Genomic DNA, 236,266 nt, shown 5'->3' with positions numbered 1-236,266 from the left:
TTTTGGTCTCTTCTCAAAATCTCTGGAATTCATATATAAATTGATCTATCCTTCTTCAACATTTCCTATAGCAAGAGCTATTTGGAGAAATGATCTATGTTGTTCTGGGGGGAGGGGGTTGGGGACATCTATCCTTGGATAGTAGGGACTTGTTTGTCTTAACTCTATGTAATCAAATGAGTCAGTAAAGTGAGAAATCCTCACAATAATAAAAATCTCTGAAACAGAATACTTTATCACAGAAGACTTGTCATGAAGCACTCTCCTATAGTAGCTAAAATTTATGTAATGTGTAACATGTAACTTGCCTAGTGCCAAATAAGCAAATTCTACACATAATTCTTACTTAACTTTCTAAATTTGGAGAGTAATTGCTATGGTTTGGATATGAGGTGTGCCACAAAACTTCTATATTAATACAGGAATACTCAGAGAAAGAAATTATTAGATTGTGAGAGCTGTGACCTAATCAATCTATCTTAGTTTGATTAGACACCCTGGAATGGTTCATCTGCCCTGTGGCCCCTTCCCCTCTCCCTTTCTTTGCTTCTTGTCAGCCATGAGCAGGGCAGTGTTCCTCTGCCATGCCCCTCCATCATGATATTCTGCTTCACCTCATGCCCAAAACAGTGGAGTAGACCAATCATGGACTAAACCTCTGAAACCATGAGCCAAAATAACATTCTCCTCCTCTAGGTTTTTCTTGTCAGGTATTGTGGTCACAGCAATGAAAACATAACTAGCACAACAATAATCTACATTTATTTTAGATGGGGAAAGTTAAATGATTTTCTCAAGGGCATACAGTAAAGGGTAGAGTCAGGATTTGAACCCCAGTGAGCTAGTAGGCTGTACTGCCTTTTCCATGCTCCACTGGCATGGAAGGTAATAAGCAAGAATATTTATGGGCCAGAATGTGATTTCAGAAGAATATGTCTAAATTTAAGGCTTTGCAGGAGAGGAGCTAAACATGAAGACCAATGGATGCCTTGAGTTGATTGGTTGAAATGAGTCAGATATAAAATAAAAGTCATGAGGGTGGACAAGGTAAAGCCAACATGTTGGGTGGACCAGCCATGTAGTCATCAACATAATCCAAGATGGCAGCAGGATGTGGAATGAAGAAGCAGGTCAAGCCAAGTCCCAAACTTGTCAATAGATGAGGAGAAGTAACTGGGAAGTATGAAAATGACAACAGGAAGGACAGAGGGAGGCTGTAGAGCCCTACAACCCTAGAGCCCCACAACCCTAGAGCCCCATAGCCCTATAGCCTAAGCCTCTAACAAGCAGGACCTCTGACATGAAACTGGACTAACGATAGCCTAGAAGCAGGGATAAGAGCATGGAGGATTTCAACGCCAATGCCAGATCCCAAGGAATATGGGGAAGGGAAGATAAAAGCAGCTTCTGTGTGAGATTGCTGCAGAAGTGATAAGAACCAGCTGTGGATGTTGAAAATACAGGGAAATTGGTCTACCATGGGCAGAAAGGAAATCTGGAAGGAAATTTGAGAGTTGGAGCAGTAGAAAGGGGACAAAGAACTGGTATAAAGATGAAAGTGCAAGGGACAATGTAAGATTGCTTGGAGCTCACCACATGAACAGGATTCAACAATGTCAGAGATAGGAATGATGGTAGTGTTACCTAGCCACAGGACTGCTAAAAGAATTAGTACCAGAAATCTCTTTGATGAGAAAGAAGATGAAAATTTTCATGAAGAATCAACCACAGCCTAGACTGATTGTTTTTGAGGGAGTCCTTGTCCAGGTGATGAGTCAATGGAAGAGAGAGGGGTACGGGAGAGAGGAGATCAAATAGACATGGATTTGAATCCTACTGCTACTATTTGTACAATTTAAAACAAAGTAAGCAAATTTTCTAGGTCCTAATTCTGTCATTGGAAGAATGGTGTGAGTAATCATGTCCATCTCTCAGAATTGTGGTACAGATTGCTTGGATGGTATTTTCAAAAGACTTCGCCCAGTTCCTGATATATTCAATAAATCTTAGCTCTTTTTAATTTTATTAGCAATAAAAAAAATTACTAGAGTCTTTGTAAAAGAAATATAAGGTGATATTGGGTAGACAGGTGGGGCAATAACATAATTGGGGGAGTTGGGTAGGAAAGGTTAACTAGACATTTAATTTGACGCATGAAAGATAAATTCCATCAGAGGGATTCACACATAGGAAGACAAAGAGAGGAGGCATGTTGCAAAAAACTGAAAGAATTTTAGGATAGTGCAGCAGAGGAGGTGGTATTGTTAGTGCATGGAGGGTAGGATTGGGAGGAACTGATGCAATATCCAGACAGTGGTGACTACACCATGGAGAAAGTCAGGCAGATCCAGAGATATTCACTAGCTATTAAGAGAAACAAAAGGACTTAGAAATTGATAGAACAAGAGGGTGGGAAGCAGGGTTGTGAAGAGGAGAAAGGGAGGACTCTAGAGCAACTGTTGTCTGTCTCTTTCTTCTACTACAATGCCTATAGAGTGCTGCCTACTCAATAAAGATCTGCTTTTCAAACAGAATATATAATATTCTCTTAAAATGATCCTTCTGCCCTCTGCATCCATGTATCGTCAAGTGAGATTTGGATGGTGAGCCAGTGATGAATTCCTCTGTTCCTTCAGTTCCTGGGTATTTCTACTCTTTGCCCAGGCATCCATCTTATCCCTACCACAAAAATTCCCTAAGGGAAGGAAAGTGTCTGCAGCTGCAGGCCAGTGAGTCTTGGACCTTTGTAATGGAAAGGGCTGTGGGAAGTCCAGGCAGTTGACCGACAGATAGAGGGGTCTGTTCAACTGCTGCTGGGGGGCTTCTGGGTTCCCCAGAAAGTCCACCTGTTGGAGATCTTTGACAGGTACAAATGGGTCACCTATAGTCTGGAGTGGCTTTCAACCTTAGAATTATCTCCTAGCACGTGTAAAAAACATGAATTTGAATTAGATGGAACAAACACTTATGAAGAAGCCTTTGGTCTGTAATGAGGGTACATGTGGCAGCAACCTACAAGGACGGACATCCAAAAATAGACTGCGTACACAGGCTTCTGGTCAGAGGGTGGCAAAGAAAACTGAGTACCAAGTTAAGGAAAGGAGATAACTCTCAAAGGCTTAAGATTATGTTTTTGCTACTCAATAGAATTGTTTTCAAAGTACAGAGTCCACTTATAGAAAAGTACATCTGAGATTGTGGAATGAGATTTCAACCTACAGTTCTTTCTCATTCCTAATGTGTTCAATGGTTTCTCTCCTAGACTGATATATTTGTTCTTTTGTTGTATGATCATAACAGTACTTTTTATATTTATTAGTACATTTTTATTTTTCTTTCTTATCCATATTCCTATACTATCTGTTAATATTGTCCTCCACGGATCTTATCATTGATTTGATAATTTTACTCTTTTTGAACTTGTCTGGGTGAAAGCTTGATTCACTTTTTTTTCTGATAATACTGAAAACATGTAGGTCTATAAATTTCCTTTGGCGTGCCATTTGACATAAAAATATGAGATTTATATAGTGTTTACAAAAATTATACTTCTTTTTCTTTGTTTTTAGTTATATATGGACACATATCTTTATTTTATTTATTTATTTTTATGTGGAACTGAGGATCAAACCCAGTGCTTCACATGTGCTAGGTAGGCGTTCTACCACACAGCCACAACTCCAGCCCCCCAAAATTATGTTTCTAAATAATCTCTAATTACTGTCTTGATTTCCTCTTTGATCCAGAAAATAACTTATAAGACTGCTTTGTAATTTCTAAATATCTAAGTTCTATTTGCTAATTTCTATGTAAACACTGATTTTAAAATATAATTTGCTTATAGAAAAGTGCACAAATCATAGGTATAGACCTGATGAATATGCTCAGTATAACTACCACCTAGATCAAGAGATACAGTGTATCACTGGAACCACAGAAAGCCCCCTGAGTGTTCCTCCAGGCACTATTCCCCAAGCCCTGCAATTAGCCCTATTACCATTAATTTGTTGTGCTTGCTTTTACACTTCACATAAATAATATAGCATGTACTCTTCTGAATCTGGTTTTTATACTTACTCTTGCTTGTGAGATTCACACGTTTTTATTTATCTATTTTTCTTTTTTTTTAATTTTATTGTAAACAAATGGGATACATGTTGTTTCTCTGTACATGGCATAAAGGCATACCATTTGTGTAATCATAAATTTACATAGAGTAATGTTGTTTGATTCATTCTGTTATTTTTTCCCTTCCCCCCACCCCTCCCACCCCTCTTTTCCTTCTATATAGAGCTTCCTTCCTTCATACTTGCCCCCCTCCCTAACCCTAACTCTAACCCTAACACTAACCCTTCTCTCCCCCCATTATGTGTCATCATCCACTTATTAGCAATATCATTCTTCCTTTGGCTTTTTGAGATTGGCTTATCTCACTTAGCATGATATTCTCCAATTTCATCCATTTGCCTGCAAATGCCACAATTTTATCATTCTTTATGGCTGAGTAATATTCCATGTATATATATACCACAGTTTCTTTATCCACTCATCAATTGAAGGGCATCTAGGTTGGTTCCACAGTCTGGCTATTGTGAATTGAGCAGCTATGAACATTGATGTGGCTGTATCTCTGTAGTATGCTGATTTTAAGTCCTTTGGGTATAGGCCAAGGAGTGGGATAGCTGGGTCAAATGGAGGGTCCATTCCAAGTTTTCTAAGGAATCTCCACACTGCTTTCCAGAGTGGCTGCACTAATTTGCAGTCCCACCAACAATGTATGAGTGTACCTTTCTCCCCACATCCTCGCCAACATCTGTTGTTGCTCGTATTCTTGATAATTGCCATTCTAATTGGGGTGAGATGGAATCTTAGGGTGGTTTTGATTTGCATTTCTCTTATTACTAGAGATGTTGAGCATTTTTCCATATGTTTGTTGATTGCTTGTAGATCTTCTTCTGTGAAGTGTCTATTCATTTCCTTAGCCCATTTGTCGACTGGATTATTTGAATTCTTGGAGTAGAGTTTTTTGAGTTCTTTATAGATTCTGGAGATTAGTGCTCTATCTGAAGTATGATTGGCAAAGATATTCTCCCACTCTGTAGGCTCTTTCTTCGCATTGCTGATAGTTTCCTTTGCTGAGAGAAAGCTTTTTAGTTTGAATCTATCCCAGTTATTGATTCTTGCTTTTATTTCTTGTGCTATGGGAGTCCTGTTAAGGAAGTCTGGTCCTAAGCTGACATGTTGAAGATCTGGACCTACTTTTTCTTCTATAATCTGCAGGGTCTCTGGTCTGATTCCGAGGTCCTTAATCCATTTTGAGTTTAGTTTCATGCATGGTGAGAGATATGGGTTTAGTTTCATTCTGTTGCATATGGATTTCCAATTCTCCCAGCACCATTTGTTGAAGAGGCTATCTTTTCTCCATTGCATATTTTTGGCCCCTTTGTCTAGGATGAGAAAATTGTATTTATTTGGGTTTGTGAGAAAATTGTATTTATTTGGGTTTGTGTCCATTTCCTCTATTCTGTACCATTGATCTACCTGTCTATTTTGGTACCAATACCATGCCGTTTTTGTTACTTTTGCTTTGTAGTAGAGTTGAAGATCTGGTATTGCAATACCCCCTGTTTCACTCTTCCTGCTAAGGATTGCTTTAGCTATTCTGGGTTTCTTATTCTTCCAGATGAATTTCATAATTGCTTGCTCTATTTCTGTAAGGTACGTAATTGGGATTTTAATTGGAATTGCATTGAATTTGTATAGCACTTTAGGTAGTATGGCCATTTTGACAATATTAATTCTTCCTATCCAAGAACATGGAAGATCTTTCCATCTTCTAAGGTGTTCTTTAATTTCTTTCTTTAGTGTTGTATAGTTCTCATTGTAGAGGTCTTTCACCTGTTTTGTGAGATTGATTCCCAAGTATTTTATTTTTTTCCATGCTATTGTGAATGGGATAGTTTTCCTAATTTCTCTTTCTGAAGATTCATCACTTATGTATAAAAATGCATTGGATTTATGAGCATTGATCTTGTAACCTGCTACTTTACTGAATTTACTTATGAGTTCTAAGAGTTTTCTGATGGAATTTCCAGGTTCCTCTAAATATATAATCATGTCATCAGTGAACAGGGATAGTTTGAGTTCTTCTTTTCCTATTCAAATCCCTTTAATTTCTTTGGTTTGTCTAATTGCTCTGGCTAGAATCTCAAGAACGATGTTGAATAGAAGTGGTGAAAGAGGGCATCCCTGCCTTGTTCCAGTGTTTAGGGGGAATGCTTTCAGTTTTTCACCATTTAGAATGATATTAGCCATGGGCTTAGCATAAATGGCCTTTACAATGTTAAGGAATGTTCCCACTATCCCTATTTTTTCTAGTGTTTTGAGCATGAAGGGGTGCTGTATTTTATCAGTCACTGGGAGTCCAAACGCCCTGCCCCGCTCCTCCTTCTCCTCGTCCTCAGGGCAGGCCCCGGTGTTCAGAAGCCGTTGCTCCAAGTCCAAACAGCTCACCACGCAGCTTCTCCTCTGGCAACTGCCTGTAGCTCTGGTGTAGTCACTTCGAATCCAAGTGGCCACGCTCCTCCTCCTCCTCCTCAGGGCAGGCCCCGGTGTCCTGAGTCCACACAGCTCTCCTCGCCGCTCCTCCCCTAGGCAGCCTCCGGAGCCCCAGTGGTTGCTCCGAGCCCCAGCGCTGTGCTGAGCGGCCTCCTCTCCGATGCTCCCAGTTGTCCGAGTTCACTGCTCCAGCGGGGGGAGGGGCGTCTCACCGGCAGCTCCACTCCACAAAGTTCCCTGCGTTCTGGGACCACCGCCCCATCCGGGACGCCTCCCCAGTGGGAGAGACTCACCCAGCTGCTTTAAGTTGGTCCCAAGTCTCTCAATTTCTCTTCTTTTGAATCCTGAGTCCTGGAGCAACATGAAATGCAGCCACCCTCTAGGCCGCCATCTTGAAAACCTCCCATTTTTATTTATTAAATGAAGCAGTAATGCACTCATTTTCTTTGTTGCATACTATTCCAGCGTATGAATTTACCATCATTTGTTTATCTACTCTATCATCAATAGCCATTTCAATTGCTTCCAATTTTTTAGTATTAGAAATATTGCTAACATAAGCATTCTTCCATGTGCTTTTTGTTGCAATATATTCACATTTCTGTAGAACAGGTAAAATTGCTGGATGATGTAATATGCATATTGCCTAATCTTAGCAGACACTGCAAAATTGTCCTTTATAGTGCTTGTATTGATTTCACTCCTACCAAAATGTATGAGAGCTCCAGTTTGTCTACTTTCCCATCAGTACATGGTTTAGCCAGTGTCTTTCAATTTCAGCCATCCTGTGGGTGGGTGGTTGTATTTCATTATAATATCAACCTTGACTACTGCAGATGGAACCTAGGTGGACAAAGTAGGTCAGTGAGGGGTGGGGCACACCTTGAAAGGGTTTATCCTCTCTCCAGTCCCTCTCTCTCTCTCTCTCTCTCTCCCTCTCTTTCTCTTTCTCTCTCTCTCTCTCTCTCTCTCTCTCTCTCCCCTCCTCTCCCTCTTCCTTTCCCTCTCTCCCTCTGTCTCTCCTCCTTGCTGCCATGAACTAAGTTGGTTTCCCCTGCCATTCTTCCACCATGATATTTTGCCTCATCTCAGGCCCAAAGCAATGGAGGGTACTAACCATGGACTGAAACTTCTGAAACCATGAACCAAAATAAATCATACCTCTTCTAAGTTGTTTTTGTTCGGTATTTTGGTCACAGCAATAAAAAGCTGACTAATACACATGTATTGGATGATTAATGAAGCTGAATAACTTTTCATATGTTCTGTGACCATTTGGATAGTCTCTGTGGAAGAAGGCCTATTCAGGTCTCGAATTCCTTTTTCTGTTGATTGGTAGGATTCTTTATATATTCTAGAGTTAAGTTTTTTGAACAGTTATATCATATTGTAAATAAATTCTCCTGCACTGAGGATTGCTTTTACATTCTCTTAATGGTGACATCTGATGAACCAGAGTTCTTAATTGTTAATCCTATTTATCAACATTCCCCTTAATAGAGTTTTTGATGTCATGTTTAAAAAATCATTTTCTATCACAAGGATATCAAGAAATATTTCTCCTTTTTAAAATTTCTTTTGAAAAGAATAATTTTGGGTGGTATTTTTTTAAAAAAGAATGGAGGGTTGATAAATCTTTCCAGCCATTATATGACTAGAAATGACTTCCTTTGGCCACTGTTGGTGAATATTTGGCCAGATGCAGACCTTTTGAGCTGCACTACAGTTACGGTCTATTTCCACTGGAGCTCTGTAAATGTTGCTCCAAATTTTATTGGCATTGAGTGTTGCAGATGCGAAGCATGAGGCAAAGCATCCTCTCCTTTCCAGAGACCAACCTCTTTCCTCAAGATAATACTTATACACATTTGGATTCATCTTTGAATGTCAGAAGTTTAACCAAGATACATCTAGAGTTTTCTTCCCCCCTTTCAGTACTATTTTCTGGCATTTGGTGAATTGATTTAACTTTGACTTGGGACTTTCTTCAGCTCTGCAAATGTTTTTCTTGTATTTTATTCTTATTTCTTCTTCATCATCATCTGCTCTGGAAATTCTATTACACAGATATTATTTTTTTTTTTTCGTTTTTGAATGTTCTGGAAAAGAATTCCATGTCTCTCTCCATTTCCTCATCCTTTCATTGTGTTACCTACTTTTTCCCTTTGAGTTTTGGGTGCACTCTTCCAACCCATCTTCTAATGCACAAATTCCATTTTGGGCAGTGCCAAATCTGTGATTTCCTGCCTCTATTGAGTTTCATTAGTTTGGAAGTCGTGTGTTTCTTATCCAAGAACTCGTTCTTGTTTAATGTGGCTCTTTTTCATGGCAACCAGCTCCTGTTATATTAAAGCAATGTTCTCTCAGTTCTCACCAAGAATACAAATTAGGATGAAAAAAACTTATTTCCCTTACTTCCTGCATAACTTTTCCACGGGAGGCTGTCTTCTCTGAATTCTCAGCGTGGTCTCTGTATTTTATGTAGGAAGTAGTCTGTAATAAAAGCACATGCATATATACATATATATATATCCATTTACATATATACACACATATGAATGCACATATATAAATGGCGTTTTAGTTTTCATTTTTAAATGAAATTTATATTTAACTGATATATAAAAACATAAAAAATATACATATTGATGGGGTAACATATGATGTTTTGATACATGTATAATTATGTAAGAAGCACAGGCATTTGAACTAGGAAACATAGGTTTGAATCCCAGTTCTGACACTTGAATGGCATTTACCCAAACACTCTGTGCTTTAATTTATTTGATGTAATAACGCTCTCATCCCACAGTTCTTTTAAGGATTAAATAAGATAATATATCTTAAGGTACTTAGAGTAGTACTGGGCTATATCATTTATTATTACCTCCATCATCGTCACTATATATTGAACTACTGAATCTTTTCTTTTTTTCTGTTTATTTATTCTCAAATAAAGAGTTTGTTTGGGCCAGATTTGGAGAGAGAGGTGCTTTGTCAGAGGTGATGTAGGTATCCATTTACTTTCCCCTAAAAGGTTTCCATACCATAGAATCAGCCTGGCCAGTTCTCCCCTCACTAAGAAACCATTATCTGCCAAGATTGCAGATGGGAACTTCCTCTAATTCCCATGAATGACACCGAATTACGCTACTATATTTGAGGAGTTATTTCAAATGATGTTGGAGAAAGAAGTGAGTCAAAACTACTGGTTTTCATTATCACGTTGGTACCAAAAGTTTGAATGTAAATTTACTACACATAAAGGAATTTTAAATGTTTCAGAAATGTGAACAGAAATGTGAATAGACAGTTGAATGTTTCTACACTTTGAGGAAGAAGGCTTTCTAAGCATTAAACTAAAGTCATAAAATATGAAGAAGAGAGGGATGGATTTGACCACATTAAAAATGTAAAATTCCAGCAAGGTGTGGTAGTTCAAGTCTCTATTTCCAGCTATTTGGGAGGCTAAGGCAAGAGGATCGCAAGTTAGAGGTCATCTCGGTCAATTTAGTGAGATACTGTCTCAAAGCAAAAAATGAAAAGGGCTGGGGATATAGCTCAGTGGTAGAATGCCTCTGGGTTCAATCCCTAGTACCACACACACACACACAGTAAAATTCCTAGAAGACAAAAATGAACATTAGAGAGGTTAAAACAGGTCAAACTGGAGAAATGAGCCATAAGATACAATAGCATCACTATAATTAATGTGACTAAGAGATTTTCAAATTAGTAAGAAAATATGGTAACTCGTAACCAAAAAATGGCAGAAGACACAAGAGATAAATAACCAACAAAAAGACACTAATTAACATGAAACGTGGAACAATGTTTAATGTGATAAAAACAAATATAAAATAAAACAGTGCTATAATGTGTTTATCATCTATTCATCTGGCAAAATTATTAAGCATGGTAATACTCGGTAATATTCCGTATAGGTCATGGTGTGGGGACACAGCACATTTACACATTGTAGGACCATAAAAAGGAACATAAAACACTTCCATTTGTTATCTAGAGGCAATACATACAAGAAGCTTGAACACATGATACCCTTGCATGCAAAATTATAATTCTTTAATTTTGATCTTAAACAAGTTTACGTGCAAAAATTTAACCACTAACATGTTTGATCACAGAGATATTCAGGACAGCAGAAAACAAGAAAGAACATATTGACCTAATAAAGCTGTGATCCTATTTTTGAAATACATTGATAAGTTCACAGTGTTGTCTTGGTTAGTAAGAATATGAGTGTTTTTCATTTTTATTTATCTGAAATTTCCAAATTTCGCTTCAGTATCATTAAAATGTATGCACATTTATATCTAGACACATAGACTGTTAGATTTTGTTTACTAACATTTTATTAATACATTTTCTAAGTGTTTTGTGAGTGATAATGCTGATGTTCATGTGTTTACGCTGACTTCATCAGGTTTTGATAAGAAGGCTGGGTCAATTTTATGAGTTGAATGGTGTCATTTTATTTTTGTGCTCTGGAACACTTTAAATAGCAGACAAATTTTCTGTTCCTTCAAAGCTTTGAAAGAACAAGATTCTGAATATTCTGAATCTTGTTCTTTAGACCAACATTTCCCATAAAACCATCTGGGCCTGACTACTTTGGGGGGTATTTTTTTTGACAATTTTCCAGTTTCTTTAGTGTTCTTGGTCTGTTCATGCTTCTTACCTGTCTTTGAAAAACATGTAACAATTTATAGCCCTAAAAGAGTCTTTAAAAAAAAATAAACATAAAATTGTAAAGGTATCCTCTTTTTTATTTTTTATTTTTTGGTGTCTATGATTATATCCTTTTTTCATTTCTAATTTTATATGTTTCCATTTTCTTTTCCCCTTAATTCAGATGTATTCACTTTTCTATCTTTTTAAAATAATCACTCCTGGAATCAATTTGTTAATTACCTCTCTAGTTTCCGTTGCAGTCTGTATCAAGCCTGTTCCAGAAGTGTTCATTCTGGAGATAAAGGTAAGAGACAATAAGCTACTTGCTGGTTCTTGTGGTAGTGGCAGATGTGTAAAAGGACAATAGAAAAATGTAAAGAGTCTGTTATGGTGTAGCTTGGTGGCACTGCGTGTTTTTTCCACCTGTATGCTATTGGACTACGTCTGACAACAACAGTCTCACCGTTAAGTACAAAGTTATTAGGTGGCAAATACATTCTGCTCATGATAAAGTCACTGCAAGGGTATAGATCCAAGGAGGAAAAATTGGAGTTAATACTGCAATCTACCATGCCTAAGATGGGAACATGTATCATTCTGTTCAAAAAATACCTTGGACTAGCGGATATATTTTAATCCTGCAAGTTTGATACTTGAATTTATAAAGTTAGTTGGGATACAAAAGGGACACATACTACCTTCAGTTGTATTGTAGTGCTGAATTTTGTTTTTATGCAGTAAACACTGTAAGACTTAGGAATAGCTATACCAACAACCATTTATTGAGCAAATGGATTGATTCCCCAAAACTTATGACTTAGAGATATTGTACTATAAAACCTTACATAATAATCAAGGAAAGAGTAGTCTGGAAAGATCAAGAAAAATTATCTCAGGTAGCCTGAGCTTGAATTCTAGTTCTGCTTTCATACTTTTGCTGGACCTTATATTCTGACTCTGGCTCTTCAGAATAGCACTGCCCATTGGGATTTTCTGTATCCATGGAAACATTCTATTTTATACTTTCTATACTATGGTAGCCACAAGTCCACACATGATCATTGGATACTTGAAATATGGTTAATAGTAGTTAAGGAATGGACTTTGTAATTTTATTAACCTAATTTAAAATTAAGTTAAAGAACCACATGTAGCAGTTGATTCTGGTATTTGACAGGTACTCCTAGTGAATGCTTGCACTCGAAAGAAGAGGCTAAAGCCATTCTTGCGCAGGGGCTTCAAAGTGGAATATCAGATTTATGAGGAAACTATTTTAAATACCATTATTGATGCAAGTGAGAAAGCCTGTATTTTGTTGTCTAGAGCAACAACACTGAAGGTCAGTAAGTACAGGAAAGTGCAGTTTTCCCACAGGTCAAAATCAGGTGTATAACAAATAAAATTTTCCTTCCTTTCCTTGTTTTCTGCAAATGAAGTTAGTTTTCAAGTCTATATTTCTAAGTAGCAGAAATTAAATCCAGGCAATTGGGCTTCTTTTACAACATCTTTGCTGGTTGCTGCTTTCTGATCATCTTTGACTCTTAACCACTTTCACATCCATCCTTCTTTCAGGTACTTTTTTTGACCATTGTGGCATGCACGGGCACACAACACACACAACCACACACCACACACACACACACACTCAAAATCATTGCATGTGGCTTCAGTGCAGGGACCTTTGGGGCTGCCACAGGAATGTGGTGTAGGTCACATGTACTCCATGTAGACCAACTTTACTGCTTGAAGAGGATCTGTGAGCTTTGTCATTCCTAGCTTAGCTTTCATACAAGAAGTGGAGGACATAATTTTATTCTTCTTTATGGCTGAGTAATATTCCACTGCATATATATAATACATTTTCTTTATCCATTCATGTGTTGAAAGGCACTTAGGTGGTTCCATAGCCTAGCTATTGTAAATTGAACTGTTATAAACATTGATGTGGCTGTGTCACTGTAGCATACTGATTTTAAGTCCTTTGGGTATATACTGAGGAGTGTGACAACTGGGTCAAATGGTGGTTCCATTCCATGTTTTCTGAGAAATCATCACACTGCTTTCCAGAGTGGTTGCACCAAGAAGAATAAAACTATGGCATTTGCTGATGAATGGATAGAACTGGAGACTATCATGCTAAGTGAAATAAACTAATCCCCCAAAACCAAAGGCTGAATGTTCTCTCTGATATGCAGATACTAACACACAATAAGGGAGAGGTGGGAGGGGATAATAAAAGTTTATTGGATTAGACAAAGGGGAAAGAAGGGAAAGGAGAGTGAATGGGAATAGGAAAGATGGTAGAATGAATGAGACTTAGATTTCCTATGTTAATCTATGAATACATGACCAGTGTAACTCCACATCATGTACAACCACAAGAATGGGATCTTAATTAGAATAACTTATACTCCATGTATGAATAATATTTCAAAATACATTCTACTGTCATGTATATCTAAAAAGAACAAATTTAAAAAAGGAAGTGGAGGACAGATCCTTCACTATGTTCAGATCCTTCAAAGGTATATGATACGTCTCCAGCTCACCTGCCTCACCTTAAGTAGTGATCACGTGAAGGGACAAGATGCAAGTCACTTTATTGGAGATATCTACCATAGCAGTCAACTTGGACTCAATTATATTTCGCTAAAAAACAACCCACAAATGTATGACTTAGAAAAGTCAAGATACCTTTTCTCACTCTAGCTGAATAACTGCAACTCTGCTCTTTGGCAGCACCTAACCAATCCATAGTTGGGATTATGATCGGGTGAAAAAAGAAGAGAGCAGAACCATAGATTGACTCTTAAAATTTCTGCATTTGGAAGTGGCATTAATCACTTCTGTGCAGATGTGTTGCCCAAAGAAAATCACATGGCTGATCTTGGCCTCAGTGGGAAAGTGAAGTGCAATCTCCTTTTTGTAGGTATAAACAGTGGAATTTTTTGAACAATGATAGAATCTGCACACTAATCTTGTATTTTCCCTTCTCTCTCTCTCTCTCTTCTCTATTCCCCTATCACCATTTTCAACAGTCCACAGTCTGTGGATTCTTTTTTTTTTTTTTTTTTTTCTTTTCTTGGTACTGGGAACATAACCTAGGACTTTGTGCATGCTCAGCAAGCACTCTATCACTGAGCTAAAGCCTCATCCCAGGCTGTGGATTCTTTAGGCAGGATAGTATATTCCTCATGATCAAATTAAAACTCCAAAGCTCATATTCTTGAAGCTCAAAACCATTTCTTTAAAAACTCTGTTTTCTTACACGTTTCTGAAGTCTGATTTGAAAGATCAAAAGAGTAGACTTGACATTCCTTTTTCTTCTTTTTATGCACTGTCATATGTTTCCTGGCATAGGAAGGAGCAAATTCACTGGTTACTGTTAAGACCAGTGGTTAGGGTGACTGAAGAACTAAATTTTTAATTTTATTTAATTCCAATTAATTTAAATTTCAATAGACACGTGTGATCAGGGGCTAATATACTGGATAATGCAGTTATCACCAGAAATAGTGTTGCTAAAAATCATACAGTGCCTTTAATGTCTCACTATTACTTATGCATATAAAATCATGCTGTGCCATTTAAAAAATATTAAAAGAATTTCAGTTTGTCTAAACATTATATTGACATTAAAGGCATAAAAGTTATTTAAAAGCAAATAATCCCTTCACTTGTTAATTGGCTGGAGCTGCCTGACCTAATAAGCAGAGGCTAAATTCACAATTAATTAAAGATTTCATGTTCACTCAGCCAAGACATGCCTCAAACCATCTTTTGTTCAGCTGGCCAGCAAGATCCTTAGAGCCATATTTAGGACATCTTGCAACTATAATCAACATATGCAAAATATCCCATTTTGAAAAAATTCTTTCATTCATTATAGGAGGTTTGTTGTAGGAATAGAATTTTTCTCTATTATGCTAATTATCATCATATTTGTTGTAGATGAATATGACAATATGCTACACAGTAATTTATATGTAATCTGATTACTGGTAATTTAACAAATAGTTCTATTTCTTTGCTACCTACCAGGCAGCATTATTTCTCCATTAGAGATGAGAAAACTGAAGCTTAGAGAGTTTAAGCTTCCTAAGGTTATGTAACAGGTAGGTGGAATTCTAATATAGGAACTCATAACTGTTTGACCCTACCACCCAACAATACTGTTGTTACTTGACAAAGTTAACATCGAAGAGCAGCCACCCATTTTTTAAGGATAACACCTGAAGAAAGCCACCATCCCTTTCCAAGAGCCAACTGATCCAATGGGATGCTGCTATATAGAAAGCTCTAGGGCTGCTGCATCTGGTCCACTCTTGGTCTTATGGTGGTGGCGGGGTGGTGGGTGTAGCTATGAGACCAGGATCTAAGCCATACAGGAAAGCTGTCTCAGTTAAGTTAGGTAGACACGTTGCCACTATGATTACATCTTTCTACTGTATTGGTTTCTGGTTACTTACTGGTTTTGGTGAAGATTAAGGCTGACACTTCTGGGATGCAATGTTATGCGTGGTTCGAAATCCCTGTGCCCCAGATTTAACCCTGTACAACCTGAATGAGGTGACCTTATTAATAAGCCACGTACACGCTAGCATAGATCTTCCTCCTGTGAATTGGAACAGGATTACCTCACATTCACTTAAATGCAATGAGACAGGCTCATTCTCTGTTTTTGCTATTGTATTCTTGGTTTTACTTTATTTTTAGATGAATACATATCATATATATATACATTCATGTATATATAATTCATATGTATTTTACTAAAAATGGTAAGTGCAAAGTCGGTGGCAGCGCTGCCTTCTCCCACCTCCACATTTCACTGTCCTTGCAAACTTTGGACAGAGGAAAGGTGGGCACAAACTACAAGTCCCAGCATGCACGGCGTTCTCCGCACAGGCGCACGGGGACCACCCGGCCAGCCGGCCAGCTTGCCTGCGGAGACTCCCGGGTCCGCGCGCCGGCTGGGGCTGGGGGCTGCAGCCCGGGAGGACCCGGGCCGCCCGGGGCGTTGCTATGAGGGCATCGCGGCGCGCGTGAAGAGGAATGCGGCTGGAGGCGGCGCGGTGGCAGGCGGAGTAGGCGGTGGTGCCCTCGGGAGGGAGCCGCTCGCGGGCCAGACGGCTCCCGGAGGCTCCGCAGTGCCGCCGCCGTCGCCGTCGCCCGGGAGGCTCCGCGCGGGAGCCATGTAACCCTGCGGCGAATTCCGGGCTGCTCCGTCCTTCCCCAGCTCCCGGGCTAGCGCGGTAGCGGGGCCACGATGAAGAAGCAGTTCAATCGCATGCGCCAGCTGGCCAACCAGACGGTGGGCAGGTAGGTCACCCGCAGGCAGGCGGGCTGGTGCGCCCCTGCGAGGCTGCATCCGCCGGGGCGCGCAGGTGATGGAGCCCGCCTGGCCTCCTTCCCTCCCTCCCTCTGTCTCTCCTCTCAGTTCCTTCCTCCGCGCTGGCCCCTTCTGGGCTCCGCTCGCCGGCACGACCCCTCCTCTCTGAACTTTCCAGACCCCGGAGTCCTTCCCACTCGCTGCCTGCCGGTCCGGGGCTCTGGTTGCCAAGCGTAAAGTGTGACGCATCCTTTACCTGCGTCCCCAACTGCCCCTTCACCTCGTCCTCCCTGCCGTTCCCCGGGACTCCCTTTTCCCTCTGGCCGCGTATCTTCCTGGAAACAGGTGTTTGCTCCGATTGTGCTGGAAGCAGCGGAACCGCAGTCAGTCTCCCGAGATCCTTTCCCTCCCCAGCGCCGAGTAGAAGGCTGCTTTGGGGTGCAGGGGAAGTCTTGGGCCTGATCGGCCTGTCCCTCCCGCCGTGTTTGTTTTCAGGGACTATGGCAGTGCGAGATTCTGGATCACTTTCCTGGCCGGGTTTCTTAAAGCGTTTGGTGGTGGGTGAGGATGGAGAGGGGGAAGGTGGGAGGGAAGGGAAGGTGCTGGTGGCATGGCGCTGCTCCTAAGACTGATTTCAGTGTAGGGAGAGAGGCTGCAGAAAGGGAGATCCAACTCCTTTGGAAGATGAGATAAGCAGAGGCTCATAGCCAGGTAGGGGAGAGGGACAGAAAGCCAAGGCCCCTTGAAGCTGCTCTCATCGTGGTGAAAATCAGCTGCATCTGGGCCAGTGTCTCCAGGAGCAGCTCTGCGGGATGCCAACATCTATTAAGGTTACATAAGGATTCTGGTGGGTCTCTTCCAAAGCTAGACATTCTCCTGAACACAGGAATATTAGATAGAGGGGATTTATTTATTTATTTATTTTTTTTAATGGAACTTCAGCTTCTGGGGAAGGATTTCCCATCGAGGCCGTGGCAAAGGAATTTAGGTGTGTAGTTCTAAAACAATCTGAAAGCAAAGAACTCAGCCTTGGGTGCAATTCAAGTGCAAGCTCAACACATGGAGGGCTCTCCACTAGGTTTACCAAGAAACCAAATACCTTTCTTGGGTGGGAAGTGGAGCTTGAACTGGCATCTAGTAGGGTGGGGGTGGGGACTTCCTGGGGAAGAGGGACATATAAACTCCCATCTAAGCATACTGCCCTAGTTACAGTGGGCATTTGAGGGCAGGGGATGCGATGGCTTCTTATGCTTCCAGGGACTCCAGATGGTTTCCAAGTAACAATGTCTAAAATTGACTTGGATTCGTTTTTTCCTTTCCAAACACATGTGCTTTAACATGAGGGGGAATTTATGAATAGCAGAGTCAGATTAGCCCAGATTTCTGGCATGGTATTGCCACAAATATAGCCTCACGTGGACTGACTTTGGTATGTTGGATGCTGAGATAGTGTTTTCTTGGTACTCATTGGTTAGTGAATGACAGTCAAGCTGACCAGTCTTTAATGTTTTGCCTTGCCCACATCAGTCTGCATCAGACCAACCAAATGATCAGGAGGTTCCTGACTCCAGACATGGGTTACTGTTTTCTCTTGCTCTTTGGGTTTCTGTTCAGTGCTAGAATGTAAATGTTCAGATTGTGTTTATACTTTCTCCTTGGTTTCCCTGAAACACGGCTCTTGTTTTTGTGTGTTTTTTTTTTTTTTTTTTTTTTTTTTTTTTTTTTTTAGGATTTATTTTTAAGTGGTAAAATTTTTGAGTCAGGGGAATAATACCTTATTCTTTACTCTTGCTCATGGAGGGAATGAAAAAGGGGGAAGGGAAATTGGGTTTCAGAAGAAGTGGTCTTACTGATGGTACATTCTTAGAAGTACAGGTAGCTGGTCATTCAGAGCTGCTTGCTGCTTGTTTATTGGGGCTTTGCTAGATGAATTCTGTCTTTTTTCAGTGGCACCTGATATGTCATGCCCCAGATAAAGTGAGAACCAGCCTGTATCTATTTTGATGAAATTCAGAGTAAACCTTGTAAAGCAAGTGTCAGTTCATGTAAAAATCATGGAATATCATTCCACTTGTCATTCCTAGTCTTTCCAGTGGCCCTGCAAGACCACACCTCATTTGGCCCTCTTTGTCTCATCATACTCATTCTGTCCCATCCATTCCATCTCTGAACTCCAGCCACAAGGCATTCCTTGCTACATGCACGGACCCATTTTCATGTCAGCGCTTTTTTCTTCCTGCTTTCCTTTTTCCCCTGCATGGCCAATGATGTACTCATTGGAGATGCCTTTTCTTTATTGTTCAAGTCTTAACTTAGAGAGCCCTGAGAAGCCCTCTTCACCTCTCACTCTCTAACCCATCATCCTTTTCAATTTTGAACAGCACTCATCACTGTGGGAAGGGCTTTCATTTATTTATTTATTTTTCTTGCCTGTCTTCCTCCAACAGAATGTATTGATTGCCCTCACAGACCCAGTGCACATTAGTAAAATGCCTTATAGCCAGTTGATGCTCAATCAATATTTATGGCTGAGGTTAAAACAGTTTACTCTTGGTCCATGAGAATAGATGAAGGAAGCAGCATTTCCTTTATCCTAGTGAGAGTGTTGTGAGTCATGATCCTATGTGTATGGGAGTAAGAGGGCCAGAATTCACTTCTTAATTTCTTCAGTCAGTAGAAGCACTTAGAGTTGGAAGTTGGGACTTTAGGCGTGGAATTTTAAAGCACTTTGTAGAGTTGCTTTGGCATGCCACTTGACTCTCATCCTTGTATATTTTGGAAGTGGTGACTTCCCTATCTCTGAGAGAAGACTTAAGAGGTGAACTTGAGAGTTGACTTTCCTTGTAGCTTTTTACTCGGGTCACCTTTGATAAGTTGCAGGTTCTGGAGGAGTTATTCTGAATTGGAAACTGCTAGGGATTAGCCAGAGTCACTGGAACAATATAGAGTTGCTCTACTTAAATGGAGTCTGTTGAGTTACTACTACTTTCCTTCAAGCACAAATGTCCAAGACTAGAGAGGACTTTAGGGATGAAAAAAGTTAATCAAATTCATTGTATTTAACTGCAAAAAGTTTCCTCTTCTCCTTCATCTACTTCTACAGTGTTTGCACATGTTCCCTCTGCTTTGAACTTTCACCTCTGTCCCTGTATTTTAGTCCATCCTTTGGGAAGAACTTCTTGGCTACTGTCTGCCTGATGGTTAAGAGCATAGGCTTTTGAGTGAGATAGATTTTGTTTGCTGCATACTGATCCTAAGCTTCCTCGCTGTACATTAGTTTCCTTTTCTGCAAAATGAGACTAATAAGGATTGTACTGTGGCAATTGTGAAAACGATGATGTTACCTCTGAAATGTGCCACACAGAGTATTCAGCACAAGAAGCTAGAAGTATCTTTGGGCATCTTTTCTAAAGATTATTGGATTATAGGCACTATGGCCTGCTCACATTCATTCACTCAGTAAATATTTATTGAGTGCCTACCACGTGCCAGCCACTGCTCTGGTTCAGGGAATATTGCAGTGCAGAACAAACAAATCCCTGCTCTCAGAATTTGCATCCTGTTTATAACGGTTCAGTTATGTTGTAATTTTTATCCACTTTTTCATTCATCTTCCTCACTAGACTTTAAACTTCATAATGTCGATCTTTTGTTAACTTATTTATTCACTTGCCAATGAATTTCAGAGAAACTACTATGCACCAAGTATTTGAGCAGTTCCCCTACCGCTGATCTTTTGATGAGGTTTATTGTTAGTTTCCTCTTCTGCTTGCCCATTCAATCTTCTGAAGACATTAGTCTTCTAAATATGAAGGACTTCTTAGAAACCGATTCCAACAGCTACTGCCAATTGATGGCTTCAAGTGGGATATGTGCTCTCATATGAAAACGGATGATGTGTACAGTGTCAGAGAGCAGGCAAGTAGCTATGGGAGGGAGCAAGGCTGGTGGGTCGGGTTGGATTGCATGGTTTCAGAGGCTATACTAGGGTGTGGAAGATGAAGTTCTGTCTCCAAGTCCTGTTTTCTGTTCCTAGACTGCTTGGTGTGCAAGAGGGACCTGAACAGGCCTGTGGTGACAACCTTGCCAAACATCACTGTTGCTGTGTGCAGCTTTCACAATTGAACTGCCGTGATCGGGGCATCAGCCAGTGGTCCAGAGCTGGATGCTGAGTTTGCAGCAGCCTCTAGGAGCTCTGGCACTGCAGGCATTTCTGCTCAGGCCAAAGATGACAGTGAGGATCTTTTCCTTGAAGGTTTCTTTGAGCCACTTCTCTGCCCTTCAACAGGCCTCTGAAAAGCCATGACCCAATCAATAGGACATCAGGGAGAAGTCAGAACCAAGTCCAGATTAGCCATTGGGTCTCTTCGTTCCCTTTTTGCTATTTCCCTGACTGTGATTTCAGACCAATACAGGCCCAGCTGCAGGCTTCCTGTCAGCCCTGTAGGTCTGCCCTGACCCAAACCTATCCCCCAAAGTTCTTCGTGAGAATTTTGAAGCACAGGCCTTATCCCCTGCTGGTGTGTAACCATGTGAGATAACAGAATGTGCTAAACTGCTGATAACCAGGCTAGCTGATCTAGAGAGAATATTCTTTGCTTGTCTTCAAAGCTTCTTACTGTGCAGGTCTGACAGGGGGTTCCATGTTCTGCTGGGCTGTTCTTAGCAGTCAGCGTGAGGCTGCCTAGATTTCTTGCAGCGTTCTTCCCAGACCTGCAAGTCATTGTGAGGAATCCATTCTCTTAAATAGCAATTAATCATTTCTCCTTCCATTTTGCCTCCATCAGAGGAATTCATCAACATCTGTTTGTATTTCTTGATGATGGGTGATAATGACCAATTTTTCCTCTCTCTCTAGAAAAAGTAAATCAGTAGCCCTGTGAATAAAACAGTAATTTGTGGTGGTTCATTTTAGAGAGGATTAGTAAGTGTCCCTTTTATTGGTAGTCAAAAGCAAATTACTTCAAGTGTTATAAGGACAGTAAATGATAAAATTATGATTCAGCTCTGTCTTGAGCTACCTATAGGTTGGAGAGAACCTGGGACCTTGCTGCCTGTGGGTGGCTTGCTGCTGTCTAGCAATTTAAAACTCTCCTTTCTGTCCAGGAAGCAGATGTTTTTGGTTTCATTTTCCAACTTCAGAGCGTATTTTTAGAAGAAATGTTTATTTTCCCACAGAATTCGATTTACTTTTTTTAACTTTCTTTTTGGTTATATAAGTAACATTTGTTTATTGTAGAAAAATCATAAACTTATAGATGTGAAAAAATGGAAAAAAATCACCAATAATCTTATTATTGGGGACTACAGTTAATATTTTGGATATAGTCTTGAGTTTTTAATGAGTGTATATATTTGTGTGTTACTTAACTATTGGGATATTGCTAGGAGATTTCTTGGTTCTCTGAGTATCACAGAATGTACATGCTCTAAGATGACTTTGACACCACCAGGTGATGTCATGTTATGGGACCACCATTGCATATTGCAGTCTGTCTTTCACTGAAACATCATTATGAGGTCCATGCCTGTACATTCTTGAGAAAGAGAAGTGACCAGCATATGCGAGGCCCTGGTTTTAATCCCCAGCAATGGAAGAAAAGAAACAAAAAGAGTAGTAACCATACCATACTATGTATACTGTTTTGTAAACTGTGTTCTGCCTCCTCATATTATCTTGAATATGTCAATAACTATACATAGCATAATTTTTCCAGGCTATGTAATATCTTACTGATCATTGACAAATATTTCTTAGCTTTTCTAGGATGAAGTCCTAGAAGTGGGATTGCTGGATTAAAGAGTATGAATCTTAAAACTCTGTGAACGTGTATATTTTATATATACAGATATGCATCCACATTAGTTTCCTATTTTGGTTGGAATTGTCAGTCTTCTTTCTCCAACCCTATCAGAAGCCGATGTTACATTTTTGTAAATTACTTGGGTGAAAATAGAAAACTTTTTTTTTTTACCTCTTGGGATACTGAGTTTGAGATTTTTCTTTTTCTTTTTTTTTCAATGTTTTTTGGGTATTTGTTGCCTTTTCTGAATTGCCTGAATATGTCTTTGGCCTGTTTTTCTAAAGTCTTATTCAGAAATTTTTATTTTTTTTTAACTGACTTTTAGCTCATTTTTATATAAGCATACATATATTTTGTCACACATATTTTCCCCTCATAGAAACCTACTATTTGTGATCCTAAATCTATTAATTTATGTTTTGTTCTTCAATATTATATATGGGAACCCTTTTTTCATTATGTATTAATATACATTTTCATTACTATTTATAATTTTATTTTACCATCAAATCTTTAATTTGCCAGTCATAAATTTTGGCACATGAATTAGATGTCACATTTAGTTTTTCTTTTTTTTTTTCTTTTTTAAATTAGTTACCCTTTTCTTAAATTGAATAATATGATTCACATGTGCTGTATTGACATATCATCATTACCATTTACTAAAAGATTTCATCTATTTGCAGCTATTGCTAGGATTTCTAGATTTTTTCCCTTGGCTTATCAGTTCTGGTAGGGTTTTGCGATGAGCTCAGCCATGTAGTTGAGTGATGATAGAGTGATCCTTATTGTGAGTTCCCAAACCTTGAGTTGGAGGAGTGGTGGAGTCAGCCTGGGTTCATCTTACCAGCTCCAGGAAGGACTGGCTGCACCTTGGCTTGGTCATTAGAACTCACTGCCTTTGTCCAGGGATCTTCTGTGCCTCCACAGCAGATCTCCAAGTTGCTCCCTTGTGAAAGAAAGTTGATCATATTTTCTTGTCTATGATCACTTGTTTATTCTCTCCCAGTATTTTCTTATATGTGTATATTAAGATGGGGAAAACTGATGTTTTTGCAATTTTGCATATAATGAGAATTTTTCATTTGGGAATACAGTATGTTCATTCAACTCAGTTTATGATCCTATAAAGTGGTTTTTGTCCATTTAGGTCCTGCACGATTGTGCTTTCATTTTTAGATAATGCGTTCTTGCTGTTAATGTAACTTTAGTGATTAGAATCATTTGTTATGCTTTTTCTACTGTTTTTGTTAGTGTATAAGAAAGTTATTGATTTTTATATCATTATCTTAGCAGCTACCTTCATCAACTTATTATTTTTAAATAAAAACATTGAGTCTGTAGGATTTCTAATAGACAATCATATCTCCTGCAAATAAGAATCTTGCTGCACCTTCCTTTGTAGTGTTTATACTTATTTTCTTGTCTAATTGCATTGTTTAGGAATGGTAGAATTGTTAAAATAACAAGAGCTAACATTAAAGATGAGGAATGTGTATGATGACTCAGTGATTTTGTTTTAAAATTGGTCATTGTATCTAATGTTTGTGTGGTTTGGATGATGTTTTAACTTTCACTTTAAACTGCACAAAATAAATTAAAATGAAAACAAAAAAAGTATCCATGTCTTCTTATTAATCTTAACAAATAGACATGATTAGTTTGAGAGATTTTTTTTTGTTTTCTATTATATAATTTTATTCTTTTCCTATGAGTTTTTCTTTGGTACCAGAGTTAAATTTGATTTGTTATCATGGCCTTTACCAATAACCATATTAGTCTAGTGTGTGTTTTTTCTTTTAATTTATTAATATTCATTCAGTGATTCTTTCCATAATTATTTACTGAGCACTTGCTACATTCTAGACATTGTTCTCTGTGCCGGGGATATAGCAGTGATGGAGTCCTATCTAGTCATCCTAATGTGTATTTGAACCTTGACAGATTTGCTAATATTGAACTCTCCTTGCCTTCCTAACAATCAATCAGATAATGATTTGTTAATTTTGTTCCACAGAGCTAGATTCAATGTATTATTTTATTTAAGATTTTGGCATTCAGTATTCGTAAGGGCATACATTTGAATCTTTCTTTTGCTATACCTGTCACATTTTGATAACTGTGTAGAAATGAGTTGTTCAGCATTCCTTTTTCTTTGGAATGATGAGATGAGAAATTGCTTAGTTCTTTGAAGGTTGGGAATACTTTCCAAGGATGTTTTTCATATGTAGTTCTTTTTCAGTTTCCAACTTACTTTAATAGTTTCTGGATTATTCATGTTTTCTACTGTTTCTTGAGTTACTTTGAATAACATTTTAAGCATTTTTTATGCTTTTTTAAAAGTTTAATAGAATCTTTGGAATCGTTAGTTGTATTTCCAATGTCATTCCTAACTTTCATTTCTCTCTTCTTTTCCCATTGACTAGTTTTACCCCAGAGAATCCCTTTAACCTCTGAAGTCAGCTCTTTAATTTTAATTTATGTTCATTTGGATTCCTTTCTCATTAACTGTTAATCAGCATGTTTTTGTTATAATCTCTGCTGTTTTAATGCCCAAGTTCCTTCCTCCTGATTTTCTTGGGTTTATCTTGTTTTTTGCCTAGTCTTCAGTCTTCCATGTTGTGTTTCAGGGTAGGTTAGACTCTGCCATGATCTCCTGTGAGGGCATGAATCTTAGCGGCTTTAACATAACAAAAGTTTATTTTAGGCTCATTGAAAATGTGCCTTGTGTTTGAGGGACTCCCAGGGATAGCTGTCCTCCTTGAAGAATTTGGGAATCTAGCCTGTATTCATCTTCTCCTCCTCTTTCCTCCTCCTTCAGTACAGCTAAAGGTGAAGAGAGAATATAGAATTGGCATTCTGGCTCTTAAATGCCTTGGCTTGGAATTTATAAAGGTCACTTCTGTTCACATTTCCTTGCTTGGAACTACTGGTCACAAAGATTCCCTGGATAATTGGAGATAGGGAGCCTCTACCAGAGTTAAACCAGAACCACTAGGAGCATTCTCTCCCTCCTCTCCCTGGCCCTATTATCTTTTCATTCCTTCTCTGTATCCTATGGCCCCCTCTGTCCTGCTCTCTCCCCAGTTTCCAGGCATGAGAAGCTCATTCTCTGTCTGAATCACAGGAAGGTGGCTATAGAGTCTCATCTTCCTCCACAGGATTTGGTCAGATCCATCAGAGGGCAGAAACATTAGGAAAAAAAAAAAAAAAAAAAAAAAGAACTTTTCTCTTCCTTCTAGTCACTGCTTCTCATGTCAAAATTAGTTTAAAAAAAAAATATATATATTTATATATATATATATATATTTATATATATATATATGCCCTTCCTAAGATGGTGAGAATAATGAAGAAAACAGGAAATATCCTCCTACCTTACTGGAATGACACCTACTTTATCAGGTTAAATAAGATCATAAGTATGATATCCTTAGCGTAACTCCTGGTTATGATAAACAATCAGTACATTTTAGTTATTACCACTGTCCCTTGCTGTGCTGAAATCTTTTTGATGCAAAGCATATATTTTTGACCTTATTTATACTTCTAAGTACTTAAAAATTACCTCTTGAAATTAATATCCATTTGTCTTTTCTCAAATCAAGCCCAGTTTTTCTTTGGTTAGCCAAGAGTCTGACTTGGAATTGAGGTTTCAGTCATGATAATGGCCTCTCCCCTTTGATACACATGGTAACTGACAGGTATTGGATTACTCTGGTTAGCTTGGGTTAAGAGCCACCCTGCTCTTCCCCAAATCTCAGTGGCAAAGCAGCCCTTCCAGGTTGTTGTGGGCTCTGTACTACCTGAGCCTCTGAAATGGCAGAGGCAGGTAAGTAGGAAGTGGTGAATCCCTGGAAGTGACATTTGCCACCTCTGGCATTTCATTGACCAAAGAGAATCAGTTGGCTGCACCAACCCCAGATGAAGCAGGGAAAGGCAGTCCTCCCTTGGATATGAAAGGAGAACCACAAAAGCCACATCCCTATCACCTGTTATAGGAACCTGGCTGTGTATTTTACAGGCATTATTATTATTAATATTAGTATTTTTGACGTTGTTATTTTGTAGTATTGGGGATTGAGCCATGTAGTGCTCTACTACTGAGGCATATCCCCTTCCCTTTTATTACATTTTTAATTTTGGGACAAGGTCTCACTAAGTTTCGCTAGCCTGATCTTGAGCCTGGTGATCCTCCTGCCTCAGCCTCCCAAGAAACTGGGATTACAAGCCTGGGACACCATTTCCTGCACCCAGCAACAGGCATTATTTTAATTTACTCCTCACAACATCTCTGAATTGGGTACTGTTTACAGCCCTGTTTTGCAGATGGGGAAAAGGAGGCACAGCCAAACTTGAACTAAGTAGGTCAAGGTCAGGCGACTATTTTCTCCCAACTCTTCTCTCCCTTACATTGTTTTCTCTGCAGCCTCAGGGCCCCTCAAACTACTTCAGTTTAGGTGGTTTTAGAGATGCTAATTAACTGCTCCTGACTTGAATAAAAATAAAAATGTCACATTCATTTAAGATAATGGAGTATCTTGTATGTAGCCTTAACCACAAAGAGCATAAAATAAAATTTCTGCCAATAGAATATTCTCTACTTTGTTTCCTTATTGCAGTTTCAGCAGAAAGGGTAAGGATGTGCCCTTTGAAGGTTTTTTTCCCCCCACTTTGTTCAAAGAAGGCAGTTTCTGTATCTGCAAAAGTCCCTTCAGACTGCTCTTCAGTGTGTTCACCAAACAGGGACGTGAAAATATACCTTCGAAGAAAGGAACGTGACAATCTAACTGAGCTTTTAAGCTCGAAGAATCTTACGCACACCTCTGCCTCCACAGACAATATGCCTGCTCCCACTTCGTTTTCCTAAGTGCTGTTTATTAAGTATGTCCCATGACAAAGGTCGTGCAGTACCTTACAGATGTCCCTGGTTAGCCCTCGCGCCCATGCCAAGAGTAGATTTCTGCAGTAGTCTAAGAGCAGGTGATCTGTGACTGCTGGTTGCACAGTTGGTAAGGGAAGTAACTGGGGTTTGCTTCCAGATCTGTTGGCTCCAATATCACTGATGCTCTTTATTGTTATTCTCTAATGACTCTACAGTAGAAGGAAAAAAGTGGAATAAAATTTTAATGTTTAATGTTAATGGAATGAGTAAGTAAATTCTGGTACGTTTACACAATTGTTATTATTTTAGTGTTTTCCTAACATTAAGAACAAATTTAAGGGTGTAGAAAAATGTTTAAGATAAGGAAACAGGATACAGAAGTGCATACAGAGTTGAGATTATACAATATTAAAACAAACTGCATAGAAAAGACTGGAAGGGAATCAGGAAGCACTGGAAGTTAAGCCTGTGGTGTTTATCTCTGGGTGGGATTATGACTGATTTGCTTTCTGTTGCTTGTACTTGTAACTTCCAAACTCTTTAATATAAACATGTATCTTATTTAAAAAAAAGAAAGCTCACAGAACTTGAAATGGACAACTGCAGTCAGAATTTCTTGTAATAATATTTTCACTCTGGGGCCCTAACAAGTCTAAATACAAAGATGTTTGGAGTTCTGTTGAGCCTTGGTTTCAAACATGGGAATCTGTTATCTTCAGCACTCTGGAAAAGACATGATGTTAAATCTCATTCTATAGGATAAAATAGTCTGCTTTTAGGAAATGGTATGCCAATAGCCTTTTAGTTCATTGCTGCTAGTTTGTTTTTGAGGGCTTGCAGATGATTTTACTTTTTACTTTTTGCTTTTATCTTTTTTAAAAAGATGACATATTTCTGGGGTACAGTATGATAATTTGGTCACATGTGTACATTGTATAATGATCAAATCAGGATAATTAGCATTTTCATCTCAAACATTTATCATTTCTTGTTTTAGTTGGTACATAATACTGAAAATATCCATGCGATGTTTGGTACATGTATACATTGTGTGTAATGTTCAGATCAGGATATGCATCTGTCTTCTCAAACATCATTTTTTTTTGGTAGTAAAAATATTTCTCAGTCTGTTTGGGCTTTTCTGAAACATCCAATGCATTGTCTGTAAACTCCCTATTAATTCTAGTGTTCCATTGCTACACATTTTAAAAACATAACATTTTGGAATATGGTCTGTGAGACATATAGCTGAGGACTAGTTCTCCCATGATCAGTGAGGCTCTCTGGGTGCAGCAGCAGAAATAGATTCTGGCTAATTTAAGCAAAAAGGAGTTTGGAGAAGGGTGGAAGTGGCCCCCTAAACCAATGGAAGAGTGGACTGTGCATGCTGGGAGTGATCACCAAGTGCTCTGCTGCAGGGGTGACAGGACAGCCAAAGGGGGGCTTCCTGATTGTTTTCTGTCTTTGGGCCACTCACGTGATTGGCCAAGTTTGGGTAATGTCACCTGACCATCCCTTAGGAGCAATAGGAAGATAGGAAGTATTTTTGATGGACAGTCCACAAAGACAGCAATGGGGGAAGAGGCATTTGGAAAAAGGGAAATCAGAGACTCCTGCCCACAGGACGGGGACATGATGCTGCTGTTTAGTATACCCCACTGTTTACTGACCTCTCTAATCAGGGGCATCAGAGATTCCCACCTCGCTCGATTTGCCTGTGTTCTACCAATGCCTGTTTCCTGGCATTCAAAGAAATTATTTTTCCCTATGTTTCCAGTTAGTTACTAGGAATCTGTTCCCCATTACAGTTCATCCGTGTCTTCCTCTTAGTGACAGTCCGTGCCTCTAGCCGTGACCCCCTTACTTGTCCTCTCGCCTTGAACCTCTTCTGTCTTCCTGCAGTGCAGGCCAGACTGCATTTTTGAGTTCATGGATTGAAGAATGTCATTTTTCTTCTTTATCAAGTTTTGTTCTGTGGGAAAAGAAATTCTAGGACTGTGGGAAATGCTTTGCACTATAAATTTATCTTAGAAATTGACAGTTCATATTTGTATTGAAGGCTCAAACAAGTTCTACAATAAAGAAAACTGTTGATCATTTGTACCTCTCAGAATGCTTTTAGTTCTTAGTAACAGATGCCATCATTTAGAGTGGCTTAAACAATAAGGAAACTTTGTGTAATTTTTTAAGTGACATAAAATCGGACATATTTATGGAGTACCATGTGGTGTTTTAATCCAGTGTACATTGTGTAATATTCAAATAGCAGTAAGGAAACTTTATTTCAGATCACAGGTCATCTAAAAGTAGGCAGGCCAGGTGCCTTGTGACTTAGGGCACCTGCTGTTTTTCTGTCCATTTTTCTTTGGTGACCCTCATTGGTGTCTTACCTTTCTTCTCAGGCTGCTTTCAAGATCAATATATAGCTGCTCATAACAACTAAGGTGACTTGCATGTATATTTGTAAGCTAAGGAGGAGACAATGGAGAAAGAAGCATCCCAAATGGTCCTGATTGTGGGATAAGAGTCCTTTCACTAGTCTAAGCCAGTTTATTTCACATTTGCCTCTGGCCCTTAGCATATGTTGGAAGGAGAAGATGTGAGCTGATTCAGCTCTAACCTGTGCCTTTGAATTCCTCAGTGGCTGGGAAGGTAGGATTATGATGACGGGCTTAGGTTCATCAAGACTCCTTCTGGATTTGGAGGTAGTAGTTTCCCTAAGTTGGGAGACCGTGGCAGAGGCTAGATGCCTGGATGAAATCGAGTTCAGTTAGAAATGAAGGAAGACAGAAGACAGCATTCTGGTAAACAGCCAACATTGTCCTCTGTAACTTCGTTTAACCCAGCATTTTGAGCCATTTTTCATGTGTGCATTCTTCAAACCAGAGTTTGTGTGCTGCATCATGGGGCATATTAGCCAGTGAAATCCAAATATTGTTGCTGTGTCATTCAGTATTTTCACCTTTGTTCAAGCTCTTGCCTCTCCTTTGTGTTTAGCAGAACCATTCTGTGTTCCAAAGCACTGGTTCACCCTGATGGATCCCACTTGGTGTATTGTTTTATGGCTGAAGTTCTGCATACATTTATCCTTTGTAGTAGTCTGTACATTCCCAGCGCAGTCTTTGGAATATAGAATTAGAAAGGACTCAAGGACTGTTTGTCAAATTCATTTTCAGAGTTCGACTTGGCCATCACCCCTTCTGGTCTCTTCCCATGATTGCTCTTCCTTTGTGCTTCCACAGCGCTCTGTTCTCTTATATTGTCTCTTTCATCCTACTTTGATTTCTTGTTGCTGTTGCTTCAGTTTTCCTCCCTGGACTGGATGCTGTGCATGCTTGCCGGCATCAGGACTTGCTCACGTGTGTCCCATCTGTGTCATCGATAGTGTTTTGCAAATAGCAGGCATAGGTCCTTCTGTAGAGTGTGGAGATGAGGTGGTATGTGCTGCTCTTAAAGATGGATTAAAAAAAGTCACCTCTTAAATTGAGGTGTATCATGCTAACTGTGTAGCCATGGACTTGCAATCATGTCTTCATGATTTCCAAGGTTGTCCCATACCAGCAAAAATATGACATGACTTTAGAATGAGTTCCTGATATTTTCTCTTTAACTCCAAAGCAGGATTCTCTGTTCTTGAGCCATGCCTGTGCCATTGTGATCATATGTGTTAAGAGGAATGTGGAAAGCAGGACAGCTTATGGGTAAAGATGCCATTCATTAAACAGATGTTTATTAACCACCTGCTGTCACAGGTTGGGTCATCCCTGCAAAGCAGATGCTGAGAATCATAAGCAGAATGCTTGTTAGGAAGTGCTGGTAGCATCAGTTCATGTGGAGGGCAGTGAAAGGAAGCAGACCCAGGCAGAGCGTGTTAAGTTATGATGCATTTCCCATGAACACCTTCAGCAGGTTCCATGTTAGCTTCTGGAGCTGGGGTGACTTCAGTGTTGTCCATAGTTGAGAAAGAGAAACCGAGTGAACTTTTATACCTTTGCAATTAGTTAGGTATAAAAGGTTAGTCATTACAGTTAGGCTTCCCTTATGTTATGATTTGGATCTGGAATGTCCCCTGAAAAACTCATGTTTTGAAAGCATAATCTTCAATGTAATAAGGTTCAGAGGTAGAACTTCTAAGCAGTAATTAGAGCTGTAACCTCATCAGAGGATTAATCCATTTGCTGGATTAATAGTTTGGATGAACTACTGGGTGGTAACTTTAAACAGGTGGGTGTAACTGGAGAAAGTAGGTCACTGGGGGTACGCCTGTGGGCACTGTATCTCATTCCTGGCTCTTTGCAGATTCTCTCTGCTTTCCAGCTGCCATGAGCTGACAGCTTTTCCCCACCTTACCTGTAAGGTTCTGTCTCACCTTAAGCCCAGAGGAATGAAGTTGACCAACCATGGACTGAACCTCTGAAACTTTGAACCAAAGTAAACATTTTCTTCTTTAAGTTGCTCTTGTCAGATATTTTGGTCATAACAATGAAAAGCTGGCTAATACAGTCTGGAAGATGATATTATGATTTAGATATGAGGTGTTTCCCAAAAACTCATGCGTGAGTCCATGCAAAAGGATTTAAAGGTGAAATGATTGGGTTATGAGAACCTTACCCTAATTATTGTGTTGATCCACAGATTGGGATTAACTGGAAGGTAACTATAGATAGACAGGGTGTGGTAAGAGGAGGTGAGTCATTGGGGTATATATTTTGTCCTCGTTGAGTTGAATTCTCTCTGCTTCCTGGTGTGTGATATCTCGAGCCACCACATTCTTCTGCCCCTGATATTCAGGCTCATTTTGAGCTCCAAGGAATGGAGCTGTCTATGGACTGAGACTTCTTAAACTGTGAGCCACAAATAAATTTTTCCTCCTCTAAAATAGTTCTTGTCAGGTGTTTGGGTCACAGCAACAAAAAAAAAAAAAAAAAAAAAAAAAAAAAAAACTGACTAAAACATGAGGCAATGTCAATCCCTAGAGTGGATTCTAGGATAAGTTGGAGACAAGGCCAGATCTACTACTAGAAACACGAGGGTGAAGAAAAGCAATTAAGCTATTACAATAAAGTTGGTGTCTTTGGGAGATGAGGTGTTCATGGGGGGATAAGACCATAAGTGAATTTGGTTGGAGTGATGGTTGGGAGGAAGTCCTCAGAGTAAAACCTGAAGAGTAAGGAGTTTTTAGCAGGTTAAGGAAAGTAGGAATGGCAGGAGTGATTGCCAAGATAAGTGGCACTTTCAAGTAAGTAAAATAAGTTCTCTCTGTTGGAAGTTTCAAGGGGAGAGAGGTAAAGTTTATAAATAGAATGACCATTTTATTTGTTATCCAACCAATGGCATTTTTGAGCAATCATAGAATTAATAGTGCTGGGACCAATAGGTGGAAACCTGGGTCAATTGTATGTTTAACCTAACTTATACAACTTGATTAAGCAGAATTTGGACTCTGGCCAAGCATCAATGATAAATTACTGAGTGGCTCTTTGAACTTTCCCTGCAGCTTTGGGGTCATAAGCACGGATTCTGATGTCATTCCCATAGGTTCATATTTTGGCTCTTATCATTTACTAGTTGTTAAATCTTGGACAAGTCATTTAGGTTTTAAGTATCAATTTTCTTTTCTGAAAAATGGGGGCAATAATAATTCCTATCTTTATGGTATTATTTTTATGAATTAAGACATAGTACCTAAAATAGTTCCTGAGACAGAATAAATTCTAAGAGTGCCGTGCTGCTGTTATTTTTTGAACGGGGGTAGAAAGGTCAGATACGGGGTTTAGAGGGATTACTCTGGATGCATAATAGAGAACCAAATGGAGGTGAGCAAGACTGCTGTGAGAGAGACTAGTTAGGATACGATACTATTAATTAGGAGACCAGGTAGGTGGTATGGTTTGGATGAGTGCGCCCAAAGAATCCTTGTGTGATCCCAGGTTGACGGTATTGGGATGTGCTATAGACCTTTAAGAGGTGAGACCTTATGGGAAGTACTTAGGTCATTGGGGGCATGTTCTTGAAGAAGATGTGTGACCATGCCCATCCTTTCTCAGCTTCATAGTTCAAGATGTGAGCACTTGCTCTCAATGTGCTTCCCCCTTGATGTGCCCAAAGCAGTGGGGCTTCCCAAACTGAACTTGAACCTTCAAAATTGTGAGCTAAATAAACCTTCTTTTCTTCATGAGTAGTCTATCTCAGGTATTTTATTGTAGTAACACATTAGGAAATCCTACCGTGATGATGAGCATCTGGATCATATTTGTGACTTTGAGAAAAGGAGATGTGGAGAAGTCCCAGACATTATTGAGATGTTGAATCAGGGGGCCTGGTTGGAACTTCAGAGAACTGTAGGAGCTAATACTGCTGCTATGGTTTGGGCTTGGGCAAATGGCAGGTGTTCCTGTCAGTCACTGAGAAGGAACCTGTGAGACATGAAAGGGGAGAAGTCCAGAAGGCAGAGGTCATAAGGCTCTGGAGCTTAGGAGAGAGGTGTAGGGGAAGATGGAGTTAGAAATCATCAACAGTCATGTGGAATTAAATTGGGGAGGTTGCTGAGATGAAAGGAGGGCTGAGGGAATGTCCTGATGGGTGTTGGGTGATATGGAAATGAAGGGAATGCACAGGCTGTTCCCATTTTAACTTATAGTCTTAATCATAAGGGAAATCCTTGCTCTACTCACTGAGTTAGTTTTCACAGGCTGCCCTAATGAATCATCACAAACTAGGTGACTTAAAACAACAGAAATTTAGTCTCTTACAGTTCTGGATGCCAGAAGTCCTAAATCAAGATGTCGGCGGGACCTCACTCTTCTCTGAAGGCTCTAGGGAAGAATGAGTTCCATGCAGTAGTATAATAAAGGGTGTTTTGTCTTTGTCTCTGGTTCCTGGCATAGAGCTTCAGAAAAATCTTTGCAATTTCTTGAGTGATAGGACCATCTATCTTATGCTAATAAGATGACTCACGGTGGGAAGGCTTAGATAGCCTCAGAAGAGGGACTGGTCACCAGGAAAACGAATCCTGTGATTAAAGGGAAGGAAGTTTTGGGCTAGTCCAACACTCTTGAGAGGGGAGGGAAGGGAAGGAGAATTGGAGTTAGGGTTCAGTTCTGTGACCAAGGATTTAATCAGTCATGCTTATGTGATGAAACCACATCTAGACATTTAAGCTCTGTGGAGCGTCCCAGCTGGTGAACATATTGATGCGCTGGGAGGGTAATGCACCTGGATCTCATGATGAAAGGGTGTGGGAATTCTGCATCTCCTCCCTTCCCTAGATGTTACTCCATATAGCTCTTTTATTTGGATGTTGCTGAGTTGTGTCCTTTGTATAGTTATATCCTTAACATAATTATGTCCCATATATAGCTACATGTATATGTAGTTATAACATTATATGCATATATATTATGACTTCATACATGTGATTATAATTGTAAATGTAGTGCTTTCAGTGTGTTCTGAGTTGGTCTAATGAATTATTTTGTCTGAGGGGTTTGCGGGAAGCCCTGCATTTGTAACCAAATGAAATAGGTGAAATTATAGTAGTTTGGGAATACCCAAAACTTGTGGTTAGGATCTGAAGGGGGGGTGGTCTTGTGAAGCACTTTGTCCTGAAGTTGTTGGATCTGTGCTAACTCTAGGCAGTTATTATCAGAATTGAATTGTAGGATACCTAGCTGGTGTTAGAAAATAGTGTTTGAACAGACTTACCTTCCTCTTAACATCCGACACTGCCAGGATCCTTGGAGCTCCTTGGCTTATGGGCACAGTCCTCTGGTCTTTGCCACCATTACCACATGGTGTTTTCCCCAAGTGTCCCCAAGTGTCTCGTCTCTTCTTGTAAGTTCACTAGTTGTATTGGATTAAGAGTCCACCACATTCCAGTACAGTCTCTCTCTCTCTCTTTTTTTTTTTTTTGATAATGGGGATTAAACGCAGGGGTGCTTTGCCACTGTGCCACATTCCTGGCCCTTTTATTTTTTGAGACAGGGTCTTGCTATAAATTTCTTACGGTCTTGCTAAGTTGCAGAGGCTGGCCTTGAACTTGTGATCCTCCTGTCTCAGCCTCCTGAGTTGCTGGGATCATGGTGTGGGCCACCACGCCTGGCTAGTACAACCTGACTTTTTAACAACCTTGATTCCAACTAGAATCACTTCTGGAGTTCCTTTCATTAGGAGTTCACATTTTGGGGGGAGGGTGGGGCATAGTTCAACCCATAATACTTACAAAGTACACATTTCTCATTCAACACATTATATTTTTTTCTGACTTTTTTTTTTGTGTGTCAAGCTCAGTGATAGGAGCCCAGATGAGGAAATCAGAAAGTCTTGCCCTTGACGGTTTATATTCCATTAGGGAAAATAAGATGTAAACATATTACAGATATTCGAAGCTAGTTGTTTTGGCTTTTCCTTATGCACAAAGTAGTATGAAATGCTTGAATGGGAAGGCAGAACAATCACTTCTGATTTTAGTCATCAGCCAGGATTCAAGGGACAGAAGGTGAACTAAGTTGGATTCTGGAAGGAAGCATGGGATTTTGATGAAGGAAATATATAAATGAAGATTTAAGCTCACAAAATGCACAATAACAAAGGGGCCATGCAAATCTAAGACGTGTCTGAATGTGTGTAGAATTCATTCTTTAGAAAATCATCTCGTTAACTAGATTGTGAGACTTCTATAGATGGAATACTCTCTGAATCTAATCTGGGTGCACTAACACAGAGCTATCTCTAAGATACCCTGACAGGTGGCAGAGCAAGATGCAGAAAAGTGTTTATTTTATTTGACCTGATTTCTTAAAAAAAAAAAAAAAAATATGCAGGGAGGTGAATTCAGTTCCAAATGTGCATAGTTAACATGCTTGTAAATGCAGAGAACATCTCTGTAGGAATATAAAAAATTGCCCACAGTGTCTCTGGATGACTGAGAACAAGGAAGGCAAGGGGCCCACATTTCTCACTGCATTCAGGAGCTAGCTTCAGCTCTTTTTAAAAACAAGTCACTATTTTAACTGACCTTACTTTTTGCATTTTGAAATAAAAAGCAATAGACTTAGAGATCCACAGTCATATTATGTTCTGTTAAAGTCCCTATTTATCCAGAGTGCTGTTTTTATTAATCCACTCATTAAACAGGCAGGTCCCACCCAGATATGCCAAGGTTCTTGGTTAAGGATTCCTGGTCTCCTCAGACTTTTTACCTCTCACTATTGGCCAAGGCCGCAGTCAGGCCAGTGTCGTTGGAGGGGCTCTCCATCATCCTACCTACTCTGTCATGTGTCATAAATTTGCTTTATGCACATAAGGATCAGCACATACCATTGTTGTGGTTCAACTTCCACAAATGTCTGGCAACAGGTATACATGGCACCTGACCACCAAGACCCACAAGTGGGCAGGCCATCCCCAGATGGACGTAGGAAGGCTGAAGTTTGCCTTGGGCCCTGCAGAGAGAACCAGCATGGAACTGCTACTCCCTCTCTCCCGCTTGCTCTCTTCATGGCTCACTAGGCTGTTTGACTTCTCCCCTTTGGTGTCAGATTTTGGGATTTCTTCTCAAGGTTCAGAAGAGCAGTTATTTTCTTCTCTACCCAGAGTTTTGGTGATGTTTTCTTTTTTTTTTTTTTGCCAGTTAAAAAACTCAGTCACCTACAACAGTGTTTACCAGGCTTTCTTAGTCAGTGTTCTTTTTTGATAAGCCTAAAATGCACATTCTCTCCTCAGTGGGGGCTTTTGGATCAGATTCTGATACACCCTCCCTTGGGTGGTTGGGAGTGTGCCAAGTCACACACCCATTTTTGTCATTGCGCGTACATTGACTATGCTTGTTTTTGTATTTTTCTGTTATCTTGAGCAGATACAGATAAATTTAATAAGTCCAGAGTGAAAGACAGGGAAGCTCATATATAAATGTAAATATAGCTGTATGCATGTATGTGTATTTATTTGTGTGTATACATGTTGTATATGCACATTTATTTTATTTATTTGTTTTTATATGGTGCAGAGGATTGAACTCAGTGCCTCACATATGCTAGGCAAGCGCTCTACCACTAAACTACAACCACAGCCCGATATATGCACATTTATAAGCATACATCTTATACCCCCACATATACACAGGACAGATGTTTCCTGGTTTTAGTTTTTCAGGTCTGCCTGGCACAGTCCTTCACTGGGGTAACCCTCATTTCTCTCTCTTTTTTATTTTAATTTCTTTCTTTTTTTCTTTTTCTTTTTTTAACCTCCGGCTCTCTATTTTTACTTTGGATTTATTTATTTTTCTCTTTTTCTTTTAAACCCTCCTTTACATCTTATAGTGCTAGATGTTCTGAACTAGCATTGGCTGTTAGGGTCAAGTCGTTGTGAGGAAACCATTCAACATTCCCACTCCTCAGACCCCATCCTACCGGCACACAGTACCTTGGAAATCCTGGTTTGATTTCCAGTGAAACTCCTCCCACCTGCCTTTATTGCCCATCTCTCCTGGTTCTAGAGAGAAGTCAGGACAAAACTGACTTCTGGTTGTTCTTTTGATTTTTAAAAAGATCCTCCTGTCCCGGGCTTCTGTAGAATATGAGAGAAAGGAGGCGAGGCAGGGTTCCCCAGTGCTGTGTGCAGCACCTACAGTGTGCAAGCTGAACCACAGGTTCCTTTTGTATTTGCTTGCAAAATACCCCCTTTATACCCTCCCTGAATGAGGAAAATAGTTTCCCCACATAGTCAGAGAATGTTTATTGTGTTCAATGCTGGGAAAAATACAGAAATAGATTTGGTGGGGTAGACAACATTGGAATAGTGAACAAGATAATGTAGCATATAAGAAAGAAATAACAAAGCAAAGATGAGAGTGAGTTCAGGTACATGAATGGAATGGTCTCTGGGAACTATAATAGATGTACAGGCATGTGCTGCTTAAAGATATTTCAATAAACAAGAGACTGCCTGTAAGGTGGGATCCCATAAGCTTGTACCAGCTAGTGACATCTTAGCCTCCTCTCAGTCATCTTAGTTTGTGTACGTACATTCTATGATGTTTGCACAACAACAAAGTTGCCTGAGGTCTCGTTTACCAGTGTATCCTTGTTATTGAGTGACATGTTACAATATAAACTATAATACAGTTGAAGTTCCATGATTCCATTTTCGAAGAGAAAGGAAAGAGGTTGGTCAAATTCAAAGCCAAGAAGTGGCAGACTAGAACTCAGTTGAATCTAGGTCCTGCCCAGCTTCCGAATGCCATTGGGTAGGTACAATAATAGTGCAAAAACTTTGAAAACTTTCTTAATTTCTTGCTTGAGAAACTTTATGGAGGAAATGGAACTTGAAAGTAAGATTTTAAGAATTGTTCAGGCTTAAATGCGGAGATGAGCAGACAGTCCGCGGGTAGGAAACCAGTACGGGGAGGTGGGAAAAGATGTGTTTGTTTCACAGGTGGTGGGACAGGTAGAACTACTTAGTAGGAAATGGGTGTTGCAGAGCTTGATGTTGGGGAGGCTGGACTGGGGAGAGTTGGGAAGTGGAGCGGGGGCGGGGGGCTGAGATGTTGTCTCTTAGGCAATGGGAGTGAGATTAGGTGTGGTGATTTTGAAACCATACTTTAGCTGCAGTATAGGAGGTGGGTTGCAGAAGGGAAGCCCAGAATAAAGGAAGCCAACAAAGAGAATGTGAAGTAGAAGGCAGATCTTGTTGAGCCTCTGGACTTCTAGTCATATTTGGGCTTTAAGTGATGTTTTCTTTGTTGCTCATTTTTATTCATATATTTGAAGCTGTGAGCTTAAGAAAAGAAGACAAACTTTCCTAATCAGGGAGGGATAAAAGTAAGCATACAATCCCCTGTTAAAAATATTGCACAGGGAGGGAAAGGAGAGGCATTAGGGAATGAAATTGATGAAGCTGTGTTATGTGCATGTATGACTACCTCACAGTGAATCCCCTGTGATGTATAATTATAGTGAACCAATAAAAATTGCCTAAGTTTTAGGCTAAGAGAAGAGGAAGTTTTTAATTTGAGTACAATGTGATGTAACAATGTGATGTAGAATTGTATTGTGGTAAGAATGTGACATATCCTTCCCTGTCATTCCAAGAATAAGTCATAAAGAAGTTCTTGAAGGGATGAAAAGTATGAAAATTGGAAAGAAGCCCCAAACTATCATCATTTTGTGATGTGGTTACCTATGTAGAAAGCAATCTGCAAGCAAATAATCAGAATTATTAAGAGTTTATGAGGTTGCTTAATTCAAATGAACGAGAGTGGCTAGAGTAATATCAGATACACTAGACTTCAGACCAAGGACCATTCCAGGAATAAAGAAAGACATTACATAATGATGAAAGGTCCAGTTCATCAAAAGTCATAATAATCCTACATGTATGTGTATGCACTTGAGAACAGAGGTTCAAAATTCATGAAGCAAAAAGTGGATGGAACTGAAGGGAGAAGTAGACAGATCCATAATTAAGAGATGAGGAATTCAGTATTCCTCAGAGCTGTTGATTGAATCAGTACTCAAACTGAGCAAGGCCATAGAACAAATGAGCAACACCATGGACAAACTACACTTAATTTACTACACTTAATTTGTAGAATACTTAACCCAACAAGAGAATGCACATTCTTTTCAAGAGCTCATGATATATTCACCAAATTTGACTGTATCTTCAATCAAGAAATTAACAAATTTAAAATTTGGTAATCATACAAAGTGTGTTCTCTGTTCATAATGAAATTCACATAGTAATCAATAAAAAGGTAAGTAGGAAGCCCAAAATATTAAATAAAATTCTTATAACCTCTAGGTCAAAAGGAAATTTCATGGAAAATTAAAACTTATTTTCAACTGAATGAAAATGAAAATGTTATGTAAAATTCATGGGATGTAGTTAAAATGTAGAGGGAACTTAGCTATATATTAAATGGTTTTATTACAAAAGAATAGTTTCAAAGCAGCAATCTCAGCTTTCACCTTGAGATTGAAAAAGAACAAAATAAACTCAAATCAAGCAGAAGGTAAGAATTAATAGAGATAAGTGGAAATCAATGAAACAGAACACAGAAAACCAATGGAAAGAGTAGATGAAACCAAAAGCTGATGTTCTGAAAAGGTCAGTAAAATTCACTTAGCCAAACTGATTAAGGAAAAGTGGAAAAGAAAATACAAATGATGAACATCAAAAATGAAAGTGGAGATATCAGTACAGACCCAACAAGTCTTCAAAAATATTTTGAAAAAATGCCAGAAACCACTCTGCATGTGAACTGGCCAACTTAGGTAAAATATAATAATTCCTTGAAACCCACAAATTGCCAAAATTCACCATAGAAGAGACAGAAAGCTAGAATAGTTTTGTATCTAAAAACAAACTTTAGAAAAGTTCAGGACTAGACGGTTTCACAGATCAGTGCTATCAAACATTTAAAGAAATAACATCAATTTTTCACTGTCTTTTAGAGAATAGAACACTTTCCCCCTATCTTGTGAGGTTAGTGTTAACTCTGATAATAAAAACAGACAAAGATATTACAGGAAAAGTGCAGACCAATAGTCCTCATGAAGACAGAATAATAATTCTCAAGAAATCAGTAAATCAAATATAGCAATATGTAAAACAACAATACACAACAACCAAATGAAGTTTACTTCAGTAATATAAGGTTGGTCTAAAATTCACAAATTAATTTTTGTAATTTCTGATATGAAATTACTGAAGAAGAAACACCATGATTGTATCAACTAGTATAGTGAACACATAAGGCAAACTTCAAAATCCATTCATGATCAAGTATCAAACAAGAAATATTTGGACTTTGATTTGATAAAGGGCTCCTGAAAAACCCTCACAGCTAACATTGTATTTAATGGTGAAAGACTAAATGATTTTCCACTAAAATTGAAATCAAGGCAAGAATGTGCTCTTATTTCTTCTACTTTACCTTGTATGGGAGATCCTAGACAATGCAAGTCAAGAAAAAAATAATAACAAACATACACTTTTGAAAGGAACAAATAAAACTTCCCTTATTTGTAGATGACATGATTTGTATATAAAATACGGAGGAATATATGACAGAGTTCCTAGAATTAACAAGTGAATATTTCAAAATCTTGGAATGCAAAAACATATAAAGGTCTAGTAATTCTATACTTTCAGTGACAATTGCAAACTGAAATTTAGAAGATAGTACTGAGATAAATTTAACAAAACATGTAGGATTCATATGCTGAAAAACCATAAAACGTTGATGAAATAAAATTTAAAAGACCTTTAAGCACAGAAACATCCCATATTCAAGATTGCAAGACTCAATCTAGTAATGTCAGTTCTCTTCATATTCATTTGTAGTTCAGCACAGTTCTAATCAGCATTTCAGCAAGGTATTTTTGCTGATACTACAAGTTGACTCTAAAATTTGTATGAATCAGCAAAGATACCAAGCTTCCAAGTACACACACATACACACAAATCAGATAGCATGTGTTCTTTTATGCCTGACTTCTTCCTCAACATGTTATTCTTGAGATTTATTCATATTGTTTTATATATTAGTAATTTATTTTTTTCTTACTTTTAGTATTTAATTGCTAAAGGATGTCATAATTTGTCCATCCATTCACCTATTGGTGGACATTTGAATTGTTTACACTTTTTGGCTTTTCTGAAAAAATAAGTTGTCAGTATTCTTGAATAAGTTCTTTTTGTGAACATATGTTTTTATTTTTTTGGTAAGTGACCCAGGAGTATAATTGCTAGGTCAGTTGTAAAATGTATAAATGCATTCTACTGTCATATACAACTAATAAGAACAAATACAAAAAATTTAAAAAATCTCCCTAACAGTTTTATAAAGTGTAACATTTTTATACTCCCACGAGTTATGTTTAGTTGCTCTATAACCTTGTTAGTACTTGATATTGTTAGTCCTTTTGACTTTTGTCACTCCAGTGGGTGTGTAGTGGAGTCTCATTATGGCTTTAATTTCCATTTCCCTAACACTTAATGATGATAAACACTTTTCATGTGTTTGTTGGATATTCCGAGATCATCTTTTGTGAAATTTCTGTTCAGTGTTTTGCCTATACTTCAATTGGATTCTTTGTCTCATTGATTTGTAGGCTCTTTGTATATTTCTGACATGTCTTTTTCTAGTTATATTATTGCCAGTGCTTTCCTAAAATTAGCAATGATATTATTACCCAATGTTTCTTGCCTTTTCACTTCCTCAAAGTCTCTTGATGAAAAAAGTTTTAAATTTTGACAGAGTCCATGCTATCATTTTTTTCTTTTCCTGGTTAGTAGTTTTTAATATCCTGTTGAAGAAATCATTGCCTTCCTCATAGAAGATGTTTTTCTAGGCTTTCTTCTAGAGGTTTAATTATTTTATATTTAGTCTATAACTTACCTCAAATTACCTTTTGAATGTGTTGTAACATAGGAATAAGTTGCATCCTTTTCCTGATGAATATCCAGTTTCCCTAGCACCATTTATTGGAAAGCCCATCTTTAGAAACTTCTTTGCATTTTAGTGGTCTCTGTTACAAATCAGTTGGCAGTATAATGTGGGTTTGTTTCTGGACTATGTTTCTTTTCCATTTTATACATCCTTTAAATGTTTTAAATGTTTTTTTGTAACTACTCAGTATTTAATGATATAATTTTTAAAACTTTAAGAAAGAAAAAAAAGAAGGTTATTAGTCACGGTGGATGTAGAGTATTTACTCACATGTTTAAATAAATTAAGGTCTAGATTTACTTCCAGGTTATGACCTGGAAGTGAATTTGATAAACTCTTGTTAAGCCTGTGCTGTGTGCTTAGCACTATTGCCAGAGTACATAAATGAGTGAGAATGAATCCTGTCATGGAGGGCCATGGGCTCTAGTGAGAGAGACAGACCATATAGATAGTATGTCTGTATTTATAGTAATGTATTTATAGTGATCTCAGGATCACGTGGGTACTTTCACTCAGGCACAGTACAGTGTGGCGGATCAAGTGATTGTAGGATTTCCAAGTAGAAATGACTACCAAGCAGTCCAAGAACTTATCACTTTCTATGTCCATATATGAATACACAATCAGTGTAACTCCACATCATGTACAACCACAAGAATGGGAAGTTATACTCCATGTATGTATGGTATGTCAAAATACATTCTACTGTCATGTATAACTAAAAAGAACAAGTTAAAAATTACAAAAAGAAGAGGAAAAATAAAAGAGCTTGGAAAAGAGGATCAAGTGATAGAGGTTTTGTATTATCCTGGTGTGATAATTATAGAAGACAGGGGAATGTGTGACTCTGGGAAGAGGAATCTTTGTTTCCTTCACTTTTTCTCACAATCAGAGGCTCTGAAGATGGAATCTAAAGCCCTTGAGGGGGGCTAAATGTCCTTTGGCTGCATGGAATTGGAAGAAGTCCAAGGTTTTAGCTGTGGTTAATTGCCCTGATCTTCAAGTTCTTTCCAAATGTGCCCATTAGATTTTAGTTTGGCATTTGGGAAGATGTTTGGCATTGATGATTTGGTGGATTTAGGATCTACATGAACAAACAGCCGAGTTGGAAGAAGTGACATTGTGGGCCATCTGAAGGCACTGGCCAAGAAGGACTGATCAAAACAGAGCAGTTGTATAGCTTGACAAGGATTAAAAGCAAAACAGTGCAGGCATGGTGATGATCAAGGGATTAAATATCTTTAGGTGTTTCCGTTTACCTGAGTATCTGTGTGGGAGAAGAGTGTTCACAGGGCTGCTGAGGTTTGGAGTCAGGATTATTTTGTTTGTTTTCTCACAACCGGTGAAGAGTTTGATTTGCATGGCCACATATATCTCAGCCTCAGTATCCTTAAGGCAAACAAAATTCATTGCATTCTGTATTGTGCAGTGTTTGAAAACTGATCTTGTTACTATGTGAAAAGTTTCAGGAGTTTGACAGAAACCTTAATGGGGCAAATAGGTTTCCCTGGGCTACCATGAACTACAGCAACATCACAGTGGGTATCTGACTATTAATCTCCAACTTTGATCCCCAAATGCCAACTATAGAAAATAGAAAAGCAAGAAAATAGGAAGCAGAACATTTTCTTTCCTTTAGATAATTTCCAAGCAATATGAATCATATCCTTTTGGATTTCACTTTCACTGTATTGCTTATTTAAAAATCAAAACACACCTCAGCTTTGTATTACAGATCAACTGACTTGCTGTAGGAAAAGGTTAGTGTAGTCTTATTTTACTTTTTTTGTGTCTTGATACCTTCCAGGATCATTTTGACAACACCAGTAGAAGATTATCAACCAAATACCCACTTAGAAGTAAAGACCCGTGTGGTCCTGGTGAAAGGATAGCTCTGGAATTTCATTAGCTATAGGTGCCACTTCCTGTTGATTGGTACTTTGTTGAGACACCATCTTTCAGAATATTGAGAATTTGAACTTGGATTTGGTCAAGGATTGCTACAATAAATAAGCCAACTTTTCATATAGAGGCCAATGATAAATATTTTAGACTTTGAGGTAAATTACTCAACTTGGCTGTTACAGAGCTGGGAAAAAGAGAATACCTAAATGATAACATTGCTGTGTTCCAATTAAATTAATTATACACACTGATATTCGTGTTTCATATAATTTGCATTTATCACAAAATATTCTTTTTATTCTTAAAAAATACTTAAAAATGTAAAAAAATATTCTTGTTTTGTGGAACATTCAAAAACAGATGAAGGGCCGGATTTGGCCTGTGGGCCACACATCGTTTGCCATCTATTTGGAATAGATCATCATTGGCTACCGTTGGCTTGGTTGAGAGACTGGTGGCATTCCTGCTGTTTACCTGGATTCAAACTCTGATGCCTCAGATAATTCAGTGCCAAGAGGTCTATGAAGCGTAAGTAAGGCCATCCTCTGTTTAATAAACCATTGCTGTTAATTATTCAGGGGGAAGAAACCAAAGTTTAGAATGCAAGCCATTTGCAAAAACCAGGGTAGCTTTGTCTCATTGCCTTAGGCCTTGAGTGGCAGTGATGAGACCTGAACAAAGGCAATTATGTGCAGCAACAGAGCCAGAAAGAAGACAGGTTGACTAATACAGAGATGGTTCTCCTGGCTGCCCTTGTATGGTTCCTCCACTGGCCTCCATTCCCAAGGCACATATCTGACTCTGAGGCTGGACTCAGATGATTCAGTGTTAAATCTATAAAAGGGGCAGTGATCATGCTTGTATAAGTTGTTTTCAGAGTAAAAAAGAATTGTTGGACAGATTATGTTCTGTTAATTATCAAGATAGTGGTGGGACTGGACAGATGTTGCTTTCTATGATCTTTCATCCACTGAGACTCTTAATTCAGAAATCTACCTTGGTAAAAATCTCAGGGTAAACCCTAAAATATAATTTTCTGTCTGGCAGTCTCTCTTGCCTGTGGATATCATCAATAGCTTGCTTTTTCAGAGGACATGATTGTCTTTATGATAAAACGAATCTTAAAAAAAATTAAAAATATCCTAAAAAAAGCATCCTGAGGTCCCTTAATACTTCTGTTCAACTTGCTAACCATCAGACCCATCCCTGCACCTGCACACCAGCATATAAACCTAACTGGAGGAAGGGACTCAGCAAGACAGGTTGGTACCACCATAACATTTTCACCACTTAACTTCTGTGGGTCCCACTTGCCTCCAAATCCTCTTCTGTCAGATCAGCTTGTTCTTTAACTCTCCAGAAGAATACTATTTCTTCCTTTCTCTGCTTCCCTCCAACTTCTGCCTTCCCAGCTCTTTCTCTCACAGCCAACCTCAACTTTCTACCTCCTAGAGAAAATTGAAGGTCTGTCAGATGGATAGTGTGATGGTTAATTTTAGTTGTCAACTTGACCGGATGAATGATACCCAGATAGTCAGAAAATCACTCCTTCTGGGCAGCTGTGAGGATGTTTCTGGAAGAGATTGGCATTTGAATTGGTGAACTGAGTAAAGAAGATCTGCCCTCACTCACCGAGAGTGGGTGTCACTCAGTTGTCGGAAGACTTGGATAGAATTAAAAACAGGAAAGGAAAATTCTCATATCTATATGTTTATCTATATCTGTATCTATATGAGATTGGTCTATCTCTCTGGAAAACCCTGACTAACACAGACGGAATGACCTTAATGTTCAGAATTGAAGCCAAATAACTCTTTTATGTAGAACTGTCCATCTCCTTCCACATCTGTTATAATAGAGGAGGTTTCTTTTCTCTCCTGTCTGTTCCTCCATCTGTGCTCTGCTGCTCCTCTCCTTCTAACCCATGTATTATCAAGAATCTCTTCTCTCTCTTATTTATTTGCAAATCTTTCAAGTAGTTTGTTCCATCAACACTGGAACTTGTTTGATCTTTTCTGATTCAACAACTAAGGCTCCCTTAAGAGCCCCTCTCCCCCGCTTCCCTGGCCGTCATTTTCCTTCATAGCTGAAGTTTTGGGAAGACATGTCTGTATCCACTGTCTCCGTTTACTTGTTTCTTATTCACTGTCTTACCCTACCTGGCTTCTAGCCCTGTCACATGACCCAGACTGCTCTGTCCAAGCTCAGTAGAGTAGCAAAGGCTCCCGATGCCATATTGGTAAGTGCAATGGACATCTTTGCGTCTTTTGTATTTGACTGTTCAACAGCAGTTGGCACTGTTGATCACCTTTTCATGAAGGGCTTTCCCCGAGCCTCTTTTCTTGAGTGATACAACATTCTTCTGGGATTTTTCCTGTTTTTCTGGCTATTCCTTATCTGTCTCCCCTCCAGGAAATAATGGATTTCCTTGTGGATTATCCTATAATCTCCCCCTATGCAATTTCCTTCATACCCTTGGATTCAGTGACCATTCTGTGCAGATGAGTCACAAACTTCTCATCAGCCCATATTGAGCTGCAGATGGGCTTTATCCACTAGGGAAAAGAGTTTAAATTTTGAGCCAAGGAATAATAGGATTTTGTTGGCATTTTGAAAAGATCCCACTTGTGCTATGTGCAGAAGAAACAATAGAGGGGCAGGAATGGAAGCAGGAGATCTTGTTAGGAGGCTGATGTCCAGGAAAGAAATCACGGGAGCTTGTTGGTAAGCATGTCATGTCTAGGGAGATCTTCAGAGGTACCTCAGAATCAACATGTCCAGGACCTAGCTTCTAATCGTCTGCCCAGACCCCCCCACACACATGTTGTTCAATATCGCCAACTGTCTAATTGGATGAATCACAAACCTTGAACCCACTTTCTTCTTCTAATTCACTATTATGAACCCTGGTCCTTTTCCATGTGGTCTCGAACACACAGAAGTCAGAGTAGTTGTCTGAATGCAAATCTGATGTCATCCTCAGGTTAATTCCGTTCAGTGCTTCTCAACCCTCTGAGGATAATGACTGAAAAATCTTAATAGAGTCATTCAGCCTTATCTGTGGGGAATGTGTTCACATGCTCCTGGTAGATGCCTGAAACTGGATAGTGCCAAACCCTATCTGTACTATGTCTTTAACTATACTCTCATATTCACAATAAAGTTTATAAATTAGGCACAGTAAGAGATGAACAACAATAACTAATGATAAAATTGAATAATTTAAAAAATATAAGTCATGTGAATGTGGTCTCTTTCTGTCAAATTGTCTTACTGTGCATTTACTTTTCACCGGAAGCAACTTTGCAGTTTTTCTTTGGCCTGTTGGAATTGCCAGCATCTTGTGCTTTAGGTCCATGTTTAGTAAAATAAGGGTTATCTGAATACAGTGTGGGGTACTGTGACAGTGGAATAGATTACCAGGATGACTGCTAAAGGGCAGGACAAAGCAGGATGGCTTGTGATTTCATCATTCTACTAAGAATGGCACACAGTTTAAGACTTTTGAATATTTTGTTTCTGGAATTTTCCATGTAACATTTGTAGATCATGTGATGGTTTGAACATGTGATGTCCTTCCAAAACTCATGAGACAGTATAGCAGTGTTTAGTGAAATGGTTAGATTATGAGAGCTATGACCTAATCCATGGACTAATTCATTTTGATAGATTAATAATTTGAAAGGCCTACCGTATGTACTTGGTGGTAACTGTGGCCAAGTGAGGTGTGGCTGGAGGAGGTGGGTCAAGGGGCGTGTCCCCAGCCATTCCCCCATCCCCCAGCCTTCCTGAACAGAGCAGATCTCTTCTGCCATGCCTTTCTGCCTTGATGTTCTGCTTCATGTTGATCCCAGAGCAATGGATTTGGCCAACCATGAAGTGAACTTCTGAAACTGAGAGCCAAAATAAACTTTTCCTCCTCTAAGTTGTTCTTGTGAGGTCTTTTGATCACTGCAACTAAAAGCTGTCTAACAGATCATGGTTGACCGGAACTGTGGAAAGTGAAACTGCAGGTGAGAGGATTCTACTGGATGTCTCTTTAAACCTCCTCATGGCTGACCTCAATGTGTCTCTCCAGCCTCCTTTCCTGCCTCCTCCTCTCTGCTTCTCTAATCCTCTGTCTTCTTCTGGCCTTGCTGTCTGCCACCTGACCACTTTGATCTCTGTATGTTTTCTTCTTCCACAATCCTGGCTGACATCACTTTGGGGGAAGATTTCACATAACACTTAGCTCCAGTTTAGATTGGATTCTTTTGTGTTTTTATGGAACCCATTTCTTTCCTTTTGTATGCTTATCTTAATTTACAAATATATTTAGAAATATATTTGGAATATTGATAGGCTTATTTGACTACTGTTATTATGGCATGAGACACTATATTAGGGTTCTTCAAAGAAACAGCTAACGTGTGTGTGTGTGTAAGAGGTGGATTCAAAGACACCGCAAGAAAGATATTGGTTGGAAGCAGTTGGCTCATGGATTGTGGGGGCTGGCAAGTCTGAAATCTGCAGAGCCAACTGTGAGGCTGGAGTCTCAGGGGACGAGTTGATATTGTGGCATTAAATCTGTACCTTCATCTTAACCTCAACCTTTTCTCTGAAGACCTTCGTTTGATTGAATGAGGCCCAGTCATATAAGGGAGGATCATCTGCTTTACTTAAGTCTATTGATTTAAATTTTCCTCACATCTAAAATTTACTTCACAGCAACTGGAGTTTAGCGAAAAACTGAGTACCAAGTCTAACCAAGTTGATGTATAGAATTAACCGTCACAGGTACCTTGACTGTTTCTGTCCCTTACGGTATCCTCAGTGAGATGGCACCACTGGGAAGGCACTTGATATATATTGATTGTGTGGATTTGGGAGTGTCTGATTTCCACTTTCCATCTACAGCCAGTGCCAGTGGGTGTAATGCATTTCATGACTTTGGGCACTGTTCTTTGGAGTAGACCTTTTGTGTTCATTCTGAAACATTCTGTTAATAAACACTTTGCAATTCAAGAAACAGCTCTAATTTTTAATTTTTCTTATTATTTATTTATTCATTTATGATCTGTTCTAACCTCTTTGCAGACCCTTTTAGTGTCATCCCATAAAATAACCTTATCAGCCTTTTGACTTAATCATTTGATTTGCTCTTCTCTGGTCTTCCTCTTGATATCTTTTTTTCCCTGTATTTTCTTGTGTGTAGTAGCCAGAGCCAGCTTTGTTCTCAGTGTAATTGGACCATGTCTTTATTTAAGGAGATAATTGCACTTTTATTTCCCAATACTCTTAAGTTTTATTGGCCATTTTGGCTACAGCAGCACAGTGTGCTGAATTTTCTCCTTCTAAAATCAAACTTATCATCCTGGCCCTGTCTCCAGAGTTTTCTATTTTTGTCATTGGTGCCAGACACCAAGGCAAGAATGCTTGAAGTCATCCTTGACTTTTCCTCCCCCGCCCTTCCCATTTAATTACAAGATTCTCTTGTTTTTTTTTTCTTCTTGTTGAGCCTCAAAATTGATCTTTCTTGTTTTTCCAATTCTTCCAACAATCCCGATGGGCTCATGCCATGATGATAGATTGACTTCTGGTGTCCCTGACCCTGTTCTGTCCCAATTTCATCTTCCTGTAGCCAACAGTGCCAACTGCATCTTCAGGAATCAGGCTGAGTGCTCTTCCTTCTGCCTGGCTCCCAGCACTGCACTTGGAAACTCATGGTCCTCTGGACACACCGGATTGGCATTCCGACTTGATTTCCCTTACTCACTAGTCCTTCAGTACAGAGGGCCACGTCAATTGTTGATTTTACTTCTCAGGTTATGGAGCACTATCATCTTTGGTCTTTATATTCCTATTCTCACATTTAATTCCCTGATGGTCTTCTCACAGAAACAATTGGAATGTATTTTCTTTTGCCTTTGTTTGTTCTTATAAACTATATATTGTTGTCCTACCTGAATTTTGTGCTAGTTCTCATTTTGTTTTATTTTATGTATTTTACTGCCTTTCAAGTCTGTCCATGATGTAATGTGAACATGTAGTCCAACGACTCTAATGCCTATTCCTCTTTTTATTCATATCATTCTCTGTATTTAATAGAGTTTCACTTTTTTCCATAGAGGTCTAATGCATTGGTTAATTTTTGTATGTTTTTATTGTTTGTATTGCTTTTGTGACTACTTTGCTATATTTTATAGCTGAATTTTGCTGCTGTAGAGTAACGAGATCGATTTTTTTATGTTATCATTAACCTTGGTGAAATCTCTTAATTCTCAAAGTTATTTATCAATTAACTTTTTAAAAGATTACATTGAACTATATGGCATTGCTGATATTTGACTGTTTTTACCTATAAAAATTTTAGTTTCAAATGGTTTAACCCAGTGGATTATCATACTGTCTGCAAATATAGTTATTCTTTTCCCTTACGCCTTATACTTTTCCTTTGATTTGTTGAAACGTCCAGATGACATTAGATAGCACTGATTATAAGTATCTTAGTTTTCCTATTAACTGTAATATTTATTCTAGATTTTTGATTCATGTAGAGATACTTAATCAAGTTTAAGAAAATTCCCTCTTATCCAAATACACAATGAGGTATTTTCATTTTTACTTTTTTTCTACTTAGAACAAATAGATACTGAATTGTCTGAAATGCTCTTCTGTATCCATTCAGATAACCATATATTTTTTCTTTTTGCCTGTATATGAATGAAATGATTGAAACTCGTAGATTATTTTTTCTGTTGAATCATCCACACATGTAGATATAAACACTACTTAATCATAATGTGTCTAAAAATATGCAGTTGGATTTGTTTAGCTAAGCTTTTATTTTGGATATATGTGATTTACATTTTATTTTTGCATTTATATTTAATATATAAATATATTTTATTATATTCACAAGGTTATTGGCCTAAAACTTTATTTTCTTATAATCTTATGTGGCTCAGGAATCAAGTTTACAGTTTAGTCTCATTGAATAATTGAAGCCACTTTCATTTCTATTTTCTGTAACAGTCTGTATAAAGTAAATATCACCTGTTTTGTGATAGGCAGAGTTCACCTGAAAACTGTTGGGTAACAGGGATCCAAACTGTCTATCCCAACCATTAGCTGGGTCCCTGTTTCCTCCTTCCCATCGATTCAAGCTGGCCTCGCATTCCTAGTTCTGGTTCAGTGTTTCTTCTTGCTCCTTTTCTTGCTGTAGTGCCTTCTATTTTTTTTCTCTTTATCTAAGCCTTGACCTTCAAGGTCCCTGGTGCCTCCCAAATCACTCTCAAAACCCTTTCCTATACCGTGGGCATTACAGCAGCTCTCCTGTTTGGGCTTCATAGCATTTGTTATCTGTTGCACTCTTTTGGCCCTTAGCACAAGATTCTTTGCATGATGATTCACCCCATATCTCAGTGTCCTGGACTCCTCCACCTCCCTTCTCCACACCTGGATTGTAGACTTCACACAGTGCCTCATTTCCCTTATGTGCTCTAGTTGTTGATGGTGTTTACTTGATTCTATCACTCCTGTTTGGTCCATTGGACCTTTTGATAGTTCTGTATCACACCAAAGATATTCCTTCCCTAAGGTTTTTGTGCTGTATCTTTCTTTTCCTTGGGATGTGCTTCTGTGTCATGCCCACATGGGCTCTTTCCTCTATTCAGTCTTTTTTCAAATGTTACTTCCTTAATATACACTCCTTTTATTGCCCTACTTAAAATTATAATCCCACTACCTCAAATTCATGATCCAACCTGCTTTATTTTTCTCCCAAATCATGTATTTTTTAAATTAACTGTACATGCATTGTGTTTATTTTCTTACCCCACTGTAACATAGGATTTTCAAAGACAGAGATTTTGGTCTTTGCTCACTGATATATCTTGGTTCCTAAATGAGTGTCTGGGCCATATGTAGTACTCAGTAAATAGTAGTAGAAATGAATAAAATAAAATATGCAGGGCTTCCATTAAGAACTTGTCCTGCAATTTTAGGCTTTCTACCACTCTATGGTAACAAAAGAATTCTGGTTGTATACCTTCCGGAGGGTCAGGATTGCTGTGGGATTGAAATCTTTTCCTAAATATTTATTTAAATATGTCTCGAAGTTTATTTGCCACAACAGAGGTGTGTGTCTTTTTCTTTAAATTGCTAAATTCTCTGGGGCCTGGGAAACTGTGTTCTCTCATTGAATATTATGCTGATAAAACCTTACAGTAGTAGTCTTTGAAGCTCCTCCCAAGAAGGGTATCCAGATTTTTTTCCCTGCTTCTCCCATCGCTCCTGGAAGCTCCTTCAGCCCTGCCTCCTTAAAGTCAGACAAGGGAGGAGATGGAGGATTGATTTCTCAGATTGTTACACCTTCTCTTCTCAGATTTGTTTTAAATTCAGCATCTCATGACTCAGGTTTCTTGTCATTGTTGGAATATTCCTTGGTCTGTGTTATAATTCCCTTCATACTGTTAATATGAGGTGTCAGCAAGGTACGAGATGAGCTTCTAGGTCTTGTCTAGTCACCCATGGCTCTGGGAGCTTGGCCAAGTTTGGTACCTCTGGAGGCAGAAGCCCCACCCCCAAACTCCACCATGGAACAAGGGAACCATATTAGGAGCCTTGTAAATTACTTTTTCCAGCAGTGAAGGAAAAAAAAAATCCATGAAATGTGTTATTATTATTTTTTCTTTTGATAGGGAGCTCTTCCAGACAGCTCTCATCTGGTGTTTTGCTTAATTTACACACAATGATTAATTTACACACAAGCTCAGCCTGTATCCCTTGGCAACACTTAGCAACTGCACGCTTTCAGAAAGCAGTTCAGTTAGGTGGATTAAAGGGATATTATCCCATATGTCGGAACAGGGAAGTGAGGGTCAAGTTGATTTCCTCTGGGGACACATCCCCTCCTGAATTTGCAGTTATTTTTTCTTTAAAAATTTATTACATTTTAGGGGCTGGGGTTGTGGCTCAGTGGTAGAATGCTTGTCTGGCATGTGTGAGGCACTGTGTTCAATTCTTAGCACCACATATATACATGAATAAAATAAAGGTCTATGAACATCTAAAATATATATATATTATATAAAATTTATTACATTTTAAAGGAAAAGGTCAGCTCTAAAAAGCCCTGGCTTCCAGCAGAACAAGGAAGACCTGTGGTTTTATGACTTGGAACCAAATTCATTTAAGAAACCAGCTTTGGACCATCAGGAAGGATCTTTATAGACTTCAAATGCTTTAACTTTTCAAACATGCGGGGTGACAGTTGCTGTCCTTGAGCAGATTCCAACCACACCCCTCTGAACCCTCTTCTCTGTGAAGCTTACCTCGGCCTCTAAGAACTAGACTCTTCAGTACAAATGCTTCCATCCAACCCACTCCCTGAGTTTGACTTGACAAACATTAGCACAGTTTCTAACAGTTTGTTAGAGCTCAAGTTTGCATCCCTAGGTTGATTGTCCCACCCCTTCATGTGCCCGCCTGAGAAAGCTCAGGGCTGCCAAAGAATTTACTATTGTTCCAGACAACACCTAGCCTTGCGCCCCTGACAACTGTTTCTTAGGCCCTTTACTGTAACAAGGGCTTATCCTTTTAAATCCTTTGTCCCTTTGAGATGGACATATGTATTTCCCACAACTAACAAGTATCTTTCTCAAGGACTTGAGAGCCATTCCTTTGAAATGTCACTATCAGGAAGGACAGGGCCTCTGTCTCCCGGTCTCCCAGGGAGGACCTACTCCTACCTCCCATCGTTGCCAGCTGCAGCTCAGCCCCAGCTCAGTGGCCTCATCACTGACCAGCCCTTTGTAATTTTTCACTCCCTGACTCTTCAGAACCCCTCCTGGCTCTTCTTCCTCCTCCCTCCTCTGCTCTTTAAAAGACCCAGTCACTCTTCCTCATGTGGAAGTTGCTTCCACTTCACACTGAACGCTCTTGACCACTGCATTAGAATTTCACCCATGAAACTCTTATCCTTATCACTTTACTAGGGTCCAGCTTAGTTTATCTTCAGTGGGGGTAAGTAAGTGACTTCAGTGAAATAAAGGGAGAGAGCATACAGCATAGTGTCCCTATTCAGGTGGCCCAGCCGCTGACTGCTGGGCTCTGTCACTGACCAGCTGTGCAGCCCCAGGACATTTTCCTGAAAAGGGCATAACACCCTCTACCTTGTGGGGGTTTGCTGAAGAATTGAATGAGGTTTCATATGGCTTGAATTTTGGATCATGTTCTGGAACATTCTAAGCACTCAATATGTAAGTCTTAAAAATGATAGCAGGAATAAATCTCTGGTTTATTAAACCTCATAAAAACTATGCACATTGGCAAAAACCAGGGTCTGATTAAAGAGAGAACCTTTGTCACTCCTTTTGTTGTCAAGTTGAAGCATTGAAGTATGAGAAGATTGTTCTTGATTGTCCAAGATTGGTTTCTTGAATGAATTTGGTTCCAGGTCATAATCGCAGGTCTTCCTTGTTCTGCTAGAAACCAGACCTCATTCGGGCTCACTGTTTCCTTCCCCCACAGTGTACTGTGTTCTGCTTTATTTAGAAACGTGGCATCTGTGCCTGAGCTTGGTACTTCTTGGGCGCTCCCTGCATCCTCATTCCACTCCCAGGATGTGGCAGAGCTGGGAGAGCCTCCTGCCATCGCCCAGAAGCAACTCAGGGTCATCTGTGTTTCCATTGTGTCTGAGAGGGCACTGCAGCTGGATGGGGCAAAGGTTGGGGAAGGAAGTCTTGAGATAAGAATTGCCGTGGACAGTGCTGGGCGGTTGGGTTAGAGCCCTGTGCCTGCGTAGGGCTGGCTCTGCAGGTGAGTTTCCTGGTGATGAATTCTTCACAGTGTATGTCTGGTCCATATTCATCATAATCCTGTAATGTGGAGGTAAAAATACCACCCTCTGAAAGTTAGGAAACTGACTTTCAGGCAGCCTAAACTCGGTTCCTCCTTGGCTCGCATTTTTGATTTTTTCCTTTTCCACATTAGAGAATTCACATTTCCCTTGGATTGTCTTGCAGACCTGGTTCCTTTGAAGAGCATTAGACTGTGGTGGCCAATGGGCCCCTTGGATCACCACACCACACTCTGCTCATCCTCCTTTTTGAATTTTTATCTTTGCTAATCCCCTCTGTTTTAAAATGATAAGCTCTTACCACACGTCAAGAGCTGCTCCTTTATCCTATTCCACTGTCTGCTCTTCTTGCTCTTGCCCTTCGGCCTTTGAATCTTCATGTTGATCTCTTTCTTGTGTCTTCTTCCATGTGTCTAGCTGACAATGTGCTCCTATTATGCTAAAGGTATAGATTAGATTTACAGTCGTCCCCTCTAATCTGTGATGGAGGTATTACAAGACCCCCAGTGGATGCCTGAGATCACTAAAAATACTAAGCCCTATTATATATTATGTTTTTTTCCTGTGGGTATATGCCTATAATAAAATTTAATTTAGAAATTAGGCACAGTAAGGGATAAGTAGCTAAAATAAAGTCAAATAATTATAACAATATACAGTATAGTAAAGTTTATGTGAATGTGGTCTCCCTTAGAATATCTTACAGCACTATGCTCATCCCTTTTCTTGTGATTATGCAAGATGATAACAGTGCCTATATAATGAGATAAGTGAGGTGAATGTCAGACATTGTGATGTGACATTAGACACTACATGAAGGTTACTTGAACATAAACACTGGGATATTATGACAGTCAATCTTATAACCAAAATGGCTACTGAGTAATGGGAGGGTAGTGTATATTGACACACTGGACAAAGGGATGTTTCATGTCCTAGAGTGGAATATTGGAAGATTTTATCACTCGCTCGTAATTTCAAACTTACGAATTGTTTATTTCTAGAATTTTCCGTTTAATATTTTTGAACTGTAGTTGATCGCACATAACTGACATTGGAGAAAATGAATCTATAGATAGGATGTCACATCCTCTGCATAAGGAATGTACCTCTTAGAATTTTTCCAGTGTTGAAAAGCTAGCTGTTTGAAACCCAAATCCTGTACTAGATTATGAGATTTGCCTACTCATTCACCTATTAAGAGTTTGTTATGTTCCTTGCACTGTGTGGCATCAGGCATAAAATACATCATTCCTTTATGGAATTTATTTTCCAGTAGAAGTGATTTTCTCAGAAGAGGTCTGATATTTGGATGCTGGAAAATAAGGTGAAGAAATCAGTAGGAAATAGGTTATTTGTGGAAACTTCAAGCATATTATATATATATATATATGTTTTTTTTTTTTTAGGTTCCCCTAAAATGCTAGCCACCCTTTATTAATAAGCATATAAATATATAATTTCAATTCTTCTATAATTATGTTTAGCATATTAAGTTTTAAAAGTATAGTTGGTGGTAATCATTGAGAGTTTAATTGCTCTTAATTATTTTGAGTTTTATGTTGCTAAGGAGACTAAAAGGAAGACTTGCTAAGAGGGTTGGAGAGATTTGAAAAACAAAATGCATTTTTTTCTTCATCCCTGAGACTCTCATATAAGAGAAAGGTTCAGTGTGATCCAGAGAAAGGAGAACGTCCCTTGAAACCCTTGTGGCTTCAGGGTCTAGGCTTCTGACAATTTTAATTTAGCAAGGACGCATCAAACTTTGAGGAAAGGTTTTCAACTAAGGTATATTTGACCAAATAGTGTCAGTATGAATTTAAAATGAAAATCTAAAACTCAATTGAGTAGGGCCTTGCCAGTTCCTTCAAGAATAAAGTGTGTATGTCTGTGTGAATTTATTGGATATTATTTTTGGTCATGTTAGCTTTCTGCCAGTCAATAGAATACCTAGGATAATCAACTTAAACGAGAAAAGTTTATTTTGGTTAACAGTTTTGGAGGTTTCAGCCCAAGATCAGTTGGCCTCCATGCTTCGGGCCTGTGGCAACACATCATAGTGGGGGTGTGTGACCTGGGACTGTGTTCACTTCATAACCAGTAACAAAAATGAGAAGAAGAGACTGTGGTTCTACAATCCTCCCAGTGATCTAAAGTCCTCTTGTTAGGCCCCACCTTTTGAAGTAGTGGCAAGCTGGGAACCAAGCCTTTAATACATGGGCCTTGGGGAACATTCTAGATTCAGACTATAGCAGCCATGTTCAAACAAAATCTCTGTCTTCATGACAAAGTGTACAAAAGAAAGATCATTTTCTTGAGCTTGGTGATATGAGTTGGTAAATACAAAGTAGAAACAGATTCTTCAATTACTTTTAGTTTTTCATTTCCTAAGAATAGTTATCTGATTTAAAAGGGTGAAATGAGCATTAGTGGTTTGGAGTTAAGCTTTCAAATTTTGTAAGAGAACCGGACCTCATTTTTATCATTGTTATTTGGCCTGGTCCATTAGCCCCAAAATGGATGACTTTTTTTCATATAATAGGAAAATAATTAATTGTGAAAATACAACATGAAAAGTACCATCTTAACCATGTTTAAGTGAACAGTTCGGTACTATTAAGTACAGTCACATTGTTATGTGAGAGATCTCCAGACCTTTTTCCCATCTTTCAAAAATGACCCTCTGTATCCATGAAACACTAACTCCCATTTCCCCCCTTTGGCTCCCAGTAGCCATCAGTTTGCCTTCTGTCTCTGAATTTGACTATTTTAGTCACCTCATGTAGGTAGAATTATACGATACTTGTCTTAGTGTGTCTGACCTAGCATTTTCTTCAGCATAATGTACTCAAGGTTGTATGTATAAATATAAAATAGAGTCAGCTTTACTCTTGGAACATTTCTGTCCTTATTGACTAGGAACTTGAGAACTCATAGATAGGGACAGGCATGCTTAAAGAGTAGAGCATGTTATGCTAATTTATTTTTTCTTAAAGAGCATTTAAAAAAAAATAAATTTAGGAGGTCTTTTTAAAATTCTTGGTTAACTGACATCCTGGCTCAAATCCCAAGCAAGATGCTAGGATAAGTGATTAATGAGTTGATTTGAGGAAATTTAGAAAAGGAAGCAGTGGTCATCAGGAGATAGACTGAGAGGAGTAAGAATAAGTTATTGGGAAGCTAACTACATTTTGTTTAATCAGGCCACTAAACCCATAGATGTGAGCAGAGGCTAGAGCTGGTGGATGTGCTTGGCTTTTGCAAGGACTGACAATGATGTTTTGGGTGATACAAAATGTGTGGAATGATGGGATCTTTAGAATGAGCAGAACTGGGTACATAATTTATGTTGCACACTGGGGGCACTTTATGGGGCTAGAGGTGGGAGGTAGTTGATGGTGCAGTGCTGTATATGTGGACCCTGAAGTGTTTATAGATAGTGAAGGATGGTTAAGGATGTCCCATCTCAAAATATGCTAAGTTGGTATGTTGATGATTTCAGGCTGAAATCACTTGAGGAGCTGTAAATTCACAAATGGCTATTTGGCCTGTCATTTCCTACATGCAGCAAACCACAGAGATTCTTTTGGGAGGGATATTACCAAGCCAGAAAATGGCCCTGATCACCAGAGACTGTTAATCCGGGCTAGTAATAAACAAACTAACCCTCATCTTTCACTAGCTTCTGCAGCACCCCTCCCATACATCTCTTAGTAATAGTTCTGAAATTTACTAACCTAGTCCAGAGTTCCATTTGTCCTGTCATTGTTTTGCAGATTTATTTATTTTTGTTATCTGAAAATTATAGAAGCATAGTTTGGTCATTTGTGGGAACTTCACCCCCCCCCCCCCCCTTTTTTTGGTATTGGGGAGTAAATCCAGGGCGCTTAACCACCTAGCCACATCCTCACCCCATTTTTAATATTTTATTTAGAGATAGGGTTTCTCTGAGTTGCTGAGACTGGCTTTGAACTCTTGATCCTCCTGCCTCAGCCTCCCCAGCTGCTGGAATTACAGGTGTGAGCCACTGTGCCTGGTGAACTTCACTGTGTTGTAAAGATTTCCAGGTACATGTAAATTTCATGAAGACTATTTTGCTTTTCTCTTGTTAATCATTTATTGTAATTGGGTTTCTAGATTCAGCCAGAAGCCACATAAGAATCAAGGAGGGGATGATCTCTCCTCCATAGTTTGAGTAATCTCCTATTTAAAGGTGATTAATATGTGTCATTCAGAACTCAGAAATAATCCTTTGGAGCTGGGGTGTAGCCTGCATACCATGTGTGGGGCCCAGAATTTGATCCCAAGCATAAAAGAAAAAGGGGGAGGGGTAAAAACCTATCCTTTAATGGCTCTAGCATATTTTGTCCTCCACTTCCCATTACTCTGTGGCGGCCTCCTACGGCTCCCCCTTAGCCAGTTTTCCTCCTCCCAGTTCTTTGATGAAGGTAAACCAATGGGTTATACTTTGTTCAATTCTTCATCATAATATTTAAATAAGGTTTTGTAAAAAGTCAGTGTGATCTTTTCCTATTTCTTATTTAAGCGTAATTTCTAAAATTATCATTGTCACTGAAATTTGTGTGTTTACAGAATTTTTCAAGACCTGAAAAAAAAAAAATGTGTTTTCTGGGAAATATTAAGTGAGAAAAAAAATAGGAGATGCATTTATATTTGTATGTGTATGTTGGCAGTTTTGTTAAAAGTGCCTATCTGTACATATAGAATGTCTGGAGGAAAATGCATCCAAAAGTGAAGAAAAGTTGAAAATATTTCAGATTGTTTTAGTAACTTAGTATTGTGGTCTGAATGTGTCCCCCAGAGTTCATGTGTTAGAAACTTAATCTCCAGAGTCATACGCTAATGGTATTTGAAGGTGGGGCCTTTATGAGGTAATTGGAATTAGTTAAGGACCACCCATGATGACATTAGTGGCTTTTTAAGAAGAGAGACCCATGTGGGGCACGCTGTCTCCATCCCACCACATGGTACCCTCTGCCACTTTATGATGCAGCAAGAAGACCCAGATGTTGTGCAGAGGCTGGCACCGTGGTCTTGGGCTTCCTTTAGAACTGTGAACTGAGCAGGTTTCCATTATCTGTATTAACCAGACAGTGGTGTGTTATTATATCTTCAGAAAATGAACCGAAGCAGTTACCTTTTCATGTTCACCAGACCTTCTTTAATGGTGTCCACTGAGAATTTTACTCAGTGGATTGACAGCAGCAAGACGGTCAGCACTGTTGAATGGTGTCTTCAGCAGGGGCAGAGCTGTCACGTAAGGATCAGCCATTTGTCATACATGGTCTGCCCTTAGAGTATCTTCTTTCTCCTGTGGATTTACCTTTATAAAGGTAGTGGTCTTTCTGTCTCATGGTTGAAGGCTTGTCATCATCTTTGCGGCTTCTGCCTTTTGAGTGTCCCCAACTCTTACAAGTGGATCCTCTTTAAACTGGTCCATTTTCCCCTTGGTTACCTATGGGTCCTTCTGCATCATATCCTGTGACCTTTCTTAGTAGCAATGAAATTCAATTTGGTGGACGCGATCTCTCTCTTGGAATTGCTGCAAACAGCAGTTCATTCTCAGTAAAACAGAGTGCAAGTATTTTGTATGTTCTCTTATTTAAACTAGTGAGACTTGGTCTCAGGTGTCTTTTGTTATTTCCATGTCTGAACTTGCTGGGAATTATTTGTAGATTCTTCGTGGGATTATATTCTGCATCAGTTTTTCAAACCAGATGAGTGGAATGCCTTTTCCAGTTTGCACAAAGCTACATCCTGCTCTAGTAGTAGCCTTGACAATATATTGGAAAGCACAGCTTGGTATAAATGTACCATACAGGAGATTCACCTGGAATGAGCCCCAGAACTAGGCAATGGAACTACCAATGGCTCTGAGATTCTACCTCAGACTTTTGGGGGACACACTTGGGCTCCATTTTCACTCCTCCCACTTCCTAGCTTGTGGGATCCTGGGCATGAGGCCTCACCTCTGCCAGCTGCAATTTCTTCATGTTTAAGGTGGAGATAATTGAGGCAGATTCATTTTTTCCTATTCATAAAGCTCATAGGATTTGGGGACCCACTTAAAAGAATTTTTAAAATTCATCCTTTCATAGATTCTACAAGCATATGTAACTCTGAGAACACTTTGAGAAAAAGCCTTCCAGTAGAGGGAATAGTGTGAACAAAGTACAAGAAGTTTGAACCACTGTGTGGAAATAAAAGTAATTCTGCAGAGTTTCCGGGGTAAGGAGAACACAGAGAGTGGTGTGGTGTAGCTCATCCCCGAATGATCACGAGAATCACCCGGGAGCTGCCTATGCTGATGCGTGAATCCTACTCCCAGCAGCTTTATGTCACTGGTCTGTGGTGGAGCTTTAAAAAGCAATCCTCCCAGGTAATCAGGTATGCTGCCGAGTTTGAGAACACTGACGTGAAGCAGTGTTCCTCCCACTTTTGTATGCATCCTTATCTCCTGGAAAATTTGTTTAAACTTGGGTTGCAAGACTCTACCCCCAGAGTTTATGACTCCTTACAGAATTGTTGATTGGAGTCAGTGCATTCCTAACAAGTTTCCAGATGCTGCTGATGCTGCAGGTCAGGGACCACACTTTGAGAACCTCTGGCCTAGGCATTGTGGGTAGTGTGTGATTTTGACCACATAGACCATGTCTGATTGTTCATCCTTGAGCACAGAAAATCAGGGAAAAACCTTAGAACAGGTTTAGAAAAATTGCCCTAAGTGTGACAGGATGTAAGGATTAGAGTATATTAGAATATGATGGATACAGTCCCCTTGACACTTTAGGTAATACACTTTATTCCTCAAGCCACGCAGACTTCTGATCACTCCAGCTGCCCCTAGATTCAGAAGGGCAGTATGTTCTCCCAGCTCCAAGCCTCTGCAGAAGCATCAGTTCTTAATGCTACAGTTGGGAGTGGGAAGCCTTGAGTGGATAAATGTGATGTCTGTGACAGAACATGGGAACGTTCCTTCTTTTCTGTCATGGCTACTGAGTAAGGAAGGTTATGATGGGATGTGACTGGCCTTGAGGTCTCCCAACCTCTGCCTAATTCTAAACCTACTTCCTGCTTCCCTCTGTCCTTCCTGTATATGCCCCTCTCCCCCAGCTCTCAGGTAACTCTCTGCACCTTGCTGCCTTAATCAGTCTCCTTAGAATTCACCACTTTTTTCTCCAAACCTATGGCATCTGCCATATCCCTTATTGTATGTTGAGGTGTGCTATCTGTTCATTCGTTAGGATTAGTTTTTCTTTTATAACTTTGAGCATGGCCTTAAAACTGTGCTAAAATCCTTATCTTCTAATTCTAACATCTAGTTCATCTCCATACTGATCTCTCTTGGTTCACTTTTCTCTTTATTTGGGTCATGTTTTCCTGTTTCTTCATAGTTGTTTTAGTTTATATCTCAAAAGTTATGACTAACCTTTTAGAAACTATGATATGCTTTTATATTCTTCCATAATGTTGATTTCTTTTTGTTTCAACAGATAGTACTGATGAAACTCAAACAAAACTGTGTCTTAACTCAGTGGGAAGAAGGCAAACGTTTGTATTCAATTTACATAGCTTGGCTAGGCTCTTAGGAGTCGGCTCTGAATATGCATAGTTCAGGAATCAACCAGAAATTTGGACAGAGTTCTTGGGTAGATTTGGGGTCACCATGCTGTGGCTCTCCCATCTTCTCTTTCTCCATTCAACTACTGGTGTAGTCCTGAACTCAGTCCTGTGGTTTTTCAGGACTTTCACAGTTATCTGTCAAGTGTTAGTTACCTTTTCATGGTGTGGAGTGTGGCCTGTCTTTAGGCAAAATGCTAGAAAATGAGAAACTCACCCATTTCCATTTTCTTCTTTCAAGTGTTGATATTGTGGCATATTTTGCCTGCTTTTGCTCATTCTCCGATGTGCGCAGGCAGTCTTGTATGTATGTTTTGTCCAGACTCTGTTTATCTGGGGAAACATTGGTCTGATAAGGAGATACTGCATCATTGCCAGATGGAACTGATGTGTCTAAGATTTGTTAACAATCGTGCAAAACTGAGTTGATGGCCACCCTTGCCATGAGCTGGGCTCAGATTTAGCTCCTTACTTTAGTTTGAGTTCACTCTTAGGTATCAAGAGCATCTGCTCAGTTCTGACTCTTGGAAGGTCTATAGAAGATTGTCAGCCGAAGAAGTGCTCCCCATCTTCTCCCCACTTCTCTGAGTTACTCTGGCCATTTCTCTAGTGTTCTGATCTTTATGGCATTTGTTACTTTCTGACATTCTTATGTATTTATTTACTTTTTTAAAAAAATTATCTGTTTCTCCCTGCTGGAATTTAAATCCATGAAGACAAGGACTTGGTCTGTTTATTACTTTATCTAGTAATCTCTAAATCCTTATACATATTAAGCTCTTAGTATTTTTTAAATTTAATTGGTTATTTCTTCATGGAACTACTGAGCCATAGAACATTTATCAATACATGGGAAAGCTAGAATTGCTTAAGTTTCCCACCATTTCCGACATTATTATTCCTTGCATAACTACATTAACACACATACACGCACACACTCACACACACACGAACACTGTAACTCAATAATTCCATGGAAGCTCTTTGTTCCATTTAGCATATGTCAGTGGAGTACTTAGTCTGTGTAGGTTGTGAACCTTTTCCCTGTATATTGTGTAAGATCTGAGGTTTGGAGGGCAGTAAGAAATAAGTATGAGATAGGGTGTCTGGATTAAAAAAAATCTGTTTAAGAATTGTGTAGAGATAGGCTAGTGAAAACTGTTGTTCTTGTTTTTTAACTGAGTTTTGCACCTTTTATCACATAATTGTGATAAAAGGAGAAGAGTTATTTCTAAGGAAAATATTCAGCTGGCAAATGAATGAATGACTTTAAGGACATTTGGAGTCTAAACTCATAGATTCACTTAGGTTGGAAGAAAAATCTAGTAAAGATCTATATCAAATATTATATAGCTTTTTTAGAATTAGGAAAAAAATAGAGTCACTTATTTTTAAAGCAATGCAAATAAAAAATGCATTTTCCCAATTCTGGACCTCCCAGGCTCCCCTTTTGAGAAGTAACCACCCTTAAGAGTTATAGTGGACACTCAGGTGGCCGTGTATACATCTGTATCAGTGTGTGTGTGGGGGAGGCACTTGTCCTGTCTTTGAAAAGCATGAACACATGCTGTGCATGCTTTATGTCTGTCCATAATTTCATGTTAGCCTATTTAGATTTCTTGTGCTTTTTGATGACTGTGTAGTAAGTATTTCATTACACAAATACATTATAAGGTTTTTAATCAGTCCCCTGAGGAAGGACATTTAAACTGAAAACATAATATTCAAGAACATAAACATTCGTCAAGGAAGTAGTAGAGTTATTTTTGCAGTGTTTCTGATCACCTTGGAAATCTGAGACATCTTCAAATGCCATGACATCTGTCATGATGCCATTCATGAGGTAAATGTATGAGTAGAAAAGACAGAATTAGTGAAAAGACAAGATCACGATTATTTACAATCCCTTCTAACTGGGAACCCTTTTATTATTGACTTAATTCTAACGAGGCAGTTGGAATTCATTTTGAGCGCACATCAATCATTATGTTGACTCATGCTACAAAGCTGTTTTTTAAAAAATGATCTCTCCTACAGAGGACCTTTGGTGGTGCTGGGGTGGAGCTGAGAATCCTCTGTCATGGCATTTTTAGACTGTTGAAGGTTAGCCTAGCATGTGACACAGTGCCCTCCGTCCATATCATTGCAGTGGCACACTTCTTCATTGTGTTTTGACCCATTCTGAATGATGTACTTTTTATCTCTCTTCCATTTAGTATGACAGCACACGATAGATTTACCTGATTTGATAGGTGAGTTCTTTAAAATAACAATTGGGGGTAATGGTACAGGCCCATTTGCTACAAAATGTGTTTTATAGAGCTAATGAGATCATCAGTGGTTGGTAAATGGAGGAATGTCAGTATACAGTGGAAGTTGTATTGTTTTGAATGCAGTTTCCTCAGGGTATTAGCCTTCTGTTGAATCAGTAACGGGAGCTGCATACAACAAACTTACAAACAAACAACCCTGAGGTAGCTGAGCACTTGGGGTCTGGATTACTCAATCTACCTGCTGTTCTTGGAGGTACTTTAGTGGGAGGGGTGTGGGGAGATCATGCTGTCCTTGATCTTTGTCTTCTCTTCCCTAGCGTTGGTCCCTCCCTACCCTTTCCATGAAGTTACTGTCTTTCTTTTAAGAGATAAATATCTAGTTTATTTGTATTTTTCAAAAGATAATTTCAGTTTGATGTGACTTTGCAGCTGAGCTAGTGTCTTATAAATTGCTGTTTCTTTGCTAATGCTCTCATTGCAAGGCCCTATAGCCTCATTGCGGCTCCATCTTTGCTGTGCACTTTGGTGAATCTCAGTGAGCAGTTTTTGCAAAATGTGTAGTTTGCAGGAAAACCCATATCACATTGTAGCAGAAATGTTTCTGTTTTACAGCTATAAATAACATGTGGTCATCAAACAACCAGATGAGTGTCACTTAGAATGTGATCTTGAATACAGACCAGTATCAGCCTGTTTCTCATTATTTGGTCTTTTCAGTAAAAAGAGAAAGGAAAACGTAAGAATTCATGTTCACATTTTTGGATGAAGTATAGCATAGATAGCTATCCATTAAGTATGGTGTTAATAGTGACTTTGAATCCAAGGGTAGAAGTGCCATTTTTTCAGGTTGCCATTTCTCCTGGGATGTCCTTCCTTTTGGGGGGTAGATTTCCATATTTTGAAAAGATTTGTGATTTCTGCCTGGTAACACCATGTGCTGCTTCGACCATGTTGTCAGCAACAACCCACTCATTTCTCACTTTTATTAAATTTGTTGATTGGATATAGAACATGAGTATCTTTCAAGTATTCTTGCTAATTTATTTATTTATCCTGTAATTCATGCCAGAGTCTGCAGTTTTTAAAATCAGAAGACACATTGGGAAATTGTTTACCAAGTTTTCCATTAAAGTTTGTGCAGGCCTGTGCTAGAGTACTTAGGATACCTCTGAAATTCAATTTGCTCCATCATCTCTACTAGGTTCTGAGCTCCTTGAAGGCAGAGACCTTTTCTTATTGGACAATGTCACAATTTTAGAAGGATCACAAAACATGAGTTTTTCCAAGTAAATGTTAACTAGATTCTAGCATGTAGATTTTTGCCCATAAAAGAGCATTCAGATTCTGAGGGCAGAGAGCTTTTAAAATGCATTTTTAATGTCATTGTGAGAATGAGTCCCTTCTAGGGTTTGCGTGTCAGAGATCTGTTCCTGAGCTTTGTGTGTGTATAGTTTTGATATTATGTGTAAGGCACTTTTCAATCTCTTCAAAGCAGCTGGGTAGGCCTGACATTGAACCTGCTGCTGCTCCTGCCTCTGTGTTCTGTGGATCGCCTGCCCTTCCAGTCTGACCCTGTACCCCTCTGGGAGTCTGTGCCTGGTATTTTCAGTGTAACCTTGGCTGGTTTTGTTAACCTGAATCTGATTTTGTGTTTCTGGTTTGAATCGAGGTTGCTCTCTGGAACCCCATCTCTGTGCTTCTGACGTTAGTCGAGTAACCTAGTCTTCTGACTTAGATCCTTGTTTGTTACTCGACTTTAGTGTTTTTACCTTGTATATGTCTGACCCCATTGCATCCTGCCCTTTTTTTTTTTTTTTTTCTGATCACTAAGAATTCTGCATACCCAGTCCCTAAACAGGTTCTGATAGTAAGGCTAGAAGTATTTGTGAATTATTGACTCTAAAATATTGATTCTTTTGGGGTCCATGAATATGATACCACACATTATAAAAGATACATAGGATTTTCTCATTGGTAACTTCACTTTCTTTTTCCAGCAGCATTTAATGCTGGATGACTGAGCAGGACACAATTGTCCAGGAAGTGTTTGAGTGAGTGATTCCATGATGATTCAGTTTGTCTATCATTGAAATGCTCATTTTATTCAAGACTGAGAAAATAGCCCATAAAAGAGCATTCACATTTTGCTTATGCTTCAATTCAAGGGCACCAGATTCACTTTCGCCTGTTAGAGAAGTCAGTAACCATCACCAGGTTGAATGTCACTGATGTGCAAAGACTTATGAAGAGCTCAAGTATAAATGTAAAATGATCAAATTTTAGAGCCAGGAAAACCCAGAGAGTATCTTTTCCCCAGTTCCATTTTACGGATGAGGACATGAAGATATAGACAGATAAAGGGAATTGCCAAGGAACCACGGGAGCTGGGTGATAAGAACAAGGTGTGGGTGGGTGTTTAAGTCTTTCACAGTCACAGTACTTTGTGTAGCCAGTTGCTTTTCTCTGCCTTTATTTATAGATTAATGGGACCTCACTTAAAGCAGGCAAGAAGAGGCACAGCACCATTTTATACACATTACTGTTAGCTTACTGAGTTTTGTTGACCCCCCGGGGTCCTTTGCTTCCTGTGTGCGGTAGGAGGCAAGGGATCTCTGAGCCCACACATCTGTGGGGGTCAGGAGAACATCAGGCCTGCAAAGCTCTGTGGGGCAGGGGTTTGTGTTCATTGCTGTGTCCTGAGGACCTAGGCCAGTTCCTGGTACATGGCTGGCCATGTGCTGCATAGACATTTTGGTGTATGACAAACCATAAATGATGGTGGTCACATAGGATTACAGTGGAGTTTAAAAAAATTTCTGTGGCCTAGTAATGTCATTGTCTTCACAACGTCACAGTACAGTACATTTCCTCCTTCCTTGTTGGCGTAAGTCTGGTGTAAACCCTGCATGCTGCCAGCTATATAAAAGTATAGCCCGTGCAGGGATGTACAAGACAGAGTACTTGATAGTAGTAAAGGACTATGTATGGGTTTATGTATTTACCATACTGCACTTTCTTAATTTTGATTTTGGTGTATACTCCTACTTATTATAAAAAAAGTTCATTGTAAAACAGTTTGACATGTGGTGCCAGGAGGAGACTCGTGCATCTTGTGTTTATCAGGACTCATGATCCTATTGCTTTCTCTTGTGCTTGATTGAATCTCCTGTTTTGTTCATTATGGCCCTAAGAGCAGTGGCTGTACCCTGAGCCCCCATCACAGCCCAAGTGTGGAGTAGGCTGTCCCATCTGGGTTTGTGTACACATACACTTGGATGTCTGAATGATGATGAGATCGCCCAACCATGCATTTCTCAAAGTGTATGTACCCCCTGTGTTAACCCATGCTCAGCTGCAGTTTGAGTAAATACAGTGGCAATGGCCTAATCCTGCCTGGGTGTGCAGCTTCCCTGCAAGACCCTCAACCTGGTCAGTCATGTTACTCTATCTTAGGCAGGGCTGATATTGTGCAGGATGGAATTTAAATTGAATGAATTTGTGTCACAGTTAAGTCTTCACTTTTGAAGAAGGTTTTTTTAGGCAGTTTGAATAATTTAATGTTTTAAGAAATTTAAATAAAGACACTTTTTTCATTCATAATAATTACCAGTTGTGCCTTTGCTGGGTTTTCTTTTTTTTTTTTTTTTTGGGTACTGGGGTTTGAACTCAGGGGCACTTTACCACTGAGCCACATCCCCAGCCCGATTTTGTATATTGTATAGAGGGTCTCACTGAATTGCTTAGCACCTCACCATTGCTGAGGCTGGCTTTGAACTCACAATCCTCCTATCTCAACCTCCCCAGCTGCTGGGATTACAGGCGTGTACCACTGCGCCCCGCTTTTTTTTTTTTTTTTTTCTTGATTGATGTTATCAGGGTTTTTTCTATTTTATGTCTTTTTTTTTTATAAAACAGTACTGAGGTTTGAACCCGAGACACTGTGCCAACTGAGCCCTTTTTATTTTTGATTTTTGTGGTAAGGCCTCATTTACTTGCTCAGACTGACCACACACTTGTATCTTCCTGTTTTAGCCTCCGAAGTAGTTGGAATTACAGGCATGCACCACTACGCCTGGCTATTTTATGTCTTTCTGAAGAACCTATGGCATTGGTGAATTATCTGTATTGCTTATATTATCTTTTTTATATTTATATAGAAATATACATAATAGATTATAGAAATAGCCATGTATATCATTTTTTCTAGCTGTTTTGTCTAACATGCTGTGTTTTTTCTTTTACTTCTTTTTTTAAAGGCAGTAATGAGTAGAGTGCAAGGTCAGATAATTATTTTTATTTTTATTTTTTTGCAGTGCAGGGGATGGACCTCTTGCATGATGGGCAAATATCTACTACTGAGCACTACCCCTAGCCCCCTGGATTTGTTTTAAGCAAAAAATAAGTGTGTAATGCACAGAGAAAGATATTCTAGGGGTAAGGAATATTATTCCACTCCTTGTGTTTTCAGATATCACCTGTGTTCCTGGCTGTATATTAAGCACTGCAGGGCCCACAACACGTGAAAACACGCCCATGACCTACCTGGTCCTTGTCTGTGACTTACAGGGGGTGGAGGTGGATAAAACAAGAACTCAAAAGTAGGACGGATGAATGTTGAGAAAGTGGAGGTGAGCCACTTGTGAGAATAGTGTGGCAGCAAAAGGGACAGAGCTAGGAATGGGAGAGAAGGGCTGGGAAGGACAGGGGTGTGGGCCCAGCAAGGCAGGAGCAAGGTATCCTGTCAGGAATTGTCCTTATCCTTGGCCCTGCATCCTTCCTGTCTGCTGGTGGTTCTCAGTTACCCAGTCCACTGTGGAGGAAGTCCCCTGAGACCAGGCACACAAATGTCCACTAGGGTTTCCTCTGTTATCTGGGCAGCTTTTGTTGCATGACTACAAACTGTCCTCCCACACACCTACCTGGCCACCTTCATTTCCTGCCAATTTTGCGATCCCCTCCCAAGCTTTCTGTAGCCCTCCTTTCCCTTTCCCTTCTCTCTGGGGACTCTACGCCGCCTCTGCCTGGCTTCTAACCTACCTCTTGTCCCAGTTTTGTTTCCATGTGTCCTGGCTCCCCACTCATCCTGTCCCTGCTGACTGGACTTCTCACCCTCTGCCTGGTCTCCCCAGGGCAGGCTGCCCTGTGGCTTGCCAATAACAAGGGGCAGGGTGGGAGGCAGAATTTAGAAACAGGTGCTGCAGTTCTTGGTGGTAATGAGCAGGCTCGCAGGAGCCCTGACCAGATGGCCTCAGTGCAGACAGAGATGGTACAGAAGGAGGAGGAAGGAGGCAGAATTTTCTAATAGCTTCTGTAGGCACAGTGTGCAAGGGAAACAAGGACTGTTGGCTCCTTAGAAGCAGGGACCTGGGCATAAATCCAGTTTGTGTGTATAGTGGTCTGATCTGTCATGGTCTTTTTCCCTAAAGCATGCCATATCCCTGAATAGGAGTTAAAGTGACTGTGAAGGATAGTGTCCTAGGAGCTAGTACAGTGATCTCAGTGGGAGGACCTGCCTCAGAATGACACCGAGAAGGATGCTCAATGAACCCAGCTTCTCAGAACTTGTGGGTCCTATCTTCTTGGTCCAAAGGGAGGCCTTGCCTACTTTTCCCTTCTCTCTAGTGGACCCTACCTCTACTGTCCCCAAGTGGGGCTTCTCATCCTCTCCTACTCTGCATGCATAACACTCCAACATAAGGCCCTTCATAAAAACTGTCATTCAGAAGCCATATCTCCCCAGCCTACCATTCAGATGCTAGATACAGTTCCTTACTGCACTACAAACGTGGTCTTGCCTTATCATCCACAAGCTGAATAATGATTGGCATTCTTGTACACTTATAGTCACACTGCAGCTGCTTTTTTTTCCAGCTTGGAAGAGAAGCCCAGGATGGACCGGGGGAGGCTAGACTTGTCCAGAGGAGTGTGTGGGGTCATGGAAGTTAGTCTGGAGATGAAGAAGCATAGAAGACAACTCTAATCAACAAATAACTAATATAAAAAGTAAACAGCCTCAAGCACTCCACCCTTGTCCACTTGATTATGCCTACATAATGGCTTTTAAGACCACCACAATCTTACCTGGTCACATCATTTTCCTTTGGGATCAGCTGAGACCATTTCCTAGGAGAGAAAATGCTTACAGTGCCCCTTCCAGGTATTGTAGGCTGGCTCTCATTAGCCTCCACTCTGGTTCTTCCTGGCCCCCTTGGCCTGATGACTGCAGCCTCATCATCCCTGGGCTCAGGCTTGGTGAGGGAACAGCCAAGCTTTCTGCAGTTTGATTTTCTGTGATAATGAACACTACCAGGGGTCCATCAGCTTTGTAGCATGAGTCACACTATGTACAATACGTATCATTTGGAGAAGGGTAAAAAGAATGATGATACAGTCAATGGTCACTAACACAACTGATAAAGTGAGGTTGACCTATATGTAGATGTGTAGAAAGGTCTCTGAGACATAAGTGGAAAAAATTAAGTGACAGGCTGGGTATAGGGGCGCATGTCTATATTCCCAGTGGCTCGGGAGGCTGAGGCAGGAGGATTTTGAGTTCAAAACCAGCCTCGGCAAAAAGTGAGGTGCTAAGCAACTCAGTGAGACCCTGTCTCTTAAAAAAAATAAATAAATAAAATCTCTGGGGATGTGGCTCAGTGTGGTCATGTGCCCCTGAATTCAATCCCCAGTATCCAAAAATAAAAAAGATAAAGTCACAGCCAGTGCTGTGTACGAAACCAATTATGTAAAAAAGAAGTGCCTCTATGACATATAGGCATGTATATGTATTTAGATGTATGGAAAAAGGAAGGGGAGCACATAGGGAGAATTCATTCTTTAAAGTGAATAGATACAGGGAAGTAGCTTAGTGTTGATCTTTAATATTTCATCCTGTGCTTAGCAAACCCCACTGAAACCCTTGCAATGAGAGATTAGTCCTTTGTTATGTACATTGCAAATTCTTCCAAACTGTCATTTATTGTCATGACTTTTTTCCTCTAATAGTTTAAATAATTTTTGTTAGGAAGTCTATCCTTTCTCACTGTGATTTCCAAATTTGGAGTCTTGTCTGGTGAGAAGGCATTTTTCACCACAAGATTATGTTTTATCTGTATTTTTCACTTTTTTTTCTACCATTTATTTAAATTTTTTTGCAGCTAATTATTTAATGCACTCGATTCATGTTTTTGTGTGGTCTGAGTAATAGAATGCTTCTAAGTAGATATGCAATTGTTCCAACACTATCAAGCCATCAATTGATCTAGTTTTCTATATTGTGAATTCCTTGGACTGCTTATTAAGATTCGTTTGGAATTGAGGATCACTTTGTCTACAGTAGCCCAATTAAGTGATCCATTTGTGTTGAAGATTTGAGAAACACTGTGTGATGAAGTTTCTAAGGTACCCTGGCACTAAATGAAGGTGCTTTTGTAACAGAAGCATAAATAACAGTGTGGACATAAGACTTTTAAAGGCCTGGGGGCAGGTTGTGTGTGTAAAATAGATACACTTGTGATAGAGCTCCGGTAAGAATTTGGGTTGCAAAAGCCAAAATAAGACAAAAAAAAAAAAAAAAAAAAAAAGTTCCTCAAGGTGCATTAAGATAAGTGAGCTCCTGGTAAGGATTGAGCAGTGGGCATGTTTAGCAGTGGTGAGCCCTTAACAGTGGCTAGACACCCTGCAAAGGAGATGAGCCACCACTGGGAGCTAAGTTCTCTACATAACTGAGGGACCATGTGCCCCATGTCTACCTGTCTTTCTGAGTCCTTCCCACCTCTTTTCCTGAAGATGGCCCCAAACCACTAACTCTTATAGGTTCACCCCCAATTGACCGTTCTTTCATATTTTAAAATCCCAAGAGTGAATCATACATCCTCCTCTGTCCAGTCAGCCTTGGCTGTGGGGAAGGAAGGGAGTTGCCACATTGACTGTGGGGTGGTTGCATCTGGAAAATTGAGGGCAGATGAAACTCAAGTTTGTTGGACTTGGCAGGTAAACGCTCTTCCTCTCTGCCTCCCTACAGGTTGCTGAAAGCAATAATTTTCTGCATTTTTTTTTAAAGGAGTAAGACTATATATGGAAATATATTGAAATTTGGCCCTAGGCAAATGTGAAGTAGGTGAGGTTTATTTTTGCATACCTTTCCTCACTCTCTTCCACAACAGAAGATTTTATTTAGAAAGCACTTTGGAGATTGCCAGCATTTCTAAACTTTGCAAAGCTATTATCATACAGATGCTATGAAAGTAGCCTCAGAGGTCAGACTGGGTTTCCAATCTGCTTCTCCAAGCTTTGTGACCTTGGGCAAGTAAAGTCAGCTTGCTAAAACCTCAATTTCCCTATCAATAAAATGATGTTATTAATAGTCTGTCCTCAGGGTGTTTGCAGAAGTTAAATGAATGTTGAGCTTTCACTCTTGTGCTTAGTGAGGGCTTAATGAAAGTTTGTTTTAGTGTATTTTTTTTTTCAAACTAATAAAGACCCTGCCATGATAATGCTTTACTAGTACACTTTCTGCATCTCGTTGTGCCTTTCTTTCTCCCAAGCAAAATGTCTTTCCTCCAACTCTTGCCACATTTTGTAAAAAATCTTTGCCTCATTTCTCTGAAACTTTGTGCCATGTGCCACTAACCATCCTGCAGATCTCTAAGTCCCTTGCAACCTATTTCCTGCTGACCTACTGAGGAAGATTTGGAGAATCTACAATTTAGGACAGATTAAATATTAATTTTGAATCTAGTCAACCCTCTGTGTCTAGGGGTTCTATAACTGTGGTTTCAACTAACTTTGGATCAAAAATATGTTTAAAAAATGCATCTGTATCAAACAAGTACAGACTTTTTTTTTGTCATTATTCCCTAAACAGTATAGTATAACAATAATTTATATAGTGTCTATATAATACTATATATTAGGCATCATACATAATCTAGGGATGAATTTAAGAATAATGGAGGATGTCTGTGAGTTTTTATGCAAATACTAAACCGTTTTATATAAAGAACTTGAGCATCTGGATGTTTGATATCTATCCTGAAAACAGTCCCCTGGAGATATTAAGGGAGACTAATTATTTTAGATTAAAATGTTAGGAAGGAAAGGTTTGTCAAAATGCCTGACATACACCTGGGAGTGAATGCCCAGCTCAGGGTATTCCTTCCAACTGATGCTCAAGTCTTTCTGTATTTCAGCCAGTCTGAATGATGCTCTATCCTCAGGCATGTATGACACTGGGGACCAGGCAGTGGTGAGATGAACTGTGGCGAAGACAGAATGCAGGGGCTTCCTGCTGTAGCCTGTCTCTCTTGTGGTCACGGATACTTGCTTTCAAATGTGTGCTTTTGAAGTACTTTTTTTCCTATTAGAATGGATGTATATTATTGTGGAGAAAACAGTGACTTCCCATTGTAGTTGTTCTGGTAAGGCATTCTGCAATGGCTGGAAGCGAGGTGACTTTTCTAGGAAATGAGTTTCCTATTACAGTATACCTATCTGTCTACAAGCTGAATTGCTTCAGTTGTTTGTGTTATATGTTTGTTTATATCCTGCTCCATTCCAGGGGGTACTTGTAAAGTTATTCACTCAGACACTGTTAGCAGGCTGGGTTGCCACTGATTCTGTGTCTCCTTTTACCACCGATGTTCCTTGCACTAGGGACCCAGTAGGTTCTCTTATAGATATATTTTAAGATGTCAGAATTTACTCAGGCTTAGAAGAAAGAACAGGAGTAAGTCCCATGCCAAGTTGTAGTAAGCCTTTGGCTATGTATTAACCCGGGGTGTGTGGGCACAGAAATCTTATGAATGGAAAGTTCCAGTCAAGTTTGCTATTCTAGAAACATCCCCGTCAGCCAAATATGGGAACCCTGCACACAGAGGCAGTATGGTATTCCCTTCCTTTCCTTGCCTGCCCTGTTAGTTGTGATGGGACTCTGTAGTGAACTACTAGAGCCCCCTACTCACCTTTTCTCCGTTGCCCAGAAGACTAGAAACCCCACTCCCCTCACCTCCGTTGCTGGCCAGGGTTGTGACTGTGTTGACTAGGATCCCACAGTGTTTAATCCATCACTAGGCTGGATTAGGTTAAATGTAAGCCCTCAGCCTTATCTTGGCATTTTGAGTTTCACTTTGAAAGCTGTAAGAGGGGCAGTTCGGATGAACTAAAGAAAAAGAACGCTATACAGATAAGGAACCATTATGGGTTGAGTTGTGTCCCCTCAAAAGATATTGAAAGCTAACCCCCAAAACGTGTGAATATGGTCTTATTTGAAAATGAGGTCTTTGCTGAAGATCAAGTTAAGATGAAGTCATTAGGGTGGATCCTAATGTATGTGACCTTGTGTCCTAATAGGAGACATTTGGACACAGAAGTAGACATGAACTAATGGAAGGTGATGTGAAAGGTGATGTGAAGACACAAGAACACCCCCCCCCCCCCCCCCCCCCCCCCAGTTTGTGCCATCTTTGTCGACTAATGCAGGACCCTTTCCCAAGGCCTAGAATAGAACCGACCTCCTCTTTCGGGTATGAGCCCATTATGCCGTAGGTTCTGGTCAGAGCCAACAGACCATCTTACTATCATTATTCATACTCTGAAGGTTGCTTTGCTGCCCGTGTTTTGGGTTGGCACCAGAGCCTGCTGATGGTTCCCTGACTCATCTCTGTTACTTCCCTTGGCACCTCTTGAGCTGCCCCATCCCACTGTCATTTTGAGTACTACCTGCCATCGCCTATTCTAATGCATTAGGACTTGTTTTGAGCAGGTGTAAGATGTAGATGAGAAGATGATTGCCAGGAAGGAAGAAGTTTTTATCATATTCACAGCTGCTAAAAGCGGGAGGCACAGCACAACATGCAGGGCTGCATGGGAAAGAGGGATGAGCAGGCAGAGTGGGAGGGGAGCTGCAGGCGGGAGCCTTTATTGCAGATTGCACAGGAAGGAGGGAGTAAAGCAAGGAGGCCAGTGGTACAGACTTGTGACTGAATAGTTTGAACAGTTGCAGTGGACTGGGGCTATGGCCCCCAGAGGTTTGGTTCCTGCCCTGTGGAGATTAAGCAAAGGAATAGCACTCTTCACTGAGGTCTGATTGGCAGAGGGTATGAAGTCTGGATTAGTTGGTTTGTGCCAACTAATGCTGATAGGTGAGTTGTTTGTTATCTGCAGGAATTAGTTAACCCCGGCGGGTTAATTACTCATTTAATTGTCAAGACTGTCTAGAAAACTCACCTTGTTATTTAATACCCTTCACCCATAGACCCTCATGGTCCATTTGTACCTTTTGTTTCTTTGTTTTCCATTCCTCATTCCTCTGGTAATAGCCCCCTGCCTTTTCTGAAGAAACCTTTTCTTCCAACTCTTGGGCTGTGTCATAAGTGAGACTGGCTTCACCCTAAGATTTAGGGGTGGGCTGTTGCAGTAATTTGGACATTAAAATTCCCCTAAAGGCTTTGTTCTCAGGGTGGTGCTACTGGGAGGTGGGTCTCATTGAGAAATCATTAGGTCATCAGGGTCATGCCTTTGAAGGGGATTGTGGGGCTTGGCCCCTTCCTCTGTTTTTGCTTCCTGATCATGGGGTGAATGATTTTTGCTTTGCCATATGCTCCCACTATGGTGTGCTGACTTGCCATAGGTTGACCAGTCATGGACTGAAACCTCTAAAACTGGGAGCCAGATTAAACTTTTTCTCTTTACAAGGAATCCTTTTAATAAGCATTATTTCAGGCATTTCATTCTAGTAATGGAAAACTGACTAACATACATATTATTTGGATTTTATGAATCATTGAGGCAAAGCCAGTGAACCAAATTAGATCATTCAGCGTGTGTGTGTGTGTGTGTGTGTGTGTATGTATGTATGTATGTGTGTGCGTTATACTGAGTTTGTGGTTAATTGTTACAGCAGTATATAATACACATGTATATGGCACAGCTATATTATCAGAAATATGTAACAGTTTCCTACAAGCTTAGTGGCTTCTAAAAAAACACAGATTTATTATCTTACAATTGTAGAGGTTAGAAGTCTATCAGGCATCTCACAGAGTTAACATCAAGGTGTTGGTAAGGCAGTGTTCCTTTCTGGAATCTTTAAGAGGACCTAGTTCCCTTGCTCTTCAGCTTCTAGGCCTGTCCAGTGGCCCCAGGGCCTCTTGCTCTGTCTTCAGTGCCGGTAGCAGTGGGCTGGATCTCCCTCACATTTCATCACTCTGACTGCTTCAGTGGTCACATCTCCCCCTCTGAGTCCTTACCTTCTACTTTTAAAGACCTTTGGATGACATTGGCTTCACCTGGATAATCCAGGGAACTCTTTATCGCAAGGTCCTTCATCAAATCTGTGAAGTCCCTTTTGCCACATTATTTTCACTGTTCACAGGTTCTGGGGATTGGGGTGTGGATCTCTTTAGGGGTACTATTCTGCCTACCATGGTTGGTAATACTTGGTTCTGGGACTTTTCTGGATCTGTTGAGGGAGAATCTCCTTCTGTTGGGACTCCTTAGTGGATATGCTTTCAATCTGGAGCACAGGAGCCATCTTGGGACCATGAGAAGGAGTCTGCCAAACAGTAGGGTCTACCAAGAAAGCAGACCTGAGTGATGTGGGAAGCAGGACCATGTCCTGGTGATGGCCTTAGTGCCACCAAGGCCCACTGTACCCTCAGACTTCTCAGTCATCAAGTTAATCTGGTTACAGCCGCCATTGTTATGTTTCTCTTTCTTCTGAGAATGATAACACAGGCTCTTCTTTGTTCTTCGGAGCAGAGGGTACAGCTGTATATTGAAAACATCCAGATAGATTTCCCATGGGCAGAGTGTTGTGATGGCACATTGTTCCAGTGGTAGAAATTCTTCTTCTTTCCTTGGATCCTGATCTCTCCCTGGTCTGTTAATTTCTCAAGTTCTCATCAGTTCTTTGATCGGTGAGATGATGGGGTTGGTTGCACAGTTTGTTATTGATATCTACATATGAATATTCGCTCAACTTCCAAGGAATGACTGAGCTGGCAGATCCTTTAAGGTCATTATGCCCAATTTCCTTCCTTAACAGACAACAGAACTAAGACCCTGAGGAACTAAGCAGCTTCACTGCAGAATGAACCACTTGGAAACAGCCCAGCAAGAAACAAGGACTCCTGACAGCTAATCCCATTACACCACATTTCTAAAATTCCTTGACCTAGTTAAGTGAATTCACATAGGGTGTTTTTTCCCTAAAATTTATAAAATCTAATGTCATTCACTGAGATAACTCTAGATGTTTTGAGTCTCAACCTGAGAAATGACATAACATTTAGAATGTCTTCTTTTGCTAAGTGTATTTTTATGAAATGAAATTATTGTATTATGTCAGTGTCTTCCTCTTTTACCTCTCACCAACAGTCATTTTAGTACCAAAGAGATAGATGGTTCCATCATCTTCTCAAAGCCATTCCAAAGAGAAACCTAGAGACAATACTGAGTCCTTAAAATAGGAAATTAACACATCAAAGTACAAATTAAATCTAGGGGATTCTGAGAAGTTGGTCTGTGTACATGTGTTATTTATCCCCCTCTGGAACATCATGGTGAACAGATGAAATGGTGACTGTTCAGTTATATAATATGATGTAACAAATTACCCCAAAACAAGTGACTCAAAATAGCAATGACACTTATTTTCCTCAGAATCTGATACTTGGTCAGGTTGTATGGAGAACAGCTCATCTTTGTAGGACCCACAAAGGCTACAGTGGTTTAAATATGGAGGCTGTTGTTTGAATACTTCTACATTGTCCTTTCTGGTGGGCCATCAGTTCAGACCTTAGGTAGAGCTGTTGGCTATATACTCACTGTGGCCACTGTGTGTGACTTGTGCTTCTTCACAACATGGTGGCTCAGGGACCTCCCTATAACCTCACCTGGGATGTCTGTCATTTCTGTCACATTTTGTTTGATGAAATAGTCACAGAGACCCTTCCAGATTCAAGGGGATAAAAACCAATTTTTCTTCCTGGGTAGTGGTTGAAGATACTGGCAGGGCATTGGACTCCTGAGCAGATAGGCTTTCTACCTGGAGCTGTGGGCAGCTCTCTTGGGACTACATTCCAAAGAATGGGGTCCACCCAGAGAGAAGCAGACCTTAAACATGAGGGGAGCAGGGACTTGTCTGAGTTTATATCTGAGGCCAAGATTTAATATAGGATATCCAGAAATGAAGGACTCTGCTGGGCTCAGTATTTTTCTCTTTGAATTTCTGGATTTTCCCTTCCTTCCTTCCTTCCTTCCTCCCTCCCTCCCTCCCTTCCTCCCTCCCTCCCTCCCTCCCTCCCTCCCTCCCTCCCTTCCTTCCTTCCTTGTTTCTTTTTGGCAACTTGTGAATTGAGATGCTTGCGTGTTACCCTCCTTAAGACTCAAGGCTCTGTCTGGAAGAAACCATTTGATTTTGTTGACCAAAAGAGATTGAAAGTGGATCTAGTCTGAGGTCTGAATTACACTTTGTGATTAGGAAATGATTTGCATTTACATCTAGTATGCTGCTTGTACCTCACCTCACTCCTTCAACACCAACCCATGAGAAGCTGACAAGTTCTACTCTCTGTTGTTCCACTGCTCAACACCTGTGGTCTCACGTGTATGGGTCCTGAAGAAGGACCGATTGTGATGAGGCAGAGAAGCACCACAGCTCAGAGGTTTTTCTAAAGTAGAAAGCACCATTCCTGTTGAAGTGGGAGCAAATGAAGAGATGGAAGAAAAGTTTTAAAATGCATTAGAAAGTATAATTTTACCCAAAGGACTTAAAATCAGCATACTATGGTAACACAGCCACATCAATGTTTATAGCTGCTCAGTTCTCAATAGCTAGATTGTGGAACCAACCTAGATGCCCTTCAACAAAGGAATGGATTAAAAAACTGTGGTATATATACACAATGGAATATTATTCAGCTATAAAGAATAATAATATTAAGGCATTTGCAAATAAATGGATGGAATTGGAGAATATCATGCTAAGTGAAACAAGCCAATCCCCAAAAACCAAAGGCCGAACATTTTCCCTGATAAGTGGAGAATGATATATAATAGGGGTGGGGGTGTGGGGAGTAAGAATGGAGGAACTTTAGATTATGTAGAAGGAAATGAGAGGGGGGTGTTATGAAAAATGGTGGAATGAGACAGACATCATTACCCTATGTACATGTATGATTACATGAATGGTATAAATCTATATCGTGTACAACTATAGAAACAAAATGATGTACCATTTGTGTACAATGAATCAAAATGCAGTCTGTAAAAAATTAAAAAATAAATAAATAATTAAAAAAAAATATATATCTACATTGAGGCTGGGGAGATAACTCCGTATGCTTGCCCTGCAAGCACGAGGCCCTGGGTTTAATCCCCAGCCCTGCAAAAAAAAAAAAAAAAAAAAAAAAAAAAAAAAAAAAAATTAATTAAAATAAATAAATAAAAAGACTTTTGAAATTAAGGACATTACTTCCACATTGTAATTTTTTTCCAGATATAGTGAAAACGTGATTAGTACTAGGAACATAATTACTCTTCTGGGAAATCAAGGGGAGCAAATTATTTACTCCACAGAACAAAGACATTTAGAGGGAAAAGACAAGAACTTGGAGGACAGATTCAAGAGACATAATATGAGTCACAAGAGGACCTAGAGGAGAGAAAGCCAGATGGAAGTGAAGTTGTAGTTAAATAAAAGTAGAACATTTCTCTGTGTTAAAAAGTCAAGCAGAGTTAGTGAATGTTTCAAATTAGGTGAACAAATATTTCCTGGTAAAATTCTAGAATTTTATAGAGAAAGAGAAATTTTATATATCTAATCAGGCAGAATTGAAAGAATTAGTCTAGTCTCAGACTTCATCAGCAGCACTAGAAGGGGATAGAATATTATCAGTAGACTTTTGGGACAAAAACAGTGTAATAGAAATCCTTCTAACAGTATGTTGGGATTGAGTTATGCTTCAGAAAGAAGGGGAGATTATTAGATGTAAGTGGAAGGATCTGGAATGTTCACCTCTTGTCTGCAAGGCACCATGAAGGATAAGAAGGAACCAATATTCAGAGTAGTTCTGGGGGACAGAACTACATCTGAGGGTTGTGGGGCACAGGTGAGGACATTAGAAGGGAGACAGAAAGCAGTGTCACTCATTTTGTTTGGCATTGAATTTTCTCCCTTCTCATGGAGGTAATCAGGGAATAGTAGCCTTAGCAAAATACAGCCAACTTATTGCATCCATAGGTTCAATCAACTGCAAATCAATGTATGAAAAAAAAACCATTTCATCAGTTCTGAGTATGTATAATTTTTTTCCTTATCAGTATTCCTTAAATAATACAGTGGCAGAATTAGTCACATAGCATTAATACTGTGTTAGTTATTATAAGTAATAATGATTTGAAGTATATAGGAGGATGTGCTTATGTTATATGCAGAAGTTATGCATTTTATTTTATATAAGAGACTTGAGCATCTGTGGATTTTGGTATGGGGAGGGGTCCTGGAAACAATCCCCTTTGGATAGCGAGAGACAGCTGTAACATTGTATGGGTCTCTGGTAGTCCTGCCCAATGCCAAGGACAGGATGGGAGTGGTCAGTCTGCATTTGTAGTCTTCATCCTCTGTGGTAGTGAATTGTCTCCACAGTCCTGTACCTGCAACCTAGCCTGCTTTCTTCCCAGGGTAAAATTTGCAAGTCATACAGGAATTGTGCACCAAGATATTTTGTCATTTTCAGTGTCACTTGTACCTTGGAGACCTATATTTACAAGCCACTTTCCGCTGGACTTAACCATAGGTTTATTTTTAAAACCGTGCCCAGAGCCACGGGCCCAAAAAAGACCTTGGCAAGTCATTGAGTCCATCCTCACACGTTAGAGAGAATTATACTTAAGTTCCACCTCAGAGGACCTTTTGTAATGACAGATATCAGGGAAAATACTGAAGACTTGGCATCTGTTTACCTTAGGGTGCTAGCCGGGGATGTAGCTCAGTGGTAGAGTCTGTGCTTAGCATGCACAAAGCTCTGGGTTCAGTCTTCAGCACACACAAAAAATGTGACAGCTTGGGGTGTTCGGTCCCTTTCCTTTTGGGACATTTTTCATATGTTTACAGCTATTCTGTTGGTCATCAACCAGAATAACACTGTGAGCTCTGACAAACAAGGAGCCAAAACCGCGAGCAGAGGGGTGACGTGGTTAGTGCACAGAACACTTTTTTTTTTTTCTCTTTCCACATTTATTTTTTTGGCACATTATAGTTGTACATAATGGTGGGACTCGTTAACGTATTTGACATGCACACAGTCTAACAATAAATTTGGCCAGTATCATTCCCTGGTACTTCCCCCTCCCTCCCTGTTTCCCATCCCCTGCTCCCTTTCCTTTACTTTGGTTTTCTTGAGATCCCTGTTCAGCCCCTGCCTGTCTTATCTTTTTCCTCTCTAGCTTCCATATATGAGAGAAAACATATGACCCTTGGCCTAAGTTTGCTACTTTACTTAACATAAGGGTCTCCAGTTCCATCCATTTTCCTGTGAATGACATATTTCATTTTCTTTTTATGACTAAATAAAACTCCATTGTGTATATATACCACATTATTTCTTATCCACTCATCTGTTGATGGTTACCTAGGCTGGTTCCGTAGTTTGGCTATTGTGAATTGTGCTGCTGTAAACACGGGTATGCATGTATCACTTTAGTATGATGACTTTAATTCTTTCGGGTAAATACCGAGGAGTGGGATAGCTGGGTCGTGTGATGGTTCCACACCTAGTCTTTTGAGGAACCTCTGTACTAATTTCCATAGTGGTTGTACTAATTCACAATCCCAACAGTATAAAAGTGTTCCTTGTTCTCCACATCCTGTCTAGCATTTATTATTATATGTATTCTTGATGACTGCCATTCTGACTGTTGTGAGATGAAATCTCAGTGTAGTTTTGACTTCATTTCCCTCATTGCTAATTTTCCTAATTTTTGATTTGATAAAATTCCTGAAGTTTTTCCACATATTTGTTGGCCATTGTCTTTCTTCTTTTGAGAAGAGTCTGTTTAATCCATTGGCCCATTTATTAATTGGATTATTTGATTGTTTTGGTATTTAGTTTGAGCTCTTTTATATATTCTAGATATTAATCCTCTGTCAGAAGAGGAGCTAGCAAAAGATTTTCTCCGATTCTGTTGGTTCTTCCTTCGCATTCCTAATTCTTTCTTTTGCTGTGCAGAAGCTTTTTAATTTGATGCCATCCCATTAATTAACTCTTGGTATTATTTCCTGAGCTTTAGGGGTCCTATTTTGAAAGCCATTGCCTGTGCCTACAGGCCTATATGCTACACTTTCTTCTAGAAATTGCCTGGCTTCTGGTCTATTTCCTAGGTCTTTGATTCATTTGGAGCTGATTTTTGAGTGCACAGAGCACTTCTGACTATTCTGTAGCTCCACGGTCTTGAGGTAAATAGCTCCTGAAACCAAAAAGGTTCCAAAGCTCTCAGCACAATGATGGCAAGAGCACTGATGGAGGATGAAGAAGATGCTCCTGATGAGTCAGCTCGGGCTGCCCTGTCAGAGGACCACAGACTGGGGGGTCTTAACCAGCACACATTGTGCTCTGATACTGCTGGGGCACATGGTCAAGATGTTGTCAGGGCTGGTTTTCTCTGAGGCCTCTCTCCTTGGTTGTAGGTGGCACCTTCTCCCTGCATATTTTCCTGATCTTCCCTCTCTTGTGTGTCTGTGTCCTAATCTCCTTTTCTTATAGGGACACCCGTCATGTTGGATTAAAGTGTACCCTAGAGACTGCTGAATGAATAACCCTATTCCAAATACTACCATAATCTGAGCTCCTTGGTGATTAGGTTCTCATCATGTAGAATTTTAGGAGTGGGGACACAGTTAAGCTCATAGCAACTGCAGAAATCTGATAACACCAGTACCATCAAAGTCCTATTCCTAATTTATAGTGAAAACTCATTCTTCACAACCTGTTCCATATAACAAACTGTGAGAGATTAAGAAACCAGAAGGACATTTAAATATGCATGCTTATAGGGGGGTATCTATATATAAATTTTTCAAAGATACAAGAAGTGTACGTTTAAAGATTTAGTCAGGACATTTGAAGTTTAAGTATTTTTTTTTTTTTTTGAGAAGGAAATATTAATCCTGGAACAGAAAAACACCCTTGGAAAAGATTCATATTGTCAGAAGGATTCAGAGAACAATGAAGAATTGGTAGGATTTAGATTAGAGATTTTAAAATAATGCTTTTAGAATCAGCAGGAAAATTCCCATTTGGGGACTAGGGAAAAAGTACTCTTTGGAGAGAACCTAAAAAATTGATACAGCACTTTTAAAACTCCTTGTACAAACACATTCATTTGGTTAACCTTAGCAATAGTAAGATATATAATTTATAATTCTTTTTTTTTCATAAATTTTACCATATGCAGATAATATATTCCTGTTTACATTATTTTGCAGTATATTGACTTTTTATTTTAAAATGTTTAAAAAATATTTAAATCATGCTGAAATGCATATGACATGAATTTACCCTCCTGAGCATCTTTAGGTGTACACTTCAGTGGTGCTACATAGTCCCATTGTCACGCAGCCATCTCCCTCCCCAGCAGAATCCTTTTGTTTTACCTTGTGCAGCTGAAACTCTACGCAGGTGAGACTTGAGACCATAACTCCCTCCCCCAGGCCCTGGAAGCCACCTTGGCAGTACATTGTACCGAACACGCAGTGTCCATTGGAGGAGCTCTGGAAAATTTAAAAACAAGACCAGAGGGATGGAAGTAACACTTTCTTACACCCCTTGACCTGTTTTTCCTCAGCATATACATATTTGTAACTTTTCTTTTTGCTCTGTGTACAGTCCATAGAGGCAGGTTTGCAGCTGCCCATTAGCACATAATACATCTTTAATAGCTTTACATGTCAGATAAATGTCATCATTTTAATTACTTACATGAAAGCCCATTTATTTGAACAACTCCCTTTGGATTCTTTAAATAAATGAACTTTTGTCCCCACCCCTTCTCAGTATGAATATTTTCATACCCATGGACAAACTTATATTTGGGTAAATTTATATCTATTCTGTAAAATTCTTCAAAGCAAATTCCTCCATTTAAATTACTTTATTGCCTTCTATCTTCTAGTTTCTACCTTTCTTTTAATATATATTGCTGAGTTGCGCTCATGAACCAAACCAAATAGTACTTCCAGAACAGTGAATGAGCCTCATACTTACTTCTTATACCTCCGGCAGCTAAAAAAAACAAAAGTTGTGCATGGTTCTTGAAAAATCAAGTAGTGGAGAAGGGTTTGTAATAAACGAGTATTAGTCATTCTCTCCTGATCCATCTCCCAGGACTGCTCCGTGGACACCGCTACTTTAATGGCTTCTGTTTTAGTTCCTCTGCTTGTTTAATCTCCACATCTCAAAAGAATATTCTGCTAGTGCACGTGTGTGCAAACATACGCACACACACAGACATTTCCCAGCACACTGGTTTATTTCCTTCTGGTGAGATAAGGTTTTGATTGCATGATAAGACCCACAGTCCTTCCAGACCCATCTCATAAATTGTTGCTTTATCATTTTCCTTCTATTTAAATCTCTCTGTATTTGCCAAAATAGTTGACTTTCCCTTGACTGGCTTTAGTGAGTGTTGAGGATCGGGGCTCTCCTACCCTTTCCTTCCCTTCTCCTTCTCCACCTTCTGCTTCTGTCAGCTGTTTGCTTTTCTCTCCCTCTCTCTTTTCTTCCCTTCCCCTTTCCCTTCTTTTTCTCTTTTTATTTATTTTTTTACATGTTGAAGGTTGATGAAATATATATTTTTCTATCCTGGAATCATGATGAGGTCCTCACTGCTTTGTCCATAGGCTGGGTCTATAAGTTTAAAGTCAATTAAATACTTCTACTGTGGCTACTTGCAGACATTTCCTGGGGGACCTAAGTGATGTGTTGATTCCATTTCTTTCTCTGTGGTTCCAATGTCAGGATACTTATTCTATGTCAAGGAGAATTTACCTCCTGCCAAGGCCAAATGGCTTATGTTCTCTTGCATTCTGTAAATTATTCAATCATACATTACTTTGATTCCTGTCTGAATCTTAACTTTCCTGGGCATTTTTTGCCTGGACTGTCTTGTTTTTCCTATCACAAAAATCATATGCCTTCCTCTCTTCCAGTTTACTCATTCCATCTGGTATTTTTGCAACTTTGTTCATCTTGGAGCCTGCTGAATTCTAATTTGGATTACTGCTTTCCAAGCCTCCTGCAGGTCTGACATCCTGAGATTTCTTTGTGCTGGACCTGGGTTAGTTCTGTCATTTCTTAAGGAAGTATATTTTTATCCTTATTTTTCTGGTGTACATCCTGAAGGAACTTTCTCAGAAAAGGAGATCATCTCATTTTCTACATCTAAACATGATTTTATTTTGTTTCTCTACTTGAATGATACCTTGGCATAATAAAAATTTTTAGATCAGATAAATTTTCTTTCAGGATTTTGGTATTGCTCTGTTATGTTGCAGCATCAATTATTGCCAATAAATTCTCCTTCCAATCTGATAGTTATAGTTTCATAACTTCTTCTCCAAAGGCCTTTTAGGATCTCTCTCTCTCTTTTTAAAAAAAATTTTTTTTTTTTTTAAACTCTGTCCTCACAGCCCAGGACCCTTTTAGCTAGCAGACTTGTGTTTTGTCAGCTCTGTGAAAATTATTTTTTTTTCTCTCTTTCTATTTCATAATTTCTCATTTTGTTTTCCCTATCTTCTCCCATTTCCTGGAACTTCTAATATAATTTACTTTCTGAAGTATTTTTTCTGATTATACTTTTTTTCACAGTACTATATTTTTGTTTCCCTAATTGTCTCAGGAGAAACCAGTAAGGATGTTTTTGTTTGTTTGTTTGTTTGTTTGTTTTTAATTTAAACATTCTCTGTGCCTAAATTAGTTTTGTTGTAACATTGTTTTCAAAACACAGATTTGTCCCAACATTAGAATAACTTTGCCACTTTTTTCTCTCCCTCCTGTCCCCTGACTTCCAAGACCCAGCTTTCCTGTCATTAACTTAATTATCTTTTTTAGTATCCTTTTGTGCTGCTAAAGGTAGCTTTTGGGAGATGCTTTGCTATTTCAGCCCTGCACCCTGTCTCTGCCTGGTTGATATACCCAGCCTTCATGGTCTGCCATGTCCATCTTCAGGAAACTTTTCTCAATGACACCTTCAAACCTCTCTTCCAGTCACAGTTCTGTACAGCTTAATATTATATGAAAAACTTTTAGAAAAAGTCAGTCATTGCGCTAATGATTTTTAGCCTGGAGGAACTATTGGAAATTTTAAGAACTTTGAATAATTGTACCTTTACTCAGTGAGAGTCCCCTTAAAATGTGACTGTCCATTGTCAGCATGTTAAGCTAGGTCTGCATCAAGCTATAGTAATGGAGACCCCATTCACAGCCACTTTGGAAAGATGTTCTCTGTAGAATAAGCCCAGGCATAAGTGGTCATTGGAGTTGGAGCAGTGGCTCTATGATGTCAGGTCTGAACAGTTTTGTAGTTCACTTTGCCAGTCCTTCATGGTTATAAGGTGGTTGCTGTTACACCTACCATCATGGGTGCATTCAAAATAGGAAGAAGATTAAAAGCCCGGCAACTGTGTCCTATTCATTCATTACCAAGATAAAGAAAAAAAAAAAAAAAAGCTTGTATGCATAGATGACCCTGTGGTACAGTTCTGCTTTTGTCTCAAGGCGTAGGACCAGGTCACATGTATACTCCTATTTTCAAAGGAAACTGTGACAACATTGGCCTTCCACCATTTAAAGTAGGAGGCAATAAAGAAGAAATGGTTGACACAGAGAAAAGAATTGGCTTTAGGAGAGCTGGTTTACAGAGTCTGCCACAAGAACGTTTCAGGGGAGGGAAGGCATTTGTGCTCAGTTATGTCAAGGTTTACGCTTTATTTTCATAAGCATTTGTAGACTGCCTACTATGTCACAGCACTGTGCTGGGTGCAGTGATGGGCATCCCAGAGGGGCTTGTTTGGGGAACAAGGGGAAGCTAGGCAGACCTGGAGCATAGAGTGTCTTCAGCAGGGCATGGGTGGAGAGAGACAGAAGCAGAGGGGCAGATAGCTGGGGGCAGAACAATGGGGAAAATGTCAACAACTTTGATGAGAAGGAACTGCTGACCCAGGGTGGGTGGGCTTTAGAGCAAGAATTTGGGGTTTTATTCCACTTGCCAGGAGTTATTAACATGCATTGGAATCTCCTGGAGGGCTTGTCAGATCACATGATGCTGGACCCTACTCCCAGAGTTTCTGATTTGATTAGTCTGAGCAGGGGCCTGGGATTTTGCATTTCTAACAAGTTGCCGAAGGGACGCTGATGCTGCTGGTCCACGGTCGACCCCATGGCATCTTAGACTAAGGCAGTGATTTGATGCAAAGTAGCTTAATTTTCTCATCTTTAAAAAAAAAAAAAAAATGAGCATGGTAACCACCACCTCACTGATGTTAGGGAGTATGATTGCATTAAATTTATTTTCTTAACTTTATTTTTGTTCTGACATCTGGAGCCTCATCAGGGAGAAACTCTACTTCCAGGGCCGGGTTCTTCCTAGAAGTAACAAGTTACTTGCCTGCGAGCCCCCTTTGATATTACAAACTACCTGATGCAGACCAGACCCAGCTCCTTTTATCAGACTCTTGTAGACCAGATCCTAAATCATTCCAGGACCAGGCACTGGGCAACCAGGGACCAGCCCTGGAGTGCAGGACCTGACAAAATTATTAGGACTCTACAACCTTAAGCCTGCTCATTTGCTTACCACCTTCCAGGTTACCTTCCTACAGAAACCTCAACTGAGGCTTCTGCCTACCTGTACTCTCCCCTTGTTTCAGTCAGCTGTTTTGCTGCTGTGAAACTAAACGACCTGACAAGAACAATTTTAGAGGAGGATGAGTTTACTGGGGGGCTCATGGTTCAGAGGTCTCTGTCCATAAGACAGCAGGCTTCCTTTCTCTGGGCTGAAGATGAGCTGAAAATCATGGTGGAGGACTGTGGTGAAGGGAAGCCGCCTAAGACATCACATCAGGAAGCAGAGAATAAGCTCATTTTGCCAAATGTATACCCGCAATGACCCACCTCCAACCACACCCTCCCAGTCCACAGTTACCACCCAGTTGATCCCTAACAGGGCGTTGATTCACTGATTGGATTAAGGCTCTCACAACCCAATCCTTTCACCTCCAACTCTTCTTGCATTGTCTTACACATGAGCTCTGGGGGAGCACCTCATACCTAAGCCATCATACCCCTCTGTCTCTTTGTCTCCTGACCAGTGTGGTGCTTCCTCAGGCAGACTGCATGGAGTGCCTTTGCAGCTGACTCTGAAGAGCCACGGATGGAAGCTTCTTCATGACAGTCACTTTCATGTCAGTGTGTCGCACTGTATATCCCCGATTATAACAAATCCCGATGCGTTTCACAGTAGCAATACAGTGCTTGCAAAGCACTCGCCAAGCGCCTTCTAACCATCAGGCCAAAGGCCATGGCAGTGTGTGGAGGGCCTCTCACAATGTCTAGAGGCACCATGAGTGACGAAGGAGATGAGGAGATGGGTGCAAGGCTCTGTGGTGCCTCACTTGAGACTGTGCCATACAAAGGGGACAATACGTGCTAAAAAGATTAGCATAAAATTTCATCAGTGTTGCAAATGGACAATTTATGTGTCTGAAATGGTTTGTGATAAGGCAGTTTCTGCTTTATGAATAAGCAACTTTTCTGCTTTATTCAGTGGCTTCTCTGATGACAGCAAAGTTCTCATTCTTTGGCTTTTAGGCCTAATAAATGTCCTCTTGTGCCAAGGCCTAAAACCTAGGTAGCATGTCAGGGAAGAGTTCCAGAGTGAAGATGTACCATAGTGATTACTTTCTTCACTTCACATTTCCAACTGTGTGTTCAGCACCTGTTGTTCAGTGATACCATGGTTATTAAGGGTGTTGCTTGAAATATGTTTTCCGATTTTTAAAGATTAGGGAATAACTGATTAACTAGAATTAAACCATTTTGTTTGTTGCAGAACTTCTCAGAGCCTTTCATCTTTTAATGGGACTCCTTTCATGGAGAATACAGTATTCGCTCTTTTGCTAACTCATCTGCCCAGAGAACCTTTTCCTCCTGAGCATCTTCTGGGTCTGTTTTTTTCATAGAACACATTTTGGGAAATGCCACTGTGACCTAGCAGTCTGATGCACAACACTGATGACAATCAAAGTTTTCTGTGGGTGGTGTTGATTGTTCTCGTGAATCTTTATAAGTAGAACAGGACACAATTTTTAGATCGTTTTGCCATGGCTCTGGTTTGCTTTTAGACATTGAGTAAAAAATTAAAAAGTCATGACTTGTCCCCTGATGTCACCTACACAGTGCTGTCATCCTGTGGAGTGACTCAGCCCTTGAAAATGGTGGTTAGTGCTCATCCTCCTGATGGGAGTTGATGTTCTTTGATTTACAAAGATGAGGCTTAAAATACCAGTCTTCTTAAAAATAGCTTCCCTCCTGGGGCTGCCTCCCTTCCTTGAAAATTAGCTTCCGCAGGTCCAGGTCTTCCGTGCTCTGCTGAGGTGCTTCAGGGGTGGGGAAGCCAGGAGTCTGAAAGAGTGGACTCGCTCACTTGGCTAAGTGACCTCCGTTGGCTTCTTCCAGCTCTAGATTGATGAATCCCTTTTTCTGTCAGTAAAACATGTTCTAGAATTTTCTTAAATCCATATGATCTTCAAATAAGATTATGACTCCCAATTTTTAGGATCAAACGTAAGTAGAATTTGTCTCCAGTATAAGATCTTTGAAAATCTTCAGAGAGAGCTGGATGCTATGTAGTTACATAGTTTTTATTGGTTATTTTAATTTATATGTAATAGATGTGTAGCTGCTATGGCTAGCTATCAAGATGCCCTAAAACTGGGAACTTATTTTTAAGTAAAAAGTAGTAGAAACTTTCAAGCAAGTGTCACCATGCATATGTGTATGTGTCATGCGGATGAAACTATTCATTGCAGAACTTTTTAGAGCCTTTACCATTTTAATGGGCTACAGTTGAAAGAATCTGATGAGCATAGCTTTTTGTGTGTTTGCTTTTGCTTTTTGTGGAAACCATTTTTGCAAAGTTTATGTCTAAATATCTAGTCCTTGGTTTTTGTTTTTATAAATATCTTATATTTGTTACACAGATGACATATTTTTGTATTTATGTTATGAAACATAGTAAGAAAAAAAGCCATGAACCTTCTACACAAATTCAGACCAAAACGCTAATAATTGCGTTGATGCTACCTATATATTTTCCCCAAATCCAGTCTCCTTCCCTTTCCCAGAGATAATATTTAAAATTTGGTATTTATAATTCTATTGCTTTCTTTTTAAAAACTTAAATTGGTGCATTGTAGTTGTCAATTAATATGGTATTCGTTGTTGCATACTTGTCCATGCACACAATTTAGCAGTCTAATTGGGACAACTTCATTTCCTAGTACTTCTCTTTTCCTTCTCCTCCACCCTCCCCTGGTTCTCTTCCTCTGCCTTTAGGTTTTCATGAGGCCCCTCCCAACCCCTCTTTTTTCTCTAGCTTCCACATATGAGAGGAAATTTTATGATCCTTGACTTTCTGAATTTGACTTATCAGGCTTATCAGTGCCTCTGAAGTTCCATCCATTTTCCTGCATGATATAATTTAATTCTTCCTTTTGATTGAATGAAACTCCATTGTGTATATATACCACATTTCTTTATCCATTTGTCTGTTGATGGACACCCAGGCTGGTTCCGTAGTTTGGCTATTCTGAATCATGCTGCCATAAACAGGGGTATGCGTGTGTCGCTAGCATGCTGACTGCAGTTCTTCTCTTGCTTTCTTTTCATTTTGCTACATATGTATTTATCCCTTTGCAATATGTTGTTTAATGGTGTTTGGTTTTGAGCTTTATGAACACAGTTTTATTTAAGTAGTCTTTTTATTTTCCACTCAATATTGTACTTCTAAGATTTCACCCACGTTGTTTTGGGTAAATTTTATTTCATGTCTTTTTATTACCATGGGACATGTGAATATATTTCCAACTTCTTTATTTTCTTGATGGCTATTTTTTAAATGCAGATCCCAACCCATTAGTTGTAGTGAATTTTCAATTTCATGAGCTCAGTAGAAAATATTAGTGTGTATCAAACATAGAAGGAAGGATTGTTCTTTTAAAAGGCATTCATTTAGATACTGAGTTTCAGTGTTAACTGGACTACATGTCAACACATTGTTTCTATGATACTTCTGTTAACAATCTTTACTTCCAGTAGCCTTCCCTAGCCTACTTCTCATTCCTGTATCTCCTCACCCTTTAAGGCTGTCAGATGTCTCCATTTTTGCCAAAACAATAGGTATTAAATGGCATTTCTTTGTGGTCTTAATTTGAATTTTCCTGATCACTAACAAAATTGGACCAAGTTTTCATACATTTATTAATCATTACAATTTCTTCTTTTAAAAAAAGTGCTGGTCTTTAGCCCATTTTTCCATAGAGGTGATCTTTTTCTTCTTGACTTGAAGGAATTCTTGATACAGTCTGAATATTAATTCTTTGATGGTGATTTGTTTGTTTTTACATGCATATTTTTCCAGTGACTGTCTTCTTTTTACTGTTTTAAAAAAAGCTATTATAACAAATTAATTTTAATGTGAACATATGCTAGTCTTTTAGAATTAGTCTTTATTTTCAAAAGTGTAATTCCATGATCAGAAATCTAAGATATTTAATATTTTTTCCTAGAAGTTTTAATGTCTTGCCTTTTATGTTTCAAGTTTCAGTTCATTAGGACTTTTGGCATGATATTGTGTAGAAACCTTATTTCTTTTCTTTATCCTCACATGTATAAAGAATTGGCCCAGCGCTGCTTAGTAAATAAAATTTTCTCTTCCCTTTTTGGTGAATGTTCTAGGTGATGGGTGATACCTTACAGTCTGTGGTGTTCTACCTCTGAATGGCTCTGTTCCTGGGTTCTCTTTGTTCCAGTAGTCATTGTGAATATTGACATGATTTATTTCTTCATTACTGTGACTTTAACAAGTTTTGTTATCTGATAGTGAAGATTCCCCAGCTTATTATTCTCAAGGATGATCTTGAGTTTTTTTTTAAGCCTTCTTTGCATTTTCATATAAATTTTAGGCTTAACTTATTAAATTATTTTCTTAAATAAAATTTTTGATTGAAATTTCATTAATATGAACTGACGACATCTTGACATTAATTATTCCCATTCACAAATACAGTGTTTCTCTATTTCCCTGTGTTAATATCTTTTATTAACTTTTAAATATTTCTTTCATAAAATATTACCCTTGTTTTATTAAATTTATTCTAATTTCTTTGCTGTTAAATTACTTTTTTCCAGTAAAAAATTATTTTTTTATTGGTGCATTATAGTTGGACATAATGATGGGATTTATTGTTACATATTCACACATGCACACAATGTAACAATATAATTTGACCAATATCACTTCCTGGCACTTCCCCCTTCCGCCCTATCTCCTATCCCTTTATCCTTTCCTCTATTCTTCTTTTGATTTTTTTAGGAGATCCGCCCCACCTTTGTTTTCCTTTTTACTCTCTAGCTGACAAATAGGAGAGAAAACATAGGACTCTTAACCTTCTGATTTTTGACTTATTAAATTATTTTTAATTTGGGTTTTCTGAATATTTACTGGCTGTATTAATTTTGTTATAATAATCTTGTATCTAACCAACCTCTCTAAACTTTTTATAATTTCTGTAAATTAGGTTTAGTTTGTGGGTGAACATAATCGTCAAATTATGTTACTTTAGGTTTTGCCTTTTCATTTTAAAATCTTTTATTTCAGTTGTTTATTGAACTAGAAAGACCATGATAATAGGAATCTTTGTTTTATTCTTGATTATAAAGAGAATGTTTTCATTAAGAATAAGGTTTATAGGCATTTTTAAAAAATCAATTTATGGATTTTCCTCTTTTATGTTTTTCATGAACATGCTTTGAATTTTATTAAATTGTGTCTTCGAAAAGTCTTGTTTTTGTCATTTGGCAATGTGATGAATTACACTTGCAGACTTCTAAAATTAACCACTCTTACATTCTAGCAATTAATCTAACTTGTTCAAAATGTGCTAATTTATTTTGTCTGGAAGTTTTGTATCCTTGTTAATATATGTAACTGATCTTTGATTTTCTTTACATTGTCCTTTTCTACTTGTGTCTTAGAATAAGTTATACTTTTTTTCCTCCTTCTTGTGTTCTTTCTTAAGAGTCTGATAAGGGGGCTGAGGATGCAGCTCTGTGGTAGAGGCCCTGGGTTCGATGCCCAGTGGCACAAGGGTAAAAAGAAAAAATAAGAAAAGAAAAAAGAAAGAAAGAAACAAAGAAAATAAATAACTTGATATTTCTTCTAAAAGTCAATTATGTTAGAACTAGTTTGGTATATGTATTTCTTCTCTTTTCAAACTTCTTGATTGTCTTTGATACAGCTTTTATTGTTAGCATAGAGCTAGATTTCTTTCTTTCTTTCTTTTTTTTTTTTGTATCTAAGCTGTGCATCTCTAGTTTCTAACTGGAATATTTAGTCCATGTATATTTTGTAAGATATTTACACTTGTGTCTACATTTTACTTTGTGCTTTCCCTACATTGCTTCATCCACCACTGTTTTTCCTTTTGTTTATTTTCTTTTTAATTTTTAGTTGTAGATGAACACAATACTTTTATTTATTTATGTGGTGCTGAGGATCGAAACCAGCGACGCATGCATGCAGGACAAGCGCTCTACCACTGAGCTACAACCTCAGACCCTTCCTTTTGTTTTAATTGTTAACTTTTTCACTGTTTTCCCTCTGCCAGTTTGACAGATATCTGCTCTATTTCTGCTCTTGTAGTGGTACTGTTGAATATTTATCACGTTTTAGCTTCACAAAATCAGTTATTATTTTAGCTTCTCTAAAGAATAAGCACTAGGAGCTTAGAATATTTCACCCCAAACACTTTTCCTCCTGGACTTGCATCACATTGTTGTCTAATATCTCAGTTCTGTCTTTAAAAGTTTTTTTTTTTTTTTTTGGTTCACTTTTAAAATTGACATAAAGTTAGATCTTCTCTTCTGATAGACTTCTTTGAGTTCCAACATGTGTACTGATCTGCTTAACCAACACCACAAGTGGAATACAGTTGTAGTCAACACCCTCCCTCCCCAGTCCGGGTCACCTGCTGCTCTCTTTTCTATACCTGTGGCTTGGCTTTTCTAGAATGGCATGTTTGTTGATGGGGTCATTACGTGAGACCTCTTAGAACTGTGTCTTATACTCCAAGCACGCTGGTGTCCGCATGGCTGTGTGTCACTGAACTTGTTCATATTCTGTGCCTAGTTTCTGCAGGATGGTGTTCTTTGCACACAGAGCTTATATTGCTGTGCCTTGTATCAACTCGCTGTCCCTTGTGGCACACATGGCTTGCTTTCAGATTGACAGTATTGCCAGTAAAGTTGTATGAGCCTTCACAAGGGTCTTAGAGTGTGTGGAGTTTTTTAAACAGAAAATTTTCATTGTTCAAAATTCTCAATAAAATTCTGGCAACTCGCATACAAAAATATATTTAAAAGAAAGTGCACCACGATCAAGTGGGGTTCATCTTAGGGATGCAGGGTTGTTTGGTTCAACATATGGAAATCAATAAACGTAATTCATCATATCAATAGACTTAAAAACAAGATATTATCTCAATAGATGTAGTAAAAGCATTTGACAAAGTACAACTCCCTTTCATGTTCAAAACACTAGAAAAACTAGATAGGAGGAACAGAAGCCATATATGCTAAACCCAAGGCCAACAATAATTCTTAAAAGAGAAAAATTGATAGCATTCCCTCCAAAAACTGAAACAAGACAAGGATGCCCTCTTTCATCACTTTTATTCAACAGTATCCTTGAAACTCTAGCCATAACAATTAGAGAAAGAAATTAAAGTTACACAAATAGGTAAAGAACTCAAACTATCACTATTTGCTGATGACATGATTCTATATTTCGAAGATCCAAAAAAATTCCACCCAAAACTTCTAGAATTAATAAATGAATTTGGCAAAGTAGCAGGATATAAAATCAGTATGCATAAATCAAACACATTCCTGTATATCAGTAATGAATCCACTGAAAGAGAAATAAAGAACACTACCCCATTCATGATTGCCTTAAAAAAAAAAAAAAAATAGAATCACTCTAACAAAAGAGGTGAAAGACCTCTACAGTGAAAACTACAGAACACTAAAGAAAGAAATTGAAGTACCTCATTCAGAGATCCAAGATGGCGGACTAGAGGGAGGCTGCGTTCCTTGTCGCTGTAACTCGGGTTTCAAGCAGAGGATATCTGTTTCTCCGTGAGGCAGTTTTTGCTGCTTATCGATCCCCTGGTGTTTACCCCATTTGTCTGCTATGATGACCCGCAGTCTGCCAGCATATCGTCGCCTTTTTTGAGTGCAGATTGCTCACTGTCAGGCATCTATCATCCGCCATTTGCCTGCCTCTTGCCTGTCCATCGCCTGCCTTACTCCTATCCATCACCCAACACATGAGGTTCACCTCCCCATCGTCCAACAACAGTCAGCAAACTGATTGCCGACCGCCAGTGGAGCACCAGCTGCCTGCTGTTGCGTGGAATTCACTGTTACAGTACCTGCAGGTCTGATTACACGTGGCTGCTGCCATTTTGAGACAACAGCCAGGCCCCGCAGGACCCCTGGCCGGACTGACTGAGCCCCGTCTCCAGGATACCACAGCCTAACCGATCACTCCCTGCCTCTGGGGCCATCACATCGACTGACTGCTCCCTGCCGCCAGGACCCCCAGACCAACTGACTGCGTCCTATCACCGGGACCCCAGACCAACTGATTGCACCCGGCCTCCAGGATCCCACAACCACAACAAACACACCGGACCTCCAGGACCCCTGCTGGACCAACCGCATCCTGTTTCCAGGACCTCCAGCTGACCACGTCCACCCCTGAGCTGCAGCTCCCCATTTGCCAACACATTTCGAAGCCAGAGCAGCCATCTTGGATAATCCTGGAAGCCATAGCTCAGATCTTTGAGTGGGGCAAATCCCATCCTGAGACGCCGGCTGGAGGCTTGAAGCTCATTGTCCGGTACCTCTCATGCATCAGGCTACTGAACACTGGGAAGTTTCATTAGTATATGACTGTTATACAGTAGATTTTCTTTTTTCTCCTTTTTAAAAAATTTAAGTTTTTATATCTTTACTTTTCTTGCTCTCTTTTCCTTTTGTTTACCTGTTCCATCAGAGTCTCTTTCTCCCTTTTTTGCATGCTAACATCTGATTTCTTTTGATTATACTCTCACCCTTTCTATTTTCTAGAACATCTGTATATTCTTTTCTTATCCCATTAACAGCCACATTCTACATCCCTCTGCATCCTCTTTGTCCTCTATTAGAAACTGCAGACCTTATTGCAAACCTGTTTGTTTTACCGAAGATAACATTTGAACTCATTTTGTTTATTATGACAATTTTGTTATTGTCCCCATAGGGGCTATTTGGCATAGGATTACATAGTGTCTGATTTGGGCACTGCTAATATTGATCTCCCCTTAAAGAAAGGGTTTTGGAAACCTATAGGGCCACTATAAGCCTATACGGGTAAATCTGCAATACCCCAGATCTACACTGCTAGAGGGGAAGATACATGAACAACATGAATAAACAAGGGAAGAAAATGATCCAAACAAATCTAGATTCTATATTAATAGAATCCAATGACAGTATGTTAGAAGAAATGTCAGAAAAGGACTTCAGATTATACATGATTAAGATGATTCACGAAGCAAAGGATGAGATAAGAGAGCAAATGCAGGAAATGAATGATAATACCAATAAGCTGAAAGAGCACCTGCAGGAAGCAAAAGATCATTTCAACAAAGAGGTAGAGATTCTCAAAAAAAACCAAAAAAAAAAAAAACAAAAACGGAAATCCTTGAAATGAAGGAGACAATAAACCAAATAAAAAACTCAATGGAAAGTATCACCAAAAGACTAGACCACTTGGAAGACAGAACCTCAGACAATGAAGACAAAATATTTAATCTTGAAAATAAAGTTGCCCAAACAGAGAAGATGGTAAGAAATCATGAACAGAATCTCCAAGAACTATGGGACACCATGAAAAGACCAAATTTAAGAATTATTGGGATTGAGGAAGGCACAGAGATACAAACCAAAGGAATGAACAACCTATTCAATGAAATAATAGCAGAAAATTTCCCAAACCTGAAGAATGAAATGGAAAGTAAAATACAAGAGGCTTACAGAACACCAAATGCACAGAATCACAACAGATCCACACCAAGGCACATTATAATGAAAATGCCTAACATTCAAAATAAAGATAGGATTTTGAAGGCTGTGAGAGAAAAGCATCAGATTACATATGGGGGAGACCAATACGGATAGCAGCCGACTTCTCAACCCAGACTCTAAAAGCTAGAAGGGCCTGGACCAACATATTTCAAGCTCTGAAAGAACTTGGTTGCCAACCAAGAATTCTATACCTAGCAAAACTAACCTTCAGATGTGAAGATGAAATAAAATCCTTCCATGATAAACAGAAGTTAAAAGAATTTACAAATAGAAAGCCTGCACTATAGAATGTTCTCAACAAAATATTCCATGAGGAGGAAATGAAAAACAACAATGGAGGTCAGCAAAGGGAGGAACTACTTTAAAGAAAAACCACTCAAAGGAGAAACCAAGCCAACTTAAAAACCAAAAATAAGCCAAATGACTGGGAATACAAATCATATCTCAATAATAACCCTGAACATTAATGGCCTAAATTCATCACTCAAAAGACATAGACTGGCAGAATGGATTAAAAAGAAAGACCCAACAATATGCTGCCTGCAAGAGACTCATCTCATAGAAAAAGACACCCACAGACTAAAGGTGAAAGGATGGGAAAAAACCTACCACACACATGGACTCAGTAAAAAAGTGGGGGTTTCCATCCTTATATCAGATAAAGTGGACTTCAAGCCAAAGTTAGTCAGAAGGGATAAAGAAGGACATTTCATACTGCTTAAGGGAACCATAAATCAGGAAGACATAACGATAGTAAATGTTTATGCCCCAAACAATGGTGCATCCCTGTACATCAAACAAATCCTTCTCAATTTCAGGAATCACATAGATCACAACACAATAATTCTGGGTGACTTTAACGCACCACTGTCACCACTAGATAGATCTTCCAAACAAAATCCAACCAAAGAAACAATAGAACTCAATAACACAATCAGTAACTTAGACTTAATAGACATCTATAGAATATTCCATCCATCAACGAGCAGATTCACTTTCTTCTCAGCAGCACATGGAACCTTCTCGAAAATAGACCATATGTTATGCCACAAAGCAGCCCTTAGGAAATGCAAAAAAACAGAGATACTGCCTTGTGTTGTATCAGATCAAAATGGACTGAGAGTAGAAATCAATGACAAAATAAAAAAGGGAAATTACTCCAACACCTGGAGACTAAATAATATGCTATTGAATGAAACATGGATAACAAAAAACATCAGGGAGGAGATTAAAAAATTCTTAGAGGTCAGTGAGAACAACAATACAGCATATCAAAATCTCTGGGACACTATGAAAGTGGTACTAAGAGGAAAATTCATTGCATGGAGCGCATTCCAGAAAAGAATGAAAAGTCAACAACTAAATGACCTAACATTACAGCTCAAAGCCCTAGAAAAAGAAGAAGAGAATAACAGCAAAAGTAGTAGAAGATAGGAAATAATTAAAATCAGAGCTGAAATCAATGAAATTGAAACAAAAGAAACAATTCAAAAAATTGAGAAAACAAAAAGTTGGTTCTTTGAGAAAGTAAACAAAATAGACAAACCCTTAGCCACACTAACAAAGAGAAGGAGAGAGAAGACCCAAATTACTGAAATACATGATGCAAAAGGAAATATCATGACAGACACCACTGAGATACAGAACATAATGAGAAGCTACTTTGAAAAATCTGTATTCTAACAAAATAGAAACTACCGAAGACATTGACAAATTTCTACAGACATATGCTTTTCCCAAACTGAACCAGGAGAACATACACAATTTAAACAGATCAATATCAAGCAATGAAATAGAAACCATTAAAAATCTACCATGCAAGGAAAGCCCAGGACCAGACAGATTCTCAGCCAAGTTCTACAAGACCTTCAAAGAAGAACTCATTCTAATACTTCTCAAAGTATTCCAGGAAATAGAAAAGGAGGGTACCCTACCGAACTCATTCTTTTTTTTTTTAATTAAAAATCATAAATTTACATAGGGCCATGTTTGATTCATTGTTATTTTTTTCCTCCCCCCCCACCCCTCCCATCCCTCTTTTCCCTCTATACAGTCCTTCTTTCCTCCATTCTTACCACCCTCCTTATCCCTAACCCTAAACCTAACCCTAACCCTAACGTTAACCCCTCCTACCCCCCATTATATGTCCTCATCTGCTTATCAGGGAGATCATTCGTCCTTTAGTTTTTTGAGATTGGCTTATCTCACTTAGCATGATATTCTCCAATTTCATCCATGAAGCTAATATCACCCTCATACCCAAACCAGGAAAAGACACATGAAGGAAAGAAAATTTTAGACCAATATCCTTGATGAATATAGATGCAAAGATCCTTAACAAAAGATTGGCAAACCGTATCCAAAAACATACTAAGAAAATTGTGCACCACGATCAAGTGGGGTTCATCTCTGGAACGCAAGGATGGTTCAACATTCGTAAATCAATGAATGTAATCCATCATGTCAGTAGACTTAAGGATAAGAATCATACGGTTATTGCAATTGATGCAGAAAAAGCTTTTGACAAAATACAACACCCCTTCATGCTCAAAACACTAGAAAAAATAGGGATATTAGGAACATACCTGAACATTGTAAGGGCTATTTATGCTAAGCCCGTGGCCAACATCATTCTTAATGGAGAAAAACTGAAACCATTCCCTTTAAAAACGGGAACAAGACAGGGATGTCCTCTTTCACCACTTCTATTCAACATTGTCCTCGAAACTCTAGCCAGAGCAATTAGGCAGACCAAAGAAATTAAAGGGATACGAATAGGAAAAGAGGAACTTAAGCTCTCACTATTTGTGGATGACATGATTCTACATTTAGAGGATCCAAAACCTCCTGCAGAAAACTTCTAGACCTCATCAATGAATTCAGCAAAATAGCAGGCTATAAAATCAACGCGCATAAATCTAAAGCATTTTTATATGCAAGCATCGAAACAGGTGAAAGGGAAATGAGGAAAACAATTCCATTTGCAATAGCCTCAAAAAAATAAAATACTTGGGAATCAATCTAACCAAAGAGGTAAAAGATCTCTACAATGAGAACTACAAAACACTGAAGAAAGAAATTAAGGAAGACCTTAGAAGATGGAAAGATCTCTCATGTTCTTGGATAGGCAGAATTAATATTGTTAAAATGGCCATACTACCAAAAGTGCTATACAGATTCAATGCAATTCCAATTAAAATCCCAGTGACGCACCTTACAGAAATAGAGCAAGCAATCATGAAATTCATCTGGAAGAATAAGAAACCCAGAATAGCTAAAGCAATCCTTAGCAGGAAGAATGAAACAGGGTGTATTGCAATACCAGAACTTCAACTATACTACAAAGCAATATTAGCAAAAACAGCATGGTATTGGCACCAAAATAGACAGGTAGATCAATGGTACAGAATAGAGGACACAGACACAAACCCAAATAAATACGATTTTCTCATACTAGACAAAGGGGCCAAAAATATGCAATGGAGAAAAGATAGCCTGTTCAACAAATGGTGCTGGGAAAACTGGAAATCTATATGCAACAGAATGAAACTAAACCCCTATCTCTCACCCTGTACAGACATCAACTCACAATGGATCAAGGATCTTGAAATTAGACCAGAGACCCTGCATCTTATAGAAGAAAAAGTAGGTCTAAATCTTCACCTTGTTGGCTTAGGAGCAGACTTCCTTAACAGGACTCCCATAGCACAAGAAATAAAATCAAGAATCAATAACTGGGATAGATTCAAACTAAATAGCTTTCTCTCAGCAAAGGAAACTATCATCAATGCGAAGAGAGAGCCTACAGAGTGGGAGAATATCTTTGCCGCTCGTACTTCAGATAGAGCACTAATTTCCAGAATATATAAAGAACTCAAAAACCTCTACACGAAGAATACAAATAACCCAATCAACAAATGGGCTAAGGATATGAACAGACACTTCACAGAAGAAGGTCTACAAGCAATCAACAAACGTGAAAAAATGTTCACCATCTTTAGTAATAAGGGAAATGCAAATCAAAACTACACTGAGATTCCATCTCACCCCAATTAGAATGGCGATTATCAAGAATACAAGCAACAATAGGTGTTGGAGAGGATGTGGGGAAAAAGGTACACTCATACATTGCTGGTGGGACTGCAAATTAGTGCAGCCACTCTGGAAAGCAGTGTGGAGATTCCTTAGAAAACTTGGAATGGACCTACCATTTGACCCAGCTATCCCACTCCTCGGCCTATACCCAAAGGACTTAAAATCAGCATTCTACAGAGATACAGCCACATCAATGTTCATAGCTGCTCAATTCACAATAGCCAGACTGTGGAACCAATCTAGATGCCTTTCAATTGATAAATGAATAAAGAAACTGTATATATAAATATATACAATGGAATATTACTCAGCTATAAAGAATAATAAAATGATGGCATTTGCAGGCAAATGGATGAAATTGGAAAATATCATGTTAAGTGAGATAAGCGAATCTCAAAAATCCAAAAGAGGAATGATCTCACTGATAAGCGGATGATGACACATAATGGGGGGTGGGAGGGGGCAACAATGGAGGAACGAGGGACTGTATAGAGGGAAAAGAGGGGTGGGAGGGGTGGGGGGAAAGGAAAAAAATAACGAATGAATCAAACATCATTACCCTATGTAAATGTATAAATATGCAAATGGTATGCTGTTACTCCATGTAGAAACAGAAACAACATGTATCCCATTTGTTTACAATAAAATAAATTAAAAAAAAAAAAAGAAATTGAAGAAGACCTTAGAAGATGGAAAGATCTCCCATGCTCCTGGATAGGCAGAATGAATATTGTCAAAATGGCCATACTACCAAAAGCATTATACAAATTTAATGCAACTCCCAATGACATCCTGTATAGAACTAGAAAAAGCAATCATGAAATTCGTTTGAAAAAGTAAGAGACCCAGAATGACCAAAGCAATCCTTAGCAAGAAAAGTGAAAAAGGGGGCATCACAAAACCAGACCTTAAACTATATTACAGAGCAATAATAACAAAAACGGCATGGTATTGGCACCAAAATAGACATGTAGACCAATGGTACAAAATAGAAAACAGAGAAAAAAACTCACATAAATACAGGTATGTCATACTAGACAAAGGTACCAAAAACATTCACTGAGAAAAGATAACTTCTTCAACAAATGGTGCTGGGAAAAATGGAAAGCCACATGTAAGAAAATGAAATTAAACCTTATCTCTAACCCTGCACAAAACTCAACTCATTGTGGATCAAAGACTTACGCACTAGAACAGAGACCCTGCAACTTCTATCAGAAAATGTTGGCCCACCTGACGTCCTTAACAAGACCCCTAAAGCACAAGAAGTTAAATCAAGAATCAATAAACGGGATGGACTCAGACTAAAAAACTTCTTTTCAGCAAAAGAAACAATAATGTGAAGAGAGGGCCTACAGATCGGGAGAAAATCTTTACCATGTGCACCTCAGATAAAGCATTAATCTCTAGTATATATTAAAGAACTCAAAAAACTTAACATGAAAAAAACAAATAACCCAGTCAATAAATTTGCTAAGGAACTGAACAGACACTTCACAGAAGAAGATATACGGTTGATCAACAAATATATGAAAAAATGTTCAACATCTCTAGCAATTGGAGAAATGCAAATCAAAACTACTCTTAAGATTTCACCTCACTCCAGTCAGGATGGCAATTATGAATACAAGAAACAATAAATGTTGGTGAGGATGTGGGGAAAAAGGTACACTCATACATTGCTGGGAGTGTAAGTTGGTGCAACCATTATGGAAGGCAATATGAAGATTCCTCAGAAAACTTGGAATGGATCTACCATTTGACCCAGTTATCCCACTCCCTGGTTTATACCCAAAGGACTTAAAGTCAGCATACTACAGTGACAGAGCCACATCAATGTTTATAGCAGCTCAATTCACAATAGCTAAACTATGAAACCAATCTAGGCACCCTTCAACAGATGAATGGATAAAGAAAATGTGGCATATATATATATGATGGAATATTCAGCTTCAAAGAATAATGAAATTCTAGCATTTGCTGGTAATTGGATAGAGTTAGAGAATATCATGGTAAGTGAAATAAGCCAAACCCAAAAAACCAAAGACAGAATGTTTTCTGTCATATGGGGAAGCTAATTCACAATAAGGGGAATGGGGATATGGAAGAATAGAGTTATTTTATATTAGGTAGAGAGGAGTGAAAGGAGGGGAAGGGGTATGGGGATAGGAATGATAGTGGAGTGAAACAGACATTATTACCCCATGTACATGTATGACTGCATGACTGATATGATCCTGCCATATGTACAATCAGAAAAATGAGAAATTACGCTCTATTTATGTATGATTTGTCAAAATGTATAAATGCATTCTACTGTCATATACAACTAATTAGAACAAATAAAATTAAAAAAATAAGAAATTAAACATACTACACTATTTGACTCTCTGGTAAATAATACAGTTCTTATAAACATGGTTGATTTAGCAACTTTATTAGGAATTAAAAACATAAATAGTTACCCTTTATCTACAGGGAATGCATTTCAAAACCCCAGTGATTGCCTGAAACTGTAGATAGTATCTAATCCTATATATTCTGGGTTTTTTTTTCCTAAGCATACATACCAGTGATAAAGTTTAATTTATATTATGAACAGTATGAGATTAACAACAGTAACTCAAAACAGTACCTTTATAACAATATATTGTAATAAAAGAGCTCTTATCATGCTACTGGTAATGGTGCACAATTTAAAACTTAATGGTTTGTTTGATTTTGGAATTTTCATTTAATATTTTTAGACCACATTTGACTGCAGGTAACTAAAACCACAGAAAATAAAACTAAAGTGGGTACTACTGTATCCCTAATGTATCATTAGTATATATTTCTTATGGGGTGAGACTGAGAATGGTATAAAAGAGTTCGATCATTATGTCTCATAAAGATATAAATGTGTGTGTTATGTATATTATAGAGTATAAAATTGGTATATTAAGACATAGCAATATAAGATATTTGTCAATCTGGAGATCAGAATACATTGCTAAGAGATTTAAGTGGTTGCCTCTGAGAAATTGAATGGGGAAGGAAAAGCAGTTGGAATTCATTCACGTTGATGAGGAATTTTGTTTTGATTGTTATATTTCTTTTGTCACTATTTTAAGTATGTATGTATATGACTTGGACCAAGAAACTAGAAAGGAAATTATAAGGGTATTCACCATGGGAAAAAAATTAATTGCTCTCAGATAGCTTTGCTGAGTCATATGGCAAGTGTCTGTTCAGGGCTTTAAGGAACTGCCACACTGTGTTCCACAGTGGCTGTACCAGTTGACAGAGCTCAGCCTGAGCTATGTGTTGTACCTGCTTTTATTCCATATTCTTCAGGACTTGATATGGCTAGGGTTGTGTGTGCCTGTGTTGCCATTCTGACACTAGAATCTCATTTTGGTATTGATGACACTCTCCTAATGGACTATAAGCTTCTTGTCTTATGCTTATTTGCCATCAATATATTTTTCCTTTGTAAAGTTTCTGTTCTTGTTTCTTTTTAAACTCATTTTAATGGAATTTTTTCTTCTTATTGAGTTTGAGAGCTCTTTATATAATTTAGATATAATTCTTTTTTCAGATTTGTGATGTGCAAGTATTTTCTGTCTTTTTGTGGGTCATCTTTTCATCTTTTAACAGTATCTTTCACATAGCAAAAGTTTTTTTTTAAAGAAGTCTAATATGTCAGTTTTTTCTTTTGTGAATCATGATTTTGATGGTAAGGTTGAGAATCGAGTACCTCAACCAAGGTCAAAGATATTTTTTTCCTGTGTTGTCTTTAAAAGTTTTATAATTTTAAGTTTTTTTTATTGAAGCCCTTGATCTATTTATAGATTAATTGCTGTGCAATATGAAGAAGGGCCTGGAGTTCATATTTTTTGCGTATTACTGTGTTTCATTGCAATTCCTTAGATTCTTCTTCCCCTACAGCTGCTTTTGCCTGCATCAAGATTAGTTGGTCTTACTTGTCTGGGTCTCTTTCCAGACTCTTTGTTTTTTTCCTATTGATGTAGGTTTCTGTCCTTTTGCCTTTTTGGTTATTTAATTTTATAGTAATTGTTAAAATTAGAAAATTATATCATGTAAGTCCTAAAGCAATATTTTTCTTTCTAGAAGTAGTTTCAGTTCTCTCGCTTCTTTTGCGCTTTATTTTTATTTTGCGGTGCTGGGGATCAAACCCAGGGCCTTGAGCTTGCAAGGCAGGCACTCTACCAACTGAGCTATCTCCCCAGCCCAGTATTTTGAGTTGGTTTGTCTCTGTTGAGAGCAGATGTTGTTAACTCTTCTTGGGATTGTGTTTTTTCTGTGGTCATTTTGGGGAAAATTGGCATCTTTCCTCTGTTGAGTTTTCTGGCCCATGGACGTGGTAGGTCTCGCCATTTATTTAGATCTTCTGTGATTTCTTTCACATGAACTTGAAGTTTTCAACAGGTTCTGTATGTGTTTTGATGGATTCACATCTGAGCATTTTATTTTGTAAGCAATTGCCAGTGCCTTTATATATGTATGGGGGTGGGGGGTACCAGGGATTGAACCTAGGCATGCTCAAACCCTAAGCCTCATCCCAAGCCCTTTTATATATTTATTTTTAAATTTTGAGATAGGGTCTCTCTAAATTGCTTAGGGCCTCCCTAAGTTGCTCAGGCTGGCTTTCGAATTCTCAAGCCTTCTGCCTCAGCCTCCAGAGCTGGCCAATGCTGTTTTTAACAACTTTAACATTTGTTTGGTTTTTACTAGTATGTGGAGATACAGTTAACTTTTGTATGTTTATCTTGTGTCATGAAATCTTGCTGAACTTCTTTCTTCTATGAAATTTTTGGGGGTTTCTTGGAATTTTCCACCTATTTATGTCATCTGTGGACAGGGACCTCACACCTGGTGGCCGGACCTTGACGGTGGCTTTTGCCTTAGTTTTCAGGACCAGTACTGCCCCTGTGCTTGTTGTTGACTGATCCCTTCTCAGATTTCTTCTACTTTTTTCTTGCTTATTTGGGGGAGGCCAAGGTGTATGATTGTGGAAACCTGCTTAATTCTGTTAGTAAGAAACAAACAAACAAACAAAGTGTATATGGGAACAAAATAAGTATGTTTGCTGTCCTTAATGCAGGTTATATCTGTAGCGGGAAATTTGAGAGTATCTTGTTTGCCTTGTTTGCTGGTGTGCTGGTTATTTAAGGTTTCCAGGAAATGCTAGAATTACCTGTGTACACTCTTGTTAGGAGTTTCTGCTACTAATATCTGTTTCTCTAGTGTCACTGTAAGAGAAGAGACTGGGGAGTAATTGTGCAATTGTGTTTTCTTTAAATTAAATTTAATTTACTGATGTGTTTCTCAATTTTCTCTTTAGGGCAGAAAAGACTGAAGTCCTGAGTGAAGACCTTCTTCAGGTAAGGTGGTCACTGACCTTGTCTCGTGGACACCAGAGATGCTTTGCCTTCTAGAACTAAGCCATTCCCTGTGCTTTTTTCCACTGTTCTCTGCTCCTCATACAAATTGGAGATACAACTTTTTGTCTTACATGACAATATTTTACATTTTGAATACAGTTGGCCCTCTATATGCAGAGATCCACATCTGTAGATTCCAATAACTATGGATCCAAAATATTGGAAAACAGGGCTGGGAACAGCTCAGTGGTAGAGTGCTTTCCTAGCATGTGTGACTCCTTGGTTTAATTCTCAGCACTGTGAAAACACACACACACACACACACACACACACACGCGCGCGCGCGCGCGCGCACATATAAATAAATTGAATTAAATTGGAAAACAAATTGTCAGTACTGAACACATATAGAACTTTTTTTCTGTCATTATTCCCCAAACAATATGGTATAACAAGTATTTGTATAAGATATATATTGGTTAGGTTTTTAAAGTAACCTAGAGATGATTTAGAATATATAGGAGGATGTGTGTAGATTATATGCCATTTTATACAAGGGACATGAGCATTCGTGGATTTTATGTCCATGGGTGGTCCTGGAACACATCCCCACAGGCACAGAGGGATAACTGTGCTGGTTTAGGTAGGGTCTCCAAGGGGATGTTTAAAGTCTCTGTTACCAGGAGAGCCCCAGAGTCTGCGAGTGCTCTCCCTCCAGCGCTCCAGCACAGGGTGTTTCCTTCCTAGAAGTCCTTGTCTCTATGAAAACATGAATCATGACTGCCCAGACTGACAACCCCACGTCTCCCAACCTTGCCTACACCGTGACACCTCCTACTGTTCTGTCTGTAGGTGGAGAAGCGCCTGGAGCTGGTGAAGCAAGTGTCCCACAGCACACACAAGAAGCTCACCGCGTGTCTGCAGGGCCAGCAGGGGGCCGAGGCTGACAAGCGCTCTGTAAGTGCCTTCTGCTGAGTCCTGGGTAGCCTAAAACTTGCTTTCTGGCAAGGGTTCCGCTCCTGGGGCCTCATTTCTTGTGACTGTTTGTGAAGCCATATATGTACCTATGAATCAGCCAAGCACTCCTAGCTTCTTGTTTCTACAGAGTGAGGACCTTTCCTACAGTTCTTGTTCCTTAGCCCTGGCCAAAGCATCATCCATTCCTCATTGCAAGATGAGGTCCCTCTCATCCTCCCCAGGGTAGGACCACCAGGAGAATGGAAGGGGGATGCTTGAAATCCCACCATTAGAGAAAGTTTATCCTTGATGAACATCTTTCCTCTGAGTCAGCTCATTCCTAGAGTCCATTAGCTTCAATAGTATCTTATGATTGCATAGGAAAAATTATACCATGGTTTTAGAGGTTACAAGTGACCTATAAAGGCCGTTGGAAACAGTTTTCACTGAAATGAGACAATAAAGAGAGTCTGCTAAAGAAAGCTACTCTAATGTCTTTGTTTATAACCTACATCAGTAATAACAGGCATTGTGTAATGTTCCATTTCACAGTCCTTGCTGTAAACCAGCTTTACAGTCTCACTTTCCTCTTGACCCCAACTCCCTCACTTCCACTGAAAAGATATTCTTAGACATTCACTTGGTTTTATTACAAAAGCTTTGCAAGCTAGGAGGTTTTTTTTTTCCCTCCTGCCTTAAGTGTACATGTTTCATATCTGTTGGCTCTTTTTTTCCTCTTCTTTTTGACCTGAACTTACTGTTGACTTCTGCTTGCCATGGTCTTCCTGATCCCCCTAACTGATGTCAGTCTCGTCTGTGTTGATTATTGTGTAAAGCGCTCTGTGCTTCCTCCTGTTTCCTGCTGAAGTGTAAATACCTGCTCTGTTAACTTTATCAGTCATTTCTTTTTCTCACTCCAGCCTTGGTTTCTTCTTTCTAAATAATATAAGTGGGCATCCCTTATCCAAAATGCTTGATCCAGAAGTGCTTTGGATTCAGGTTTTTCAGTATTTGCATGTACATAATGAGATATCTTCAGGATGGGATACAAGTCTGAACACAGAATTCTTAGCAGGGGGACCTGTGGCAGCTGTTGACAGGCCCTGAAGGCTGCAGCCATATGTGTGCAGTGTTGAGCCTGTAAACGGGGCACCAGCTTAGTTGACCTGGAGGAAGTTTGCAGTGGAAGGAGGTGCGCGAGCATGCAGAGATCAGGGATTTCACTGTACAGATTTTAACTAATTGGTCTTGTCAGTAATGGGTCTTGGGTTGATCCGTCTTTATCATCGTATGACTGAGTAAAAGGTTCTGAAAGTCAAAGAACCATTTACAGTTTAAAGTATTTAATTACTTTTAAAGTTAAAAGTATTTAACAGTCATAAGAAATTCCAAATCCTAGACTCAAGAATTTTTTTTTTAGTTTTTCTTTTTTTTCCCTAAAGTAGCACATCAGACGGTTTAGTAGGAAATTATGAATTTCCTTAAAGACTGGAAAATGAGCTCAGTTCTTCGATATGGTTAGGTAGGGAGCTGTGTCAAGATCTAAGGAATGGGGGAAAAGGAAGAAGGATAAAAAGTGGGAAAATAAGAATATATAAAAGGGATCAGTGAAAGGGAAGGGGGAGAAATGAATGGCCAAATCCTGGCCAGGGAAGTGGGGTATTAAGCCCAGTTCAGGAGGTGGCACAGAGGGAAAGACGCCAGCTGACGTTAGTCGGAGGTCAGCGCCTCTCAGCCCTCTAGCAGTCACAGCATCTTGGGATTAGGAAGGACTGGGTATCCATGCGGTTCTATGCTTTACTAGGATGCATGTGAATCATTGCTTCCTGTTATTTCTCTTGTAACAAGCTCATTAGCTCTTTAATAGTTTAGTTATAAACTACTTTTGTCATGCAGCTTTAAAAGTTTGGTGCTGAAAGTTGTAGCTGGTTTTCAGATTGGGAATGGGCTAAAAAAATTTTTGCCACTTTTCTATCACTCTCTCAGCAACCAGAAAGAGCATATCATTCCCTGGATATTGAGTTAGACCAGATTCCCTATGTAGGATGGAGAACAGAAAGGATATGAATGAGACTTCCATTTTGTCTCACTTAGTCCAACCTAATAGCTGGTTAGTTTATAGGTTCTTAAGACTCTCAGTATGATGAAGATGTTTTCAGTCCTTGCATGTCATATAAGGAGGTCATGTCCAGTAATCTGCTAGCAAGGGAAAGTGTCTCTCCACCTTTTTTAACAAATATTAGAAAGTAGTTGTGTCACATAGTCAGATCAGGTCTTAGTGTTAGGAAGAGGGGTTCACTGGGAGTACAGTGGTTTTCCACCTGCAAGTGGCCGTTAAAGACAAGTGAAGGATGACAGCATGAAAAGGGGCACAGGGGACAGGGCCAGTGTGTGCTGAGTCTCCAAAGACAGCAAGGAATCTGACATTTTTTTTTTCTTTCTTTTCTTTGTAGTCCTGGGGATTAAATCATTGAGCTATGTACCTAGACCTTTTTACTCTTTATTTTGAGACAGGGTCTTGCTAAGTTGCCCAGGCTAACCTCCACCTTGTAACCTTCCTGCCTCAGCTTCCTGAGTAACTGGGATTATAGGCCTGTGCTACCTGAACTGGCAGGAGTGTGATGTTCTTAAGAAACATAAAGGTGGCTAAAGTGACCAAATCATAGAGAAGAGGAGGAAAGTGGCAAGAGATAGGACCTCAGGGGACTGGTTCATGCTTTCTAGGTCATGGTGAGGATTTGAACTAAATACCTAAGATCAGTGGAAAGCTGAGGTTTTATTAGAGAGTGATATGATCAGATTCATGGATAATTCTATGAGCAATGAATGAGTGGGGTTGGGGCCATGGTAGAAGTCAGAGCCAATTAGACAAATATGACAAAGATCTAGGTAAGGGCAGTGGGAATAGGGAAAGTGGAGAGAGCTTACCTGCTTGGTACTGGAGGTAGAATATTCAGACCCTTTAATTGAGTGGGTCTGGGGTACAACAAGAAAGGAGGGGGGGTTCATGTGCATTGACTTGAGTGACTAGTGAATCCATGAAGTTGAGATCACACAGCAGGGAAAACATAGGAGGAGATGACAAATGGTCTTTGAATCAAGAGCCCTAGGAACTGTGGCATTTCAAGCTCTACCAGAAGGAACTAGCAACACTCTGCCCACTTGCTCAAACCTAAATCCCACACATGACCCTTTACTCTTCCTTTTTTTATATCCCACAGCCAGGCTTCCAATAAATCATGCTGACCCTTCTTCTAAAGAATTTGTGTTTTGTTTTAGCATGTGGTACCCTTGTCCCAGTAGCTGTCATTATACAGAAGTTCCTTCCAGGTCTGCCACTTCAACCCCTCACCTCCTCCTTCACATTCCATCCTCTACAACAGCCCATGAGGATTTAAAATGGAAACCAGATCCTGTCACTCTCCTGCCTAAATCCCACCAAAAGATTCCCACTGTAGAATAAAATATGAACTCCTTGCTTGGATCCTAGTTATACGTCTTTTCCCTGCATCCCCGAGGCTCAGCTCTTGCACCCTTCCCTGTCAGTTATCCTTCTCTTGCTGTGTGAATGTGCTCCTGAACCCACTGAGCCACATCCCTCTCTGAGCCTTCGTGCTTGCTCTAGTCTGTGGAATGCTCTGACCCAGCAGTTCAGGTGAGCAACTTCTATTGTTCAGCTCTCTCCTCAGATGTCACCTTCTCAGCAAAGCTTTTCCCAACCATCTAATGCATTGGCTCCTCCCCTTCCCCCATCCTACCACCCAATATTATCATTCTCTTCATGGCACATGTTAGCCTCTGAAATTGCTGTGATCACTACTTTCCTTCACTGATGTGTGAGCGCTGTTGGGGCAGAGATCTTGATATGTCTATCAGCCATGTTCTCAGTGCCTAAAACAGAGCATACCACATGGTAGGCAGTGATAACAAGAGATCTGTGTCATGAATGGATGGCCCATGAGTAGTTTAGGCACAGAACTTGCCTAACAAGCTGCCTGTCCAGTTCGAACCCTTCCTATTCTGTAACAGGCCATTTAGCAGGACGACTTGGAGATGATCTCTGGATCTGGCCACCCAAGGGTGAAGCTCAGCTCTCTACTCCTTCCTAATTTTGCTTATGCTCAAGGTAATGGTAAAGAAAATAGTCATCTCAGCATCCAAACCCTGGGACATTCTGTCTTTCCTTCTTTTATTTTTCAGGTTCTATCTGAATTCTAGAGGCAGGGAAAAAGTTAATTTTAATACCTTCTCTTTGACCCTGAAATTCATTGGCTAGCATGAAGTTTGCTAAGATGTTCAGTAATATTCACCAAGGGCTGGCAGCAGCTCTCTTGGCATAGATCCTTGGCAGCAGGGAGCAGGGAAACAGATTCCAGCAACTCTTGTAGATGTTTGGGTGGTTTTAATCCTGTGAAGACTGAATGTTGTTCTTTATGAAGGGGTGGGGCAAAGGATGGGGAGAGAGAAATACTACCTCAGAGAGGAGCAGTCAGTGGGTTAGATGAGAATGCTGCACTACCTGGCTCTTCTTCAGGTCTCAATTTACTCTTTTTACTGTAGAGTTTTAGAAATAGAAGTTACTTGTAGTCTGTTGGGGGTTGTAGTTCATTAACATCTTATCTCCTGCCTCTGATTATGGATGGCCCTATCCCTTGTCATGAAGGGACATCATGTTGCTTCCTTTTGTCATCTGGTGGCTTCCTTCCAATTTCCTGTTATTAAAGCATCTACTCCGATAAAACTCTGACTTCTACTGAGTTTTACCAGTGACCCTGCTTCTCCCACCCTTGGAATGGACTCCAAGCCCTTGAATTTACCTCAAACATCTTTGCTAGAGTCAGTTACACCACTGGTAGAGGACTTGAGTCAATACATTGTCATCTTCATTCAGTGATCTCTGTAGCAGTTAAAACACAAAAACAAAAGAGTGGGACAGTTCTGTATGTAAGGATATCTCTATGTGGAAAGGAAGCCCAGGCACAGAGGGATATAGATAGTATGCTAACATTTGTAGGGAAAAAATATCCAATAAACACACATACACACACACACACACACACACACACACACAGAGTTGGATCTTCTTAGAACTTTGGTGGAAGGATACATAAAAGTCTGGTCACTGGCATATCTGGTAAAGCGAGTTAGGTGGTTAAGGGATAAAGGTGGGAAGGAGACGTTTTGCCAAGTACCTTCCTACACCTTTCTGGTTTTGTGCTATAATATGTTATTATTTCCTTGTTGTGACCAAATTACCTGACTAGAACAACTTAGAGAAGGGAAAGTATTTTGGCTTATGGTTTCAGAGGTTCAGCCCATAGTTGGCCAATTCCATCGCTTTGGGCCCAAGGTGAGACAGAACATCATGGCAAAAGGGCATGGTGGAGGAAAGCTGCTCGGCGCATGGCAGCCAGGAAGCAGAGAGAGGGAAGAGAAGTCTGTGCAGGTCAGATGCACCCTTCCAGGGTGCATCTCCGGTGACCCACTTCTTCTAGCCAAACCTATCTGCCAGCAGTTACCACCCATTTAGTCCATTCAAACTAGAATGAACTAATTAGGTTACAGCTTTCATAATCTATTCATTCTCTTCCTTTGGAGGATACCTTGTGTCCAAACCATAATACATATGCATCTATTCCTACTTAGAAATGCATTTATTTGATACAGGTACGTAGATAGATAAAAAAGAAAGTGAAAGAGAAAGGTTATTCTCTTCGTTTGTTAAAATCTTGAGAATTAAAAAAACAATTAGAACAGAAATGATTTTCTCATTTTGTAGTAGTTTGTCACTTAACAAACTACTCTGTCTCCTCTTTGTCACATGAGAGCATCAATCATCATCAATGTGGTGTTAAGTGATTAGAAGTGATTTCACTTCAACCTTTTTTGGTCTGAATTTTGCATAATTGACACTTGGCCTGTTCCCTTGTCATTGTCCCTCCAGGACTCTGATCAACTTTAAGGTCTCTCAGTGGCTGTCCTTGTTGTGTTGATATTGACCTTCACACTTTGGTTACCTGTCACAGGTTTTCTGCTCAACTCAGACTGGACCAATTAGACTAGTCTTTTTCCATATTTGAAAAAGACTCTACTCACCTACTGGTGGAATATTTCTTCAAAGGATGTCTACTCCTAGACCATCTGAAGTCCTCTTTACTCTGTGATACAGAATCCTCTGTTGCTGCTTTGTCAAATTTTGAAGACATTTAGGAAACCTGAAGTTTTGCCTTGAAGGCAGGTTTTAGGATTGTGAATGTTCATCTCAAATCAAAATGGCCTTTATTGGCTGACTGGTACCCTGAATGTACTGACATTCTGGTGGAGCATCTTCACTGATTATTTTTTGGTATATTTGACGAAGTTGGAAGTTACACCAGGTGTCTCAGCCTTGACACTTCTGAAATTTTGAGCTTAGTAATTCTTTGTTGGGGAGGATGCCCTGTGCATCGTGGGATGGTCTCTACCCACCAGATGCAAATAGCATCTCTCAAATTGTGACAGCTAACTATGTCTCCAGGTACTGCGTTCCTTTAGAAGGTAGAGCAAGAACAAAGCTCAGCATGTTCAATAGCACATCAACACAGCTGGAGAAGGATGACTAACAGCGAAGGAGGCCAGAGCCCAGCCGTAGTGATGCAGGTAGAAGATGTATGTCCCTAGGACAGAATCACTGGTTGAGAACCAGTACCTTATTCTGTGCTCTCTCCATGAGCCCATATTGGGATCTTAAGTCTGCTTTTGTTAAAAACACACTTTATTTGTCTATACTTTTATATTATATTTTCGTGACCAGAAGTATGGGGAGGATTCCTCCATGCTCCTTAATTCTTTTACTCTGGACCCTAGCTGGTTGTCCTACAATTCAGTTCAATTCTGACACTATCTACCTGGAGTTTGTGCCAGATCCCACAAGTTCAGGGCTTAGTTCCACAAAACAGCGCCCTGCCCCCAGAGGCCAACCGTAAATCCTCGCCTCTGGCATTGATGACTGACCACTCACAAATTGGAGTTTCCGTGACCGTCCCTCCACACTGGAAGGGCTCACAGAAATTGTATTAATTAGTTTATTGTAAACAATATTATAAAGGGAACAGGTGAATAGCCCGATGAAGAGGTGCATATCTTTATTCCCTATCTCCCCTGCTGGAAAGGTTCCATGAGAGCTTGGTTCACTGCTGGTGTGGTGTATGCCTACTTTCCATATGCACTGGATTAGTAAGTGAATTACATAGAAGCTCTCTGGGAAATTATACCATAAAGCTCTGGGCTGGGCCTCGTGTATCACTGTCCATTCGAAGGACTATCTGTATGGCCACAAAGAGCAGACGATACAAGGATATGCCAGCAGTCCCTACCTTCTTGATTTTCTTCTGCTGTCTGCCTGTGTGTGCTTTTGGCTCTGTAAGGAGAGGGCTTTTTTGTTTGTTTTTGTTCTTTTGGATTGAACCCTGGGGTTGCTTATCCACTGAGTCACATCCCCAGCCCTTTTTATTTTTTATTTAAAGGCAGAGTCTCACTAAATTTCTTAGGGTCTCCCTGAGTTGCTGAGGCTGGCTTTGAAATTGTGATCCTCCTGCCCAGCCTCCCGAGCTACTGGTATTGTAGGCATGTGCCACCGTGTCCAGCAGTAGAGGGCTTTGTAGGGATGGATGGGCCATGCTATAGTCCTTTAGTAGCTTGCCTGTGGTGGCATAGGTGTGTAATCCCAGTGGTTAGGGAGGCCGAAGCAGGAGGATCGTGAATTCAAAGCCAGTCTCAACAACTCAGAGAGACCCTATCTCTAGATAAAATATTTCAAAAAGGGTTGGGAATATGGCTCAGGGTTAAGTGCCCCTGAGTTTATTAATCACCAGTACCAAAAAAAAAAAAAGTTTACCATTGTAAAGTCTATAGTGATCTTATATACACAGACCCCCGTTGCAGATCGTTTTCCTCACCCCAAAAGGAAACCCTGTACCTTTCCCCTACAGCCCTTATTAACCTTGAATCTGTTTTTTGTCTCTACAAATTGCTTATTATGGACATTTCCTATAAACAGGATCATACCATATGTGTCCTGTGTCTGGCATATTTCACTTAGCATGTTTTTCTTCAGGGCTTATCTGTATTGTAGCATGTGTCAGGACTTACAGTTAAATAATATCCCACATTTTGAATAGACCACTTTTTTTTATCTATTCCTCAGTCTGTAGATGTTTGCATTGTTTCCACCTTTTGACTATTATAAATAATGCTGGTATTCACACGTCTGTACCCATTTTTGTTTGCACATCTTTTTTCATGTATTTGGGGCATATACCCAGGAGTGGAACTGCTGTGCCACAGGGTAATGTTGTCTAGACTTTGAGATACAATTAAGCTTTTCCACAGTGCTATACCGTTTTATATTTCCACTAGCCACACATTTCTCCATATGCTCACCAGTGCTTATTGTCTGTTTTTAAAAAACATTAATTAATATTGTTACGTACGTGGTATCTCATGGTGACCTTGATTGCATTTCCCTAGTGGCTGATGAGGTTAAGCTTCTTTTCATGTGCTTGTTGGCCACTTGCATATTGTCTTTGGAGAGTCTTTATTTTGACTTTCTTTACATTGTAATTGTATGTGAACACTTTTCTCTCTTGATGGTTAGCTGCTTTGTTTATAAAGTGGGGCTAATAGACTGTTGGAGGAAGAGGTTGAGTTTTGGAAACTAATGCCTTGCTCAAGTCTTTGTGAACTCTGAGATGTTCTCCTTTTTTTCCAGCTTGCTGTCCTTCATTTTACAATGTAGTATGTAAACCTTAGGCTTATTTTCCAAAGAAACACATTTAGTTCAGTTTTAGCTTTCTGAATTTTGACATCTTGTAATGCATCCCATCATCGTGTGCTATGACTTTTTTAGGTTTAAACATATTTTAAAGTCAGTTTGTTTCTTAGCTAATGTAAAGTCTAACATAAAGTGTTTGACTTTTTGCCCTTGTAGAGTAGAAATAGGTGACTACTAGAAATAATTCTCATGATGCTGTTTGTTTCCTTTTCAGAAAAAGTTGCCTTTGACAACACTGGCTCAGTGTTTAATGGAGGGGTCAGCTATCCTGGGAGATGACACACTTCTTGGGTAAGATGTCACCCTGTGTGGGTTTGTGCCAAATCTAGGTAAATCCCCATTGTAACAAAGGGTACTAGAACTCCTCAGGAAGCACATCTGAACTCTGGCCAGGGACTTGGATGGGAAAGGAGAAAATGGTTCCATGGAGAAATCAAAATCCTCTCACCTGGAAAGTTATAGTTTCTGTGCAGTGAGGCAAGTCCTGGTGGAGAAATTAACATAAAACAGGTGAAGGACAGTTAAAATCCCCAGACCTTCAATCTAGGCAAATGGCCACCTCTCAGTGTCTGATGTCAGAAGTTAGTGCATTCCCAGGAGAAGCAGTCTTGCTGGCGGTGAGCTCATGGTAAAGCACACTAAAAATAGTCTCCCCAGAGAACACGATAGATTCTCCTACAATCAGTAGCACCATCAGTACCCTAAGAACCTACAGTAACAGGATGGTGTGGAATAAAATGTAAAATAATTAATTACTTAAAGTGAAATTCCATATGAGCAAAAGACAAAGAAAATCCTTGATGAAAGAATCAAATAATAGGAGAAAAAAGAAAAAAGAATGGGCAGAATTGAACAAAAACCAATGAGTGAATGTTTTAAAATTGAATTATGCTGATAATCTTAAAATTTAGTTGAAATGAACTGGAGATATCACAAAGAAAGAACTAGTGAGCTTGGAGAAGGATCTGAAGCTGACAGCAAGCAGGAGCCCAGTGAAGGACAGGTGAGAGGGAACCTGCATAATTAGATGGAGGGGTGTGGGGGAGGGGACCCACAAGCAGGGCACTGGGTCTGGAAGGAGTTCAGGAGAACAAGCCTTGGGGAGGAGGAAGTTTGCAGTTGAATCTTTGTTTTCCAGATTGAAAGAAAAACACAAGATTTAAAGAGCACAAAAAGTCCCAGCTGAGATCAATAAAAAGAAATTCACCCCTGGGCATATTGTGGTAAAATTCCAGGTTATAAACAAAAACAGAGAGAAATTTAAAATCAGTCAGAGAAAGAAGATAATGACCCATAAAAGAGCAATTAAACTGATAACAAACTATTCATTGGCCAAAAATAAATGCCAGGAGATAATGGAGGAATATCTTCAAGTATTGAAGGAAAATACACACAACCTAGAATTTTGTGGTAAACTAAATCATTATTCAAGGTACTAGATTGAGCAAATAATGTTACATGCATGTACAACTATGTCACCATGAACCCCACTATTATGTATAATTATAATGCCCCAGTCAAAATTAACAACAAAATATGTTTGAAAAATAAGGGAAAAGTAAAGATATTTTCAAAGATTTACTCCTTGCATAGTCAACTACTTGCCAGAAAACTTCACTTACATAGTTAAACCACTTCACTAGTTGGAGTTACTACTTGCATATTTTCATGGTGGAACCAGTTAAGGCTTTACGAAATAGATACACGTACAGAGGAAAGTTGAGAAGTGCAAGTAGCGAGGTATAATTTAAAACTTGGAGAACATGTTATAGGGAAGGGGAAATTTTCTTTTTCCCTTCAACTGTTTTAGGTTCTGCAAATTGGGTTGACCAAAGACAGATCAATGAGAGAAAAGCATACATGTTTTATTAATTTTGTTACAGAGATCCGAGGCCAGAGGCCTGACTCCAGGGGTCCCAACTAAGTGGGTGTAGCCATTCCCCCTAAAAAAACAAGTGGAGAAGTTCATGGTGAAAGTAGGAAAGGAAACTAACCAACATGGCCCCATTGGGAAGGCAAAGTGAGATCCAGTATCTCAGTACTATCTTTGCTGTCTTTTTTTTTTTTTTTTTTTTTTTTTTTTGTGGTTCTGGGGATTGAATCCAGGGCTGTGTGCCTGTGAGACAAACTCTCTGACAACTGAGCTATATCCGTCTTTGCTGTCTTTGGGTGTTCAACAGGAGCTTTAGGTCCTTTTTCCTTGAGGGAAAAGAGAAGTTCTTTTCCCTTGGAGGGGACTGCTTTCACTTGCTCAGGGTGCTTGTTGGTCAGACCTGTGGTCTGGAAGTGGGTGATGACTGGGGACTTCTAGGCACCAGTCCAGGGGTCTGAAATAGGGTGCTGCAAATCTTGTCTCAGTATTCAAGGGGGACAAGACAGGTTAGGTAAATTTAGGGCTAATAAACTTGCAGTACTACTTTAGATGAGTATTTCTTAAATGATTAACATGCAGATTACATGCAGAGCTGGGCAGGGACATAACCTAAACTTAAAGTAATAAAAGAGACACATATAAAATAAAGGCAGAGATTCCCATCTTTGTCCTGCTTTTACTTCCTCATGCGGCATCTGTGTGCCTAAGCATCACTGCTTTTGGCAAAGGCATCTTTTCCAAGTCCCTATTGTGATATGTGTGGCACACACACATGGGAGAATGCAGTGAGGAATAACAGAGGGGTGGTGGGAACGTGGGGTCATACAGCATCTCGCAGAAGCACAGCAGTTTTTGGAGAAATGACAAGACAAAGGAATGGAAGATTGTGGGAAGGTAACTATATGGGGAACCAGTGGTGTATAAGGACTAGTTGGTGATGTCTGTTATGTGGTTTTCTCTGACTCCAGTGTGGGGCTAATTATGGTCTAAAGTTGTTGCCTGTGATTGTAAGACCCCCAAAAAGGAGACCCTAACTCTGTCCCACGGATCGACGGCAACCCCAGTCAACCGCAGGAGGCGTCACTTGATGCAAACCGCAAGAGGCTTTTATTCTAGCGCGCTGGGACCCAACTCGTGACTCACGCAGGAGTCAAGGAGTCGAGTCCCTCGCAGAAAATCTTACAAGTTTATAAAGGCAGAAACCACACATCGGGAGGGGTTGCACATGGAAGGGGAAAAGGGGAACAAAGCCGCCGGGAAATTCCAAAGGGGGTCTGGGTTTGCTGATAACATACAACATGTTTCACAATGTTTTACAACAGGGCGTAGATTCTGGTCAACAGTTTCTGGTAATCTTATATCCTGGAACAGCTTTAAGAGCTTTGTTCCCATCACTGGGAGGGAGACCTTAGGGAGTTGAGATAAAACAGACAGCTTAAAAAAAATGTCCATTCATTCATGATTAACTTCTGTTTCTGGTAGAGAGGTAAGTTAGTCAGTTTTCTGTCACTGTGACAAAATACCTGAGATCATCAATTTAAAAGGATGATGGAATTGTTTTGGCTTATGATTTTCGATGTTTCAGTACATCGTCAGCTGGCTCCATCACTTTTGGGCCTCTGATGAGATGGAACAATATGGTGGGGAAGCACATGCCTGAGCAAAGTTACTTACCTCAGGATGGCCAGGAAGTAAAGAGAGAGAAAGTGGGGTCCCACTATCCCTTCAAGAGCATGCCTGAATGTGGTGGTGCACACCTGTAATCCCAGAAGCTCTGGGAGCTTAGGCAGGAAAGCTAGCCTCTACAACTTAGTGAGGCACTAAGCAACTTAGAAAGACCCTGTCTTAAGAAAAAAAAAAAAGGTACTAAGGCTGAGGCTCAGTGGTTAAGCACCCTGGATCCCAGGTTCAATTCCTAGTGTGAAAAAAAGAACTTGCCCCAAGGGACTGACTTCCTCTGATTAAGCCTCACCTCCTAAAGTTTCTGCCACCTTCCAGGAGTAACACAGGGTGGTGATCAAACCTTTAACTATGGGCCTTTGGGGAATATTTAAGACCCAAACTATAATAAGGAAGGGGAAGCATTTTCATATGTTTATGTTCCACTTTCAGGCAAAAAGAAGGAGTCACAAAGCTTTATATATTTATTTATTTTTTTATATCTTCTTTTCAGTTGCAGTCAGCTCCTAATAACCTTGTGCCAACACGGCATCCTTGGGGTGGCCTTATTCTGTTATCCTTTAATGTAAAGAAAATAAACCTTGAATTAAAACCCAGTAATGTTAGGATGATTAGTTCAGGGGGATGATAAGCAAGTAAAACTAAAATACTAGACTATAATAACTTGAAACATCAGAGGGAGAGTCATTGTTACCAGATCTTATATTGTCTGAAAGATGATGAAGATATTCCATTTAAATTTAAAGTCAGGAGTGCATGTTAGAAAAGTAAGAATAATGACAAAAAGAGGAATAGAATGTATAGCTTCCAAACTAATAGAAAGATGAAAAAGGATATAAATGAGAGGGGGGGGACCATCACAAAAACTATTACAGAGACCAAAAGAGAAAGAATCTAGCAAAGGAAAGCATAATAAATAGAAAACAGAGAATGAAGGTGATAGCAGTTACTGAGTGCATGGTAGTCATCACAGATGGAGATGGAATAAACATGAAATTCCATTAGGTGGTGTTCCCAAGAGGCATGCCCAGGGCTCAGTGATGCAGCAAGGTTGGAAGTAAAGATCAGAGGCTGAATGCACATCTGATTTTATTTTCTTCCAATAAACTACAATAAACACTCATATATTTTTTTTTCCTTAAAGGATATAAACTGCTGGGTGCAGTGGTTCACACCTATAATCCAAGCTACTTGGGAGACTGAGGCAGGAGGATTGCAAGTTTAAGACCAGCCTGGGCAATTTAGGAAGATTCTGTCTCAAAATAAAAAATAAAAGTGGCTAGGGATGTGGCTTAGTGGTAGAGTACCCCTGGGTTCCATCTGCAATACCACATGTAGAACACACACACAAAAGACATAACCACAGGCCAAGTATGGTGGTGCACACCTGTAATCCCAGCAGCTCAGGAGGCTGAGGTGGGAGGATTTTCAGTTCAAAGTGAGCCTCAGCAACCAAGTGAGGCCCTGTCTCTGAATAACAAATAAAAAGGGCTGGGGATGTGACTCGGTGGTTGAGTGCCCCTGAATTCAGTCCCCAGTCCCTCACATACATGCACATGCAAAAGGCATAACCACAGTGGTATGGAAAATGAGAGAAAATTCATCAGCAACATAATTCTGTGAGCTATGAATGTTCTGTGAGGAGGAGCTGGGGATATAGCTCAGTTGCAAAGTGCTTTTTGACCTGTAGGAGTCCTTGGGCTCAGTCCCCAGCACTGTCCCCTTCCCACTCCCCCCAAAAGAATGTCTGATTCAGAAAACTGACCCCCAAGTCAAAAGTAGAATGTGAAGAGATCTGACATAATGTTCAACAGGAAATGCTGACTGGTGCTCAGGAGTTGGTGGTACTGGGGACATGTGGAATTGAGGGTCTTCGAGGGTAGAGTGGGTGAGTTAGAATAATGAATGTATGAGTGGTGGGGGGGTCTTTTTAAGTGCCATATGAGCACTGAAAACCTGCCCTCTGCACACCTCCCTGAAAAGTCTGCAGCTTTACTCTTTCTTGGGGATGAAAAGAAATGTCACTGGATCTTGCTTGATAGATGCTGAGACACTCCTCAGTGCTCACTCCCCACTTAAGAGACCCCAGGCTTTATTCTCCAGGCAAGAAGGGAATCTGAGCAGCCCCAAAAGAAGGCTCTGAAGCTTTGAGGACATCTAAGGGAGGCAGTGCCCCAGTGAATGGCCCGACCAGATCATCCTACAGGCAAGCTCACAGCCCACAAGTTTCCCCCCTATGCAGAACTACTTGTTTGTCTCCACCTTAAATCTAAGCTGGCACCAGAGATTCCCAGAGGTCTGAGGAAAGTCTCTAACCTGAATCCTGGAGACTGAAGCAGGGTGGGGGAAATGCACTTTGGAAGAAATGAAGATTGTGTGGGGGAAGGAAAAGATTTCAAGACTACTGTCACTTACGTTTTCAAGCAGTAAGAAAAGATGGTATATCCACGGAATAAAAAGGATATTAGTATGAGAAGTTTATAGGGAAAAACATTCGGAGATCAAAAGCAAGCTCATAGAAATGAGAAAAAAATATGAAAACAGCTGTGAAATTCTCATTAGATGGTTAGAGATGAATTGGAGGAAATTGCCTAGAAAATCAAGCAAGAAAACAAAGATATAGCAAATAGAAAAAGGTAGAAATTTTGAGGACCCATTCAGGAAGACTTTAGCCTGAATAACAGTTCTTAGAAAAGGTGAGAAGGAAGTGATATTAAAAGTTATTATTATAAAAATAATTCAAAAGCATTTTCCAACTTGAAGTTCCTGGGTTTCTTTACTGAAAAGGCCCATTGAACTCCAGTACAACGGGAAAAAATAAAACCTGTGCTAAGGCTCACAATCATGAATACTGGTGACAGAAGATTTTATTCCTTCCAGAAAAAAAAAAAAAAAATGGTCACATTTCTAAAAGCCAGAATTGTGAATGCTTCCTGACTCATCCAAAAGCAACAATGACGCTAGAAGATTATTAAGACGTGCCCTCAAAATTTTGAAGGAAACAGTATTCAGCGCAGAATCCAACATCCTGCCCAAGTTTCAATTTCTATGAGGGCAGAGGAGAATATTGTGATACATATGATCTGAAAACTTGACTTCCCTCATACTCTTTTTTTCTCAGGAACCTAAGGCATTGTGAGAGTGTGACCAAGAAAGGAGGCACAAGATGCCAGAATATCCAGCATGGGACAGAGGGACAGAGAACCCTAGGAAATTCTGAAGGAAGATGCCAGGGAGATAGCTGTACCCTAGGTTAGGCATACAAGGAAAGAGAACTAGGTCAGGTGGTACAGTCCAGGAGACATGAATTCAAGAAGACAAAATTCCTTCACATCAGGTGTGATTCAGTATCTTAAGAGACAAATTAGAAAAATGGTGGAGATTTTAAGCTTCATCACGTATACAGAAAATGAAACAAGGCAATTATTGACTCCTGGGAGAGCAGATAAATGTGCAGGAAGGACAGTAATCATAGTATGGTCCTAATACAGGCTGAGTATTTTTTATGTGAAGCGCTTGATAACAAGTTTTTCGGATTTTGGGTTTTATCAGGAATTTAGAATATTTGCACATACTTATTTGCATAGACCAGTAAAAACATTCATAATCTGAAAATCCTAAATCTAAAATGCTCCAAAGTCCAAAACTTTGAAAACTGCAGACTTTTAGATTAGGAATCATACCCTGTAGTATAGTCAAAATATAAATACTGAACATGTACTTATATAAATAAATGGAGGGAGGGCAAATGTAATCAAAGATAAATTCTAATTTTCCATAGTTGATGGTCAATAACTAAAGCTTAACATTTTAAAAATTAAGAAATAAACTGGTCACGGGGGTGCATGCCTGTAATCCTAGTGACTCAGAAAGCTGAAGCAAGAGGATCAGAAATTCAAAGCCAGTTTCATCAATTTAGCCAGGCCCTATGCAACTTAGCAAGACCCAGTCTCAAAATAAAAAATTTAAAGGGTTAGGGATGTGACTCAATGGTTAAACACCTCTGGGTTCAATCCTTGATACTTAAAACAAAACAAAACAAAAACTTAAGAAGTAGTATTAGAAATATGGGGGTAAGGACCAGAAAATCAGATAAAGGGCACCATTAAAAACATACAAAGATAAATCCATGACCTGGGAGTTGACATTTGCAGCAGATATGAAAGGTATTAGAATCTATTCTACATTCATCTACCTATGCATAAGTATATATCACAGGCATGGTGGTGCATGCCTGTGATCCTATTGACTGAGCCTGAGGCAGGAGGATTGCAAGTTCAAAGCCAGCCTCAGCAACTTTCGAGGCCCTAAGCAACTAAGCGAGACCCTGTCTCTGAAAAAAAAAAAAAAAAAAAAATTTAATAAATTAAAAAAAAAGGCTAGGGATGTCTCAGTGGTTCAGGTCCCTGGGTTCAATCCCGGGTACCAAAAAAAAAAAAAAAAACTTTTGGAATTTTTCTCCCCCCTACTTTTCCATTGGATAATTAACTGTTCTTCCTGTACTAATTAAATCTTTATGACTTAGGAGTAAGGGAGTTTTGGTATGTGTTTTGGTATGTGTTAGTGGGTCAATCTTAACTAGTTTCTCCAGGACTCCCAGGATATGGATAAAACAAACCATCTGGTTCTTTTTAGGTCTGTGGATTTGACACATGTGAGTCTATTTTATCCACATTTCTGTTATGTTTTCCAAACATCTCCTTTCGTTCTGGGCACGTAGAGAGTCTTCGGCACTGTTTGGAAGAACCGATCATTTCAGAGATGAAGACAGTTGAAGCAGTTGGACGCTGGCTGCTGTGGGACCAGCTTCTTGACATTGACTCGGGCGAAGTTGACCCTGCAGGGAGGTGACGGGAGCATAACTCAGGCAACATTGTTGTCCTCTGGGATATTCAGTATATTTTTTCCCCTTTGTTGCAGGAAGATGCTGAAACTCTGTGGAGAGACAGAGGACAAGCTGGCTCAGGAACTGATACATTTTGAATTGCAAGTGGAGAGAGATGTGATTGAGCCCCTGTTTCTGTTGGCTGAGGTGAGGCCAAGGCTGTGTGACCCGGGAGGGCACAGCAGGAGCTATCTTGCTCACTCCTCCTGCTGCCTTATTACTATTCCTATCCTGCTACCCATTCTGCAATGTTGTCTTTCATAAGGAATCATCACAACCCAACCCCATGGTCGAGCTTCCCAGATACGGCAACCCTTTCCACAATTCACTGCTCCTCCTTTCACACACAGCCTCCTGTATTGCCGTTCTGATGGGTAAAGATGCAAAGCTGGCTGTCTCACTTCCTTCTGTACCCCTAATCCTGACTGCCACCCCCTCCCCAGTGAAGTGAATGGTGGGCTGTCCTTAGAAGGAGTCTGGGACCTGCAGGGCCTCTTGTAGGTGATGTTTACATGATCTTTTCTATTTGGACTTAAGTACACTCAGTTAAACTATTTAATATTGAGCTAGCTTCATGTCTGTGTGTCAGTTTAGCTGACTTCCACCAAGTGAAATTTTATCAAGAGAGACAAGAGATAGTTGGGGGGTTTGATTTGCCTAGAACCCTAGGCCCCTCCCAGTTGCCTTTAATCAGCCATATAAAACCTAAGCACTGCTCTCCCCTGCAACTCCCTGCAGTGATCGAAATGTTCTATGTATCCCCAGCTTTATGTGGCTCTTAAGCATTTGAAATATGGTTAGTGCAATGCAGGAACTCAGTTTTCAATTTTAATTTTTGTTAATTTAAATTTAGTATCATGTAGCTGTCTGTGACTAGAGGCCACTGTGTTGGTCAGCATTGCCCTAGACCGTGTCTAGTTTCTTCTTTGGATCACCTCTAGTACCTCCACGTCCTCTTGTATTCTTTCTTGGACAGAGGTATAGATAATTACTCATATACCTAGAGGTAATCAAAGAGAAAATCTTAGTTATAATACTTGGACATAGATTGAAATAGACCAGCTCTAGGCTTCTGGGTTCCATCCTGTGGTCAGTCATCCCCTCACCTGGAGCATTCATGAGAGGCCCTGTGCTCCTCATAAGGCAGGATAGGTTAGGACTCTGGCCAAAACCCGAAGCAAACCCAGGGGCAAGGCTGACCCAGAAAGCAGACTCTTCTTGCATGACTTGTCGGAGGACACACTTTCTCCCCAGCCTTGCTCTAGGCCTCTGTGCAGATTCAGGCCGTCTCCAGGCACTTAGACTTCCCCTGGGTGCAGGAGGTCGGGTGCACTTAGCACATTGCTCATCCTTGCTCAGTAGAGTGAACAGAACACTTCACAGAATGTTGGGTTTCCTCATATTTTCCATATATATGTGATATGTGTGTGTGTGTGTGTGTGTGTGTGTGTGTGTGTGTGTGTATCTCAAAGAAAATAGCCTGAGATGATTTTAGTTCAATTTACGGCCAATTTTCTTTTTTAATTCTCACATCCTGCCCTACTTTTGCTGGGCCTGGAACCAAAATCCTGCACTGGAATGTTCAGGGAAGTCAATTTTAGAAAGAAAAATATAAAAAGAGCATCCACATACAACCAAGATGGAAGTACTCATCACGGAGGAAAACCAGAATGGCAATGTTTACTCATTATTTACTTTGGAAAAAATCTTACTTTATTTCTATAAATATACAAATATGCCTACTCTATTTATGCAAATATAAAATGTCTGTGCTATTGCTATTCCTCATGGTGCCTCAGATCTCCTGAGGCCAGTGCTCCTTCGATTCCTGCTCTTCGTTTTGAGTTAGGTTATGAGTGTCAGATGTGACTGTTCAGCTTCCTTCATTTCTCCCCTCTTTTTGCCCTCGTGGAAGTGGAGAGATGTGGTTGAGACTGTTTGTGCTGGCTGAAGTGTGGCCAAGCCTGGATAACAGGGGAGCCTAGAACCTCTGAGATGGTCTCAGTTGAAAGGGGGCCTGGCCGGTCTCCAGGGAAGAGACAGCAGAGTGTAACTCAGGAAGAAGAATCAAGAATTTCATCTAATATTGTCCAGAGGTTACTGTGGTAGTGTGGTAGTCAGGTTTCCATTACTGTGACAAGATACTTGAGAATGTTAACTTAAAAAGAGGAATGGTTTTTTTTTTTGGTTTTTGGTTTTTCAGAGTTTTTATTCTGTGGTCAGTTGGCTCTTGTTTTTGGGTTTGTGAAGAGGCAGCACACCGTGGCTGAAGTGCATGATACAGCAAAGCTGTTCACTTGAGGGTAGCTGGGAAGCAAAAACAGAGATAAGAAAGGGCCAGTATTCCCAGTATTCCCTTGTAGGCATGCCTGTAGCGACCTAACTTCTTCCAACTAGACCCCATCACCCAGTAGTGCCACAGGCCTTTTACATGTGGACCTTTGGGGAACATTTAAGATCCAGACTATAATAGGCACAAAGTTTCATTTATGCAAGATGAGTAAATTTGTGTAGTTCTAATGAACAGTATGATGTGACGGAAAGTAATAATACCGTACTATGTACCTGGAATTTGCTGAGAAGGTAGATCTTAAGTGTTCTTATGGTGTGCATGCATACACACAAAGTTGTAGAGGAAGAAAATGGTAGCTATGCAGGGTGATGAGATATGTTCATTAGCTTGATGTTAGTAGTCATTTCACAATGTGTACATATCAGAGCATCAGGTTGTATACCTAAAACATAGACAGTTTCTGTTTGTTCAGGATTATACCTTAGTAAAGCAGAGGTGGCACAAAAGGATTTCATCTGAAAATGAGGATCGGTACACAACTTGAAAACTTGCTGGGTGCCTATCAATCGTTCATAAAGAATTGTCATAAAGAATAGTTCTGAAAGAATTTTTCATGTGCTTCAGTTCATGTCTCTCATCTTCCGTAACCACAGGTGGAAATCCCAAATATTCAGAAGCAGAGGAAACATCTAGCAAAGTTGGTGCTGGATATGGATTCCTCACGAACCAGGTAGAATTTCTTGGCGTTTCTTTCTGCTTCTCTGGGAGTAGCAACCACATTTGGGGTGGGGATGGGTTTGTGTGGGTGAGCGTGTTCCCTCCTGCACTAGGTTTTTCTTAACGTCTGGTGTAAACCAGGCCTTGGAGTTAGGGAGGTCAACACCCTGGGTCCTTGCTCTCAAGGAGGCTGCAGTTGGGTTTTGGAAATAGATATTGGGCAAGGGAACAAACAGGGCAATCTCAACACACAACATAATTCTAGAGGGGAATGGTGGGGAAAGAAGTATTAACATGAATTGGGGTAAAACTGGGCTCTTTTTGAGAACACATCAGTTGGTCTGAAACTTACATGGTAAGGAGGAGGCAGCCAGGCAGAGATCTGATGCAGGTTGTCTACAGCAGAGGAAACAGCAAGTGCATCCTGAGGTGGGGATGAGTATGGCATATTGAAGGTGCAGAAAGAAGACCAGCATGACTGGGATGGAGGGAACAAGGGGAACCAAAAGGTAGGACGGATGCTATGTCACATCTGTAGTGAGGGAAGTGTTCTGGTTCTGGGGATTACTCTTTCTGAACTTGGTGATAGAGGTAGATATCTCCTTCTGTAGCCATACTGTAAACCTGAGGCCCTTCCGAGAGAACTTAAGGTCTTACATGACTGCTCTAACTTGCTTCTCAGAGTCCACCAAAAAATCCCTGCAGCAGGGGAGTGTCAGAGGCCCTGAGATGGCACTGACTGGCTGTCATCTGTGAGATGTGCATATTTGCCCTTTGGTCTTATGGGGGTGGAGTGGGGGTGCCACTAGCACACACTAGTGAACTAGTGCACATTTCTGAGTATTAACATGGAAGGAATTATTTGTTTCTACCTTAGGTCTTTGTAGGTTAATCTTGATTATGTCTACATCTCATTTTAATTTTCTCAAAATGAAGAAACACAAACAGAATGTGCTTGGATGAGGGGATATGGGACAAAGAATCCAGCCACAGGACTCTGAAGGTCAGGTCCTAAGATCCAGATCAGCTATTTTCTAGATCTGTGACCTTGATAAAGTCACTTATTCTCCCAGAATATCCATTTCCTCACCTGTAGCATTTGTGGGCAGACCTGAGGAGGTTGTTTTGAGTATCAAATGAGGTGAAGTAAGTCACATCACTTCCCAAGTACTTTACAAAAGGAACCCAATACCAGAACTACTTGGTGCCCTGGACTTCTGTATCTGGACGAGTAAAAGGCTTAGGGCAGTTCCCCAAAGGACAGAAATAAAACAGGTAAAATCAGCAGAGGAACAAGACTTTCCTTATTTAGTATTTCCTAGACCTCAATCCACCTGAATGATTTTTTGCCATCTGTGCCTGTGTATCCTCTAAAAGTAGTTGATTAATTTTCAAAATAAATCTGTTTTTAAAAGGAGTCTGATATCACTGCTGTGCATTGGAAAGCAGTACCCTTGGCTATAAAAAATTAGGTAAGCATCAAAGTGAATGGCTTGGAGGCAAAGCCCGTGTGGGTAAAGGTCAGAGTCTAGGGCTGTAGAAGACTGCCATCCAGAGCTCACCTCCCTTGGTGAAAGAGGAAGAGGCGGGAGAGCAGGAGTGGAAGGAGTGACTCAAAAAGTAGGACGCCAGTGACAGAGGAAGGGAGAAGACAATGGATGTCCCACAAAGGAGCTTTCCTTTTTGCCTTCCAAGAATTCTTCTGGACCTCTTGTGTGTGCCTCCTTGACTCAGTCTGCAAAATTCCAAACAACTGTTTCTCACTCCCCTGTCTCCTTGGGGTTTCCTGGAAGCTTGTGTGCTGCCTTTATCTCCTCAGGATATAGAGTCACAGCCCTCTATCCCCAAAGAATGATGGCAGTGCGCCCGCTACTTTAGTAGGAAGAATTATCTTTCCGCTCTTCGAGCTTCAAAGCTTGGCCTCTCCTTGGATGATGTTCAGTCTCCCTGTTTCTTCTCTGAAAGAAAAGTCCAACTCTTGAGGTTCTTTATAGACTGGATGGGCTGAGGAGACTACCATACCTCCAAATTCATGGCTCATGTTGCTTTTCCCAATGGATTATTTTTTGTGTAATTTTTTCCCAGTTTCCCTTGATATTTTGTTACTTGGTTTCCACAAAGGGATCACTATTTTGGCATCTTATGACCATGTTTTAATATGAAAATGAATTACTCAATATATATTGCCAATAAACTTCCCTAGACAGAAGGGAAGAGTGTATGCTTTTAAAGTACCAGGATACTGACTAAAGGACAAAATCTAGCAGGGTGAGGGGAGGATAGGGAATAAAAAATAATGGGGAAATATCTTCATTTTAATTTACATATATTAAATGTAATTCAGGTACTTAAAAAAATCCAAATTTACAAAGCCATAAAAATCAACTTTTCATTTAGTTACTGTATATGTGTTATTTATAATATATATGTTTTATGTGTATATATATATGTATATATGCATAAACACAGACACACACGTGCCTTTTGGTTGCTTTTTCTTCACACGGTGCTACTCAGAATGTGGTTGTAACTTGATTCCATAATCTCCTTGGAGTATTTACATTTGTATTGTCTTGGGGAAAAATCACAGCTGTTCCATCTCTTATTTGCCAGAAAACCCTGTGATACTTTAGAGGCTACGTTAGGGAGGCATTAACCAGCTATGTCATTTGTGTGGGGCAGACCTTTATAAGAAAGCATCACTCAGGGATTCTCACTGATTCTTTTCTGCTCCGTCATTTCAGCTTAAATTTTGAAATCACCTCGAATAGAATACCTCCTTTCTAATTTGCCCTAAATTCTTATCTGGGAATCAGGAATGTTTCCTGGGGCATGTGTCTATCCCTGGAGCGTTAAGCCAGCTTGAAGTCCCAAAGACTTTTTTAAAAGTGATTTTCCCATGGTTAGGTTCTTTAAGTGACAGAGAATCCTTTATTTTGCTACCTTTTGCTGCTAACAAAGACACCTTTGCTTTTCCTTTTTTTAGTGTTCCTGCTATTATAGAGCCCCGTGCTTTTATGTTGTTCCTGTTGATAACAAAAGAGAAAAGAAAAATCAGGCAGAGGAAACCCCTAGTGATGAGACTCTTGACTCTCAAGATGAGGGGGATGTTCCATGTTTTGTCCCTGTGTTGGAGGCTGCAGACTGTGGGACCGAGAACCAGACAGTGCCCACAGAGATGTGTTGTTTGGTCAACAGCGTTGGCCTGCATGGGGTTTAAAAGATGTCATTTTATCTCTTGTCACATTTCCTCAGGGGAGTTCACGTGAAGATTTCCAAATACTCTCATTCACTGAAATGCCTGGCAGCCCATGACCCACGTTCCTACCTGGGCCCACCCAGCCTGGCCTGAAGACAGGGCTGCAGCCCCGGCAACACCCTCCCCTCCTCCTGAGATCCCCAGATGAAGCCAGGCTTGGCTGCCATTTGTCATCCTGATTACACTATTGTTCTTCTTATGGCCTAGAAATAGCTGTATACCTCTTTCCTCTCTCACAAGTAGAAAAGGAAAGATCCAGTGGACTAGTTTTCAAGATCGTGACCTACTTGGCTTCTTTTGCCTACTTGCTGGCCTGAGTTCACAGACTCTCCAGATAGGAACTCGCTGCTGAGCCATGCTTTACCTACTCCCTTCTGCTGTCACTGGAACCTTCTTTCAGGATCAGTGTCTGGCAATTCCCTGATGATGATATAATAAACAGAAGTATTTATATGTCCCCCTAAAAGTTTTCTGAGTGGCTTCCTAGCAAGGCCGGTATTCTCCCCACACAGGTAAATTTTTAAGTAGATAAATTGTCACTGTGAGCAAAATATCTGAAAGAACAACTCAGAGGAGGAAAGATTTATTTTAACTCACAGTTTCATAGGTTCAGTCCACAGTCAGCTGGCTGCAGGGCAGACACATCATGGTGGAAGGGTTTGACAGAGAAGAGCTGCTCAGCTCCTGGCGGCAGGGAAGTGGGGTGTGGCAGGGAAAAGTTTAACCCCTCCAGGGCACACCCAGTGACCTGCTTCCTCCAATTAGGCCCCACCCCAAGCAGTCCATTCAACTAGTGATGGATAAATTCACTGCCCTGTCAGAGCCCCAGGATCCAATCACTGCCTAATAGCCCCACCTCTGAACCTTGCTGAGTTGGACTTTTAATACATGAGCTTTTGGAGACATTCCTGTTCCAAACCATAACACAAGGTATCTAATCATGAATGGGTAGTTGTTTTGTGTCTACTGGTAGAAATATTTGCAGATGTGTTTTTCATCCTATTGGCATATCTTCTCACTTAGTATACCTTATTGGCTTCAGTCAAAGTAGGTAAATTTCCAAACTCATGTGCTTGCAGTGCACTTATATGAATAACAGAGACTGTGCTTAAAGACAGGGAGTTATTTTAAAATATATTACATTATTATTATTGTGATTGGCTGATTAAATTTCAGACATCTCAGATCAAAAATAAGTGAGGTGATGGATGTTAATTAACTCAATTTGATCATTCCACATTGTATCCATATCTCAGCATATCACATTGTGCCCCATAAATGTATAAAATTGCCGTTGGTCAGTAAAAATAACACTGATTTTAAAAAGACTGCAATAGTGATTGTCATTTGGCCTTAGTGTTTGGAATACAATAGGAAAACGGTGTCAAAATTGGGGTTGCTTGTCCTGTGTGGAGGGCAGCCACTCTTCAGCTGTGGGTAACAGTTGGGATGTGGAAATCATAGCCCCCTTTCTCCTGATGTAGCACTTGGTACCTTTTCAATACTTCTCCTTTCTGGTGAGAGTGCTTAGCATTCTCATAATATCCAGAGGGCTCTACCTTGTCTCACTTCTCTCCTCTTTTTCTCCTCTTTTCCATCAGGTGGCAGCAGACTTCCAAGTCTTCAGGTCTGTCCAGCAGCTTACAGCCTGCGGGTGCCAAAGCTGATGCCCTCAGGGAAGAGATGGAGGAGGCTGCCAACAGAGTGGAGATTTGCAGGGTACCTGCCCTCTTTATGCCTCTGCCCTGGGACAGACTGGGGAACCCTCAGGGATTTCCTCCTTAGTTCACTGGAGTTCTCCTAAAACTCTATTAGTGAATCTCTAGTTGAACTGCATGACCCCATACTTGCCTGCCAGCTAGCATCTCCCAGGAGTCCAGGAAGAACCCAAAATCGGGACTCTGTGGGAAACTTCTGTAAGACATCCAAGTCTCAAAAAATAAATTGGAGGCTACATAGGACTACTGAGAATTTTTAGACTACTGAGGAGTCTTGCCTCACACACAATTATTCCTATTTTTTAATACTTTGTAAGTCACCATATCACCCATCCTGTACCTCCTGGGAGATGAGGACCTCTGGAGTTGAAATGCTAGCCATGGAGATAGTCACAGAGGAAAATCTTCCCACTTTTAGGGGAGAGTGGGTCATGCTAAAAAGTGTGACTGTGCTTGTGGAGTGATGCCCTACATTGTGCCGATTCACGATTCCCATCTCCGTTCCCCACACATCTTGGAGGACTTAATTAGCAACACACCATTCATGGTTCCCTTGTGTGTGTGTACATCTGGTTACATGCATATGTGTCAGTTTGGGTTTCCAAGGAAACCAGAACTGTATTTAGGTCCCAAAATACCATGTTTCTATAACTATTCTGGGCTCCTGTTATCTTTGTCACATGCAGTTTTAAAGAAAGTAACCACTTTGCATGCAGGCACCTCTGTTCTTTACGACTCTCTCCAGTCTTCTTAGCTTCCATTTGGCTTATTCTTTTGTAGCCACTCTGTGCAGGTGGCTTTGACTTTGCATTCAGACGACATTCAGAATTGGATAGACTTTCTCTTTGGAATTAGAAACATTGAAAGATTTTTAAAGAATTCATCATCTCCCAACCTAGCATTCTATGGAACCAAGCAAAGTGAGACCAGTACGTCAGATCTAAGATGCATTGTGAGTAAAGTGGATTTGTTATATAAATTCCTGGGTAAATGGCACATGTGCTAGTCCTGAAGTATGATTCTTCTCCCCTGCTGATTTCACTTTTACTCTGTGTATTCTTTTAACTGTCTACCATAGATAGATGTTCATCAGTTAAGAACCTTTTTTTTTTTTTTTTTAAAAATACCATTTCCTGTACACAGGGTATAAAGTGGGAAGACTGAATGAGAATATCTAGATACACCAGAATGAAAATGAGATGGCTTGATATATTTTTGTGTAGCTTCTTATATTTCCTGTTGTGCCAAAAAATATTCATCTTCTAAGATTATCAAGTAATATATATTAATCATAACCAATGAAATATACAAAATATATTATGAAAACACCAGTAATTCTCTCCCTTCCTGCCTGTCAGCCTATTTCCAAACAAGGTGACCAATATCTCTTCTCACCAATATTCATTAAAACTTCATGTGATAATATATTGTATTATATGCTGAGTGGCCATAAAATTTATAAGGATAAAGGAAGCCAGTGTTAGAGACCATTTTATATAGCCCTCAACACCTTTCTGGACAATCATACCAGCAAGTACAAATATATAAAATTATCCTAGTTACTGCTGTTTTTAATAAAATGGTCATGCTGTTTATATTGTATTAACCTACCATTTAATTTTCTGTATTAACACTGTATTTAGGACATCTCATCAGGATAGTGACTACATACCTAATGTAGCCTTTTTAATAAAATTCATCATATTCCATGCAAAGGAATACAAACACATATATAAATACACATGTGTACATAGATGTACATGCATACACACATATAAATGTATACACATGCACCATAACTTATTTCAGTATTTTCATATTGAGGGAAATTCAAACTGGTGTGTTTTTGTTTTTATTTTACCTTCTCTTAAAATGATATGATAAATATATGTATATGTGTATATATATATATATATATATATATATATATAATTATGTCCTGGTAAATTTTTTCTATAGAATACATTACACAAGATGATATTTTTATATCAAAGTCTATGCACACATTTTTTTCCCCAATTTTAGTAGAGGTTGACATTCTGCTTCTCTGAAAAGGAAATTATAATTCACATTTTTACCATCAATTTAATAAATTACACATTTCCCCTCACTGAAACCTGTAATGTACAGTTTTGGCCAATCTGGTGGGGTGTGTGTGTGTGTGTGGGGGTTATCTCTATGTTATAATAATATGCATTACAAAAGTAAAATGAAAGTATAAGCATGGTTTACCATCTAGATATAAGATACATAATGATTCAGGCAAGAACTTTTCCCAAAAGAAATCCACTTAATGTATTCTTATGCATTTCTTTTGAAACATGTAATACATATATCTTCTGTATATATTGGACAACGTTCATATATTTATAGATATTCTCAGTTTGGGAAATTGCCTATATTTATTAGCAGTTGGGCTAATATCTTGTTTTTTTAAAATATCAGGTTCCATAAATTATTTGTACACTAGGGTTATTAAACTTTGTGTGTGTGTGTGTGTGTGTGAGTGTGTGTGTGTGCGTGCCTGTGCTCCAGGTATTTTTTCTCATCTGCCATTGGCCTTTTGACTTTATTTTGGCATCTACCATTAAAAACTTAATCATATAAGTTTGTTTCTTCTGGGAAAAGTTTCTGCCTGGACCATTGTGTATCTTCTACCTGAAGGATAAACCACGTTCATACTGTCATTTTAACTTTTTAATGCATCTTATACATTTTAAGACACCAGGTACTTAGTTTTACATAGCTTAAGATACAGGATTTTCTTTTTCTTTTTCTTTTTTTTTAGATGGATAGTAAATTATGCCAGTGGTATTTATTAAATGAGCATCTTCCCCAGAAGTGAAATTCTATTAATTCCTCAGATTCATTAGTAAACTCTGTGTCCTATTAATCTCTGTGTCTGTTCTTGGGACAATGGTGTATAATTCTGTTTTCATGTCTTCATAGCAAATACAGTATGAAGTAAGATAGTCCCCATTCTTTCTCATAGTTAAAACTCACAGTGGACTCTGGTTAATCTTGTTTGTGGGCTAAGCAGATCACCTTAGTGCACTCACTGTGGGTTTTGTTGAAGTTCTCCTCTGACTCTTATTTCTACTTTGTTGGTTGCCAACTGTTTTAGGTGTCCACTTTGGTCTACCTTCCTGTTTCTGGGTTCATTGGGTGTGGCCTCTCTGATCTTTTCATAGTTTCATACTTCCTCAGCAGGCAAGACAAATCTCTGGAGTCCCCTACTTTGTAGCAAACTAGAAAAATTAGAATGTGTGGACTACAGATGAATGAGTAGGAGTCTGAGTCCTCTTTGTTTAGAAGGAGGATTTCACAGGCAGGACTAAACAGGACTCCCCAAATCTTTGGGGCCCAGAGGATCTTAGCCCACCAGGAAGCCAAGTCTAGGTGGGTTCCAGAAGACACCACCTGCTGGGACCTCAGTTGGATGGCAGGTGCAGCCTCTTCTGCCTGTGTTCTCTGAGCAACCCAGCCAGTTCCTGTCTTGCTTCCATATTCAAGAAGAGACAAGCCTCAGGCCTCTCTACTGGTGCCTGCTTTCTCTTTTCTTCCCGTGACTTCCTGTATGAGAACCCTGAACCAGTGCATCTAAGAGAGGGGTAAGACATTGGTAATTTTTCACTAGGGGGGAGAAAGTGAAGAAGGACCTATGAATGCTGAAGTAACAATAGAAACAATGATCATGAAGTGTTTCCAGTTGATGGAGGCCGTGCTAGTTTGATTTTGTGCCTGAGGCTGACTGCAGTCTTGGAATTTTCTGTGAAAAGCTGTGTTTTTCATCTTCACCTTCCCTGCTTTTATCTCTCCACATTCCATTATTTTAATTCTTGTCTTTACTCAACCCACATTACATCTTTCTTACTTAGCTTTTTCCTCTCTGTTTCTTTTAACTTAGGACTCTTCTTCATCACTTTTTCTCTTTTTTTAAATTTATTTTTTATTGTGAGACAGAGTCTTGCTAAGTTGATGAGGCTGACTTGGCGATCTACCTGCCTCAGCCTCTCAAGTAGCTGGGATTACAAGGTGTGCCACCGTGCCTGGCTGCCATTTTATTGTTGAATGTATAATGTTTTCTCTTTGAAAATCAAGCTTAGATCTAGAAAAGATGGCAACCGAAAGGCAATTGCTAGTTGTTCTGTTCATGTTCATGACTTAAATGCACATGTGTTGTCAAGAGTAAAAGACAATGCCCGCACGTGTCTGTAATCGGAGCAGCCTGGAAGCCTGAGGCAGGAAGATCTTCAAAGCCAGCCTCAGCAAAAGTGAGGGCTAAGCAATTTAGTGAGAACTTGTATCTAAATAAAATACAAAATAGGACTGGGCATGTGGCTTGGGGTCGAGTGCCTCTGAGTTCAGTCCCCAGTACCCACCCCAAAAAGAAAAAAGAGTAAAAGCATCAAGTCTGGAAACACATCTCCTCTTAATACAAAATTAGAGTAGTGTTGTCAGAAGTTACTAAACAAGATCCTGGCAGAACCATTACCTCCTTAGATGTGGAAAGCTGTGAGAGAGTTTAGGAATGCTCATGATACTGAGATTCTTCTCTGCCAGGAGAACCTTTTCCAGGAGGAAATCTAAGGGCAAGAATGACCATACCCAGTAGGAAGCCATCCAGTGGCAAAGTTTCCACAGATGTGGACTTTCCTGAAACACCACTGGGAGCTTCTTGATCCCAGGCAATAGTGACACTAAGGAACTTGGGCACAGTCATATCATTTCCCTAAAATGAAGGACAGAGCACATTAAAAACAGGATGATCCCTGGTCCGATGGCTTCACTAAACCATCATCATTCACCATCATGATGGAAAAGTGGAGTTAACTATAGGTGTCCTCTAAGGCATCAGTGTCTCCCCACCCAGCACCATGGTCTCCAATGTCCCAAAATTTACATCACACCATATTTAGGTTCTGAGAACATTTGGTGTGGGAATAAGTGGCAAGAAAGAGATGGTCACTATTTTAAGGGTTTTAAAAAAAAAGTTCTGAATAAATGATTCTTCTGTGTTAGAAAGAGTAATAAAGTACAGTCATCCATCAGCATCTTTGGTGGATTGGTTCCAGGACCCCCGCTGACACTAGAATTTGTAGATGTTCAAATCCCACATATAAAACAGTGTAGTATTTGTATATAACCTACACTTCTCCTTCTGTGCACTTTTAATTGTCTCCAGATTATAAAACCTAATACAATGCAAATACTATGTACTGAGTTGTTATACTGTATCATTTAGGGATTGGTGATCAGAGAAAAATCTTTTATGTTCAGAACAGCTGTAATTTTTTTTTTTTACAATATTTTTGATCTATGGTTAATTGAATCTGTGGATGTAGAACCTATGGATACTAAGGGTCATCTGTACCCAAGAATTCAAACACTTTGGAAAAAATATTTACTTAGAGTCATAATAAATTTCAGACAGCATATCTTAGTCTCCAGATAAAAATCAAGGGAATATGGTTGTTAGGCACTAGTGGATGAAAATGAGAAAATGAGAAATCACCAAGTAAAATGGAAAGGGAACTGAATGAGGCTGGGGATTATTTTTTAAAGCATAGAAAAATAATGTAAGTATGAAATTGCTCTTAGTCAAGAAGAGATTAGCATTGCAGAAAGTTGAGCCATTGCAGAAAGTAGAGGAAAACTTGGTAATTTCTTCTAAATGTTAAGGAAAGAGACAAAAAAGACTACAAATAATGGGGAAAATGTAGATATTGAATGTACAAGTAATATACAGAAAATGGTAGATTTTGAAAAACAGAACAAATCGGAGCAGACGGAAAGATGAAAATAAGCTTGCATTAAATATGTGGATATCAAATATCTCATAAATCAGAGGATTTGCTTTTATCTGTACTTGTGAATTAAAAATTTTTTAATTTGTCCTAATTAGTTGTACATTACAGTAGAATGCATTTGTACATTTTGATAGATCATACATAAGTGGAGTATAATCTCATTTTTCTGATTATACATATTGTAAGATCACATCCTACAATAGGATCATGTAGTCATATATATACATGAGGTAATAATGTGTTTCACTCTACTATTATTCCTACCCCCATACTCCTTTACCTCTCTTTACTCCCCTGTACCTAATATAAAGTAATGCTATTCTTCTCCATCCTCCCCACCACATTGTGAATTAGCATCTGCATATCAGAGGAAACATTTGGACTTTGGTTTTTTGGGATTGGTTTATTTCACTTAGCATGAGATTTTCCAACTCCATCCATTTACTAGCAAATGCCAGAATTTCATTCTTCTTTAAAGCTGAGTAATATTCCATCGTGTGTGTGTGTGTGTGTGTGTGTGTGTGTGTGTGTGTGTGTGTGTGTGTATACACCACATTTTCTTTATCCATTCATCTGTTGAAGGGCATTTAGGTTGGTTCCATATTTTAGCTATGGTGAATTGAGCTGCTGCTGTAAGCATTGATGTGGCTCTGTCACTGTGGTATGCTGATTTTAAGTCTTCTGAATATAAACTGAGGAGTGGGATAATGGGGTCAAATGGTGGTTCCATTCCAAGTTTTCTGAGGAATCTCCATACTGCTTTCCATAATGGCTGCACCATTTGCAAATAAAATTTTAATGTATTTTATTTTAAGAGAACTTTTAATTTCAGAGCAAAATTAAGTAGACTCTAAAGAGCATTCCACATGTCCTCCTCCTACACTCATGTACAGCTACCACCTTGTCAGCATCCTGCTGTGCACTGGAGTGTGCTCACTGGAGGCACCTACATTGACAAGCCATCACCTCAGTTCCATAGTTTACTTCAGGGCTCACTCTTGGTGTACTCTGGGTGTGAACAGGTGTGTGATGGTGTGTATCCACCATGACAGTATCCTAGAGAGTAACCTCGCTGCCCTCTGTCTCCACTCAGTCCTGGCAGCCGCTATTCTTATGGTCTCCATGATTTTGTCATTTCCAGAATGTCCTATGGTTGGAATCATGCCATATGTAGCCTTTTCAGATTGGCTTCTCTCTTAGTAATATGCATTTTAAGTTTTCTCCAATTCTTTTCACAGTTTAAAAGCTCATTTCTTTGTCACATGGAATAATATGCTACATTTTGTGCATGTGCCAAAGTTTATGTATCCATTCGTCTACTGAAAGCCAATTTTGTAGCTGCCAGGTTTGGGCAGTTATGAAGGAAGATTGTATAGACACACATGCAGAAATTTTTGTGTGGACATGTTTTCATTCAGTTGGGTAAATACCAAGGAGCACAATTGCTGGATCCTACAGTGATAATGTTTAGATTTGTAAGAAACTGCCAACTATCTTCCAAAGTGGCTATGCTATTTTGCATTCCCACCAGCAATGAATGAGCATTCCTGTTGCTCCACATCTGTTCTGACATTTGGTGTTGTCATTTGGTGTAGTAGGTACATGGTGGTGTCTTTTTTTTTTTTTTTAATTTGCATTTCCTTAATGACATGATGCTGAACATCTTTTCATATGCTTACTTGCCATCTTTATAAATTCTTTGATGAAGTGTCTGTTAAGGTCTTTTGCCCATTTTTGATTCTTAATTTTTAAAAGCTTTTAAAAAATAAGTTCATTTAAACAAAACACCTGATTTTGCAGGAATAGTATCAATGTCTTATTTTTGTTTGAGTCTTTTATCTGAATTTAATGACAGATCGCCCTACCTGTAATAACTGCATGCAAAATAATTATAAAGTTGTCCTTGGTTTTATAATGATAAATAGAAAGCATCAGTATTCTGAAGCTGAAAATATATGAAAGAATTTTTATGTTGTTTTGTTAAAATAGTGGGGGCAACAGAATTTACTGGAATATAAATATAAGAATATAAATATAAGAACTGAGCATGCCATTCATGGAAATAGCAGGTCTTTTTATAGGACCAGTATTTTTCCCCATCCCATCTCCATTTGATGTTAATTAAAATACCTTTAGCATTTAATTTAAAGAATGCAATATGACTGTGCACATACACCACCCACTTTATGTACAATAAAGGAGAAGGACAGGAAGTGAATGAACAGAGAAATCCATTTATAGTAGTTAGAACTTGGTAGAACAAATTGTGATCATTGAGATTGTATTCTTGGTCTATAAGAGCAGCATTCTGAATTAAAGTAGCAAGTTCCCTTTTTAGTAGATACCGCCTGTCTGCATTGGAACAAATCAACTGAATCTTCATTCTCTGTTTTCAACTGCACATGCATCATCTGTTTCATAGATTGACTGTCCATCAATTTGCAATCTGATATGTCTTACTAACAAACCCAGTCATTCTCAAGACTAGTTTTTTTTGTTGTTGTTTTTTCCTGGTACTGAGGATCAAACCCAGGGCTGCAGTACTGAAGAATGAGCCCAGGTCCTTGTACCTCTACGCATGTGCTCTACCACTGAGTCACATCCCCAGTGCAGTGCCTCTTATTTAAATTATATCACAGAATCATCCTCCCTGTCACCTTCACATTAATATGATCATTGCTCTCAGTCTTGACTCCTTCCTTGTGCTCTTCATGAGCCATGGTGAGTGCCAAGCACACCAGCAGCACAGAAGTGGTAGAATGAGCCCCATTTTTAATTGCGTTGTTATTTAGGACTATTTGAAAACATTCCAGTTTTCCTTCTGACTGAATTCTAGTGTAATTCCATTGTGTTAAGGACAGACTTTTTTTTATGCTTTTTATTCTTTTAACTTTGTTAAGGTATGTTTGATGGCCCGGGATGTGGTCTGTCTTGATAGATGTTGCAGGTGAGTTTAGGAGTGTGTATTCTGCTGTTGTTGGATGGAGTGGTCTGTAGATGTCAGGTATGTCAAGTTCATTGATGATGCTTTTGAATTCCACTGTTCCCTACTGATTTTCTACCTGCTGGATTGGTCTATTTCTCATAGACATTTCAACATATCCACTATAATAGTGGATTCGTCTGTCACTGTAGTTCTATCAGTTATTGCCTCATATTTTGATGCCCTGCAAATACATAAAGGATTATTATTTCTTCCTGGAGTAGTGACCTCTCTGTAATGTAATGCACATCTTTATTCCTGATAATTTTACTTCCTCTGAAGTCTTACCTATATGAAATATTAATATAGCTTCCATTTTCTTTTGATTACTGGTACATTTTTCTCCATCCTTTTACTTTTTTAAAATTTGTATTTGTTCTAATTGGTTATATATGACAGTAGAATGCATTCATGCATTTTGATAAATCCATATGTGTCTATACATTAAAGTGGCCTTCTTGTAGAAAACATACACTTGAATCTTGTTTTATGACTCCACTTTGACAATCAGTCTTTTAATTGGCATATTCGGACAACAATCGGATTCGTGCCTACCTTGTTTGTTGCTGTTGTCTATTTGTTGTCCTTGTGCCGAGCTCCTGTTTGTCTTCCACAGTTTTTCTTTTGTGATTTTAACTGAACGTTTCATCTGATTTCATTTTCTCTTATTTTCTAAGCATATCAATTATCCTTTTTTTTTTTTTAATAGTGGTTTCCCTGGAGTTTGCAATATTCTCTTACAACTAATTCCAGTCCACTTTTAAATCACAATAGTGTTTCATGAGCAGTGCTAGTACCTTTTAGGAACAATGTATTCCTCAATATGAATACATTATTGATATTATTATTTCTTGCCAATCTTTAACTGTTATATCAATTAAGAGTAAGAAAGAAAGTTTGTTTTTACCTTCAGCTATTCCTTCTGCAGTGTTTTCTTTATGGAGGTCTGACTTTCTGACCTGTATCATTTTCTTTCTTTCTAAGAATTTATGTTTGGGGGAGCAGGGTACCAGGGATTGAACTCAGAGACACTCAACCACTGAGCCACTTCCCCAGCCCTATTTTGTATTTTATTTAGAGATAGGGTCTCACTGAGTTGCTTAGTGCCTTGCTTTTGCTGAAGCTGGCTTTGAACTCACAATCCTCCTGCCTTAGTCTCCTGAGCCGCTGGGATTGTAGGTGTGTGCCACCGTGCCCAGAAAGAATTTATGTTTGACATTTCTTTTTCTAATGAAACAATTTATTCAGTATTAAACACTGAAGATAAGAATGCAAATGTTATTTATGATTGATTGAATATTAATAGTAAGTGTGATAAAAATAATTCTGATTTTCATCAATGATAAATAAATCTTAATCACAACAATTTTACTTTTTCCATTTATCTCCCTTTATTTAGCTATAAAATTTAGCTATTTTATGGAGTAGTACACTGTGTGCTTCTCATTTATTTATATAATATGATGCCATCTATTTTAATCAGCTTTATAAACATTTTTGGTATTTTGTGATTAATGAGAATAGAAGATAGCAGTTGGTAAACAGTAGATGGTGCATGATTTGTTTTACATATCATTCCAGCTTCCCTTTATACAATAGAAATAAGGAATTTTTTTGGTTAATTTAATGTACATATATGTAGTTTTTTACATTTATTTTGTACTTTATTTGTTCTTTGTAGATATACATGACAGTGGAGTATATTTTGACATATTATACATACATGGAATATGACTTATTCTAATTAGGATTCCATTCTTGTGGTTGAATATGTGGAATTACACTGTTTGTGTATTCATATATGAACATAGGAAACTTGTGTCCAATTCATTCTATTGTCTTTCATATTCCTGCCCCTCCTCCCTTCCCTTCATTCTCCTTTATCTAATCCAATGAACTTCTATTGCTTCCACCCCTGCACCCCTCTTACTGAGTGTTAGCATGCACATATCAGAGAGAACATTTGACCTTTGGATTTTGGGGACTGGCTTATTTCACTTAGCGTGATAGTCTCCCATTTCCATCCATTTACCTGCAAATGCCAGAATTTCATTCTTCTGTAAGGCTGAGTAATATTCCATTGTGTATGTATATCACAGTTTCTTTATCCATTCATCTGTTGAAAGGCAACTTGGATGGCTCTATAGCTTAGCTATTGTGAATTGAGCTTCTATAAACGTTAGGTGGCTGCATCATTATAGTATGCTGATTTTAAGTCCTTTGAGGAGTGGGATAACTGGGTCAAATGGTGGTTCCATTCCAAGTTTTCTGAGGAATCTCCATACTGCTTTCCAGAGTGGTTGTACCAATTTGCAGTCTCACCAGCAATGTGTGAACGTACCTTTTTCCCCACATCCTCACCAACATTTATTGTCATTTGTATTCTTGAAAATTGCCATTCTGACTAGAGTGAGATGGAATATCAGTGTAGTTTTAAGATGTATTTCTCTAATTGCTAGAGATGTTGAACACTTTTTCATATATTTGTTGACCATTCCTATTTCTTCTTCTGTGAAGTGCCTGTTCAGTTCCTTTGCCCATCTATTGACTGGATTACTTCTTTTGTTGTTGTTGTTGTTGTTTGTTTGTTTTGGTTTTTTGGGTGTTCTTTGTATATCCTGGAGAGTAAGGCTCTATCTGATATGCAGATGGCAAACATTTTTCTCCCATTCTGTGGATTCTCTTCACATTCTGGATTGTTTCCTTTGGTATGAAGAAGCTTTTTAGTTTGATATCATCCCATTTAATTGAGTCTTGATTTTACTTTTTGTGCTTTAAGAATCTTGTTGAGGAAGTTGGTTTCTAAGCCACTATGTTGGAGAGTTGCTCCTACGTTTTCTTCTAGTAGCACATGTGCTCTGATCTAATGCCTAGGTCCTTGATTCTCTTTGAGTTGAGTTTTGTGCAGGGTGAACAATGGGGGCTCAATTTCATTCTACTATATGTGATTTCCAGTTTTTCCAGTACCATTTGTTGAAGAGGCTCTCTTTTCTGCAATGAATGTTTATGGCGCTTTTGTCTAGTATGAGATAACTGTGTATATATAGGTTTGTCTTTGTGTCTTCTATTCTGTTCCACTGGTCTTCATGTCTGTTTTTGTGCCAATACCATGCCATTTTTGTACTATAGCTCCATAGTACAATTTAAGGTCTGGTTATTGTGAGGCCTTCTGCTTCACTTTTCTTGCAAAGGATTGCTTTGGTGATTCTGGGCCTCTTTTAGTTTTCCAAATGAATTTTATAACTCCTTTTTCAGTTTCTATGAAGAATGTCATTGGAAGTTTAATAGGAGTTAATTTAAATCTGTATAGTGCTTTTGATGGTATGGCCATTTTGACAATATTAATTCTGCCTATTCAATAACATGCGAGATCATTCCGTTTCCTAAGGTCTTTTTCAATTTCTTTAGTGTTCTTTAGTTTTCATTGTGGATGTCTTTCATCTCTTTTGTTAGATTGAGTCCCAAGTATTTTATTTATTTTTGAGACTATTGTGAATGGGATAGTTTTCTTAATTTTTCTTTCAGCTGATTCATCATTGATGTATAGGAACACAGTTGATTTATGGGTGTTAATTTTATATACTGCTACTCTACTGAATTCACTTACGAGTTGTAGAAGCTTTCTGGTGTTTTTTGGGTCTTTTAAATATAGAATCATGTCTTCAGCAAATAGGGATAGTTTCAGCTCTTATTTTCCTATTTGTATCTCTTCAACGTTCTTTTTGTCTAATTACGCTGGCTAGGGTTTCAAGGACAGTTTTAAATAGAAGTGGTGAAAGAGGGCCTTCCTATCTTGTTCCTGTTTTTAGAGGGAATGCTTTCAGTTTTCCTCCATTTAGAATGACATTGGCCTTTGGTTTAGCATATTGCTTTTACAATGTTCAGGTATGTTCCTACTATCCCTTGTTTTTCTAGTGTTTTGAGCACAAATTGATGCTGTATTTTGTTAAATGCTTTTTCTGCATCTATTGAGATAATCATGTGATTCCTGTCTTTAAGACTATTGATATGATGAGTTATGTTTATTTATTTCCATACCAACCTTGCGTCCCTGGAATGAACCCCACTTGATCATGGTGCACTATCTTTTTAATGTTTTTGTATGTGGTTTGCCAGTATTTTATTAAGAATTTTTGCACCTGTATTTTTCATGGATATTGGTCTGAAGTTTTCTTTCCTTGATCTTTCTTTGTCTGGTTTTGGTATCAGGGCAATACTAGCTTCATAGAATGAGTTTGGAAGGGTCTCCTCCTCTTCTATTTCATGGAATACTTTGAGGAGTATTGGAATGAGCTCTTCTTTGAAGGTCTTGTAGAAATCAGCTGAGACTCCATCTAGTCCTGGACTTTTCTTGGTTGGTAGGTTTTTGATGACTTCTATATCATTGCTTGAAATGGATCTACTTAAAATGTGTATGTCCTCCTGATTCAGTTTGGGTGGATCATATGTCTCTAGAAACCTGTTGATGTCTTTGAGATTTTCTCTTTTGTTTGAGTATAGATTTTCAAAATAGCTTTTATTTATGTTTTGTATTTCAATAGTGTCTGTTGTGATATTTCCTTTTTCATCCCAAATTTTAGTAATTTGAGTTTTCTCTCCTCTTTGTTATTGTGGCTAAAGGTTTATTAATTTTCTGTATTTTTTCAAGGAACAATCTTTATTTTGTCAATTTTTTTGATTGTTTCTTTTGTTTCAATTTCATTGATTTCAGCTCTGATTTTAACTATTTCCTGTCAACTTTTGTTGTTGATCTGTTCTTCTTTTTCTCAGGCTTTAAGCTGTAATGTTAGGTCATTTATTTGTTGACTTTTCCTTCTTTTATTGAATGCACTCCATGGAATGAATTTTCCTCTTAGTACTGCTTTCATAGTGTCCCAGAGATTTTGATATATTGTATCTTTGTTCTTGTTTACCTATAAGAATTTTTTTATTTCCCCCCTGATGTCTTCTGTTACCCATGTATCATTCAGTAGCATATTATTTAATATCCAGGTGTTGGAATAGTTTCTGTTTTTTATTGTCATTGAATTCTAATTTCATTTCATTATGATCTGATAGAATACAAGTTAGTATCTCTATCTTTGTATTTGCTGAGAGTTGCTTTGTGGCATAACATACGGTCTGTTTTAGAGAAGGATCCATGTACTGCTAAGAAGAAAGTATATTCGCTCATTGATGGATGGAATATTATATATATGTCTGTTAAGTCTAAATTATCAGTTGTGTTATTGAGATCTATGGTTCTTTTGTTCAATTTTTGTTTGGATGGTCTGTCCAGTGGTGAGAGAGGTGTTTTAAAGTCACCTAGTATTATTGTGTTGTAGTCTATTTGTTTCCTGGAATTGAGAAGAATTTGTTTGATGGACATGGATGAGCCATTGTTTGGGGCATAAATATTTATGATTGTTATGTGTTGCTGATTTATGCTTCCCTTAAGCAGTATGAAATGTTCTTATTTATTTTTTCCAACTAATTTTGACTTGAAATCTGCTTTATCTGATATGAGAATGGATACCCCTGCTTTTTTAATGTGTCCATGTATGTGTTATGTTTTTTCCCATCCTTTCACCTTTAGTCTGTGGGTATCTTTTTCTATGAGATGAGTCTTTTGAAGGCAGCATATTGTTGGATCTTTCTTTTTAATTCAATGTGCCAGTCTATGTCTTTTGATTGATGAATTGGCCATTAACATTAACATTCAGGGTTTTATTGAGATATGATTTGTATTCCTGGTCATTTTGGCTTATTTGTGGTTTTTAACTTGACTTGGTTTCTCCTTTATTTGGCTATTCCTTTAGGGTAGTTCCTCCCTGTGTGTACTTACATAATGTTTTTCCTTTCTTCCTCATGGAATATTTTGCTGAGAATGTTCTGTAGTGCTGACTTTCTATTTGTAAATTCTTTTAGCTTTTGTTTATCATGGAAGGATTTTATTTCATCGTCAGATATGAAGGTAAGTTTTTCTGGGTATAAGATTCTTGGTTGGCATCCATTTTCTTTCAGAGTTTGAAAAATATTGTTCCAGGCCCTTCTAGCTTTTAGGGTCTGGGATGAGAAATCTGCTGATACCTGTATTAGTTTCCCCCTGAATGTAATCTGATATTTTTCTCTCACAGCCTTTAAAATTCTATCTTTATTTTGTATGTTAGGTATTTTCATTATAATGTACCTTGGTGTGGATCTGTTGTAATTTTGTACATTTAATGTCCTGTAAGCCTCTTGTATTTGATTTTCCATTTCATACTTCATATTTGGGAAATTTTCTGATATTATTTCATTGAATAGATAGTTCATTCCTTTGGTTTGTATCTCTGTGCCTTCCTCAATCCCAATAATTCTTAAATTTGGTCTTTTCATGATATCCCATAATTCTTGGAGGTTTCATTCATCATTTCTTACCATCTTCTCTGTTTGGTCAACTTTGTTTCAAGATTAAATATTTTGTCTCCAGTGTCTGATGTTCTGTCTTCCAGGTGATCTAGCCTATTGGTTATGCTTTCTACTGAGTTTTTAATTTGGTTTATTGTTTCCTTTATTTCAAGGATTTCTTTTTCTTTTTTCAGAATCTCTATCTCTTTATTGAAATGATCTTTTGCTTCCTGCATTTGCTCTTTTTACTGTTGATTGGTGCGATCATTCAATACCTGCATTTGCTGTCTTATCTCATCATTTGCTTCTCTGATCATTTTAATTATGTACATTCTGAACTCCCTTTCTGATATTTCTTCTGCCATGCTGTCATGGGTTTTATTGATGTAGCATCTAGGTTTGTTTGGGACACTTTCTTCCCTTTTTTTCTCATTGTTCATGTATCTTCCTCTCTAGGAGTGCAAATCTGAGGTATTGCAGTTTTCCCCTTATAGACTTATAGTGTCCCTGCAGGTTTCTAATACCTCACCCTGAAGTGAGAGATCAATATTAGCCGCACACCATACAAATAATATGTATCCTAACTCAAATAGTCTCTTTTAAGATACTAACCATATTGTCTTAATAAACAGAAATTATGAGTTCAGTTAGTATCTACAGCTTAGACAATAGATGTTCCATAGGGACCATGATTTCTAATGGTGGACAAAGAGGATGGGGATGGGTATAGGCTATAACGTTAATGAGATAAGAAGTGTGTCTGTAGAGGTACTATGTCATGGAAGTAGTGAAAGCAGAATTAAAATAAATTGGTTGTTAGCTTGTGAAAAGGGAGAAGGAGTCTCCAAGGAGACAGATAGATAAGAGGAAAATAGGATGAGAAAAACATTAATAAAAGAAAAGTAGGAATAATGGTAGGTATAATAAGAATAATCATAATATTTCTACTAATAAAAAAAATCTACCATAAAACTATACAGTAGTGTTCAAACCTCCTAGTCTTCAGTAGACTGATGTCTGGGAGGAACTTGATAATGCAGTAACCCAAAAAGTGTGCTGCCCTTCTAGGGATGATGGCCTCCAGGTGAGGTATAATCCCTGCTAGTGGGCAGAGGTGCCTCTACATGTTGACAGATGGTCAACCGTGCAGCAGCGCTAGACTGGGCCTGGGTCTCTAGGCCTGCCTCCCCGGAGCAGAAGTCTTGCCTGGCGGCAATGGGCTTGGCCTGGGTCTCTCTATAGTTTCTTTTAGTTTTTGTTTGAAGGATCTATGCAGTGGTGAGAGAGGTATGTTAATGTCATCCAGTATTATTGTGTTGTGGTCTTGAAATTTGATTCTTGAAATTGAGAAGGGTTTGTTTGATGTATGTAGAGACTCCATAGTTTGGGGCATAACTATTTATGATTGTTATGTCTTGTTGATGTGTAAGTCCCTCAAGTAATATAAAATTTACCAGATGACCTAACCTTCTTTGGATATTTTTGTTTTTCATTTGATTTTTTTATTTTTAACATGCTTCATGATTTTCTGTTGAATGGTGGAGGAGATGTACTATATAAAAGGAAGTGCATTAAACAGGCCTGTAGTGATGTAGTGGTAAGGTGTGGGAGAAGGAAAGTGTCTACAGTCCTGTGATGAGGCTCAGTCTTTTGCTGAACGTTTGCCCCTGGGCTGTGAATTTTACCAGGGCTTTGCAGTTTATTTTCCTCTTAGGTGGGACAGAATGACCAGAAGAAGCTAAAACAGAGTATTTCCCTTCTCTTCAGGTGGTTGGATAATGAAAAACAAAACAACAATTTTAAAAATTCAGTAAACTTTGGTAAAATAATTTCTCTTGAGGGCAGACCTTGTTGAAAAGAATAGAATGGTCTGGCGTATTTCAAAAAGGTAAATTTTCCTTCCCTGGTGGAGTTTTTTTCCTGGTAAGATTTTTTTTATTGTTGTTTTTCCTCTGAAACTGTGAGAACCTGGTAAAACTCCTAGTGGTAAAAGTGGTGCCTTCACATGCCTGGGTCTCTGCAGTACTTGACTTTCAGACTTGTCCATACTGTCTCCAGCAATTATTGAATCACCATATATATATATAATATATATATATATATGGTAAACATAGATATTATGGTACATATATATATATGTACCATAATATATATGTATATAATTAGTTGGAAAGACTTAAGTATATCACCAAAGGAATGAATCATGAAGAGAAAAATTTAATAGATACCACTATAAGACAAAACTTGAAAGTACAGTGACTCCCCCAAAGTGGTAATGCTCCAAAAAACAAATGCCATATTGGGGGAACTATTTGCATTGGTAAAGCCCATGGTTTCATCAGTTAAAAGAATTCTTACAAATATTATAAATAAGAATTGGATAAGGAATCTCATAGGAAAATTAGCACTCAGCATTGACTAGGAATTGACAATGGAGTTGAAAAACAGTCTAGAAGAAAGTTAACTTCTTGATCAAAAATACCATTTATTATTTGAATTTTATCTGTATTTGATAGTGATTTCACAGAATGAAAAGGTCACTGTGGAAAACACAACACTTCTGCATTATTCTTTAATTATTCTTTTTCAGTGATCTTTCTGATGGGTATTTGGAAGTATATAGCAATAGCTCTGAGGTTTAAATCCATTATTATCTTTCTAATATATTTAAATTACATCATTATTTTTCTAATATATTTAATTAACTGTAAAGAATTAGAGTCAGAATAAATTTTAACTGCAGATTTTTCATAGAGGACTAATTAAGAGATGGGTGTAACACGTGTCTAAACACACATGTATGTATCTTCCAGGTGTTGTAATAGTGAAAAAAAAAAAAAAGACACAATTTCCATTAAGAGAAACATAGTTCATTCATATAATAAAACATGTCACCATTACAAACTATGTTTTTCTGGGGGTAAAATGATCAAAAAGCATTCAGGGTCCATTTTTTGTAAACCAAGCAATCAGGAAAAAGATATGCCTGGATGGAATGGAGCAAATGAGCTTTGTGTTTCACTGGCGATTGCTGCCTGCTCAGATTGTCCATGAACTTGGTTCTTTGTTTTATATTATTCTGAGCATAGATTAGTTGCACAATCAGAAAATAGGATTTTTAACAATACTTTAAACTCTAGTGATTATTGATAAAAGGGGTTTTATTCTTTATAAAGAAAATTTGTGGACTTATAGTTTTCACTCTTGTTGCTTGTTTGCATTGTGACCTATTTGGAATCCACACTGTTACTTTAATAACACAATAAACTAATTGTACCTTTAAAAATCCTTTCATCTTCCTGAAGGAACATACAGATTTTTAAGATTGTCCTGGGAAAAGCTCAGATGTTGAGGAGTTGAAGGTGTATTTGTTGCAATGTCAAGTCCTTTGGGGCCTCTGCTCCTTTTCTCTGTCTGCTGAACCATTTTTATCACTGTTTTTCTGGCTTGGAATACCTCCCTCATAACGGAGAGACTGCAGATAGATGCCTCCTGAATGGGGCTCTGCAGGGATGTTAGGCAACGTGGACTCCAGACAAGACCCTCTCTCTAGAACCTTTGAGAGATTTGTCAGCCTGGAAGACATTCAAATAAGGGTCCTCTGGGGAAAGAGATTTGACATGGTCCTGAGCTTATTTATTTGGGAAATTTGCCAACTCTGAACCTTAGTGTCCTCATTTACTCATTTAGAAAATAGTTCTGAGGTTCCTACTAGGCTAAGCATTTTTAGACAGTGATCAATAGATAAGATTCTTGAACACTTGGAACCTACTGATCTGAAATTGGAAAATTAATTCTTACCTAAGAGGGCGAGGTGAAAGTTTGTGCTTCACACCTAGAAAGTTCTCAATGAGTGTCCATTCATTTTTCTCTTGGTTCATTCTGTGCAAGTCAATCATGCATAGCATGGTTCCGTTAGTGCTTAGAGCTCCTCAGAGAGCAGATTTCCTCTTTCAGTTCTGTGGCTTGGGCTTCTGTTGCCTAGCATACAAGAACTATTGAGGAGTTGCTTGCCTGTCCTGGTTCTTGGGAAAGAAACAGATTGCTCCTGCACATCCCAGTGTTCTTGCTGAGAATCAGCTTAATTGAAGAAGCTAAGGGTTGTGGTTTGGTGCATATTGCCTGAGGTTTCGTGAAACAGGTTCTTTCTGAAGCTTGTTTTCACTGCTTTCATTCATTCAGCATCCAGGTGATTTTCTCATGCCTCCTCAACCAGGACATGTAAGCCCTTGTCAACTACCCACCTCCTCTAAGTATTGCCAACCTAAGGTTGCCAAACAGGCAAGTACCTAAGAGGTCATATGAGTTGCACAAACAAGTTCAGGGAAGGGTCATGCTCATAAATACTGTGAGTGACAGAATTTCATCCTGCTCAAAATACATTTATTATGCAATGTTGTGCCTGTTTTTCTGGAACCTAGAATGGTTCTCTTCAAAGGATGAAACATTCCAGATTACAACACTGCTTTAGGCCATTGCCATCCAAGTCCATGCAGAGCTGAATAATAGAAAGATGTTGACACTGAGATTTGTGTAATGTGGGATGAGTCCAGGTTTTGCCAGGTGTTGAGTCAGCATTGCTTTCCCTGTGCACCTGTCTTCTCTAAGCTCTCTCTAAATTGCTGCATCTCCTTCCATCTCTTTCCCTGTAGTGATGATCACCCATTCAGAATTGAGAGTGAAGGAGAGCTGAGCAGTAGAAGGAAGCTTGCTTCAGAATGGTGGCACAAGCTGCAGAGATGTATGGAAGTCATTTGCACATCATGCCCCTCCACCACCTTTAACTTTAACAGCATACATGACCATGTGTTAAAAGCCCTGGGGAAACTACTGGCATAGGTGTACTTTTCAAACTCACTCTTTCTCTAGAGCCATGGTGGGAAAACATGGAAGTCACCATGGGAAAAGTTTGTAATGTATCAAATATTATTTAAAAAAAGGAGATGAAACTGCTTAAGGCTCTTTTCTCCTATGATGTATAGATTCAGACATTAGCTACCTTATTATTTTATGTTTTACCTTGGCTGTATATCTTACCTTACGCAGGACCAACTCTCCGCTGACATGTACAGCTTTGTGGCCAAAGAAATCGACTATGCAAACTACTTTCAAACGGTAAGGGTCCAGAAAGGTGAGATTGTACAAAGTCTGTCCAAGAGTCATGATGTGGATAGCACGGGAATGTGGGCATAGAACTCAGGCCTCTTGCTTAGTTAGCACATCATGGAAAAGGTTGGAATTGTTCTATCATGAATAAATTCTGCCTTCTATTACTCCTTATGTGGGTTTCTTCAAAAAACCTAAGAATAAAACCCAACCTTCTCCCTGAGTTTATTGCAGTTTAGTCATCAGTTGCACTGAATGATAACTGAAAGCAATTTTGCCCCCTTTCCTAGTGGATATTTGACAGTGCCTGGAGACTTTTGTGGTCATCACAGCTGTGTGTGTGGGCAGTGGGGCATTGACATGGTCGTCTAATAGATAGACCAGGGATGCTGCTAAGCTTCTCATAAAATATAGGGCAACTCCCTGTAACTAAGAATTGTCCACCTTCCCCCACCCCCAATATGTCAGTAGGACCGATGTTGAGAAAACTTGATCTAGGACAATAAGAGTCTTGAGGAGAATAGGAATATAACCACCTCATCCCAAGCGAATATTGGTTTGATACAGGTTTTTGCCATAGTAGCAAATAGGTGAACAGTGATTGATATGTGACCTGTTTACCTGTCTCTAGAAGCAGATTCAGAGTTGAAAAAGAGGAAGAAACAGGATCTGAATCATCTAAACTTAAATAATCCAATTCAGATAACGATTCTTGCTGTTTACCAGGGTAAATGCAAAACAAGTGAAAAAAAGAGTCCACAGAGAAACAGAACAAAATGAAAAGCAGTCACGTTCACCTGCTTGTGTTAAAACTGAAACTCTAAAAAGCACACACTTTCTCTATATACATATAGATTTTTTTTTTATATGATCAGGAAGTGATGGAATGATAAGGAAGGGGAGTAAAAATAAAAACGGGAGAAATCCTGAAATGCGCGAAGTGCTTTGTGGAGTATGGTAGAATAGCTATGGGTTATTAACAGTTTTCTAATATTTTTATTAGTGGTCCAGACATTCATGTGTCCCTTCTTCTCTGCAAAAGGCTGATATATATTATTTCCAACTTAAGAGAGTTCATTTTAAAATATTGTTTTTTCAAGTGCATTCTTTTGGTTTTAGATGTGAAATTAATACTTTGGACTTTCTAAAACCAATGAAATACCAGCATTCCAAGCTTTATTAGATTGTACAATTGTCCCTTATATATGACTTTATTTCTTTATTCTGTTTTCTTTTTTAAAAAATAAAAAAAAATTCATATTGGTTTAACTTCAGTGTTATTGATGTTTCCCCTCCACACCAAGCATTTAGAGTGATTCCCACCTCTCCCTCCTACATGCCTAGTTTTGGGGACAGGAGAGGGAGATTCTGAAAATAAATGAAATAACTCTTGCTCATGGTTTTTCATTGACCCTTATCAGTATGTCAACTGTGTTTTAATTAATGGGATGGTCACAATAGAGCACCATGAGGAATTTGTTCTTCAAGCTGCACCACTATAGCCAGAGCAAGTTCACCTCCGGTGTACCTAAAGAGGATCCTGGGTCAAGCTGCATATTTTCTGATCAGCTCTAAATTAAACTAAGTTAGCAGAAATCAAGATGTATGCTGATTAGTTTAGCTCATTCATATTGTATAGGCAAATGAATTTCTAAGCATATTTTCCATTTATAGTCACCTGTTCTTGCACCTCTCTCTTTGCCTCCTTTTGCTTAGAGGATGGAGTGCCAGGTGAGGTGGGGCAGTGGCTAAGACCAAGTTCTCTAACTAGGCTCCAACTCTGGGGAAGCTCCCTTATTTCTTCATGGCTCTCCGGCCTCTCAAATTACCACTCTTCTCCACTTCACTGTGACAGGCTAAAGCATGACCATTGATTGCCCTAGGCGTATTGGAAGAGGGAGCAGGGAACTCCATTTCCCTCCCCAATGGGTGAGCACCTTCATGCAGAATCTGCTGCATGCAACAAAAGCCTGTGTTCCTGCCCTCAGCACAGGGTAATGCTTTATCCTTATGTTTTCTCAGCTAATAGAAGTGCAAGCTGAATACCACAGGAAGTCACTGACACTATTGCAGGCTGTGTTGCCTCAAATAAAAGCACAACAAGGTAAGCACATGCCTTCCCTGGAGGGGGCAGTCTGGGGAACCTGCTTGCCTTCCTAAATGAGACCGACTTCCTGCCTTTTGGTCACTCTAACGATTTACCCAATCAGGTCACACTTAGATGAGCCCCTAGAACTTCATAAGACGGTGTTGATCCAGTGGTGGTGAAGTCAAGCACAGCCAAACAGGACCCCCACCCAGGATGAATCAGGGATGTGTGAAGGTGTTCATGTCACATTAACCCCAGCTCTGTTGGCAGCTGGCTGCCTACCCACTCTCTCTGTCATTCCCCAAACCACAAGGATAAAGACACACTTGGGGCTCCTTTTCTCAAACTGCTGACTGACCCCTTTCTTTCTTCTCCTCCTCAGAGGCCTGGGTTGAGAAACCTTCCTTTGGGAAGCCTCTGGAGGAGCATCTCATGATCAGTGGCCGAGAGATCGCTTTCCCCATCGAGGCGTGTGTGACGATGCTGCTAGAGTGTGGGATGCAGGAGGAGGTAGGGCGGACACAGCCAAACAAGCCATTGGCAGTTCTGCTCTTCCAAGAGGGAGCATCTCCAGGGTCATCTCCATGCTGGCCCCCTGGAATCCAAACATGGAGACAGGAGATGTTGTTCTGTCCCCTGTCCTGCAGATATAAACTAGTTCTGCTTTTTTTAATTTCATATTGAGAGAAGAGGATTGTGGGAAACGTGTTACATCTGTCTCTGGGGATTGGATGTCCAGATTTGACCTGTGTTTCTTCATACCCAATGTGATTTGATGACTTTGGCATTCTGTTGCCCCTATTACTACTACAACTCATTCTACTTCCTCCTTTTGTATAAAAAGTTTCCTGATTTCCAATATAGAACTCTTAACCTTTTGGATCATAACTCTTTTATAGACATCCTCAAAATTTGATTAATAGCAACAGTAGAAAGTATTTTTAAAGAACTGCAGGTAAAAAATGATCTATGAGAAATTAGTGGTGGCCGCTGTCTTTATTGCTGTATGAATTGTTTCTTGGGAGATAGATCCATCTTTGTTTCTTCAGTAGGCTATTTTAACATCTTTATCGAATCTTCCTTTGATCTGATCATCTTAGTCCATATCTGTTTAGGCAATGCATGCATTTATTATTGAACAAAGTGTAAAATGAGATAGGAGGTTTATAAACAGCCTCACATCTATCCAATAAGCTGGTTAATCAAAAACAGACTGTAATCTAAATGAGCACTGGGTCACATGGGACAAACTAAGGCTACTGTGGAAGAAGGGGAAGCCAGTGAACATTCATGTCAGTGTTGGCTGTTTCCATGTGCCAGGCCTATTCAAGATGCTAGATATTCAAAAAGGAGTGGGAATTAATGTTTTATTTTTACCCCATTTCATGTGCCTTCACATTTGTCATCAATTAAAGAAGAATTCCCTGTGATACCTGATAAATAGTTTCATGGTGGTGGTGATCTGGGCTTTTTTTTTGAATTAGGGAAACATGTACACACACAAAGATAAGATAATGGGCCCTATCCACCAACTCATGGTCCATCTGGTTTCATCTCTATGTCCATTTCCTGCTTCCTAATCCCTGCTTAGGATATTTTGAGGCTAGTTTCAGATGTTGTATCATTTCATTTGAAATGTTTTAGAATGTATTTCTAAAAGACAAGGAATATTCTAAAATATAGTCACAACAGTACTATAGAAAAAAAACAACAGTAATGTTTTTACATCATTACATATCTAGTCAGTGTCAGTTGGTTCCTGAAGAACAGACTCTGACATCTCTAGTTTTGTTTCGACTTTCCTGTCTTTGCCCTTTCTAGGCTATTCTACCACTGGACAAATCTTGCACTCAACTAATCTCTCTCCCTCTTCCTGTCTTCCCCTCTCTCTCTCTCCCCTTCTCCTCTTTCGCCTCCTCTCTTCCTTTCTCTCTACCTCTCCGTTTCTCTTTCTTTTTTCCTCTACTTCACATCAGCTCTTTCCCTTTAATAGCAACTATGCTTAGGTTTCTGCTAACTCAGGGGAAAAAAAAAATCTTTCAACCTTGGTAAACTTCAGACTCCTTTCCTCGCCCCTGGGTTTGTTTCTGCTTCCCAGTTTCTAAGAATGACTTTTCAGCATTTGCTGTTCGAGCTTCATCACCAACATTTAGTTACTGCTCTCCTTTGATGTCACTTCTATCCTTGCTCCTGCATTGCAGCTGCCCTCAGGGATCCCCAGGGAGCCCCAGGTTGCCAGATCCAGGGCCTCAGTCCCAGCCTCCTTGGCCACACAGCTGCCTGATGTTGCCAGTGCAGCCATCCCTGAAGACCAGCTGTCCCCTCCTGCCCCTGCCCACAGGGCCTTGGTTATTTCCTGTTCAGCATCACCTCCTGCTCTCCTCTGTCTAGTCTTTCCTGTCACATAGTCATCATCTAGTGCTTCACATCCACCTCAGTGGGAGGGCTCCACCTGTGTGGTGGCATGTTTTATCATTTCCATGAAAATTTTCCTCTAATACCCACAAAACTACTCCCTACCTTTAAATTTTTTTTTTTTTTTTTTTTTTTTTTTTTTTTTTTTTTTTTTTTTTTTAGCTGTAGATGAACAGAATACCTTTATTTATTTATTTTTATGTGGTGCCGAGGATCAAACCCAATGCCTCACATGTGCCAGGCAAGTGCTCTACCACTGAGCCACAGCCCCAGGCCCCTGACTAGCTATCTTAATAATGCTTCCTTTAATGGAGCACTCTCCTGTCAGTCACACAATCAAATATCTAAAGGCTTAAACATTCTTCTCCCTTATCCACAGGGAATATGTTCCAAGACCCCCAGTGGATGCCCAAAACTATGGAGAGTACCAAACCCTGTACACACTACTAGGTTTTTTCCAATACATACATACTTTTAATTTATGCATTAGGTATAGTAAGAGATTAGCAGCAACAATAATGTATTAGAACACTTGTAATAATATAATAAGCTATTTAAAGAAATAATTATGAGTTATTTATTTCTGTAATTTTCCATTTAGTATTTCTAGACTGAAGTTGAACAAGGATAGCTGAAACTTACAGAAAGAGAAAGTGAGAGTGCAGATCAGGGAGGGGAGTTATTGTATTTGACATTGTCCATCACCAAGTACTACTGGCCCTTCTTGCTTGGCTATGGCATGGTTTTGTGAAAGTCTAAGCCTCTCCTCAAGTGTATTCTGTAGCTTGGTCTCTTAGTCATAGCCTTATGGACACATTAGTCCAAACATATTTGTATAACTTCCTCACATATATACCAAAGAGCTTTGTACACTTATGTATCTGACACACCCTCCACTCAGAAGGGAGTTAGCCATCTTAACAGGCAAGAAACTCCAGTATTCCAGACTGACCATTTTCTTCTAAAGAACTTGGAAATATGAGTGACCATAAAAGTTTAAAGGAGCAGGGCACATTCTGCCAACTTGTTTCTCAGTCTGTAGTTTGGACCACAGAACACAGGAAGCTATTGGGCACAGTGGGGTTCACCTATAATCCTAGCAGCTCAGGAGGCTCAGGCAGGAGGATAGCAGATGTGAGGCTAGCCTCAGCAACTTAAAGAGACTCTCAAAAGAAAAAAAATAAAAACATACTGGGGATGTGACTCAGTGGTAAAGCACCCCTAGGTTCAATCCCCAGTACCAAAAAAAAAAAAAAAAAAGCAAGAGCAGGGCTTCCTATTTAACTCCCCTGGGACATAGAGGTTCCTTTTCAACTCTGACCTGCATTTGCTGCATTTGTCTTTTCTTCAGCACACCCTATCCTCTTCTCTTTTTTGCATAGCTCACTTTTGCCCTACAAAGTACAGAGGCGCATGTAGACAAAGTGATAGTAATTCCAAAGTAATGCCAAGGATAGAACATGGAGGCTCTGTTACATCCTGTCCCCAGTTTGCCCTACCTCTGAGGACATAGGCTTTACTTGGTACTTTGATTCCTCCTAGTGTGTGTGTGCACACTCACACACACCCCTCAGAGACCTTTTCTCATCTGACAAGGTCTCAGTCAAATTCTTCTCAGGATGTATCTTAAATATACAGGAACAACAGTCTGAGTGCTCAGGGTTCTAGTAGCCAATAGATATTTAGCGAACCAGTATAATGAGCCACCCTGGCATCAGGCAGGGGAACAGCACAGTGGGTAAAGTAAGGCCTAGTCCCTACTCTCCAATTGCCTATGTCTGCAGGAGGAGACATAGAAAAGAGGCAGAAGCAATGTTGAAACCTGGTGTTAGAAGAATATACCTTGGAGGTTTTCTCTTGTTACCTCTGAGTTGCAGGCTGTCCACTAACCCTCTGTCCTTTGTGTAGGGACTCTTCCGAGTAGCTCCCTCTGCCTCCAAGCTGAAGAAGCTGAAAGCCGCTCTGGACTGCTGTGTGGTGGACGTGCAGGAGTACTCGGCAGACCCCCATGCCATTGCAGGTGGGTGTCTACAGCTGTTAGCAGGATTCTCTAAGCCTTTCAGGTAGGCTTTATTCACATGTGCCCATTCAGGGCCCAGTTTCAGGGCTGGTTGCTCTGGCCCCTTGAAGGACCAGAGAAGATGTAGTGATGTGGAAAGTAAGGGGGGCAATGTGCCTGTCAACCCAGGTCCCCCTGCCAGAGCCCTGGGCCTGTTCTTGTGAGAAGCATGTGAGAAGCCTCCATGTGGTCTTGTGTTGGTCAGGAAGCTGGTCTCTAGATGTAAGCCACATGGGTAATGCAGGCTGCCAGGTCATAACGGCTTATTGTCATTATTGTATCTACGCTCAGGAGCTTTGAAATCTTACCTCCGAGAGTTGCCAGAACCACTCATGACCTTTGAACTCTATGACGAGTGGATCCAAGCGTCCAAGTGAGTACCTGATGTTGGAGCGTCTTGTGGGTTGGAGTTTATGGGGAAGGACCCTCATCCCTTGGTATCTGTGCTCAGAGTCTCAGACCTCAGAGGCTCAAGTCCCTTATGTAAAATGGCTTACTATTTGCATATAACCAACACACACCATCTTGTATACTTTAAATCACTTCTAGATTATTTATAATGCCTAATGCAGTGTAAGCACTATGAAATACTTTTATTAACTATATTATTTAGGAAATAATAACAAGGAAAAAAGTCTATATATATTCATACAGATGCAGCCACCATAGGCTCCACTGCCCAGTCCACAGTCCACAGATGGCTGTCAATGTGGATGTGGAACCCAGGAGTACTGAAGACTGACTGTATATATTGAAGATAGGGAAGCATGTAACCTGGGATCTCGCACTTCCATGCCTAGATTCCCAGCAGTCATGAAGGCATGTTTCCAAAGAAGCGTGTACAAGGATGTGGATTGCAGCATTATTTGGGATAACAGTAGCCTGGAAGTTAATTTAAGTTAACTATTTAGTGGGCAGGGGCAGTGGGAGTCATGGCTAAGTACATGATGGTGCATATATGCTGCAGCATTTTCTGAAGCCATTAAAACCAAGTAGCACTGTATGTGCTGATATGAAAACATGGAGATTTATTGTTGAGTGGAGTAAATCAAGTTAATGAGGATACAAGGTGATAGTCTTTTGTAAAAAAAAAAAAAGAATATATATATATATATATATATATATATATATATATATATATTTCCAACACACTCAAGCAGTAGAATTTTAGGTATATCTGGATATATGTGGAAGGAAGTGCATTAAAGGGGGTTCTGGAAGGGCTCACTCAGGCAATGGCAGTGACCCCTGCTGGGAGTAGAGTAGAACCCGAGAGTGGCTATGGTGGTCTTTACCCTCATCTGCGATAGGAATATCATAGCCATAACTAATAAAAAGGTGGAACAAGAGGGCAGTGGACGCTGTCTTGTCCTCCTGAGCATAAGCCTCAGGGAGCAGGCCTCAGCGAGGAGCCAAGCCAGGTCTGTGTGGTGACTTGAGAGGGTGGAGAATCAGGAAAGCAAATTCTGCCTGCACATCACACCCTGCAGCTCCTCAGTGGGCTTTCCTTCTCAATTCTTGGGCTCTTTCCTTGGTTTATTCCTGCGTAGGATGTTACATGTTCTCATTGGCTATGGGTAACTACTGTTCCAAACCGGGTGAGGTGGTGCATGCCTGTAATCCCAGGGGCTGGGGAGGCTGAGGTAGGAGGATCACAAGTTCAAAGCCAACCTCAGCAATGTGGCAAGGCCCTGAGCAACTCAGAAAGACCCTGTCTCAAAATAAAATATTAAAAAAGGCTAGGGATGTGACTCAGCGATAAAGCACCCCTGGGTTCAATTCTAGGTACCAAAAAAATAAAAAGGAAGAACTGTCTTCAGTAAACACTGTTGAGAACTGGCACCAGAGGAAAACGGGTGGGGAGTGGAAATGGTACAGTCAGAAGAGAGAAGAGAAAAATGTTTTATAAGAGGAGGTCTGGAGCAAATAGCTATCCTAGCAAGGTGCCCATGAATGGAAATGGTATCTTAGAGATGCCATTTCTGTTCATGGGACTTAGTCATCAAGGGCAGCCTGGTTAGTCTGTCAGAAAGAACCTGTCAGAAATCATCAGTATGATTCTGATGCTGATACACTCCCCCACCCCTTTCTCTTTGATCAATCTGTTTTGTTTTTTTTTTTAAATTGACACACAATTGTATAGGTTTATAGAGTGTAATGTGATGTTTTAATCCATGTATATATTTTATAATGATCAAATCCAGGTAAGTAGTATAACCATCACCTCCAACATGATCCGTCTACTTCTTAAAGAACTGAGGGCTGAAAGAGACCCAGCTGACCTGGAAGTGAAACCAGGCTTGAATGTGCAGAAACAAAGGAAGCTCACTTCAATCAAGTTACACAAGTGTTTTTATTAATGCATTCTAAAAGGCTGGCTGAAGTGAATCTGTGGTACTGTTTTGTCTTATCATGAAGAGCAAGTATTAGACTCTGTGGTGATATTAGTTTTAGTAAGTGGTACCATTGTGCTTATTAGAAGCTTAACTTTGCTATAAGCCCACTATACATCATTTTTAAGTTACTTTAATTTCACAGAAATTCTTACTAAGTGGTTTGTGCTATTTCCTCCTTTTTCCAGTTGAGGAATTTGAGGTATAGAACAGCTACATAGCAGCAGGCTGCTTGCCAGCTAACATGTGGCACAATGAGAATTTGAATCCGTGGAGTCCAGTTCCAGAGTCTATGCACTTAACTACTTTATGCCTCTCTAAAGAAAGACTGGTCCCAGGAGGAAGTCAAGTGAAAACATATTATTTGCTGAAAACCATCCTCTTTTTTTTTAAAATCACAAAGTATACAAAAGATCTGGATGATATAAAGCTAGAGAATGGGAGGCTAACTCAGTACATCACCACCTACTGAGACGCTCTCCTTCTCACTTCATTGGCAGAGGTGGATCTCCATTAGGAAATAGGAATGACCCAGTGACCCAAAGTAGTCCATGCCTTTGAACAAAGGGAAAATGAGAACTTAATTCTACGCTGGATTATAAGCTGACATGATTATCATATGTCCTGCAGAAGGCTCTTGGGAATGATGGTGCCTGTCACCTAAGATCACATCTTCTAATGTTTTGCCTGCAACAATTGTTTCCAACCCTCTGTGTGCATCAGATTCTCCTGTGTGCTTCTGAAAGATGTCAGTGCCTGGACATTTTATTTCCCAGAGAGTCAGGTGGCATTGGTCTGGGTTCTGTGTTTCAAAGCTCTCAAGGCTGTCGGATGCATAATCTTGACCCTTTGAGGAAGCTGAGTTTCACTGGAGGGCAGAACCCATTAGCAGGGCATTGTACTGCGGGCAGACTCCTAAAGTACAGACACGTCTGCCAGGGATGGAGCATCTGGAATCCAGCAGAACAAAAAGTAGACCTTTTCTTACAGGGTTAAAGCAGAGGGGACTTCCTTGTCATGCAGGCTGAGGAAAACAAGGCCTCTTCTGATTGCTTGTTGTGAATCTTCTAATTTTGGAAATTCAGTCATTTTCAGACTTCAGTTGGATCTCATGGCACTTAAAACAAGTGGCCCTGTTTTGGTTTGGTCTCATCTGCTGTGGCCCAGTACTGGAAGCTCCTCTGAAGTAGCAGCTTCCCATGAACTTTCACCTTAAAAAGGTCAAAGATCTGAAAAGGGAGTGGGGTTCGATGCCAAAGAAGCTGCCTCAGCAAATGACAGAGGTGACAGCAATAGCTGCAGATGCCATTTAATGATGATGGCAAACTTTGCATGAACCAGCAGGAGGGCTGGGTGCTTTGCACTGATTCTCCTTCTGACCTCTCTTGTAGCTCTGTGAGGGAAATATTATTATGAACCTTGTACAGAGGAGGAAACTGGGACTCACAGAGCTTGGAGAATTGGTACAAGATCATGGATGGTGCTGGGTCTTCCTACACAAAACCCCACCTTGGCCAGGCTAGGGTCAGATGACAATTCCTTATAACTTCATCTGTCACCTTTCTGCTTCTGAATGGTTTTCACTCTAGCCTCCCAGTTAAAGATTTTTATGGAGAATGCCTGCCTCCTTCTGTAGGCAGAAATGAGGAAAAGTTTTCTCATTGTGGTCAGGATCATTGGCAGTGAAGTGTGCAGGGCACAGCCACACCTCAGCTTTGGGTGCCAGGTCAGCAGGTCAGATCTGGGCCTCACCCTGCTGCTATGTATCTTTCAGTTTTTCTAGAGAAAGATTCTTTGAACATGATACTTTTCTGACCACGTAGGTCTTGATGTAGATTTATATTAAAAAAAGTAGGCCTTTAAATAATATATATTTATTTAATTCTAAGAGTAAATCATTTTGTATAACAAAAAAAAAAAAAAATCCTTCAGCTACTAGAAGTTATCCATTCCCTGAGTTATGTCTTGAAAGGTCAGATTTCTTTATGTCTATGTAATCTCCTTATTCAAAAATTATTTACTAAGGATCTATTATATGCCAGATGTCAGGAAAATTAATAAGCAGCAATATCTTAATATATAATATCTTAATATAACATGCAGCAATATCTAAATACCTAACTATGCATTGAACTGGACTGCAGGCTGCCACTACAGGGTGCATGGCTAGACTCCTTGACTGGCGTTCTGGGGTCCTTCTGTCAACCCCATAACTCTGTACTCCAGAGCAGGTCTCTGGCCTCTGTCCCATGCCCTCACCTGCTAGCCTGGCATACATTCACTTGGAACATGTGATGTGTACAGAGGAAACTTTGTTAAAGTAGCACAGGACAAGATGGAAGGATAACATAGAAGGCAAAAAAATAATACCCAAACATTTTAAATAATAATAGCTTGCTTTTTATTATTGTTGTCTCCTTGTCCAATATGATAATGACTGGTTAATATGATTGCCAGTGGGAATTCCTTGAATCATGCTCAACCAGTGGCTTTTCCTATTGTTTTCTCAGTATCCAAGAGCAGGAGAAGAGGCTTCAGGCCCTGTGGAATGCTTGTGAGAAACTGCCCAAGGCCAATCATAACAACATCCGGTAAGTGGGTACTGGAGACATGTGGATTGGACTTATTTAAGCCCCAGATATGCAGTTCTCTGGGTAAAAGTCACAGTAACCTGTGTGCATAGCATTTTGTGGTGTATTCTTGGCATACAGGGTCTCTTTTAAGCCTCAGACAACCTGTGGGTTACTACCATTTTGCAGATAAGGAAACCGGTTCAAAGCATCCATATGGTGCTGGAAGCTACCTAACTAGCTATTGTCTAATTCACTCAAGTTCTTTGTTTTGCAAGAAGTGAAGAAAACTGCACTCTAGCTTAAGATATTGGGAACTTACAGTAAAGGTAAGATGTTCTTGGACACTTAGAAGCTGACCAGTGCTGGAGCTGGCAGAGGCAGAAGTGTCCTTGAACCAGTCATAGGAAGAGGAGGCAAAGGAGAATATTATGCACCTTTCACTCAACCTTTCATTCAACACAGAGGTTTTCCACGTCTTGTCTCACTTTTCTTGGCTAACCCCTGGACTTGACTTCTCACTGTGCTGCAGATCTTTCCCTATACCCTGGCTTCTGCTTTCTCATCACGGTGTCTTCCCAGCACCCCTCCTGGCCCTGACACCTTTCCCTTGAGCTTCTTCAGCTGCAGATTTTCAGCATCAGCACCTGTAACCATCTGCCTAATTATTTCTCTTTTTTTCTTGTTAAAAAAATCCCATCAGCAATCAAGTAGCGGTTCCTTAAAATTAAACACAGATGCTGGGCGTGGTTAACTCATTCAGGAGGCTGAAGCAGAAGGATTACAAGTTCAAGGCCAGTCTCAGCAACCTAGTGAGGCCTTAAGCAACTTAGTGAGACTCTGTCTCTAAGTAAAAAATAAAAAGGATTGGGGATGTGACTCAGTGGTTAAGTGTCTCTGGGTTCAATCCCCAGTACCCCCTGTCCCCCCTCCCCAAAAAAAAAAGAAAGAAAGAAAGAAAGAAAAGAAAATTAAACTTTGAACTACCATATTATCCAGCAATTCTTCTTCTCAGTGTATACCCTCAAAGAATCAAAAACAGGGACTTGATAGTTGAATACTCATGTTCATAGCATGACTCCAAAGTGGAATTAACCAGAGTCCACAGATGGATAAATGGACCTATGGTTGATTTCCACTTTTTGCCTATTATGAACAGTATTGCTGTGCGCATTCATCTACCAGTTTGTGTGTTGATGTACTTCTCTTGGGTATGCCCCTGGGAGTGGAATTGCTGGATCATGTGCTAAGCTTGTATTGATTATTTTCTTCATTGGCTCTTTCCACAAAGCCTGACTCACGGTAATTACAGAGGATATCACCTCTAATTCAGAAGGAAAGATGGAGACTTCTTTCTAGCCAGTGTTTGTTGAAGCAGATGTTTGGCATCTAGCTGAGTAACATCTGAGTCTATCTTGGTTTTGCAAAGAGAATACAGATTTCTGGTTTCCTGATATGTGATGTGTCTTCATTATACTGCAGGATGTATGAGTCTCGCTGTCAGTAAGATGTGTTGCAGGAGAGAAGTGTCTGTACGGTCCTGGGCGAAGATGGCTGGTGTTGAGCCCTAGTTAAACCTGACTTTTTTCATTTCTTTTCAGATATTTGATCAAATTTTTATCAAAGCTATCAGAATATCAAGATGTAAACAAGATGACTCCCAGTAACATGGCGATTGTCTTAGGACCCAACCTCCTCTGGCCGCAAGCGGAAGGGTATGTGAAGGGAGGAGAGCCCTGTGGGCTGCAGGGAGGGATGCAGGGGGCACACAGAAACATTGGATCATCACCAGCCTCTTTGATTCCTCAAGTCCTCATTCTGTCATGGCCTGCTCCTTTTATGGGGGAAGGCAGAGTTCTGCAGACCCTTCTCACCGATGGTCTCAGAGCTGTGGGTCTGAAGGAAGGGTCTTCTCAGGGCTAACCCAAGTCAGCATCAGCATGAAAAGGAAGAGGACAAGGGACATGATGGCACCAGGTGAGGCAAACTCTCTCAGATGCCCTGGACTCTGTCCTAAGAGGATACCTCCTCCCAGTGTCAAGATTCAGAGGGATGGAGAAGGGCTTTCTCTGTGGAGACCTCAAAGTTGGAAAGAGGAGGAACCTGGCAACAATGAGAAACTGTACCTCATGCTAAAAGTGCCTTCTTGGCTATTACTCATTTACCTGTGGCTGTCCCCATTCAGAAAGGTGACGTGTCCCTCCTGAGAGAGAGCCAGCTCACAAACCTAGGCCTGTGGGGTTCCAGTCAGGAGCCCGTCCCGGGCTCCGTGGCTAGAGGACCGAGGATCCCTCACCCTGCCGTGGCTGGTGACATCCTCCTGCCCTCCTTTGCTCTGTGCCTGCAGGAACATCACTGAGATGATGACCACAGTTTCGCTGCAGATTGTTGGGATCATCGAACCCATCATCCAGCACGCAGACTGGTTCTTCCCTGGGGGTACGTGTGGCTTTGGAGCAGAGGGGGTGAGCAGGGAGATTGCTGTGAGTTTGCAAACCAAGGATCACTGCCCCCAGGCTTTTGTTGGGTTTTACTTTAGTCTTTGCACACCCACATATGTGCACCCACATGCCCACCCTGGTGTTGTCACAGCAGCTTCCTGCTGTCTTATCCATGCTGAAGGAAGTTCTGGTGTGAATGTGCCCACTGTGGGTGCCAACTGGGTCCACGGATTCCACTGGTCTAACCTCCATGCCATGGTTCCTTCAGGCCTATGGATCATGGAGTGCCGCTGCAGAAAGGAGAGAGAAATTCTCGAAAGGAGAGAGAAATCCTCTGCTTCAGACCCTTCACTTTATGCCTACAGAGGGGCTCTGTGCCTGAGGTGGATGAGGACTTTGATTCAGGGCTCCCAGGTCATCTGGGTGTTGTCCTTTCATTGCCCTAAGCTGTGCCCTTGGAGTTGCCCCTCGGCATGTAAAGATAGGACTCAAAAGCAGATTTTTTTTTTTTCTTAATTCAGAATTAGATTCTCAAAGGGAGTTTAAGACATGTCCTGAGCCATGGAAGCATCATTGCATAAGTACACATCTTCCAGCTTTGACAGGTTTTTTGTTTTTGTTTTCGTTGGTTTTTGGTACTGGGGATTGAACCCAGGGGTGTTCTGCCACTGAGTCACATCCCAGCCCTTTATATTTTTTGAGACAGGGTCTCATGTCACTGGGATTAAGGTGTTTGCCACCGTATCTGGCAGTGGTGACAGTTTTTGAGACAACAATCATTATATTAAATTTAGTGTTTGCTGGAAAAAAAAAATCAAACCTGATGCTGTGATTGTGGGTCAGAAACATTAAGAGGAGGCTTCTAGCTATGCAGTAACATCCACTAACTCATGTGAAGATACAATGTCTACAATTCTGAGCTCTAGTCCTTAGAGGAAATCAAAGAGGTTTAGCCATCTTTCTTCTGCATATATTTGACTGTGAAAGCCCTGAGTGGCTGATCTCCTCAGAGTTCTGTTGATGACACAAAGCTGGGGAGGCCAGGCAGTGAAAAAGGAGATCAGAGTCGAAGGCAGTAATTCTCCAGGTGTGGGGGATGAGCGGATTCATTACATCATGGACGGACAGAATCGTGCAGAGTGAATCTAGTCCCACTGACCAGGAGAAGAATTTGTCTCTTTGGGAGCCAACAAGTACCTCAATGAAATCTCTTCCTGTTTCTAACTTTAAAAAAATATATCCTCTTCAGTTTTATAAGAGGACTATATTCACAAATCTTAATATTGACACTTTTTTAATTTTCATGACCATTTTCCCTGGCTGGTGCTTCTCAAATAATATTAAATAAAAGTAGCCAGGATGGATGCTGCTGTTTTCCTGATTAGATTAGGACTGCTTGGGAGTTTTACTCTAAAGCATCAGGTTTGACTGAGCCGATTTTGCCTTTTTTGAGAAAGTACCTACCTGCTTCTATTTTACTAAGTTTTATTGAATTTTTAAAAGAATCACAAATGGACGTTTCTCTATTAAATGCCAGTCTAGGTGTCCATAGGTCTTTTATTTGGCCTACTAATAGGATAAATTATTTTATTGAGGTGAATTAATATCAATAGTAAGCTAATTTAGAACTGTGGGGTGAATTTTTCTAGGGGTGAGATGTGAAAGAGAGGCTCTCTGCTGCCCAGGAAGGTGTATCATCTCAAGAGATCACATATACCAATTCTCTCTTCCTGCAGAGATAGAGTTCAACATTACAGGCAATTATGGGAGTCCAGTGCACGTGAACCATAATGCCAACTACAGCTCAATGCCCTCGCCAGACATGGACCCTGCTGACCGGCGCCAGCCCGAGCAGGCCCGTCGGCCCCTCAGTGTCGCCACGGATAATATGATGCTGGAGTTTTACAAAAAGGATGGGTATGAACTGTTGTCCCTTTTTTCAGCCTTGGGGATTGGGAAGATTGTGGGGAGGGAGTGAGAGGTAAGGAAAGAAATAGGATTGACAGGAAGACAGCACTTACTACTTCAGCTTGGTGACTCATAGCAAGTGAGCTCATGCTTGGCACTGTGCTGTCTGGAACAGGTCTCTCTGGCTTGCTTCCCTTTGGACCAGGGTTAAGTATAGTTTTCTTAACTGATAATTGTGATCAGTATTGATTAGTTCTCATCAAAAGAAATTAAAGTTGGCCAATAAGGATAATTTTAAAAAATATATAAGCATTTCATTTTGATTCAAATGTCTAATTATGGATCTCAGGGTGAAGAGCTCTGTGGTAGAGCACGTGCTTAAGCATTTGTGAAGTCCTGGGTTCCATTCCCAGGACCAACAAAAGAAAGAAAAAAAAAAGAAAAAAAAATGTGTAAATGTATATCAGTTCTTGATTCTTGTGGCTTTACTTTGATTGTAGATTTGCTCAATTATATTCTTCAGAATCATCGTTGCATAAATAATGCTTTTAATGCATAATTTAACATTTCCAGTTTTAATCTCTAGAGGGAAAACCTAAAATTTGATGCAGTACAAGTGTCAAAGTTTTCTAGGTTTTTGAGATTTTTTCCTCCATCTTTTATATTGAACAGCTATCTTACGTCAGCTCAGTCCTTAAGAGACTCTGAAATGCTTCCAGCTTTATGTGTGAGAGTGTGTAGGGACAATCCTCTTTACCCTCATATTAAGTGAGTTCATGTAATGTTTGACTAGATGATCTGATTCTCATAGCAAGTAAGGACAGAAGTAGATTTTGTAACAAACTGTGATGACTTGTGAGAAGTACTAACTCTGTCTTAGCAACCTGCGTCTGTGGCTTTATGAGAATCTATAGGGCACCCTTGATGCACAAGAAATGGATTGCTAGCGTGGTCAAACAGGTCCAATAAGTAAACTTTGGCTGGGAATTTAAAATCAGTACCATAAAATAAAATTTAGTAATTGCTCCTTCAGGATACATGGGAGCAGAAAGCGCTGAATGAGAGTAACAGAAATAAATATAAACAGTAAGCTTTCCCCTTCCCAGATCAAAGATCTGTTTGAAAGGCAGATGACCGGAAAGGTTTAGGAGAGAAAGGTGAAATCCCCAAAACTGTGGAAGTGTGGGAATTTTACTTTTCACTCCTATTTATTCCAAATGAGAGTTGGCATTGGAGGTTGGAGTTGAAGAGGGATCCAAGCCTTGTGTCCTGGTGGGGTCTTGAGGGTGGCCAGTGTCCCTCACCCATATATGTGATGCAGGTGAAGGCTGTTTTTGTGCACATTGCTGTTGTTTATTGTTCTCTGTCTCTTAGGGAGAGATCAAGTTCTTAGTTTAGACATTCAAGTAAGGAAGGGAAAAAATTTTTAAGCCCATAAAAAGGAGCAAAATTAGAATCTGAGAGAAACAGAGACAGAGAACTAGACAATGCATTCAAATTTGTTTTAAAATCTCATTCTAAGTAGTAATTCAGTTCCTTCATGATGTTCACCAAACCAAGGGGATGCCCTCACGGGTCAGCATTATCTGGGCAGGGGTACAAGAACACCTCCAATCTGGTCCTGAGTGTCTCCACATCAACATGTGCTACTCCATCCTTCTGCCAAACCTGGTCTGATTCTCCATTTTCCCTGAAAAGCAGTCCAGATGGCCTTGGTGAGGGAGTTAGCACTGCAGAATCACCAGTATAGTTAAGTACCATTGGCCCCCTAGAGACACAGGACAATGCAGAAGCATAAACAAAGTTCTCTTGTTTTAGAACTTTGTAAATGATATGTCCCTTCTGTTTGTCATTCTGATCTAAAGTTGAAATTGTCACTGTCTACTTTGAGGGTCTAGGAGATGCACTATGTAAATTATTGTTGTACATGAAATAAACTATATTGTGTATATTTTGAAATTTGCATTTCACATGAAGATCTTCCTGGTTTAGGGTAACCCTCAAAGAACTATCTGAGGCTAAGCTTCAGTATACTATATGCACCACATAATGATATTTGATCCATGATGGACCACATGTATGACATGCATATCACCCAGAGACATTACACCATCTTAGTTTGTGTAAATACTCTCCCGTCGCATAACAGTGGAATTGCTCAGTGACACATTTCTTAGAACATATGTTGCCAGTAAGCAGAGCATGATTGTGTGTGCTTTAAGGTACAGTGAGCTTTTGGTGATCAGTTCTAAACTGGCTTTAAGAGAATAAGAAACCCCACATTGAAAGTGTTTTAGGGGAAAAGAAAATAATTTACATCCGTGAGTCCTTGTCTTATCTTAGCAAGTGTCCAGTTTCTTCCATGTTCAGTATGGGTGAGGAAAAGGGTTTCTATCAGAGGGGTGGGCTGGCTATAAATTAATTGCTAAGAAACTTATTTAATAGAAAAACCATAGGAGAACAGGGGCATGACCATTGAGCCATACCAATCTGTCTCTAATAATGGAAGAGTCCACCTGCCCTTTATTTATAGTTGTACAAGTAAAGAGGGAACTAGGAGGAGCTTCTTCTGTGAAACAGAATGGGGTGGAGTTAAGGAAGCCATTTGCTCTAGCAGGTCACATGACACATCCATGACACGCAGATTCCAGCGGTGAGCACCTCTGCATGGATACTACATGCCTCAGGCCATCTAGAACAATCTCTCAATGATTGCCAGTTCCTGAAAACCAGATTTCTGTGTCTGAGAGCTCATCAAATCTGGTTTACTAATCATAGATGGCTCCCCACAAGCAATGTTAAGGAAATCCTCTATATTTCTCCCCATTTCTAAGATTTTTAAAATCTACATTCCCAAGTCTTCAAACTATCCATTGAAACACTGACTAATGAAAGCTCATATTATGGAAGATTTTTGGCCAGGTTAAAAAAAGGCAATTTTATATGTATACATACATATATATGTAAAATATATGTATAATTATATATTATATAAATATATAAATTATATATTGATATGTATAAGTTACATATCAATAAAACTTACTTTAAGAAAATGAAACAATAACCAAAAAAAGGTAAAGAAAAAATAGAACTTTTAATTAAAAAAAAAAAAAAAAGGAAGAAAATTCCAAGCAGATAAACCTGATAAAGTATGATAGAAATGATAAGTTCCTCAGTGATGCCAAATGACATTTTCCTGGACTAATGGCTTCTATATCCTAGATATCATATAAGGTAGTTGGTGCCCCTCGTGACTTAGAGCTTTGTTCTTGATGCCTTTCTGGTTCATAATGACAAGAGGACACTGAGTTTCTGTAGCAAATCATGGGATCAGATTTAGGAGCTCACATACATATTTTCATCATTGTGCTAGACAGAATAAATCATCCTCCAAAATAGTAGGTCCTAAATCTGGAACCTGTGCGTATTACATTATTTGGAAAAAAGATCTTTGCAGATGTGATTAAAATAGGTGTAATGGTGCATGCCTATAATCACAGCGGCTTGGGAGGTTGAGGCAGGAGGATCATAAGTTTGAGGCCAGCCTCAGTAACTTAGCAAGGCTCTAAGAGATTTGGTGATACCCTGTCTCAAAACAAAAAATACAAAGGACTGGGGATGTGGCTTAGCAGTTAAGTGGCCCTGGGTTCAATCCCTGGTACCGAAAACATAAACATTAAAAAAAAAAAAAATAAGGTTGTCGAAATAAGGATTATCATGCACCTGACATGACAGCACATGCATTTCTTATAGGAAGGAGACAGGTAGATTTTATGACCCTACAGAGAAGAGATTTGAAAATGGAACAGAGAGATTTGAAGATGGTAGCCACAAGCCAAGAAAAGTCAGTAGCCACTATTAGCTCGATGGGGCACAGAAGGATTCTCTGGAGCCCCTGGAGAGCATACAGTCCTTCTGAAACCTCAGTTGACCTTAATGATACTGATTCTGGACTTCTGGCCTCCAGAACTGTGAGGGAATACACTGTCTCTTATACACTACCGTGACCCATTCTATCACTGTTCAGCTTCTGCCGCCAGGTCATACTGCAGGACATACAAAAATTATCTTAGCATCCAATATTGATAATGATCCTCTTGAAGGTGCTAGAAGCAGCAGCCTCATTCTGTAGATGAGTGCTCTGTTGAATCACTGAGTATCTTAACTGGGCCTGGAGGTGGGGGATATTTCAGAACCTACCTGTTCCTTATTAGAACCTCATGAAAAATACAAAAGTGTAGTTTATGGCAGACCTCTAAGAAATATAAGATATGGGCAGGGAGGAGCCAAGAAGGGAAGATTGTACTGTAGCGGGGCTGCCTAAAGCACGTGGTATGCTCACTGAATCCTAGTGGCAAGCGGTGACAACTCTGGATTCCTCGTCTCTTACCTCCATACCCTAAAGGACAGCAGTGGAGACACATCCCAGGCTTGCATGATTCTGCAAGCCCTCAACCCCTGTCACCTTGCTGGCACAGAAGAGCTAGAAAAGCAGCTTACCTGGAGGTCAGTTCCTGGACTCTGTCTTGTACCTCCTGCTCATTGACTTCCAAGACCTTGACTTCTTAGAGGTTCTTTTGAGCCTCTGGCTTCTTGCTTTCACCTGGATTCATCTTCAGCTATGAAGCTGAGTCCTTCAGTTTTCACCAGAAGGCCGTGGGAAATCGTAACATCTGAAATGACTTTAGGTATCCCTGCAGCAACATCTATTGAAGTCAGTATTTTTTTTTTGTTTGTTTTTTAATTCCACTTCCAAGCACAAGCCATGCATGGTGACTCATGGTAATCCCAGTGACTTGGAAGGCTCAGGCAAGAGGATTGTACATTTGAGATCAGCCTCAGCAACTTAGTGAGATGTTGTGTCAAAAGAAACAGAAAGGACCGGGGATTTTGCTCAGTGGTAAAGTGCCCTGAGTTCAAACCTCAATACCAAAACAACAACAAAAAACAAACCCACAAGCAGTTCCTTGAGCCTGACTACCGTTGCTTCTTTATGGGATACAGCAATGAATGAAAACTTTTGAACTTGATACAACCTTCTGATTGAATTTTCCCCATTTGTGAACAGGTTCCCCTCCTTGGCAGCATACTGACCAATTTTATAATTCCTGTCTTTGAGTTGAGTTTTATTTAGACATTCAGACATTTCATTATATCAGTTCACTTATGGAGATAAATTAACTTCGGCCTCTAAGTGTGTAGCTGCTGCCTGTGTGATTGGCTTGCTCTGTAAAGATTAATGTTACTGAAAATGTCAGTGAACATTGGATGTGTGTTCACTGTGAGCATGTGGTACTGTCTACCGGAAGAGAATGGTTTCAGCTGGCAACTTACTTGGGGTGACTACTTACAGCACAGCAGCTGCTCTGTAAAGGCAGAAGAATACATTCAGCTCATGTTTCTCAGTTGCTGACCTTTGCCAGTGATATTTAGCAGGGATCAGTTGGTACCTACCCTGTGCCCAAGCCACTCCTTCCTGTGGTAGCCTGGAATCTGAAGTTACTGATGCTGGAAGATGCTATTAGAAATAGAGGGCATCCCCTCACCAGCCCGGGTCGTAAACCTCCCTCCACCCCATCCTTGGGAATGGTCTTTTCAAACAGAATAGAATGGTGCAAGGAAGAGAAGATGGGGTGGCATTTGAGTCAGGGTTCTTTTGCTGGTCACTGTAGGACACATCTCACACTCCTGCCATCCTTGCTGACCATTGCAACTAAGTGTTACTAGTTTTTTTTTTTTCCCTCCCAAGTGAAAGAGTCTTTTGCTTTTTTCATCCTGGTAAATTCTGAAGCCCAGAAAGCATAGGTTGATAATCCCCCACAACCCACTTTAAATATAAGGGTACAGAAATTTTATTGGCCTCCAAGAGGGTTTCTGGACAGCTTACAGAAGGTACTTACGGAAGGTGAAGACTTCTTACAACCAAAATGACTTAAAAGTTAGTGGATCCTGGAAAAAGACATCCCTCCTACACCTCCTCCTTTATAAGGAGCCTCCTTGAAGCAATCCAGGGGAGATGAAAGCGCTCAACCAAGTGTACATCTCTACGTATAAAATGTAAAAGGGTCTCCGGTGATCCTAGGGAGTAAGTGCATCAAGAATCTGTCCCCATCCCAGGTCTGCTTGGTTTAGCATCCCTCCTCCCCTGGGTCCCTCACCGCAGGTCCATCCCAGATATATGTCCTTAAAAGACTCAAATCCCACCTGCTGCATCCAATCTCTGAACTTAAACTTTTTGTTTTAATATCATGTCACTTCTGCAAGGTAAAAGTAACTATTTTGGATGAGCAAGACTTCACCTTTGTACTTCTGACCAGTGCAGATGACCATTTGGTAGGGTGGAGGCCAGTATAAGCACATGATAGCCCTGGTACCTCCCCGCCACTGTGCTTATAAATACTAGAGACCAATGCTGGCCTGGAGAGCATTTTCTCCTGCACAGATATTTAGGTCTCCATTCATACGAGAAATGCGAGCTTTTACCAGAGTCAGTGAATCTCTTCTCTAAGAACCACAGGACCAGTTATCTCTTAGACTGAAGGAAAGAGAACCAACCTTCTTCCAAGTCCATAAGATCCAGAAGAGGGCAAATGGCTACTTGTACTAGTTTCTTTCCCTCAGCAATATCAACTCTGGGCTGCTCTCTTTATTCGCCTTGGTGATTTTTTACCTCTACAAACAACAAGTAAATTGTAATAATTTAATGGCACAATAAAAACCCCTCCTAAAACCCTGACCTGGGCAAGAGACCCCCCTTTCAGAAAGACATCCTTTATGTCCAAAGGAAGGTGTAGATTTGTTGACACTAATATTTGTATGTTTCTGTCCCTGCAGCCTTAGGAAAATCCAAAGGTACAGTATCCTCTGGTAGCTAAAGGCCAAGTTCAATTTCAAACTAAGCGAACTGTGTTGTAGTGAGCTCTGTGAGAAGGTGAATGTGCCACGTTTGGTTGCTTGGCCGACTTACTTGAAGCTGTGTGCCCATCATTAAAATAGACTCAGAGCCTGTAAGGACCATAGGCATGAGCAGCCCCTTCCCTGCTGTATAGGCAAGCAGGTGTGGCCTGCAGAGGTTGTGATGTGGCCAGGTGCCCAGCATTGGTGGATTAGGGGCCCAAACCCACATTACAAAAGAGGACTATTTAGATGTCTCCTGCCAGTTGGTTCAGTGTTCTAGTCTGGTGCTCTCTGTCCTTGTCCCACTCACCTCCATCTCCCACTTGGGGGATGTGGTCATTCCCTGCCTCCCAGTTAGGCCACACTGTGCTCTGGGAACAGCTTGGATTCCACACGCAGGGAGCTTGTCGGGCCATTATCTCAAGGACAGCTGGCTTTGGCAGAGGGTTGACTGTACATCTCGTCAACTCCCAAGCTGCTGACTGTGCCCTGCTGCAGCCTTGCCACTGTGGGAGGGCTGCTCCTGCCAAGCCTGGGCCGCAGGGGCTGCATTTTAGCTGGCCCCCAGCAGCCTGGGCGCTTGGAGCGTTGCTGACCATTCCCCAACCGCTGCGCATCGCTTCCCGGGCCCAGGAGGGTGCTAAGGCTGTGCTGCTCTTCTCCTAACACGAACCTGCTTGAATGTCTCCGTTTCGTGGGGGAGGGAGCCTGTCACCTGTCACGCGTAGGTAAGCAGGTATCTTTGTGTCCCTCGCCAGCATGGGTGTGAGGGTCATGGATACATCTTGGGTGGCTCGAAGAGGCTCCTCAGCTGGTCGGAAAGCATCCTGTGCCCCGCCCTCCATGCAGCCTCCCGCCCCGCCCGCAGAGCTTGCTGCGCCGCTGCCATCGCCCCTACCGGAGCAGGTCCCGGACAGCCCCGCAGCTCCTGCGCTCTCTCCATCCGGCATGAGCCTGCAGCCTGTGCCTGAGCGCGCCAGGTAAGCGCCTGCTACTGCTGTCTGGGGGCGGGCTGGTTGGCCAGCAGAGGGTGTCTGGGCTTGCTACTCATTGCCTCTTGGATTTGACATCCCCGCCATCATTTCTCAGCCTTCACATTTGGCTTTCTGCATCACGCTGGCACCAAATCAGCCATCCACAGCTCCCTGGCGTACCACCTAAAGTCCAGACTTTTCAAGAATTGCATCCCCAAGCAAACATAGAAGGTGGCAGCTTGCTAAAGTAGGGCAAGGAGTAATTTTCCCCAGCTCTCCATTTCCCCTTCCTGTGCCTTTCTAATTTTCCTGTTTTGAAATTTAGAATTTCATCCTTTCCCCTCCTCTCTCCTCTGCCTGTAGGTTTGTAGTGGCTATTTTTGCTGTTAAAAATGGATCCAGGTGAGGCAAGGGATGGTGATGACGCAGTCATGCTGGGCCTGGTGACCTTTGCAGGATTCTGCGTGGCTGTGTTTCCGTTCTTTTTAGGTGAAGGCGGGAGTAAAGTTCATTCCATCAATAGTTCAGTAAACATGAGCAGAAGTTTCTGTGTCCAGAGACAAGAGATACAATTACTGCCCTTAAGGGGTTCAAATTTCAGAAATGGGTGCTGACAAATAATCCCAACCTGGATTATGCATACCCTGGAGCACAGGGGAAGGAGACCCAACCCGCTGGGGTATGGTCAGAGCAGGGGACTCCGGAAGGAGAACTGCATCTTGAAACAACTGCTGTCTGGCTCTGTCTGTTACCAAACAATTCAGAGAACTAGAAAAGATGCTTAGAATCAGATGCCACTGTGACTTCTGTTAGGGAGGTGTGGCACTGTGTCAGGGATGGATTTTTCGTTCCGGGGAGCCAAACCTTTTAACTCAGTCCTTTCCAAATATACACTCACAGACACTCACATTCCAACCCCCTAATGAGGGGATTGCAGACGATGTTTTATTCTTTAATAAGTAGAAGGTCTTTTCACTGTGAAATGAGGAAATAAAGGGAATGGGATATCATAGCATTTGGGAGGGGGCCTGACACAGTGTGCTGGGGTCGTTGCTGATGGCTGCAACTGAGGATGCTGGTCCCACTGTGGTACACTTGCTGGGCTTTAGATCTACTTCAGAGGTACAGAGGAGGGCAGAGGGAGTTTGGTGGAGAAGCAGAGACAGACGGGCGGCTGACAAGGAGAGAGGGCAAGTAGACAGGAGATTAACTCTGATGGCCCCCTTTTAGCACATTCTCCCGTGTCTGTTTTAATTTCCCATTTTATAAAGGAACTTTATGCCATATGATGTTTGGCATATAAATGACATTTCTTTAAAAATGCCCTTGAAGATGGGTGCCCCAGATTCTGAATGCATTCCAGGAACGTTATGGGTGGGTAGCCTTGCAGAGTCACTCACGGGTAGGGAATGTCACCCATTGGCTCGAGTTTATTTCAAAGGTCAGACATATTGCTCCGTAGTGCTGCTTTTCTTGGGCAGTTGGTTCTGTGTGCTTTGTTTGGGTGGGTGTCAGTGTTCTCATTTTCCTGTCGCACCCTGCTTCTCTCCCTATGTGGATTCCTCCCAGTAGAAATGGGTATTCCATTGTTTTGTTTTGTTTTCTGTTTTCTGGACATTTGCAGCACAGATGGTGCTTCCTGCAGTTGCTGGATTCCTGTGACAGCTCCCCCTTCCCCTGAGGATGGCAGGTCCTCCTTCTCCCCTCCCGGCCCAGCCTTCCCTTATTCCCTCCATTCTAGGCTGACCATTCTGTCCAGCTGGGTTCAACCTCTGTTCTATTCCAATGCTTGGCATTAATGCTGACCCCAGACTCTGCTTCCTGCCCATTGACATCCAGCTCACTGAGTCATGTGTCCCCAGAACTAACCTGACCTCAGATATGCCTTTACCATGCCTCCTTCATCTAGTGCTCCCATAACCACCCTCCACCCCTCCTCTCCCATGGGGTCAGCTGCACCTATGCTGGAAAGAGAGGAGCCAGACTAAATAGGTAAATACCTATTTTTGTGCTGGGGAAAGTGGACCAGGTGGGAGGGAACAGAAAGTAAAGGTAGATCCTTGATTTCATCATAGATATCTAGATAACCACAGGAGGAGAGTCTGAAAGCCATCTGACCCCACACCCCCAGGAAGGAGTCTTTTGGTTTGCTTGTTTGGTGGTTTTCTTTGGTTGATCATTTCGTTTTCTTTGGTTTCAACTTCCTCTTGATGGTGACAGAGATGGGTGGAAGGGGAGGTAGATGTTTGGATTAATGCCTAGGTTCAAGGTGACCTTGAGTCTGAAGAAGAATCAAAGATGAGTCCTAGACCAGTCTGAGTGACTCAAGGGTTTTCTGGTTTTTGTTTTGCTTTGTTTTGTTTTTCACTAATGAAATAGAGAAAGGAACTTTTTTTGCTCCTCTGGTTCCTTTGGATGTAAGATGACGGTTTCCTCTTGGAGAATTCCCTAGGTATCATGGAAAACTCATCCTACAAGGGAGAGAAAGTGTCGCCACCTTGAGTGTGGTTTTGCCCTACTTCCTTCCCATGGAGAAAACTACTTGCACTTTGATGACTTCCTGTTCCAGCCTAGCTCCCTGCTCCCAATCTTCCTCAGTTGGCATAAATAGAATATTCTTATTGGTATTTCCTCCAATCGCTTCTTTGGAGTTTCTAAGTTTAGGGAAGAAATAGACTGTGGTTGCTTTTGTGGGGGAAGAAACAGCCATTGCTCTTGGTTTAGGTTCCCAGACTCTCCACACTACATTCTTTAAGAGCATCACAATCTATGGAGGATGTCAGATGGCTCCCAACTCCAGGGAAGCACCTGTCTTGATTCACCAGGAGCTACCTGGAGTGTTTTGTTGAAAAGGAGTGAGACCCTGTAGGGGAACATAGGGAACATAGTATACTGTCCCCTGGATAGCACGTTGGAGGCTGGCAGGGAATGAGGATCTGCCATGTATTTGTGTTTGTACAGTAGAGTAGTCTGTCTTGGAACATGTACTTGATCCTCAGGTAAGGGCCTGAGGAAGAGCCTAGGAGTGAGGGAGGATCCTTTTAGGGACCTGGTGACCTTGACGTCCCTTTGTCAATTTGAAGGACTCAGGAGGGCCAGCCAGGTTCTTCCCTGCCATTGACTCTAACCTTCCTGTAAGTCTGGAGGACCAGGACTTGAAATGGTCCACATGTGGGAGCACAGCCTGGGTCTGCATTGACCCTACCAGCTGCTGGGGACCTGCTTCTGAATTTGAGGATGTGGGAGTGATGAGGCCATCACTGGAGAGCTCCCTGGCCATGGGCTTGATAGCCCGAGGCCAAGTCATCCTTGCTGGCATCCCCCACCCCATTGAATCCTCTTGGCTCTGGTACACCCTGTCAATCAAAGAGAAAAGAACACTTTGGTGTTCCAGTTTCAGAGTGTCCTAGAATGCCCATGTTGATGACAGGTCACAGTGGGGATGCTCTGCGGCCCTGCCCTTACATTGCTCATGGCCTGCTTGAGGGCAGAGGTGTGCAGAGGATGTTGGCACAGAATGCCAAGTGCCACAGCTCTGGGGGTGGCACCCAGGCCATGAGAGCTCCAAGAAGGGACAGTCACCTCGTGGGGCATCTTTGAAGGTTTTAAGACGGGACCAAGACAGACTAGAGCTGAGACAGAGTGAAACGGGACCCAGAACACGAGGGTTGCATTTGGCAAGGCGGGTGCTGAAGTTGACTGAACTTGAGATCTTGTCTGCCCTGTGTGTTTCTGTTTCAGCACTGCTAAGAGCAAGGAATTGTCTCCAGGGTCTGGGCAGAAAGGAAGTCCAGGCTCTGGCCAGGGGACAACCTGTCCAGGGACACAACCAGGGACACAGCCAGGTGCCAGCCCCAGCCAGCCACCTGCAGACCAGAGTCCTCACACCCTCCGGAAAGGTATGTCACTGCTTCCTTTCCAGGCAGCTACAGGCCAGTGATAGCACTTATACTCCTAAAGACTCATTTCCATCATTAGCCTGGGTGTTTAGAAATGGAGTGGCTTGACGAACAGTTGTGAGTCTGGGTGTTAGAGCTTAGAGAATTGAGCCAACTCCTGTGCCGAGGATGTGGCTCAGTGGTGGAGCACTGGCCTGGAATGTGCAAGGCCCTGGGTTCCATCTCCAGCACTGCAACAACAGCAGCAAAACAAGAGATTAACCAACCCCAAATGAGACCATTTCACCATCAGCAGCAGCAAGCCCATTTGAAAAGTGAGGGACATACATAGGGCAATGCTTCCTCTACAGCATATGATGCTACCAGTACAGAAATCATCATCTGGGTTGGTGTGTGTCTTCCCCAGGCCTGCCAGGCCCTACTGCAGTGCATTAAAAGCTGCACCCCCATGCCAGCCCTGGATGGCTGCTCTTCTCCCTGAATCCCTCCTGTAAGGGGATGAAAGGTGTCAAGATTGTATCTCCAAAAGTCCAGACCTTCCATACCTGTTTTGTTGCTATGCTGATGCATGACTGCCAGCCAAAACTCTGTCACTGGAACCTGTGGTAAAAGACCCAGTTATTCTCTCTTCTGAGAATCACTCCTAAAAGCTAACAATGTACCATAGGATAACATTTCTTAAATGGGGGTCTGGACTGAATGTGTACTTTTCTGTACCCTCTGGGTTTGTCTCCACTTCTGTCACTCAACAGAGCTTTTCACTTGTCTGAAATCATGTCATTTTAAAATTTTTTTAAAAAAATTTTTATTGGTTCTTTTTAGTTATACATGACAGTAGAATCCTTTCTGACATAATTATGAAAGCATAGCATATATCTTGTTCTAGTTATACTATCTAATTTGATCTGCATTCAGGTCTTTCATGCCCTCAGGATGTGTTATATATACATGGGTTATACATGGGTTAGGACTGGTTATACAGAGCCAGGTTCATTTTACCCACACTTACCTACAAAGCGTCCCTTTCCAGACTTCCTGGCACCAGGCTGCCCTGGAAGTTCCTTTCTCCTAGTTGGTCTTCATGCCAGTACTTTGATGTTCTTCATTTCCTGTTCATTCCTTTTGCATCCTACAAGTATTTATTGAACCCAACCATGTGCCAGGACTGTACTTTCCGGAGAGGTTCAACGATAATGCAAGGGTGGTGTTGCTAAGCTGGGGACATCAGGGCACTGTGGGGACACATGGGACACCCTGTCCAGATTCAGGAGACAGGGTAGGTGACCCAGAAGAAACAACATCTTGATGGTTAAATGACAAGGGGACCAAAGTGGGAGCACTAGGATGTTAGCATTCCAGGGTTTTCTCCAACACTAAGAGATTTTCCTTGTAGTATAGACATGAGATCTTTGGCACATCTCTGTTTACAGATCCTCCCCAGCCCTTCAAGGTGAGGATGATGGCCATTGTTTCATCCAGTAGAAGTGTCAGGCCTTCTGTTGCTGCCAGTCAGCTTCCTAATCCCAGTGGCAGGCTGACCCTTTTTAGGTTGTGCAGCACATTGGACCTGTGCAGGGAATATAGCCTAGAATGACTCAGGTCCCTTTCTCAAGTGACAGTGAGTAACTCAGAGTTGTTATTTGAAAGGATGATATTCTTCTCCAGTCCCCATCATTGCCCATTTTGACCCCTCTGTCTTTTAACCTCATGCTTCCAGTTGAATATCATTTCTAGTCCTGCTGCTACCCAGAAGTGGTCTCATCAGAGACACGATGATGTTACTGTGTCCTCTCTCTTGCAGCTCATTTGGGAGGAGCACATTCATGCTCCTATACCCAGGGTCTCCAGTGCTTCACACTGGAGATGCAGCTAGATGTCCCGTCCCTGACCACACACTGTCATGAGCTACAGTAGCTACAGTAGTGGCTACTGGCAAACTTACTCTGTACTTAGGAAGTACAGGTGGAAGGTAAAACTGGAAAATTAAGTAGTTGTGACTATATGGTGCTTTACATGTGTGATCCCACTTAATTATTGCAATGCCATATTCTTCCCATTGCATAGAGGAGGGTTTTTTGTTGTTGTTTATTGTTATTGCTTTTTAGAAGTTTAAATAAATTATACTAGGCATACAGTGGGTAAGCAGCAGGATAGAAATTTGATCCCAAGTTGGTAGGACTCTAAGGAGCATGTCCTATTGTCACCCACAGAAGGCTGGATGAGCCAGGGAAATACTTGAGAAATTTCTGGCAGGTTTTATTCCACGAAGGGTTGCGGAGTGTGGTGTGGGGAGCAGGGATGGAGGAGGAGGCCCTAATGCCTCCCTGAAGATTTAAAAGACGGTTTCTTCTTGAATCAGTGGTACCCGCATGCAGCCCTCACTTAATTCTAAGAGATGAGTGATCATTTTCTTAGGACTTTTGCCCATCAGTCACATCTCCTGAATGTCTGACTTTCTGTCTTTACCCATTCACTGTCAGCTCAAGGCATCATGTATTCATCATCCTTTAGAGTGATTAACTAAATAAAGAGAGGGAATGAAGGCAATGCAAAGGAGACTGGGGCCATGATGTGCTTTAAAAGGTGCAGTCAGATTGGGGACATAGATCAGTGTTAGGGCATGCAGGAGCCCTGCATTCAGTCCCCAGAACCACAGAAAAGAAAAGAATCTTTCAGTCCATCTGTCCGTGCTCATACCCAGAGGGTACAATTCTTGAAAGGAAAAGAAGATTGGAGGGGACCCACATGGGAGGAGGAGGGGACAGAGTGAGGGTGGATAATGGGTACCAAAACTCAGTTGTAGGGGGCGGTAGTTCTGACATTCTCCAGCACAGTAGGGTGCAGTAGGGTAACTATAGTCTGTAGCAATTAATTATACACATCAAAATAACTAGAGGAGATGAGTTGGAAATTTCCCAACACCTGGAAACGATAATACATGAGGAGATGAAAATACAAATTACTCTGGTTTGATTATTATGCACTGTGTGCATGTATTGAATTATAATACTGTATCCCATAAATACGGGAAAACATTATATGGCAACTTAAAAAAATGAGGGAAGGACTGGGGATGCAGCTGTGGCAGGACACTTGTCTGGTGTGTTTAAGTCCCTAGATTCCATTCCCGGCACCGCAAAGAAAGAAAAAGAGCCTGTGATCCAAGCACAGAATTGAGGTGGGGAGCATAAAGCAGTGGGGGCAGGAGGTTCTGTGACCAGAGGATTTGCTCGCATACAACTTTTGGGAACCAAACACCACTGCGCAGGTTCAGCCAGTTTCCAGTCCTGGGGACTGGCCCCAAGGTGAGGGTTCTGCTGTGACCACCTGAACTCAGATCACTCTCGTTGGACCTGGTCTCACTGACTGAGTGCCACAGTGACACTTCTTCCCATTGGGAAATCAGCCCACCACCCGTGGATGGGAAATTCGTTCTGCAGTTTGGCAGGGTGTGCGTATATAGATGGAGGCAGAAATCCAGAAAAGAAGGAGAAATTAGTTAACAGATGGAAAGGCAGGAAAACTTGTAGTTCTCTAGTTCATTTTTAAAAATTGTATTGGCTATTCTCAGTGTGACAGGAGGCCTAGGGCAGGGAAGTGGGGTGACAGGAGGTGACCACTTTGAACCATGAAGCCTGTGCTGACAAGTCACACTGATGGGCTTCATTTAATAGCTTTGCATTTTGTTGTTGTGTTTTTTCTTTCAGTTTCAAAGAAGCTGGCACCAATTCCACCTAAGGTCCCCTTTGGCCAGCCGGGGTCTGTGACTGACCAGTCCACTGGCCAGCCATCCCCAGTCAGCCTGTCTCCTACTCCACCAAGCACCCCATCGCCCTACGGACTTAGCTACCCTCCGGGGTACTCCTTGGCCTCAGGCCAGCTCTCCCCGGCTGCAGCTCCTCCCCTGGCCTCTCCTTCTGTCTTTACAAGCACTTTAGCCAAATCGCGACCCACCCCTAAGCCCCGACAGAGACCCACTCTGCCACCTCCTCAGCCTCCCACAGTCAGCCTCTCTGCCTCGAGTCCACAGTCCACGGAGCACCCCATGCTGGATGGCATGTCCCCTGGGGAAAGCATGTCTACAGGTAACCAGGCCACAGGCTTTTTCAAATATTCCTGTGAACCTTAGCAAAATGTGCCCGGGGGAGGGCTGGTAGCATCACTTCCAGTTAACAGTTCCCATTTACTGTGAGATGGCTGTGTTTTTGCCATGGGCTGTGAAAAGATGATCTTAGAAGCCCACCCGTGGGACCCAGCTCTGGAATCAAGTTGTCCTGCATGGGGCTGCCTGTGGGATTTCTCATGGTCTGAGCCCACCAGCCCAGGCTTCTGTTTCTGCTCTTAATTTGGGGGTTTGAGCCTGAGTCCTTTGGAGTGGGGACCCAGGAGAAGCTGGAAGCTGATTATGATCACAGAACAGCTGGCATCAAAACTCAGGTGAGGCGTTGGGATTCCTTTGGACAGAGTCCCAGGAGCTGAACAGATTCAAGTGCTTATGGAGAAGATAAGCTAAGAACCAGAGATATTCGTCCCTAGTAGTAAAATAAGCCTTGTTAGAAAAATGTGTTTCTCAATATGTATTTAGAGAGGGTTTCACTTTCAGAAAAGATGTGTCCTTTCTCCCCAGCCTTCCCCACCGGCTGCCTGCTACAATTCCTCCAGTGGCTAGTTGTCTAAACCCACAACTACTTAGTTGAGATTTACTTTGAATTAAAAAAAAAAAGATGGAGCTATATTCCCCAGGGTGGGGGTGGGGTGTAAATACACACACACATACACACACTCACCATAAATTCTTCTATTGTCGAAGAAATGGGACATTTTTTAAGTGTTCCCCCAGACACTTGGACCACATAAGATTATAAAGTCAGGGTCAAATTTTTTGGTGGCTGCCACAAAATCATTTGAGCATTTTCCTTATTCAGGAAGACAGGCCAATTGTTGGGCTGTGTCTTGGAATAAAATCAGCCCATTCACCTCAGGAAAGAGCCTGGGCATGACTGTGGAGTGTTGTCACAAATGGCAGGGGTGGAATAAACACACACACTCCACATATATATACATGCATTCAGGTGCCATAGGTACATATACCACATGTGCATACATACCACCCACACATATGTATACCACAGGAACCACATACATAATTATACCATACATATGTACACAAAACACATACCACATGCATATGCTTGTCACACACATATACATATACTACTCCCACATAAGATACATACACACACACACCACACACATGTGCAAATCACACATGCTTGCACACCTCCCACACACACACCACACATACATAAGCCATATGTATATACATACTACACACACCATACATACCACACATGCATGCATACCATCCATAACTACATATATGCACATACACCACACCTACATACACAACACACATGCATACCATACACCATGAATACATACACCATATACACATGCATACCACACATGTGACTGTCATGAATCACACATGCCATACATACACTACACATGCAGCACATACCACATGCCTACACACGTATACACATGCATTAAATACATACATACACTAAGGTGTATACACTGTGCATACATACACATCCCCACATACATACAGTACACATATACCGCACATACATACCATACACATGCATGCCACATGTATGTACATAGATAGGCATGCACAGATAGATACACCACACATACATATTCCACACACATATGCCACATATGCATCACACACACTATGCATACACACATCACGTGCATGCATGTCATATATACATGCATATACATACCAAATGTATACATATACCACTTGTATGCAAGCACCACATGCATGTACTATATACACTCACACATGTTCCATGTACATATGTATGTCACACACGCCAACACCACATATAAAATGATATATCCAGGGACTGGGGGTGTAGCTCAATGGTAGAATGCATACAGAAGACCCTGGGCACAATACCCAGCATCAAAACAAACAACAAAAACCACACACCCATATACATCAACCATGCCACACACACATACACGTGACATACTTGAAAGAAAATGCTATGTTAGGTCCTAGCGTACACTGGAATCTCCCGCAATGTCCTCCCAGAAAGCACCATTCTCTGCCTTAGCTTAGATGGAAGGCCCACGCCTGTGAGGTCCAGCTCCTTGCTGCCAGTGAAAACCCTAGGCAAATTTGCAAGTGTTTGCCTGGGGTCAGGAGATTTCAATATTATGGGGAAGAGCCATCTGGTGATGTAGCTTCTCTGTTTTTGGATGTGATTAATGTTGAATGTACAGCTGCTGTCATCCACCCTGAGGCTTATTTTTAAATTAAGGCAATTCCTTCCTGAGAAATGGCAGTGAGTAGCACACCTTCCTGTAGTTCTTGGGGAGGTGTGTGTTTCTGAGGGAGCAATGATGTAGAGGACAGTCGCTGACCTGGGGAGACACTTGCCTCAGGAGCTCACAGTCACATGAGTAGCCCACAGGCTGCTTCTCCAGCACACCACATCTGCTGACTCTCCAGCCATCCCAAGTCCAGAGCACAAGCGTGGCCCATAGTGTGAGCCACAGAACGAGGAGAGGACGTCAGGAAGGCAGAAAAGAGCAGAATGAGAGAAGCAATTTGGGGGCAAAAGTGGGGGAAGGCAAGGAGGGACAGTGTCCTTGTGACTTGAGGTGTGGAGGGATTCCCTTCCCATCACACAGGCTTAATATCTGATCGTCAGTATCAACGACACCCTCTGGTTCCTGCATTCCATTTTGTTTTGATGTTCTTTTGAGAGCAGACCATGACTGTGTGGTATGTACGGGTCTCTGAGCCAGTGTAGAACCTGCAATGCTTTGGTGTGGCCCACCTGGGACCATTACACTCAGCAAGTGTTTTTGTTACATTCATGTTTCATCGTGTTTATTCCTCTCTCCGAATCCTATCATTGTGTTCTTGCAGCTGTGTGACATGGGTGACGCAGTGTTGGATACGTGTGAGGGGGATTTTCAGGGTAAGCTGGCCCCGGCCTCACCTCCCTCCACCCTCCCAGCCAGCCAGGCCGGCTGCCCCTGCTCCCTGCTGCCAGCGCCCCAAGAGCTGCCCCTCCTCTCTGCATGCAACTCAGACAGACTGACCGACCGCATGGCTGCTGCACTTATACCAGCCTCCCGCAACCTCATCAAGGATGAGCTGACCCAGGAGCTTACTGAGATCATTGGCCTTTTTTTCTTTTTCTTTCTCATAGGAGCTGGGGGAGAAACTCAACAAATGGGTTTAGCTCTTCTTTCCTTATCCTCTGTCTCACCATATCACCTCCTTGCAGCTGCCCTCCTCTCCCCCTCAGGTTTAGAATTTGCAGGGGTAACAGATCTGTTCTTCATAGGGTGGATCTGCTGGAGGCTGTTGTGCCCAGTGCATTAGGAACATGCTCTGCACACTCTTTTAGGAAGGTGTCCTGATGGGCAGACTTACCTGGTGCGGCTTTCGCAGGGTCCAACACATGGTCTGTGGCCATGAGCTTGTACCAACAGATCTCAACCATCAGATTCTGCTCCCCATCACCCCCAGTACTGGGGATTGAACCCAGGGGTATTTTCTTTTTACTGAGCTGCATCCCCAACCCTTATTTGTTTTTTTGAGACAGTGTCTCCCTGTGTTGCCCAGGCCGACCTGGAACTGGTGATCCTCCTGCCTTAGCTTCCTGAGTCACTGTCTATGCCCAGCTCAGACACAAATTCTAATACCTATCTTCTTCCAGGCCATGAGCTGGCAAATCCTGAAGAATCCTTAGAACTCATTCCACTCACCTCCATAATAGTTAGCTAGATCCTTTCTGTCCGACTCAGTAAAACAATTTGGGAGCATTTTTATCAGCATCTGCTTGGTTCCCTTTCCCTTCTGCTCTCCCCGAGCAGATGCTCAGGGCTGGGAATGTGGCTCGGTGGTAGAGTGCTTGCCTAGCATTCTCAAGGCCACCTGGGTCACATCCCCAGCACTGGACGGAAAAAAAAAAAAAAGTAGTAGTAGATATCCAAAGCTAAAACCTAGAATGTTTAAAAAAAAAAAAAAAAAAGCCACAAAAATGAGGTGTTCTTGCCTTAGTAAGAAGCAGGGTCCAGAGTAACCCCAGGTTTCCTCAGCACATGGTCCTGCATCCTAGCTACAAGGGACCTGGTGCTCAGAGACGGAAGTCTCCTAACAAACATTTCTAGAGTGCTTGTGAAATATGAAAATCGCAGCAGCAATTTCCCTCAGAATACTAATGAGGGCTTCTTCCCCTAAATCCCATCCCCTTGCCAAGCAACCTTTCTCCCACCGGGGTCCGTTAAGAGAATAGTGGGGGTCATAAGCGTCTGTGCTGGGATCAGGCGGTCTCTCATGTCATGTCTGCACTCCTCTCCTTCCTTATTTCCATTTGACTACTCGGTCTCAGGGAAGGTAAGAAGTTGTCCGAGGCCATACTTGTCCTTGAGACAGAGCTGGAAGTTAGAATCCAACCAGAGAAGCCTGTGTTCTTCCTGCTAGGAAACCCCACCCAGCAGGTGACCCCAGGCTGGCACAACCTCCCACCTTCAGAGGAGAGATGGCCACAGATGCCCTGCAAAGCCCACAAGCCATCTGCTGCAGGAGAATTGAGTGGCACTGACTGAGCTGAGCTTCAAACCCCGAAATCTCTGCTCCATCAGGCAGCAAATGAATGACAGGCTGGGATGACATTTGGAGGACTATCTGGGGGATGGGGTGAGAGAAGAGCTTTGTCCCAGAGCTTCCATGTCTGTATAATGTCTTTTAGGGCAGTGTCCAAGTGTATGTCTGTACTCTAAGCATGGTAGTCCTCAGTCTGCACATCTGTTTTACAACAACAAAAGTAAAACTCCCCTTTCCAAGAGTAGCCCAGTGCTGCCCCCTCCAGGTGCAGTTCTGTCACTTGAAGTGCAGTTCCCACTCTGGGTTGAGAAACCAGGCTAAGTGAAGTTCAGAAACTCAGAACAGGAGGGGAGACAATAAGACCAAGTTCACCTCCCAGTTCACCTCCCACTGCCCCCTGGGAGTCAGCAGGCCTGGCCTTCCGGGGTCACTGCTCCAGGGCCGTTTCCAGCATGGTGTGTACAGAGGGTTTTGTGTGTCAAGCTGCTGGCTCTAAGGACTTGTCTTATTTTTGCCGACACAGTTGTCGACGTGCTGAACCTGTTCCTTCTGTTATACACTTTCTGCTCCGTTTTCCAGGAAGAATGACCTTTCAGTGCCCCTAATAAGGATGGAACCAGAAAGGGGGGTTTTGCTGGAGTAAACCAGTAAACCAGGAGTTTACTCCAGCTACAAGGTCCTGAGGAAGACCTCTCTGCCTTACCTCCATGAGCTGTCCCCAAAGCAGCTGTTTCTGAGTGAGGACACTGATTCAGGGCTCCCCCATTGTCACATACCCTGTCCCTACAGACTTGAGGGAACTAAATGCAATCTGAGCTACATTCCCCCAGGATCCTATTGAGACCTGCCCAAGAGCATCCCGCTTATCAGGATCCAAGTGCAATGAGGCTGAGCTGTTCTGGCCGTCCTCCCTGAACTACTGTGGCAGAACCTGCATCCTACCACCTTGAAGGTAGAAATGAATGGACTTGGCCATAACTCAGTCATGCAGTAATATGCTTAATCAAACCAACAAATGATCTAGCCCTAGAATGACCAAACCACCCTGCTTCCCAGTGCTGAAAGTATTTGTCTGCAGTTAGCCTCTTGTTAGCCAGAAGCCCCTTTTCAACTCCCTCTCTCTCTGCCAACTTGCAGATCTTGTCCACTTTGATATCCCCTCCATCCACATAGAGCTGGGATCAACACTCCGCCTGAGCCCCCTGGAGCACGCAAGGCGACACTCAGTGACAGACAAGAGGGACTCGGAGGAGGAATCTGAGAGCACCGCCCTCTGATGCAGCACCCTGTCCCCAACACGCGTGTACATACATACATGGGCCCTGGAAGCACGCTGCCAGGAGCAGCGTCCCTGAGCTCGCCGAGTATTCTCCGTTGGCTCTTTCCTGTTACCTCCAACATGGGGTTGGAGTTTGACAGAAAACTGCAATCTCTGGTCCATGTGGGGAATGTCGGTGGTGCAGATTTTGTTTGTTCCTTATGGGTGGTGACTTCGGCCTTTTGTTTGACCTTTGCCTTTTGACATTGTGCCTATTTTGATCCATTTTCAGCCTCCATGACAAGTAGTACCCATCTGTCCACCCAAGGGCTTGTCAAATGTCCTTTGGGGTGGGGAGTGTGAGGGAGGGAGTGTTGTTACCTGGTTACCAGAGGGCCACTGCTTGACTGTGTACTGGGACAGGCGATGTCAGGTCCTGGAATATCAGTGTAATGGCTAGATGGGAAGGAGGACAGGAGGGGAACTTTTCACTCAGACCTGGACTAGGGCTGGAATTCCTGAAGTTCTGGTCACTGATCTCTGCTTGATGCCCAGAGAAGGGCCAGCCCATGTAAAACCTTTAGGCTGCCCTTAGTCAAAGGGCTCCAAAGTAAATGGCTTAAAACATTTGCTTCCTCAGTTTCCCTCCCCCGCTCATATGACTGAAAGTTCCCTTTATTCCTTATCATTTTATACTTCTGAATTTAAGAGGATCTTGACCACATCTGGAGGGTCCATGGTAGCTCCCCATCCCCCTGAAACACATTAGGTCTATCAGTCATTTTGCTCCTCCAGCATCCAGCTCACTAGTATGTGGGGTCCTGGAGCTGGTTTCTACATTCTGGAGGTTACAGCTGAATAGCAATAATTCTGTTACCCAGAGCAGGTAGAGGAGAGTAAAACCAACCTGCGGAGACACTGGTCCACGCGGTGGGCCGGCTTTGCTCACCAGCATCCCCTGCGCATCCCTTCTCATGAAGTCCCATCCAGTTCTGGGGAGGAGGGTTGGGAGGCACTGGGAAGCCTATTTGCACTTTGGGATTAAGGGAGTGAGAAACAGATCTGGGCCATGCATGCAGTCAAAGTTTCAAATTTTATCCTTTTAAAATAGATATAATATACCTATACATGATATAATATTTGTATATATGAAATCTATATTTGTTTAATTTGAGCCATTCAATCAAAACTGATGTACAGGTGTACAATGAAAAATTTAAATGCTTAGTTATTTTTCCCAACAGTGTAAAGTCACCCTTCTCTGAGAGTGGGATTTGCAGACTTTTGATGTTACAGCTTTGCTCACTTCCTGGCAAGGGCAGTTCAACCCCCAGTTTGTAACGGAGCCCGGGAGTTGAGGGGTCTCTTTAAATACATGTACAAATTGTTGTCAAAAGTAATGTTATTAAAATAGATTTATTATCCCTGAGCTTGGCACATGTTCTCTCTTTAATAATAAAGCTGTGGGGCAGCTATCAATCTCTCCTGCTGCATCAGGAAGAAGTCTGAAGGTCACCAACAGGAAAGGCCAAGTTCTTGCTGCCTTTCTCACTCTGTCACCGTTTTTAAAGCTCTTCGCACGTTCTCCCAGGTAGGGAGAGGATATAAATACTAGATTGAGCTTTAAAATTAGTATATAAATACTAGTTTCAAGTGCTAACCTGTGTTTTGAAATTCCACAAGGATGTCAAAGAAGCCAGCCTGATGTGACATTTTTTTAAGTTTTAAGGGCAAAGAGTGATTCTCATCATGAGCAAGAGAGAACAAATTGATCATCTCTACTTTTAGCCAGAACAATGAGATTTAGACCCCCTGTTCCTCTGCCATGGCCAGGCGCTCAATAAATGTTTGAAGCCCCAGCTACAAGCTTATACAGCTGAGCTTTTGTCAAGGCTTAGCTATTGAGAAGTGGTGGCTCCCCCTGGAGGCAGAAAGGTTCTTCTACCACTCTAGTTTTCCTAGACATACTGGGTACCCGGCACGCAGAAGACCCTCCTCTGAAGCAGCACTAGAACGAAGCGAAGAACTCTGGATTCCAAACTCAATCTTTATTGCATCCGATTCTCTGGAAACACTATGCTTTGAGTCTGGAATACCTAAACCCAATGTCACCCGTCACTTGGCTTATCTCTGATTTGCAGAGGGAACCACTTTGCTGGAGCAGGTGAGGGGTGCTGTTTCCAACTTGCATTAGAATTCTAGTTGCACCAGCTTTCTTCTGTTTATCGGCCTTCTGTTCCAAGGCCATGCCAGGCACGAGTCATAGGACGCATCTTGCAGACTGGTGTTTATCCTGGAGCCCAGGCCACAGCACGCCGCCACACACCCATCCAGAGCTGCCTCCTGGCTGATCATGCTCTCTGGCTCTCACCAGGATAAGGAGAGTGGGTGCCGCACAGGGCAGAAGACCCAGCCTTTAGAGTACAGGGTGTTCCCAGACCTTTGCTAGGCTCTGACCTTCTTACTCTGTGGGCTCTGCAGCTCTTCTGTCTGGGCACGTTTCTGCTGGGATTCCCTGTCTTCAGAGTGGCCTGCCTTCTCCTGGGACAGGAGGGCTGCTCGCACCAGCCGCAGCTCCCTCTTCTCTCTGCGCTCCACCATCTCCTCAATGTCATCAGCAAATAGGGCTTTAAGTGGGGGAATCAGCTTGGGCATGGTTGGAAAGTCACCAAAACGGACCTGGAAGGCCAGGCACAGGATAGGAACATGACTCAGAGGGGCAGGGCAGAGGGACAGGATCTGGGAGTGAGGAGACTGGTACCTATGCAGCAGAGGCCAACTCCCTACCCATACACGGCAAGTGATTATGATTTCAACTGAAAAGAATCAAAGAATGCTTTGAGGGTAGGGAGAAGGCCCTCTAAAGAAAGGAGCAGACTCCTCGCTCCTGGATAAGGGTGGTAAAACCACAGGCCTCGGAAAAGGAAAGAAAGGGAATGTGGTTCAGGCTCTGCGACATCAAGCTGGCCTGGCTCTACCACTCGAGATGTGAGCACCTGTCCCAGGATTGTGCTGAGGCTCCAGTGCTGTGACTGGGCACTCCAGCCAACATCCCTGGGACAATGTCCAGCAGGTCCTACAAGAGGTGGGTCTCTGCATTAGACCCTGGATACGGCGATGATTAGTGACAGACCCTCTTATCTTCATTGCCCCAAGCAGGAAAGAAAATGAAAGGAGGTGAGTCCCCACTTTCCTGGTCTCATCCCCAAAACACACAGCCCATGTGACACAGACCTTCATATGGTCAAAGGCGATTCCCACTTTCTCATTGAAGTCAGGGCTGAAGAGGGGGATCTTGGCGTAACGCTGGCTGAAATGGTTCAGCATGATGAACTCCGCGTTCATCCGCATCCCCACGCCAATGGCTTGGGAGGTAGTGCTGTGGGCCAAGAACAAAGCAGACGGGAAGCTGAGCCACAAGGAAGGGCTCCAAGGCCTAGAACTAGTCCAGGCCCTGTCCCTGATGCTGCTGGGGCACCCAGGGAAGGCCAAGGGATGTTCTCAAGTGGCACCTCTTTAGCCAGATCCTTCCCCTCTCCTTAAGGGACGCCCACAATCTGTGCTGGCTGCCAGCTCCCATCAGGGGGGACAAGTGGGAAAAATCCAAAGGCTTACAAGGCACGTTTTCCTTTAGCCCAAAGTTCAGTCCCTCTCCCCACCCTAGCCCCTGCCTTTCCCTAGTCAATCCCTGATGTGATTTAATATTATTCCAGCCTATTTCTCTCTTTAAGAACATCTTGCCTCACCATAAGAACCAAGGAAACTGCAAAAATTGAGGTAGAAGGCCTGAAGAAATCTGCTGTGGGTTCAGGAATTCCCCTCAGCCCTCAGCTGGAAGCTGGCCAGTCCTGCATCACTGAGAGCACTGTCTTTCCCAGGGAAAGCGCTGGGACTTCACTTGATGGGAGGAAGTGGGTGACAGGGAGGACTAATTGGTCTTTGCTACCTATGTGTCTTTTCCACTGCTTCTTCTTCCAAGCCGTCCTCCAGAGTGGCTTCATGTATCAGGAGGGTGGCATCTTTCCCTGAGGGAGAAATGGGCTTTGTGTTAAGGCAGAGTCCTCTGTGTGAGCAGCATGTGGCCCTGGGATCCACAGCTGTGTCCTGACCCAAATACTCAGCACCCTTGGCCCTGTGACTTGTCTGCACATTAGGATGACAGCCACGCAATGTGAGGGGAACCCGTCTTCTGTCTCTGTGGACATGGCCTACACTCGTCTACCTGCACCTCACAACGCCATCCCCATTCCTCACCGAGGCTCATTTCTTCCTCTACTCACCCATCTGGACCAGAGCCTCACAGGGCATTGTGTCCCCTGAATAGACCACTTTCCAGCCAGACGTGTGCACCAGTGCACAGCCGAAAGCATGCTTGCAGTGTCGGACCAGGCAGGTCTGAAACTGAAGGAGCAGAGCTGGAAGCTGAGCCTGGCCCCCACCCTGCCCTCTTCAGGGCCTGTGACTGTGCCCTTACCTCTTCCAAATCACAAGCTTCCAACAGCAACCTAATCAGTTTTTCAACTGTGGGATTACTGACTTCAGCCCCTTTCTGAAGGCATTTTGCAGGAATCATACTATAAGAAGTCAAAATATATAAGATAATAATCATTAAAAATAATCATTAAACATGTAGAATAAAAATTCAGGTCTTTGGCTGGAGAGCCTCAATTCATTCTTAAAATGAAACCATAAATCGTAGTCATTAGGCTGGGGAGACTGATCAAATTAGAGCCAATCATTTCCCCTGTTCACTATAAGAACCTAGCAAATGTGTGCGACCCTGGATCTAGGCAATGCAGGTTGTGGATGACCCCAGATAGATGACCTTTCCTTTGAGGTGGGGACAGGGCCAACGCCCATCCATCCATCCACCTGAGGTGGATGGTTTCTGTGCTCCTACTATTTGGGTGTCTGGAATTGTCTAATGGAGAAATGCTGACCAAAATCTAGACAGCAGTACAGAACTGAAGTGAGGGCTGAGGAGAAAAGCCTCACAGAAAGCAGACATCAAGGGCAAGGCTGCCGGGGTATCACAGCTGCCCCAGTGTAAAGGCCACAGCCTGGGTCAGGCTGCCCTGGATGCTCACCTGACGTGGTGGAGCACCTCCTGGCACTGGTTGTGGTACTGCTGCAGCCAGGCTCTGAGCTGGGTGGGGGCTACCACCAGCAAAGGGTGGAATGGCTTTCCCAGAGAAACCTGCGACAAGATCCCAATGCAGAGTCGACAACGGAACATCTCAGTCAAAATTGTCTGCCAGTGCACGAACCAAGGAAACTCAAAATGTCCATCACTTACCAGAGCACGCTCTCTCTGCAACAGGATATTCAGCAAGCCCTGGGAAAGAGAAGGAGAAGTCATTAGTGAGGTTCAAATGCCATGGTCTTCTGCAGATGAAGGTTCTGTGGTCCTCATTCTATAGTATTTCCAACCTCTCTATAAACCAATCAGCCCTTCAGTGCTGCCACAGTTGGGGTGACAAAGACATATGACTTTGAAATACAATGGGCCACAAACAAGATGATCTGTATTAGAAAGATGGTAATGGTTGGGTCCCATGAACCCCTAGAAGACCCAAGCAAGGGCCTCACAGCCATGTTTCCTGTGTCTGCCCAGTTTTGTGGGGGCAAACTATTTGAGCAGGCAAGATTCAGGAAGAACATGTGAGGCCAAACCTGTAGAGCCACTTGAAAGATCAAAAGAAGGACAAGATGCTCTCCCTGAACAGCCCTGCACTGGGGCTTTGTAGAAGACTTTATCCCAGCGAGAGAAGACTAACAGAGCTCTGGGTGCCTTTGGAAACAGCAGGAGCAGATAGGCAGAAGCAGCTCCTTCCTGAGGGCCCGTGCTCCTGAGGCCCACCCAGCACTCACCGTATGGTGGTCTGCATGCAGGTGGGATACAAACACAGCAGCGAGTGTGCCCAGGACCCTGTCCACTTGATCTCCGTAATGACGGCACAGCTGCCCAAACGTGCCTTCACCACAATCCAGTAGCAGGGACTTGTCAGGGCTATAGAAGAAGAGCAAGAGAGTCACCAAAAGGACAGCCTTCTGACAGAGTGATGTTTGCTTTAGTGGAGAACAGGCAGAAGCTGTGCAGATTTCAAGTCTTCCCTAACCTCTTGTACGCCTTTTGTAGGGAGATTATATAAAAACCAATTAATTTAACCATAAAGATAACTTAAAATGAGCAATCTTCTCTGTATAAAAGAATGATTCATATAATCCTGAAGCCTTTTAAGAATATAGATCTATACAAATTCTGGGCATCTAGAAACAAAAAAATGACTAATTATATAGATTAAATGAGAACACCTCTGTGGAGAATACAGAGCCAGGCATTATGTATATGAGACTGTTCCAGTTCCAATTACCACAGGATTCTTCCCCTTCCAAGTCGGCCTGGTTTCCCTACCCCACGTCCTCCAAGCTGCCTTGTGCAGATGGTTTGTATGTGCTCTATGCAGGAGTTGGTTAGTGTGGACTCTGGCTTTCACTCAGATGGTCTGACTGGTAGGTCCCAGATGGGGCTCACGGAGCTTCAATTCTGACAGCTTATGGCAGTTTTTTGTTTCAGAAGCAATGCTCTAAGGTGAGGAGTGCTGTTACCTTCCTGGCCTTCTTCCTTCTTGGGAGAAGTGCTTGCTTGCTCAGCTCCTCACATTCATAAAGGCACCTCAAGACAACATGGGAAAGCTGGAGTGGAGAAGGCAAGCTGGTAATCACCTCTTCTGATTAACTCCAGCAGGTTCATGGGGCCACTCTCAGGGTTTGGGGATCAGAAACCAGACAAGCTTCTCTGAGCATCTCAGCCCCTAGGGGAGCCCAGCTCGCTAAGCCTTTCAGTGCATTTCTCAGTAATAAGAAAGTGATACCCTAGATTTGCACATTTCAGATCTCAGGGTGCATCGTAGCATCATATTGCTGTTTACATTTGCTACATTGTTTAGTTGTTTATCATCTTTCATTAGAATCTAACACGATACCATGAAATTTAAAAGCTACCCTGGCAAGAGGATCATGAATTCAAAGCCAGCTTCAGCAATGGCGATGTGCTAAGCAACTTAGTGAGATCCTGTTTCTAAATAAACTACAAAATAGGGCTGGGAATCATACATCAGATAGAGCACTAATCTCCAGAATCTATAAAGAACTCAAAAAACTCTACACCAAGAATGCAAATAATCCAATCGACAAATGGGCTAAGGAAATGAACAGATACTTCACAGAAGAAGATCTACAAGCAATCAACAAACATATGGAAAAATGTTCAACATCTCTAGTAATAAGAGAAATGCAAATCAAAACCACCCTAAGATTCCATCTCACCCCAATTAGAATGGTGATTATCAAGAATACAAGCAACAATAGGTGTTGGCAAGGATGTGGGGAAAAGGTACACTCATACATTGCTGGTGGGGCTGCAAATTAGTGCAGCCATTCTGGAAAGCAGTGTGGAGATTCCTCAGAAAGCTTGGAATGGAAACACCATTTGACCCAGCTATCCCACTCCTTGGCCTATACCCAAAGGACTTAAAATCAGCATACTACAGATATACAGCCACATCAATGTTCATAGCTGCTCAATTCACAATAGCCAGATTGTGGAACCAACCTAGATGTCCTTCAATTGATGAATGGATAAAGAAACTGTGGTATATATATATACAATGGAATATTACTCAGCCCATAAAGAATGATAAAATTATGGCATTTGCAGGCAAATGGATGAAATCGGAGAATATTATGCTAAGTGAGATAAGCCAATCTCAAAAAACCAAAGGACGAATGATATCGCTAATAAGTGGATGATGACACATAATGGGGGGTAAGAGGGGTTAGTGTTAGGGTTAGAGTTAGGGTTAGGGAGGGGGGCAAGAATGGAGGAAGGAAGGACTGTACAGAGGGAAAAGAGGGGTGGGAGGGGTGGGGGGAAGGGAAAAAACAGCAGAATGAATCAAACAACATTACCCTATGTAAATTTATGATTACACAAATGGTATGCCTTTATGCCATGTACAAACAGAGAAATAACTTGTATCCCATTTGTTTACAATAAAAAAAAAAAAAAAAAAATAGGGCTGGGGATGTGGTTCAGTAGACAAGTGCCCCTGAATTCAATCCCTAGTACCAAAACAAAAACAAACAAAAACTAACCTGGTACTCAACAATCTTACTTCCGGCATATACATATCTGCAGAGACATTGTAACAAGCACACAGGGCTTCATACCATTGTGCTTTCAAAATTTAGCCTTGTGAGCAGAGCAGGACTTTTATTTAAAAAATAAGCATGATAAGTCTGCTCTTTGATGGGTGCAGGCTTTCTGGCAAAGCAGTAATACCTTAAGTTGACAAGCGTGGAGCTGACATTTCGAATCTTCATGGGGATGGCAGACCCCGTTCCCAGGAAGATGATTTCTGGATACTGGCTTTTTTTCTCTGTAGAAAACACATAAAATATAAATTTCTTTGTGTCAAAAGTGAACCAAACTTCAGTCATGAGTGAGGAAGGCAAAAACAGTTATGTTCAACCTCCCAGAAGGGGTGCTAAGGGACTCACAAGAAAGGCTTCCTCATCAGGGTGAGACCTGCAGGCAATATGTGAGGAAAGAGCCACCTTGGAGGTAGGACAAATACATTCTACAATTTTTCTTAAAAACAAAATAAAACAAAACACTCCAATTCTTTTTAAATAAATTAGAGGAAAAAAGGGGAGATTTCTTTATCCTCTGAGTTGTTATTTACTTCAAGGGAGTGGCATCTACCTTGCTCCCTGCTTCTGTCCTCACAACTACATTGGGTAGGAAACACCCTGCTGTGTAAGGGAGGAAGCAGGCTCAGAGGGCCCCATCTCCACAGAGATAGTGAGAGGCAGAGCCAGGAATCAGATTCAGAGAAACCCATGATTCCCAAGCCTGTGTCTCTTTCTTGGCCTCACGCAGTCCAACGAGCCCTTGTGCACCTCTGAAAGCATCCCACGAACAAAGTGAGTCTTTTACCTCCATATCAGAAGACCAATCATAAAGAGTAAAGTAACTCCTGGGAAGTCAGTCTTCCCAAATCACACCAAGGAAGAAGAGGTGAAGATGTGCTACTTCTGTGGCTTGCCTGGTACTGACCTCCAGAGAAGCAAGATCATTTGGCTAGATTAAAGCCCCAACCCTCCTATTCCAGCATTCTTATCTTTCTCTCACTTAAAATAACACCAGAAAAACCAATGAGAACAGAGGTCAGAAAATGCCCTAACTACTTTTCTTGACAGGGTGGTGAAAACCCAATGAGGAAGGCCAGAATCCTCCATGAACATTTATTAGCAAACCCAGGACTAGATTCCAAGTCAGCAGAGACCCAGGTCAGAACCCTCCAGAGGGTCTCACAGATGCCCCAGGTATCTTTCACAAGAGACTGAATTTATTGATCTGGGGTGGGACATGGGACTGGAATTCTGGAATTTCTTTACCCCACTTCTCTGATGTTTATGATTCTAATGTAGAGTGAAGGTAGAGAAGCTCTGAATTAAATAAATGAAGCAGGTTAGAGTGTGCCCCACTAGTGCTGTAAGGACACCTGCAGGTGGGCAGAGCCCAGGAGAGAGGCTGTCCCTGGTCCTCCACTCACCTGCAGGGGCTGGACTGTTCTGCATGCTCCTTCTATACTCCTGCACACTCTCCTGGAAACTGGGGAGCTCCAGGGCCTCAGCTATGAATTCGTCGGGATTGCAAGTAATAACGGCGTCCCTGCAGAGAGAGGCATCTCTGGTGACTAAAGAGGGTGTTCAGGCTCAACAAACACTGGTTTGGCTATCTAGAATCAATCCATGAGGACAATGTGCAGAGTGTTCCTTTGGATCAACACTGAAGACTAAGTGACTGAGATGGGTGGTTCTATTCTGCCTCTGGAGACTTCTTGAGCCTTAGCTCACTTATGAGGGGTATCTCAGTGTGAGTTCTCAACATCTGCAGCTCCTCACATCTCTTGGCCTCAGAGCCTGAAAATTGGGTGCTACTGATGCCCAGGGCAGGATGACTCTCTGTGGTGGGACTTATCCTATGCAGCAGCCCTTATGCCACTACCCTACCCAGGTTGTGACAATGAAATATGTCTCCATACATTGCCACCAAATGGCTCTGCTTGAGAAGCAAGGCCCTACAGAGTGACTCTCCAATTCAGGTGCACACAGCTTATCAATGGGAACTTTAGCAAAATGCTGAGCCTCACCCAGTAGCTTGGAGTGGAGCCTGGGAGCCTGCATCTCCAGCAAGCCCCCAGCTAATGCTGATCCTGACCCCATGAGCACAAAGGCCTAAACTGGTGGCTCTTCAATCTGACCGAGCTTCGAAATCACCTGAGCACTTATGAAGTAAGCCCCAAGCCTAAGTTGCAATATCCTAACTCAGCAGGTCTGGAACAGAACCCAAGGACTGCATTTTTCACAAGCACAAGGTGAATGTGAATACTGGCCAGGCTGGTCACTGCTGAATGTAACAGCCTGTGTAGATGTTAACAAAGGGACAGCAGCAGGCTTGTCAGCTCAAGATGGCCCCTCTGAGCCAGAGTTCTACAACTAAGAGTGCTGGACCAAGGCTCCTCAAAAGTGCTAGTTAGCCACAACAGTATATATGACCAGTCATAACCCGAGACAGTCCATTCTAACACTTACAGTACAGAGTGCATGGAAACCTAAAAAGTCTTCAGATTCAGATCTCAAAAAAGAAAATGAAGTTGTGGGGTGGTAAGAATTTTTCACTTTGCTAGTTGGAAGAGGCAGAGGAATTCCAGGTTAATAATAATTATTATTATTTCAATATTCCAGGTTGATAATGTGCAGTTATCAGACACCTGAAGAAGTATTGCATTCTGACCCAGTTGCATTCACATTTAGGAATAACCTTCAGGGAATAAAGTTCTACTTCAAGATGCTCATACAAGACATTTACTGTTTCATTAGAACAGCACAAAATTGAAAATGTCCTAAATAAGTAAATATCCCTATCTAAAACACCAATAAAAATCTTGTTACTGAAGAGTATTTAATGATACAGGAAAAGACTGTCACTATCAGTCCATAAACCCACATACAGTTTTTTTATAACTACATGCTCACATTCACAAATTAAAAATAAAAAATGTTAACTATCACACTCTAGGTGGCAAGGTAATGGGTGCCTTGCTTCATCATGCATCTCTTATTTTCTGTATTGGAAAACAATGAACACTATCATTGCTACCATGGAAAACGATTTTTTAAAAGGATTATCACTGGCCCCAATCCTCCCAACTCAACCCAGACTAAAGTCAAGCTATTTTTCTAAATAAACCTCAGTGCTGGAACACAGCCCTAACCTTTCATGAATGCACTGTCTATGGCTCTCTTGAGCTAGATGACAGAATCAAACTTGTGACAGACACTTGGTCTGAAAAGCTTCCTGAAACATCTGCTATCTATCTGGCCAGTTGCAGAAAAGGCTGCCCACCCACAGCCTAGATGGTTCCACTGGCTCAGAGCTGCACAAACCTCTGCCACTCCCTTCTGGGACGCAGCTGGTACTTTAGGAGGCATTCTCCCCGGACTGTGGGCACACAGAGGGTGGGGCCTTCCCCCTGAAAGAGACAGAAAAACACTCTATGGTGAGAAAGAAAAGGACAGGAGCCAGGATGTCAGGGGCTGTTCTGGGACGCTACCTTACTCTGGGAAGTGGTGAGCAGGGGGAAGATGTCTGGATGGATGAGATTGAGCTGCGTTTGAATCTTGTGGCTGCGAAGGTTGTGGACTGATGAACAATTCTCATTCAGGATCAAGTGCTGAGTGTCAGGCCCAAACCTAAGGAGAAACCAACCATACACGGACAGTGTCCTTTAGGAAATGATTCCGCCCAGGGGCAACACTGTAGATTGGGAGTGTTCAAAGAGGTATATCACTTGCCCCCAAATAGCTACTACATGGGCAGACATAATCCTGCTTATATTCTCTATTGTAGCTTCCTTTGGAGTATACTAGAAAGGATGGTGGAAAAACGAAGAAAAATTAAGATGTTCCGATAGGGATCTCAAAACAAAATTGAGAACAGGGTTCAACATGAAAGGTGTAAGAGAAAAACAGCGTATATTACATTGTAAACTCTTAAGGAACAAAAGATGAAGGCAGTTGAAAAACATGAGATTGTTAGAGGGGAGAAGATGGAGATGAAAGCTCTTTGTGGGGAAAAGCAAGGGAGAAGCTGAAGAGCAAGCCAATCTCACCAAGCACCTGAGCTAATTCAGACTCTTCCCCTTCCCATCACCCTTTGCCCCCCACTCTTGGCCCTGGGTGCTGGCTGTAGCCAACAGCACTAGAAAAAAGTACAGGGCACTCTCCTCCCAGTTACTAAACATACACATTCCAGACATGCTACAAATAAAAAATCAGAGGAAATGAAATGACATGTCAAGGATTTAACATATTGCCTGACATGCAGTGGGCGTCCAGTAAGCAGAAGCTATTATTTTATATTTGCAAGTCTCTTCTGTAGGGTACCAAAGTGGAATGAGCAACCAAAAGACAGTATTGTTCAGGTACCACCTATAGTATGAAGGATGTAAAACTGAAATCAAGCCTATACAAGAGGGACATGTATAGATGCTGCGCCATCTAATGGTGGTTATTTTCTGGTAGAGATAGATGCTCCCAGAATAACATGGCAGGAACCCAGAGGAAATTCAGGCAGGAACAAAAGTGGGAGGACGGAGAATACACGAGTGCCTGGAAGAGGTGCCCATGTGTCCTGGGTTGGACTCCATACCTCTCCATCCACTGCTGGTATCTGCTGTCCAGAAGCACAGATTCTGGGGCTATGTGGACCACCAAGGCCACAGGGGTATCAGTCTTTCCTTGGTAGCTTGGTGGAAGGAAGAGTCGGGTATTACTTTATGAAGTGATACAAAATCAGGATATACACAAACAAGGACTATACGACCAGGGAGGGGACTGCCTTTATTTCCAGGCACGGTTCCTAAGCTACTCCCAGTGGTGCCTGAGTATTGCTGGCCCAGATCTGGCCATGTTACCTATGGTAGCCATATCCCATACACAGAATTCCTTGATTAGGCAAGTTCTGCTCTAGACTTCTTTCTCGTTGGCCTGGCTGAGCATTCTTCGTGTGACACTGAGGGGTGAGGCTTTTCCTGTCCTCTCCCTGCCTGTGGGGGCTCCCTCTCTTTTTCATCTCTAACAAGCAATTAGTTCCTCCAGTAAATGTCCTGTACCTCCAATTTCACCTTGGTATCTGCCTTCCAGAGAACCTCAGGCACCAGGATGGAAAATGAAAATTTCCTGAAATTCCACTATCTAGAGAGAAGACCACTCACAAACATGGTGATGTTTCCTTTTAGTTCCCTTAATTTTTTTTTTTTTTTTCCCATACACTAGCTGCTTTTATTTATCTTCTTCCATCACCCTCACCCACACGCACAGGGCTCATAAATGACACCTCAGTGACATGAAGTAGATTTGTTGCCTAAATCTTGAATAAAACACAAAGTCTGTACCACCAGGGTACCCAGGTTCACCCCCACAGAATAAAGTGGGCACAGAAAGAACTCCTAACACTCTAACTAGAAAGGGGTACTGAAGCCCAAAAGGGTTTGTTGTATAAATAGAATAAAAAAGTAAGTGAAAAAAACACGGATAAGTAAAAATGAGGAGCTTATATAAACCATTAGCAAAGGGAAAAGGTTTAAAACAGACACACTGGTCAAAAATTCTACCCAAGTTAAAACTGAACTGTAAAACTGATTAACTTTTCAGAGGAACAAAACAGAATGGCACTCAGACCTGAAAGATGGTCCCAGGCTGAAATTCTATTCCTTACCACTTGACCCACATGGTCTCAAACACTCTCATTAGATTAGATGTGGGGAAGTAAAGAAAATTCATGTAGGTAAAATAATCCAAATAATGAGTTGAGGCATTACTTAGAACTCAAGAAAGTTCTAGAATTTATTCTCGACTTCAAACTCTTAAGAATTCTATTTGACTTTCTAGCCCTTGGTGATTTCTGGTTGTCAGTCTTTTCTAATTTCACTTCAAGGCTACGTATACCACAAAACCCCCACCTACCAATAGCAATGTAAATCCTGCCAGTAGGATTAACACACACTTCAAACCCAGAATCAGGGTTTTCCCCAATATATAGCTCTATCCCCAAGATGCTTGTGTTCATATGGGCTGGGTTTCCTAAACAGCACCGATTCTTAATTCTTCCACCCAGGGGCCCCTCATTATTACCTCTTGAAGGTGGCATTCTCACAGATAGGCTGAATGAATCCTTTATCTGGACACTCGACCACAATAAATGCAACACCAGGATCTGGGGGCGTACAGAGTTCTTCAGGCAAAATCTGCAAAATCAAATGGGGTCCTAATATTCTCCCAACTGGCTGGCCTTCAAGGCAGCTACTAACATTATGCAACCCATATCCAAGTTCACAAAACACAAGAAAACTGGTAGAGTTACCACTACACCTTCCCTGCTCTTTGTTTATACTTAGACAACTAGTTGACGGAGACATTTCAAATCTACAGTGGCCAGGAAATAAGGTTTGGTATTCAAGGTTGTCTCCTTAGACATCAAAGAAGACTTCATCTTGAAAAATGGCACAGTGGCATTCCCCTGAGTCATGCACCCAAAGTCCAGCCATATGAAATCGGGTTTTGGACACTGCTCTGAACATCCTTGCAGAAGGAAGACCACCAGATACTGAACAGACCATCTACAGAAATGCCCAAACATAGCAGCATTCATATGCATGAAAAGTCAAGATAAGAGCTCTATCACAGAGCCAAGTAATGGAATTACAAGCTGTCCCATTTCCTTTAAAAGTGGTCTTTGTAAGGCATGAGCCACAGAGTACTCTGTCCAGTGTTCCAGGACCCACCTGAAACCACAGATCATCATGGAAAACAGGCACCTCACCTCTTTTCCTTCGTAGACGACACTCTTCCCATCCTTCACAGCAGCGATGATGGGTGCAATGGCAGCTGTCCCACTGAAATGAAGAGGCGAGCCCCCTGTGAGATGCAGTCTCTTTATGAACAATGGTGCACCCATAAAGTCCCCAACAGCTTCATCCCCAACACTCACACAGGAAGGCCCAGGTCCTTCGCTTTGAGCACCAAGAAGTTGCCTTTCTTCAAGTGAAGCTGTAACAAAGGGAGCACAACAGCAATTCCAGTGGCTGATGAAGAAGCTTGGTTTTAATCAACTTTCTTAGAAGTTTATCTTTTCGGTTTTTACTTTTTTAAAAAATTAATACTATTTGCACACAAATAATTACAATGAAGTTTATTGTTTTCAGAAAGTATACAATATTCTGAGGAGGTCGCTCATTTTGCAATGCTATAGAACTAAAACTTGAATGACTTAAAACAGTGCTTTATTTCCCCTTAACATTAACTCATTATAAATTTAACAAAATGTAATTCTTTTCCATATAAAAATTAATAAAATTATCCTTCAAGAGAAACCTAATGATACTTGGGTTCTGTTTTATTATTTAATATTCATCAATTAATAACTAAAAGATTATCACTAAAACATTGTCTAACTAGACAATGACCAAACAAATTGCCATATATCACAATATTCCCCCAAAAATGGATAGGTTTTTCTCATCCTGCATTTTTCAAATATTTGGTAACATAGTGTTATTGTTTTTATAATGCAGAAAAATTATAACAACAAATTCCAAATTTCCTCTTACTTTGTTAGAATGATAAACATTAATCCTATCACAAAGCTTCATAATCATCACCCTGAACTTAGACTTTTGTCTAAACATTTTTGGGACCTACATATTTCACACACAACAGGAAAAAAGTCCAGAATGACCCAAGATGTTAACTGGTCTTTCTTGAATTATATTCCATCTTTATTTTTTTCTTTCTTTCTTTTTTTTCAGTACTGGGTATTGAATCTAAAGGCACTCTATCACTGGGCTACATTTTACTTTTTATTTTGGAACAGAGTCTTGCCAAGTTACCAAGGCTGTCTGGGACTTGTGACCCACCTACCTCAGCCACCCAAGTCCCTGGAATACAGGTGTGTGCCACTGCATCCAGCTGCTGTAAATCTTGACATAACTATTTATATTTACTTTTAACTTCCTAAAGTTAAGAAGTTGTTCTTAAGACCAAGTCTCAAATTTGGATCTTAAGGTCTCATTCTCAGGATTCCAGACTCTTCCATCTTAAAAAATACTACCTTAAAGGAAGGTCTACAGCTTCAAAGTATGCATATCACAAAAAGATGCTTGATTTACCTGACATTAACAAGCACTGTAGTGAACAAACATTCTTTTCATACACTTAAATGGGTGTGAGGATGAAACCTCACAAATGGGTGTGAGGATGAAACTAAATGTTTCTAATGTTAAAAGGAACTTAATAAAGCAACAAGTGCCCGCCAGGCAGTCCAATGGCTGCTCAAACCCAGTGCTCACAGACTATTTTCTCTGACCACTAAACTCCACAGAACTTGAATTAGCCCACTGTATGGCTATCCAAACTCTCATCTGAGAAGCAGAAAATAAACTAGAAAAAGAGAAGAAAGACTTCAGGCTAACCCAGTGAGAGCAGTCCTCAAAAGCAGCAACAGACTGCAAAGGAGGAGAATTTCCAGAGCAAGCAGCTGCAGCTCCTTAGTGTCAGGGCCTACTGCTGCAGAATAGCTGCCCAAAGAAAACAACTGCTAGAGTTTGTAAGAGTGAGTCTGTATCACACAAAAACACATTTCATCATGCTCACATACCTACTTAAGAATGTGGGAAGAATCTAATACAATTTAAAGAGTACCATATAATAGTTTTAATAAACACCTGCTGCCTAAAAACTCAGCAACACACAAGTAATATGCCTATTAACAGTACTTAACTTTTATAAAAATTACAACTGTTGTTCAAATAGGTTGATAGAAATGACACCGGCAATGATCCTGCAACTCATGTTACTACTAGTATCTCATGAATGTTTTCACTTGTAGGTGTTAGAATCTGGATGAAAACTGCAAATGTATTTTACAATCAACATTACTTCTTTAATAACAACACACACACAAATAAAGCCCACAAAAAAATGTAGACTTACCATAAAGTAGGCCAAAGGATTTGTTCCAGATTGTATTATAATAAAATTTTAATGTAAAACTCTTCTAAAAATCCACCATAATGAACAGAAGATGGCAGAACAGAACAGAGGAGGCCACATTCCTGGCTGCTCATGGAATGAAACCAAGAAAACCAACAGGCAGCTTCTCAGCAAGGTGGGTGAACAAAAATAGTGGGGACTTACTGGAATTTAAAACTGGACATTCAAAGCATACGGGCCCTCAGGAGTTTGGATATAATAAAATAATGAAGAAATTCCCAGCAGCACAGCCACTGCCACAGTCAGGCCAGAAGCTCCAGCCAGGGAGGTCCTTCTGTGAGCACAGCAGAGGGACAAGGAAATTAAAGGAACACGCACTTTTGGGAGGCATAAGGCATGTCTGGGAATTGGGCATTTAGAGATTAGGGACACTGCCCAGCAAACCTGAAAGAGGTACTGTACAATATCCTTGTGGGGGAAAGAAGCTGCCATCCCCTCAGGCAGTATACAGAGGACAAAGGAAGGAACCATTTTACAGCCACTACATGGGGGGCTGGCAACTGAGGGGACCGATTCCTGGCAAACCTGAGTTTGGCCCAAAAGACAGGCCCAGTAAACACATGCTGCATGACACAGAGTGTGCTTAAGTGACCAGGAGAAAATCAAACGTGGAAAGAGGTTTACACAGGGGACAACTGGTCACAGAAATTCACCCAGTTCAACCACTCCCCCTCCAATTAGACTGCCTGCAGGACAAGCTGGGAGAGACACAGCTGGCTGGGAGCTCAGAAGGGTTGGGGCAGGAGAAATTGTTTGGAGACTGAACCCAAGGCCAGGAAACTTGAGGTCTGCAGGTGACATAGGGGACTAAGAATTGGGTTCCACCATGAGTGGAACCCAGGGGAGACACCTGGGGTAGTCTTCCAGGGTGGACAAGTAAGTACTGGGTGCTGGAGGTGCACTGATTTAAAATCTCCAGACCAATCAGCATTCAGCAAAGAGCTTGGAGCCCACCTAAGCGTAAACCCTGCCTTCAGGAACTCTGTCTGCCTATGGGACTACCCCTCTCACTCCAGCAATCCCAGAGGGTGGAGCAACACACTCTAGAAGACCCCACCTAAAACTGCCAAGAAGAGAACCCGAGAATACTTTGAACTCCACCGGAAAGAATTCTTTAACTTTTCATCAAGATTTTTTTCTTTTCTCTTCTCATCTCTAGCATTTTTGAAGCAAGTTATTTACATGGATTAGTTTTTTGTGAACTAGGATGTTTGATCAGTATATTTTAGTTTTGTTTTATAGTCTTTTAAATTTTTTTAAAAATGTTTGCTTTATATGTATTTTTTTCTCCTACCTGTTTCCCTTGATTCTCTCTTCTGCTAACAACCATTCTCTATTGTTCTTTCACTCTTCCTTTAATCTCTTTCTGCTGCCTTCACTCCTCCTCCCTCAGAATCATCACATCCTGTATCACCACTTCTGTTCTCTCCCTGTCCACCACTTGAAAACATAAACTGTTTTGCAAACTTACTGTTTTTATTACAGGAAAAAACTGATGATATCATATTTCTGTTCATTGTGATAATTAACAGTGTAGAGATCATAGTAGGAACTATTTGGTTTAATACTGTAAATTGTTTGCATTGGTTGTTATTATTTGTCTCCCCCTGACAGTGAGGTACTGGAAACCTTCAGGGACCCTATAAGTCCACAGGGTAGAAACTCTACTGCCTCAGAGCCACACTGTTATATGGGCAGACACACAACCAACATGAAAAAAGAAGAGAACAAATTGTCCCAAGCAAACAAAGATATTTCAATAACAGAATCCATGGATACTCCAGTGGAAGAAATGTCAGAGAAGGAGTTTAGAATATACAGTTAAACTGATCTGTGAAGTAAAGGATGATGTAAGACAGCAAACACGGGTAGCAAAACATCACTTCAATAAAGAGATAGAGATTCTGAAAAGAAACCATACAGAAATCCCTGAAATGAAGGAAACAATAGACCAAATTAAAAATTCAATAGAAAGTACCACCACCAAACTAGACCACTTGGAAGACAGAACTTTGGGCAATGAAGACAAAATACATAATCTTGAAAATAAGAGTGGAACACAGAGAGAAGATGTTAAGAAACCATGGACAAAACTTCTCAGAATTATGGGATAACATGAAAAGGACAAATTTAAGATTTATCAGGATAGATGAAGGCAAATTTAACACTTATCAGGATAGATACAAACCAAAGGAATGCACAATCTTTTCAATGAAATAATATCAGAAAATTTCCCAGATCTAAAGAATAAAATGAAAAATCAAAAACAAGAGGCTTACAGGACCCCAAATGTGCAAAATTGCAACAGACCCACATCAAGGCACATTATGATGAAAATGCCTAGCATACAGAATAAGGATAGAATTTTAAAGGCTTTGAGAGAAAAATATCAGATTACATATGGGGGGAAACTCATAGAGACTTCAGCTGATTTCTCAACCCAGACCCTCAAAGCTAGGAGGTCGTAAATAACATATACCAAGCTCTGAAAGAAAATGGATGTCAACCAAAAATCCTATATCCAGTAAAATTAAGCTTCAGATTAAAGATGAAATAACAACCTTCCATGATAAACAAAAATTAAAAGAATTCACAACCAGAAAGTCTTTACTTCAGAATATTCTCAACAAAATATTCCATGAAGATGAAATAAAAAAAGAAAAAAGAAAAAAGTGAAAACTAGTAAAGGGAGGAACTACACCAAAGGAACAGTCAAGCAAAGGAGAAACTAATTCAAATTAAAAACTAGATGTAAGCCAAAATGACCAGGAACACAAATAATATCTCAATAATAACCTTGAACATTAATGGCCTAAACTCATTAATCAAAAGACACAGACTGGCAGATTAGGTCAAAAAACATGACTCAACAATATTCTGTCTCCAAGAGACTCACCTCATAGGCAAAGATATCCACAGACTGAAGGTAAAAGGATGGGGAAAACAATATCACTCACATGGATTGTGTAAACAAGCAGGGGTTTCTATCCTCATATCAGATAAAGTGGACTTCAAGCCAAAGTTAATCAGAAGGGACAAAGGACATTTCATACTGCTTAAGGGAATTATACATCAATGAGACATCACAATCATAAATATTTATGCTCCAAAAATGGAGCATCTATGTATATCAAATAAACCCTTCTCAACTTTAAGAATCAAACAGATCACAACACCATGCTACTGGGTGACTTTAACACACCTCTCTCCCTACTGGATAGATTTTCTTAAAAACTAAACAAAGAAACTCCAGAACTAAATAATACAATCAATAAGTTAGACTTAACAGACATATATAGAAAATTTCATCCATCAAGGACTGAATACACTTTCTTCTCAGCAGCACATGGATCCTTCTCTAATATACACCATGATATGTAAGCTATCACATATAGTGGCATACAGCTGTAATATTACCTTAATATATTTTTAGCATCTATAGGGTTATTTTGATAGCTCCCTTTCCATTGATATTCATTTTTGTGTTCTTGCTTTTTTCTTGATTAGACTTGTTTGATTTTTATCAAATTTAAGCTGTATTACATCTTCTCTATTTCATATATTTCTGCTCCTACTCTTATTTTTTCCTTCCTACTACTTAATTTGAAAATAATTTGATTGTTATTCTAGCTTCTTTCTGATACAAGTACTTTAAGTTAGAAATATGCATCTGAGTACTTTTTCATCCCAAAGATCCTGATACTTTAAGCTTTTGTCACTTAGTTCAAAGCACTTTTTACTCACCTTTCTTGTGCTTCTTCCTTGACCTCAGAGATATTATAAGTGAGCCATTTAATTTTGAAATAGTTGAAATGGAGGTGGGGTTCTATATATCTTAAGATGATGGATTTCTAATGTAATAAACCATGAAGGAAACACCATCTGCACGATTTCAAATTTTTAAAAAAGTAATGGAAATGCTTTTTAGTGCTGACAGTATAGCCCATCCAGTAGGCTTTGCAAGGGGAAAGGCCAGGGTTCAAATTTCCAGCACCGTGGGATTGAAAAAAAAAGAAATGCTTTTTATATTGATTGTATTGGTTACATACATGTCAAATTGGTCAAATTGCCTACTTCAAATATGTGCATTTTATTGTACTTCAATTTTACCTCAATAAAACTATGGGGGAAAACACACCATAAGATCTTAAAAAATAGCTTATTATAATAAAAATTTTTAAATGGAATTTGGTTAATTTCAGAATGCACATTGAGGCCCTTGTGAATACAATTAAAATTGATTTGATAGTGACATCTTAACAATTATAGTGAAATGAAATAAAACAGGAGTTTGAATAAAAGTCTCATTGATTAGCAGGAAAAAAAGTACGGCTGCCTTCAACTATTTCTGAATTCCAAAAGAACCAATCACAGGCAAATATAAAAATATAAATAAACTGATGAAGCATTTAAAAGAATATAAACATATAGATAGTATTTTGAGAAACAGGATATCTGTTTCTCTTAAGCACATGTAACTTAGGAACTGTTACTTTCAAATTACTGCAGAATTGCTAACCAAAGGTCCCCAACCACACCAACTATCACATGCTCACTTACAGCCTGAATTTGGAAGGATTTTCTTACCTTACAGACAAAAGCTACCACCAAGGAAGGGTCTCTCCCATCTATTTTCTGGTTAATACCTGAGGAAAAAACACATTCAATTATTATAAGGTAAAAGGGAAAGTTATATTAGACTTCATAAATTGACAACATTTGACATCTAATTTTACTTCATAATAAATTAAATGGGTAAAGCCATCCCAATACAAAGACTGAAAAAGCTGAGCCTGATATTCTATAGACTTCTTTTTATCTTATGCTGAGATTTTAATAAACAAAAATACAAAGCTCCAATCAGAGAAACTTCAGAATGGCAAGTAAAATTATTTTTTAAATGGCCCATTTTACATAGGAATGAAGAAAAAGAATTGTGATGTGCTTCGTAAACAAGTAAAAGAACATGAAAAATAAGATTAATGCTCCTAAAAGGCCTTCCTGCAGGGACAATGTGGTTGTCAGTCTTTACCCATCCCACCTAAAAAAGAGGGCACTCAAGTTTTGTCTTTTCTTGGACACCAGACAGACACATCTCAGGACAGGTGCAGGAACTGATCAAGCTCTGCCCAACACTGGGCAAAAGAATCCTTGAGGAGTCCAATTCCTTTGATACATCTAACCTTGGACTTTTAATTCTGTTCCCCAGTAGGTTTTCATTTTGAAAGAAAAGGTATAGATTCATTGATTTTACTGCTTTGCTCAGCTTAGTGGCTACAGTTTTTGCATTGCTGAAAAACTAATATGTATCCATGTTCCATTAAAGAAAAATACAAAAGCCGTGTGTTATGAATGACTTTGCCAGGTCCTGCTCTTCTCTGGCTAAACTGAACACAAGGCTGTAAACCTGCCCTAAAGCTCAGTACTACCACCTTGGTGACAACTCTTGCCAAGGCATGAACTGCTAAGAAAAAAGTATCTATTCTATACACATAGCTTTCTGATGATAATAATTCTAATTCAGAGCATTGAAAGGCAAAGAATTGTCATTTGTGACACCATGAATAGAATAGGATGACATGCTAAGTGAAAAAAATCAGATACAGAAAGACACACTATGATGTCACTTATATTTGGAAGCTAAAAATGCTGATATCATAAAAACAGAATAGAAAGATGGTTACCGGAGGCTGGGGGTAGAGGGAGAGGGATGGGGAAAGAGGACATGTTGATCAAAGTATACTAAGTTTTAGTCAGCTGGGAATACATTTTAGTGATCTGCTATACTGCATGGTGATCACAGTTAATGATAATGTATTATTTTTTCCAAAATTGCTAAGCATAGATTTTTAATGTATGCATCCAAGAAAAATAAGTTGGTGAGATGTGGTGGTTATGTTGACTGAACCTTTCTACATCTATCAAAACATCTCTTTGTACCCAATAAATACACATAATTATTTGTTGATTAAACATAAATTGAACTTAAAAACAATGCATTAAGACACATAAGTCCTTTCCCAGCAGGGTTATACCATTGCCATCTGGAAGATGCTGTTCATTTTCAGTTGATCCTGAGTCTGTAGACTGTTCTGGGCTGGACCTGCGAAGAGACCTTTCTGGGCTCTTTGATAGCTGGTGTTCCCCACATCTCTGTTCACCTGGACAGTACAGGAAACCACCAAATAACACACTGCAGAAGGTAAGCTCATAGTCAAAGCCCAATGGTCACATATGGGAATGCAAGAGGGCCAATCAAATCATCATGCCTTTTACTATAGTAGCAAATAATTAGTTATTAGTCTACCAAGTCTCTGGGCTTATGTCTTACTCATCTTTATACTTCTGCTGAGCTCAGAGTCTTACCCACAGAGGGATTCAATAACATGAAAAGGTGACTGAAAAGTATGCGGGCTAGACTCTCCATAAACAAACTTCTCCATGAGAAGGAGAGTTAAGTCCAAAAAGTCAAGAAAAAATAAAAGTTGCTGCTTTAAGTAGCTGAAGTACATCTGTTGATCTCAACGGAACCCATGTTTGTTCCTCCGTGTATGTTCATTCACAGGGCCCACTGGGCACCGAGAAAACAATGATCAGAAAACTGGAACAAGTTAAGCATTGATCAAACAAAAACATGTTACATATAAACTGTTAAATGATATGAAGGGAAGAATAGGGTGCTAGAAAGAAACAACAGAGACAACTCAGGCCAGCATGAGGAGTTGGCAGAAGGGGTCCAAAAAAATCTGATTAGGAGTGAGCTAGGCAAAAGAAGTTCTACTCTCTCCATTCTCTCACTGGTCTATAAGCACTGTGTCATTGCTGCACCACACCTCTCCCCTCCCTTCTACTTATGATCAGCGTAGGCCTCATTTCATCTCTTGCATTTATAGATGTTCTCATCTGCAACCTCTTAGCACTTGGCAAGCATCATACTAGTTAGCATTGTTGAGAAAATGTCCTTACAAGTCAATATTCTCTTCCCACATAGGTAAAACTCACACAGACTGTTTAAACAGACACAAGGACCAAGGTGACATACAGAGTGGCCCTATTCCCAAGTCAAACCATACCATTTGGCTTTGGAACCTGAGAAACTTTATAGGAGCTTCTGAGTCCTGATAACACCCTTCTAGATTGTAGTTATTGATATTTATTTAAAAATACTGATCTTCAAGGATCTTGAAAGGAGGGTACTAAGATCCATAGCAAACAAACCCAAAGCAATGAATGTGCAAATCTGAGTGCAGCCTACTTTCTGACAGTGCTTGATTATGAAATATTCCAATGCATAGTCATTATTAATATTCATGAGTTCAACATTATTATATCCTACAGATATAAGAATATAAGCTTCTTAAGAACAGGAACCAAATCCTAATTCTTCAACTTAATTTCCCAATCATGCTCAGAACACAAAACAGAATACTCAAAGTAATTATTCCAAAGTTTTTGGTTTCACCCTCATTTTCCTTTCTCAGGACCTACACCCTTCTACCCCTGGGAAACCTGGTTTTTATACTCACTATATATGGGGACTTGGTGAACTGTCATGGTTTCATCCTTGTATTCTGGTGCAGAGTGGGGCCGCACAGCTGCATGAAAACCACAAGTCAGGAAAGAAATTATATTAGTAAAACCACATGAAAATGAACTTTCAAGATCAGCAACCATGAGCCCCTGAATTCTGGTGGAAATCTGCCATTAAAACTGGAGTTTCTGAGTAGATTAACATTTTTAAGGAAAGAAACAAAATAGTATTTTCATCAGCCATTTATATTTACACAGTCAAATGAAAAGACATGCTGTGATCATTGGTAACTATCCATTAAAAACAAATTTTAAAAAGAAACCAATACTGTATTCAAACTTAAGAGTCCTACATTAACATACAAGATTATGATGTCAAAGAATCAATCATCTCAATTATAAGAGCTGGTATACATTTTGAAATAAAAGACTAGTGTGACTATAAAAGAGGAACATTAACAAGTCAAAGATGCACACTGGCTCTGGGTCAAGGTACCTGCTAGCATCCTCAGAAGTCAAGTACTATGAGCCTCCAGACATAAATGGGGCCAAGGTTCAGCCACAAAGATGGCTGCAAAACCTTCACACCTTTATTCCTCCTGCAAGGAACTCAAAACACCAAGAACCACCTTTTGGACTAGGAAAGGAGACTTGAAGCCTGCATGGAGAATGTAATATGCCCAGCACATGTGTAGGCGCACATGGTTTAAAGTACTCCTATCTCTCTACCCAGTATTTTTGTGGTATCAGATGAGGAAACAGAAATTGCAACAATTTTAAAATGCCATGTCATGCAGATGAAGTATTTGAGTTTAAGATTTGAATCTGGTTTTAATGGATCCTATAGAGCATATATGAGAAAGAAATATTGACAACAAGTCAGTCAAGAACATACCCAGGTCTATTCCTTTCAATGGACCAGAAAATATTTTGATTGCTTCTATATATTTTTCCTAAGAAAAAATAAAAATAAATGGTCAAACAAACATAAAATACTGCACTGTGTTTAAATATATAAATGGAATCAACAGATAATGAACATAAAACAAATGTGAATAAGTACTTTGAACTTTATACAAATAATTACTGTATCCACTATACACTAAATGCCAAGGATTTAGCAGTGCAAAGGACATAAGCCCTTACTCCCATGAATCTAATGGAAGAGACAAAAAAAAAAAAAAAATGATGACACAAACATCTTAATGGCAATTATGGTTTTGTGCTCCACAGGAAAAATGAAAAATTCATGGGGCTAGGGCCAACATATCTGGAAAGACAGGACAGAAGGAACTGACCTTTTGGCTGAGCCCTGATGTTTGGTAAGGATATAAGCAGGGATGAGAGGAGGCAGAAGAAATTAATGCACAGAGGACAGCATGAGATGGGCAGGAGCTTTGGAGGGACAGTGGGTTAGAGTTAGCCCTTGTAGTTGTGGCTTGGAGACAAAAACAGATAAAATGTGGACAAGGGCTGGGGCCATTGGGAACTGTAGGCCATATCAAGGCATGTGGATTGTATTACACTGGAGAGCAGCTCCTGAAGCATTTTAGGTTGGGAAGTGACTGTATTTACATCTTAAAGAGTTCCCTCTAGCTGCTATGTGGCAGATGGATTACAAGGAGGCAAGAACAGAAATGGAAGATTACTGTGTTAGACAAGTGTGGCTGACAGATAATCAAGGCCTCAAGGAGATGGAAACAAATAAATTAATTTCAGGCATTATTTTGGAGATAGTATTAATAGTACTTGACTGGTATGAAGATGTCTGAAATTTAATAAAGAATAAAAATCATAATTTATTAAGTACTTACTTGGCACCAAACATCTAAAAGGTGATTTAGTGCTTGATATATGTTGCCTCATTTAATCTTTAACACATTTATGAAACATAGTCACTTTATAGATGAAGAAACAGACTCAGAGAGGCAAATACCTCATTCAAGGTCAGAGAGTTGATAAGGTTTTGAATTTTGTTTTTTTTTTTTTTTAACTTGAAAGGTGACGTGTTTACTGCATTACCAGTTATATCTGGAAGGCAGAAGGCTGATGTGCAAAAATGAACATTTGTAATGAACACTAAGAAAGGAGGAGTTGGTTTTGATAGGTAAGGAAGAGACTCACCAGTTGTGGAGGTCCAGAAAGTACACACTTTGGAAGCCCGGTTTCCTTTAAAGTAAGAATCATTCCTAAAAAGGATGAATACAATGAGATCTCTGAACAATTTGACCTGTAGTTACTGCCCAGCAGAGCAGAACCCCTTACTTACGTAGTTATTCATCTATGTGTCCTCATTCCAGCTTCTAAACAGTCATTATATATGTCCTCACTCTATATAGTCATTAGGCAACACTTGGAGAGTGGAAGTGATGCTAGCCAGAGGGACAAGGGACACCAATACTTCTCAAAATGCCTCTGGAATAGACGAAATTGATATAGGGAAAAGGCAGTGTGGCACCCACTATGTAAAATTTTCAGAGGCGCTCATTCTCATAGTTGTACAAGTGAAGGGACTGCCTTATAGTTTGCACCATAGGCACCTCATGTACATCACCCCCGTCAGCTCTGAAAACAGGGACCAGTCTAGTATGTCACTCCTTCCTACTCACATTACCAGGCTTATAGAATTTGGTTGCAAAACAGTTTTGATCTTCTCATTCAATGGACATGAAAAATGAGATACCCTGGATAGTGCATGACTGAGTACGACTGTTGATACTGTTCATGATAAATATATCTACTTTAATCACTACCACTACATTCTTCAGTTAAACCTCTGGCACAGCAACATAAGAAACCATGTGAATACTAACACTAGGAGGTAGTGTTCACATTAAACCTGTCCGAATGAGTTACGGCTTTCTATCTGTAGAAATGGAGATTGAATCCAGAGGCACTCTACCACTGACCTACATCCCAGACCCTTTTATTTTGAGATTGGGTTTTGCTAAGTTGCTGAGGCTGGCCTCAAAATTGTGAATCTTCTGTCTCAGCCTCTCCAGTAGCTGGGATTACAGGCATGTGCCACCACGCCCAGCTCTGAATCACAGCTTTTGATGTTCTGTACTGCAGCTGACTGGGCCGGCATTAAAAAAAAAAAAAAAAAAGTTTAAAAAAATTCCAACTCCTCTGAGCCTACAAAGAATATACTCACCACACAATCCCCCAACATTAGACCAGTGCATTCGTGTCAGGAATATGTTGTCCAAGCGAGCAACCTTCAGTCTAAGAAAGAGAAAACATTTCAGTAACAGAAAAGGGATTGACTAAAGACCATTTCTGTGATAGAAACACACCTGTCTCTCATCTCAGTTTTCAAGCCCCATGACCATCTCCATCCCAAAAGCAAATTGTTGACTCACTTGTGCTCCTGCATGAGTCTCTGGACGCCTTCTCCGCAGTTGAAGAGATACCTAAGGAAGGAACATTACCAAAAATACTCAGAAAAGCCTATCCTATAAATCTCTGACACCAGTAAAAATGCCTTACTGTAGACTGTGAACCAAACAACTAAAAATCTAGCGAACTGACTTCTATTAGGACAGTAGGTTTGGAACCATTCTTAACAGAGGGCAGGAGACACGGAGGCCTGTATAGAATGACTGGAGGCAAGATGGGACTTCTCTCCCATCAGCTCATTTACAGATTTGTCTAACCAACCATGAGACCGGCTTTGTGGTGCAGGGAAAGAAAATGCCAAGAGTCAGCCCTTGGCTCAAGGGATAGGAAGAAAGAGGACGTTTAGACTCACGTCTGAAGTTCTTCATTGATGCCTGAAAACCTTATGAATCAAAAGATGTGAGGCATCCAGGATCTCCCCCCACACTCCCACAAAAAGTGCAGAACCATTGCAACAGTGAAATCTCACACAAGTGGAAGTGGGGCAAACCCGAGTGAGACAGATGCCGCGATGCTCCCGGGCTACACAGCTCCGAGAGTCCCTCGGGCGGGGCGGTACGGGGATCAGTAAGGGGTCGTCGCAAGACACCCGGTCGAACCCCGGGCACGGAGCACTGACCGGTTGTACTCCGAGAAGACGTAGAGCGCGGAGCCCGCGTCACGGTCGCCAGCCGCCACTACCTGCAGGTACACGGTGTTCGGGCCCCCAGGGCCCCATGACGGGCCGCGCTTCTCCCGCGTGCGCAAGTGTCGCAGGGGGTCCTTGGGCGGCCGCTGGCGGCGGGGGGGTCCCTGGGACATGGTGCGCCCGGCCACGGAACGCAGCAGCGAGCGGAGCGCCCACATGCGCCTGTCTCCACCTGGGCTGAGAATGCAGCCCGTCACCTCAGTCGCGTGCCCCAAGCACCGCCCCTGCACTCCGCATGGCGGGTCCAGCCAATCATGGTACAGGGAAACGATAGGCCCGCCTATACAAGGCTACGCACCCAATTGAGAGGAATCTTGCCTCTCCGGGGTTGTCAATCGGAGGCGGCCATAGAGTGAAGGAATGCTAGAGCGCCGTGGGTGGCTCCGCCCCTTGTACTATTCCTGCTTTCTGTTTGTCAATTTTTTCCGGAAATTGTCTTTAGCCTAGGGCGGAACTTCCGGAGGCGCGGAGCCAGAGAGAGCAATACTGGGAAAGGGTTGATGTATTAGAGGACGATTGCGCATGGGGTTCGAGTCTCATCTCCTTCGGTTGCGAGCGGTGTCTTTAGGCACATCGTCCAGAGCTTTGCTTTGTTCTTCTTTGTGGTGATTATGAGGATTAAGTGCGAGGAGATAAATTCTATTGAACAGTAGTATAGGCGCTTTAATCCATCGTAATTCGTGTGACTACAGGTTTGAAAAGATTGTTCTTACTGGCGTTTGGAAAGTAAAGGAAAGCAGGAGTTAAGAGAGCAAACTCTGGAGTAAGGGACCTTGTATTATTTATTTGCTCAGTGATGTTGGCCTCTGAGCCTCGATTTCCTTATCTGTAAAATGGGGTTGTATCATAAAATATCATAACTGCTTACTTATGATATTTAGATCACATAATATATTGACAGCACTTTGAGTAGCACAGCTACAGAAGAGGCAAATTGAAGAGAAAATAAAAGTGTTTCAACCCACACAAAGTAGATTTAAAGAAACTTGTGGCTGAAGAAATGTTGCCAGGGACATCTGGGGAATAGATATTCCATTGTGTGCCCTTTCAGAATCAAAGACTTACTACCCTTCTACATAGCTAAGGAGGATTTCCCCTTGAGAGGTTTCGGTAAAAGTTACTAGAAATACAGGGAGCTCCTGTGAATGGGGGAAGTTATTTATCTGGAATCTCTACTCACATAAAAACTGGTTATGAAAAAGTACCGCCCCATGTGAAAACAAGTTTTGTGCTTGAAATAACCATCCAGTGAGGGGCAAGAAAACTACATTTTTTTAAGAGGGCTTATGCACTGGAAAGATTATGATACCATTGTCAACCTAGAATAAAGTCAACTCAAGAATAAGGAGCATTGAATTTATTTGGGACTAATTAGCATTGCAATCTGGGAAAACGTAATCAAACAATATTGAGAATGCACTTTGAGGTTTTACAAGATGGTGGCTGTACTTACAGCTTCACACTGCAAGGGGGCTGGAAATTGCATCAAGTGTTAATTAGGAATTTTGATTGGTGCTGGCAAAAGTTAAACTATTTTATAAGAAAGGAATTAGGTGTGGTCTCAGTATTTAGGTTGTTTGAATGAGGGGGATTCTTGTACAGAAGGCCAGCAAACTCAACATCTGACTCCATTTTTAAGTGCTCCCAAACAATGCTACTCCATTTTGATTTTTTCCTTGACACTTCCATCCCATAAGTATTCAAAATAAAACAATACAAAATTTTTTAAGTATTAGGAAGTGCAATAAAATTTGATTTTTCCCATGATGACTTCTTTGACCTTTTAAAAAATATATATCAAATTCCACACAGAGAAAGCAAATTTGGTTTCTCCATTTCATTGGTGCCCCAGCTACATATCCATCAGGTTATCCCAAAATTCTTTTTTTTTTTTCAATATAAATGAGTTCATTTTATATGTACAGTTGAAATGTCTTTTTTTTTTAATTGTAAACAAAAGGGATACATGTTGTTTCTCTGTTTGTACATGGCGTAAAGGCATACCATTTGTGTAATCATAAATTTACATAGTAATGTTGTTTGATTCATTGTTATTTTTTCCCTTCCCCCCACCCCTCCCACCCCTCTTTACCCTCTATACAGTACTTCCTTCCTCCATACTTGCCCCCCTCCCTAACCCTAACTCTAACCCTAACACTAACCCTTCCCTCCCCCCCATTATGTGTCATCCTCCACTTATTAGCGATATCATTCGTCCTTTGGCTTTTTGAGATTGGCTTATCTCACTTAGCATGATATTCTCCAATTTCATCCATTTGCCTGCAAATGCCATAATTTTATCATTCTTTATGGCTGAGTAATATTCCATTGCATATATATACCACAGTTTCTTTATCCACTCATCAATTGAAGGGCATCTAGGTTGGTTCCACAGTCTGGCTATTGTGAATTGAGCAGCTATGAACATTGATGTGGCTGTGTCTCTGTAGTATGCTGATTTTAAGTCCTTTGGGGATAGGCCAAGGAGTGGGATAGCTGGGTCAAATGGCGGGTCCATTCCAAGTTTTCTAAGGAATCTCCACACTGCTTTCCAGAATGGCTGCACTAATTTGCAGCCCCACCAGCAATGTATGAGTGTACCTTTCTCCCCACATCCTCGCCAACACCTGTTGTTGCTCGTATTCTTGATAATCGCCATTCTAATTGGGGTGAGATGGAATCTTAGGGTGGTTTTGATTTGCATTTCTCTTATTACTAGAGATGTTGAACATTTTTCCATATGTTTGTTGATTGCTTGTAGATCTTCTTCTGTGAAGTGTCTATTCATTTCCTTAGCCCATTTGTCGACTGGATTATTTGAATTCTTGGAGTAAAGTTTTTTGAGTTCTTTATAGATTCTGGAGATTAGTGCTCTATCTGAAGTATGATTGGCAAAGATATTCTCCCACTCTGTAGGCTCTTTCTTCGCATTGCTGATAGTTTCCTTTGCTGAGAGAAAGCTTTTTAGTTTGAATCTATCCCAGTGGTTGATTCTAGCTTTTATTTCTTGTGCTATGGGAGTCCTGTTAAGGAAGTCTGATCCTAGACCAACAAGGTGAAGATTTGGACCTACTTTTTCTTCTATAATCTGCCGGGTCTCTGGTCTGATTCCGAGGTCCTTAATCCATTTTGAGTTGAGTTTCGTGCATGGTGAGAGATATGGGTTTAGTTTCATTCTGTTGCATATGGATTTCCAATTCTCCCAGCACCATTTGTTGAAGAGGCTATCTTTTCTCCATTGCATATTTTTGGCCCCTTTGTCTAGTATGAGAAAATTGTATTTATTTGGGTTTGTGTCCGTGTCCTCTATTCTATACCATTGATCTACCTTTCTATTTTGGTACCAATACCATGCCGTTTTTGTTACTATTGCTTTGTAGTAGAGTTGAAGATCTGGTATTGCAATACCCCCTGTTTCACTCTTCCTGCTAAGTATTGCTTTAGCTATTCTGGGTTTCTTATTCTTCCAGATGAATTTCATAATTGCTTGCTCTATTTCTGTAAGGTACACAATTGGGATTTTAATTGGAATTGCATTGAATTTGTATAGCACTTTAGGTAGTATGGCCATTTTGACAATATTAATTCTTCCTATCCAAGAACATGGAAGATCTTTCCATCTTCTAAGGTGTTCTTTAATTTCTTTCTTTAGTGTTGTATAGTTCTCATTGTAGAGGTCTTTCACCTCTTTTGTGAGATTGATTCCCAAGTATTTTATTTTTTTTCGAGGCTATTGTGAATGGGGTAGTTTTCCTAATTTCTCTTTCTGAAGATTCATCACTTATGTATAAAAATGCGTTGGATTTATGGGCATTGATCTTGTAACCTGCTACTTTACTGAAATCACTTATGAGTTCTAAGAGTTTTCTGGTGGAATTTCCAGGTTCCTCTAAATATATAATCATGTCATCAGCGAACAGGGATAGTTTGAGTTCTTCTTTCCCAATTCGTATCCCTTTAATCTCTTTGGTTTGTCTAATTGCTCTGGCCAGAGTCTCAAGAACGATGTTGAATAGAAGTGGTGAAAGAGGGCATCCCTGCCTTGTTCCAGTTTCTAGGGGGAATGCTTTCAGTTTTTCACCATTTAGAATGATATTAGCCATGGGCTTAGCATAAATGGCCTTTACAATGTTAAGGAATGTTCCCACTATCCCTATTTTTTCTAGTGTTTTGAGCATGAAGGGATGCTGTATTTTATCAAATGCTTTTTCTGCATCTATTGAAATAATCATGTGATTCTTGACTTTAAGTCTATTAATGTGGTGAATTACGTTTATTGATTTCCTGATGTTGAACCAACCTTGCATCCCTGGGATGAAACCAACTTGATCATGGTGCACTATCTTTTTAATATGTTTTTGTATGCGATTTGCTAAAATTTTGTTGAGAATTTTTGCATCGATGTTCATTAAGGATATTGGTCTGAAATTTTCTTTCCTTGATGAGTCTCTGTCTGGTTTAGGTATCAGGTTGATATTGGCTTCATAGAATGAGTTTGGGAGGGTTCCCTCCTCTTCTATTTTATGGAATACTTTGAGAAGTATTGGAATGAGCTCTTCTTTAAAGGTTTTGTAGAACTCGGCTGAGAACCCATCTGGTCCCGGACTTTTCTTTGTTGGTAGGCTTTTGATGACTTCTTCTATTTCAGTACTTGAAATTGGTCTATTTAAATTGTTTATGTCCTCCTCGTTCAGTTTAGGCAATTCATATGTCTCTAGAAACCTGTTGATGCCTTCAAAATTTTCTATTTTGTTGGAGTATAGATTTTCAAAATAGCTTCTAATTATGTTTTGTATTTCAATCCTGTCTGTTGTGATATTTCCTTGTTCATTCCAAATTTTAGTGATTTGGGTTTTCTCTCGTCTTCTCTTTGTTAGTGTGGCTAAAGGTTTATCAATTTTGTTTATTTTTTTGAAGAACCAACTATTTATTTTGTCAATTTTTTGTATTGTTTCTTTTGTTTCAATTTCATTGATTTCAGCTCTGAGGTTAACTATTTCCTGTCTTCTACTACTTTTGGTGCTGTTCTGTTCTTTTTCTAGGGCTTTGAGCTGTAGTGTTAGGTCGTTTATTTGTTGAGTTTTACTTCTTTTATTAAATGCGCTCCATGAAATAAATTTCCCTCTAAGTACTGCTTTTGTAGTGTCCCAGAGATTTTGATATGATGTTTCTTTGTTCTCATTTACCTCTAAGAATTTTTTAATTTCCTTCCTAATATCTTCTGTTATCCATTCATCGTATAATAGCATATTGTTTAATCTCCAGATGTTGGAATAGTTTCTGTGTTTTACTCTTTCATTTATTTCTAACTTCAATCCATTATGATCTGATAGAATACATGCTAGTGTCTCTATCTTCTTGTATTTGCTAACATTAGCTTTGTGGCATAATATATGGTCTATTTTAGAGAAGGATCCATGTGCTGCTGAGAAGAAAGTGTATTCGCTTTTGGTTGGATGGTATATTCTATAAATGTCCGTTAAGTCTAAATTATTGATTGTGTTATTGAGATCTATGGTTTCTTTGTTCAATTTTTGTCTGGAAGATCTGTCCAGTGGTGAGAGAGGCGTGTTAAAATCACCTAGAATTATTGTGTTATGGTCTATTTGGTTTCTGAAATTGAGAAGGATTTGTTTGACATACATGGATGAGCCACTGTTTGGGGCATAGATGTTTATGATTGTTATATCTTGCTGATTTATGCTTCCCTTAAGCAGTATGAAATGACCTTCTTTATCCCTTCTGACTAACTTTGGCTTGAAGTCCACATTATCTGAAATGAGGATGGATACTCCAGCTTTTTTGCTGAGTCCATGTGCATGGTATGTTTTTCCCCATCCTTTCACCTTTAGTCTATGGGTATCTTTTTCTATGAGGTGAGTCTCTTGCAGGAAACATATTGTTGGATCTTTCTTTTTAATCCAATCTGCCAGTCTATGTCTTTTGATTGATGAATTCAGGCCATTAACATTCAGGGTTATTATAGAGATATGATTTGGTTTCCCAGTCATTTGGTTCATTTTTTAAATTTTATTTATTTATTTGTTTGACACAACTTGTTTCCTCCTTTATTTGACAATTCCTTTAGGATAATTCCTCCCTTTGCTGATTTGCTTCTTTGTTTTTCATCTCTTCCTCATGGAATATTTGCTGAGAATGTTCTGTAATGCTGGCTTTCTTTTTGTAAATTCTTTTAGCTTTTGTTTATCATGGAAGGATTTTATTTCATCGTCAAATTTGAAGGTAAGTTTTGCTGGGTATAAGATTCTTGGTTGGCATCCATTTTCTTTCAGGGCTTGAAAAATGTTCCAGGCCCTTCTAGCTTTTAGGGTCTGGATTGAAAAATCTGCTGATATCCGTATTGGTTTCCCCCTGAATGTAATTTGGTTCTTTTCTCTCACAGCCTTTAAAATTCTGTCTTTATTTTGTATGTTCGGTATTTTCATTATAATGTGCCTTGGTGTGGGTCTGTTGTAATTTTGTGTATTTGGAGTCCTATAAGCCTCTTGAACTTGATTTTCCATTTCATTCTTCAGATTTGGGAAATTTTCTGATATTATTTCATTGAATAGGTTGTTCATTCCTTTGGCTTGTTTCTCTAGGCCTTCCTCAATCCCAATAATTCTTAAATTTGGCCTTTTCATGATATCCCATAGTTCTTGTAGATTCTGTTCATGATTTCTTACCATCTTCTCTGTTTGTTCAACTTTGTTTTCAAGGTTAAATATTTTGTCTTCAATATCTGAGGTTCTGTCTTCCAGGTGTTCTATCCTATTGGATATGCTTTCTATGGAGTTCTTAATTTGGTTTATTGTTTCCTTCATGTCAAGGATTTCTGTTTGGTTTTTTTTCAATATCTCTAACTCTTTATTGAAATGATCTTTTGCTTCCTGTATTTGCTCTTTTAACTGTCGATTGGTGCAATCAATCAACGCTTGCATTTGCTCTTTCATCATTCAGTGCGTGCATTTGCTCTTTCATCTCATCGTTTGCTTCTCTGATCATTTTAATTATGTACATTCTGAACTCCTTTTCTGTCATTTCTTCTGCCATGCTGTCACTGGGTTTTATTGATGTAACATCTACATTTGTTTGCAGCATTTTCTTTCCTTGTTTTCTCATATTGTTCAGGTATCAGAGGACCGCTGAGATATTGCAGATTTCCTCTATTGACTTACAATGTCCCTGAAGATTTCTATATATATCCCCCCTTAGCCTTCAGTAGGCTGAAGTCTTGGATGAAGTTGATAATGCGGTGCTCCACAAGGAAGCTGCCTCTCTAGGAGTGGTGGCCTTCAGGTGGGGTATAATCCCTGCTAGTGGGCAGAGGTGCCTCCACTTGTTGACCAATGGTCATCTAAAGGGGACCTAGGCTGTGGGCTGAGGCAAGGCCTGTTTGGGCCTGAGTCTCTGGTTTTACCATCCTTGTGGGGAAACGTCACCCAGCAGGGAAGACTCACCCGGTGGGGAGGTCTCGCTGGTCAGTTCCCTCCTAGAGGTTCCCCTCAATTTACAGCTACTGCCTGGGCTGGGCTGCCTTCCTCTGCAAAGTTCCCAGGGGCCCGGCCCTACCTCCTGGGCCTGGGAGCCTCACCCTTTGCAGATGACTCTCCTTAGGCTGCCCTTCCTCAGAGAATCTGCCCGCAGGCCTGGAACCTTCGCTCCGCCCTAAGCCTGTCTCTGTGCGGCTCTTCCACCAAGAAGCCTCCTAGATCCTGGGACCCTGCTCTGCACCTAATCGCCTGGCTATGCGGCCCCTCCTCTGAGCAGCCACCTGGGGCCCTGTACAATCGCTCTGAATCCCAGAGACCCGCCACACGCCTCTTCCTCCAGACAGCCGCCCAGTATTCCGGTGCGGTCACTAGGAGTCCAAGAAACTCACTGCCTGCCTCCACCTCCACCAACCACCCGTAGCCCTGGGCAATCAATCACTCCGAGTCGAAGTGACCCTCCCCGTTCCTCCTCCTTCTCCAGATAACCCCCGGGGTGTTCAGGAGCGGACGCTCTGAGTGGCTCTGAATCCACGTGACCCGCTGCACGGGTCCTCTGGGCAACCGCCCGGAGCTCTGGTGCAGCCACTCAAGACCAAGCGTCCCACCACGCTTCTCCTCCAGGCAGCCCCCCTGTGTTCAGGAGCTGTCACTTTAAGTCCAAACAACTCACCACTCACCTTCTCCTCTGAGCAGCCGCCTGGAGCGCTAATGCAGTCACTGCGAGTCCAAACGACCCGCCGCGCTCCTCCTCCTCCTCCTCCTACTCCTCCGGGCAGGCCCCGGGGTTCAGAAGTGGTCTGAGTCCAAACAGCTCGCCACGCAGCCCCTTCTCTGGCAACGGCCTGTAGCTCTGGTGTAGTCACCCCGAATCCAAGCGGCCGCGCTCCTCTTCCTCCTCCTCGTCCTCAGGGCAGGCCCCGGTGTTCAGAAGCGTCGTTCTGAGTCCAAACAGCTCGCCGCGCAGCTTCTCCTCTGGCAACCGCCTGTAGCTCTGGTGTAGTCACCCCGAATCCAAGCGGCTGCGCTCCTCTTCCTCCTCCTCGTCCTCAGGGCAGGCCCCGGTGTTCGGAAGCGTCGTTCTGAGTCCAAACAGCTCGCCGCGCAGCTTCTCCTCTGGCAACCGCCTGTAGCTCTGGTGCAGTCACTCCGAATCCAAATGGCCACGCTCCTCCTCCTCCTCCTCAGGGCAGGCCCCGGTGTCCTGAGTCCACACAGCTCTCCTCGCCACTCTTCCTCTGGGCAGCCGCCGGAGCCCCAGTGGTTGCTCCGAGTCCCAGCGCTGTGCCGAGCGGCCTCCTTTACGGCGCTCCCAGCTGTCCGAGTTCACTGCTCCAGCGGGGGGAGGGGCGTCTCACCGGCAGCTCTACTTCACAAAGTTTCCTGCGTTCCGGGACCCCCGTCCCATCCGGGATGCCTCCCCAGGGGGTGAGAGTCACCCGGCTGCTTTGAGTTGGTCCCAAGCGTCTCAATATCTCCTCTTTTGAATCCTGAGTCCTGGAGCAACATGAAATGCAGCCACCTTCTAGGCCGCCATCTTGAAACCTCCCCCAAAATTCTTATATTTAAAAAATGTAGGATGAATGACTTTGGCCATTTACTTATGTAAAATACTAAAAGCTGAATAAAGAAGATATGGAAGGCTTCTATGATCAGCAGGTTGTTTTTAGGGCCCATTGCACCTGATACCATAGGTCATATTTCTATTCCTGTCATGGAGACAAAAATTGGAACTTCCTCAATTTAAGGTTTCACTAGAATGTAAATTCCCTGAGGACAGGATTTTGTCTGGTTTTCTGCTGTATTAGCTTCTAGGACAAGGCCTGTCTTATGGCAGATAATAAATATTAAGAAGTTAGGAAGACACCAGTAATTTAAATATGGTTGTCTCTTTGCAACTGAGCAGGGACCAAATTAAATCAGAACAATAGCATGTTGTTGTTGTTGTTATTTTGGTACTGGGGATTGAACCCAGGGCGCTTTACCACTGAGCCACATCCCCAGCCCCTGTTTTATATTTTATTTAGAGACAGGGTCTCGCCAAGTTGCTTAGGGCCTAATTAAGTTGCTGAGACTAGGTTTGAACTTGCAGACCTCCTGCTTCAGCCTCCTGAGCCGCTGGAATTATAGGCATGTACCACCATGCCTGGTTAATAGCATGTTATTTAGAGGGGATTGGTAGGATTGTTATCTCCAAAAGCATTGATCAGTGAGTGAGGGACAAAAAAGTTTCTCCTGACTTGCTGAAGTTGTGAGAACCTGACCATCAGGTCTTTAGAGAAAATGGAAATTAAGGTGTTAGAATTTCAGAACTAAATGATATGGACAGTTAATATAATCCAACCACACTCTTCTGCTTTGAGTGTCTTAACTGTCCATTGCTATGCATATAAACTACCCCAAACCTAATGACTTGAAACGGCTTCTGGTCATTTTATTGCTCACAGCAGTTTCACTTAGCAATGGTATTATAGTTTGGGTATGAAGTGTCCTCCAAAAGACCTGGTGTGAAACAATGAAGGAATGTTCAGAGGCAAAAGGATTAGATTGAGAGTTCCAATCTAATCAGTGGGTTAATCCACTTAATGGATTGAAAATTTGGATTAGTAGGTGGTAACTGTGGGTAGGTAGGGTGTGGCTGGAAGAAGTAGGTCAGTGGGGGCATGTCCTTGGGGATTATATTATCCCCAGCTCCTTGCACTTAAGCTCACTTTCTCTGCTTCCTGGCTGCCTTCAACTGAGCAGCTTTCTTTCACCATGGCCTTCTGCCATGATGTTCTGCTTCACTTGGGCCCAGAGCTATGGAGTCAGCTGACCATGAATGAACCATGAGCCAAAATAAACTTTTCCTCCTCTAAGTTATTCTTGTCAGTTTTTTTGGTCACAGAAACGAAAAGCTGGCTAACACAGATGGCTTATCTCTGTTCCTTATAGTGGATGCTAGGGTGGCTCAGTGGGGAATGAAGTATCCAAAATGACCTCATTCACAGGCCTGGGGCTTAGTGTTGGCTGTGGGCAGAGGTTTCTTCATTCACCTCTGTACAGCCTCTCCATCCATGCAGACTGTCCTCACCAGTAGTCAGGCTGAGCTTCTCTGCAGAGTGGCCAACTTCCAAGAAAGTGAAGTGAAACTAGTCCTTCTGAATTAGTCTGGAACTCAAAGCAAGTTGCAGAAGCATCCACTAGATTCAAGGGAGGGGCAAATAGATTCCTCCTCTTGATGGGAGAAATTTCAAATTCACATTGCCAAATGGCCTTCAGAAGTGTTACCCAGCAGCACCAGATCCCTCTCAGGAGGGAAGAGGCTAGGCTATAATGCTCGCTGCTTCAGAAATATTTGGAGTCAGATTGGTAGGAAAACAAGTTTCGTTTCCATGGTTGTACATGATGTAGATTCATGTCATTCTTGTAGTCATACATGTACACAGGGTAATGATTTGTGTATAATGAATCAAAATGTAGTCTGTAAAAAATTAAAATATAAATTAATTTTAAAAAAGAAAAAAAGGAGAATTCTATAAAATGGATCCATTGTGCTGAAAAAAAAAAAAGAGAGAGAGAAGTTTTATTCAAAGCCTGCTTTGAAGGAAGATGGAAGAAACTTAATTGTTTCAAAAATTTCATCTCCAAATTTTCTGAAACTAAACAGAATTTTTAAAGGAGAAATGAACTTTGGATTATGTAAAAGGAAATGAGGGGGGCTCTGAAAAATGGTGGAATGAGGCAGACATCATTACCCTATGTACATGTATGATTACACAAATGGTATGAATCTACATCATGTACAACCATAGAAATGAAATGATGTACCCCATTTGTGTACAATGAATCAAAATGCAGTCTGCAAAAAATTAAAAAATAAATAATTGAAGGAGAAAAGGCAGGGGAGTGACAAGAGGCAGGATTACACAGGTTTTGCTCCCTTAAAGTCCCTGGGAGGCAGAACTTCCTGGGGCCAGCCTCTGTGTCTTCCTAATTTAGGGGGGCAGTGGGGGAAGGAGGCAGCAATTAATCTGTTTCAGAAGGAGCCAGGCTTTCTTGGAACCCTCTGATTATCCCATGAGTCCCTATGAAGATGTGGCTACCATTCAGAATAAGCTGCTCCATGAACACTAGTATAGGTATATTTTCATACATGTATAATTACAAATGTACAGTCTGTAAGTTGATTTTCTGGTATACATATATACTTATAAGGAGAGTTGCCATGAATAAGTTCCCTCACCCCTGGTCATCTCTTGGATGTATTCACAAATTGAATTTCTATACATAAAAAGCTAAAGTTGTTCCTGGGCTCCCAGGCTCTGGTGATCTGATCAAGGTACACCTGTTTTGGGGTTCTGTCTGAGGCGTTCACTGCCCTTTCCCAACATACATTCATTCATTTATTCAACTGACACAAACATTTGGAGCTTCTATTAGTTCTAAATACAGTCATGTACCACATATCTGTTTCAGTCAATGACAGATGATCACGTATATGACAGTGGTCCCATAGTATTATATCATCTAAGATCATAGCCATCTTGGTTTGGGGGAGTACATTCTATGATGTTCATACAGTGATGGTATTATCTGATGATACGTTTCTCAGAAAGTATCCCTGCTTTTAAGCCATGTGTGCCCGTGCTGTATGAGGACATTGGTATACAGATACAAGACCAGAAAGATGGTGTCTTGGGGCTAGAATGAGAGTGTGACCCAAGGACCCACAGGACAGTGTTTTATAAGGGAATCAGAACATTGATGTTTTTGTCTTCATTGGGTCTAATTCTAAAGTGGTCCAGCTTTAGAATCCCTACATGTCAGACAACTCCAAATCTGCTGGCCATGATGCATGTGAGGGAGATGTTATTAAAGCAAAAGTCATTTTGAAACAAATCCCAAAGATTGCCAAAGGCAAATTACGTTGCCCTCAAGTCCCTGAGCAGGTTCTCAAACTGTTAGTTCTTTGTTACCTTAACCGTGAAATCAGTCAAGCAGGAACTTCACAGCTTAGTTCAGCAGCTGAACTTGAGCAGAACTGTTACATTGCTTCTCTCTCCTTACACGCGGGCAGGAGCCCTCTGCTGGAGCATGCCTGCCTTGCTGAGCTAACCCTTCACATACCTCAGGTCATTTAACAACACTACCAATACCACTAAGATGCAATTGTTATCTGTATTTCACAGATGAGAAAACCAAGGATCAGAAGCTTGATAACAGTCTATACAAACTGACTTCAAAGCCTATATGTTTAATCAACAAATGACATAGCACAGAATAGGATAGGAGTCAGATCTTTTGAGCTAGGCTTCCTATCCAGGAAGGGCCTCAACTTGAATCTTCGGTAGTATTTTTAAGTGAGGTTATATATTCCATCTCAGGCATACATTGACAGAAGTAAATGAAGATGCTCCTTCTACAACTTTAAACTTGTGTCCCTTACCAAATCATACTGTCTATACCAGGATCAGCAAACCAAGGCACCAGACACATCCAATCCATCATCTGTTTTTGTAAATAAAGTTTTATTGGAACACCAATGTCCTTTGTTTAGATATTGTCAGTGATTACTTTGGTGCTGCAACAGCAGAGTTGAGTAGTTGTGATAGATGGCACAACTCACAAAGGCCAGGCTATTCACTAGAAGGCCTTATACAGAAGTTGTTTGCTGACCCTGAATACATAATATGAATTCATTTTGAAAATAAATCTAATTATCTTGGAAATAGCACAATTCTGTTGCACTGTTATTTGCATTAAAAATATCTTTTTGCTTCCAAGGATACTGCAGATTTGAGACTTTGGTACTTTTTGTTTTACTGTAATGGGAATGGAAAGTAAAAGAAAGAGGAAAAAAAGGAAGCGAGTGAGGGATAAAGGAGAGAGATGGAGAGAAGAAAGAGAGGGAGGAGAGAAGGAGGGAAGGAAAGAGGAAAGAGAGAAGGAAAAAGGACTCAGCCTGGCTTGCACTCTGACAGGCCATAACTCTGTCTTAATTAATCCCACCTCCCCAAGTATATTCCCCTTTAAATTCTCAGTTTTAGGCACAGTGCCTGGAGGTCAGTAAATGTTTGCAGGTGACACAGAGGACCTGCCCAGGATCAGTTTGCTCAGATTGTCACAACCAAACTGCTAACCAGGTAGTTTAAATATCAGGAATGTATTTTCTCACAGTTCCAGAGGCTGGACATCCAAGATCAAGATATTGGCAGGGTTGGTTTCTTCCAAGGCAGATGTCTGGGCTTGGAGAAGACTGTCTTCTTGCTGTGTCATTGCATGGTCTTTCCTTGGTGTGTGCACCCCTGATGTTTCTTTGTATGTCCTAATTCTCTCCTTATAGGGACACCAGTTAGCAAGCATTAGAGCCCATTTTAATAACCTTATTTCAATGTATGTTGAAAAACCCTATCTCCAAACATAGGAAGCCCCCTCCATATCCACAGGGGATATGGCCCAAGATCTTCAGTGGATACCACAACCTACAGGTACCACTGAACCCTTTTTATACTATGTTTTCCCTGTGTGTACATACCTATTGTAAAGTTTATAAATTAGGCACAGTAAGTTGTTAAAGATAGTGACTAATAATAAAATATAACAATGATAACATACCATAATAAAAGTTATGTAAAACTTATGAATTATTTCTGGAATTTTCTGTCACATTTTCAGATCATGGTTGAACATGTGGAACTGAAACCACAGAAAGCAAAATCGCAGATAAGGAGAGATGACTGTAGTCACATTCAAAGGTCCTGGGGGTTAGGGCTTCAGTTAATGAATTGGAGGTTGATACATTTCTGCCCATCACAGCCGCCCCGCCCCCCTCCCCCCCCCCAATTTCCTCCTCTCTGATCTCTCTGATACCCCTGGGTATTAGAAGGGAGAGTTTTAGAGTCGTTCTTTCTTCTAGTATGATTCCAGCTTACAGCTTTGAATCAGAAAGTCTGGAATAAAGGGTTGCTATCACTCAGATTCTTATCTAGAGGCAGAGCGAGACGGGCTGTCAGACACCGCTCTCAGTGGTGGTTGAACATTCTGAGTTGAAGGTGTGCTAGCTATACCCTTTTCTCTCATCTGGTGGGTGCAGTCGATTGGCTGGAGCAGTCCTCTCTTCTAGATTCTCAGCGCACGTTCTAGGTCATGCTACATCTTCAATGAAACGTTTTTCAGGTGGTTCCTACAACCCTCCTGCTCTGTGGTCTGGTGCGGGAGGAGAAGCACTTGCCCAAATATCAGGCGGTCCCTGCGGAATAGCCCCGTGGAGTGCGATGCGCACCTCTGGCCACTAGAGGGCTCAGTCGCGCCGCGCCCTGGGAACGCTGAGCCATCCAAACGGGTGGTTCCTACATTGTCCTGCTGAAGTTTATTTTTAGCGTTGCCAAAGTTTTGTTGCCTCCAAGGAGAAGGGACTAGTTTTTTAACCTCCAAAGAGCTTACAGGCTGGCTGGAGGCTGAAAAATGTCAACCATAATATCCCCCTCCCCAGCAACTTATAGTGAAGATTTTCAAACTTACATGTAGTGAACGCCCATCCATTCAATAATTAGATATTACCATTATATCACTTAATGTAAATGCTTTTCATATATCTTCCATCTATCTATCCAACACTATATGTTTTTTCTTCCAAAGAAAGTGGGGCATATGA

The 236,266-nt window shown here is 40.6% G+C and overlaps 2 protein-coding genes across 7 annotated transcripts; one reads left to right on the top strand and one right to left on the bottom strand.

Moving 5' to 3' along the window:
• Window positions 1-16,148: 16,148 nt before the first annotated feature.
• On the top strand, window positions 16,149-193,771 carry ARHGAP44 (Rho GTPase activating protein 44). 5 transcript variants are annotated; one of them, XM_079135295.1, is made up of 22 exons: window positions 16,150-16,572; window positions 108,291-108,330; window positions 109,183-109,287; window positions 118,314-118,390; window positions 126,573-126,684; window positions 129,484-129,560; window positions 134,408-134,525; window positions 154,733-154,801; window positions 156,815-156,896; window positions 157,264-157,391; window positions 161,205-161,316; window positions 161,647-161,728; window positions 166,259-166,339; window positions 167,920-168,033; window positions 168,666-168,757; window positions 170,496-170,676; window positions 177,505-177,522; window positions 178,326-178,547; window positions 182,283-182,440; window positions 186,148-186,525; window positions 189,396-189,447; window positions 192,222-192,360. In XM_079135295.1, the coding sequence occupies exons 1-21, from the start codon at window positions 16,520-16,522 to the stop codon at window positions 189,401-189,403; spliced, it is 2,307 nt and encodes a 768-aa protein (XP_078991421.1). In that variant the 5' UTR covers window positions 16,150-16,519; the 3' UTR covers window positions 189,404-189,447; window positions 192,222-192,360. The 5 variants fall into 5 exon arrangements, with proteins under 5 accessions (XP_078991419.1, XP_078991423.1, XP_078991421.1 ...); XM_079135293.1 differs by lacking the exon at window positions 189,396-189,447 and having other exon boundaries at window positions 16,149-16,572; window positions 192,222-193,771; XM_079135297.1 differs by lacking the exons at window positions 186,148-186,525; window positions 189,396-189,447 and having other exon boundaries at window positions 16,149-16,572; window positions 192,222-193,771.
• On the bottom strand, window positions 192,842-221,362 carry ELAC2 (elaC ribonuclease Z 2). 2 transcript variants are annotated; one of them, XM_079135291.1, is made up of 24 exons: window positions 221,072-221,362; window positions 220,416-220,466; window positions 220,208-220,278; window positions 219,178-219,242; window positions 217,949-218,006; window positions 217,050-217,118; window positions 215,559-215,684; window positions 214,111-214,169; window positions 207,464-207,522; window positions 207,296-207,368; window positions 206,608-206,720; window positions 205,124-205,219; window positions 204,027-204,165; window positions 203,860-203,945; window positions 201,963-202,081; window positions 200,687-200,783; window positions 198,214-198,352; window positions 197,639-197,677; window positions 197,430-197,539; window positions 196,817-196,916; window positions 196,623-196,743; window positions 196,289-196,367; window positions 195,577-195,721; window positions 192,842-195,021 (listed from the first exon to the last, which is right to left on the bottom strand). In XM_079135291.1, exons 1-24 carry the CDS (start codon window positions 221,296-221,298, stop codon window positions 194,788-194,790), a joined length of 2,475 nt encoding a protein of 824 aa, XP_078991417.1. In that variant the 5' UTR covers window positions 221,299-221,362; the 3' UTR covers window positions 192,842-194,787. The 2 variants fall into 2 exon arrangements, with proteins under 2 accessions (XP_078991417.1, XP_078991418.1); XM_079135292.1 differs by lacking the exon at window positions 215,559-215,684.
• Window positions 221,363-236,266: the final 14,904 nt, after the last annotated feature.

This window comes from Sciurus vulgaris (genome assembly GCF_902686455.1).
Source record: "Sciurus vulgaris genome assembly, chromosome: 3".
Lineage (NCBI taxonomy): Eukaryota > Metazoa > Chordata > Mammalia > Rodentia > Sciuridae > Sciurus > Sciurus vulgaris.
The sequence above is the reverse complement of the archived record's forward strand: the minus strand, read 5'-3'. Positions and strand labels throughout refer to the sequence as shown.

What these genes read in the sequence shown, in the direction of transcription:
- ARHGAP44 (XM_079135293.1), top strand. Translation starts at nt 16,520, where the DNA reads ATGAAGAAGCAGTTCAATCGCATGCGCCAGCTGGCCAACCAGACGGTG. An exon ending in TGAGTGAAGACCTTCTTCAG is followed by an intron (nt 108,331 to 109,182) that starts GTAAGGTGGTCA and finishes TTCTGTCTGTAG; the next exon opens with GTGGAGAAGCGCCTGGAGCT. An exon ending in GGAGATGACACACTTCTTGG is followed by an intron (nt 118,391 to 126,572) that starts GTAAGATGTCAC and finishes CCTTTGTTGCAG; the next exon opens with GAAGATGCTGAAACTCTGTG.
- ELAC2 (XM_079135291.1), bottom strand. Translation starts at nt 221,298, where the DNA reads ATGTGGGCGCTCCGCTCGCTGCTGCGTTCCGTGGCCGGGCGCACCATG. An exon ending in GAGAATGCCACCTTCAAGAG is followed by an intron (nt 205,220 to 206,607) that starts GTAATAATGAGG and finishes CCTTCCACCAAG; the next exon opens with CTACCAAGGAAAGACTGATA. An exon ending in TACCAGCAGTGGATGGAGAG is followed by an intron (nt 204,166 to 205,123) that starts GTATGGAGTCCA and finishes GTTTCTCCTTAG; the next exon opens with GTTTGGGCCTGACACTCAGC.